The 288,358-nt window shown below is 33.2% G+C and overlaps 1 protein-coding gene and 1 long non-coding RNA gene across 4 annotated transcripts; one reads left to right on the plus strand and one right to left on the minus strand.

The window, feature by feature from the left end:
- Positions 1-383: 383 nt before the first annotated feature.
- On the plus strand, positions 384-7,849 carry LOC116433777 (uncharacterized). Of its 3 annotated transcripts, none has more exons than XR_004236365.2 (4): positions 384-494; positions 590-789; positions 5,470-5,695; positions 7,310-7,849. It is a non-coding gene; the product is annotated as an uncharacterized LOC116433777 (long non-coding RNA). The 3 variants fall into 3 exon arrangements; XR_004236366.2 differs by having other exon boundaries at positions 7,343-7,849; XR_004236364.2 differs by having other exon boundaries at positions 7,371-7,848.
- On the minus strand, positions 5,560-135,252 carry LOC116433776 (zwei Ig domain protein zig-8). Its single transcript, XM_031992254.2, has 6 exons — positions 135,097-135,252; positions 84,503-84,744; positions 68,590-68,809; positions 39,755-39,938; positions 22,798-22,940; positions 5,560-5,684 (listed from the first exon to the last, which is right to left on the minus strand). Exons 1-6 carry the CDS (start codon positions 135,173-135,175, stop codon positions 5,560-5,562), a joined length of 993 nt encoding a protein of 330 aa, XP_031848114.1. The 5' UTR covers positions 135,176-135,252.
- Positions 135,253-288,358: the final 153,106 nt, after the last annotated feature.

The following is a 288,358-nucleotide window of genomic DNA, read 5'->3' on the forward strand; positions in this document are numbered from 1 at the left end:
TATATCTATGGCATTTTTGCCGCGTGAGTTGCTGGATGTCCCCTTTTCCCATCGAACGTAATTTACTGGGCGTTCCACGATCATTTAGGGATAGATCGTTTCCATTTCAGCTGCGCAATGTGCCACGAGTGAATCAGGGAACATAGAAAAAAGATGGAGAGGATATTGTTGGATGATCAGTCTACATTATCTGTTACGCGCCGTGTTGCTTTAATGATTCACTGTTTTCAGAGATCTTCTACAGGACAACTCCGAAGTTACAACGATTCGTTCGCCTCTAAAAGCTTCCGTTCACACTAAACTTGTGGTTATGCAGGCATCGCTACAAGCGATGGAGTCTTTTTCACTTTTTGTTTGAGTGCGACATCTATTATGGAAGCTTGAAAGACTCAAACCATTGCTTGTAGCGATGCGGACATATGACGAAGGTTACAATGTGTGTGGGAGCCTTAAGGATTGGTGATTCTAGACGTTTCCCTTTCATGTTTTAGTAGGTAAGTATCCAAATTTTATGGAACCGGTGCATTTGAATTCTAAACTTAGTGCCGACAGTCTATTGACCTAGTTACTTCATCTGCTCTGTATTTAGGGTATGCGGCATGACTCTTCTGCGTGTGGTCTGCTCGTCTCGCGACTGGATGGCGCCGGTGTGTTTGGGAAATAGAGTGACTGCGTTTGGAAAATCTTCGGTGGCTAAAGGAGAAAGGAAGAGTGAGACTGAGCGACTGGACTGCGAGAATGCAGCGATTAGTGTGTGTAGTAGGAGGTGACTAGCGGAACAGCATAGAGGTAAGAGGTGTCTTTCTAGGTTATAGTTTTATCATTTTTATTGGCAACGTGTAACCGTATTGACGAACAATAAATTAGTGATCGAACATATCAGGAATTAGGAAATTAAATCGATAGGAAATTGAGTGAGAGAAAATGGAGATTAATTAGCTGAATTTCTCATCAAGTGATCTCCTGGGAGTACGTGACTGCGTGAACTTTGGCTATGAGTGCAAGGGTTTGAGTGCAAGTGATACGGGATACATGTGAAAATAAAAGAAGAGCGATTCGGGGTGAAATATGAAAGTGCGTGGAAGTTCGGTGATGGGCGAGGTTAGAGTTCAGAACCTAGAGCCTGGGGTGAAAGTTTAGCGTGAGTCTAAGGTGAGAGTCTAATCATATGAGACTGCGTGTACCATAGATGACTCAATATCATCGAATACGTAGTTCGTTAAACTGGTTTGGCGAATAGAAAAAATTGCCATATAGTTAAAAATTAATTTACTTACTGATAATTTCAATATTTTCAAAAATTTTAAGAATTTCGTCGCCAAATGGGGAAAAACGTGAATTATTGTGCCGGTGTAAACGTGTTAAGCGAGAGTTAGAGCAAGCCACTGATTAGCGTATTAGTAAATAGTATTAGTGTAGTTGTTACTGTTATTTAATAAACTGTTGTTTTCTGTTAAACAAATTGGGTATCTTTCGGGATTTATTCATACAATTGGGGACTCGTCAGAATAGAAATCTACACGTATGATTTTACGGGTGAAATATATTTATATATTAGTATATTTCATCTTGTCAATTTTTTCTCGCGGTATACAACAATATAGTTTGCAGAGATGATAGTTGTTTGAGGAAAAGTGGCCTCCAAAAGGTAAGTTATGAAATGTTTGTAATAAAAGTATTTATTAGGGATTCATTCAAATGATAATCGAGTATCGATCCTCGTATAAGTATCGAGTTAGCGTTCACTTTTACGGTAGTTGGCTAAGATATCGATATCTTCTATTTTTGAGTGGACTACGCGTGCCAACTGATCGGTGAGTATTTCCATTAGGGGATGAAGCCAAGAAAGGAGGATGTGAACGGTAAATGCAAAGTCGTGGGTGACAACTCGAGCGTTGAACTATTGGAGAGGGTAGGTCCATGCACCAACTCCGAATGACCGAAACTTACAACGGAAGTTCGCCGGATGTTAAATTAGTTTGGAAACAATAATGGTCGGAAGTTATAACGCTCGACATCTTAAGAAATGAAATAATGTCGCTCGCCTGGAAAATTCAGTGTCGGCCGGAAAAATTGCGTCAATTTTCATTATTCACGGAGCCAGAATGGAATAGATACCTTTGTATTAACCTTTTGCACTCCGAAGTTTTTCGCTAGAAATATTTTAACATTTTCTGATGAGATAAAGATGATATTTCATTTGAGATGAGATAAACCTATTTTATTTCAATATTTCTAAAACTGACGCATTATACGAGGTATAATATTAAATATCAAATTTTATAATTTTACTGTATGAAATCAAATAATGTAAATCACCTGTCGAGTGCAAAGGGTTAATAGTTCCGTGAACTTTCTAGGTATTTCGCGTGTATGTGAAAGAAATAACTGAAAATGAAACGAAGGGAAACAATGTAAGTTGCGATTTGGATGGTTTCAAAATGTTTTCATCTTTTTCGAAGTTAATGTAATTTCTTTCATATTTATCTTTATAAGTATCAATTGTTAAAATGTTGAAAGCAAATGATTTTACGTTTATATATAAATATTATAACAATGGAGTCGAAAGTTTGGTAAATATGGCGGTTTACTAAATTTATAAAATAATATTCGTGATCTTCGTCACGAGGCTGACACGATATTAAAAAGCAAGAGGTCGAGGAAGATAGTGACAAATAGAAAAATGTTCCCCTTCATTCCTGTATGAATCATTCTCCATATTTATTGCCTTGCATTCTGTTCTGTCTCACTTGCTTTATCCAATAGTTCCGGTGAAGAATTGTCTCATCAGCATGAAAGAATCCAAATGCCGAATAGTAGGTGTATAAACCAGACGCGCACTGACAACTTTAAACTGAATCACGGTTATTTATTCATCGCTGCTTTAAAATGAAAAGTGGACAATTTCTCAGAAGTTGCGACGATAAATCCACATCTCTTGCATAAAGGACCGGACTTTGCATAAGCGATTTAAGAGTTGCCGCACTTGCAGTTAATATAACGCTACTTTGAAATTATCAACAAGTTCAGAGGCATTGCTGGTTATTTAATATCTACTAACATCCTCTTTCGTGAATAATTGAATCGTGAATGTTCAAGGCTTTAAATGAAAAATTACAAATCATAACGAGTGTGATTTTTCTCGAATGTATAAAGAAATTCAAGTCTGTAGGGAATATAGGTATTTGTATCACTCTGATTAATAAAAGAAAAGGTGTAAACTTTTTTATTACAGTAACGTTGTCCAGTATAATCATAAAGAATTTATAATGTTTTTGAAAATAAAAGAAATCATTTAGAAAATATTTCTATTCTAAAACTGACGTTGTACAGTAATAGATATTTAATTTCAAATAAAAATGGTCGCCGAGCGATTTATTTTATTCCTTAAGGACCATCGGAATATATAATACTCCCTCTATCCCATATTATGGTGTACATTTCTCTGAAATTTTCTGATTATACATTGTAATGGGATTAAACGAAGTCTTTATGACTCGTAGTAGTCTAAAGAAAAACGTTCCAGACGTTTGCATAACTGGTTTTAACCTGGTTGAACTCTTTCGTGAAATACGGTTACTTGAAGCAGTGAAAATTGAAGAAAATTGAAGTGTCATTCGTTAAGATGACAATATGGAAGCTAACAGCGTATAAATTAAATTTGTAGATAAATAAAGCTATAAATCTTCATCTTCTTCTTCTAAACGTTATTTATTTATTCTTTATGTAAACGAAATATTGTGTGACTATTATCAATCTTTAACCGTCAGAGTAAACATTCCATTCTTTTTCTTTCTTATTAAATTGTTAACGATAAAGTAGTTCTATCAAGCAGATTTGTGAAAGGAATCGTAGGATAAAGACTCGAGTCACGGCGCGATTAACAATACTGCAGCTAATTAGGAATTGTGTAATAGCACGTAACAATAATACCAACACGATCAGCAAATCTGCAGCTAATCAGGAGTTGTGTAATCAGGCAGCAATTCATAGAGCACGTAACAACGATACCAGTAATTGAACATTTAAATAATGTTTCTAAACGACGTTAAATAAAGTTTATATTTAAAGATTAATTAAGTAATTTCTTTAGAAGTATTATTTAAATCCTTAGTTACTGATATTGTTGTTACGTGCAGTGTCGATTGCTTTCTGATTATACGATTCCTGATTTGCTGCGGTTTTGTTAATCGTATTGATATTATAGTTACGTGCTGTGTAAACTTCTTCCTAATTACATAATAAAATAATCAAATGTGTATCTTTCGTATACCATATTATGGAACGAAAAACGAAATTCAAATGTGTATCATAATTTAGAACAGAGGGAGTAATCAAGAGAAAAGTTTTCTTTACCTTTTTGGATAAATACAGTTCAAACGAAATGGAAAATTCTTTTGCATATTCATTTCATTTGTAAATGGCTGAAGTAACTTTGAACAGAAATTCATCGGATTTATGCACAAGTATGAAGTCACCTTTTGCACAGGAGAATACAAACCAATAATGTTGATATACTTACGCTCTAATTAATACTATCAGCGTGCATTTCACTGTGCCAGAGACTTTGGTACATTGAAACGAAAAAAGGATAACATATATAAAGCACGACACATTTTGATTTTATCCTCGATATGTAAAACGTAATCAACCTACGGATAAGGAGAATCACACTGACTTAACCAGAAAAATTCAAAACCGTCGACTCCCAAGTTTTATTTGCTAAGAAAATCAACGATACTACATAAAACCTCTCGAACGAATATTCAATTTCGGAGCCACCATTATTTCCTTACAAACCAGCAAATCCCAATATTCAAATGATCGCGGTTACGAAATCGGTGAATACGCTAAAATCAAACGATTCCGAGGGAACCTAGTCGTCCAAGGCTCGAATAACTTATCGCACACGATAGAAATTATTTAAAACTACCGAAGCTTCGACAATTTACGAACAATTCATTCGCTTGTGAACCGTTAGAAAGTCCCATTAGGCCAATTCCGAGCCATTTTTTTTATTAGTATTGCTTTCCTCGTGATTATCACAACTTTCCAAGCTACCGTCTGCAAGTATCACGCGAGTCGTTGAAGTGACCGTGTTTGTCTCCCGATATACATAGAGACGTCATGAAAATACCTGTAAGGACAAAGGCCTAAAGTTGACGTACTTTCGTAATCCGACCGGTAGAGGAAGAATCATCGGTGAAACGGAAACACTGGCGTGCAGCGACGCAGAAACAGTCACTTTCAATTGGGCCAAGAACAATGTTGAATCAGCGCTGCCAACCCCTCCCCTTCGTGCAGTCCTTTCTCGCGCAACGCTTCAACCCCCTTTTCATTTTTCCATTCTTTTTCTCTCTCTCTCTCTCTCGCGCTCTCTCTTTCGCTCTCTCTCTCTCTTGTTCGCTCACACACTCTTCGCTACGTTCATTCTTTAGCGATAATATAAAAGTTCGTATTGTATTGCAGTGCCGTGTCACGACACTGTCCAACGTCGTGACGGTGCGTCGCTATGCCCGTTCCGCGCCTTTCCGGGGCGCAATGGCAGTCGTCAGGCCTTCATCTGAGCACCTGTTGTATTCGGCCGAGGAGGACGAGGAGAACGGACAGGAGGAGAAGCAGCGATCTGCCGACACCTCCCACACCCTCTGCGCTTCCGTGATGCAGCTCGGCTAAGCTTTCTCCTGAAACATTGGTACGTACACTCAAACACCGTGAGCTTGCTAGTAGGGTTTCTTTCGGTTTATTCGATATTGTTAGGGTTGCTACTGTGAATACACGAGTTTGCGAGCTTAGAGTGGCCGAAGCCGTTGCGAGTTAACACGTCGTTGACCGGTCACGAGGTAACCCTTTGCACTCGATTTATTTTCAGTGTCGTTGGGTGTAAACTTGTATTCATTTGGAAATGAATGAAAGTTATTAACAGTGGTGGAATTCAAGATTTTACATTTATTGTATTTGTTATTATTATAATAAAATTTAAGTTTAATGATATTTTAAAGTGTGGTAGTTTTTCAGATAATTTCCAATGTTCTATAACGAATCTGTATTATCATATCCAGCATACGAGTGCAAAGGGTTAAATAAGTAAGTACAAGTAAATACAGTAAATTTGTTTCTTAATAAAAACGAGAGTCTTTAATATTAAAGGGTCATTTTTAGACTTCTATATTAAAGGTTAATAACTCGTACAAAGTTTTTTCCGATATCCAATAATCACATTTTGAGATAAACGTGTTTTAGGATAAATTAGCGTTGTTAGCTCTAATGTGACGTACGAGTTCTATAACAAATTTATATTGTCATCTCCAGCATGACGCACGAGTGCAAAGGGTTAACTTGCATTTTCGTGGCCAAACGTTGTGGTCCGGTCACGAGTTAACTCGTGTTTGCAGTTGCATTAGCCATTTCGATGTTTGAAACACGGGATTATATAGATGACGCGAAAGAAAAATATTCAGAGTTATATGAATGATATGTCTGAAGTTTAATTTCAATTCATTGTGTATGAATAAAGTATATTGTAGCTTATTTAGATTGTTTCACTTTTATGTTTAACTACGGAATAATGACTGGTGACATGGGATAGCTTTACCGTAAAACTAACTTCTTATGCGTGAAACTTTCACCATCGTGTTTGTTATGCTTTTCTGATTGAAATTACACTAAAACGATAGAATTACGATCAGAATTACCCCTATAATAAGCAATTGAAGTTTCAAATATAGAAAAGGGCTACGAATAGAAAAGAGACCGCGAGTTCGACAAAAATCGAGGACGATAATGCAATTATCCAATGTCCTCTGTACTTTGGGGTATCAAACGTTCTTATATTTAACACGTTAAGCGCCACGAAAATCTTGACCATTTTTCTGTACGGTTAGTCGTTTTAGTAAAAAAAAGTAGCAACAATTATCCACTATTTGGCGTTACAATCTTTGCATTACATTATTACTAATTTAGTTATGTTATTAAATATTTTGATTTGACATCGATTATCTTGCATGTTACGATTGTTCTCAAATTTAGATGCTTCAGTCATCGATAACTGACATGCATTTAACGTATTAAGAAGACCTCGAATGTTCAGAAATAAACGAATAATGCAAAGTTTTCATAAGGATATTATCGTCAAATCTTCCTTCCAAGTAAAATTTCATCATGCAAAAACAGTTTGTAATCTGAATTTCGATAGATTCCATGCAGCATCAATGGTTAACATTTCTTGATGCGACAGCGACATTCTAAACACTCAGAAAAGCGCTATTAATATTGCCGCAAAGGTTTTACGTTAACCGTGTAATTACAGAATACTTTTGAGATGCGCATTTGTGTTTGTCAGGAGATTGTGTGACAAGACCTTGTTGCAGACGTGTGAACTCCAGTTAAGAATTGCTCGCTCAAGTGCACACGGAACAGCTACGCTCGACACTCGTAACATCAAAGCGGTGCTGCATAGCCCACTTCTCCGTGAACCAGAAATGCAGTTTAACACATTCGCATTGGGTAATTTTTGTTAAAACTTTCCTATCAGATGAGATATTATAATGATATAAAGATATTTCAATATATGTGTATTAAAACTGCGATAATTACTTTTGTAATTAATGTATAATGCAATACATAATCTAGTATTTTAGCATATTCGCTTTAGGAAATTTTTGTTAAAACTTTCCTATCAGATGAGGTATTTTAATGATATAAAGATATTTCAATATATGTGTATTAAAAGTGCGATAATTACTTTTGTAATTAATGTATAATGCAATACATAATCTAGTGTTTTAGCATATTCGCTTTAGGAAATTTTTGTTAAAACTTTCCTATCAGATGAGGTATTTTAATGATATAAAGATATTTCAATATATGTGTATTGAAACTGCGATAATTACTTTTGTAATTAATGTATAATACAATATATAATCCAGTATTTTAATATATTTTAAACTCTGCTATCAGATAGGCTATTTTAATGATATAAAAATACTTCAACATATGTGTATTGAAAGTACAAGAAAATATTTAATTGAAGTTACATTTCGCGAGACAACATTTTTAAATAGAAATGAATTTTTGTTATTACTGTAAAAGATATGATAATCAAGTTTCTCTTTTCTCTATTCTTTTTTTCTAAATAGAACTACTTATTAGCAACTCACAAAATATCTAACTGATTTAAAACGGTCTCCAAGATATTAAGTGTCTTCAAAATATCGTTAACGATTGATGTTAAACGAATAAAATTAAAACTGAACAATAGTTTTTACATTCGAAGCATTTTTATTGTTTACATGTGAATACGAATGAATGCCAAGCAAACCAAACAGTAAAAAATGGTCGAAAAGCCAGTCCTACGAGAGTGAAAAAAGGATACCAGAAGAGCGAGAACGTGATTGGTGAAAAATTCGGATCCCTTGTGATTCCTCGTGACTGAAAGGATCGCAAGTTGTCGCTGTGTCCTGTATGAGAGATTTACAAATCACAGGTGTTTCTGTTCAATGTGCAGCGTCAAGAGGAGATAGCAAATGACGGCAAAATTTTGGTAACCAGAAAATACCCGATTTTTCAAAAGCTTCACAAATATGTGGAGCACCTCGAAAGAAGTATCATGCAATACTTTTTGATTCTTTCTTGGTTTTCTCAGTTCTTCGTCTATCGCAGATAAATATTACTTTATTCTGTTTATTTCTAAAACTATAGTAGAATAGATAAAATAAAAATTAAATGGTTTTTTAATACATTACAAAACGATGCTATTATATTAACGAAAATTTGTTCCTTGAATTAATATACATGTTATACTATGTATCTATAATAATCACCAAAACTACCCAATTATAAGGGTTAACAAGATTTAATTGAAATTCATAAATTTATATGAATAATATAAATAATGAATATTTCACGTTATTGTCTACGGTTTTAATAATATGAAAACACTGCATGTATACTGTATAAATAATAAGAGGTCATAAAAGCACAACGGTGGCAATGAAATGTGCGTATCAAGTAAAATTATTTAAATAGCATATTATCCGATGAATTTAACATATTTAACATATTTATATATACATTATTATATATATAATATAATATATATATATAATATATTTATATAATATATAATATATTAAATATATATATATATATATTTCATATTTTTTGGTGTGGCGCAACATTCAACATTTTTTATGACAATGATGGTGGGGTATTTTCATTTAAACAACAAATTTTGATGAATTTAATGACATCATTTTGTAAATCAAAAACAAACTATTAATTCCTATAATTTTAAAAATATGCAGAGAAATAATATATTCATCGTCATTACCTTATTCGAAGGTTATTTTTATCCTAAAAGGCTAAAAAGGTGCTAAAGCCAGTTTGATTCGAGGTATGCTGAAATTTCTCGATGTAATGAAAGATATAGTGCATTTACCGTGCACATATGATACGATTCCATTAGTACGTTCCTCGTAGAAATAATTACAGCATTACTGTACACCGTATTTATTTAAAATAAAATATTTCTATTTCCCTCAGTTCTCAGTAACGCCACTCAACTTCACTTTCAACTGTTATTCAAGAGTTCCACATGTTATACAGGAGAATTAAAGTAATCCAAATGTTTACGTGTCATTGTCGTTTAGGACAAGAGATTTGTCACTACGCAGTACGATTGATAAAATCATAAAATACGATTCGAGAAATATTGCACCGTTAAATACCGAGAAAATACCTACATATGTTTTCCAATTAAATTGTTTAATTTGATTAAAGAGGATATTGCAAATTGAATCATCGTATTTTCAGAACTTGAAACCGCCCTCGTACACGCGGTGTCGTTTTTCACGGTGGCCCGTTTTATCATTTTTTACATATATCTCCACTTTAACAATGAAACGGTGAAAAAAGTTCCAGCAGTATCGCATAACTGCAGTTGAACTCTGTGGATTGGTTTTTCCAATTGTTCTTCGAATGCATTATCCATGCAACAGATTTAACTGAATATACACTGAATAAACCCCGCATTTCACCATGGTTTCTATATATCATCGCGATAGTTGAACACTTTTTTCTCTACCGTTTCATATTTATACCTTTACATCTGTATATTTCTTTTTAAATACTTCGGTGACGTTTTAAAACGATAAGAAATCAAATAGTTACGCATCAATTGCTATTATCATGGTATGTGGTTGATATTTAATTAAAACTATTCATTTCAATATCTATTTTGATCTATCAATATATAAAATATTTATTTAATACTATTGGCTTTACGTATTACATATTCTTGCATTTAACAGAAAACATTGCCACTGCCGATTACACTAATTTTCAAGGCACTAAAGAAATTACTCCGGAAAATTCAAATCTGTGCGCGTGTTCTATTCGTTTCATTTTAAATCCTATTATTCCTTCAATTTATATTTTTAATCTATAACGTCATAATTTTATAATTTTACAGCTCATAATTTTAATTACACGTAATACCTTCTAAGATTAGTTAAAACAGTTCTCCGTTTATTAAACAGTCGCAGAGGTTACTCGGAAGCGAATATATTCGCAAAATATCCAAGACTTTATCCTGTGTCCGCGATGGAATCTTTTTGAAATATTCGATTCGATTAATGTTACAGGATCACGAGGAGCGTACACCTACAGGCTTCATAACCCTGTCAGGCTGAAAGTCACGTGGCCGTGTTGAATATCGTGCACTACTTCTGCCGGCTATATTTAATTGCCGGGTTTCGTGACAGAGGAACTAAGTGAAGCATCGGAGAACGTAGCTTTTACGAGATCACAAAAAATTTATAACGATCTTAAACGCGACGCACGGGACAGCTGATAAGATGAATGGAACTTAACGCGAGGAACAAAAGATTAGAACGTTAACGTGAAGCCACGTTCATACTCGAGTGTAGAAGTGATTCAATACTTGAATTTTTATTAACACTATCTACTGTGAGCCATTTTCGTCTCGAATGCTTCACACAGGTATCACGAACATTTTAACACGTTGACATAAATGCCATCTATACCGTCCTATATTCTTAGTATTATAAATAAAAAAATATAGTAATTTTATTCTGAAAGTATAAATTATTTTATTATTGTAATAATTATTTTATTATTAAATTAAATTATTGGGAAGCTAGGAAACGCCTAAATAAAGGAAAATTGTATCACATAGGGATCTTTGCTTATGGTTGATAGCTGGAGTGCTCAGTATTTGTTAGTACATGTGTTGGTAGATTAGTGTGCAGCCGTGTTTCCTTTCAAAATTCATATTCAGAAGAAATATATATTCAGGGACGAAAGGGTTAAAGAAGGACTCCATCTAGAGACGTTCTAAATATAGGGAAACTTTAGGAACTTTTTTACGTTTACGGAAATTTATTGTAAAATTTATTTTATCGTTCCAGGAAAAATTGGTATTCGTTCATTTAGATGTTACATACTAAAGGCTTATAAGTAGACAACTATGATACATTACGATGAAATTATTTAACAAATTATATCAAGAGAAATAAATATTCTAAACAGATTTCATTTTAACTAATTCAGAGAGACACAAAGAAAACGATATTAAACATAAAGTGTCATCGGTTGCAAAACAAATAATGAACGCTCCCAAGTTTGCGCGTTTCGAATACTCCTAACGGAATATTGTTATGAAAACTAAATCGCTCGAAGATTTCATAAAAATCAGCATATGCCACTCGAGTGATCGTTCTTGTTAGTGATTTCTTCAGAATCTCTTGCTCCCCCGTTTCCCTGTCCAAGTGTTTTCGAAGAGGCCATCGCCGTCTTGTTCAATGCACCCTTGGCCCGCTACTTCTGGAGCAGACATTGCCATATTTCCAGTGCATTGGGTGGAAAAAAATTTCACAATACCGTGAGATTTCTTCAATATGCATATTATTGCTTTGCTGAAGTCCCGCTTCACTTCCTGAGAACCATTAACGCATTTAAAGTGAACTGCTCGTTTTGCTCTTCTAACGTTGGGCTCCATCTAGCTCCAAGGTTCTTCCAGAGATAATTTAACCTGGCTACTTTTTATTTCAATTAAAACGAAATCTTCCCATTTGCAATTTAAATGTAATGTTTCTGTTTATATTAGGTCGTGTAATATGAAATGTCGGATTTTTCGTATTCGTTCATATGTTTGTACCCCTGCTGTTATTCCTTTGTTTTCCGTTGAACCTCTTGACACTAGACCTACCGAATGGGTAAAAATGACCCATTCTCAAATTCTTTCTTTGCAATTATTGAAAAGGAACACATGCTTCTCTGGGAAAAAAATAATGAAATTGATTTATGAATGCACTGAATTATAAGTCGATTGAAATTTCAATAGATGCATTGTTAGGGTTTCCGTAGACAAATTAGAAAATCCAATTTAATTCGGCGGTAGTTCTAGTGTTAAACAGTTTCATTGTCGATTAGAGTAACTTTTTGCAAAGAAGTCTTTCTGAATTGTATATAATAACTATTTCTTGCATTGTTTCTTGAAAACCTGCATATCAATGTTTGTGCAATTTTCTTACATGAATTCAAATTTGGAGATAACGATGGGAAAACTGTTGAAAATATGAACAAAGCAGTTGGAGACGATGCTGTGAATGAAAGAACAGTGCATAGTTGATTTGTCAAATTTCGTTTCGATGTTTCTTTGGAAAATCAGCGTGATGAAACAATAGTTTGTAACGACGACTTCGAAATCCATTCATTGTGAACATTCAGACTTTTTCAAAAAGGGATATATTCACTAACATTATTTCTACTTAAAGTGAAGACACCTTTTGAAATATTCAGAATTATTTTCCAAATTCAGTTGTTTCTTCGACTTTTCCAATAACGATTATAAAATTAACTATAGGAAATCTCGAAAATTCAATTGAGGAAAAACGATTAAAGTGAGAAAATAATTTTAAGGGGAAATTTCAAAAGCTGTCTTTGGACATCTTTGGTGAAAACAGTGTCAAAACAGGTTGGCAGAGGTGTATCGAATCGAAAATGTTTCGATCGAGTATATTTTGAATAAACATCTTTTAGAACAGCAAATAAGATTTCCCCTTTTCTGCAAAATTCAACATTTTACATTACACAACTTAATAATTTATAAATATGGGAAATATTTTGAACTAAACACCTAATTCAAGTGTAATATTTAAATGTTAATCTGTCATAATTTAAACGAATTGCGCAAGCATTCGTTTTTATCTTTTCACCTATGTAGAACGCGTATAAGTAGTTATTAGTTATTTAAATTTATATATAATAGCCATTTCATTCGCTAACTGTTATAGATAATTGTGTACACAATATAAGCTCATATTTAAAATGCGCATTGATTATTTTTAATTGCAAACATTCTGTCGTATAGCTTATAAAGGAAGGCGACCAAGGAAACTAATTATATTTACTTGTTAAAATTATAATGGATATTCAATAGGCTTGTTATAAACTTTGTCACTGTTTCTCGTAGTTAGAAATAATGACTACGAATAAAGTTATATACAAATGGCAATACCGGTGTTTCATGGAAATAATGTTTTAAAAGCTTTTACACTGAAAATTCTCAGCATTGTATCTTCACAGACAAATATTAATCGAAACAAGTATCTTCCACATTAATGTAATTAAAAACAAAAATTTCAATTTGTACTTTATAGCATTTCATTGACTTGTAAATTCCAAAAACGCTGCCAATATTTAATTAAATACAGCAATTTCTCTTTTAACGGTAGCTTAAATTTCAGATAGTTAAATTTCAGATATAATTAAATCTCATATCGTAGGTAATTGGTGTAACGTACGAGAAATTTCACGTTTCATAGAACATACGAAAAATTATTTTTAAAATATTCATCTCGATTGAAAGAAGGTTTAAACAATAAATTCATTATATGATCTCTACTTCTGAGATTAATTTCTTTTCGATTTTATTTTTGTAATTAAAACTGATGTGCGTGTGTCTATAATTGTCTTTTAATTTAATTTTTCGTATGTATTCAATATATTTCTAAATCCAGAATCTTCCTCTTTTTATTTTAAAATTCTACATGGAATAATAAATTTCATAATAAATAACCCGGATAATACGAGCAAACGTAGAATCTCTTTATCCATTTCATTCGAACCTTTGAATTTCAAACGGTCAAATTTTCGAGAACAGACGCACTTCGCCATTTCAAATTTAGAATTCTCCAACTCGCACACTTGTATAAATCGATGAAAATACTTTCACTTTTGTTATATTTATGTATATATGCATGATGCTCGACAAATGCGTATCTCTGTCCGACAAACGTTACCATTTTTATACATATATTTCGTTATTTAATAAGTTATTCCATTTTCATATATTTATTTAAATACAAACATCAATCTGTCCCTCTTTATCGTCATTCATTTTTTAAAAATTCAATTTTAAATAAAAAATAGAATTTTCAGCTTTAACAATAATTCGTGTATCGACACTAATTACAGAGACAATTGTTTCTTAGAAGTAATTCATTAGAGTGTCCAAAATAAACTGATATATATTTTTATTCAGTACAAACATTTGAACTTATTCAGTTTAAACCATCTATATAACGATCGAAATGATCAATTTTTCGAACAAGTTTCAGTTCATTTAAAATGCTAGTATCTAAAAAAAAATCTAACCGCGTCGTGTGTGGATACAGTGCAGGGAAACCTAATACAGAAACCATGAAATATAGCTAAAGCGTAGATTTCGCTTTTTATTGGCAAAATAAAATAATTTCGCCATACACGGAGTACCGTCAGTAATCTTCAACGCCAACACGTGATCGCTCGACCGCAATACCACCGTTTCATGTGAGCAATTTTATCAGCTCACTCCATTTTTATACAGTACCCCGTATAACGCGGTACTTTCATAACGCGGACTAAAAATTGCGCTGCTGCTCTCGTATAATGCAATATAAAAATTGCTGGAAAATTATATTTGCGACGTGAAAACAAATGTGTCTTCGAACTAACTTAAAAATGATAGTTTTGCATTAACACTTGTATATAATTATATATACAAGAGTTAATGAAGAAGATAATATAATAGAAACGATGGTCATTGATAACCACAGAGCAGTTGATGCGACCTTAAACGTAATTTTAAAAAAAAGACCTTGTTTAAAATATATAACGTAAAACAATTATTTCTATATGTACAGAATTTCAATCGTAATATATCATTTTTACATTTTTATTTCTTCAATTTGCATGTGAACGTATATATTCTTTCAATTTTGAACAAATGATTGCAAGCGTAATAATATAAAACAATAGTTTAGACTCCTTTCTTAGATAAATTGTTATCTACAAAGTCTTTGATATATACGATCATAACGAATAGATGAACAACAATATTAAACCATATTGATTTCTTTAAAATTAAATTTCTTAAATTCAGAACTATTTCAGTTTTTCTGTATAAACGAAAAGCAATATTAAACCTTACTAATATTTTAAAATAGAAAAGTATTTCATTTTTTCTATATGAACGAAAATTTTTCTCACTGGGAATCGATTGGCAACAATTTAATTGTAACGAAGCAAATGAGAACTAGACTAACACTCGATTTGAAATTCGCGAATATCACGATTTACCGAGAAACTTCGATGGTTAAGGTGTTAAATAAAAAACTGTATATTTATTATTTATTTAACAATGAAGTTCAACGTTTGCCGTTAAAAATTCAACGGTATTATCCAGAGTTTCGGACGTTGGCAAATGGTTCATTTTGTTATTATCGGTAAATTGGTACCTCGGTTACGCTTAGCGCATGTGGTGTCCGGATGTCCGACCGCGACAATTAATTATCTCGTGTTGGACGAGTACCTTATTCAGAACATTCACAACAAATCCGTAATTTACTATTAAGCTGTCCAAAAATGTTCTTGTTCTGCTATAATAGCTCAAATTGTAAACCACAATTTCTATGTATTTTACATGTGCATGTGCACCTACTGACACATTGCGTAATAACAGAAAATGACCAGCATACCGCGAGATAGGATGCATTATAGTAGAATTATCTGTTATTAAATAAATAGAAAGATAAACGAATTCAAATAAAGGAAGTTTGTATATTTTACATAAAAAATAGTTTCATGTGTCATTGTAAATGACTGCGTAATGTTTTATATCAAATCATTTGTAGATAGATCAGAGTGTGATCTTCATATAATTGTCTAACAAGCATTTCAATTTTTACTTTGTATGAAAGCTATCTAATTCTATAAAACTTTCATACATTTCAAAAATTATTTTCATATCGCACTCAGCTTCTACAGGAAAAATTAATTTTGCAGCATAAATCAAATTTCCATGAAACAAACACTTTAACTTATACTTTCTATGAAAACTATCTAATTCTATAGAACTTTCATATACTTCTAAAATTGTTTTCATATTGCACTCAGCTTCTACAAAAAAAATTAATTTTCTCAAAAATCGAATTTCTATGGTCAAAGATTTCTGTGCGTTACAGATACATTAATATTTCTTATATAATAGAATTCTGCGATTTCTCTTAAGTAAAACACTATATACTCCTGTCAAATTATATCCTTCAGTGGTAGCTGTTAGTAAGAGTGATGATAATTTTGCCATTTGTTAAGGTATTTACCAGTTTATTTTGAAAACTAAAAGTCTGATAAAATCGAAATACACTGCGCGGTAGAGCAGACTTTTTTTTTTATATGGAAATCATCAAAGGAAGGTACAACACAGATTTTGTTTCCAGTTGAAAATAATTCCGAGAGATACGATAGCGCGAGATATAGTCAGTGATCCACAACGATCGCTTGGCGTTCCACTTGTTAGCGCAACGCAATCGTTTCATCCGTGCAATTGTATTAGCTTGTTGTTGACTCCATTGGAAGGACCGGCTGACTGTGGAGTCTGGATATTGCACAATGGAGTACCGTCTATTGTTCCGATGGACCTAACCAATTAAACTTTTGGTTTTACCAACACATATTAGGAACAAACGACAACACTACTTTAAACTATCCAAAAGTTGATCATGAGCAACGTGTAATCGCTTTGAGAAACCTAATCTTTTCTATTTGCAGACTAATTACTTAGTAATTATACACAATTATTTAATTAATTTTCTGTAGAAGTCTGCATAAATGCAATTGTATTCGGAACTATCCGTTGTTTAATAACTCGAATGAAATTTTGTCTGTTTTAAGAGAACAGTTTTTAGTATTTGACAAATAATTGACTTATTCATGTTGATTTACTTTAATATTATTAATTAGCTGTGTACCACCGCTGGTGTATGCTAGAGTGAATGTATTAAAGACTTTTCTGTTCGGAAATGTAATATAAATTATTATAGAATATCTTAATAATCTTAAAAAATTGTTGTGAGTCACGTTCTGGTTGTAAACCCATGTTCGCCATTATTGTCGACACATGCTCCTTTGTTATACTTACTTACTGTTTATTATATATTTTATGGTGGAAACGATAAGTAGGAAAGCAATATTACATTAACGTTTATAATCTATTCTGTGATAGAAAGAATAAACAAAAAAATAGTACTATATTAATATATTTATATAACATTCTTCTTTTATTAGTAATTCATTTTATTGCGAAAATTTTATTTTTCTCGAAAGTAATAGTATCTTCGGTTTACTTATATATAGGGTGTCCTACAGTTCCTATAAGAATATATTTATTTAACATTCCTCTTTTATTAGTAATTCATTTTATTGCGAAAATTTTACTTTTCTCGAAAGTAATAGTATCTTCAGTTTTTTTTATATATAGGGTGTCCTACAGTTCCTATAAGAATTTTAGAAATTTATTTTATAAGTAATACTAAGATCAAATTGTCGTGTAACAGAATGTTTATAAATACATTTAACGTCACCTTTTCACGTAGTTGTTTTGAACGAACGTTTTCCTCCATGATGTGTTTTATATCAAAATTACGCGAAAATAAATTAAGAATTGTAAATGATAACTGTGCTTAATTCGATAATCTGCTGAATGTAATTACTTCATATAAAGATTATAATAAAAATATGAAATGCGAAATTGTACACGCATAGGTGTGTACATTTATAAATTAAAAATTTGTATAATTTACTTAAAATAAACAAATTAATTACATATACATAAACATATCGTCGAATTTATTATGGACCGAATTTTGCTGCGGTTTTACCTCTCACACCTACAGTATCAGTTTTTGTAATTAATTTATTTTAAGTAGATTTTATAGTGCAAAGTTTTGCTTTTACAGTCCCCCAAGCAGGAATCCAAAGTTACAAGATCTGGTGACCTAGGAGACCAAGTCTGATTCCTTTCAGCCAATCTGTTTACGCGAACTGATAAAGGAACAGCTTCCAACAATGCCTTTGTTAACACGAACGAAAATGGAACTAAATGAAACTGTTCGAACCAGTAAGAAAGAATCTCTTGTTAAATGTTCAGGAAGTTGGGGAATTTTACATTTAAATAGTTGATCTTGAACTGATTTTTATCGTATCGACGTGCAACAAGAAAAGTAGCTCATTTCACGTTTTTCACACAGACTAGCATAATTTAAACTAATGTGAAAAGCAAAGTTTTAATGCTGATAACAAGCATGTTTCAGATATTACCATAACAGCTAGTACGATTTACGTTTCGTACGCCATTTTGTCGGTTTAGCTATATCAACATATCGCACATGTATGATGTATGTAAAATACTTCGTTTGGGTTACTTACTATGTTTTAAATGTGTAACAATTATATGAATGACATATCAGGTGAAACAATTGTAATGAAAGCACGGTCCACAGTGAGAGCATTCCAAATTCGATCGTAATCGCGAACGTGTTAATCCTTTCCGGTCGGAGCACTCCGAGAGTGGACTACCCGATTAGTCGTAGCATTTAGTCGGAAGTAAATTAATACAATTATAGTTTATATTCATTCATAAATATGTTCATCATATATATCGTCCATATTTATTTATTTATATACAAATATATTTAACATTTATATGGTTATATATATTTATGATTCATATTTATATATAAATATGTTCATATTTATATATATATATTTATATATAAATATGTTCAACATATATATGGTTTATATTTATTTATTTATTTATACATAAATATGTCCAACATATTTATGGTTTATATTTACTTATTTATTTAACAGTTACGACAAGGTAGCTGAAAGAAGAGCCACTCGGTTTATGAAACAGTTGAACGTTTGAGCCGGGCGATACTCGTCCTCAATGGTAGAAGTGCTTTGCGGGGTCATACCCGGACTTCGACTGGAAAGGATTAAAAACAGCGGATATTTTGGGAAACGTGGAAGAAATACTGTCGAAATTAAATTATTTTCCGAGCGCAATTACGAATGACATTCAAAGAAGATTGCTGTTTTATCCGTGACTAATTTAAATCCACACGTTAGCATACACCGAATTGTTCTTAACAAATGTATTGTATCTTACAGTAAAAAATATTTTACGTAGGTATTGAAGTATTAGATATTAGATATTAGATTAGATGAACTCCGATCAAGGATTTGATGGCAAAGATTTTGTAAATAAGATAAACCTTTGTACATAGGCGAATCATATGTTACGATAAAATCATCAAATTTTTTATTACGTATGCTTCTCTAATCAAGCGACCTTCAAAGACTGTGTTAACGAGAACGATATGCATTATTGATCGTAAGAGAAACCATATTGGATTTGTCAAAAAGGGCGTTTATTAGGAGAGTCTAAAAACTCAACAGGGCATGATGACGTGAATTGTCGAGCAATTAATGATATTCCAGCTGTAGTAATGAGAACTGAAAGAAATCTTTTATATGGAATTAAGCTGCGAATGTAAACGGATGGTTTATTATAATTTGGAATATTTAATGTAATTAAGCAATAATAAAGCATTAATAAACATGTTTTTTACTATTCGAAAGATCGTTAAATTTATTGGCCACGTGGGTCATATCAAATAATATAATACATCAATATATTATAGTACATTATAAATAATAATGTATCAATTAAAAATAATTAAAAGGATTTTCCTTCGAAACAGAATATTTTTCCTTTGAATCCATTTTTAATTTTAGAGAAAATTTAATCGATTATGTTCTAATGAGAATCACCTTATACGAATAATTTCTTTGGTATAGTTTCTAATCTATAATAATTGTTCAATATTATTGTGGGCAAATCTTACGCAGACATAAATTCTATCCTAGAGATTCTTTCTCCAGAGTATCATTAAGGATCAATAGCTTGAATAACACTTTGTTATATTTTCCTAATACAATTAATTTGTAAACAATAAATACAATTGATGCACGTATAAAACGACTGCATCGCACTAAGGGAAACCTCAAGTCATTTTTGGTATTATGTGAATAGTTCTATAAACATCCCTCAACCAGAAACAAAATCTATTTGTAGCTTCCTTTTACGGTTTGCGCGCGGAAAGCGTCAGCTTTATTGCATGGAATACTTAAATTTTATTTCACACCATCGGATTTCGAAATAAACAGAATACTATCCGAAGGAATTTGCATGCGACGCATATCTCGCTTGATTAAAAAATTATTTAAACATATCCATATGTTCGCAATGTCATGCAAATGGGTGTTTCAGGAGATTTATTTATTATTCAAATTTCTATACATACGCAACGAAGAAAGCTTTTTAAATACGCGATTAAAAATGTTCAAGCTGTTTGATGGTCATTTTCATTCATTTTTTCATCAAGTATTTATTTTTAAATACCAAGCATAAAATTTGTCAAAGGAGTACACTTCATTACGGTTGTAGTTGTTATCGACCGATAAACCGAAATTAAAAACTGAATTCAGTATAAACGTTCATTTCTGTTTGAAAAATAAAAAAATTGCTTTAAACTGCTGTCAATGTGTAACGTAACGTAACGCGCGATATCAGTTCGTAATTTCGTTATTTTTCACGCAACCGTTTCAATTTTTCCGTATTATTATTCGTGCATAAACATTAGAATGTTGTGCTTCTGACATCAAATTATAATATACTACATTTAACGGCGGTTCACTGTTGAAATCATTGTGCACAATTCGAACGTTTCGACCGAAACATTAATTTTGGAACCAGGGGAATGTATAATATTATCTGCAACAGACGTTATTGAAGAATTACGCGTGATGTTTGATTACATCATTTCATTCAATTATGAACATATCTGTCAATGGTGGCTAATTTGAAGCTCACCGAGTGAACGGCTAATTCGCGTGTTCCACTTTTCGAAAATATTTATGCACCGGAATTCCTAAAACGTATTTTAACTTCCGTTCATTGTCGTTAACACGTTGACTGTCACGGTAGACAACGAGCTTCCAAATTAATTGAAAATATAAATTATAATTTGTAAGGTAACTGATGTCGGACGAAAACGTTAACACTGTTTCTACCGAACGTGTTAAAAGACACTTTTTCAAATCTTAGCTTATAATTGTTCTTTCAGTTTCATCGTTTTTCCTCAATTGAATTTTGGACATTTCCTATAGTTAGTTTTAGAATATTGGAAACGTCGAGAAGTGAATTCAGAATATACGAGTAAACTTGGAAAATAATTTTAAGTTAAAATTTCAAAAGTGTCTTTTGACACTGAAATAGAAATAGTGTTAATAGTGTAACGTAAGAATTTCAAAGTAAATAATTAATAACTTTTCCTTTTCAGCTTCCCTACGACAGAATAAATGATATATGAAACCCTGAACTTCTTCGTGACAGTCAACGTGTTTGTTAATATGTTTGATAACTCTAGTGGTACAAATTCTCAATCGAATTCGACAAATCTAAATGATGTCTGTTTATTTCTCATATAAACGAAATATTACTTGTTTATCATCAGTCTTTAATCTCTAGAGTTAACATAAACACAGGACAAGAATCAAATTCTTTTCTTTTTCTGCTAAATTATCAGTAAAATCGTTCTATCAAGCACAATCATGAAAAAGAATCATAGGACAAGGGATCGAGTACTATTTAATCAACTAAAAATGCAAATGATCTGTAATTAAACTCTTCGTCAAATTTGGGTCAGAATAGACTCGGGCATCATCGACCGAGAATTATGCACATCGTGATGTGTTTGTTCCAAAATTGCCAACGACATATTATACACGTCGACAGTCTGATTAGATTACAAATTCCAGATTGTTTTCAAATCTACCACTTTGTACAAAATGATTAATAAACAAAATTAGTGTACATATCTATGCGTAATAGGCGAAGAAAAAATTCTTAAGTAGATTCTAACGAGTCTTTGAATTCTCCACTGCAACTGGTTAACACTAAAACTACCGAGCAATTGGCGATCCCTATGTCTTCTATATAGACTGACATGAACTATAAGTTGTGAGTAAATATTTGACATAGATGCACCGAATATCTCAGGAACCATCGGGGTTAGGGTCACCATTGAAAGTGCTAATTATTTAGTTCGTCAAGCTCTATAACACATATCAGTTTCATCGAACTCGGTGAAGGCCATGAAAAGAGTGACTCATTTCCAAATTTTCATTGCAATTAGAACAATACGTTTCGTGAGATTCGAAGGGTGTCCTAGGCTTGTATCTATGCAAATACACGAATTTAATTGAAAATCTTTCGCAGGAATGCTTTTATAATTGTAATACTTGCAAAATAAGCATTTTGAAGTGGGTGGGTTTGACCCATCCGGTAGTTTTAGTGTTAAATGAAAAGAGAATGCCCATTCTCACCGTTCAGCACGTGCACGTGAACCGTGGCTGGTTGGTCAGGCATGGTGGTGAGATGACACGTATAATTTCCACTGTCAGCTGGTCCTACCCTCGCTATACTGAGTGTCGAATTGGCCCCCTCTTCCATTAAGTCCGTTTTCACGCTGAAACACATAAAACAGCAGGTTGAAATTTCCATTTCCAACAAGACTCTTGACAGATGATTTTTTATTTCAGAACGCCAGCTGAAAGAACAACAGAACAGTGCTGCCCATTTTTTGAAAGATTATCCTCGGCAATTTTATTTCCATTCCTTCCCAGCCTGGCTCCACGTTTTATCGTTTTGTTACACGCATATTCCACGCGGGATTGGACGATGACTAACGCGATAAAACGGACGGTAGATTTTCCTTTCACTACTTTTTCTGCGATTTGCTTTTTACCCGCCTACACCGACGTGAAGTAGAACTTTTCAGTTACACTTTACAATGATTAAGGAGAAATGGGGAATATTTTTATTCCCTTCTACCTTTTGTCGAAACATCAGATCTATCTTTAGACTTTTCAACGAAACGTCTTAACGAATTTTGCTAAAACACCAAACACTAAAGAAATGCTATTTATTTAACACTATTTCTACCAAAGCTGTCGACAAACACCGTTTCAAATTTTGACTTGAAATTATTTCCCAAGTGTAGTCGTATATTCTGAACTGACTTCTTCACTTTTCCAATAACGATTATAAAATTAACCATGGGAAGATTAGATTAAACCGAGAAAATAATTTTAAGTGACAATTTCAAAAGGTACTTTCCGACACCTTCGGTAGAAATAGTATGAAAATCTTATCAGTTTATTTGCTATTATCACTCTGACTGCCACGGCGGTCACCGATGACCGAAGCTTTCAAATTACAAGAAAATAATTATGACTCGGAAGATAATTCATTTCGAATACAAATTTTCCGTAACGTAAATAACTAAATAATATAAGAATGTTCATATCAAAGAATTAATAATTCTTACTTTGTATCTTTGCTATGGAAAGCGATAAGTGATACATAAAACGCTGACGTTTTTCGTGGCAGTCAACGTGTTAACACGTTGAATGCAACGACGGTGACCGGTGACCTCAACCAAATCGATTTACTATAACTCATTCGATTAAACGATGATTATTTAGGAACTTTTCTATATTATAAGTAATACCACCTAACACAGTGACATTCAACAAATCAAACCTGCAATAATAAAAACGCAGTTCAATTACATAAGTTGATATTCCATTATTTTCATTTTCTATATTTTCCTCAGCAAAATCGTGCGCCGCTCAACGTGTTAACCACTAACAATGAGTGAAAGCGTATTTCCTCGACCAATGCTTCGATTCCAAATAATTACCGGGTCTGCCTACGTCTGCTCGTCGAGTAAGCAAAATAAACTGCTATCTACAGTAAGAAAAATAAAGAAAGCGAACGGTAAGGCGTTTGTTCGTCCGCAAAGTACCGAGATTTAACCCAGAACGGTTTGCTGCTGACTGGAGCCGCGCAAGAAAGATAAGATGGAGGTCCTACGGAGGTACATTTTTCTCTCTCGATGATGCTGATCGAAGGCACCAAAGTCCTCGTTAAATATGTCTTCCTTCGTTGGCGAGGATCCGACGGAGTCAGGACGACCTCGTGGATAGGGTTTTCTGTGTTCGAAAGATCGAGTCTCTGTCATCCCCCAGCCTTAAGATCGCATCGCTTAAAGCTGTGCTGTTCGAGTTTTACTTATGATGTAAATGGGGCTTCCCTTACTCCACCTCTGTCACCTAGGGAACTAAGACGCTAAGCATAACGCCATTAACTTCTATCTACGGCGCGACTGCGGGAACCTTTGAATTATATGTCTTTTACTCCTACGGCTGTTTCCTGCGCCAAATAATACGCCCTCGGGTTACAGTATTATTCAAAACGTACTGTGATTTTACATTTAAGAGGGAATTTACATCATTCAAGAGGGAATTTTTAGACTTGATTTTTTATTATTCCTTTGGACTGTGTATATGTATAGCGATATAGTGAATGTTAAAATTTGATAAGCAATAACGATCGTACGTTTCGAAACTGTAATAACTATTTGTTATGAGATCTATAAAATTTAAGAAAACAAGGATACATTCGAAAATTTCCTTCCGCGAAATTTTACGAAATTGTTTTGTTTGGCATTGAGGCGATGGTTTTAAGAAGCACTTCGTAGAAAATTGTTAATGTAACGATAAAAAGAACTTTTGATTTTCGATAGAAAATATTTCTAAATATTTGAATATATTTTCAGTTAGAAAGTATTATAGCAATAATTCTTATGTTCATAGTTGCGTGTAATTGTTCAATTAAGGGTCCAATAAGTACAATTTAATAAATTCTATCTTCTCGAAACTTCTTTAAATATTCTGAAAATTAAAGTGGCCGCATCAGGATTATCAGTTTTTGTCGATGGAAAACATAAAACAGATTTGTCTCCGTATTTTTAAGACTACATCATAAATTGAGTGGCAGTGGTGTTTCGACCGTTGGAGTTATTGCGACCGCTGGGATTAATTTGGAAGCGACACAATCAATACCGATGAATAAATTAACACATTGTTGACCGGTCACGAGTACACTCAGGTTTGTTCATGCATTAGCTTATCCAATTAATGAAGTACATTGCTGTATAAATTGTGATTTCAATAAAACAAATAAAAGGTCTGACTCTGTAATAGTAGCATCATAATTAAAAATCAATTACTAAGATAAGTTGTAACATTTTATAATGAAATTGCGAAAATGGAAGCATGGATCTACTTAGGATGTCAAAAATGTATTGACTATTTATTTTTAAATGAACTATTTCTAAATTATTCAATACTTATAAGTAAAGACAGATATTTATTACATTATATATTATATATTATATATTATATATTATATATTATATATTATATATTATATATTATATATTATATATTATATATTATATATTATAAGGAAAGACAGATACTCTACAACGTGAGGAAACAGAATGTAAGTTTAAAACAAGAGATCGAAATTTATCCGAGTTCGCGATATTCGTAAATAAATTGGTTTTGAATAAATGAATTTTGCTAAACTATTGGTAAAGGTTTGGTAAAGATACTCTGAAAAATACCAGCATGCGAAGCGAGCAATTCTGATATCAATTCGAAACACGAGTCGCATTGAAGAACTGAAACCGTATAAGTCTCGTGCGGCGCTCGATCTCGTTTACTTCCATTGAATTCGTTTGCAACCCTCTCCTGGGTTCGCGCTTGGCTAAGTTCAATCGTAGTCAGCAGGAAAAAAGTAGAACGAATGTTGATGTTATGTACCCAATCAGGTCAAATTAACATATGTCGTTGAATATGAGTTTAACGATTTTCCTAAAAACAACAATTATCCTCGGAGATTAAAGGCAAAATCAACGAAACTGTGTTTCATTTCAATGTAACCTGCATATCGAACTTTAATTGCTAATTTTTACACATACGCTTCATTTACTACAAGTAATTTCTCGGTCATGGTAATTGTCTGATGGTAAATTAACTTCTTACACAGAATAAAGAGAGATTTTAACTCATGAGTAGGAAGAGGTGAGTTCTAATTTAATAAAATAGTGTAAATGCAGAATATACGTGCGTTATTAGATGTATAAAAATTTATTATCATAAGTATATGTAGTAGGTATATTACAGTCTTGATTTTTATCCTGTATCATGTTTTTCTAACTTCAACTAGGAAAAAGTTACAGCTCGATGAAGGTTCTAATTTTTTCCAACATTTAGTTTTCAAAAACTGGGGGTCATCGAGGGAAACTGATTACAAATTTAAATTCAGTATAAAAAATATTAATTAAGACCCACCCATTAAACCTTCTTTAACAGAAGAAGTTTTTGTAGATCATTGTTATCATCTCCATCCTAGTTTTATTTTATCCTAGTATTAATTGTAACGTTTCCAGTCTAACAAATATCTTAGTTTTATCAGAATATTTTCTCTCGTCATTAATTACCTTTTCCTTAGGTTTAATATCACGTACAAAGGTGTCCGAACATTAAAGATTTGCTGAAATATAAATAGGAAAGTGCTGTAGCATTTCATAAACTCAGGTTTCAGTTTAAACGTATCAGCGATTAAACAGCGAAAGTTCGATTTTCGGAACATACAGTTTATCCATTAGATAGCTGAGCGCACGTTCACAGGGCATGCGTATTAGTCGAAAAGAGGAAAAGCGATATTCAGACACGGACGTCTCTTTTGCGCGCTTTGATGCAATTTTTCCACAGCTTTTAACGTACACTCACTTTTTTTCATAGGACTACGTATGTTTGCTCTTTTTAATTACTCACACGCTATACACTGCTGATATATACGAGCAAAAATTTATTACAAAATAATAGAAAGTGCACACGCAGTAATCTGAAAAAATGGCACTTTTACACTGAACGTTTATGCGTTACTTCAGTTAATTTCATGCTTTAAAAGCGTATTTCAACGCATCCTTGTTACTTCGAGTAGAGGATACATTAATTACACGTTTGAACTATCGTATTTGAACCTTAACTCTTTGGCTACGGCAGAATTCTGCGTCAATGCGTATTTTTAAGAAAGAGTGTTGAAATCATGGAAACACTGAAATGAACGAAATTAAACCGATCTAAAATAATCACGTTTATATAATATATGACTGACGGAGGATGTAATTGTTGAATTAGAATTCACTTACGTCAGGTCTTAGCGAGCTTTATTACAATTATTGTCAATAACATTTTATAGGCGTCAACAGTACACCGAAACCAAATTTTTCAAACGCCCTTAGGCACCGATAGAAGACAACGAGTTAAATTTTAACTTTCCATTTTATTCCACATTGTTATGGCCTCATATGTGTATATACAATATTATTAACATGATTAATCATCACATAGTTACATCGTTTATTTTGAAGGTATGTTATTATTAGATACGCGACAAGCATAAATGAATCACATGTAAGCATTGTGACTCTATGAGTCATCAATTTTCGTGACACGTCTAAGGGGCCCTTTATGAGTTTACCACAACGACCTGTCAGTCAATAAGAGTGGCTAATTATTCTTATACTCGTTCAAAAAAAGATGTTTGATATGTTTCAAGTCAATTTTCAAAAAATACTTTTGTTAGGAAGAATCTTTTAGTAAAAATGTACAAAATGTCACTAAAAAAATGTTTTCATGTTTTTTTATCCTAAACACAAATTTAGGAACAACATAATGTTAATATTTTATATTAAAGAAATATAATGTTAAGAAACATACAATTTTCAATGGAAAATAATTTTTTCGCGTTAATTACAAATGATTGTATCTTCTTTTGTTGCAAATAATGCCTTCCTTTTATTTCAGTTTTTTCCTCTTCTTTCTTCCGTTCTTCTATTTATCTCTCATTCTGATTATCTTGGACATCCGTACGAATCCCTCTCCATCTTCGTTCATTATCTTATCTTCTCTTTTTACCATTTCTTCCACTGCCTCGCATTTTTCTCTAAAGTGTTCAATTGTCTCATTTCCTTTCCTGAAAATTCTACAAATTTTTTCCTCCCCTTTCTCCCGATATCTGTTCCCTCAATATTTATTCCCACATCTGAATCCTGTAGTTGCTTTCGTTTTTTCCGTTTTTCCTTTTCGTATAACGTACTTCGGCCTTCCTCTCGTTATCCATTTTTCGATAAACGATTGTGTATCAACATATCTTATACAAAAGAAATCTGTAGCCTCTTTCAAATAAAATGTCTAATATATTTTCGTAAATATTTACAATGTTTAAAAGCGTTTAAATAATCTCAGCCACATATGGATTTCTGTGCGGATATTATCAGTTTATTTAGAGAATTAAGAGCGTGCGATAAAATAGAACTATACGATACGATAGAGCGAACTTTTTTCGCACTGGAACCATAAAAGAAAGCTGCAACACAAATTTTGTTTTCGATTGAGAAAATAAAATAGTTTCGCGAGACGCACACATGAGGCACGCCTAGTAATTCACAAAGTCAACGATCGCTTCATGTATCCCCAGCGCAACGCAGTCGTTTCATGTGTACGACTGTATCAGTTTGCTTCTATGTTATATTCATTGCTATCGAATTCGTATTCAACGCGCAAAAACCTACGAAAATCTCCTATTAAATGTTAGAATGTATAAAGAAAGTTAAAATTATTTGGACAGTAGAATTATGTACGTAGTGATTTCACTATTAATAACACAGTAATAATAGAATTTCAGTTAAAGTTTCAACGTGTGTAATTTGTTGAAAGAATATTTTTCGATAACCAATGATTTCCCAGTATAATTAGAATGTCAAATGAAACCAAAAAGACATGTGTATAGTTTTATAATATTTATAGTTTTCTTTATTACATGAGAAAATTAACATAAAACACACAAGAACAATCTTCGCGATATAACATAGCTATTATCATTTTTTTTATTTCGAATGCTTAAAAGTCGGTAACCAATTAAAATTATGCTGATTTAAAGCGTAGTGTTCTACGCGATTACGAAAACCGTACTGGTAGTTACCAAGTAGTTCCCTTGATCAGGAGCTATAAACAAAGTGTTAAACTAGAGTAAAGAAAGTAAACAACACAACAACATAATTTAAAAACGTCTTGAGAAGCGTATTTTCGAATAATTCTAATGTCGATTCATATTCGACGTACGAACGCAAAGAGTTAAACCAGAATTCGCGATTAAAGATCAATAAATTCTCGCTGTTGTGTACTCGCAAATAATATCTCGGTTACTAATATGCACCGTTATTTAATCTGGATGGACGATATTTTAACCCCTGCATCAAGTTCTATATCCTGCAAGTTCGTCCAGAGAGGAGATAACCTTTAATTGAAAAAGTTTCCACGGATGTAATTTGTCCGTTCGTTATCTTCTCTCGCGTAAAGCTAGAGGATGATTGCCCGTTGATCTACGGTGTTAAGCAAGCTCGATCTCCGTCTAGTTTCTTCTGGTGTAGCGTTAATGAACCGCAAACGGTACTTTCCTCCGTTTGCTGCTATTTGTCTTAGTTCGAACGTTCCTCGCGCATCGTATACCAGACTAATGGAATTAACATTTCTAGGGGCCGTAAATTTCTTCGTAGCGCCATCTGCGTAATTTTAATGTCGCGAAAAATGGCCTCTCCTCGGCGCACTTGGCGATTGTATAATAAACGGGATTGAACGGCCGGTCCGTTAACGCGCCCGGCGTACGAATGATTTAATCGTGCCGGCCGTTGTTTTAATCCGTGATTTTGCCGAGCGTGTCAAAGCGATTAGTCGATTTTATCAACTGAGAGATGATAAGCTTCTTGTATGACTCGAACTACGAGAAACATTGCTGAGTCGATTCATTTTACAGGAAATCACACAGGGGACTGGTGAAATCGAATAATCGGGGACAGTGCATTACGTTAAGCTTACATTTTATCGTACAAGGGTCACTGGGAATCAAGCAACGCAGTTTTTAATTGTATTCTGCTTTTCACTTTTGTTACTTTGTTTTTGTCGTGTATGATTTTATTTTACTGTGTTATATTTTGCTTTGTTCTATTTTATTCTGTTATATTTTGCTGTGTTGTACTTGAAGCTGCTCGTAGATTTTACTTATGTTTTGTATTGCCAAATTTATATTTATACGTACTGTTATATGATAAGCATGTAAGTATATACATTATTCTTTATTATTAACTAATATATTATTATTAATGTAACTTATAGGTAATGTAATTAAAAAAACTAAACCGATTTACATCGTGTTTGGACTCATTCTAACGAGAAAAATCTCAACACTCCATCGGTGCTGCGATTAAGAAGATAAGACTTAAATTGATCCAATTGAAATTTCCTTCATTTCATGTTTACGTTTGACGCGTGCGGCGTCGCTGTGAACCAGGATCATCAGGAGAAGAGTAAAGATGGCGCAGTGCAATTTAGCCGAGCAGGTTCCATAGAATTTAAGCGAGCATCGCTGCAACACTTCAGCTCGGGGGTGAAACATAATTCAGGCTGAGAAAATCTTCAAACACCGTAGGTCCAACTGCATTAACCCCCCAAGGAAGTCAGGATTTCCCATTCCGTTCGCTGGCACGGAATTCTAATATGCATTCGAATTGTCGGACACTCAGTAGAATTAATTAAAAGTCATCTTCCAGCAAACGTACCGACAATACTTCGCCGCTGTACATTTCACCGGCGCAGTCCGGGCAGACGGTTATATCGTCGAGAAAAATAACGAGCGGCAAAACGATGCTTCCTGTGGCGACGTGTTTACGGTCTGCGGTTTCCACGGGCCACGTGGTTGTCGGCGGGGTGAAGTGGTCGTAGGGCGAGGATGCTCCGGAAACGAGAGGCCGAGTTTCCATGTACACAAGCGCCGGGCTATATACGACGGGCTCAGGGCAAACTAATTCCATTTACCGCCACCTAACCTCACTCTTGCCGAGCAACTGAGCCAACTGACGCGTTTTCACGTCCCGATCCTCCTTTTCGTCGCTGCGTGCCGCGATTGCTGGATCTCGCGTCGCTCGCCGATCAGATCCCTCAGCCTCTGTATGCTCTTCCTTAACTGGCACGCGTCTTCGAGGCAGCCGGGGTTTACTTACATAGCGCGGATCAACCTGCACGGCGACTCAGCCGAAACGCAGCCCGATTTGTTGACATTGGATTATAACTTCGGTGTAACGAGCGTAAATTGATCCCGTTTCCGCAGGGCACGCGCGCCGCTACCGCGATCGAGATTGTTAGGGTTCCGCGTTCAACTGGGTATTCCGCATGATCTGCGACGATTCGCGGCGAAGCGAGACGCTCCGCCGTATTTGCGAGGCACCTGCTTCTGGGAATGCTAGCTTCCGCTCGCAATCTGTCGCCACATACCGCGGGGAAAATACTTGAACCCGGCAGACAGTAATTCGTAAAAATATTCGACGAGGAATTTACATTTTTATTACCGCATCGTGTATTCCCAGGATATACACGCGTTCCATGTGAAAAGAATTTTGTTATTGCATATCGCGATAAGTATGTGTCTTGCTGTTTATGATCGTGGGCACGGGGTGGAACGAAATGTTCGGACTTCGCTGTTGTAGCGTGAGTTTCTCCCTTGGGTTTGATGGAGATTCAGGTAAAGAAGTTGGCGGAAGATTCTTCTTGATCGCGAAGACAGGGTTAGAATTTGTTATTGGATCATTGTGTTCTACTCATCGTGCAGGCAAATAGTCTCGAAGGAACTATGGAAAGAATGAATAGGTTTCTTGTGAATCACTGCTGAATTTAGAGAGTAAGGGAACGCGATATCGATTGTTCTTCTCTGATACACTCCGTTTTTGATACATTGCGTACTGGTAACGAGAAATCTCGTTTTTATATAAAGACTATGCAACACTGCTACTTACCACAGTATTTAAGAAAAAAATATTAAATTTAATTCGAATTGATTATCTATTTAAAGTATATTACAGAACAATATGATAACTGAGTTTTTCTATATATAATGATATAAGTTGATCTCATTGACAATCACTACAATTCAGTTTTCTGACAATTAGTCGGTACGCAATGTGTTAACACTAAAACTATCGAGCAGTTAAATTGACATTTTGAAATTCGTCTCTGGAAACTCCTTCTATTGGAACTTTAATTGATTTACAACTGAATTTGCGCAATGTTAAACCAATTTCTTTAATAATTTCTCAGAGTAACATCTGTTATCTTCTTAATCAGTACAAGAAGAAGGAATCAGGATTGAGTCATTTTGACTCGTCTGGTACTATTAGTGTTAAGGAGAATGGGATCGACGTTGTGACTCGATCAGCTGCGCAGCACAGTGGCCGCCTTGGACGAAACCCAAAAATTAGTAGCCTAACGAAAATTGAAGGTTACCAATCTGTTGCTAAGTCCCTGCTATATAAAATTATTTTTATTTCAGACATTAATGAATAATAAGCACTGCTTAGCACGCTCAAAGATTGCCCTAAAGACATTTACCATGTATTTATATTTTTAGCTTGTATTCATTGTTAAATATACCTATACAGATTTTTAACAATGGAAAATACTCTACGAAGCATACAGATCTGTTCTCAGATAATTTTGTGCAAAGAAATTTCATTACTCTATTTATATAACGTTGGAGTCGAAACGGAAAATATCCATTGTCATTAAAAACACTTCACAATATCTCCGTAATGTAAAAAAAAATATAACCATCGTTGTTAAACATACTTATATAGATTCTTAACAATGGAAAATACTCTACGAAGCATACAGATCTGTTCTCAGATAATTTTGTGCAAAGAAATTTCATTACTCTATTTATATAACGTTGGAATCGAAACGGAAAATATCCATTGTCATTGAAAACACTTTATAATATCCCTATATTGTAAAGAAAATATAACCACCATGTGCTTAGCTGTATACCTTGCAACTTTTGTCTAAAACATTTTTTTCTATCACTTACACTTTCTAAGTTATTGAGTTGCGTCCAGAAAACGGACGTTCGGTCGTACTGTGCGCCGCTGTCTGGCTAAGAACGGCCATACTACTGGCCGCGGCGCTGTCTGGCTTAGAACGGTCCTATCACTGACCGTGGCAATGGTCTGATCGATACACAACCTCGATCCTATTCTCCTTAAAGCTAGAACTACGTTCCAGTCGAAATGATTGGTTTCAATTTTTTGTTTCGCAGGTATTGATATCTGAAAAGCATTGAATATTCGAAATGATCTTGAAAATAAATAGTTTCATTTGAATAACATAATGAATGACTGAAGAAACTGAAAATAATCTATTGTTACAATTTGGATAGGGATTACATACTGGAATTATGAAACACTGCGACTGAAGATTATTTGAAACTCAAATTCAAAAAGATGTTTTGTCGAATACTCTATTTTATCGTTTACGTGTTTACTATTGCTAAAGATACACCGTAGTCGTTTAAATTGTCTTCTGATATTTTTCAATATTTTGTTCGGTATTTTTCTGTAGGCAATTATAATTTTCATCAATAGAAATATAATGTAAATGTGTCTGATTCTCCTGATTTTTAAGCTTCAATTTGTGATGACAACGGTAACACGTTGTAACACGTTATAATGAAAAATGTTTCATTTCTTGTTTTGATGAATCGCTTATGGTACTTTGCACGTACGTCAGTGGATATTATATTATGAGCTAAGTCTCGCGACCATGCAATTTGCCACAAGTGTGTGAAAACGCGTGGCCCAGAAATTTTTCGAAAACGCGCAGCGTTTCTACTAAATAAGTCTCGTTTTACCGTTTCCACTTATTATGACCCGAGGAAAAATATCCACGTGTCAGAACATTTTTTACCCATTAAATGTCGAACTTCCTCGATGCAGAATGTTATTCGCAAATTTCAAATCAAATATTTGAATTTTTCCTTTTTCTTTTCTACACATATTTCGTATTCAAATGTATGCGCATACAAAATCAAATTTCTTTCAATTAACAATCTGTTCAGTGCAGTATGCAGCTAACTAACTGCCAGCAGAACATTGTCAATCACGATTTATTTTGAAAAGAACCTTCAATAAACCAATTTTATTTTATACCTTTTATTTATGTTTACATGCACAATATTTCCCCGTCAATTGTGCTACCTGTATTTAATCAGAAGTAAATCAAGTACACGTGCGCTTGATAAGTAATCGAGAAATATTCGAATGAGATTTTAAATTAGTAAATTTTGTGGTATATTTTCAACTGACTTATCGGATACCGCTGTATATTTTCCGATTGAACCGCCAGTCGCAGAATGTAAGAATTTTAAACAGTTATTTTGGAAGAAGAGATTAGCATGCTTGACGGATGTGTACGTCATCATGAAATCGATATGCCGTTCGTTGGTTTGAGTACTATCATAGATGAAGTACAGAATTGACCTAAAATCCCGTTCATTCTTTTGTTCTAGTTTCGTCGGACACCTGCATTATGCCTGACACGACTTAACAGGCACATATGCGAATTACATTGAAATCTCGACAATTATTTTTACGATACATTATTTGCCAATAGGTTTTCTATTTCTCGTTGAGGATTGGTAACAGACGTTGTAATAATGATAAATTGCGTACTTATATATTATATAATATATTATATATTTATATAATTATAATAGTAAACATTTTTGTCACGTACTTCGATAAGATCATGAATAGTGACGTAAATATAAAATTAGGATTAAAACATAGAGCGTTTCATTTATCGTAGCTACCTCAAATATTTCTTTTTATTTCAGACGATCAGAGTATTTTTTAAGATTTTAAGATTATTGTCGTTTTTCAAATAGAACCGTGCTTTTTTCATTTATATTATGTTAGAGGTAACTATAGGACATACTCAGCAATGTATCAAAACATATGCGACTTGAAAGAAAAATTTTGTGTTCAGTGCATACACAAATAGTAATTTAGTATTACATATCATTATACTTCACAGTTTTGCCAGTTCATGCTCTGTATAAAAATAATTTCTATGTAGAGATAATACTACATTTAAGCGTGCCAGGAATGATTAGAAATTCATTCCTGCTTTAATTATATAGTTTTTATGAATAAAAATGACTCGATGAAAGTTCGTTAATAGTCTACCCTGTGTTTATAACTCTTCCATAAGAAGAAAATATAAACATAGTTACTGATCAAATTTTTTGCATATTACTCGTCGATAGAAACGTGGTTCTTGAAAGGAAAGCGAAAGACACGGTGAAAGACTTCTCTTGCCCAAGATGCCAACTTTTCATCCACGTATATTACGTTACTACGTGCACTACATACTTTCTGGAATTGAATATGTTAAGAATATTTTAAGGTTAGCATCATTCTTCTTAAATATTTTTATTTCCTTGATTTCATGGTATCATGGTTTATGAAAAAATTTAATTAAACACAGCACAATGTTATTAAGAAGCATGAATATTTCATGAAGTTTCGTGTGTTACTAATATTTTCATTTTTTTTTTATGATAAATTCTGAATGCTGAAACCACGATCTTTATGATATATGCGAATTTGTTGGCTTAAGAACGCCACTGCCTGCAGAATTATTTTCCACAAAGTACATTGTATTCCTTTGTGTAATCTTCGCCATTATAATCGTCGCGTGTGGTCATAAAATAGTCCAACTTTAGTGCATCAGATTAACCAACAATGTTTCTGGAGCATGAACGTGTGATGAAGTATTACAGGAATACAAATATTTTATATTTCAAAGGAACAGCGCTGAGGTATGCTGCATGACTAACGCGTGACCGTGAAATGACTTAACGCACGCTGGGCATTTTGTAAATTATCAGTAACCTAGGGATATGTATTTACTTTATGCGTTTATAAATAATTTGTAAATGGCATTGGTTTCACAGAGATATAATTACTAAGGCTTATTAGCAGCCACGCTTTAACATATTATATTTTAACAAAGGATAAAGTAGTCGCACCGATCATAATTGAGAAATAAATCATAGGACAAGGGATTAATGCGTTGACTGCCGCGGTTTGCTAATTATTTGAAGGTAACTGACGTCGAATAAAAATATTCAATAGCGCGAATAACTAGATAATAGTATAACCTAAGAATTGTAGTGTCAAATAATTGATAATTATTCCTTGTCATGATTGCTACGAAAGAACAAGTGATAAATAAAACAGTGCAGTCCTTCGTAGCAGTCAACGTATTAATAGTATTTCCAAAGTGATGACCGGAGCTCCCAAATTACTTGAAAATAATTACACCTTGTAAGATAAGTTACGTCGAATAAAAATATTCAATAGCGCGAATAACTAGACGATAGAGTAACCTAAGAATTATGGCCCGAAATAATTGATACTCATTCCTTGTCATCGTTGCTATGAAAGAACATAATACACGAAACACCGCAGTTCTTCGTGGCAGTGAATATGTTAATAGTAAGTTTTCCAAAGTACAAGGTTGTCCGAACTGAATATATTTTCTCGTACATTTCAAAACACTGAGTTTTATTTCGTGTGGAATACAATGCATCATAAACAGCGATAGGCTGGCGCTCTGATCGAATGCATTCGAACCGTTGCGGATCATGCAACGTTAAAACAGGTTCGAACGGGGTTTGAATACGAAAGAAGTTCGCGAACGTGCGGAAAAACTTCGAATGCATCGTGAAAATCGAATGCTCCCGGAGAATCGAGCGGCACGGGGATATTGAACTTTTCGAAGCTGCGAGGCGAGTTATCTGCGTCTTCCCTTCCGTGCAGTTTCAAACACTGCAAGCAGCCATTGATCGAGGCTTGGCGATAACGTGGGGACAAAATAAATTATAAATGAAGGTTCAATGAAAATTTAAGCTTTTGTTTTGCTGCTACATTCGATGTTATCTATGGACTGTTCAAATTTGATGATAATCAACGAAGAAAATTATGCGAATCTATATCACTACAGTGATAAATTGTATAATTGGCTTAAATAATTGTAATACATTGTAATTGGCGTTACAAATAATCAGAATGATGACTCAAACACTTTTAATATTTCTTTGAAACAAGAAGTTTTTCAGAGGATTCGAGATGTTGAATAATTTAAACGGTAGTTGATGGCGTTGGAGGTCCGAGAAAAGATACAGTGGAAATCGTCGAAGTTGCAGTTTTACATATTCAGAAAAAACGAATATATATGATGCAAGAGTGTTAATTTTCAGTTTGAAAAAAACTTTCTATCAATACTGCGAACACGTTTTACAATTAACCCCTTGTCCTACGACTGCTTGCACAAATCGGCTGGATAAAACTGCGTTATCGTTAATAATTTAGTAGAGAAATTAAAGGCAAGTAATATTTCATTTATATTCAAAATAAATAAACATTCTGATGTGTTCAATCCGGCTGAAAATATTCATCAAGAATCTAACTCAATATTACAGAAGAAGATGTTAAATTCTTTGCTTCTATTACAGGTGAAACCGATATGTATCAAATTTATATTTAAAATAAATAACTATTCTGACGTGTTCAATCTGGTTGAAAATATTCATCAAGAATCTAACTCGATATTATAGGATAAAAGAGGTTAAATTGTGTCTATCATAGGTGAAACCGAAATGTATCAAAGTTAAATTTAAAATAAATAAATATTCTGTACATTCAGTCCAGCTGAAAATATTCATCAAGAATCTAGCTCGATATTATAGGATAAAAGAGGTTAAATTGTGTCTATCATAGGTGAAACCGATATGCATCAAAGTTAAATTTAAAATAAATAAATATTCCGTACATTCAGTCCCGCTGAAAATATTCATCAAGAATGTAGCTCGATATTACGGGAGAAGAGGTTAAATTCTTTCTGTCTATCACAGGTGAAACCGATATGTATCAAAGACAAAAAACCACACTTTCCAATAGTGTTCGACACACTGTTCAATTACAATTAAAACAGACCGTGTCGTTGCAAAGAGGTTGGTGATACGTACACGGTAAGGACAATGGGCGTGCAGCGCCACGGGGATACAGAAACAAATGGCGTGGGCCAGACCGATGGAAGTGGGATAAACCACATGCCAGTTGACAAGCTTGCAAGTGACAATACCGCAAACTAGCCACAGGTCACCTAAGGTCTTTACTTCTAAAATACAGGCTATATCCCCCTGTTGTTTCCATTGGTGGCGATCCGAAAAAAGGCAACAAGGATTATGTGTTAGCCGTTTAGGTGTAACGGCCTTTTTCAAAAATTGGGTCGTTCCCGAGCGGAGTGTTCTTTTTGTTTCAGCTCGAAAAATGACAGGTAGTCTGATTACGTTTTTCTAATTTCGTATTGAAAAATACCAAGCGGCGCGATGGCGTTTTGTTTGTAAACAGGAAATGAGGAGAAATGAAAATAAACGAAGGAAAAGAAAGAATAAACTTGATTTCAGTGTATGGAGGGGAAAGCTGTTAAGTGTGATGAAGTGATTTGATAGAACAGGCTGTATTCTTTAAAATTAAAATTTATTACGTAAAATTTACGTAACTTAAAATTAGATATTTTAGTTAAAATTAAAATTACCTACTTGTATGAGGAAATAATATGTCGTTCGCAGATATCGAATTCAGGGAAGATTTGATCTATCGCGTGGAATTTATGCGGTATCCTAATACTAGAAAATATTGCAATTATAGCGAGTATAATTTGATTACAGATGCAATTGTAATTTCTGGTATATTAGAGAAAAAAAATATATTAACACTTTCGCGACCGGCAACGTTGTTCTACGTGGATTGAAATTTTTCAGCTGAATACATTTTATTATAGAAAAATATTTTTACCCTTTGCACTCGAGAATGTTTTTCTCAGGAAATATTCATTATTTTCTGATAAATATCAATGATATTTTTACAACTAATATAACGAAACATCTTGTATAAATTAAGGGACAGAGCGATTTTATTTCGGCGTTCCACGTGTTGATACATTACATAAAATTGAATATTGCATTTGAAATTTCAAAATTGAATATTGAAATTACAATTTAGAAACTTAATACTGAATTAAACATTCTCAAATCGAATATTGCATTTAAAATTTAAAAATTGGATATCGAGTTTACAATTTCAAAATTTAATACTGAATTAAACATTTAAAAATTTAATATTGAATTTAAATTCGTTAGAAATTCAATGTACGAATGTTTTATTCAACGAAGGGTTTGATTCACTATATGAACTTAATTTTGAGTGTGTTATATTTCAATTATGGCGATATGATTTGATATTATGTTAAACACGTTCCTTGTTTTAATACTTTGATAAACATTCTGTTCAGTTTATATATTCCTCGAATAAATAATCTGACAAGAATTTTATGATATCGTTGGGTCGAATCAAATAGCGGCTGACAAGCGTCTCTCGAGTGAAAAGGGCGAATGTAGTAGCATTTGCATTACCTGATACCACCCCTGGTCGTATCGTAGTTCAGAATTCGATTGCCGTGCAGCCACTGGACAACGCTGTACTGTACTTGCATCGCTATATGACGTATGACGCACTGTAGTTCGATGGTGCTGTCGGCCTCGTAGTACTTGTCCCTCAGGGGCTCACCCAAGGCGTCCACTATTTGGACGGACGGCGCTGAAAACGACATTGAGATTCCACATTGAATTTATGGGTTCAAGGAGAACACGTTTTCTTCTATTTATCAAAGTGAACAAATTCGAACACTCGCCACAACCGTGAAAAATATGAATAATTCGGTAAACAACTATTGGAAATGGGTGATTAAATGATGAAACAGTATATATATTTTAGTTAATATATTTATATTGTGGTCCATGCTGACCCAGATGATCTTGGCAAAGGTGATCACGAATTGTCAAAACCCACAGGCAATGCTGGTGCTCGTCTTGCTTGCGGCGTGGTCGGCATTAGAAAAGCTTAACACTAGAACTACCGGATGGGTCAAAATGACTCATTCCTGATTTCATATTTTTCAGTTATTCAACAGATAACAGAAGCTTCTTTGAAAAAGTATTAGAGAAACTGGCTTAGCAATACACAAACTGAATTGCAAACAACTGAAGTCTCAATAATTGCACTGTTCAGGTTTCTACGGAACAATTTCACGAAGACAATTTAAGTGCTCGGTAGTTCTAGTGTTAAACTCGTATATTCTGATATAATATTGAAATCTATAAATCTATGAAACGTAGAATATAACTATTACAGTAAAAATATGAGTTCAAATATCATTCCCAATTTCCTGTAATAGGAATATGTTATGTATGTCATAATTGTTTTATTATATATATATATATATATATATATATATATATATATATATATATATATATATATATTTAATTAGAACATGGAACACCCAAAAGTAAGTTGGAGTCCGTTTTTCTTTACAAGACCGTTTATGGCCTTGCCTCGAGAAATGTCCCTTGACTTCGAGTGACAAAATCCAGACACATCTGGTTGCCTTTCTACCGCCTTTTCTTACAGGAAAGATATATGACCGGTATTTTTACTTTTTCTAGCTTAGCATTAGTAATAATTCAACAACAATCGATAAACAATTCTAAACAGAATCGCGAAGTCATCGTGTTTAATCTGTTAGTCGGTGTGTTCGATTTAACACTAAACGTACCGCGACCGGTTTCGAAAATTTATTGAAAATTCTGCGTTCTCCCTCGTCCATTTCACTTTATATCGATTCCTATATTGTCCGATTAATCGGCTTTTCAATTTTTGTCTATTGCCCCGTCCCGTTTTCAATATTGTAGCTACTGTTGCCTTTATTTTATAACCAATTATTTGACCGGCTACGGTGGGAATGGGTACATATAAAGTGTCAGAACGTTTATTGTATTAACAAAACATAAAAAATCCTTCGTTTTTTCGTTTGGTTATTTAGATTTGTGTATTTATGGGCGTGATGGAATAGCACTTTGACTACTTTAACCACCTGACAAAACACCCGCGGATTTGGTGGTATAAAAAGTTTGGAAGTAGATAATTTATTTGCTGCTAATTACCTTAAGAAGTTAATTTAGAGATCATATTATAGTTGCAGTATACAAAATATTATTGAGACAATGTTCGGTTACGATTAAAAGAATTAATGCTTTTATTAGTGCAAGAGATCAACAAATCTTTAAGTAAATGATTATATGAATAAATAAATGATATTATTATTTTTCAATTTTCTTCAAAATGAAGAAAAACTAGGAAATTTCTAAAGGTCTTTTTTTTTAGTTTATCAGTCCTTTATTCCTGCATGAAGTAAGTTTAAATTAGAGCACCATGTATAAGAACCTGATATCATTAAACAAATATTCCCATCACTATCCTTAATCTGGTTAATATTAAACTTTCAAAAAAGGGTTTCAATTCTAATTATTTCGTCTCACATGTCGCGGACAATCAATCGATAATACCAACGGCAGCCTCTGGCGACAGAAAATTTACATGCATACCTATTTACAATTTAATTAGATAAATTCAGATGTTCCTGCAGACTTATGGCTAATTTCACGGTCTGCGGATTTCAGAAGTACTGTGGTTATTTAACGAAAATGCTCCTCGCCAAAAAGTTAGGTGATTATCATAAATTAACAATGGTTAAACACAGTTCACACAGTTTAAACTATTGTGACTCTTGGTATTTTGGAAAAGCTTTCATCTAAATATGTACAAAACATGAAAAATTCGTTTTCCATATTTAGATTGTGAATAAATTTGTTTACACGTACTATAAAAGGGTTCTCTATTTCAATAAAATTAAAAGCATTGTGTCTTTACATCAACACTAAGAAACTATCGGATGTAGTAAATTGATCTTTAGAATGTTTATTTTGAAAGTATTTAAATCATGAATGAAGTATTTAAATCATGATGAAAGCGTTTTTGTGAAAGATTTTAAACTAAATTTGTGTATTTGTGCAAAAACGAGACTAGGAGACCATTCGAATCTCAAGATGTTCTAATTTTTTCTAATTTTTATAAAAATTGGAAATAAGTCATCCTAATTGTTAGATAGTTATAGTCTTAATAAATTCCAGAATTCGTTTTGTAACAGATTTAATGAAACGTGTTACATATGGAAATAATAACTGATGGTCAAGTCTAGGCTGTTGCGTCTAATATTGAACTGAGTTATGAACTGTATACTTGTTTGCCTAGTTCTGTATTCGTCTTCGCTGACAGCGAGTTCCACGATTCCGTTGTGCTGCATGAATATTAATACTTTATCCACCGGAAGCCAATTAATACATTCCTCAATGTCTGTGCTATGTCAAAACGGAATTGAATAATTTTCTTTCAGAGAATAATCCCCGAAGATGATATTGAATGATATACTAGCGAGGAAAATTAAAGGATCGCCTAAAAACCTGTTGAAAATCTATTGGAATCCAATATAGTGTAACTTTATGAAAAAAGTGCAGTCAGTCTGGACTCATTTTAAAATGCCATCTAAAAATAAAAATTATATTTATCTTTACATCTGCAATACAATGAAAAAAGCATTACGAAATTTATGGTTCCAAAAATAGAGGCTTGGCGTTTTGAAATGAGTGTAAACTGACTACCGTATATCATTTTTTCATTAAGTTAAACCATTTTGGACTTGTGCCACTTTTCAACTGAAATTTATCTGATCCATTGATTTTGCTGTCTAGTATATTACTCGCGATGGTTTGTTAGTTTCAATTGAAATGAATTCTTTTGGAACACTGGAATTGAAAATTTCTATAAATAAATTATCTTGCGATAGATGTTATTTCCTATATTTCTATACTATTGTTTCTATATTATAGTGATTGTATGGAATATAGAATATAGGATATAGAATATAGGATATAGAATATAGGATATAGAATATAGGATATAGAATATAGGATATAGGATATAGGATATAGGATATAGAATATAGGATATAGAATATAGGATATAGGATATAGGATATAGAATATAGGATATAGAATATAGGATATAGAATATAGGATATAGAATATAGGATATAGGATATAGGATATAGGATATAGGATATAGGATATACAACATAGAATATAGAATATAGGATATAGGATATAGGATATAGGATATAGGATATAGAATATAGAATATAGGATATAGAATATAGAATATAGAATATAGAATATAGAATATAGAATATAGAATATAGAATATAGAATATAGAATATGGAATATGGAATATGGAATATGGAATATGGAATATGGAATATGGAATATGGAATGTGGAATATGGAATATGGAATATGGAATATGGAATATGGAATATGGAATATGGAATATAGAACATAGGACATAGAACATAGAACATAGGATATAGGATATAGGATATAGGATATAGGATATAGGATATAGGATATAGAATATAGGATATAGAATATTCTTTTAAAATCTGCGTCGGATCAGATAGAACCTCTAAGCGGGCCGCAACTCACCCATCATTGCTCTAGAGGACACCCTCTTTTTAGAGTATCAGTCGCTGCCCGCCGTTTCGTACGCGGAGCTAAAATCTGCAAGAAGTGACTCGTTACGTGAACGTCTGCTACGAATAATTCCACTGCAGCAAGGTACCTCGGGCACAGATTTCCGCCAGAAAGTCTGGAGGTAATAGATCCGAGGGCGGTACACGGCCGGCAAACTGTTAATTAGCGTGGCACATGTGTCGGTTTACGATACGGTATTACTATTCCGAATTAGTATTGGAAACCAAAATCAGGACGCTAACAGTGCAAATCCTTAAAAATGCACAACAGTTGTTAAAGAATATCAATGGATACTATATGTATATGCCAGAAGATTGTGCATTTGTTATTTTCAGAAGCCTTCTCACTTACGTAAATACTTTCATACGATTATCATTATAACGAATCTAAATCTACAATTTCGTCCTGTTACAATCAAAATTCTTTATACACAGATTTCTCTGCTTATGTTACTAAATTAGTCATTAAGCTTGTCACTAATATGAATAAACATCTTGAAATCTTTTATTTATGTTTCAAATACAAAACATTTTATCTGTTTCCTAATATTATTTCTTTCCACCTATATTACGAACTTTTCTCACTATGATGTAGTTGAACGTTTCTTTAACCTCCTGCTTGTTTGTGAAACGTCAATCCTATGAGGTTTCGTTATAAAGTAGATACGGAGCTTATGAGACTCCTGGACCTAAGCAGTTCCTAAATTTTGTATGACGATCTCGTTAGCAAAACCAGGGATACTTCCAACCTCTCAAAGCTTCCTCGCGCTATCTAGATGGTCAGAAACCCTTTTTGGCCCGAGTAAAACGTCAGCAGGATCCCTGTGAGATTCTTACCGGACCTAGACTTTGGCTGGCTCTTTCTTCTACCCTCATTGGTACTTCTAGGCTGAATGGCGCGGGCGCGAACAGCTCCTTTAGTTTTTTCTACTGGTGGGTATTTGAGTGAACTAGTAGACCACCGCAGAGCGGTCTAAATTCCAGAGCAGCATAAGACGTTGTTAGGGAGAACGCAATTAGGCCAGCGTCCATGGTCTTTTGATACTCTCCTGCAAATCTTCGCGAAACAGCTCGTCTCGAAGCGACACGTAATTAGTTCGTGTCATTAACTCACGTGGCTTACCGGTCCCTATGGACACTCGCAGACAGCTTTTTCGAATAGTCTGTGCTGCACTGTAATGTTTGTGCTCTGACTTAGTTAAATTGATCAATTAGAGGTAATCTTTTATATTCTAAGGCTTGCAAAATATTTCCGTTGAATTTCCTAAACTGTGTCAAGATTCTTTTTATCACGGTCAACAAGCTATGTCTGTTTGTATTCCAATGCTGTATGTCTCTGATCAAAACATTATTACCACCAGAATTTTTATGCCGAATTTTCTTGGTGATCATAATATTGCAAGTTCGTATTAATAGGTAATTTAATAATAATTTCTTCGCCGAAGTGTTAGTCTTTTGTACTCCAGAAGTGCTTCGCTGGGAATACCCAATATTTTCTAGTGAGATACGAACGACATTTTCTTGGAATTCATTTGTCGAGAAATGCCATATGAATTGACGAACAAAACTATTTTATTTCAATGTTTTATAATATTGATGCGGTACGGGAAAACTTCACAATTTTGCTGTGTCTGATCAATTGGCGATTGAGAGGCGTCTTTGGAGTGTAAAGATAACATGCATGCAATTCTAATGGATATAGATCTTCTAGATTACTTCTAGCAAGGAATTCTGGCGACTGTAACCTATCTGGAGAATAGAATGTCCAGAAACTCAAACAGAAGTCTGACACCACAAGGAAGATTGTAGCGGTAGAATGTCCACTGCCTCGTATTTGCACTGCGTATTGTCAGGTATCAGAAATTTCAAGGATTAAAATGGAACAGAAAGCAAAGATGATATTCTTTGGAAAATGGAAAATGTAAAATGTAGAGAATATAGGAATAAAAATACTCGAATATGTATCACGAGTAAATTACCCCTTTGAGGTCGAGTGTCTTTCTAATGGTCATGTAAACTTTAAATATCTCGAATTGAATATTGCAACTACAGATTTTAATCATCTAACAAATAAAGGACTATAATTTCGTTATTTTTCAGTATGTAACAATTCGATATCTAATTTAGCTGTCAATGGAAAATATTTGTAACGCCTCTAAAAATCCTCGTCTGCAAAGGGTTAGAGTTTAATAAGCAAGGTAGTGTGAATTTTGTTGGATAATCAATTTCAAATAAGTATTCAAAATTAAATACAACTTTGTAATGAATTCAATAGTTATATGAATAGGTATATAAACATTTAATCAATATGTTAATCTATAATTTTCAGTACGTATTTATCACATTTGTCTCAATGACTTATGGAATAAACATACTTAATTCCCCGTAAAAATTCTGTGATAATACATAGAAATATCAATACGTTAAAACGAAGTATTTCATTTTGATACAAATAAACTGAGGTATTTACATTTTCCGCTAATAAAATGTCCGAAAAAATAAACAATCGTGACAATTTTTACCGTTGGGGACAAACATCCGTTGCAAACAATCGAGTACGTGATTTATTTTCCAACGCACCTTATATTAAAAACCCGAATTACAAATTTTATATTACGCGTGCGGTGTATCGCGTTTCTTTAATCATATTCAAAAGCGTCAGCTTTGTCGCGCTTAAATAACAGTTAAAACGAACGATGAAAAGGTGTGAATTAAACTGATACATCATTACACGTTCGTTAACAGCAGGTTTCTCGTTCCCTATCAAAACATACTGTTCTTGACGTAACTATAATGTGTATAACGGCAACGCGACACATACGTGTCCCACCACATTCATACAAGGTGATTTCCCTCACAGTTGCCGAGTTTCAGAGGCAAAATTCATTGAGTGAGCTTCATGCGAAATATTTCAATAATGACATAATCCGCATTATTATCTGATTTATAGCATGTTTAGACTAGATTTCACCAGGAAAATATTTCCAGTCGATTGCTGATGTTACCATACCGGAATTGTAGATTTATAACAGATATCGAAGTTTCATTAACCCCTTCTCTCATAAATCGTGTCAGATTCGCGGTGAACATTTGCAACCCGACAGTTCTAAATGCTATTTACTTATTTTGAGTATAAATTAAATACTGCTTGGCGTTTATCAATCTTTAACCTGTAGACTAAACGTAGAAACAGAATGAACGTTAAATTATTTTCTTTTTCTAGTAAATAAGTAACGACTTGGTAGGTTTATGAAGTACTTCAGCGGCAGAAGGTTTGTAGAAATTGTGAAATTCGTAGAATACGAGTGATACTTTTAATGATGATATTTTTTTAACGACGGTTGCAAAATATTTTTATTATTTTTGAAGTCGCTGGAGACTTTAATTGGAAAGTACACGCGAACGACAGAGTACGAGTGATATTTGCGCGACGCTGACGTTAGCTTGAAATACTTATCAAAAGAGAGAATCGAAATTGGAAAAGATTTGCTGAACAGGAGCAAGATAATGCTGACGCAGCTGTTGAAACATTCTGTTACATATCTGGAGGTTTTCAGAGATGATTTATACAATCTTATATATAGTAATTATATTTTAACACTAAATGTACCATAACCAGTCAAATGATTGGTTTTAAAATTTGGTTAACCCTCTGCGCTTCTATACCAAGCGCGACTCGATGTTAGTTTTAGTCACCAAGTGTGATTCTTTGTCAAGATATTTTAAAAATATTATTTGTTATTTTCAATATTATTAGTAAGAAGAATCGTTTATCCTGGTTTCTATAAACTAACTATTTTTTAAAATGCATTTGAAATAAAATATCGTAATAATACAGAGTTGCCAAGGAAAAAATGCAAAAGAACTTCGGAGTGCAGTTAAGAATTTTGCATTTTCTTTCGTCCACCTAACTTTATTTTCTTTTGTTTCTGTTTTTACTAAGAAATTTAGAATTAGAGTTTAGAATTTCGAATTAAAATTTTAACCCTCTGCATTCGAAAGTTTCTCACTAGAAATGTTTAATACTTTTTCAATCAAATGGTGACTGAGACACCTCCCGAGTGCAAAGGGTTAAGAAATTGCTGTTTATTTTGTTTACCTTTATTCTATAACCAGTTATTTGACCAGTTACGCTAGGCATAGGTGTATAGTTTAAAGTGTTGCAACGTTTAGTGTTAAAATCTTCAGAATATTCAAACCCGTTTTTCTTCAAACTTCATACTATTTACATTCGAATTCAAAGCACAACATAATATTTGGAATATGTTCCTTTAAAAATTGGAACTAGATTGAAGTCTGCAAATGTTTTTCCTTTCGAGAGAAATCCAATATTTTTATATTCTATATTCTTATTTTTTGACTCAAAACAAATTGAAACTGGAGGTTCGAAGGTTTTAATTACAAAACACTTCGGGCAAATTGAAATTTTCCCCCTTCAATTTTGATTTCCAGGCAGGATGAAAACAACTTTTTGTAAAAGAATATTTTAATAAGCATCGTGTACTGCAAGTAATCGATACTTTTTTTCAATATTCCAACATAACTTTCCCTCTGATTTAATATTATAAATTTTACATTTTGATTTGTAATAAGATAGTGTTAGTGAAGATGATTGCAGGAGTGAAATGACTTTCATATAACAATGTAACTTAACAATTAATTAAAATTTCGTAAAGCAACATGTAAGTGTGACTTTTGTCATTCGATAATTATCAGTTTTTGTCACAAATAAAGTACTTTACTTTATTATTTCCGGATCACACTAAAAATGAAAAAGAAGAACTCATTTTTACTGGAACACATCTAACAAAAAATGTGTGTTAAAGATAAAACTAAATAACTTCTGTATTTTTCGCTTGAAATGCCGTTGGCCTATTTTCAGGTTTGAAGCAACAAATACATTTCTGAAAATATAACACACAAGAATATTCCGAATATATTGGCGGCCTGTGATGAATTTTACAATAAAACGTGCGATCATCAAAGCGTTAACTACGCATGTTCAATTTTATAACATATGTAGATGAAGGGGTTGGCGTTCTACATGCGTCCACAGATCCGCTCACGCTTGCATTTTATGAAATAATATATTTTGTTTAATTCGTTGTTGCATTTTAAAAACACGCTTGACAGCTGGATTTATGCAAACATCGTTTGGAAATGAAAAAAAAACTTATTTAATAAGTTAGTATTTTGATGAATCGTCAAAATAATCGTTTTTCTTTATGGTAATTACCTTTTTTTAAACTGCATACTTCATATTGCAACGTGAAACGATTATAATTGTTGGTAGAAATTGAAAACGAAACATTGACACGTCACGTAAATTAATACCAATTAAAACACAATTTCTAATTTAAAAATCGCATTAGAAAGTTACAAATGACTTCAAAAAAATTAAAAATTACAAATTGAAAAAATAATATAAATGAGAAAATTACGAATTAGAAGCACAAATTACTTTACGGAAATAAAAAATTACAAAGTACAACAAATTGATTACTTGTAAATGAACGAAACACGATTGCGACAGTCATATGGAAGAATGAATAAGGTTCTTAGTAAACACAAGTTAAATATATAATACCTACAAATATTGCACTTGTATGATTAAATTAATACATCCCACGAAATAACATGCTGTTTACTACAATGCAATTCGATTTCGATGTATCTGATTCTGATTGAAATACTGAGATACGACATAATACTGAGTGAATACTGAATAGCTTCATTTCGAATATCCCATGGGGCTGCTAATAAATAGTGTTAATCTATCATTGTTTACGTGTGAATGTAGCTCACGTTCAGGGCACAATTCAGGTCTGATCTTTTATCCGCCATTTTCTGGACCATTTCCAATACTGGGTTTAATATGCAACCCCTGTGGTTCAAGAACGTAGAAATGCAGAATGAAATCTTGAATGGGGAGAGAGGAACGGTTCGAGCTCGGTATAGTTTCCAAGGGTTTCACGATTTTCCGTGCGTACGAATCGCGAATCACAGCACGAATACGAATAACGTCCTTTAATATTATTGTATACGGTTTTACTGGTTTCATGGCGAAACACAGAGTCACATATTTATCCGGTTAATTAGGAACCATGATAGTCATTGTTTCATGTCGTTTGTGACCATCCCCTTTTTTGCCAACGTACTAATGCAAAACAAACATGCAATTACGCCGACTCCTATAGGAATTGTACAATTTTGTTCAAACCAATAAATTTTATAGTTAATACTATACTTGACTAATTGCAACTAAATTATTTATATTATACTACGAATTTATTTATATCGAATTTAAATTACATTCGGAATTAAAAGTATTAAAAGGTTCATTATTTCATGTAAAATTTCATTTCTTATAGTTCCGAATAATTCAAGTTCGTAATTTAATTCCTGTAATTTAACAGTCTGGTGATTTGTAAATTCTTCTACATTGTAACTATAGTTTCATTGTGTAAAATTATAATTGCAATTTTCTTATGCTTGATTGCGATTGGTTATTACAATTGATCCTATCGATTTTAACGTTACATAACAGAGATGGAAGTTAAGGAAGTTTGTGTCTGTGTGAACAAAAATTAGGTTCGCACTAAAATTTTATGTTCCACCGTTCTGTGGCACAAGTAATGGTGGACTTATCTTTTTAAATGGTACTGCATGTGCGAACGCTGTATATATATATGACCGGGATTCAATTGAAAATTTCCTTTTTCAATTTTTGGACCCCTTCCAATATTTCAAGAGCCACTGCCTTAAAGAAATGTGTTTGCTGGTCGTAAGGACTCGGGAAAAGACAAATGTTTTAAATGTATGGCATTTTCTGAAGATGAAAGTCTCAGTGAAACGTAAATAATCGAGCTAATTTCCAGAAATATGTGTGAATCCGCTATTGTAATTTTAGAAACGATTCTGTTACTGTGTTGCATTCATATTTTTCACGTCTGAAGTATTGTTTAAATGTATTATTAAATACTGTGTTTTATATTAAATGAAAGTGTAATTTATTAGAAAAACTGCATCATTAATGATAATACAAATTTGATTAGAAGGTCTTGCTAGAATGTAGTTGTTTTGTTACAATAATCATCACAGTCTTGCGACATAAATGACGATACTCAAGAATAAATGACATTTGTGTTCCCTGTGAACACAGTCTGAGTTTTGAACTTTCAGAAAGAAAATAATCTCTCCCATTCGTTACGTTAATAGCAAAGTTCTCCTTCATAACACGTCAGGTTTTCAATCTTCGTTTCCATCACATTAAAATTTAACAAGTGTTCCTAATGTGATATAATCATTGGACTGCTGGTACTTTAATTTTAGTTTGGAAAATCTGGGCAAAGGCTGGCAAGTGACGGGAATATTGAAGCGATGAATGTTTTAAAAATGGTAACCACGTCAGTCTTTCGTAGTGAGTCAACGGGGAAATGTCGAAGAGTTCGTGAACGAGTTTCAGCCAGTTTTAGTAAGTTTTCTGGAATGAATTGTTATTACTCCGTCGCTGCAGGATATTATGGCAGACTTGTTGTCAAGATTTTAAACTGAATTTAATAGAAAATGATGTAGTTTTTCTTAGCTAAAGTTAAATATTATATTTTTGTTATTGATTGCAGTGTTTTCAAGTGAACATGGATGAAAAATGAGCATGGGATTTCATTTTTTCTAACAACTTATTAACGATTAGTTCTCTTTATCTCGGCTTGCATATGGGATTTCTACAAATTAATCAACTGCAATTAACAAAATCGTATGTATGTATGATAGGAGACATTCATTAAATTAATGAAAAATTACTGCAGACAAGTTCTTAATCTCATTGTTATTTTTCTGTAAAGCAACGAAGATCGTTTAAATTGGTTTTCTACTTAGATAGTTCTTATGATATCATAATTTAAGTATGATAAAAATTTCGCGACACATTTAATCAATAGAACGTTTCTACGATGCACCTACGTAATTGCCAAATGTAATTACTGATCAAAATTACCAAGTTGAAAAGTACAAAAGTTTGATATTACAACGAGGAAAATTTTCTGCTTCACAAGATTTCATGAAGTATAAAAACTGATTCAATCGTAATTCATAATTTTATTTTGTTGTTCGATTTCTATAGCATTTAACATTAAAGAGTGTATTCGACAGGTGTAGCTGTGGAATTTGAAGCAATTATTTTAATTACAATAAATATTTGTTAAATTACTATGAAATTCTGGCAAGACACAGTGTATATACACTGCTTTAGATTATTTGCAATAAAAAAATTAATTCAATTCTCGGTCAATATTGTTTCATGTATCAATATCGACCAAAATCGTGTGGTTTTGAAAATTAATAACAATTAAAATATTATATAGTTAGCGACGAAATAGTATAGATTATATGAAAAGGCACAGTTAACAATAAATATTGCTAGTGGAATGTGTTCACAGTTGACGTACGGAAGAGATAAGGGGAAAAAGTATAATTTCTAATTAATCTTAAACTGGGGATGACTTACTTCAAGCAAGATAAAGTTTGGGGCGTGTGCGCTCTCTTTTCCATCCACCTTCGCAGCCGCTTTTTCTTCTGAATTTTCCTACTTTCTCTATGCATCGCCGCAAGTATCTCATAAGTGAACTTGCAAAGTGCCTACTTAAGAAAGATATATGTTCTAGAGATGAAAATTAAGAGTAAAATACCGCTTTCGGCTAGTTGCTGAGAATCACGAATGTTCTTTATTCAGGGGTTTACTGTATTATAATCATTAAGAATTTCACAGCCGCATGAAATGATGAAATATTTTTTATGCTTTCTCCTACTGATATATACCTGCTGTATTTCTATCAAGAAATATTTAAAAAATGTTTTACGCGTGTTTTATTATAATCATGATCTGTGCAACTTTATAAACACGTTTAAAATTAATTCATATTAATCAATTCATACTGATTAATTCATATCTTTTAATTAATATCCTCTTCATTAACAAAATGTGTGAATCATAAAATGGAACACGTTTTTTTCCTTAATAAAAATAAAATGCTTCTATCATGCGCAATTTTTCATGATTAAATCGTACAACCAACGGTCTCCCTTGGTTTTCGAGATATTTTTTGGAAACCGTTAGTATTACTGTATGCACCGAGTTCTGCGTTCGTTCTGTTTAATTGCGAGTTCTATGACCGTGAACATATGCAGACTATTATACTAATCATTTTTTATACGGCTTGTAACAGTTGCGTGTATCATTCTGTATAAATAACGAATAAATAAGTCGAAAAATGTGTCAGAATGTCACATTTATCTCATGCGTTATACGGACCTGTTTATCACATTGTACGAGCAGTCTCAATTTTTTCATCACGTTGTACGACTTAACACAAATTTGTGACTTGTAGTCCTATATTTTACACAATGAAAGTGAAATTAATCCTATAGACACTGTTATTAGAAATTACAAACCACATTATATTTAGAAACTCAGTCACTCGTTTCAGTTTCATTTTTCTAATATTTTGTTTAGATTTATTGAATCGAAGAAAATATTATAATCGAGCTGTGATAAATTGACTCGATTAATCAACTTTAGACCCAATTGTAAGTACACTAATTGTTTATGAAGAATACTAAGTCAGATTGATTCCAATATAAGGAAAACTTATAAAATATGAATAAGTAATACAATATTTATATTTGGTCCAAACTTTGTATTACGAGTCAAACTCCTTAAAGTACGGGAAGAAGTTATTATTCTGCGATATAATTCTGAATAGTAATGAATTCAAGTGCATCGCATTAATCAGATGGTGGTTTCTGTCATTGATTCAGTGGAAACAAATTTCTAGTTTTGTGGCTGTAATTTAGGGTGTTTTCACTGTTTTATGGCTGGTCGTATGGTATATAGTGGCAGCCACAAGTTTAAATTCACCACACATGCGTATCTAAAGAGAACAATATAATAGAGGACCAACTAAGTACTTCGTCATTGTTTTCTCTAAGGCCAGTATGTTCAGTTGCGGACACACCCATTTGCAGTAGCCGAGGCACCGTTGAAATTAATTTATAACTATTATATATTTTAGTGAATTTTAAATAAAAAACAATATAGTTGCTGCTACTAACAATTATTATAGTTTATTCAATTTTTATTAAACGTTTGATTGGTATCTATCAGTTCGTAGGAAATAAATCGAATTTATTTTTTTGTTTTCCTTATAATTATTTACTTCTATCTTTTTCATTACTCGCTTGGAAATAGAAAATGCATAGATCGCACTATTTAGAATGTTCTTACGTGTGAATAGAAATTATAAATAAATAAATAATAAATATAATATAAAATAAATTATAAATAAATATACAAATAAATAGAATAGAATAAAAAGCGTCATTCAATTATCACAGTGGTTGGATCATCAATTTTGATAAAACTTAGTTTAATGAATCCAGCGGAACAATAACTTTTAAATTCTCTTTTAATAAACATATTTCTATCAGTATTTTTTAAATATTCAAATATTATATATATTATTTGTTTTACTCTTTCAAATGAATTTTTGTCTGTTTCCTCCTTTTCCTATTTCATTGTAACTTCTATTATTATTTACCATTATGTACTATTATTTACGACGCTACCAGCTACGTTACAAACACTGTTACCACACGGTCAAGTATTTAAGTACCTCTCGAGATCGAAGAAATGAAGTGTTAAATATCTTTATAAATATCTCCTCTCTAGATTCATTAAAATAAACTTTACCAGAATGGTCTTTTTATGAGCTGAAACGAAAGAAGTGCGACCACGTTTCTTGGCACTTTTCTTATAACCTTTGCGAAGATCCGCGGTATTCAAATGGCTAATTAATATTCTTTACTACGCGGAGTCTTCTCATTTGAAACACTCACCTGTGGGATAAGCCATCTTCAAAGTACTCTATTAATTATGACAACCAACTGCCTTCGCCGTTAGGGTATGTTATCTTTAATATGTTAACCTCAAGCACGATCGCGAATGGAAACTAGGGCAAACAGCAATTTCGCCGAGAAAAGTGGCGAACTTCAGACGCCAAGCGTGATATCGCGGACGATTCAGACGAGTAATGCTTAGAAGTGTTGCAACTGCGGATAAAGCTCCCGGGAAGTCGATAATCTCCGTGAATTTGCTAGAGCAATGGTCTCCTTATAATACTAAAAACTTTACACTGGTTTATCTGAGTGCGAATTTAAGATTAAAAGGTAATCCTTTCTGTCGGTGAAACAGTAAAAGCTCAGCTGATGGAGACAGGTAACTAGAGTTTTATCTTTTAAGTCTGTGCGGCTGAAAATCTTACGCCCAAAGTGAAACTGGTCTAATAATAATTCTTCTTAACGAAGCTTTATAAGGGTTATGCTGCTTAACCCTTACGATTTATTTCTCAACTATGGCCGACGCTACTTTGTCATTAATAATTTCTTGAAAATAAGAGAAAAATTCTAAGCATACTCTATGTTCGTGTTTGCTCTATAGTATAAACATTGATAACAGAAGAAGAATATTTCATTTGAATTCGCAGGAACCGAGTAATATTTATGTTTGTTAAATTCTATTTAGAATCTTAATCACGGGTTTGACACGTTATTATAAGGCAAGGAGTTAATTTGACCTTGTATGTAGGTGTTATGGTAATATTTAGATGATGTTCTTACTAGTGTAGTGATTTTTGTGAGTGGAGTGCAGTGTTGAGCATGGAGCAATACAACGAATAGACAGCGAGTTTTAGAGTTGAAATTAGAGAGATCAGAGAGTTATCTTGGTAGCATATTTTGTTAAATAAAATTATTTACACCAGCAATACGTGGATTATCCTAGCAGCTGTAAACAGTAAAATCCGTACACCAGTATAACGGGACAGTAAAGAAACTAATAACTCTTAGAAAATTGCTGATTAACCCATTTGCATCATTAGCGTATATAAACGTTCACATTTGCTGGTCATCATCACAAGAGGATTGTTTTATTTTCCGTTAGCTGGAGAATAAAAATGGAGTTATAATTTCTTTATTTAAACAAAATTAAAGAAAAAATTAATAATAAAAACTTCCTTACGAAACAAATGGGTTAATTATTTTTGCACAGTGATTACACAAAAAGTATAGTAAATTATGCCCTTGCAGCAGCCACCGAGAATATTGTAAAAATATGAGCCACTCAGATACACTAGTTTCACTGAAATAACGCAGACAGAATAAACAATTAATAAGCGGATTTGAACGATCTTCTTATAAATCCAATATCGATTATATAAAGTGCCCTCCGGGAAAACGAAAATGCGCGAACCTTGAAGTACTTTAAAATCTCAAATGGAGACTTCGCACACATGTATTTACGTTATGCATTACGCGTTGACAGAAAGAAGGCACGCGAGAGTAATGCGAGCCTACTTTATCAGAATACTGAGAGACACGCCTCCTGTTACGTTTAGGATTAATGTGCTACTTGGCAATCCAGTGACACGATAATCAATCAAAACCATAAATAAAACTCAGCGAAAAGTTCCTTTTGCAATAATATTCACAACCGTATATTACATTAGACAAGAATTCTAATTTCCATTAGATGAATGGAAAACTAAAATTGTTGATACTTTGTTTCAGTTGAATATCCAAATTGTGGTACAATAGGGCCTCGATTAACCGAATTTTTATTTTTCGCTTCTTTATCTATATATTAAATAATTTTTAAGTGATATCTCAAGATATATACGATTGAGTTTACAAATATAGTTGCACGATAATCAATGAAACTATAAATAAAACTCAGTGAAAAGTTCCTCTTGTTGTAAGTTAATAATTCACGATCATATATTATATTACACAAGAATTGTCTGAAATGTATTTGTCTTCTTTTATTCATTAAATCTCTTAAAATATATTTTTATTTATTCTTACGTTTGTCATTTCCTCTTATTTATTACTATATCTCTAGAATATTTACTGGTTGCTGAGAATAATTGTAATTTAAGGTGTCAGCGTCGAATATTTCAAGCAACCTGTTAAATAATTTTTAAATTCCATTTCGGAAGAACGGTCCAGCTTTCAGTACAGAGAAATCATCAATAAATTTTTGCGCGACGTCGTAATTTGAAGTCTTTGTTTCGTTAGAAATGCTCCATGACCCAAATAAATGGTGGTGTGTGGGTGCCAAGTCTGGTGAACGCGCAGGAAGAAGTAGAACGAGTTTATTATAGTTTCGAGTATTATTATGCTGGAGTGTGATACTTCTTTCCCTTTGCACAGCGAGAAACCTTTTTCTCGCGAGCTCTGCTCAATGTTATCACCTGTTTACTATAATATCGTGCTAGAAGCGTACTAGCCTGGAATTAAGAATGAAAAAATGTTAATTTAGGTACTTCCGTTACGTTCCTTCTGTGTTAATGTTCACAAGAAAACACAATATTGAAAATAAACTATATTGGATGCGATGTCGAACTGACAATAAGATATTTTTCAGTAACATATATTAATGGTAAATGTGCCGGAACTTTGTACATACCTATTCTTACCGTAACTAGTCGAATAGTTAGTTACGAAATAAAGGTGAACAAATTAGACGATAAATTGCTCTTAGTGGGAATAGAAACAAAAGTTAACACTAAATATTAGTAATTTTTTATTAATATTACTAATGATTAATATTAGTAATTTCAGTACTGATATTAGTAATTATTAATATTGGTAATTTGAGTGTTAATATTAGTAATTATTAATATTGGTAATTTCTGTACTAGGATTAGTAATGATTAATATTGGTAATTTGAGTGTTAATATTAGTAATTATTAATATTAGTAATTTCAGTATTAGTATTAGTAATGATTAATATTGTTAATTTCAGTATTAATATTAGTAATGATTAATATTGTTAATTTCAGTATTAACATTAATAATTATTAATATTAGTAATTTCAGTATTAATGCTAATAATTACTAATATTAGTAATGTCAGTATTCCTGTCCCCGTTGCACATGCTCTTCGCTCATGAATAATCGTGTACCTAAGTCTTCCGTCTAAATTTCAAAGTTCCCAACTAAATCAGAACCAACGATACTGAAGGATTAAACTCAAAACTCTGGAATGTCAGTGCCGAGTAACGCTGTCGCATGTCTAAATGGATAGGCAGTGTTTGCGCGGCGTGGACAAAGATTACTACGTCAGATGGTGCATCCTGTTAAGTCAAAGAGTAACTCTTTACTGAACCTTCGTAAATGTCACGAACGGTAAATTAAAGTAAACGCGATTTCATTCGTTCCGGAAATTGTTTTCCCTTGTCGGCAAAACTTTTCCCATCCGAGATGGGCAAACCTCGCCTCTTTCGTCTTTACATACTTTGTATCCTTGTTTCAAAGCATTCCTTTAACGAACAAACTCCAGTCTCTCTATCAGTTTGCGAATCATATTTCATCCTTGCGACCAAAAGGATCCTTATTCCATCTGATCCTTTTTCGTTTATGAACTTGCTTTCGTAGTTTTACATTTTCAAGGCGCCATGTCCGTTCTCCAGTTTATCGCTAAGCACCGCTTTCGCTACTTTTTTCTTTCCCCTGTCCGCGCTTTCTATCTCTCTTCTTTTCACCTTATTTCCCAATGAACGTATCTCGATTCTAGTGCCCTCCCTAAGGTAGCAAAATGAAGTTCTTCCGCTTTCCCGGGCTCTCTTTTCCGAACAGCCGTTACTCCTCTGTTCTCCATCCATTCCATCTATTCCGAGTATGCCACTTCGCCTTCAATTATCCTCCTAAGCGTTCCTTACCGCAAAAACCCGGCGAACCGACCCAATTTATCCGATCGCTAACGAAATGTTCCGAGACTGTTCCCCGGTTTTTGCACACTATATCTTCCTTCCTTTCGATTTTGCTCCGCTACTTAATGCTCCCTTCTCGATACCGCCGTATTTTGCCGCGTGCTGTTCCAACTTTTAATTGGTTAGCACTTGTAACAAGCGCAAGTGATTTAAAATTATTCAAATCACCTTTAAAACTATGTAGGAAGTTTGCCGCGAGAACATTTCGATTATATTAGAAACTTAATTAAACTTCGGGTCTTTGCTGACAGTTATTTAGGTGTCATCGCTTTCGATAGCTCTCACGTTTCGTCATTTACGTACATAATGAGGTTTCCTGTTATATTGTCCAATGTTTATCCAAGAAATAGTGAACATACGGAAGAAATCGAAGATGTTTACGATTTTTTATATTTATAGAATCCTTTCAGAAACAAAGATCACCTGTCGTTTTCTAAATGAAGTGCTATTCAGATTATTTCATTAATGTTCACAATTATTCAGTTTTCATTTTCTCGTTTGTTGTAAGGTTATCATCAGTAGACACTTTTAGTTCGTCGTTGTTCTGTAAGTACAATCATTCGTTTCAAAATATATGTTAGTATTTGTATTTTGTTTCCAAAATGAATGTAGCTTTCTTATGAATAGAAATTTTTTCCGCGGTTTTTAAAGTTGCAGCAAAATATAACCGACGAGCACGATCGTAAAGAAAATCTTATTTCAAGGGTTTACATGGATACGTTTTGTATACACGTATCTATTATATTTTCCCACATACACAAACTGTGTGCGGTATAAAATATTCCAAATTGCTTTTGTCAGGAAGTCCTGGACTTTGTAGCAAATGTAACGACGAGAAGAATCTTTTGTTTCGCGTTATTTTCAAAGTGGTACCAAGGCTATTAAACTAAGTTGAACATCGTTAAATAAATCGTGGAAGCAAAGGTTGCATAAACGAATGGTACGCTAATCGAGCAAAATTATTGAGAATCATGTAATCGCTTAATATTTCTGATTCGTTGAAAGACATAGTTTACGATAATTTTCTAAGAAATATGTTGCATGAATCGAAAAAGAGTAGAAATTTACATTTAGAAACTATAATAAAGTATAATATCAAAATTGTTTTGAACTGATTCGCGCTATTGCTTCCAATGAATCTTACGATTGGATTAATTCGCAATTTCGAGAAATTAATCTCGGCAGAGCTCGCTCAAATTTTAATATCACAGGCAGAAGTGGATTCAACGAAACTTTACGAGTTTGAATTCAGTTTATTTGACTATGCACCGTAGGTTGACTGGCGAACTCAAATGTTTATCGAGTGACTGTTCGATGCGAAGTGAAATTACAATGTTGCGGAAGTTCGATGTGCGGGCTCACCATTAGTTTTTTTATGGCTGGAGTTTGCAGCTTTTTAGTTTCGTTATTAATATATTGCTCGCGAGCGCCATTTCCGGCGTTATGGACATGTAGCGGTTAGACCGAGGTTATGTATTGCAAATTTTAACACGTTAACGCCGGCGCACAGTGCGGCCAAATGGCCGTTTCTTGGACGGAACTCAATAACCTAAAAAGTACGAATGATATAGAAAGATGCTTCAGACAAAAGTTGTAAAGTATGGAGCTAAACATATGGTGATTATATATTTTTTTTACACTATGGGGGTATTGCGAAGTTTTTTCAATGGCAATGGGTATTTTGCGGTTCGATTCCAACGTTATATAAATAGAAGAACGAAATTTCTTCGCACAAAATTATCTGAGAACAGATCTGTATGCTTCGTAGAGTATTTTCCATTGTTGAGAATCCGCATAAGTATATTTAACAATGATGGCTATATTTTTTTTATATTATCGGGGTATTGTGAAGTTCTTTCAAATAGAGAAACGGAATTTATTTGCATAAAATTATGAGATCTGATTTGTATGCTTCGTAGAATATTTTCCATTGTTAAGAATCAGTGTTTATTATTCATTAATTTTTTAAATGAAAATCATTATGTGTAGCAGGGACTACTTGGCAACATTGGTAACCTTTATAATTCACGTTTTTCTTATCTGATGGCGAAATTCTTAAGATTGTCGAAAATATGGGAATTACTAATGAGTAAATTAATTTTCAACTATATGGCAATTACTTATATTTACTAAATCAGTGTAAGGAGCAGAAGTTTTATATTTTAAACAAATTTCTTTGATATGTTTTCACAACATTTCGATGCTCTATAATCCAAAATATTCATTTTCTGTAACAAAATTAAGTTTATTAAATACTTACTGTAAAACGCTACATACTTCGATAATTTCACATTTTGACAAACATTATTAAATCCATTTACAAGTATCGCAATGTTTATACAAATTTATCTTTGAGAAGAGTTAAAAAAATTTTCTCATCTGTCGAACTTGTTTTATATGAAAGTTTAGAATATTACCAAAAGAAATACACAAGTTCCACAACGTGAACGTGTTAAATTCAGGCACAACTGACAAGGGAACTTCAATCACTCGAGAACTTCGATTTATTTCAAACTTTACAGATTGGTAGAGAACTTCAAAATGAGCATCGAATAATGTATTTTGTTGGTTGAACTTCGATCGTTCAGGATGAAATTAGTTCATGAAAAGAACTGGCTGTTTCTTGTATGCATTCACGAATAGAGAATGATTTGACAATCTTTATTCGTCAAGTTTCCACGTGGCATAAGTTTTATAAGTATTACGAAATGGATGTTGCCCCATGATCCGTGCATTTTATGAAGACATCAATGACGATAAGGTTGGTTTGAGGACGAGTGCTCTTTGCTGTTCGCTTTGATGTTCATCGAAATCATTGGTTGGTCCAGTGTGGCTTGGTCGGGCATGGTATTTCATTCTCCACTGACCATTCGACGAGTACTCCCTTTTCAAAAGGGTCAATGACTGCTTATCCACCGTTGTAGACGAAAGAAACCGTGAAATACGTGCTTTGTCGAAATCCCTGCTGCGGTCTCTGCTCATGAGCAAAAAGTATTTTTCCATTGAAGTCGCATCGACTGTACGTACTTCCGGTTTATAGTCGTAAATACTATCAGCAAACTTGTGTTCCTCCCCTGCGACGTTTTTTCATTTGAATATTCATAAATAACTCCGTTTACGCTTTTTTCCAATTCAGACTAGTGAATTATATTTGTTCACTTCTGCTAGAGTAAGTTCATTTATAATTAATGTCCTTGATGTAATAATTGTTATGCTTGGAAATTGAATTATTCATTTGTTTATGTCATATATATATTTAAAAATTCAGTTTGGAGAAATGAATTAATTTATATGTTCGAATCGTTAACAATTATATTATAAATATCTATGAATTCACTTTGTACGTAAATATTTGATTAATTAACCTTATTTGATAGTTCATTTGAAGTACTTATTATATTAATGTATTATTAACGGTTTATCGTGTAGTTTCTTAACATTCTTTACAGTATTCTATTAGAATTTCTCTTTCTATAGCATAGAATGTGCAATGCAACTGGATAGTTCATAAAATTGCGTTTTATTACGAAACATGGGCCATTATGGGAATTAGTTTTACTGCACAGTGGAATTTATTTCAGTTACGATCCAGATATTAATATAACTTCCTAATGAATAAACACGGTTCAAAGGGATTCAAGTATGTATAGGATACCATGCAAACCTATGCAACCAAATACACAAATTCATTGAACGACCTTATATTTGCTGGATAAGTCAGTTTTGTGAATATCACTGGCGTGGCAACAAAAATTTGTAGTTAACTTTGTTGTTGCAAGAAACTGATTTTTCTTTTAAAATTTGTTATCGTTTATATACTGGAAGTTCGCACGGTTTTCTTGTCACTGATAAATTGAACATTTCACTATTTTATCAATATTTTTTTGCAGTAAATTGTGTTTATCCTGTTGGTATGGAAAAAAATTAAATTATTTTATTCAAATGAAATTTCCACTTAACCCTTTGCCGTACAATAACGAGTGAGACTCGCGGTAAAGATTTTTGGAACAATTCAATAGAAGTCCATCTTATTTATTGTACATAGATAGAAGTCAAAAATTATTCTGCTCTTCTCAATGCTTTTATCTTCGGAATAAACCTACATTTACAATAGATGGGAAATTTCTTTGTTTTCTCGCGAATTATTGATAGTAAAATTTGCGAGACGAACATAGTCGGAAAGAAAATTGTACGTCAAGGGGTTAAAGAATAGGAAATTTCATTATATTTCTTCCAAATTGCCGATAGTAAAGAGTTACACTAAAGGGTTAACCCCTTGGCCTATGATTTCTTTCTCAACTCTGATCGATACGGCCACTTTGTCATTAATAGTTTATTGGAAAAAGAGAAAAATTCTAAGCATATGTTATGCCCATATTTCCTTTTGAGTATAATAGTTGATTACAGAGGAATAATATTTACTTTGCATTCAAATGAACTGAGTAATATATATATTTGTTGAATCAGGTTGAAAATGTTCACTACGAGACTCACTCGTGGTTGTAGGGCAAGAGGTTAAGGATCATAAATGTAGGAGAAAGAGAATTTTATTTGAAACAGTATAATTATTTCATGACAACTCACAATAAAACAATCAACAAATCAAACAACTCACTATTTATACACTCAGATGCTCGTCTCATTCGAATGCAAAGTAAATATTATTACTCTGTAATCAACTATTATACTGAAAAGGAAATATGGGCATAACATATGCTTAGAATTTTTCTCTTTTATATTATATATTTGTTGAATCATGTTGAAAATCTTCACCACTAGTATCACTCGTTGCAGGAGATGGGGTTAAAGGTTAACTCGTGCAAATTTTTGTCCAGTACCTAATAATCACATTTTGGAATAAATCAATATCAAGTTTACAGGCATGTCGAATCAGCCGAAATCAACTCTCCTCCACTCTGTCTGTTTTCTGCCTTAGCAACTTTATTCCGGTTCTATCCCTCAACGGATTCCCGATGCGAACCTCGTGTCATCGTAGTTCACGAAGGTACTAGGAACGTAGCCAATTTCCTCCAGCTCATGCTGAATACCTGAGTGCTTCTTTCCCGTTTCTCTTTGTTTCTCGTTCTAGCGCCGAAGCCGCTCGCCTCCGCTCTTTATCCTGTTCCAGTCGTTGTCCGATTTGAACGATTCCCTCAGTGTCATCGGGATAAGATCTTAGCATTTAAAACAAACGTTGGTTCTCGCGTTCCCTCTAATTTGCATCGAGGAAGGACTTCGCATACTTGATTGAAGCGGGAAGGAATACATCCGATTCTCCTTTTAAGACTTCGAATTTACCGTGCTTTTATTATGCTCTCTTCTTATACGTATTTATATCATTTTCCCGAAACGTTTATAACGATTCGTGTATAAAACGATTTATGACGTGCCACGAAACTTGGCGCGCGATATGAATAATGCTTAACACTGGAACTACCACATGGGTCAAAATGACTTATTCCTGATTTCTTCTTTTACGATTATTGAAAACGTACTGATCCGCGAAAAATGATTAACGAAACTAATTCGATAATAGCAAAGCCGAGGTACAAGTTAATTGAAATCTTAATAAACGTACACTTATGGTTATTAAAAAGAAGTTTGTAAAAATCCGTTTAAGTGATCGGTTGTAGCGTTAACACGTAAGGCTATGGATTTTTCAATCCGATAATTTTGTCGATAGACAAATAAATTCCACTAAGAAGTTAATTTTTGTATAATCAATTTCAACGTGAAGTATACTGTAAGCGTAACACGAACGTTTCACTGGTTTCAAAATTCACGGTGTCTTATATTGTCGCAAAAGCTAAGTTACAACTGTTTCGTCGAATATAATCGTAATAACACAAAACTAAACATTCATGGACATTATATTGATCAGTAAATGTTAACACTAGAACTACGGTACCGGTCGAAATAACTGGTTTCTTTCTGTCGCAATGATTATTACCTTCAAAGCATTGAATATTCGAAATGATCTTAAAAATAAATAGTTTCACTTGAACGCCATAATTGCCATTTCTCCATGACGAGTATACTCGTGGAAAAACAGTTGACTGGTTAAAGGTGAACTCAATGCTGCCTCTTAAATTGCTTTCAACCTCAATGTGTCTATTCTCTTCCTTCGAAGCCTGGGTAATTCTATAGCGAGAGAACCGTTTGTTCATCCCCAATTTACTCTGCATCGTGCTATCATTTACGGGAACACTGCACCCTGTTTTTACCATTGGCCGTGTCAACGTATTTCATCGAGAATACCACGCGCGTCCCGTCGGGCAAAAACGGGACAGGAACTTGACCGAGTATTTTCTACGACAAAGACCTCGAGGCGAATCACCGGCGGAGAACGTCGTTGAACGCGAACGATAAATTAAATCGTATCAATGCTCCTGTAAGCAGTCCCGCAAATATTGTTAACGAAGTTGACAGAGCAAACGAATGATTCCGGATAAGCAAACACGGAGCAGGGTATCGAGCGAGAAGGAAGTGAATACTGAGCGGAAAAGAAACTCAAATGTGATACATCATACTGCCCATGGAGCAAACAGCGATTTTCATAAGGCAGTGTGACAAACGGAAGGGTTTTTGATTATCGTAGGGTCACGGTCAGGGATCGAAGAGGTTTTCGAAATGACTTCGAAACTGTTATGCATGTTAGATCTAGCGGAAAATTCTGCTCGATAATGTCATCTCAAGTTTCCAGAGATGAGTCATTTTATAGGAATGGAATCCATGGATTATCAGCATGACGGTTAGTCATTAGTAACGATGGAAATTATATTTATCAGTATATATTAACTCTAGACATTTCTTTGTTTCGCGATCATTGACATCTTCGTAGCATTGAATGTTTAAAATGCTCTTGAAAATAGATAGGTTCACTTATACTATAATGAATGTCTGAAGAAATTGAAAATAATCTGTTGTTACAGTTTTTATAGGGATTACATATTAACTGCATTGAATACTCGGTAGTTCTAATGTTAATGAACGTATTGAAAATGTATTGTTTTCTTTCCAGTCAAAAATGATCAGAACTTCTCGGTAGACTTTATACATCGGTTACGATTGAAACAGTTATGGAGAACGGAAATAAAATTGTAACTATTATTCGGTATATTGGTTCTGAGCGATATCGATTTTTGTTTGTGTATTTTGGTCCTACATTTAATTCAAAACCGGAGCGTGACAGTTATAGAACCAATATAATATCGACTTTGAAAAACCAGAACCAAAACCGACATAAGTGCTGCAACTACGGCAGGATCGGCAAAAAACCTGTCTAAAACTATTCCAAGAGATATAATGCTTGAAGCTTTTTGTGTTGTCGTGTTATATCTTATTAACAGTATTGGTATATAGTCGCAATCGATTGGTTCAGTCGTTGTATTGTAAAAATGGAGAGTTTCCGTAGCTCGGACGCGATATACCAAATAACGGTTATAACATTATTTCGGTTCTTCAGAACTGTTTCAAGAACCAGGATCGATATCATAACTGTTTTGAATCTCTGGTCACGATCCAGGAACGAAATAATATTGGCGAATAGAGGCTTCGGGGTATAAGCTGTGTCCCGTAGGAAATTTAATGTGACTGCAATGATGGCGAAACGTAGGGATAAACCTGCAGGACACAGTTTACAGTCCGAGAGACCATTCACCATAACATTTCAGGTCGAAAGCATAGAATCTATAATTGGGAATAATATTATTTATGTGGGAATGGATGTATTTGAGAGTGTGAATAGATATATTGATGAGTGATGAATGTGTGTACAGTAGATGAATGACGCGACTGTCTGTGAGCGCGTTTCGAATGAATGTTCAAAGCATTGGAATATTCTAGACTAAATTGATTTTCTCTATATTGATTTTTATGTTAATAATGTTCGTTTTTTATGAATCTAGAATATTCCAAATATACGTGAAGTTTATGGTAATGAAAGAATGTTCTAGAAAGTGTGCGAGGAGACAAGAGCGTCTGAGTGTATAAATAGTGTGTGAGTTGTTTGATTTGTCGATAGTTTTATTGTGAGTTGTCATGAAATAATTTTACTGTTTCAAATAAAGTTCTCTTTCTCCCACATTTATGATCATTAACTCCTTGCCCTACAACCACGAGTGTCTCGTGGTGAACATTTTCAACCTGATTCAACAAATATATATATTACTCAGTTCATTTGAATGCAAAGTAAATATTATTCCTCTGTAATCAACTATTATACTTAAAAGGAAATATGGGCATAACATATTTAGAATTTTTCTCTTTCTCCAATAAATTATTAATGACAAAATGACCGTATCGATCAGAGTTGAGAAAGAAACCATAGGGCAAGGGGTTAAGTCTTCAAGTATTTAACACGTTCGCTACCAGTGTCACACATTTGTGACGGCTGTAATCCTATATTTTATATAAAGAAAATGAAATTAATCCTATAGATGTAGTTGGTTAAAGTTATAAGCTACGAAATTACATTTAGGGATTCAATGACTCGTTTTAGCCTCATTTGTTTCAATAGTTTGTTTAGAAGATTTATTGGATTGAATAAAATATTATAATTGAGAGGATCGCCACTGAAACAAACGCTGGTAGCGTACGTGTTAAAGTACACAAGCAACGAATTGGATTAATGGAAAACTAGAATTGTTGATACTTTGTTTCGATTGAATATCCAAATTGGTTTCACTATTTTTGGAAGTGCCATGGTTAAATGATTCAGAAACGTGTAAGCTGAGGCACAATACTCGATTAATAGAATTTTTAGTTTCGCCTCCTTATCTATACATTAAATGATTTTTAACTAATATCTCAAGATATACATGATTGAATTTTTCTAACATGCTTCGACGAACTTTTTCTCGAATCTACACGTATCTGGATCGTCAATACAATTAACTTCTCACTTTGATTGTTTATAAAGTGTTTATTAAATACCGTACAATTTGTTTTGAATGTTTATAACCAATTGTGGGTTTTAAATAAAATTCAGTGTTTTACCAGCTAACAGAGTAAGGTAACATTGTTTCGCAACAGCCTGTCTTTCAGTCTATTTCTATCAGAAAAGAAATATACTACCACTATTTTATTTGGAATAATGTCATCACTGATGTATTGTATAGCAGTCCATTGTTGTCAGATAATTTATTGTATTTCACAGAAACAAAGATCTTCTTCTACAGTACTATCAGTATGAAACACCTTGCAGCAATTCTTGCGCAATTCCTTTCGACAGAGATTTAAAATTTAAATCGTTTTGAAATGTATGACTCTATACAATATTATTAACCCCTTGCCCTATGATTTCTGTCTGACCTGTGATCGACCTAGCTACCTTGTTATTAACAATTCATTGAAAATAAAAGGGAATTCCAGTCTTATTCTACGTCAACGTCCACATTCACACAAATTGAATAATATTTATATTGGGTAAATTCTACTCGAAATCTTCATCACGAGTCTAACACAATATTATATGACAAGGGATAATAAACAATTAATGTACATATCCGTGTAAAATAGATAAAAACGAAATTCTTCGCACAAGACTTTGCCAAATCTCTGAATTCGTTTCTAGCGTAAGAGGTTAATCTCATATACTTATAATCATCACCTCGACACGTGATTAAAAAGATCGAAAAATACATATACGCGCCCACAGCATTCAGAGGTAAAAATTCTCTAAACATATACCTAAAATCAGATCTACTCTCAGACACTTTCCATTAAAGCACGAGAATGATCGTGACAATATTTGCATTATTCATGTAGCTGGTGAGGTATAAACGTAGATAATAATTTTGATTGACTAGATCGCGTTGGTTGAATGGACAGTTAGGTCCTCTGGCCTCTAAGAACGTTTTAGCCTCTAGCCACAGAGGATTAATTTTACGACAAGGACACCTTCATAAAAGTAAGTTACCCGGGAGATACAGTACTCACCGTTGATGTGCAGATTCACATGAATATGTTTAGGCGGATGGGTGCTGACTTGGCACTCGTACTGACCCTCGTCGCTACTATTCACTGGTTTAATTTCCAGACGCCAGTTATCTGGATACTGGAACTTTACTGTATACCTTGGGTCTCCTATATACGTTTGTTGCCCCACCGTCAGCAGATTTACCTTCTCCCCATTATCTTGTCTGCGTACCCAGGACACCTGTCAACAAATAGGTTGTATCACAATTACCTGTTTAAATTAGTATTACCATTAAATTGTTATGATTCAGAATGAAATATGAAAATGTCGTTTCTAGACAAATGCTAGTAATATCTGGCTAGACGAATGATATCAACCCTTTGTGCTCGAGAGGTGACTCTAGTCGCCATTTCACTTGATAAAGTTATAAAGTTGGGTGTTTAACATTAAGTATTGCGTAATGCATCGATGTGTTAAATATTGAATGAAATATCTTCGTTTCTCAGTGTATGCGTTGTTTCTCGGTAAGTTAGTTTAAAAAATGTTGTGTATATCTCATCAGAAAACGTTGAAGATTTCTAGTGAAGAACTTTCGAGTGCAAAGGGTTAACATTACAGACTACCAGACAGGTTAAACTGTCCCATTCCTGATTTCTTCTTTTTACAATTATTCAAAACAGATGTTTTTCTGAGAATTTATTAAAGAAATTGATTCAGGGATACTCGAATTCAATCGTAAATCAATTAACCCCATCGGTGCCGCCATTATGGCGGCATCTGCAGTTTGTCCTCGAAGTCGGTGTCGCATTAATTGTAGCATTAACGTTAACGTGAAAAATAATCTGTATTTTTATATATTCTAAATTAGCTATAGAAAACTAATTTAAAAAATATAAATTTGCCTCGACAGTGGGAACTGGTACCAGAAAAATATGACGATCGAGGGTTAAAGTCTCGATAGATGCAATCTCGGAGTATCCATAGAGGAATTTCGAAAAGTCAATGTAATAAGTCAATGTAAAAGTCAAAAGTTAATAAAAACTACAAGTTTGTGGGTTCAGTAGACACGTGTCAAAATCATCCTTGAGAAATTGTTACCTCTAATTTCTAGGATCGATTGATCCATCAGCTTTATCAAGATTATTAAAGAAAGAGTATCTGAATGCTTGGAATAAATACAACATTTTGATCCGTTTATTTTTTTGTTGATAACCGAGGTAATTTGCAATCGATTATCTTTGATCGGATTATAAGCGAATGCTGTGGCAGTGATTATTCGCTTACTTGATATTAATTTTAAATTAATGGACAGCTGTCGAAATGAAACGCATGCTACGCTTTTGTTTTGCTAATTAAACGCACATGTGGGATTTAATCTTGAAACGCGAGCGTGGTGGAATCGCACGGTATTCGTAGCAGGTTGCCTTTAAATTGCATGACGCAATTGTGAACGTGGATGGGGTTAATTTCTGAGTGCGTGTGTAAGGATGGGTAGCCTGTGTACGGTGTGTTTCAATGACATGCACTATTACTAGGATACATGTCTCATCGAATGTAACAGTTTTCTCAGCTGCTACATTGCAGCGCCAATCATCTTCACAGGCATTGTAAATAACTATGCAATTTTTTAAAAATGTTTTAATTGTGTATCAACTGTATTTACGTATAGGAAATATATAATACGTATAGAAATATACGTATAGGAAAAATTCGTTGAAAATATTGATGTGTATGCTATATTTAACACTAGAACTACCGAGCAGTTAAATTATCTTTCTGGAATTTCTCTGGAGAAACTAAATAGTGCAACTATTGTGACTTCAGTTGATTGCAATGTAGTTTGCGTGCCGCTAAATCAATGTCTTTAGTGATTTCTTAGAGAAGCATCTGTTAACTTTTGAATAATTGGAAAAAAATCATGAATAGGTGGTTTTGATCCATTCGGTAGTTCTAGTGTTAAAAATCATCGAAATCAGGGAGATAGTAGTTTACCTACAAGTCGACTTGTCACAATGTTACTACTATAATAAGGTTTTAACGCTTTTGTAAGTGACCGTGTGGCAAATACCAGCCATTTTCAAGGCTACACAATCAAATCAGTTTCGGTGACGTAAAAAATGAAAAAAAAAAATAGTTAAACTGCCGTAATTTCCCTAGTGCCAAACGAGCACTTCAATACCGTTTGTTTTCATTTGCACGGTTTTGTTTTCCAATTCTCTCAACGGTAAACCCCCCATTTGTCAACACGTAGTGTATGCTACAAGCCCACAACATTCGCTTTAGGTTTGTAAAAACTTCACTTGCAATATGCTTTTAAAAAGTAACGTTTATAAAACGATAGGTAAGTCACGCAATCTGCGTTCCATGTATTTACTTTTGCGCAACTATTTGTTAGATTTAAAAGACAGACACATGTATATAATTCGAAGTATATCCAGCTGGCGTGTGTTTAATCTAAAGTATAACAATTGATAACAGAAGAATATTACTTAATTTCAAAAGAATCGAGTAAAATCTATATTTGCTTAATTCTGTTCGAAATCATCGCCATCAGTCTTATGTATACTACGTTATGCGAAATTATTAGAACACTATTTCAAGAATTGATATCGAATTAAAATGTTTAGTAACACGTGTACCTAAATAATAGTAAGAACTATGATATCAAACAATTAATAACTGATTCTAATACCATTTGCCTTTGTTATGATACGATAATGTTGTACGAAACGTTTTGAATTTTCATGGTCAACGTGTTAACCCTTTGCACTCGAGAGGTGACTCTCAGTCATCGCTTGATTTGATACAGCAAAACTATGAAGTTGAATATTTAGTATTTTAAATGAAACTTTGTATTACTGTGTGAAACATTTAAATAGCTTTGTTGCTTAATTTATCTGTGAATTATCGTTAAATTAGTTTCAAACAATGTCGTCTATATCTCGTCGGAAAATGTTGAATATTTCCAGTGAAAATCTTTCGAGTGCAAAGGGTTAATAGGCTTTCGGTAAATAAAGTGTCAATTAAGAAACCGGCGAATTTATCAATGTGCTTAACCCGCTCCGATTTTAATGACTTTCAAATATATTGTCAGGGACGTGATGAACTTCTACTTTTATATATTGTCAACGGAAGCTTTTGTAAACATGCGTCAGTGTAGTAGTAACAAAAGTTGTTCATGACTATCTCGGAAATTAAAGCCTTCTGTCGACAGCATACGACGGAAAAAGTTGTTCAAAATCATATCGCCAACAACATATCTGAAAACCATCAAAATCGAAGCGGGTTAAGCACATCGGCAACTTGACCGAGAAATCCTGTAGGCAGGGAATGAGCAGCTAAGTATATGACAGCAGGGCTTCACTTTTTTCCCAATGATTTCGTATCCGTAGGGATTTGCCGATTAAGAAGAGGGTATCTCGAGAGACCAAACCCATTTCACGCAGTAGCAACTTATATACTAACATTCCGAAAGCGAAATGCACGAGCGAGGATAAGTTGATGCGTGCATTCGTTCAGCTGTATCGTTAAGGATCTCGCGAGTCACTGAACAATATGTATAGCTATAAATCGCGACCCCTGGAGTCACGCTTGACAATCGCTGCAACCCGTTCTCGGAATGAATTCCTTAATTAGGTCGATTAACCTTATAAGTAGCTCATTTTGCAAGTACCATTCAATTTCCAGCATTTAACCTTTGGCATGCACGCGAATTTAACCTTTAAGTATGGAAGTCTGAAAATTACCGATTCATGTTAAATACTCTCGTCGCAGCAGCTACTAGATAAATTTACTGTTTTCATTTGTGTTTACTTATTTAAAAATCTTTACCTAGTAATAGTATCGATTATATGACGAAAGTTTCACTGGTTTCAAAAGTGAGGGATAAGAAAACATCGGCTGACAATTTTGCTGGATTTTCCTTTTCTGATTTGAGTTTCGTAACGCGACCAGTTCGTAGTGTGTAGTGCTAACTTTGTAGATTCATTATACAACACGTAAATAATAATCATTGATGATTATGATAGCTATATCTGGGAGACTACAGAAATTGACAAACTCATATACGTGTCCATGGTACTCAAACGGTTAATATTTGTGAAACACCTGTAACGAAATGTAGACCTCTGAAAAATTTTGATATATCTCATCAATTTTTGATTTGTTTAAATATCATATTAGAACATGAAGTGTTAAAATATTCTTTTATATAAACTATTCTAACACTAGAACTACCGTACCAGTTAAAATGACTGGTTTCGATTTCTTTGTTCAGCAATTATTGATATCTTCGAAACATTGAATATTCGAAATGATTTTGAAAATAAATAGTATCATTTCAGTACTATAATGAATGTCGGAAGAAACTGAAAATAATCTATTGTTAGAATTTTTATGGGAATTGCATATTAATCGTATTAAATGCTCGGTAGTTCTAGTGCTAAAGAACTCATGTATATAAACAAATATTAATATTATAATAATTATAATATTTTATCTATAATATATAATTTTTTATCGTTTCTTCACATCATGCGATATTTTTTGCTTTTCGGCACGTTATTGGTGGTAACTCGTGTACTCTAGATTGAGAACCACTGACCCACAATTATTCGTGTAGGGCCGGGTTTATTATGTCAACCATTCATGACATAGTTCGTGCAAAATGAATCATCAAACACCATTTGCTCTCCAATTTGAAACAGTCGCCCGATATTAATTTGGCAGCTGGCAGTCAGAGTAAACGCGTCCCAGGACGGGTCAATCTTGTGCTTTACAACTTCAAGAGGATTTACATTGAAAATCCGTGCACTTACTTGTAACGCGCATACACGGCATATTATAATTGCCTATAATTCGCGTAGATAAAGAGTGGGCACATGTAACATTTGTATTTCAATTATACGTTTCTCTAGACGAATATATTTTAACACTAGAGCTACCGATCACTTGAACCGTCCTTTGAACATTCCTTTATGAAAGCTATAAGCGTGAATTTATTAAGATTTCAGTCGGCTTATATTTCAGTTTAAGTATTGCTAAATAAGCTTCTTTAATCGTTTCTTAAAGAAGCATCTGTACCTTTGCAGTAATGCTAAAAGAAGAAATTAGAAAACGGTAGTTCCAGTGTTAAACAATTTTTAAAACGATTTTTCACATTTTTTATATTTGATACTACGGTGAATGATTTCTAATAATCGAATTCTACTTATATTTAGGGACAATTAATTGAAATACATTTAATTGTGTACCTGCTACATGAAAATTCATGCTTGTTTCTGAAACGATTCTAAAGAATCCATATTTTTGATCGAATGAAATTAGAATTCTTCCTTAACACTAAAACTATCACACATTGGCCCGCTTTAGAATTTTTATTTTATTATTATTTAAATTATAAAGACGTTTCGATGAAAATAATAAATGATAAAACTAATTTTGATAAAAAACTGGAAATAAGTCACTCCAATTGCTTGATAGTTTTAATGTTACTGAAAGTGAACAAAGTATTAGATAAATTTGTATGTAAATCGAATATTCTATTATTGCTATTAATTCCTTTGCTCGTGGTGCAGTCTGTAATTACCATTTGCAAGGTAATCCACACATACTGATATAAGGTATAACCCACAAACTTTGGCGAAATACATAGTACACAATTATATTATTAATCCACGCTGTTAGTCATACATTCTATTATTAATTATATTATTCGTTCATTTGGAATACGTTAATTATTATAAATCCTTTTGATTAAATGTGCTCAATAAAGACGAAAGGTAACGGGAACAGAGCGCCAGGCACTGTCGACGTGGACAATACATGCTTACAGTACACGTTCAATTTAGTTGGACGCATCTGCGGCACCTTCGCATAGTTTTAAAAAAGTAAATTGTTTGAAATAATGTACATGAAAAATTGAATGCGAGTTTAGACGTCCGAGGATATTGTTTGGCAACTAAAACTATAAGGCAGTTGAAAATGGTCTGCTTGAAAATTTGTATGTTACAATTATTGCAATCATTGGGTGAATAAATGATTTCGGTGTATTTATATTTAATGATGATTTTTTTAAAGACTGAAATCTGTATGGTATTTACGCGAATAAATGTTTTTACTCGTAAAAAAGACAGCAAATGGATTTTGGGAGCTACTATGAAATTTCCGCAAGAAATTGTAAAGTGTATGTGCATTTTTATCATTTTTATAAGAAATTGTAAACAAATCATTCTAATCGTTCAATAGTTTTAATATTAAATATTTAATTAAATGATCATAATCCAGGACACCTTCAATCGTCTTCTGACATTTCTGTAAAAATTGTCTCAAAACAAATACCTATCTTTCGTCACAATTTATTAATTCTGCATATTAAAAATATGTTTCAAACAAATAATTCTTTCGATAATATCGTTCAATAATAAGAAACGACAATTTCTATTACTTTAGTTATAGCTCAAAAACTAAATTACTTCACGTAACATTTAATAAAAAGGAGAAATAAAATCGATGTCCATCGTGATTTCGGAGAAAGCAAATTTGATCTATTTATTTCGAACATCATGTATATTATGTATAATATTATCATGCATTAATTGTAAATATCAATTGGAATTATTGATTTATTTTACTTTTATCGTTCGGACTACTTCCGATGCCACATGCAAATTTACCATGAACAGCGTATAGATACGTAAATGTTGTTTATTTGCTCGTTACAGGTGAATTGACGGTGAATTAAGTGATCGATCGACGTAGGATAAGCGGAACCCTGAAATCCGCAGTTTATCCACGTAACTGGAATTGGATAGTGTTCCCGGTATTCCCATTAAGTGTACACGATATCGTACATCTTCGACATAGATATGTATGTAACCAACCACTACCTGGCCAATAGAGATTGCTACGTATGAATGGTTGTCAATGATGCACGTGGTTGGAACTGACCGTAGCCTATTTCTTTCGGCGCTGAATTAAAAAGTTACGGAAAGTAAAGGTTAAAAATTTTAAAAAAGAATCTAAAAATGCTTTTACATATTTTTATTAAGAATAAAAATATTTTTTTTCTATCGTAATGATTTAGAATAAATATTCTTTCGTAGTATATGTAAGGTAGATCGAGAAGAATCAAAATATTCTGTTTGGCAGTAAACAAATGAAAATATGTACTTGAATTATTTTTTTTTTAATTAGAAAGTCTGGAGGAATTCTTATTCTAAGATTTCATTCGCGAATAAGGAACGAATATAATTTATGGTGTAATAAACGTTGACAGGATTTTTGTTCTAATTAATAGTAATTGTTCGAATAAGTGGGTATAAAATGTAGATAAATAAATGAAACGATAAATCTTTCTTAGTGGAAACTGAAACAAAAGGAAAGATGAAAATGGAAAACTGATTAATCGGACAATGTAAGAACTGATATAAAGTTAATTAGTTGACTGCCACGAGAATTTCTTTATATAGTAATACTTATTCTTTAATAACAGAGGCAAACATTATTGAAAATAATTATTAATATTTTGGTATTTAGCTATATATATTACTAATATTTTTATTTACAATCAATTCTCTTATTCTAATTGTTCTTCAGCAATTTGGAAGCTCCTGTCATCGATTGACCACTGTGCCAATCAACGTGTTAAATGGATAAAAGCAGAATTTTTAATCAAATTTGGAAACCGGTCATTCGACCGATAACGGTACGTTTAGTGTTAACTCTTCACAAACGAAGATTCTTTGAAATATACAAAAGTTTCAGCCAAAAAACCTGAATTACGATCGCTTAATACGTTTACTGCCACGAAAACCATCAGCGTTCTACGTATCACATATCCTTTCTATACCGAAGATACAAAGCAAAGATTATTAATTCTTTGATATGAAAATTCTTATATTACTCTATCATCTAGTTATTTACGTTACGGAAAATTTGTATTCGAAATCAATTATCTTTCAAGTCATAATTATTTTCTTGTAATTTGAAAGCCCCGGTCATCGGTGACCACCGTGGCAGTCAACGTGTTAAACAATAGAAGAAGAAGAAACCAAATACCGATCTGTTGCTGTTTAAACAATCAAATCATCTATCTACCACATAGTATTTCAAATATGAATCTTTTATCTCCTCGAAGTGTCGACATTCGTCTAGAAAAGGTTAAAAGTCGGTTAAAGTAAACCGATTTCGCTCGATAATTTCGTCGCGTGCTGGACTTGTTCCTTTTTATTCAATGAGCGATTCCTTTGTTGAGCTTGCCGGTTCACGATCCTCCTATGGTTCTCACGCGACGATATAATCACCGATATAAAACCTCTGAAAACCTTTGATAAGCAAACACGGTATTATACAGCGTTTTACAATTGCTATTTTTCTTTCGCTCCCAGCCAGACTGGAAGCGTTGAAACACATCCGACCGAAACTTATCAGTATGCGGCGTTGTACGTTGCGGGATAAAATATAGATAAGGTAACAAGCCAGGAACGAAGTGTAACGAGGTGAATGGTGCTCTGTTCGGGCTGACGATTGTCTCGTGTCGCTGACAGATACAACACGACGGTCGCTGAACTACGCGCTGAACAGCTCTTAACAATCCCGGGATAAATAATCACCGCTTCAGACGGCTTACACGTTTGCATGTCCGGAAGTACTTCGTGTTGCCAGTTAGACCGCGCGCAGGTTTAAGTTTATTGTCGTCGCGGATACGACGGCGAGTTCCGGAAACCCAGAAACCTGACATCTGAATCGAACAATTCGAATGTTTCATAGCTTCCGGCGTCCGCCGCGGGCCACGATTCTTGTATATACTCTATGTCAAAGTAATAAGGAACTTCTAAGTTTCGAGTGCTGCTCGAAACGAACGCTATACGGTGGAGGTTGGATAATTCAGTCGAGATACCGATGCGGTTAGGTGAATTTTTTGATATTTTCTGATTTTTCTCAATTTTAGTGGAGTAAATAATATTCTTTGTAGCTGTTAACCCTTCGCACTCGAGGGGTGACTCTCAGTTTTGATTCGATGCAATAAAACTATAAAATTTGATAGTTAATATTGAACTGTGTATAATGCAACGGTGTATGAAGCATTGGAATAAATAAGCTTTGTTTATCAATTTATCTGTGATGTCTCTTTGAGTCCTTTCACCCTAATCGGACCACGTGACTTCGAGTCACATTTGAACTTTTTACTTAAATTTTTTTATTATTTCATATTGCTTTTCCACAAGATTTTTTTGGGCTTTTAAAATTTGGGCCCTATAAACAAAAGCAATAACATTTTAATCATTCCTTTTATTCTTATAAGCGACTGAGAGTCACATCATGGTATGGTTCGCCATAAAAACACGTGGTACGATTAGGGTTAAAAAAGCATTGTCTTTGTCCAGTTAGAAAATGTTAAACATTCCTCGCGAAATACTTCCGAGTGCAACGGGTTAAAGGATTTAGTTGTTCCTTCGTTTTTTCTAGGTCAGAAGGCCCTTTTTCTTATACCTTCTGAATATGTTGTATAATAATTATGTATTAACCCTTTGCGGACGAATGTCGACATTACGATGAGATGAAATTTTCACATTTAGAAGACTAAGTCGTAAGTAAATGATTTAATTACTCGAATAGCAAGAGATCAACAAGTAGTTTCCTATTTTTCTATTGTTCAAGTAATTGATATATAATTTAGCTTCACCTGTTGAGGGTTTTGTATATTTCAGAGAATCAAAGAGTTAAAGAACATGAATATTCTCAATTTTTGTTTTCTAGATTCAACGCATTGGTTTCTAAACGACCCTAATTGCAACTCATCGGGACCCGTGAAATAATCTTAACATTAAAACTACCGAACAATCGAATTGTCTTTTCCTAATTTTTCTATGGAAACGCTGAAAGTATACCTACAGGGGTTTCGACTTACTATAATGCTGTTCGCGTATTATGAAAAAAATTCCTTCAGTATTTCGTCAGAGAATAATTTGATATCGCTTCAGTGTTTGAAAAAGAAGAAATCAGGAATGGCAATCTCGAAAAGCATTACTTTCGCTCAAAAATATTGTTCTATGTATAGTAGCCATTTTCCCATTTTTCACGCTGATGGTTATGTCAGTATTGGAAATATTTATTACCTTTAGATTTATTATATTTCATATATTGTACGCTACACGTGGAGTTTTTATATAGTTCGAATGGAATGATTCACATTAAACCCAATTTGGCTAATAAAATTCTATTAATCTTTTAATCCCCAAAAGGGTAACAGAAACTTTGGCTGAAATTGATACGGTCCTCAAGAATGGGATTAATAAAATACGGCAACTAGAACGCATACTTTAGGTAATTCTCTTAAAACGTCGATCGGTCTGACCGCTCACAAGTGATCTATCGGTTTTCTGTAATCCGACGAGAGGACAACCGTGTGACCCCTTTCTCCGTTTCCTCGACAATCCGTTACCAGCCTCCCTGGATTATTCTCCTTGACTCAGGAGCGTAGCTTTTCAGATGACCTACTGGATCTGCTGGGTGCCCGTATCCATAATAGATTCTTCGAAAGGCATAGATTTTTCCTACTACCTAAAATCTACCTAACGTTGCACCTACATTTTCAGCAATCAGCGAGCTTTTATTCAAAAGGAGTTCCTGGCTCCTTGCTCTCGACGAGAATTGAAGCCATGCATTACAAAACAGCGCAATTCAACCAATCAACAGTTGGAGAAAATCAATCTTTCTTCTGATCTTCGTTCATTTATCTATTTATTTTGTTGATTCTTGCTGCAAGCATTTGCTACACTAAATCTTCATTGCGTGTACACTTTTGATATTGTTAAATAGATTTGAGTGAATTGGAAACGGTTACATTAACACTAAAATTATCGAATGAGTCATTTTGACCTATTCGTGAGTTCTGCTTTTGCAGTTATTGGAAAGATAACTAATGCTTCTGTGAGGAAGTATTGAAGAAATTGTTTTAGTAACATGCATAGTATGTGTTAATCGAAATCCTAGCAGATGTGATCTTAGAGTTTCTATAGACAAATTTGAAAAAGTCTTGATGATGGTTACCGGTGACCGGAGCTTCCTAATTGCTTGAAAACATTTACAATAAGGAAATTGACGTTGAATGAAAATATTTAGTAACACAAGTAACTAGATAGTAGCGTCATATGAGCACTGTGACACCACATTCTGAATATGTATTTCAGACAATACTTAACTTTCTTACGATAGGACAAATATTATTGTACGAAACAATCGAAATTCTCGTGTCAGTCAATTTGTTGATAACTCACGTTGATAAGGTTAGAAAGTGGACTTGTGCTGCTTTGGGATTTACGACTTTTATTATTTTCAGTTGTCGGAAGAAAGAGTTTAATGCAATTTTCTCAAGTTGTTAGCTTTTTAGGTGAATACTTACTTCAATTTTTTAATGTGATATGCTAATCATACGATTTTTATACATCTGAAAGATTGCGAATAAATCAAACAAAGCATTTCATATAAATGTCATATATATGGGATATTTGGATATAGCAAAAGCGACAATAGAGTATACCACGCGCTAGATGTATGTTTCATATATAGTATATATCACACATGCTGCTGACAGCATGATTTTGAGTAACTTCTCCTAAGAACACAGTATTTGAAATATTCATAAAAATGTTCAAAAATATTTTCAGCGCTATATTTCATGTTATACATTCTTTAGGGTAAATATGTTGGATATTGTACATTTTTCAGTAATTATGTAGAATAATTTCTCGTTGGTCGTGGTATGCGTATTTCAACAAGCGCATGTATGCTCAACAAATATCGAAACTCGTGTTTTCTTTTAAACGAAACATTTTTTTTTGTATTTCCAAGTTAACGTTCCACAAAAAATCACTGTTATATATTACTGCGTCCGTTTAGCAGAATTTTCTCTAACAGCATTCTCTCGATAATATAGATGGCCTGATGTTTAAGAAAATATTCACGTATCAAAAAATTCAAAGAAAATGCTGCTTTCCGATATCCCATGCTGTAACCTCATCCTGAAATTTGAATAATTAAATTGCAATAATAGTTGTCAGGTCACGGGCATTAATTCAAATCTGAATAATACTCCTGGCGTCGAATCTTAAACGCGATCCATATAATGAGAACGACCTAACGTTCGAACATCGAAATTTCATTAATGACACGTTACGACTGGTTCACGAGTGTTGAATATGTCATTAAGCTTTCCATCCGTCGTGTTTAAATAATGTTCGGCAATAAATATCGTCTTTAGCTAAGTTATATACATTTCCAAGATAATCATGCATGGATAATCGGGTTAGTCGACACTGTCGTTAGCAGTAATAGCAACAGCAACGACATTAATAGCCTAATATTACGTCGAGACGAGCGCGACTGAGGTTCAGCGAAGTGCAACGTATTCAAAATATAACTACTCCTGCCGAATGAGTTTCTGTAGAGTTTAATAATCGCTGCAATGTTCTAAGGCGGTTCGAGTAAATGCGACTGAAAAGATCATAACTGTCGCGGATAATAATCAATCTAATACTCCTACGCACGGAATGTAACCCCTTGCCTCGCACTGAGCGACTCGTCATAATGAATCAAAGTACGCTGTGTTTATTTTCTTAAGATCTGGCTCGGAGGATCTTTCGTTGGTGCACAAGGAATGTTAAATAAATAATTCGAAATGCACTGCGCAAAGATTCAATACAATTGTATATATGACAAACTTAGCAATACAAGGATAACGATGTTGCGGATGTTAACGATTGATGTACGAAAGTTCTCTCGCCAAGATTGCAGGTATACAGTGACCTCTCGTAAATATTACCGGAGTCACCCGGAGAAATCTCTGTCGTTCGTCCGTACGACTTTGAATATCTGAAGTTTCGGCCTAAGACAACTACTTTTAACCAGTTAACTGTGTTTCACGAGTATACACGACATCGTAAAGCTTGATACTAATCCTTTCAGCAATGGATTCTTTATTTTTTCACATAAACATGTAAGTCTTCTTTGTTTCGCTTTGATCTTTCATTGAAATATACTCTACGTGCATTCGTCCTGCGTTCGATGAGTACACGCTGCATTTTTTTATTTTATTGCGCGCAGAACGAGAGGTTTTTCCAACTAATTCCCACAGTTAACTGGTTCAAGCTGTGCTTGGCGGAGTGACGATGAGGATGAATTTCCTGATTGGTGGATTCTGTATTTCGTGATCAGCGAGGAGGCTTTCTGTTATTCACGCGCCTCCAACGTAACGGTCATCTTCAAGTTGTGGCGTGACGTATCCAGGAATTGCCAAAGTCCTGATTTCAGTGCTATTTTACAATGTACTGCAATAAACTAAAACTATATCCTTCTATACCTGTGTCGCGCGTTCAGGTTTACAATTTCGACTGTTATATTTACTATCTATGTTTAACGAAGCAGCAATTTAACTATCATAAACCGACTGCAGTAAAACCATAGATAAAGTCTAAACAACTCGAATGAGACTCAATATATTTTCAACATTTTTTAACCCTCTGCACTCGAAGGAGCATCTTCAGAAATTTGATTCGATCCCACAGAATGATGAAACTTAAAATTCAATATTAAATTTTATATAATATGACACATGGAACATGCAAATAAAATACTTCTGTCCCTTAATTTGCGGAAGATATTTCTTTATATTAGTTGCAAAGAGTCTTATTAATGTTTCATCAGAAAATAATGAATATTGAGAAAACTACCGTCGAATGCAAAGGGTTAAAGCGACTTTTTATATATTTTGCATTTTACACTGTGGTGAACGATTTGTAATAATCGAATTCTACTTATTTTCAAAGATTAACTGAAATATTAATATTAACTGAAATTGTGTACCTAATACACGAGTAACAATAAATTATTTGACGTAATCAGATTTCACGTAAACCGTCAATTGAGTGGAATTTTGATTTACTGAATACAGATATTGTATTTCTAAATAAATCTAACTGAAAAAGTGCATGAAACTTAATGAAAGTATATTAAAAATATATTACAGCCTTGCACATGCAAAGTTCCCACTAAAGAAAATTCATGTTTTTCTAAACAGTTCTAAATAGTTCTAAAGAATCCATATTTTTGATCGAATGAAACGAGAATCCCAATCAATTATATTTTAGAACAAAGCTGAACATAAAATATGCATAGAATTCTCTTTTTTCAATAAATGATAAAGGACAAAGTTGTGTTTAGAAGTTTCCAAAACGTCCATTTTTAACCCTGGAAAACTGAACTTAAATTACTGGTACTCTGTAACTAAACAATCGACTCACAGAGCACAAATTGGAGACACGAATATTTTTATATCTATTCTATTTATCTATTTATAAGAAACGATTCTACCAGTTACCACATATTTAGGTATATTACACATTTCTTTTCCGCATTCCTTTCGGTTTTCTTTCCCCCGTGCTCGCCCCCGAACAATTTTCTTTCCGTAGGAAATTAGAAAGACGATAATTCACGATTAATTCTGAGCTGCACGACTTCGTTGCCGTAGGATAACCTACCACAATTTATTTTAATTAATTCCTTTGTGATCGTCCCCGTCGTTCGCCGTTCGGGAAGAGACTTTCAGGAAAATTGTACAGTCGCCTATCATCGGAACCATTACCTCTTTTCAATTGAATTCAATGCCTACTCTCGTTATATTTTTCTCGGTCAAATCGAATTTAAATTATAATCTCTGATCAGATACTGCGCAAACATACCGCCGCAATTTCTCTTTACACGGGGACGGTTCTATCGCTGGTATTTGTAGATTTAAAACGCGGAGTGCTTGAATAATTACGGTTGAACAGGACTAGACAATTTCTTAATCCGCGCGGAAGAAGAGGACGTACTTTCACGGTGAAGAACGAATTCGGAACTTATTTAAATTTAAACAATGTTTTTAAACTGTTTAAATTTTAAACGAAGCTCGAGATAATTAAACGACCTGATTCGAATGGGATGCGCATTGTTTCAAATTTTCTCGGAGTCTTCTTGGCAAGCGTAGAACTATGTTCCTAAATCAAAGTTCAAACACGGACAGTGGTTTTGTGAAATCATTTTGGTTAATTGATCCAACGGCATAAATTTGACTTGCTGCTGATGGCAATTTCATTCATTAACGCGGTGAACGCCACGGGACACCGGTGACCTCAGACCAAATCGAATTACTACAGTTCGATCGATTAAACGATCATTATTTGAAAACATTTCTGTATTATAGATAATACTACCTAATGTGGTAACATTCAGCTAGATGAACATGCAATAATAATAGAATTCAATCAAGCGATTTAATATTATATTTTTACCATTTTGTGTAGTTTGCTCTATGAAATCGTGTTAAACGTGTTAAACCAGTGAAATACTGATTGAAATCGGACTCGAGTCAATGCTAACAAGAAAACACGATTTTTTTATATAATATCGAATTTTGATGAGAAAAGGAGACCTTATTTGATGGTCTAAATACAGAAAAAGTGTTTCTTATATTTCTTTTGTGTTTAAATATGAAGATAAACAGAACTGTTTCTGATGTAACACAAATTCTCTTTCATTATCTATAAATTGTCTATTTATACACCATAATTTCTTTAAACGAAGTTTTATTTATCCTCATTTATAAACATAAAACAACATTCTTTGTATTTCTTTTATTTTTGAAAATTAAGATAGACAAAACCGTTTGAATCGAAAACATATCCTCCTTCATTACCTGTAAATTGTCTATCTATATAATATAGTTTCTTTAAAAAAGATTTTGCCGAAACATATTCTCTTTCATTGTCTATAAATTGTCTACTTATACACCATAATTTCTTTAAAAAAAGTTTTGTGTATCTTCGTTCTTAAAGCTAAAAGAAATATAAGAAACATATTGTTTATGTGACAACCCAACAGACGCAAGGAACTCACGGTTTTATCCTGGAGCAAGGATATCCTGCAATCGAGCATGGCGCGGCCACCGGACTGAACGGTCATATTCTTCCCTTCGCCTTCGAAGTGAGGGCCCCACCGATGATCGTGATAATGCTGATGCTTGTTCAGCGTGCTGTGCGCGTCGAAGATGTAATACAGCATCGGTGCATCCGTCGGTACCGATCGCTTTGCCGTCGTCGTTGATTTCGTTGACACTGAATCCGTTACTATTGGCAGATCTGAAACAAACCAAAGTACGATCGTGAAAGATGGATGTTGAAAATAGGCAATTTTTATGTGACCCTCGGAACGAACAGTTTTACTGCAGTATAAAAATCACCTATTTTTAACAACCTCCTTCAGTCCAATTATTAACTGCTTATTAACTCCCTAAGTGTTAATTCCTTGAATCTTTAACCCTTTGTGCTCCTACGTTGAGCGTGACTCGACATCAGTTTTATTCACATGTGTGATTCTTTGTCAAGATATTTTTAAAATAAATTATATTATTATGTTATTTTAAATATTATTAGTAAGAAGAATCGTCGCCACTGCTCTCTTACAAATTAACTATTTTTTCAAATGCATTTCAAATATCGTAACAGTACAGAGCTATCGAGGAAAAAATGATAAAAAAATTCGGAATTATTCTAGTTGTTTCGTAGTAGTAGGAGTTTTTATTGTAATTTTTAGTTATAATTGCTAGTAGCTTTTAAGACTTTGTAAATAATTAGAATTATATTTATCTCATTCGTATCTCTACACATTTATTTTATAAAATACGATCGTTCGTATGACGAAAAAGATACAATATCCGATTTTGAAATCTTTTATAAGATTTTCTTATACGTTATAGGTCAACAGTTTTTGTTAGCTCAATATTCTCCTCTTGTAATAATAGCCATACAATTTTTATTAAAACGGTGTGTTTTCTTTTCGCAAATCCGAATTACTAGAGCAAAAAATTCAAAAGTTTCATCCAAATTAAAGTCAAGGAGTTTGCTACAGTGTTTCTTGTTACTTTTTTCATCCTTTTACCTCTCATTAACTTGGATTAACTTCTACTGTGGACTTACTTTAATTTTATTTCTTGTTTTCTATTTCCACACGATGTTCTACCGTATTACGTTTTCCCGTACAACGTTATGTAGAAATGTAATATCACTTCAGAATTGACACGATTTCACGTCAGCGATAGTAGTTTCATATTTAAGTTATTTTTCAACTGTCGTGATAGTTTTGAAACATATGAGTATAAACAAAGTGAAATAATTCGAATAAATAAATATTACACACATTATGAATGTAGATAAGATTTTCACTTTGATGTTGACTTACTTATAATTCGATACTCATTTATTTTTTATAACAGCTGTATTATCGAATTTAATTTTCTTTTCTGTTACTCAATTCTTTATTCGCTTTCCTCCAAATTTTAGAACATCAGATTCAAATACGTTAAATTTTCTTTCACATAAAAAAATAACGTGCCTTAAGCATTCTTGTTTTTATAAATATCTATATGTATTTTCGAATAACACTTTTTACCCGTATTTCTTTTATGGCGTATAACAATGGAAGCCGTTTTCACAGAGGATTTTTCGTGGAAATTCAGGATTAACTAGTTTTCCAAAGTTATCGACGATCGATATACCAAGTTTTCGTGCAGAAATCGTTTGATATTTTTTTCGTTTGACGGACGATTGCATTTTCGCTTCGTTAATTTCTTCACTCGGCTTATCGATTCCTTTACAACATTTTTGTGTATGTTAGATTTAGAGGAAGGTGGTGCAAGAAGGAAACGTTAAGAAAAAATTGCTCTCTAATTTTGTCGACGTGTCTGTGAAAGATACTGTGTGTATGTCCAATTATATTTTTACATGATTTCGATTGAAAGTAGGCATCAATGACTATAAATGTCGAGGAAAATATATGAGTACGCATTATTAATTTGTTAAGAAAAACAACAAAATTATAGGCATATTATATATTAATCTTGTTTACAAAGTGTAATAATTAGTAATAAAAGAATAATACTTCATTCGAATTCAAAAGAATCGAGTAATATTTATATAAAGAGAACTAGCTACGTAACTTCGCTAATTACCACAGCATATAAAAAGATATTAACTTTCCTCAGAACTAATTATCTATTTAAAATACATTATATACCAATATAATATAAATATATTTAATATATTTAATATACCAATATAGAAATATAATTTTTATAATAACTATCCTCATAATTCAGTTTTCTGAAAATTAATCAGTACATAATATAATAAATTGAGTTTAAAATCTTCACCACAAGTTTGTTACGTTATTGCACGGTAAAGGGTTAGATTACATAAGCTTCACGTTCCTATAAAAATTTTTTGATCGAGTTTTAGTTATTTTGTCTTTCAAATCGAACATGCACATTGTGTGGCATTCTCAGGTTTTCCGAGCTGGATATATCCGTCTGTGACGAATTGACATCAAACACAGTATCTCCGTGTACCAAGTGAGCTGCAACGTGAGTTCATCACGAGAGAGAGCCGCTACCCCAATTGGTACAGCAGACTTCCATTCTGCCAAAGCTGATCATCGAGAGAAATGCTAGGCCCTCAGGACTTTAGAGTCGAACGAAAGTGTATGTCTGCGGATAAACATGTAGGGTACATTGTAGCAATCTGCCATAGGGTCAATAATACACGTCAGTGCACATACGTGCTCGGATTAGTGTAATGTTTACTGCATTTAAAAGATATTTAGCACGTTCGCTGCCACGAAAAGCGTTTCGGCGTTTTATGTATCACCAATTTCTTTGTAGCAACGATGATTTACGTCACGTTATCTAGTTATTTAGGTTATTCGACATTTTTATTCGATGTTAGTTATTTTACACTTTATAGATTAGTGATTGAAGACTTTATAAAAGTTAATGTTTAACACGTCAAATACCATGTTAGTTATCGATGACTGACGATTCTGAATTACTTGGAAACAATCGTAACATGCAAGATAATCGATATCGAATCAAACAGTTTAATAAGGTAACTAAGTTGACAACAGTGTAATGCAAAGATTGTAACGCCAAATAGTGAATAATTGTTGCTACTTTTTTTTGCTAAAAAGGATAACCGTACAGAAGAATGGTCAAGATTTTTGTGGCATTTAACGTGTTAAAATTTCAATGGGGCGGTGGTTATGGTTTTTTTTTAGATAAAAATAAATTGTTCTATGAGAAAAATTCGTTTAAGTTACTAATAGTTCCTTAACCATAGTTTCGCTAAACATGTTCTACATCGATTTTTCGTATAATGATTTTGTAATATTAAGATTTATTATGAACCTCGTTGAAATATAAATTCTATAATAATTTTTTATGACTCAAACTGGCATAGCACTTTGAAAATTCACTTGCATTACGCACAGTTTCCCGTAAACTATGATATTAGTAATTTAGCGAAGCAGGATTGCTCAAGTCGCAAACTGTGTAACAGACCCGGAGAGTTTGGTAATAGTGTTTTGAACTAATTACTTATTTATTTAATTTCATAAGTAGAACATAATTTCTGATTACTACTGGTTCACGGCGCAAAGTTTGTATTATTAACGCTTACAGTTTGGTATAAAGAATGTATTGAATTATCATGATCAGAATTCATCACGTCTAATGATTTCTGTAATGATTGGATTACAATTTGGAACACTTCGGATGATTAATGCATAACAACGTATCGATTTCGAATTCACAGAAATTTAACTATTTAAATTCATTAGTAATGGGTAATATAATATATACTGTTCAAATATTGGGTGTTTCGGAAATTAATTATACATTAAGAACATTAAAACAGAATGCCATACATGTAATTACAATATGAATTTATCTCAACGTTTCCAAGGGAATAATTAATCGTTTATTGGATAAAACTTGTGTAGAACAATTTACTATCATTGAAATTAGTTAGGGAATCGATTGGATTGTTTGGTTGTTTATGTAATATATTGTTTAAACTTCTAATGAAATTCTAGTATTCAAAGTGATTAAGAACATAAAGTAAGTAATATTTATAGAAATATTTTTTTGAAAAGATTCTGAACATCATTGCAAATACTTCGATTAAATTGCATTAAATGCATTAATAATAAAGCTAAGCGTTAAAACCATTACTATACATGTAGTAACTTTTGACACTTTTCATCGAATGTGAAAGTGAAATTCAAAAAATTGATTTGTTTTTCAATTGTGTCAGAACCGTACTTAAGTACTGTTTGACAGTTAATCGTATGACTAGATATCAATCACAAGCTATTTTTATATTTGTTAAAATATTTTAATATTTTATTTCATCACTTATTATGTCATTTATTGCTGGTAATATCATAAGTGCAATAAATAAAGTCAATAAGAATTATGGAATAATAGACACATAGATATATTTCGATACAGTAGTCTTCATAATTTAACTGCCTATGCAATTCTTGTTGCCATCGATTACTGAAAATAGCTCAAATTGTTCGGCTGATTTATACTTGACATTAATTATAACAATTACTGTGTTAGTTAATTTTAAGCTTATTAAATCTAGAGCAGTTAACTTGATTATTATTGGAATCCGGATAATTTATACGAGCCAGAAATTCAATACTCTAGAATGCACAGCTTGTTTGGGCTTTTGTTGGAAATTTACAATTATGCTTCTTAATTACAGTGGCTTGCATAATTTCTTGTTTAACTAACAAACGGACAACTGTGCAATCACGTAATTAGATATACTATCTGTATGCGTCCAATTATTGGACACGATGTTTCAAATCTCTTTCAACCGGAGGTAATATAAGAAATATTCTTTAGTACTATGCTAACAACAACATATGTTTAAATATACAGCGGCTGTACAGTCATAAATTAGCATACCTATTAACCGTTGCACTCGGAATGCCAGCTGTACTAATTTTACATATACATAAAATTAACGGAATTCCATTCTACACGAAAATACATGACTAAATGAGACAACAAAATTCTATCATTTGAAATCCCATTTCCGAGGAAATTTACTTTGAAAATTTCTAAATCGCCTCTGCATTTAATTAATTACCGATCAATCGGGTTTCAATTGGATTTTCCCGAAAATCACATCCTCATTGGAAACATTTAATTATATTGTTTCGCGGCGCAATTTCCGGAACGGCATCTCAATGCTCTCAATTCTTCAGTTGTCATTGAGATGAACTCATCATTGAGACTTTCAATTTTCAATGCGTCAGAGATTTTCTTCCCCAATTCACATGCTGTTCTTAGCACAGGATTTTTTAACTCACGAGATTGTGTCTCCTGACAATAACAATTATTCCCGTAAAGAAACCATAATCATCAACACGTTGAATGCCGCGGAGGTCACCAATGACCCCCAACCAAATCGAATTAGTATAACTCAATAGTCAATAAAATACAGGAAACATTTTTTTTAACACTTTACTGTCATCCAAACTCGGCTGATTTTTCCCATCAATTTAAAAATTAATTTTCTTGGTGACGTATCGAACGAACTGAATTTTATTAGATGAATTATCCCTTTTCGCTCGAAAGTGTTTCATTAGAAATATTCAACATTTTCAGTTAAGATATGAGCAACACTTTTGAAAATTAAATTAGTAAGAAATCATACATAAATGAAGAAGCTATTTTATTTCAGTATTTCACATATTGATGCATTATACGAAGCTCAATATCAGACACCAAAGTTTATAATTTTATATAAAATCATGTGGCAACTGGGAGTCGCCTCGTAAAGCGTTAAATACAAAAAGAACAGTACAGCAATCCTTATGAATTTCGACTAATAATTTCTGTTTAATGATACACATTACACCGCGTGATTCTGTCAACAATCATGTTCACTGTAAAGTTATAAAGGTTCACAAGTAGAAGCACGCATCCCTGCGTGATAAGGGAAACTGTATCGGTCGTTTGGGAGTGGTTATCCCGATCACGAGCGGTAGATAAAGTGTTAAGTGATCCCGTATTTCGCGATTACGCGAATCTAGAGTCGGAAAGTTAATCCGGAATGTGTTATCGATTCCATTGTTTTCGATATCGGCGGGGAATAAATAAGACGCGAAACAGGCGGATAGGTACAAGTTTGATGCCGTCCTGTCGGCGTAGCGCGATATTTCTTCGAGTGCAGCTTCGATCGCGTGCGCCACATCGGAAAACAATAAATACATATAACGCTTAGATATTTGTCTGTCTGTATCCTCGAAAGAACATGCACGATGCTTCACGCTAATATAAAGTTATGTGCACAGCGAATTCACCGTAAATGTACGCTTCCCTCTGTATTTCCCTTCGACCTTCTTCTCTATTTAAATATTTAAGTTTCAACCATTTATCTTCTGCTGGTTGCTTCCAGGCGAATCTAATTTCATTCCCAACGAATTTCGAGTTTTAAATTGAGTGATGTATCGAACCTCTTACAGTTTGATTGAATGTAAACGTAATAATGATTTGAAAGTAAAAGAACGAATAGTTTGTGGGAGAATCGAATGGTATCGAATGGAGATATTGAGATTTAACACGTTTAGTGCCATGTGTACCGTATATGGTACACGCCAGTTTCTGTAAGAAAATATTTTTAAGGGACACATGGTCACAAAACGGTGAGAACATAAAGGAACAATATAAAAATATATAAAAATTACCAAAACCTTGAACTACTTAGTATGTTATTAATACAATCAATACAGTTCCCAATTAAAATATAACCGAAATTTCCGTGGCATGGAACGTGTTAATTAAAGAGGTTAATTGATTTTTTATTCTTGAATCTCTTACATACATAAGACAAACAAAACTTGTATCTTGATTTAATTCAAGAAAATATGAAACGCAAAATAAAGTTGTTTAAATTAGATAAAGCGACGGTTAAATTTGATGACATTTTGTCCGGTAACCATTGAACGGATGTATTCGAAAAATAATGACCATGAATGCAGATGGAGAAGTTACTCAAAGAAATGTTCTTACAATACAATTTTTCTCACGAAAGTTTGGTCAACATTTGCATCGCGGACGGAAGGAATTCCTCTTCTCGGGCTAATCACGATAAACGCCTAGAAGTTAGAGGGAGAATTTTTTCCGTGAATATCCCGAGAACCTCGTGTTGAAGAAACGAATTGGAAAAAGGCGTGTTCCAACGACAATACCAACTTTCCTGTCCCGACGCGGTATTAACCGTGAAAACTTTCGCGAGTATTTCGCGAAGTTGCGGTAGCGCCAAGTGGAGGGAAGGGATGAGGATAATCTCGCGAGGAAGTCGCACGTCAAAGGGGATCAGTATGCGACCAAGCGCGAAATTCCTTTGCCTCCTCTTTTTCCCGCGGCACGATGCTCCATTGAGTTTCTGTTTCTGCCTTCTATTTTCATCCTCCTTCTCAACCTATTTTTTCTGCGCATTCTATTTATCTTTTGAGAGCAGGCGGTCGCCTCCCACGTTTGTTTGTATTTTTAACTTCATCTATATTTTCGTTTTCATCTCATATTGTTCCCCGGCCATTGTTTGTTTTCGCGTTAACGAATGCGAAGCGTATTTAATTCGAAAACATTCATCACGTAATACAGTTGAAATAAAACTCTTCGTTGAAAAATTAATTAAGCATTTTCATCGAATTTTAACGTTCAACGTGTCGCGATTGGTCAAACGGCCGATATTAACCCTTTGAGTGACAGGGAAATTTTCATGTATATTCGAGGAATGCCTGACAATTTTAAACAAAGGCGTATGATTATGATTAAAATTGTTATTTTAGTCAATTTTCGTCTGAAGTTCATACAGTTTTGACATAATATAAAAATCAATGAATACAACCAATTTTGCTATTAGTTACTAATTTGTTACAAATGAGAATATTTTTATATGAGTAGTAGTTTTCAGGTTTTAATGCTTAAAGGGTAAATTTATGTGTATAATTAACACCAAACGAGTCAAAATGACTTATTCCTGATTTCTTCTTCCTTATTATTAGAAAATAACAGATGTTTCTCTGAGAAATTATTACAGCAATCGGTTTATCAATACGCGAACTGAATTATAAATCAATTAAAGTCTCAATAGATGCACTCTTGAAGTTTCTATAGAGTAATTTCAAAAAGTCAATTTGACTGCAAAATTTAATCAAAATTATCCATTAACGATTTCTTCTATTTGCAAGTGTTATGGAGGTAACACATGTTTTTCTGAGAAATGATTAAAGAAATTGATTTAGCAATACGCGGACTGAATTAAAAATCAATTAAAGCTTCTATAAGGTTAATGCAGTCACTTTAATTCAATAATAAATAAGATTCAAAACGTGCTAACAGATTTCTCCTAATCACCACTATTCACTACACCGTGAAACGTCTGTGGCCGACTGGATGTTCCCAACCAAAGTTGTTTGATAATGAGTTTTGGTAAACTTTCTTCTGTGGATTCCACCTCAGTCACTTTAAGTGACATGAAACACTCGCGTAATCATCGGCTAGCATGGGCCTCGGTGGTGGGTCCTACACTCCTCAAGGGTGGGACTTCCTCTATCCTTGGAATGTATGAAAAATTTCACCGTGACATACACGCATTTTGGAGGAACAACTTTTCGTTGTGTTACTGTTAACCTTTAACGTTGAAACTACCGAGCAGTGAAACTGATTTGTTTGAATTCCTCTATAGAAACTCCAAAAGTGCATTTACTGAGACTTCAATCACTCATAACTTAGTTTGCTAATTGCTAACACAATTTCTGTAGAAATTTCTTACAGAAACATCTGTTTCCTTTTCAATCATTTGAAAAGAATAATTTAGGAATCGGTCGTGTTGATTTATCTGGTAGTTTTAGTGTTAATTAATTTACTATTCAGTTTGCGCATTGCTAAATCAGTTTCTTTAATAACTTCCCACAGAAACATCATAAAAGAAGAAATAAAAACATTATAAAAACATTATACTTGTTTGAGAAATTATTCAGAAAATCAATTGAAATCTTAATAACTACACACTTGTGGCTCTCATGAAGAAATTAGAAATTCAGTTCAAGTACTCGGTAGTTTCAATGTTAATTTAACTTAGTTGTAATTACATTAGATTAGACTAATGCGCGCAATTATCAATGACAAAGGAAGAATTGTGAAACTTTAATGACATACCGTTCAAAACGATGATATACAAAAGCCACTATAATGGCATAGAATAGCTAAACATTAATAACATCTCAAGGAAACATCTGTTATCTTTTCAATAATTCCAAAGGAAGAAATCAGAAATGGACCATTTTGACGTCTGCTAGTTTTAATGTTAAAACAAATGATTTCAACTAAGCTTTATGCTATTACTCTAAACCAGCGTTCAAACTGCAGCTGGGTTATAACATTGCATATGTATCGAGTAATGACATATTTTTCTTTTCTTAGACGTTTCTTAGACGTTTCGCCAGCATTGGTATATTACTTTCCATTCGGATGCTTTTTCTTTGTTTCCGCCGTGGAAATTTCCTGCTGCCCGGAGGAAAGAAAACTGATGGAGAATTCCGGTGAATCTGTCGAACGTGTGTCCCGGATACCGAGCAGGAAGCGCCGGGCCCCGGGTTCCCCTTATCCGTTGAATATGAAAATCGTTATTCGTCGTATTGACATTGGTACCCGGCCCTGGTCGCGCTTCAGCCTTCGAGATTTCCGATTTTTCCGTGGCTTTCCGAGGCGTATCTGTATGCGTGGCTTGCGTGTGCGAATATTTAAACGGCTAGTCGAATCGATTTCCGAAAAATTCACTCGCAACCAACCGACCGCAACGTACCAACCTTCAGGCACCGTTCTAAATCTTTCGTTCAAATATGTCGTGATTGTTATATACGCCGTGTCGCGAAGGACGGTTCATCGAAACGTTTCACACCGACTTACGATCTTCTGTGTCAATGGTTTTAAACACGGTAGAAAGCTTTCAACGGATGGTTCAGGAAATATGTCAGAAAGTAGTGTCATATGATTGATGAAGTGGTGGGAGTAGTCATAAATATCTTTCGTTCGTGAAACTAATGTTTAATGTACACATCAATGGGTTTCTTAGTCGACGAATGCACGAATGATATAATAGATTGCGCTTCAACGCGTTTTGAAAGATCTTGGATTGTCAGTAGTAAAGACTAAGTAATAAATAGTAGAAGCTGGTAGCTGGGGAAAAAATTTATGAAACGTTATACTAAATTATTGCATTGAAGGTAAAAACATTGCTCGATGAGAATGTTGTATATATAAATAATCACGATTGCTAAGTTTTGTTTGCGCAATTTCATGCGAATAAATTGTCCATACAATCGGAGAAGAATCTTGGTCAGCATTAATTGATCACACTAAATAAATCGAGATTATCGTATCGAAGTTTAATCATCCTTAATCACTATAAATTTTTAAGATGAGTTGACTACTAGTGTTCGGAATATGTCAAAAATGTGAAAAAATTATTAATGCAGCAACACATTTCAACATAGTTTTGCCAAGTGTCATCAACAAATTGGAACTTCATATATATATATGATAATAATATAAATATTCATATAAATTAAATATAATGGACGATATGTTAAAGAGACAACCATCGAGATCTATATTTACGACTTTGATTTTGATTTGAAAGGACGATGGTTGAGTACGTTACTCCTCAGTTACGGGTCACTCTTTGTATGGTGCGCCATTAAAATATTGTACATGATTTCTAAATCTGTCTGAGTTCATTCTATTCAACAGATTCTATACAGCATAAAATTCCAATCACATCTTGAAATGTAAGGTATGAATTTCCTGGCGAAATTTTATGTGGACCACTCTATATACGAAATATAACAAAACTTACTATCGGACTTCTGCAATGTGGGTAAACTTGTGCAATGCAGCGTATGCATTGAATATATACCGAGCATAGAAATTCAGTATTGTCGAGGAAATCTGGAGCGTCCTTATCTCAGAAAATCCAAAATTTAAATTCCATAATCTCAATAGTGCTACACATTGGAACCATGTGACAGTCACTATAAGAACATAAGGATTCTTTAATTTTTTATTCTTCTTCTATAAGCACTAGTAAGGTTTCCCTAAAACCAACGAAATCAGTGTCATTAGTACCAAGTTAATTATGAAATCGAAATATATAAACATATTATCTAATCAAGTTCATATGATTGTAAATAGAACAACAATTTTTACTTTCAATCACGAAGACATCACTGAGTGGTGAGCAAAAGTTTCCCAAAAATATAATGCAACATAAGAAAATGATAACATTAGTATTACGAAATCTTTGTTCGTGAAATTGACTATTGGGTTGAAGAAAAATATTATCCGTAACTTACAAAAATATGAAAACTTCAACGAACTTACAACAGTATGGAAGTGGGGGATATGTAAAAAGTGAAACTCGGTTTAAGTCGGATGTATTCGGAGAAGGTATCGTGATAACTATAGTTACATTGGGCCAAGAAGTTTCGATATTTATTGAATGCGCAGAGCGGACAGGAACTTGGGAAGTTTAAATTATGCTTGTTAACACTTTATCTACTGCTTGTGATCGTTACGAATGCTCCCAAATGACCGATATAGTGTCCCTTATCGCGTTGGAGTGTACGTTTCTACTTGTAAACCTCTGTAACTTTAAAATCAAAGCATAAAGGATTCCGATTGTGTTGTTTTCATCTCTTTTCTTTTAGAGCAACGTAATTTTAATAGATTGCCAGTCGTTAAGTAGTCAGATTCTAAAAACCGATTATTTGTGACGGCCGTAATCCTATATTTTACGTAATCAAAATGAAATTAATCCTATGGATGTTGTTATTAGAAATTATAAACTACGACGTTATATTTAAGAACACACTGACTCGTTTCAGTTTCATTTTTCTAATACTTTGTTTAGATTTATTGGATTGAAGAAAATATTATAATTGAGGAGAATATTAACAGAATAGCGGTAGATAAAGTGTTAACACTAGAGTTAACCCCTTTGTCCACTCTACTTTAAGTACAAATTTATATTCCAGATAATATTGGTAATAGCAAAATAGTTTTCTACTTTGATCGATGTGCATCGAACAACATTGATGTTTATTAAACTAGTCCCGAAATCTTCATCAAGTTTCTCTCGTCATTGTATGGCAAGAGTTTAAGAATTGGGTCAATTTGACTCATATTTTTATTCATTTACTCATTTACTCAATACCGCGTAAACATTATTTAGTAAATGTTTGGATCAATTTTACTGATGCAGATATACGAATATGTATTTTAATGGTTTTCTTTTAAGCCTCTAATATTTAAAATCTAAATGAACGAATATCAATTTTCCTAACGACGGCAGAACAAACTGCACAGTAAATGTCCGCGAATCTAGTGTTAATACAGGTGACATACAATACTTCCCAAATAAAACATGCGGAACAAATACAGGGTGTTTGGAAATTGTCGCGCACAAATGAAAGGACATATACAACTCACTAATCCGAGTAAAAATACTCCAGAAAAATTGGGTCGAAATCTCGACGGTATCAGATGTGAAAATAGGTTATGTTTGAAAAAAATACATAGAGCCCGAATCGAGAGCAACGAATTATTTTGAAAAAATATCAGCGATACGAAGAAATGTGTTAAATGAAAGTTACAGGGCGTGAAATACTATATAGTATGACAGAGAGTATTTGACCGTGAGGCGACCTTGAAACGTTCTGCAAAGGTAATTTGAAATAAAAATCTATAGTTTCTATACTATATTTTTGTAGTCTACATTCAGACGTTTCCAAACCATAGAAATGAAATGTTTTCAAAACCATTATCAAAGTTGCCTTTGTTCTGCTGCGATCTTCACTTGCAAATACAATAGTCTGCAAGGAAATATTTCAGAGAGAGGTCATTTTACTTCGAGGAGAATATTTTATGATGGTTACAAATTTGATCTAGATTGAAGTGTTTGGATAATTTCAAAATGACCTTGATTTTAAAAAATGTATCATATGATTGTCTCTGAAGATCATTTTAGATCATTTATTGTCATATAAATATAATTGTATACATTAATCGAAATATTTAATTAATTGTCAACATCTGTTATTTATATAATTTTATATTCTGCAGTTGTACCGAAGCATTACTTGAGTTTCTAGCCCTTATCAGGTTTACCTTTACCGAACAAATTTCAAGGACCTATCAGGTAGTCGATTCGGCGAAAGTTGTGATTGTTTTCTTTTTTAATTCAAACACGAATCGAAGAATAATCACGCTACCACTATCGACCCATTTAGTAGGCAAGCTTTAATCGACCTATTTTTCAGGTCTTGCAAACACTCGGGATTTCTGACTTGGCGGTTTTCTTCGGCATTGCATCGTGTGCATTATTCCGCAAAATCGCGAGAAAATCTAGTCGTAAAAAAACGGTAAAATAATCACCGAGTGGCGAGGAGAGAGAATTGCGAACGAGATTACTTTTAGTTTGAAGGCTAAAGACCAATCAACGATGCTGCTTTCAGTATTGGTAAATCGTAGGGCTCAACGGGATATATTGGGCAAATACCAAAAGGACCGCAATGTAATTTCAGAAGCCGATTACGACTGCGAAACGAGGATTCGTTCGAGGGAAGATCAGATTTCTTTCCGTTAGCAAATACTCTCAAACATCCACGTATCTTTTATGCTGGTAATACCTCGATAATTACATGGAAAAATATTGGGTTTCATGAAATTTTAAGTAAACTTCACGTTAACCCTGTAGTTCCCGCGCAAAAGCTTTTAGGAAAAATATACGTATTTTTACAATATACGTTAACTAATTTATCATTTTTGAACAAAAATAAATGTTTTATGAAAAATGCTATTTTAGCTGTTAAAAACATAAGTGGTTACTAATATATCGATCTTATACTGATTAAATTCACACTAAATCATAATCTTTTGGAAAATTTGTTAACAATAATAAATTAATAAATAATAATGCTAATAATAATTGCGAATAATTAATAGAAATCGTTGATAGTTGTAAACAATAATTAATAAAAATCTTCTTTCTAAGTTACGAGTTCGAAAGGTATTTTAAATAAATTTAATTAAATTTTATTCAAACCTAATCGAAGTCTCAAATCAGACTAAGAGATTGCTAACATTTTTTTTATTTTAATAGAACGGTTTATTAATAGAACAATTTTATACATCGAATACGAATCTGAGAACCAATTTTCTCCTTCATCATCATCCTCTGAAAAGTGAAATTTCATGTTTCAAAAATCATCTGCGCGTTGATTGGAATATCCGATTGTATATTTCAATTTGTTTCATGTCACAAAGCTATTATCCTAATAGCTTATCGGCATAAACAGAATAATACGTTAACAAGTGGTAGAACTTTATTTATTAATGCATTCAGAAACGACATAATTCCGTTTTGTTTAAAACATTTCGGGAATTTTATTCTGTTTTCGATATTTTTTCAAGGAAAGTTAAAGTGCACTCGTATATTTATATACAAACAATGCCGTAGTGTCATTATGAATGGCGTCAATATTGAAAAATTCTGACTCGCTATTGAAATCGAGCAGCTGCTTCGACGCTGTATATGCTATATTCTAAATATGGTATATTTTTTTTGTCTTTGAACAAAATTCTTTCAATTCTTTTACCTCTCCAACTGTGAACAAATTTAACAAGAACACACACCGTACATACCAATATATAGTAAGAGACACTTAAAATTATTACATACCATAATAATTGGAAATCCATTAATTATAAATTGCTTTTATAAGATACTTAAAATCAATATAATTTAAGTATACATATGTAGACACATTTTCATTTAGTATATAAAAATTCTCAATTAATAATTTTGTTTGCAAAATGTGAATTCAATGTATTTAAAAACATTGGGGATATGTTTTAGACATGCTGTTCCAGTTTATTTGTAATGCATTCCCTCGGCTCTTATTTATTTTTAATGCAGTTTCATTTAAACGGGTTTAAAATTCATTTTACACGTGCACGATTTCATTGATATTTCAGTAATATGTCGGCGTGCATACTATGTACGAAAAGTTATGTAATACTTTGTGATATGCATCTGCGCAAAATGTGTTTCAGGACATCGGCGACGTAGAATTTCAAACTGCATGAAGTTCCATTCTCTCTGCACTTTGCTTCCTATTATTCTTTAATATGTTCAGGCGACTTTATTCTTTTATCTTCTCCGTGAACATAAATACGAAATTTCCGGCATGACGAAGTGAAAAACGTCATTACGATATGTGTTATACTAACTTCTTTACTAAACTACTTGGTTGGTTACTAAATTTTAACGTCTGTTACATTATCTGGTTCGATCCACACTATAATTCCATCATAAAATGGAAATACATTAAATATTTGTCCAAAAGTAAAAGCATTTATTATTTGGAATGCAATTATAATAATTGTGTGACATTCAAATACCTAATTATTTTACTTAGATCTCTTCCTATTTCAGTAATCAATTTTATCGAAGGTACCATGTAGAGAAAGTTTATTTCTTACCATTTCTATTACTTATTACTTTTGAAATGATAATTAAATAATTAACAGACGCAAAATAAAGAATAAAAAAGTAGACACAAATGATGATTAAATAATTAAAAGAGGAGAAAGATAAAAAATTAAAAAAGTGGAAAGAAATGATAATTAAATAATTAAAAGAGAAGGGAAAGAAAAGTCACTCCGACCGTTGGAAACGATATCAGAGTTAGTACCGTGCACGGACATAGTCCCTGGAGGGTTAATGGACAATCTTAATGAGAGTATGTCAGGCCATGGTTTCAGTGTAACCATTGTCAGTTATACAAGACGTCCTATAACCGATCGTGTGATTAAGAAAAATGTAATGGAAAATTTCGAGAAAATTAAGATTAAAAGTTTGTGAAGTACATTTAACTGACAAGACTACATGTAGCTGGTATAATCGACAGAAAACTAATTAATACGGAAAAGTACGTAGAAAATGTTGAATGAAATTTCTTCTGAAATTCCCGTTTGCGTGAAGATTCAATTTGAAAATTCCATATCATCACTCCAGTTTCTTATTTAACTGTCTAATTTGGCTGACTGCCTAGAGAGTTGTGTTCCAACAGAACTTTTGTCAAAGGCAAGGCCAAATATTTACATTTTTTACGTATTTCCGTATAGAGACGATTCTCTCTCAGTTACACCATTCATATTTATTATATTCAGAACTCAGCCAAGTCCAAAAGATAGAAATATCTTTACACCCATTTTGTTTGTACCACACAATGTGTAATAAAAATGAGTCAGTGAGACATCTTTGATATATCCTTCATGTGTCTGTAAGAAACAGTATAGAGAAGATACGCGGAAAGATAATTTTGACACAGTCTATGCAGAACTTATATGTTTGATTTTTCAACATTCACAATTTTAGGGAATAAATTCTGCATTGCGTTATTTTCGGTGTTATAAGACTCGAAAATCGTTTTGGTACGCCACATAGAATTAAACACACGATAACGTGGCTTACGAATTCGACCGCTATACCGTAAAAATGAAGTTAAAGTGCCCAATAATTCGAGAAAAATGAATGTTATCGCATAAGAATAAAGTTAAAGTGCCCAATAATTTCAGAAATTTAAGGCTACACAGAATCCAGCTCTCGATAACAAAGCTTCTAAATTCGAACGTTATAACACGTTATTTCGCATCACAATGAAAACGAATGCCGCAGGATTCACGCCCGCAGAACGTGTTAACAAAATTCGATATACAATGACAAAGAACGGCATTGTCGGTATCCCCGGGACCACGAGCGGTAACGCAGAAACAAGAAAATAAAGACGAGAAAGCTCGGCGGGAGCTATCAGGGAACCCGTAAAACTTCATTCGCAGCGAGGGCCTTTGAATTCCTCCGCGATTGAAGAGACAAAATGCGGGACGGGCGAGACACAATGGCCGGTCACGTATTCAATCTGAAAAAAAGTCGGATAGCCGGAATGGGGCGGAAACCGATCACGGCGGAAGTCAATTGCCCGTTAAACGAGCCCGAATTAATTCGCGCCGGTTTTACTTTCGCCGTTGAAATTGAAAAGCGGAACAGGAGGTGAGCGGCGGGCCGCGTCGTAAATTCGTCTGTAACTCGTCGTAAATTTTGTAACGGTCGCTGATTTCACGGTGATTGCGCGACCGGGAGCGCGGGCCGCGGCCGCGTCGTCTTCGTTTCGAGGATATGCGACGATGCGGCACGTTTCCTCGATTCTATCGTGGAACGCGGCCGCGCCGTAATTCCGGCGAGTCCGACTAACCACGATAAATAATTCCGATTCGAGGCACAGTCCGGCGGCACCCTCATGTTTTATGCATACGGCCAAGCTCGCGGAGCGCCACGCGTTACACGTCGTTCTGGCTTCTGTGAGAATCATGGATCCTGCCACCACTTACGGTGCATCGGCCCCGTCCGAGGGAGGACGGTCTTCTCGATACGGGTTGACGTGTCGCTCTGTGTACGTAGCTGCGGTGTTTCTGCCGATCCGACGGTTTCACGGCGTGATACTGTGCGACAGTTTCGCGTCGGTCGGTGTTAAATGTTATTTGATGTGGGACGCAGGCGAAACAGTGTTTTGTATGAATCGATGGAAGTTCCATTTGTTTCTGCAAGTTTCATGGTAACGATGTTTGTTGGAGTATTGTTCAAGTGGTTATGATTCATTTTCGTTATTATGAAATGAGAGTGAGTAATAATTTCACCAATGTTCCTGGCGATCCGACGATTTCGGGTCAGTCGGTGTTAAATGTTATTTGATGTGGGATTTGGGCGAAACAGTGTTTTGTATGAATCGATGAAAGTTCCATTTGTTCCTGCAAGTTGCATGGTAACGATGTTTGTTGGAGTATTGTTCAAGTGGTTATGATTCACTTTCGTTATTATGAAATGAGAGTGAGTAATAATTTCACCAATGTTCCTGGCGATCCGACGATTTCGGGTCAGTCGGTGTTAAATGTTATTTGATGTGGGATTTGGGCGAAACAAAGTGTTTTGTATGAATTGATGGAAGTATTATTTGTTTTTGTAAGTTGCATGGTAGCGATGTTCATTAAAATAATATTGAAATGGTTTGGATTCAGTTTCACCCCTATGAAATGAAAGTAACATAGAAGGAGTTATGTTTTAAAACAACATTTTTCAATAATAATGAATTCTTCATAAACGAGTATAAGATTAAGAGAGAGATCACAAGAGGAGAGGTTAATTTCGAAATTTGGATATTAGATTTTTTCTCTAAATTAGATTTATAGCTAACTGAGAATAATAGAGACAAGCTGGTTTCGGATTCGTACTTATTAGCATACGGAAGCTTATTAAAAGCCTTTATCAGCTATTGGAATATGCACGATGAAATTGGAATACGAGGAAACAAAATTGAGGTACGTAAATCTCTTCCACCCGTGCGAATAATATATCGAGACACCTGTCGCAGAGAATTTAATTAGTTGCAAGTTCTTAAGTTTAGCTTGAATCCGCTTATATTTAGTGGTATTTCCTAGAATCCTAGATACAAATCTGACTCCCCCAACCGAGCACAATAATTAAGAACTTGTATGAAAATTATATTGGATTCTATTGAAATAGTGATGGAAACCGCAGTATAAATAATTCGTGATCAGAATAATATCGAATCTGTATGTATTATATCAATGCCAAACCTCTGTGAAACAATCGATATCCACTTTATAATTTTCAAAATACATTTTTGATACTGAATCATCCCATAAACAACGCGGTATTTTATATTCCTTTTATTCATAGAAATAAAGATAAACAAAACTGTTTTTAATCGAGAACATATTCTCCTTCATGATATATAAATTGTCTACCTGTAATTACTTTATAAATGTTTTGATTATCTTTACTTTTAAAAAAAAAAGATGAAAAACAGCATTATTCTTGGGGTAACCCAATATTTCACTAAAATGCTGGTGCTTTATTAAAAAAGATTACAGTTTATCGATTAAATAAGAAATGTTGCAATACCTTTCTCCTATTTAACAAAAATGATATAACTAAAATGAAATAACTCGAGTGTATTGTGCATACACGATATCACGTATAAGTAGGTAAACATATTGTTAGATCTTATTGTTAGTAATACATATTTTATACGCTATTCGATTTATATCTCTATATAATTTTGAATACACCGTAAAATGTCTTAAATGGTATCCATTGTGTATTCATCGGGAACTATTAAGTAAATATCCGTAATTTGATAAATGAATACTGAAAATTTCATTAGATACCAAAGAGACACGAACAGCTTCATGGAATATCTATCGAACGGATATTGATAGCACCGTGCAGTATCAAGCTAGGATTGATTCGAGAATATCGGTATCGATTTGGTATTACTTCGAGAAATATCGGTATCGAGAATTGATGCCTAATACCTAAAATTTCAATAGCTTTCTGTATCTCCCATAGACCACTTCGGCATTGAAATCTGTCAACATCATTAATAATATCAATATCAATTCTATCACTATTCATAATCAGACGGATCCACCTAAATATTCATTAGTAGATTTCAATTGAGTATTAATATTCTTCGGAAAGGAAATATTTATGTTCATATTCTGAATCATTCTTTATTATTATTCATCGTTTACTTTGGAATTAATAAATACATTCGAACGAGAAATGGAAACGGTTCGCAATTGAAAAATGTTTACAGTAGAATTTAATTTATTAATACAAAATTTAGTAGTGCGATTTTATTCTAATGGGTTAAGTTAGTAAGAAATTCTTATTGTCATTTTGTAAAATATTTGGATCAAAATTGGACATATTTTATTTCTATCTGTAAGGAACTCAACATTATTTATGACACAACTTACACATCAATGTATAATTAAATAAATACTCGTTAGATAACTATGAGAAGCGTGTTTTGTTCTAATGAGATGTTTTCAACTTAGATATTAAAATGAACGTTCCTGTATATGTAAGTGTAAATTGGTAGCATATTTATTATGAATATATTTAACTAGGATGTAAATTATTGATAATTATCTTCTTTTGTTTCAAGCGTTTAACATGGAATTACTAATGAGGTTAACGAAGTAACCCTTTCAACTTTAAAGTTTGTATTTAAATAAAACGTCAGAATTCAGTATACTTTTTCAGCGTAAGTTAAATATGAAGGGATGAAATCAACTCCCGAAGTTAATTGCGCCATTAATTTCATTTCCACGCTGCTAGAAGTGTTTACCTCAAATTAAGTACCTTTGTAAATAAACATCATTTTTTCGCATGCGCAAAGTTCGTAGTACGAGTATATTACGCAAACATTAGAAAATCTGTGCGAAGAAATACGCGTAGTGTTACTTTTTTACTTTACAAGTTAATTCTCTGCGCCATATGTTCGATTACAGAATTTAGAAATTTTATATTTAACACAAGATTATATGTATTTAATAAAATCAAACTGAATTCCACATTGCAAGTTATACTTACACAGTTCGACAATTTAAATATTCGAAGAACATTTTCTATTCTATTAGTCTTAGGAAAATTTATATCCATTCTTTCAGATTTAGAAATTGGATGTTTAAAGGTAAACAATTAAAAAACACATTTGTGTCATTATATCAATCAAAAACGACGTAAAAATTTACTGAATAATATTTATAAAATTTAATATCCCTCAAAGCGACGCGTTGCGTAAACCTAATGTTAATATCTTTACAATAATGACACACTGCAGATACGTGAATGCAGAGACCTCGAATAAAGGTGATAGAACTCGCAACGTGTTTCCTATAACACGAAATTCTTTGAAATCGTAACCGTGGCATGCCTGCAGAAAATTCCTGTTTTCGAATTCCGCCGATTTCACATCAGTTTCCCATCAGAGAGACGATATCGTTTCGCAGGATCGCTTGGAAGCTACCGAAATGTTACAGGTAAGAAACTTTGAATCCCATGACACTGGGGGAAGAGCTGCGGCATACGCACAAAGTACGGTCAAAAGGATCACGTGTTGAAATCGTAGTCCGAAAGGGGGAACAGGCCTGAAACTTAGATAGGATACCGCTTTCGACAAGATCTATTTAACGAATTTGTCTTGCGACAGAGTAAGCAACACTCAAGGGACTGACTAAACATATGTGTCTACTTGTGGCTTCTTGTACCCTAAATCGGACCTTAGCCCCTTGCCCTGTGATTTATGTGTATACTTCCCAACTATACTTGATCATACAATGTTATCGTTAATTCTTTAGTAGAAAAACACAAGAATTTTATACTTATTATGTAATATTCTGTAATATACAGGATGTCTCATGTAAATGGGAACACCCTAATACCTCTGTTATTTGTAGTTTTTTATCTCTCAGTGATTTTTTATTTTTTTGTTATTACAAGGGAACCTTTTCAACCAGTACACGTTGATTTTGATAAGCTATTGTGAAACATAATTCTTAAGAAAATATTCGACACGTATTCTTTCGTATCAGCCAACGTCCACATTGACGGGGTGAAAACACCTAAAGTTGAGGGTTGAAAGTATATTTTTTGCAATATCTCTGAAGCTACGGGGTGTATAAAAGAAATTTTAATTGCTCATTTCGAGGCGAATAATTTAAAAAGAAATTTTCTTCTATACCTCCCGGTTTCAGGGATATCGTAAAAAATATATTTTCCACCCTTAGAATTTGTATTTAAAAGAGTATTCCCCGCAGGTTTTTAATTAGATTGTGGTATGTAGAACGGGTGTGCCTTGGTATTAATTCAATTCCTGCTTTTTTTAAAGACATTCTTTGGTTAACTTTAAATATGAATAGCTGATTTATTGTGTAGAAATATCCCCTTCGGAATTCATTTAGGAATCTAAACTTTTCTGCAGTGGAATTAAATGTAATTTAGATTATGAAGCTTACGCTGCTAAAATTTCGACGTATAACAATAATCTTTGTTTGATGTATATCGTGACGGTTTGGATTAAAACATGTCGTCGGTGAGGAATACTGACATAATTCAAAAACTGCTAACACTAGTATTTTAAAAACTGCTAACGTTAATATTTCGGTAACTACTAACATTAATATTTCGAAAACTACTAACACTAGTATTTTGAAAACTGCTGACATTAATGCTTCGAAGACTACTAACATTAATATCTCGAAAACTGCTTAACATTAGTATCATGAAAACTGCTGACATCAATATTTCGAAAACTAACACTAACATCTCGAAAATCACAAACACTTATATCTCCAAAACAGCTTAACATCAGTATCTCAAACTCTACTAACACTAATATCTCGAAAACTACTACCATTACTACCTCCAAAACTACTAACACTAATACCTCAAAATCCACCACCATTAATATCTCAAAAACCACTAAACTACTACCCAAAGCTAAAATTTCATACTTCAAGTCTCCCTCCCACTTTTCTCGCTTAAACTTTCATGTTAATCGATAAAAGATGCTTTCCACCCAAACAGCCCCTACATTTTCCGTATCACACGAAACACCATATGGCGCCTATATTATTTACACCACAGCTGATTCCTAATTTACGAGTTTTTTATACGCTCCAACTCGATACGTTCTACCCCGTAAATCAAATCCTTACATTAAGAGAACACTCCTAAGGTTTCGCGCTCGGCAGAAGTGAACACGTAGCTTAAATATTCCGTCAGAGACGACAGATGTACCTTGATGTTGAACACGTCGGCGTACAAGTGGCAGGGAACTGTTCTCGGCCGGAAATGCATCGTGCATAATATCGCGCGGCGACGGGACGTCTGCGTCGTCGATCGGTCGACGTTGTTGAACATTTGTCTCCGCGGAAATCCCAGGTGATTGTTCGGAGAAAGATCGACATGCTTGATTCCGCCGATATTCGATCTCCGTAGTTTGTAATTATAAATCAACCGCTCGATAGCACGACGCCCGGGTATCGTGTACACCCGCGTTTTATGCGACGCAATGGCGATCGATCAACGCGATGCGTAATGGAACGTGCGCATATTATTGTGATGATGTTCATTGGAAACAGATTAAACTGCATTAAGATATAACGACGTATGATCTAATAACATTACCTCCGCTCCACCGCGGTGAGCTAACGCGTCGATAGCACGCCGGATTATGATGCATTTGGAGGACTGAAGATAAACCGCGCGGAGAAATTAAATAACGAAATATCGATTGTTATGAAACCGTGATACCTCAATTTCAAAGCACGCGACGCTGCGCTTTCTCGTGTTCATTCGTTTCGACGTTTTATCGGACCTATCGTGAGAATATCTCGCGTAGCAATCTAAATAAGTATAAATATTTGACTGTAATTTGAATATTTTCCTTTGCATTTATTAATCCTAAATATTATCGGCATTTGTTCGTTCATTTCGGCGACTGAGGTGGTTTTGAATCGATTCAGTATTTTTGGGTTATAATGTTAATAGTGAACATTGGATATTTCTGATGCTCGGCGGGACCGGAAGGTTGCAATTATGGAGAGCTAGAGTTGAATGCACCTCAATAAACGAAGATTTTAACATGGCGGACGCAGAAAAGGATGATGGACTGAAGGAAAAAGAAAGACCGAGACTCGATGCGTTCAGCAACATTCACCTTTTCGTCCCGAATGCTACACGTAGGTTCTACGAACATTTAAAATCATCAGAAAGATAGGAAGCGCATAGATAAACTAAAATTGACAGCTGAAGTGCTAATCAGCTGTCACTACATGTGTCTTGGTTGATTAGTGCACAACCGCAAATTCTTTTTAACAAAGTTCATATCGAAAAGAGATACACATTCAGGGATTTAATGATATCGAACCGAAAGTGTTTCGTGATCTACGTATACCGGAGGTGACTTTGATAGAGAAAAAAGACCTTGATGACCTTGACTGGAGAAAAGGGTTGACAGAAAATTTGGTACAATCATCTTAAAGCTCTTCTCGAACCACGTTATTCTAGCTAAAAGGGTTTCCGATCGAACCGCTGGCAGCAGAATAATCTGATCACGCTTTGTCACCCTGTATAAATGCTATAAGAATTTACCTCCAGCCATCGTCGAGTTCTATAGTGTGTTAAAAGAAACAAGATACGGTTGAGAAGACGATGTTGTAATTATGAAGAGGTCTGTAATGTTGCAATTATCCAATGTTCACTGCAATGGCATTGGTGATAGCAACACGCTTTGTCCTCCTCTGTGTAACGCTATCGGTGTAAGTTGGTAATTAAAGTAACGAATGCTTTTCGTAATTGCTGTAGCTATCGGGATTATGAGATAAGAAATTGTTGTTCCTGAATACGTTCGTTTGAAATATTTCAACGATGCAGTTGCCCGTTTTAGTCCGTCGCACTAGAAAATATTCCGATGTTTCGCGATTCTGTTTCCTACACGCGAATTCCGCCGTGATCTGTCTAGAGAAGTGTGTGCCGTCGAAATATCGGGGATATCGATTTCGTCTAATTACCGCGCTGTAGCGTGTTTCCAAAAATAAGTCGCCCATTAAATCTACGTGCTCACGCGTACGAATTTAGCGTTCTATTCCCCTGTCCTCGACGAGAATTGATGCGATCGGCGTTATACACTTCGAAATATTGCCGGTAATTAGGATTGATTTCTGTACTCTGCCGGGGGCAGCTAATGCGAGCTTGAACGTTGCTTTTTTTTGGGGTCGCGTGAAAGAGGGGAACCTCGAAATGTTGAGAAATGAGACTGTTACGTGGAAATAGAGAAATTAGTAGATTAGATATTTCAGCTATGAGAGAGAGTAATAAATAGGTGTGTAATGGTAATTAGGGGAAGTTCGTGGAAAACTTGATTTGACTAAAAGTTGAAAGATCGAGACGACAGATCTTGAAAACTTGAAAGTTTAAAAGGAAAGATTAAAGTTTGAAATATTAAAACATGGAAGATTAAAGCGAAAGATCAAAACTTGAAAGATTAAAGCGAAAGATCAAAACTTGAAAGATTAAAGCGAAAGATTAAAGCTTGAAAGGTTGAAACGAAAAATTAAAAAAGGTTAGTATTTTTTTTAAACTTGAAAGATTAAAAATGTACTATCGTCTGAAACTTGAAAGATTACAAATTTACTTTTGTCTAAAACTTGAAAGATTAACAAAGATTTAATTTCGTCTAAAATTTGAAAGATTAAAACAACAGTTATTTTCATAAAGTGATCATTCGTTAGTGTTAGTGTTAGTGTGTATACATATATATGTACACACTAAATTTTCTTTAAAAAATAAGATTCACGGTCAGTTTATGTCTTTCTTTATCACGATGCTCGGAGAAAGTGGAAGATTGCTCTTTCCTCCCACTTAAACATTTTGAAAGGATTCGGTATTCATGTGCCTGAAGGTGTAAAAGTGTTCACATTCAAAAGAAGTTTCTGCTTTAAATGCGCATCAGTTGCTCTGAATAGACTCGCGATTCGGATGTTAAAATCTTACAAATTCGCAGGCGATTCTGCATTTTGAACGATTTCACATTTGTCTCGGGGAAAATCTGGAATTTTTTCCGTTTTACTTCGACGCCGGGAGGAAGCTGAATTACGCGGTAACGTCGCTTGGACAACCGCATTGCGGATATCAGCAGGAAGTCTCGTGCAGTTTTTAAGATCCGAGCGATCTTTACTAACGTGGCTACGTACTAAAATAATACGGACATAAGACATATAATAATCTCTCAAAGTATGAGCACATAAAACGGGAGTGGCTATTGTAAATTGCCGACAACCCAATAAAGAAATATTAAACATTTCTTACGTGTAACATTAGCTCATTTATTTTACACATACAGGATGTTCATTTTAACCCGAGCTAATTTATTTCCGTTATTATTGAAAATAAGGAAGAACGACGCACACCTTATCAGATGCATACCTTAAAACCGTGTACATCCTGTTAGTCGTTTAGAATCTTGATTTCATATGTGCATTAACATAGAAAATACGGAGAATTGAGCAAAAACGTTGTATCAAAAAAGAAATATTATGTTCATTAGCATCGTATTAGTCGTATATTAACTCAACATTTGCGTTAGACTTATAAAAGATGGTTACAGTTTTATGAAATTAAAAGGAATCCTCTATTCATCGAATTAAATTTTAGATCTACTTTATTTTTACATAATTAGTTTGCACAATAAAGAAAAATTTTATGAAATTATTTTCCTTCAAAGGCATTTCAATTCCACATCACGCTGTCATTTGAAATGTAGCAAAAGCCGCACTTTTATCCAGTCAGTAATAACATTTCGTTGTTAGTTATGCTGCGATGTAATTAACCCTCCGGCGCCGGCAGCCGGCTACGAAAAGGTTTGCCGTACGTATACGTATCTCATGTTAAATATGTATTTTATTCACGTGTATATTTCTTTATTCGCAGTAAATATCATTATTGTGAAAAGAAAGAGGAACGAAACACTTTCCTCAGTTTCGTTAATGCAGAGAATAAATGATGTATTTATTATTATTATTGTGAGAAGCGTTCAAAATTTCCGGGTGTAAGCTGTGTCCATTAGGAATTATTTCCCTTATTATTACAATGCTTTCTCGTTAAATGAGATTGCCTGACCTGCCTCCTGTTACTGCTACTATTATTATTATTAATATGTTTGGTTTCTCGGTTTGCTCAGCTTTACTGCATACGAATTTTCATTATTATTATTTATTATTATTTATGTCGGGGGATTCAGAAATTTCCTAACTACGTTTATTATTGTTGCTTTTTGGATTCTGTTTTGAATGTTTGTACTGATCCCTGTATTATTTAGATTTTCTCTGAGGGTTTTTCGTGTGAATACTGTTGTTGATGTATTGTTGGTATAACTTTACCTTGTTCCTGCTTCCATATTTCATTAATGTTAAAACTACAGTGCATTTATTGGGGTTGACATGTAATTCTTATAAAGATTATAACAGTACATTCCTCTTCGACTTCTTCAGATATTTTATAGTATTTAAGTGAAACTTTATTTTCAAAATCATTTCGTATATGGAATACTTTAAGAATGTCAATAATTGCAAAATAAGAAAACTAAAACCGGTCATTTTGTCCGGTGAGGTAATTATAGTATTAATTTTTATAGCTAGCGAGGACTATTTATTGCCGTAATCATCATTATTACTTCGTGTGCAAATAATTCCAACTTCCTTCGCTGTATGTCTATTGCATATACATAATGTGTAACAACTACACTTGGTACCATAGAATTTAGCCGAATAAAAGAGGTAAAAATACGCTCGAAACGAGTTTAAACGAACGCTGGACCGTTCGATAGCTTACAAAAAAATATTTGGCTCCTGGTTTCAACCCTTTATCTTGATCAATGGGGTAGTTACTGGGAAAAATTGGATTGTCAGGCCGTCTCGTATTTCTCTTATCCGATCGAATGAAAAAATTCTGAAAAATCGTGGAATGTTGCAACTACTAAACATACAGTCGAGGACGAGATGGAGAAGAAGCGAAGGCAAAAAGGATTTTTATGTTTCCTTTTAGAATCAACACAACAACGTATGCAGATACCCGTATTCCCAATATTTTTGAGGAAACAGAGAACTTGAACATATTAAGAAGAATATTATATATATTTGTGTGCAGCATAAAAGTGTATATTATATAAAATAGTTGTTTTAATATTAACCCTAATCGTATCACGTGTTTTTATAACGAATCTTACCACGATGTAACTTTCAGTCACTTACGAGAATAAAATGAACGATTAAAATGTTATTGTTTTTGTTTATAGGGCCCAAATTTTAAAAGCCCAAAGAAACTTTTGGAAATGCAATACGAAATAATGAAAAAATTTAAGGGAAAAGTTCAAATGTGACTCAAAGTCACACCGTGGTCCGATTAGGTTTAATAAAAGTAAGCCGTATAAAAAACAGTTTATTACACACTATTATATTTATTAATACTCCTTGCTGACGAATGATCAATCTCTAACTCTCTCCTCTCAATGGAGAATGTTTTCTTTAGCTACAAAAATTAAACTTGCGTGGATTATGTGAAAACTAGTGATTCTACAGGATGCAGTGTGCGACTTACTGAATAGAATGTATGCACTGAATATCGACACACTGAAATGTTACGTATAGAACGTGATGGAGTATACAATTTTCTATGGAAAAGTGAATACTGTGAAGTACTATGAATCGAAGTTTTCGTATTATTATCAAGCAGTTACGTGGTCGTGATATGGTTAACGCTAGAACTAGTATCCGTGGAAATAACAGGTTTCACTTTTCCTGTTGTTCGATTATTGATGTTTCAAAAGCATCGAATATCTGAAACGATTTTGAAAATAAATAGTTTCACTTAAATACTATAACAAATGTCAGGAGCAATCGAAATAAACTGTGTTATAATCTTTATAAGAATTGGATATCAACTCTAATAAATACTCGATAGTTTTACTGTTAATGGTGTAACAGGAAATAATGATATTCGTAAAGATCGGTATGCGAAATATGATAATGTAGTTCAAATAACTTATTAATATGTTTCATTTATATACAAGTATATTTCTTATAGTAAGAATTTTAACGATTCTCGATCGTCTGTCGTTCGAAGCTAGGTCGACAACGATCAAGAATCGTCAACGTTTTTACTGCAAGAAATATGCTCGTTTATAAGTGAAATATTGTAAGTTATTTGAATTAACTTATCACAGTCTGCACATCGATCTTTACGAATATTATTATTTCATTCTACACTATTAACCCTTTGAACTCTGTAGGCTCCAATATTGCACCAGTTACAATATCAAATATTTTAATGAATCAAAGGAACTACCCTAACATTATTAGATTTTCCACACATCCAAATTGCGTACTGAGAAGGAAAATAAAAGATCGAAGGAATGTTATAGCATTTTTCATTTTCACTAGAGATACCATAAAAATTAGTTGCAGTTGCTGATAAATTACAAAACCATCTGGAGTGCTGTTAATTCTCGATCGTTATCGACTTAGCTTCGAACAAAGGACGATCGAGAATCGTCATGTTATGAGTTCAGTTGCATGTAGCAAGGCATAACGATTGATCTAAGTTTTTCTATTATAAAATCAAATAACGTAAACTACGAAGTATGAAAAAGTGAAGTGGAACTACTCTTAATAAAAGACAACCTGTGGCATACGATAAAGAATGACATATCGGAAGATGCAAACGAAAAATGGATCAAAGCCGCCGGTCAAGCTAGAGTGATAATTGGACTTTTATCAGATGACGATCAACACAGAACGTTAACGTTGTAAAATATATAGTTCCATAATTAAATTTTCTTGCTGTTCTACATACAAGCATATATAAATAAATACACAACTCTAATGTTGCTCGTAACAGATTATAGATTCACTTGGTGCATTGAGATTATAAAATGTCTACGGCTATAAGTGTACGTTTAAAATGTCCGTGTTAAGAGAAGTACTGTCGAGACAGAACTTTCATCGTGAATGGTTGCGATGTAAATGCCATACAATCTAGTAAAGTTCTCTTACCAGAGTGCACTCTCGTCTGCTCCACTATGTTACCAGATCCTGTAAGAAAAATTTCCTCGCTTTCAATGTGACGCAACGAGAAGTTGCTTGTATTCTGAACTCCCGCTGGTTTCTTTCAACTAAACATCTTTGTGACAACTGATAGCCTAATGAATCAACTGGATTGTAATGGATTCTAACCGTCGTCCGATAACAGCTCCCCTTAGTCCCATTCACTGTTATAGAAAACCGAAAACTAGCTAAAAATCTATTTGAACAATTTTAAAACTCTTTGATAAATTCTTCTACTTGATTTGAATCATGCTGTTTATTGATAATTAGTTTTTTTGCTAAGCATATAAAATAGGGATTCGTTATCAATTTTCAATATTTTGAAATGTGTTGTACAATCATCAGTTTGAATTATCACTTTGACAGTATATATTTACTGTTATTCATTTTAGAATTTAGGTTAAATTCTAGTTAAATTGTGATTTAGTTTAACTTTTACTTCGTAGTATATACAATAGATAATGCCTGAAATTTATAATAATGATTATTTTTCAAAAATAATATAAATACTCTGAAACCATATTTTTTATCAGATGATCTAATGCAACAGTGTCACGTAGCGGCAATTCTATATTCCTAATTTAAATTCGTACGATATCAAACAGCGACGATTTAAATTTAAACTAGAGTATCTTTGCGTCATGCAAAACGATGGCGATCGCAGTACAAAATAAACATACGAGCCGATTTTTAAAAAATACTGTAAGTCCATTTCTGGGGAAAAATGCGTTAATGGTAGTTTTAGTGATAAGTTTCATAAATTAATCAAAAGCAGGTAACCTATAAAATTTTATCACAGCAAAGTTTTCTTCGAAAATCGAATAAATCCAGTTACAAGTAAAAAAGTCGTTTATTTCCTTCAGAAATTTTATTAATTATCATTGCACAATAAAATTCAACAAGTTTTAAAAACATTCCCCGAATTGATTAACGTTCGCCAATATTTTTCAGTCGATTCGAACGCAAACCCTTAAATATCTTAATGTATGAAAAAATGGACTTTTACCATTTTCAAAGGAAACAGCTCATATGATGCACGAATTGCTTATAACTGCAATATAGAATACATCTTCAAGCAACGAAATATGCAATACTGGTTATAATTGTGGTATAAAATCGTGCTTTGATGCACGGAACAAAAGAGAAGATATAATCGTGGATGACCCGTAATACACGGAGCGGTGTTGATCGCTCGCTCTGCGGTCTCTTATTAGGACTAATGAAATTTGTGCTATGTACGCGATGCGGTGTCCATCTCTTGCAGTATCAAGCTCGGGAGTGATACGTGATACGGTGTATTAGAGACTCGATATCGTGTGATATCAGCCCCGTCGATGTACGAAACACACGTAACGCTCGTACTCGAACGCTTAGTCTATCCTTTCTACTCTCTTTGCTTTATTCTTCTTCCTTTTATCGACTCCTATTTTCTATCGTCCACCTAGCCTTTTTCTCTAACCTGCCCTATCATTCACGTTTTCGCCTGTTTACCTTGCCCCATTCAACTTGTCAGCGATCGGTGATTCGAGTATAGAAAATCGCGGATAGGAGGTTATGGTCACATAAAAGTAAAAAATGGTCTTGATTTTTTGGTGGGGGAATGTAGATAGACACGTCTAGTTTCAATTATATCATCTACTTAGCTTTGTATCCGATTAAAAAAACATTTTTGGAACGTGGGAAATTGAACATGATTTCATTGAGATTTTTGAAAATCTTGCGTGAATATTCTTATTTTGGTTGTTACAAATATGCACCACTATTTTTAACTCTTCGCACTGAGAGTTTCTCGATAGAAATATTCTATATTTTCTGACGGCATCTTTGAAAACTTCCTTAAAGAGAAATTGCACGTGAATTAAAGAGCAAAGCTGTTTCATTTCAATATCCCACATATTGATACGTTATACAAAGATTCATGTTAAACATCAAACTTTACAATATTAGTGTATCGAATCAGGTGGTGACTGAGAGTCACTTTTCGAGTGCAAAGGATCAATGTAGTTGTTAGAAATTCAATGTACGAATTTTATTCGACGCAAGGTTCGATGTACTGTATGAATTTGGTTTTAGGTGTGTTATGTTCTAATTATGGCGATACTATCTGGTATTATGTTAAACATTTTCGTTGTTTTAATATTTAAATCAATGTTCTGTTCAGTTTGTATATTCCCCGAATAAATAATCAGAGAGTAGCTTTCTCTAATCGTTCAGATTTTCATTGTGTGATGTGGTTTACTCTAAAGTAAATGCTTTACGCAAATCATCTCAATGATGATACTTATGATTGTAGCCTTGGTAAACCCGTGATAGAAGCTGTGTTTTCTGGTTTCCGTGATACTACAATTATCTTTGTCAGCAAACCTATAAATTCCAACGACTATCAGCAAGTGTTATCCGAAAATTTATTGCCATACATGGCCCACGAAGTCTTCCGACCTTAATCCGATCAAGGACTCGTGAGGAATGCTTGTACGCCATGTTTACACTTACGGTTGACAGTACTATAACCTATATGGTCCGACAATGGTTATTTAATCTTTAAGTCTAGACATGCGGTCTTACAGACCTGTACACAGAATATCGTGAATTTTGATACCAGCGAAATTTTCGTTATATGGTTGATACTATTGCTATGTACGCACACTTAAATAAGTGAAAACAAATAAATTTGTTTATTAGTCGCTACGAACGAGAATACTTGAGTGTACCAGAAAAGTAGCCTTTACTATTAATTAACACGTTCACTGCCGCGGCGGTTACCGATAATTGGAGCTTCAAAGTTACAAGAAAATAATTATAACTTATAAGGTAGCCGACGTCAAATAAATATGTCCAGTAGTGTAAATAACAAGATAATAGCGTAACGTAAGAATTGTGATACCAAATAATTAATAATTCTTGATTTTTATTTTTCATAGGGAAAAAATTAGTGACATATAAAACGCTCTTGTTTTTCGTGGCAGTCAACGTGTTAATGGTCTGTGTTTATCGACAATGTTAATTTCGTAATGACAAGAATGGACGACAAGTGGAACAGAAATTTCGGTAAGTATAACTGATGAGTTTAACGAGAAATCAGAAATTTCTAATTTCGGTATTACTGTAGCTTTTTAACATTGGATTTACGATAGTAAACTATATATAACATTGTCCTTTTATTTTTTATTGGAGAACATGCTGAAACTACATGTTTGTTGGAGTAAAAATGAAGCACCCTGTATAAATGACCGTTGTCTGGTTCTGACGTAGTTTGACGTGTCATCTAGAGTACTGTAATGGGCTACGTGGAAGGTCGGACATGGCCCACTTCTCAGTTATCTGTGACAGTTCGTTTGTACAATTTTACCGGCAATTTTGGATGCAATAAGTGCTCACATAGTAAATGATTTTCATTTAAATTAACAGAATTCTTTGTTGAATACACTGTTTTGCTTTATTTAATTGATGCTATTTTTGTATCCTGAAAAATAAGCTTTTACTCTTTATAAATCGTGTTTTCTATTTATACTCTTATAACTCGTGAACTCGTATTTTATTATAATAAATATATTTATATAAATTATGTTGCTTCCAAAAGTTTATAAATCTGCAAAGAAAATGTTTTAAAAATTAAATCACTCTTTAAAGTATATAAGAAATATTTACCTTAATAAATACTTCTGTTTATTTTATTATGTAATCTTTTATGAGCACTTTATTTTTTTTTGTTAAATCTGTTTTGTGAAAACTATGGACCAAGATAGAGGACACGTGTTTTTGGAGTTTTTTGTATTTGCTACTCAATTATAGGAATTCTAATCGATTAATGTTGTCATCTTTTCACACCCAATTTGTTCGTAAACCAACAGAACATGTCTTGCTTGTGTAAATAGGTAATATTTCTATTTCTAAATGACTTATTTATAACTTCAAAAATAAGCTAAATTTGTATTGAAAATACAATTTTTTTAAACTACATAAATAGCAACAAAAAAGATTCTATTCTACACCATTGCACTGTATACCATAATTAATAATAATTTCATAATATAACATAATTAATAATAACTTCATAACATACCATAATTAATAAAAATTTCAAACGCGAATAAGAGGTGATAGTATGGATTCAATTAAAAGGCACGAAAACTTAGAAGCAAGCGCAGCTCCGAGATAAGAGCGCTAGTTCGCAGTAAAATCAAGCGGATTCTCACAGAGATTTTTCGGATCTAATTCTCCTTCGGTTCGAGCGGATAAAAATTTTCGAATCTCAATCTGACTCTACTTCAGGTGAATGAGTCGAGTTATAAAATTCGATCTTTACCGTCCAAACTCGACGGTTGCGAAATTCCGGTATTGTCGTAACTAAACAAACAATTCATTCACTAATACCCTCTAGAATATGTGCAATTTTATGCTTTCCCCCATGAGGTTTAATAATTCTGAATAAAATATATTTCTGTTATTTGTATACGAGAAAATACAGATTTTTTAATATTGACAAATAAAAATGGATCGAGTGTTATTTGAACACGGAGATGAATAACTACAACGACAAATAAATATTGATAAATAATTTTCCGACGGAGGAATTATAGTTTAGATATAGTATTGCTCATTGTACTCTGAAAATTTCATTAAATCAAAATTTTGGAGTTGGATGTTTATTCGTGTTAGTTCATTTGATTCTAATGGTATCTATAATTAGAACTAGCTTGGCGATAAATGTCTATTGTTTCGTTGACAAGTATCTATATTAGCTATAAAAAAGATAAGCTGGTAATATGTTACGAATAAAAATGAATTTAACCTATGAAACGTGGAATTTGTACTAATTAATCAAATTCACACGAAATATTTTACCTAATCTACTGCCTATAAGCCATATCGTCTGTAATAATTCTACATGATAAGATTTCATGTATATACATGCAGTTTCTTAATCAGACTTCGAACTTTGGAGGAGATTTGAGGGTACACATTGCGAGCAGTTAGTGAACAAGGTATAGGTAGCTTGTAAAATTAACCCTCTAAGGACTGCTTGTATTCATGAGGTGAGATTTAACCGGGCTTTGTAATTGACTCGTACGAAACTTAGATTCGTAGATAGTACACCATCCGAGGAACACTAATTTTTCAAACAAAAATACATCTTGCTTAGTTACCGATTTTAAATTTATATTTCATGAAAATACGCTTATTTTCGTTTTCGGTTCCTCTTACATAATTCCAGAAGACTATAGATCTATAATAATTTCATTCATTCATTTACCTATATTTCCAAAATATATTGGGTCGATGCAAAAATTCTGAAGTTTTTCTGTACGTGGTTAACGAATATAATTTTTTTCTTCGAAACAAATAGCATCTGTTTCCAAACTATAATAACGTATATAAAGGACACTTTTATAATTATATAATATAGAACATTTGACTTTTCTATTTTTTATACTATATTATTCTATATTATATTATATTAAAAGGAAACGTCAAAATTTTGAATATAATTTTTTTCTTCGAAACAAATAGCATCTGTTTCCAAACTATTATAACGTATATAAAGGACACTTTTATAATTATATAATATAGAACATTTGACATTTTCTATTTATTATACTGTATTATACTATATTATATTATATTATATTATTTTATAGTATATTATATTATATATATTATACTATATTATATTAAAAAAAAACCTCAGAATTTTTGCATCAACCCAATAACGCGACATCGGAAGAAGGACAGAGGTTTCCAATCACGGAAGAGGTTTGCCAGCGCGTTTAATATTGATAATCGATTTTAAGCCAGCTCACCGACACCAGAGATTTTTTTAAATCGTTAGTCGTTGAGGCTTATCGGAGCTGTCCCCTGTTATTCCTTCACCGTTAATCCCCTGGTGTCGTTCCTCCCGGACACAAACAACGATTTGCGTACCGAGTGTCACGAAAAGCGACGGTAGTCGGATTCTGCGAGGACACCCTCCTCATACGCTGCTTCGTCCTGATAAATCTCAGCTAGCAGGAATCATGCGTGATATTTCACGTTCTCCGTAACTTTTAGAGTCAAACCGAATACGAGTGGAAAGATTATAGTTATACAGGATGTTAATTTTAACTCGACTACTTAAATTATTTCCGCTATTACTGTGTAGTAGGCGTAAATAAGAAGCTAAAGATGTTAGACATATTTAAAAAATTACAAATCACACGTGATACATAGCTTTGGACGAAACCCAAACATTGTATTATTCACATAACAAAAACTGAAGGTTACTAAGCTGTCGCTAAGTAGTTCATGCTATACAAAATGAATTTGTCACGAAGAAATGCCAAGGTTTTGTATTATGGCGAGTATATTCGTCGGAAAACAGTTAACTGGTTAAGGAAATATTCATTTTCCAAACAACAAATTTTCTAGGTATACATTACTCGAATGAAAATTAAAAAAAAAAGAATTATAGATATGAATACGAACACATAGCAAGATAAGGACCTAACCAATACCGCTATTCAAATAGATCAGCTAATCGGTTAAAAACAGAATGGTAAAAGATTTTCCTCGACAACTGTTTGAAACACATAACATCAATCGTGTAAGGGGATTACCTTTCCACCCGCCGAATCAGCGGATTCGGAAGGAGCTTTCGGTACGAACGGGAAATCAGGTAAACGGAGAGATACTTGCCAGTCTTAACAGAGCCGGAAACGTGACTGTCAGAACGCGTTAGGATCTTTCCTATCTATCTGCCGATAGAAACGTGTGCAACGAAAAGAAGACACGTGTAATCTCTTTCCCCTTTTATCCGCATCGTGAACGTTTTCCTGAAGCAGTTACGGTGTGTGGGATACCCACTAGGAGGATCCACTTTTAGCTGCGAAGTCGGAATGCGTTTCCGATTCGCCGGCGTGAAATCGGCTGAAGGAAATCAGCTCACCTTTTAGAGCCCGAAACGTGACTTCCTTGTAGTCGGGGACCAAGAACCATGTGCGCTTGAGAAGTTGAATGTCACCAGTACGAGATTTTCTCCTTACAGACTTCTCCATCCGACTTGTTTGTGTCTGAAGCGTTTCAGGGTTGATGGGCAAAACAGTGAACTCAATCGAGAACGTCATCGCATCGTGCATTAACTCTTAGCTCTACGATTTCTTTCTGAACTGTTATCAATGATTATTTAGAACAGCGGTTTCCAACCTTTATGCTATTACGGCTCCCTAAACAAAATTTCTTCTTCCGCGCCTCCATATTTTTTAACCCTCTGTAGGTTTGTGTAACTTTGAAGCAATATACTTGAATTTTCTTGATGTATTCAATTTTTTGCCGTAAAATAACGAATGAAATTCAATAATTAATCTACGTAAACTTTTATACGAACAGAGGTAAACGTTGAACGTTATTGTAACTTCAAAGTTACAAAATATACTCGTTTTAATGAAATTATTAGAAGTATTGAATACATTGTTAATTTGTGTTTATAGGTTGATATTTATTAATTCCATAGTGCATAAATTTTGTTATCCATAGAGGGTTAACAGATATAATAATATAGACACGTTTGAAATAATAATTACTTTGTAACAAATAAACATTACCTCACTGAATTTGTACTGTTACGTTACGATATGAAGTTTATTTATTTGTAGATATTATGGTATGAACATTAATTTTTTATTGAAAATTGTGGAACTTTCCCAGGCAATAGTTCGTGCTTCCTCTGGGAGCCGCACCTGGCAGATTGGATACTTCGGCTTTAGAGCAAACGTTGACGTAAAATATGCCTAGAATGTTTCTCTTATTTTTAATGAATTATTAATTACTTAATTAATTAACGAATTAAATCGATCAGTATTCAGAACGTTCAAAACAGATATTAACGTTTGCTCTAAAGTATAAATATTGATCAATCCGATAGTATAGAAATTAATATAAGTTAAAGTAAATAAAAGAAAACGCAGAATTTCCAATCAAATTTAAAAATCGGTCATTTAGTGTTAATACATTGCGTACCATTTATATAAATACCTACTTTTGTAGCTTTGCTAAGAACTACATAATTTAAAAAAATAATAAACTTTATTAGAACTGATTATTTTAAAATCATTTAAAAATTTTTCAAATAATAAGATCTTTGGATATTTTACATATAGTGATATAAGTTTATCCATTGAAAATCATCAGCCACGTATCCCAGTTTTTTAAGAATTCACCGGTGCGCAAATTGTTAAATGACTGAATTGTAAGAAAGTATATCAAAGTATTCGTAGTAATAAATTTACTTTGAATTTTTACGATTTATCCTTGAAAGACAAGTGTTGGATCGTTGAGTCGATGCGCAGGTCCACTATACTTTTATCACGGTGTAAAACAGAATCTCGACTCTCCTCCCATTTATGCTTGATTCATTCCACTGGACCGTCTACAATTCACGCTCTACTCTCAGCCCGAGAAAATATTCTTGAATCCCTTGCTAGGAACGTATTCACTGTGGGCAACGTTCCTGTCCAGGTTCGATCTTGTTCCACGGCAATTCCGCCAGAAAGAACGTTCGACTGGAACAAGGTCAGACCCGCCCCAATCTGGACAGATAGTGTGAACGGTATTTCGTTTTCGATTCGGTCAAACATCGAGCAGTCGTGTGCATGGCAATCGAAAAATGCACAGCAATGAACTTGCACGTTTTAACCTGTTAATTGAATTGTTCGTGTACGAGCAATCGCGAAAACTCAATTTGAAACGAATTAAATTAATGCAGTGAATATTTTACAACGATAGTGTTAGATTTGATTTCGGCCCAGGTGATCGATTTTTATAAATAAATTGCCACTCGTTAGAGTATTGTGGAACATATGTTTTTCCACTTTTGTATGAGTGCGACTATTTGTATAACGGAAATTGAAGGTTACCAATGTGTTGCTAAGTAGTTCCTACACAAAATGATTTTCATTTCAGAAATTAACAATGTGCAAATAATTCCGTTTTTATATTTATATAACGTTGGAATCGACGCGCTAAATATCGTATATAAAGTATACCCACCATATGTTTATCTCTATACCTTACAACTTTGCTTGAAACATTTGTTTTTATCACCCATATTTTTTAACAGCAACCGGATAATAAATGACAGGATTTAAAATTCTACGTTTTCTTTTGTTCATTCAATTTTATATCAATTCTTATATTGTTCGATTAATTGATTTTTCAGTTTTTATCCTTTTAGTGTTAAATACTAGGAAACAAGAACTACGTACCGATCTTTTGACCAATTAACACTAAACCTACCAGACGGGTCAAAATGACCCATAGAAATGAGTGAGAGCGAGAATGCAAGAAAGATACAGCGGTAAATACAATAACGGTGCACGTGTAGCTCTATGCGTGACAGCATGCGTATGGACGCCATTGATACAAGCGATGCAGGTCGCAGCAGCGGCGGCATATAGTACAGCGAGTTAGAAAGAGTGAAAGTTGGCTATTAAGTTAAAGAATTACGAACAGTAAAACGAGTGAAAGAGTTAAAGTGAATTAGGATTAGCAGTTGAGATACCTTAGCACTATTCCTACCACGGCAGGACAAACGACCGTTTTTAAAATTTCGATCAGAATTTTCTATATACAACGTAATTGAATCGCCTTTCAACTTCACGACTTTTCCTCGAATATACGTATAATACATTTTTCAATATTCACTTCTTTTTTTATCGTTTATTTTCTGAGAAAAATTTGTAGTCTGTCTTACCTACCACGACCGGTCATTTGATCGGTAGAACGATTTATATCTTTTCGTAATAGTATTCTATTAAAGACTCGATTCCGAAACTATAAAGTCGTGACAAACGAAAGGTAAATGCAGTTGCGACATGATTTTAGCCGAAAAGTGCCTTCCAGGGACTGCTTTACGGCACTTCCAAGCGTTTACAGTTCTCGCTCGCCTATCGGCCTCGGTAAAATCGGTGAAATCTAAATGTCGGAGATGGCCTTTACGGGTGTTTTTCAATATCCTATACTTAGCCGGGATAAATGCATGGGTTTTATAAATATAAAGAAACCACGGGAGAAGAAATTTCGAGACAAGAATTTTTACTTCAATTGTCAGAAGAACTTGCCATCGAATATCAAAAAATGCTACAGCTAGGCAAAGAACAACCAACGCTCGTCACAAATACAAGTACAGGTTTACGCGAACGGAAAACATGCCAGATAAGATATTGTAAAGACAATAAGACTAACAAAATCTGTCTAAAATGTAAAAAGTATGTATGTGGAAAATATACAATCGAGACTATTTGTGAAAAATGCGGCGAAAACGAATAAAATGTACATTATATACTTCTGAATAAAAGAAACTATATTTTTATACTGACAAATTGACTATTATCTTCATTCTATATTGAAAAATATAAGTTGTGCTAACGACCGGTCATTTTCTAGCCCGCAAACAAATGAACTCGTCATTCCCAGCGAACAGATTAACTGTATTATGGACAACGAAAAAGCTTGGAGATTTGAAAAAAATCGGAACGTCGGCGGTCTGGAAGTATGAGCAACTGAATATTTGATCGGAACGAGAGTGGAGCGTGATCGAATCGTGAACGGTTTCGTAGTGCGGATCAAGCCTTAATATATTTAAGCCTGTGCATGGGAACGGAGTGGTTTATATCGAACGTTCACTATCAGTGATTGCACGAAGAAAAATGTAACTTATATTAAATTTGTTTCAGAGACTCAGATTAATATGCACGATGATGAATGGTTTATTTGATTGAAATATTTATGAAGTATTCAACACAATTCAACGTATCCAGAACGTTGAAGTGCATTCAAAATTCGAACTGTTATTTAGAAGTATATTAAATCATTTTAATAAGTGCGTCATTTTAAAGAATCACACGATTTTAGTATTAGCAATGTTACTCTTGATTAAGCTAACGTTTAAGAAGCGAGAAATTATATTCGATTTTCTAGAAGCTGTAAATATTCAAGTACCTATTTAGACGACGGTTTGCTTTATGCGTGCCGAAATATTGACACGTTTGGATAGCAGTTTAGAGCCTAATATCATTGAAGATTATCGTGAAATCCTTTAACGTTTAGTCGACGAATGGCAGCGCTATCGCATCCGACAGCGTGATAGCGGAAACGAGATCTAGTTAGCGTACGTTTATGTTACGAGCACCGATAACCCATACACCATAAACGATACCCAGAGAGACAAAGTCGACGGCCCATAGTGGGTCGAAATCTTCTACCCTTAAACATTTTATGGAAAAATCATCTTTTGTTTCTCTGGTGTTACACTACTTTCCTACTTCTACTATTATTGTACAACAAACATCCATTCAACTGTTGTAACACCCAAACATATGTTCCTTATAATTCAGTAAACAATCATTTGAAAGTCTCAAAGCTCATCCAAAATATTCTTCAGATTTTTGTTTATAGGAAACGCTTATCTCCTTAATTTACGTTGGAATAATTGTAACATTAATCGATAATTTCCAGACGTCCATATTAAATGATTAAGTATGGTTATCATAAAAGTGTGAAAACAAATTTAAACAATGTTTGTTCGAGAAACACGTTCAGACTTAATTTATTCGTTATTTAACTCCCATTCAGAAGTCTGGTCTGTTCAATTTCATCTGGCGTACGCCGGGTTTTCTTTACAGCAGGTGATTTTAATTTGTCAGAAATTTTGAAGTGCTTTTCCGTGAACGATTAGACTGGAAATCATGCGTTCAGGTGAACTGAAACGGACGAACGCGCTCGATTTCCTCAGTCGGACTCGAACTTCGTGGCAAATAAATGTGGGAAGTATGCATCGTGAAAAATAGGACAGGCAGACGCGTATACGACGAAGACGGGGTTGAAGATGGATGAATCCAACAAGATGATTTACGGCGCCAGGATAATTTACAAGTGGAAATCTTCCCGCTGATATTCCATCCGGTACTGCTCAGCAGTAACGTATCGTTACATGATTAAAATTAATTACACGAGTAAACCACATCGTACAGATACCGGAATCATGATAACGCGAACCATCCGTTTACTCTGGTATCAGCCACATCATTATTCGGTTAATTATAAGATATTAGAACCTCGAGTCAGTTTTAATCGACACCAATAACACTGGTCAACAGGATTTTTGCCATAGAAAGTTCAATCGATGGTCTTGATGATAGTATTTCCTATGCAATCCGTTGTTCTCCATTGCCCATAGTTTTTGAGAAAATGAATTTTAAAGAAAAACGAAGTTTCTCAGCTTCGAACATTTGGTGTTGCGGTAATTGTGAACACTTTTCAAACTTGTTTTTCATAGTATTATTGAATATAGCAGAAGAAATATTATTAAGACCAGCAGTCAAACTTGTGACAAAAGAAAGTTCAATTTTGTAGACCACTGTAGTTAACTTAATTAAAATGATCATAGAAAAAATCAATCTTAATTTGGCTTGAAAAAGTCACTAAGGCCTTATCAAGGTTAAAATTTTATCCTCGACCACTCAAATAATTTCTGGTAATACATGAAACATTTACAACGAGAAATCTCAATTTTCGTCTGAACTTAAAAATTTCTTTTCAAGTTTCTCTTTTAATTACAAACTAAGGTTAAAAGGAATTGCAAGACAAACAAATCAATTTTAAGAATTGCTGGCGGGGGTATTATGAAAAATGTTATTTTGCAATTTTATAAACGTAAAAGAAGAACGCATATTTCGTTTAAACCTTTTTCTGTATCCCTTACTGTTCTCAAGATAATCCACAGGAAAGAAAAATTTTCATTCGTTTCAAGGAGTGTCACCCCTTCGCAGTGGAATTCGGCGCGAAGAAAACAATTGCAATGCGGTAAGCGTGACTTATCCTACTTCCACGCGAAGTTTCATAATTTTTGAATTCCCGGGTTCGATAACTTCTCTTGTTAGCATAATATAGGATACGAAATCATAGCACAGTCGCACAACGTTTGAGCGCGATGAAAAATGTCCAAAACTTCGATCTTGCAGCAGCTGACACAGCAAAATGAAAATCAATGTGTTACGGCGTGTGTCTTCTTGCTGGCTCGCCACTACTTCGCCCGCCAACAACACCGCTCATTTCTCAGCTTAATTGTCACCGGCGTTGAAAAATGGTGTCTCTACGCGAACATGAAGCAAAAGAAAGAGTGGGCGAACAAAGGAGAGCAGGTAAAATCGCAGACTAAAGCTGAGCTCCATCTTCGCAACGCGTTGTTGCGCGTGTGGTGGCGTGCCAATGGCGTCATCCAGTACAAATTGCTGGAGCAAAACAATACAAGCGCCGAAAAAATATATTATTGGTCGTTCGGTATTAATTTACGTCGATTAACTGAAAAGCTTTTTGATCTTCGACAAGCCAACGTAAATCTATTTAACGATACAATATAATGAAATACGCGCATGATAATGTAAAAATCAATTGTTATTGATAACTGTTCGACTAAAAGAATTTTACTTATTATAACGATGCTAGGAGTAACAACGGAAGTAACATAAATAATTATTGTTCAGTTTCGATCATATTTTGAGGAAAAGTAGGTCGGCAAAATACGTGTTGGAAGGTTTGACGAAAAGGGACAAATTGTTTGCAAGACTGAGTTCAGGACAGGGTACTTAAAATAAAGTTTCAATAGTTGGAAGAACGACGAAACAGTTGACATTTTATCCACCTATTAAAATTACGGTTTAAAACAAAAGAAATCTGAACGACACTAAGAGACTCTTTTATACTTTGATTTCAAAGTTTCAAAGCGGTGCAAGTGAATACGCGCACTCCTACGCGACGACGAAAATCGTATTGGTAGTTAAATAAAGTGTTAAGAGCGTCACACGGGTAATATATTCGACTGGCGAAGAAAATTGACAAGTGGAATGGCTTTGTCTCGGTAAGAGCAACCACTGAAGCATGAAAATCCTGGTAACGTTCACCATAACCCGTAGAAACGGGTAAGAATATTATGCTGTGTTACTTCGCTGTTATAGAAAGCTACCAAATCAGAAACAATACACGTAGCGTGTAAACCAGACCTTTACACGTCATTTCTGGAACCCAGAATACATAAAGTAATTGTTGTGTGTGTATATAATGATAAAAGAGAAAGTGACTTGGTTAAGAGTATATAGTATTACACGTTTATGAAACTACAAAATGGGCGTTGAAATCAATATAATAGTATTATGATAATAATAATAACAATAATAATATTGAAAGCAAGAATAATAACAATTGTAATATTTAAAGTAATAATAATAACAATAATATTGAAAGCAATAATAATAAATGGGAAAAAAAGAATAGAAATAAATGTATAAGTATACTAGAATAAAAACAAAAATAATCAGTTAGTATGCACAACGCGTAAGAATGAGTAGAAAAATAACTTAGATGTTAACGAAGACTACCACCTTTGATGTCTCAAATTCTATAAGTGATTCCTAAGCGAAACGTCAAAAGTCAAACGTCGCCGAGTAACGATTGCCTTCGGGGCAATAAGTTTAAATGTTAGATTACGCAATGTAAATCAATTTCAAAGAAGGTGTTAGATCTTCTCGTATCCTAATTACACGGGTAATAAGAAGGAAAGCGGTCTCGTTTACCGTTTGCGTCGCCGAATTTACATAGGATGATGTCAGGGATTTATACCCCTCTGCAATCTGAATTTCATGGAAACTAATTTTGCGGTTCATTTAATGGAGTCTTCCTTGTATGGCGGCGCACGTTGGCCGTAGATCGCTAAGTCGATTGGAGTTACCCTAATCTCGTGTTTTACCCGCGACGTGTCGTTTACACGCAATTCATTAGCTAATCAACATTGTCACGCAACCTGACGTATTCGTTTATTACAACGCGCCTATCTCGTTCGGATTTCTGTCTTTCGTCGGCAGTGGCAGCTTGACAAGCAACGCACGATAATTGCTGTTTTTAATCTTTACTTTACGAAGCATGATGTCGTTCAATGTATTACACACGCTGTACTGATACACGTTAGAATACGCAGTAGTGATCCTTTTCGTTTATAAACTAGTTTTCAGTACAAAAGAACGTGTTTCTCCTTTATGTAATTTCATTTTCCAATTATTATTTATTGTTATTCTTAATTTTTAATTACTATTTATTATTTTATTCTTATTATTAATTACTATTTATTACTTTATTCTTATTTTTTAATTACTGTTCTTATTATTATTACTATTATAATACTCTTCTTTTCCTTATCAGTTCTAAAGAATAATAAAAGACACTATAGGATTTTTATAACTTTCCGTTCGAAGAAGGTACATACAATAAATCTTAGCTATTCTTTTTTGATGGGAAGCAAGTATAGTGCGAAGTTAAGTGTAAACAGTCACAAATTTTGGTCTGATCGTGATGACTTAGAATTAAGATACTTTCGTTGAATATACTTTATTAAAATTTAGAGTTTCAGTATTTTTCTATGTAAAACTGTTTGAAAGTAATTTGAAAATGCTATTAGATTTTCAATGTACATGCGTGATAAAATGTGTATATGATCGGTTATAATAGATCATTTTCTGAATAAAACGTACCAGTGACGTTTCAAACAGTTTAGGACGTCCATGAACTTCGTGACCCACTTCTCCCGTAACACTAGACTTACGGAACGCATCAATTTGACGTATATTGAATTTTATAAACACTATTTGGTAAACGTTTATGTCGCTTTTAATTAATGCAACTATACGAATATATGTCCTAATAGTCTACTTTAGAATTTCCAAGATCTAAACGAATGAACATCAGCTTTCCTAGGAACAATAGAATAAGCCATACCATATCCATAAATCTAGTGTTAACAAATAATAATGGAACGTTAAATTAATGCAAACGAATTGATTTTTACGTAACCAATCATGCAATGGAAAATAGTTGTCTTTTGAAATTTTTCATATAAAATTATAATCGTTCCGAAATAACCTCTATTTAGCAACAACTGGATTCTCAACAACAACTAAGTAAGAACTATAAATTTTGATGGTTTTTCAGAATAATGAATGACTAAATTCTTTCGGTTTGTCTACGTTCGAAAAATTTCTAGCGACAAGGATAAGTGCTCAGTGATAATTCCACACCAATGAACAATAAAAATATTAATTATGATACATGTTAAAGTTTTATATTCTAATATCAAATAATCCTCAAACAAAGTTTAGTTCTGTATCACGTCCCATAATACTATATAATATAATATAAAAGAAATAGTTTCCAACTTATTGTCCCTGAAACTCTTTTTCTATTCAAGAACCTCTTTTCCTAAAATTCATGTAATTATAGGATGCTAACCACTCAGAAATCAGATATATTTTGTATCGTTCCATTATTCACGATTACTGGATTAAGCTGTTCAAGCTTTCCCTAAACATGACAGGTTACTGTAATATCGATACCTGGAAATACCAATTATTATTTCACTGATCAATATGTCGCTTTTATCTATTACATAGATACGTTTACATTAGGTAATCATCATAAACAATAATATACAGAAGCAGTGTTAATAGAATTCGTTAAACGTTTCTCTATTTTTAAATTTCTTAATCCTGTTTAATTCAGTATGTTATTGTATTATTTTATTATTCTAAATAAAATAAAAAGAGGATACTTCTGGTACCTAAACAGATAAACTGTTTCGTAAATTCTGTCTTCGTAGTATTACATTCACCTTTAACTTGTTCTACAACGAGCGAGATCCGTGATGAAGATTTTCAACATGACTCAACAAATATATATTACTCAGTTCATTCGTATTCAAAGTAAATATTATTCCTCTATAATCAATTATTATACTGAAAAGGAAATATAGACATAACACATGCTTAGAATTTGTCTCTTTTTCCAATAAATTATTAATCACAAAGTAGCCGTATCGATCAGAGTTGAGAAAGAAATCATAGGTCAAGAGATTAAAATAATATTATTTGAGTAGAATTTCTTTGAACATTAATTGTTCTAGAAAAAATAGAAAATAAGCACACAATAAACGTTCGTAAACCTAGTGTGAGAAGCAATTTAAACAGTTTAATCAAACGATAACGGAATAAAGTAGTACTTCATATAATGCTCTGTCTGTAACAGTGCAATTTAAAACGGATCAGTATGTACGATGGTTTTACTTATTTGATTCTGATTGCAATTTCATTTATTTCGCCGGTGGCATTGAGTATGTGCACGAGAACAGCTACCTGTCACGCACCTATCCTGGTAAAGCACGACCGATTCGAAATTTCAGATAGGATCTTTATGGCCGTCGACAATGCGGGCTACCGTAACTCACACTATACACGACGGATCCAGGTGACGAAATTAGAATCCGAGATGTTATACATAGTAGTCACTCGATCGATAAGGATCCATTTTCAGATTGCTACAAACCATCGAACAAGTAAAAGTGTGCGAACTGTTAATTATTTAAACAGCGTTAAATAATTTATATATCTCGCGCGTGAAGTTGCATTATTAACAATAAACGTACCGCGAACGGTCAAATGAACGGTTTTAAATTTTGATTTGAAATTCTCCGCTTTTCTTCGTTCATTTAACATTAAATCAATCCCTATATTACACGAATTTAAGCTTTAGAAATCAAAGTTTGAAAATTATCAATTCATGTTAAATATTCACGTTTGTAGTAACTAATAAATAAATTTATTATGTTTATTTGTGTTTACTTATTTAAATGTCTCTATATAGTAATAGTAGGTTTAATCATACTGTTAATCAGTTTTTCAAGTTTTGTCTCCTGTTTCTACTAAGAAAAATTGCTTGATTTGTTCACTTTTATATTATAATCAGTGATTTGGCTGATTACGGTGGGAAAAGGTATATATATATAATGTTCTAAAACGTTTAATGTTAAATAGTATTGAATAGTTCACATATTTTTCATGTGAAGTTGTACCATTAAGAAATCCATATCACCAAAGATATTTCGCTCGAGGTCATGTTTGAACTGATTTTCATTAGGAGAGTAGTCTCAAGATACATTCACGTTACTCGGATGAAGATTAAACGGAAAATATAAAAATTTTAATTTTCGGTAGTGGATGGCTCATTGGATACAAGAGTTTTTCGGTTTTACTTGTTATCCTTTCTCTTGTCGAGAGTTCTACTTCGATTGTTGTTGCTCGGTTTCGCTTTTTCTTATGGTTTTATATACTTTTCTTGCTCGCTCTCGTTTCTTAAAGATGAATAATGAACGCCGCAGGTGAACTCGCGGAAACGCTTGAATTTGTGCTTATACACAGTAGAATTAATAATTTATAGTATTTTTAGAGAAAATCGGAAATGTCATTTTTTTACCATTAAGTTTATATACCTGGTAATTATTCCAAATTCAATATATTACATATTTGTGAGTACAGAAGCAGATTTTGAGAAAAGAGTATTTCCAGAATGAATGGACGGTATTCATGTATTTGAGAATAAACTTTAAAATTTGTACGAAAGTAATAAGTCACATTTTAATTCTTAACTCACTGTGAAAACATAGGTAATACTAAAATCCATGTCACAGTACTGAGATAATTGGCAAAATGAAAACAATGATTCAGTCTTTATTGCGTTTAATGAAATAAAATTGAATTTTGACATTCAAAATGATACTCACGTGTAAAATAATTATATTTCAATTATATTAAGAAATGTTCTTATGAAAATATTATGAAACATTCCTTCCATAATGTTTCTACTGACAATAACAGTAATATTAATATTAAAACAATTATAATAAATTATATGCGTAGTTAGATAATGACTTAGATAATGACTTGCTATATTATTGGCTCAAATATATTAGAAACAGCTGTATTTTCCTCAATTTTATAAATTAAAAAGCCGTTTATTCCATTAATATTCCATTAAAGATTTCACAATAAATCTAAACCAATAAAAAAGAATTGTCTGTGTTAAAGAGTTTAATATTTTCTAGTGATTCATGTTTCTTAGTGTCCATATATTTCAAGTTTCATCAAAATCGATTTTTAATATTTCGTGGTGGTCCCGTATTATATGAAATTGAAGTTGATGTACCCACTTTACGTAACGTCAGGGGGAGGGTTTCCACTCACTTTATGGAAACGTGTTTAAAGAATTTAACGTTTAACTCTTTGACGGCAGATCGTAGAGAAACAGGACGCTTATTCGGTGTGAAGCAGACATAAGCATAGCTGATACGCTTCAAGACCATATTCCTTTGGAAATTTTAAAAAAACATAATGCTTTTACATATTTTCTGACACCAATCTATGAAAATGTTTAAAAAGTTATATGTATTTTGAACGAAGTGAAAATTTAAACCACATCCGGCTGAATGATTTTAAATTGTTTATATTAGTTTCTTAAAAAAAAGAAAATCGACTGTTTCTTAAAAACAGAAAACAATACTTGTTTAGGATGATGCCATTTTTTAAATATCTTGAGAAATTATTCTTTTCAGGTACCTATTGACCTGATAATAAAAGTGACGTTGATTTAACTTTTGCATACAACTCTTAGTACCCTGATTATTTTATTAAATCTACAAACATTCCTATCGATGTTTTTTATCCCTATGTTACCATAAAACTAAGACAAAAATTCCTAGTGTAATGAGTTTTTATTTAAATGGAAAAATTTGAATATAACATCAGTATTGCACTATAAAGAAAAATGTTAAATTAATACAAATATTTATAAACATTTATTATGATTGCCTCTAACAACAGTGTAACATAGTAACTATATTATATTGCACAGATACCTATTTAATTATTCTTCGTACACCTAATTTACTTTCATAAATATATTTTGGTTTTGTTAGCTATCAATGATATATATAATGTAATAGTTCTTTCAAAAAAAGTGGGTTATCTATTCCCGACTTGCCCTATAGAAGAAAAATACAAAAATAGTCCCTATTTAAGTAAATGCAGGACATTTCTGTGAGACTGAGTGCCCTCGTTGAGTTGTGTCCAACTCAAAGTGCTAAGTATGCAAGTAACCCTCAAAATGTTAAGAAAATAAAACAGGAAATACTTATATTACATTAATAATTTGATCATTAAAATTCAAAGTGCTTAAACTTTAAGTATGGACGAACGACTTCACAGACCTCTGTATAAAATACAGTGAATTTTGAAATCAACGATAATTTCGTAGACATTTGAAACCGGAGAAAATTTGTAGAGATATTGAAATAAATACAATAAATTTGTTTATTAGTTGCTACAAACGAGAATACTTCACATTAATAGGTAATTTTCAGACTTCCATACGTAAAGGTTAAATACACGTTCATACTTAAAAGTTAAAGGTATTCTACAAATATTAGCTTGTCCCATAAATTCGTGCTGTGGTATTTATATTTCTCGCGGTAAAAGGTACTCGAGAGCTACAGATCATGAAGTTATAAGAATTTTATACTTAACACGTGCACGTGTTGTTTACGATTACCTCGGAAACTAAAACCTTCCGTTGACAGCATATAAAGAGAAAAGTTGTTTAACATTAGAACCATCGGGCATTTAATACGATTACTATGTAACCCTTATAAAAATTCTAACAATAAATTATTTTCAGTTTCTTCAGACATTCATTATAGCATTCAAGTGGGACTATTTATATTCAAAATCATTTCGAATATTCATTGCTTTGAAGATATCAATAATTACGAAACAAAAGAACCGAAACCAGTCATTTTGACTCTTACAATACTTCTAGCGTTAAAATCCTGTCCTCAACAACACATTTCAAAATCATCAAAATTCGAGCGGGCTAAGCGCATCGACAACTCGATCATTATCAATAAGCAAGTTAAATTTCACCATATGCCAGTTTTGTCTATTCTCCAAACCAAGTAAGTAAATTGTCAAAATCAAGTCATTCAAGTGTGAGCCACCGGTGGTACGCGTCACAATAAAACATTATTTTAGAAGTTAAAAAACAAACGACACGGATTAATAGGACGAACTAATGTGAAACGTACCTGTATGAACATCGGATGCCGATAAATAAACGAGGCAGCAAGTCGTTAGGAGCCGAAGGAGCCACATGACACTGCACATGATTGCTCGATGCGTGGCTCCTCCCTTCCTTATCTGTTCCCGCTGCTGCGGTTTGCGTACCGCTGCCTCGACATTGCTGTCATCTGAAACACATGACCGGATATCATGAATACATTCAGTTTCATTCATGCTTGAGTAGGGTTGGAACTTATCGCTGGGTAGCATTCAAATCCCTTCTGTCTGTTAAGATTAATTGATCTCATTAGACATTGAGCTCAGGGTGCACATTTGTCGTTAAGTTACTACTACATAGCGACTATATCCATCAAAGTAAACTTGATGAAATATTAAAGGAAAGTCACTTTATCATTTATTCATGAGACTTTGCTGAATCCTTAATATTACCTTTCGTCTTACCTTATGTTTGCTTTTATCAGAGTACCTATAACTTTCATAAACTGCCGACTGGAAACATCTCGATTACCAGTGATAGCGTTATGAAAGATTTCAACAGTCGTTTCGTGGTGAAAGTAAATACTTTGTGACCGTAAATGTTTATTTATTTTGAATAGGAATGAGATGTTACTTGTCTATTATCAATATTTAACCTTTAGAACAAACGTTGACAGAATAAGCATTGGGTTCTTTTCTTTTTCTATGCAATTATTAACGATAAAGCAGTTCTATCGAGCACAGTTGCGAAAGAAGTCACAGGATAAGGGGTTAACTTGGGATTTTGCTTTTGTAAGATGTTAGAAAACTAGACATAACTTTTATGTTGAAACTCGGACGAAAACTTGTATAGTTGCTACACTAAGTAAATCTAGTGTCAAGTCTATTGATCGCGGAAAAATTGTTACCAAGCATCAATTACTTGCATTTTATTTCATTTTAACGGAGAACGTAGTCAGAATCAGAAATTTTCATGATTGTAAGGTTTGTGCTGCTTGTCGAGTGTGAACTGCGTTCGTTAGGCTAATTTTCGACATTTCACCAACATTGCAAATAACATCATGAAGGCTGCTTTGACTCACTGATTCTGTATCAGTGTGATAGTATCTATTTGCGCGTCGACGTACGGCTGATGAAACTAGTTACAATGCTGATGAAATGCCCGAATCATGTACTTTGACAGACGCGGCTTATAATATGAAAGTTTCAGCTAGGCTGGAGTTCGCGAAGTTTGCTCGGTTAAGACAACTATAAAGCGCGTTTACCTTACAGCTTCATCTTTTTAACCCTTCGAAAGTTTAGCATGACAAAGTCTTGGATAAGCCAATGACTACCAAACGGTTTAGTTCGCCGTGTGTACTACCTATCCTGTATAATTTCTTTATAACGCACCTTGTTGCACCTTTCGAAAAAAGATACACAAGCATTCTCGGTTGATTAAGGAATAAAATAAAATAATTTTTGGAAATAAAGTAATACAAAAATTGGTAATAAAGTATTTCCAAAAATGTTTGAGAAAAGATGGATTTTTCTTTAATTTTTAGAAACTTTTAGAAATTGTTATGGTTTTAGGAATTTTAGAAACCTAAAACGGTTTTAGATTAGTGTTATTTTTTACGTTAAATTATTTAAATAAGACCTGTGCAAATTCAAATTGTGAGGGATACTTATAGAATTTTTCTTCATACATATACATCACCACAGACAAATAAAATGATTTAAGTGTGTCACTGTAGAATGTAATCCTTTACAATGCTCATGAAGTAGTCGGATTTATTGAATTGTTATAGAATATGTAATAAAATGTGACAATGAATGGTAATAAATATCTACTTTACGGTAATTATGCGCAAATTTTATAGACGTACCCACATGAGTAATTCATTTCAAAGTTTAGTCATAATTAAAGTTTGAAGTGAATGTCATCCTGGATTTCGGAGATATAGCGTATTATGCAAATTAATCCCGGTGAAGTAACGGTAGATCATATGCTTAATAATATTCACGAATATACAAATATCAGTTGGAAAATGAAATTTAGTTGTCAAAAGTAGTCTTCAAACGATTCTGTTGCATGCACTTCAAATATACAGTTATTTACAAAGCTATGCATATGTACTTATTTTACAGTTTGTATTTACACTCATATCGAATTTCATAGAATTTAGGGATATGTTATTATCGTACTTGTTCTTTCGTGCAAAAGTAATTAGAAAATTACAGGGTGTTAAACTAATTCGTTAACTATATTTTAATATTATTTTTTAACTAATATTTTAGATACAGTAATTGTTACGATACGTGGATACTTTTTCGAATCCAAAATACCAATATGCAGAGAAGTTATTGTAATAATATATATAGTTACTAAGCAAACGATTAAATTTTCTAAAATATTTTTAATAATTTTGTAGTTTATAATGTTTAATACAATTAACCTTCGAGAAATGCAAGTTCTATGATTTTAGAGTTAAGAAGGTTTACTGTAATAAGCATTGGATGAGAAAATATAATATATTTTTACATGATCCCATTTTATGAAATATGTTTTCACCGTCAATATAATGTGAAAAGTAACAGCATTAAAATCCAAATTCACTGACGTTGATAAATACGTCGAACAATGTAGAACCCAAACAAAAACTGTTAATCGCCGAATAATAAAATTAATAAAATAATAAAATAATACATTAATAAAATAAAATATTAAACGAATAAAATTTGACATTTCTGAAATATAATATTTACGTCTTCAACAATATTTATTCTGTGTCCCAAATTGCAAATAACCGAAAAAGATAGAAGTCACTAATAAAAGTTTAAATAGCAATTAAATTTTTAATTGCGAAAGAACATATTATTTATTTTTCGAAATTTTATTCAATAAAGAACATTTAATACTTTACTGACCGATATACTAGTGAGCTCGTCGCGTAGCAACCGATCAAAGAATTATTCCAATGTCTTTTATTATTTCTGATACACAATGAATATTTCAAAGCGCCTCAGCCAGCCTCGTCGATTGTCATGCGAATATCGCGCGGCACAATGCTGATGGGTTTTTGTTACCGCACGAGGCAGGTTTAACAGAATCCGAAAGCGAATATTTGTATTGAATATTTGTACAGGATGGACCAAATAAAATGTTACAAATTATTTCCTCCAAGACGAAATCGGATATTGACTTTATCTTCTTCTACCATTATCATATGAAAAATTAAATGGCACGTGTATTCTTATCGTTTTGTAGAAAACATTTTCTAAGACATATACCAATGAATCAAAAAAGATTCTCCTTACTTCGATGTAAATGAAAAGTTATAATAAATTATTTTAATATACAATACATTTAAAGTATATTTTTATGTTTCACCCATACTATACGTCTACATTTTAATAACAATACTTTGTATTATTGTATTTAATACTGACGTAGTACCATACTTTATATAGTGACGTTTATTGAATAATCCATCAGAAGTAAAAGGACGTGGAATCCATAGATATGTAAATGGACTGTTCATCATCAATATTCATTTAATATACAGAAATATAAAACCTCGATGGTTCTTTTGTATGAAAATTACTCCATTCAAAATAATTCTGATTCAGAAAATATTCTTGATTAAAAATTACAATGATTGAAGGAATGAAATAAATGAATTGATGGACGGTCTTATTTAAATTATCAGGATATTATTATTGCTGAAAAAGGGAAGCATTTAATTACCATATGCATTATTTGCAATGTGCTTGATGAGTGCAACATTATTTAGTAGTTTTATCTTCCCTTTTTAATTTCACATCCCCTACATTGAATGGTTATCTTCGATCTCCTTTCCCACTGCTTTCGCTGCGTATTTACGTGAATAACTGGCCAAGTTGGCCATCGGCGAGCACGTAATCCTTTTACTAACCGTTTTGCTGCATCGGATATGTTCTATTATATGGTGACCGTAAATAATGGTGTTTTGATTACTACTACTAACCTTTTTACATTTAAGTTTCTTGTTCTAGGATAATTTAAATTAAATTCCCTAGTTGTACGAATTAATTACGGCCACTGCATGTTGTCTAGTGTATTTAGTTTAAACATGGAACAGTAACTTCTTACTTTGAAACATAAACTCGTTGCAGTACTGTTGCAACGAATGATCATAATAATCACTATTAAAATAAATGTACTCATTCCGAACTTTCATAGGTAAATATATATCAAACCAGCCACCGATTTCAATAACCTTGACATATGTTGTTGAAAACAACATTCGCAACAACTTTTCTTTCAATAGAAATTTTATAATCTATCTAAATATCCATAAGCTATTTTATAGACCGTGTGACAATTAATATCAAATATTGCTAAAACAATTCTCAATTACAGTTATTGATAATTATTTCCCGATCATTTGCTAATTATAAATAAGGAACAATATTTCTCAAACTAAAAGAGTCCGGTCACTTTATCGGCCCAGATTCTTTTAGAATCATTGCAACGACGCGTATAATAATCATTAAATTTTATGATAGCTTCTTTAATCTAAACGTATTCTTTGGAAACGAATCTGTTTTTCAATCCTCCCAAAGGTGTCAAGAAATAGTATCATGAAATTACGTACACTTAAAAAAATAATTGATATAATTACAGCGTGTGTAATAGCATGATCAACGTAATTGCTTTCATCGAAGAAGAAGGGAATCGTCTTGAGCACAATATCGATCTAAAAATCCAATAAAGGCCGGAAATAATTTAGCGTTCCGTATCCCATAGTCGCAAGTGCACGATATTCGGCTGGTTAAACCGAAGAACGCGCGTCGCGATGCGGCACGTCGGTGCCATAATGTAATTAACTCGTTTTATTTTAGCAGCCGCGGAACGGCGGGTGCCTTGCTAATATGAAAGTATCGCCGACTCTGCCGGGGATTAACTTCTGAAACTTTCCCACGGGCGGCGTGCTTGGATTTTAATTAAACTACAATTAAGCACCATAGGATGGCGAATATATTGAAACAAAGAATCACGCTCTATCCCCACTGTTTTTCTCTATTCTCGGAACAAAATAGTTCGAGCACCTTTCAAACTTCCCGCAATCGGTTTTCCGGAGAAAAAGAAGGGGGCGTCCTCGTTTGCAGGGAAACACGTTTCCATTGCACCCGTTTATACTGCGGTAACAAACCACGTTTCACTGTTGGTATTGAACCTTAGGAAATGTCACATCTATTTTCACACTAAATACTGTAGAATACACGTTCATAGGAGTATTCGTAGCTTCTGAGCTGTCGACTATGATTGATGTACGTTTAGAATGTAAGTTTCAGAGTTCTGACCAATAGGAATGCACCTTGGAATTATGAAACTTTGAAACTTATATAAACTTTAGTGCAAAACAACGTTGGCACGCTAGGGTGAGCTCTTAAAAATGAAATTTGTATTGTTTTGTCACCAACAGTTTAGAAACGATTAGAAATAATGGTAATAATCGTGGAAATTTTGCTAATTCCTTCATTTGAATGATCAAAATTGTAACTTCTCGTTGTGAAACAATATTGAATTAACCTAGTTTTATCTTATTACAATTATTCCATTCTTATGTAATATAAATTGTAAAGTAAGAAACAGGCTTGAAATTCATTTTTTGCGGATGAGATTTAGAAAGAACTTACATACAGGAGAATTATATATTACCAAGTCAATTGTCCGTTATATAAATTTGAAAATAAATTGGTAGAGACATGCACGGAAGAAACTGACTGAGTGGCGGTAACAGGGATAAAAGCGGTTAACAGTCACTAGCTTCAACTGTCATCGCCACGTTACGAGAATATATTTGACACTGCTGGTTAAAAGTGAGTATGTAGCTGAAATTACACGAGAATTCGTGACTCCAGTAAAATTTAGTTTTGAACAGAGTTTTAGTGCTCCACGTTACACCGAAGTTTCTGACGGGATAGCAATCGTACAACATTTTCGAGTAAAGGGTAGTTTTATTTAAAAAATAAAAAGAGATATTTTTATACGTATCTACTATTGGTGTATCGTTAAAGCATTATTTACGACTGTTTTTCTTCTATCCGTTATATTTATATTTCTTAAAGGAGATTAAATAATTGAAGTTTATAAAGCTATAAGAATTCCGTTTACAGAAAGATAATTTAGTTTTTAATTGTTTCTGTCGATAAAATTTAAATGTATAGAAGTGAAACAAATGTTTACCACTAAGATTTGCGCGTTTAACACTAAAACTACCGTGCCGGTTAAAATAACTAGTTTCAATTTTATTATTTCCCAATTATTGGTACCTTAAAAATATTAAATATCCAACATGATTTGCAAACGAATAGTTTCACTCGATAACACTGCGTTCTATAACATTAGTACCACCTACATTTTTAAGTGATTTTGGATTTCTGATTAAGAATGAATGAAAATCATTAAGCTGAGTTTAAGGAGCATAATGTTATATAAAATAGATTTCGGCGAAATCCTATTGAATTTGCATAACTGTAGCAGCAAATAAATAATTTCGCTTTGGATTGATTCAAAGTGACTGAACGTGAGTTGCAAACTTCTAAAATCTGTTTCAAAGTACTAATATTTTCACAGCATTGAATATTCGAAATAATCTTGAAAATAAATAGTCTCACTCAAATGGTATAATAAATATCTCAAAAAACCAAGAAAAATCTACTGTTACCATCTTCATAAGGATCAATGCTCGATAGTTCAACTGTTAATGGTTTTAATGGTTGATTAGTAATTTTAAAGAGAAAAACATCGTTGCTAGGATACATCAATAATATTCTCTGTGAGGGGTACAGTAAAATTATCCACTTAAATCGAAAGCTAGATCAAGTATTTCGCATTATCAACAAATTGTATATCCATTCGTTTCTCTCGTTTCATTTTCTTGTCGTTCATCTAAGAATATTTTAGATGCGATCTTTTCGAAACGCGATATTGGAATCAGGGGCACCTTTTTTACGTCTCACGACTGCGTATCATTTGAATAAAAGTTGCCATCGCGTTCCTTCGAACTTATTTTATTAATTTCGATCGCGTTCGCGCCGCGTGAATATTGGAATTGTATCCTGACTCATAAACTCCTCTTATTAACACCTTCTCCGCGGCGGTCTTTTTTTTGCAACCATCCTATTTGGCATTGCGGAACAAATAAGCCCCGCTGTACACTTTCCTATTTGGCGATACGACCTAAATGTGTCCCGTACAGATTTCGAACGATTGATCGTGTTGTATTTTCTTATTTGCCAGTACGAGATAGATAGACTCCGTACACAATTCGACGTACGTTCCTTTATAACATTGTCACATTTCCGGAAATACTGGCCAGATAAGCCCTGTAAAACAAATTGATGTTCTTGGCAACACGAAATTAATGAGCTTCGTCAACTGTTTCGTTGCTTTGCGGTATTTTGCTTTACAATGATTTACAAACAGTAAAAATATAACGGGAATGTCAATTTCGTATGATAGGTTTACAGCGAATAAACCGCACGTGAGAAAAAAACTGTAATAAAAGAACTATATTTAACACATTCCGTTTCTAAATGAAATATTAAATTACATTCGAGTTTTTGGTGACTTTAATATATATTTTGATATTAATTCTTTATGTTTTCACTGCTTCGCGAACCGCTATCCTTTGCGACATGTCTCGCAAAAAGTGTTTCAATATAGGAAATGTTAAGAATACATAGACTGGTAATCTAATCATATAACTATAACATGTTTTAAAGTAGAACGTTCATTATATTTTGTGTACAATTTAATCCGCTGAAATGATAAAAGTGTACCGCAAGCGTGATGTCGTTTTTCAAGATTTCTCTCAATTAGTTAGAATAACCGATGTTCCACGGTACGCAGTTAATTTATACGCTTAGTACTGATTATTCTTAAACAGAACACTTCTAATTTGCGAACATTGTACACTCAATTTGAAGGAATATATATATATAGAGCAGCACTGCAATGAAATTTTAAGTAATATACAAAGATTTTCTTCAAGTTTACTGATAAATCACACGGATTAAATCTAAGTCCTGGGTTTTACTGAAATGTCTGGATTATCTCGCTTCATTATTTGACTGCTTCACTTTAATCTGAGTTTTATATTCTCCTAGAAGCTGAAGCTTACCAGTGATTGGCAATTGGTTGCTACGGAATTGCATCGAACTCTATGTGAAAGATTACCCGAAGAAATACACTGTTTCAAGGACCTAAATCGAAATGAAGAAAAATAACAGTTATAGAACCGTTACTAGTCATTTTAGTGAGTAGTATACACCTTTTCATTTATGCTGTAATTTTCAAACACCTTGTATATCTGATTACATTGCCTTTCTTGAAAATTAAGGTAGAGGCACTTGTGAATGACCTGGCATCGGTAGTTGACCATTTTTCAGAAAAACGTAAAGAATAACGTTGACTGATTGCGTAGCAAAAAATTGAACTATTCACACATTTCTGAATCTTCTAGCAAGCTCAAAACTTATTTTTATTCCTCTTTGTTTCTTTGCTATTTTCATTTCGAATTTCCAACATGTTTACTTATATTTAATTGTTGGCAAAAATGGTCACTTATAGTTAATACTTTGCAAAAATCTTTTCAGGTCTAGACCTAGTTTTCAAACATGATTAAAATCGATGTTTGGGCAGAAATGTGGTCTCGTACAAAAAAGTGGCTCTCGCAGGTGCAACGCGACGCTTGACTTTTACGGTTAATGCGAATTTCAGCATACATCAGAGTGTCGTGGTCATGATGAGCTGGCCACTCGCGCGTGCAATGCGTGGTCAAATTAACCGTGCGCGTTCTACTGTGTAAAAGTTGTTTTACTATAAAAAAGATACTGTCATTAGTGCTACGCTATGAAACTTCGTCCTTTATCACCTGTAAGCTTTTATCTCTTAGGCTGTTAAATAAATATAATAAAAGTATAAAGGTGATAAATATACAGGAGTTCGTGTTATAATTTGTATTTCCCTCAGAGAATATATTCCAACAATTTTTCGTGCAATAATTAAACCAATGTTTTACTGTTAAAATAAGTGTATTATAGTAATTATATTTAACACTGGAATTACCGAGCATTTAATACGATTGATATGCAATCCCTATAAAAACTGCAACGATACACTATTTTCAGTGTCTTCAGAGATTTATTATACTATTCAAATGAAACTATTTATTTTCAAGATAATTTCAAATATTGAATGCTTTTAAGATATCAATAATTGCGAAACAAAAAAATCATTTTGACTGGTACGGTAGTTCTAATGTTAATACTATGTATATATTAACTGAGACAATATCACACATAAACCATTTTGTTTCGATATTTCTGATATTTCAGCAGTATTATATAATAACTTCTATATTGTCCAAACTTTTTTTGTACGTGATTGACAAGAAAATTGTCTTCCAACTAAATAAATAAATAAACATCTATCTTCAAACTATTATAACGTGTATAAAGACACTTCTTTCTTCGTTTTTACTTAGTTTCAGTTTAGCCAGCGAACAATTGAGAACTCTTTTTTTATTTCTTATAAAAGAACGTTAGAACTTTCGCATGAATCCAGAATATTGAACAGAAATTTGGGCACAAGTGGAGGTCGAACCGTCCGACTTCGGATAAAATCGAGTGAGCTCGAACGAATAAGAATTTCCGGGTCCACGAACTGATTCCGCTTCGGATCAGGCCGGACGAAGGGGGTTTCGAACGAATACAAATTTTCAAGTTCCGATTCAGTGCCGCTTCGAATCGGGTAGTTCCGGGAACGCCGACAAATCGTTTGGGCTTTGGTCGTGTTCACTGAAACTCACAGAGAACAGAATTCCACAACGTGCACACCACTGCGTCTCCCATCCCTGTCACCAAAGGCATGGTGTAATTATTTAATCCGGCACTCACCAATTATTTCAAGCTTCAACTTCAGACCACCCGATCGACACTCATCGAATTATTCATAAAATCATAATAATCTTCATAACCAAAGGGAAAGTCAACATTTTGCACGACGATTGTTTTCTTTCATCTTTTTGTATAATATTTAGTGTTAGCATTAGAATTTTTAACCGGTGAACTGCGTTTGAGGAGTACACACTTTATTTTTGGATTTTATTGCGCGCAAAACGAGCGATTTTAGAAACCAAATTCCACGATTAACAGGTTAAAACTGTGAAGATGGTTTTTTGAGTAGAACTATCTACTTATATGAATACATCGGTAGGAGGTGCTTGAAAGCTACTTTTAGAACATGAAAAAATTATTCTATTACAATTACATGGTAGTTTTAATGCCAATACAATGCAAATAATTTTTGTATAATATTTCAGTTTAACAAAAGTTCATTCGGTACGTCGCTGAGAAAATTAATTTTTATATCTATACAAAAAATGTTATTTATATTGATCATTGTATATTATTCTTCACGGAGCATGAAAAAATAGAATAATCAAGGTAAAATGAGGAGCAAAATAAAAAGTATAACATTAAGTGTAACAGGAGTACAGGAAGAGTTTATTACGAAAGTTAAATATTATCCTCATCTTACGTCACATAGAACTTTATGAGAGGATATTGGAGATTGGAAAATTTTCTTTCGCTTTTTCAGCGTGGCACGTTCGCAATTATAATACAATATAAACAGAATGTCAAACACACTTTCGTAAATTACAAAATCAATGTAGCAACATTGTTGGTAGAAGGTAGGTGTACATCAAATTTAAAACGAAACCAGTAGAAGCTTGCAAAGTCCGCGCGAAAGAGAAGAAAATATAAATTAACTTGAAAATGTGGACCATACAATGTTTTTATACATGCCAAACTACTTGCAAAAATATAAAGTATAAGAATTTCATCAATTTTAGATCAAAATTGATCGAAATAGAAATTTTCGTTTATATTATTATTCCCCTGGTACTGAAAGGGTTCATTTTCATCCGCCTCTTAAAAAATTCACTGCAAAAATTAATTTCGACCTGGGTCGAAAAAGACCCTAGGGCCTGATAGAGGTTAACATTTGCTTGGACTGCTACGGACTCCCTTCCCGAGTACTTATAATACCGCAGCAGAACGCGACGGTTACATACGACGGTGAAACCACATTGACATATTTAGGTCGGCAGTATTATTACGGCAGAGTTTCGGTGTGCTCGCGAAGTCGCGACGGTAGGAAACATTGAGACGAACAATTCGGTTTGGAAGGAATGCGGAAGACTTACTTTGTAATCGATTGAATTACCAATATTCGTTTACGTGACTGGAACCGCGGGGAACTTTCATTTCGACAAAACTGATTAACGAGTAGATTAACATTAAGTGTACTGCGAACTGATCAAATGACAGGCTTTTAACATGATTTCTATCGAAGGTGTCGAAAGACACGTTCTGAAATTTTCACTTAACATTATTTAATATCTTAAAATTAACTGTGAAAATAATTTTAAGTGAAAATTTCAAAAGGTGTCCTTTGACACGTTCGGCGGAAATAGTGTTAAATTTCATTTAAAATTCTGTTATATATTTATATATTTATTAAATATTTATTGATTAATACTATATTATAAATATTCGATATAATATTAATTGTATATATTATACGTTTATATATTTATTGAATATTCCATTTTTCTTCCAGTTTCCAGTTTCATTCAACTTTATGTCAATTCCTATATTGTCTGTTTAATCAGTCTTTCAATTTCTGTGTATCCTTTAGTTTCTATTTTCACTAAAAAAAATTTGTTATTAAATTTGTTTACCTGTATTTCGTAGCCAGTTATTGGACTGGTTGATAGGAATAGGTATATACAAAGTGTCGATAGGATGAGTGTTAATGACTCGATAGGGCCGAAGAAAAAAGTAATGAACAATGTATACTATTGACAGCTTCACGTGTCGTGTCTTTATCCATTGTCCACCGTGATTCTATCTGGAGAAACAGTTTCGCGCGTGGTTTGCGGTTCTCGGCTGGCATAGTTTTGCGAGTAACGAGAGCTTCGTAGCAGAGATAACTTTGGCAAACATTGTTAGTACTGTTAGGAGATCACTTAAAGGCTAGACTGAGGAATTCGGCTGATTGATCAGTTTTCATTCCTTTCTCATTCAATCTTTTATTGGTTTTATTTTCTAATTTCTAATATTTTCTAATTTACCATTTGCTAACCCTTTGCCCTAGAATATCATGTCACATTCGTGGCGAAGACTTTAAGCAAAATTTAACAAACATAAGTATCACTTCATTCTTCCAAGTCCGAATTGAATATTATTTTTCTATTGATAATTGTAACTTTTCTGTGTGAATGTAGACGTAGTATAATTGTAGACTGAATTAGAAATTTTTCTAATGAATTATGAATAATTAAATATTTCTGTTCTGTGTAATTGGGAAGGAAATCATAGTTACACGTAACTAATTAATACTATAGAACTCTAAACTAGAAAGACATCTCCCAACTGTACTTATACACGTAATGTAACATTGATTAGCATTTGTAGTTTTTAGTAATATAAAAATAGTTTTAAAGTGATTATTACCTTCTACGAAAAATATAGTTGTTTACTAAATACTTACAGGAGAAAAGAAGCTAAACGTATATTTTTTAGGCAGGGTTGAATGTTTAAAGAAAACTGAATATGATTCAATATATACTCATCACGTGACATCTGTTGGAATATTTCTGGACACGATGTACATGTAATACGTCTCTTACATTTGAACATCAAATTGAGATTATGAGAGTGGAAAATTTAAATGAAACACTTTTTCGCAAACAGCAGTTTTTCCTGCATTCCCTTATGTAAAATAAGATGAAGTTGCCATGAGGGACAAGATGAGATACACGATATTAACATAATTTGTAAACTAGTATAAGGCTTTTGCCCAAAATTGAATTGTTTGGTGTGGAGCGAATGTAGGAAGTATTCGCACAGAAAAAAATTTCGGAAAAACTTTATATAATGTATTTCATTAATAAAATTACATATATCAAATATTCGATAAAATTTTATAACTAACATTAATTCATTCTTAACGAAGACTGTAATTTCTGAGAAAGTAATCAGAAAAAATGTGTACATATATTTATCTCTTCAGTAGAACTGTTTTTGTTTGCATATTAAATTGCATATCTTTATCGCTGCTGTTTCATAAACTTTCATAATGATAAAGTTTACGAGAGTACCTTTTAATTGAAGAAATTAAAGAATCGTAACGAAAACCATAAGATTTGAAAGCATTTAAAGCAGAAGCAATCTCCATTATCTTTGAAGTATTAAATTTTGAATTACTTTTAAAGAAGCTGTGCAGACTATGAAAGCTTCTTTAGAAAATTAAAGTTTAAAAACGTTATAGGATGATGTAGAATGATCATTAGCTTTATGTCTGTTTTCCATTGTACTTCTTATAATATCTATATAACAGCGAAGGCTACTTTCTTCGTTTCTGTTGAAATGCACAATGTTCTACTTCATATAGGATAATCTGGCTTTTCTTGGTGATAAGCGAGTGCAGTTATCGTTATCCGATAACGGTGGCGAATATTGCTTTAATCGCGTAAGATTTCAACCTTATCCAAGTAGAAGGGACACATACGATTATACGACCATGAATACTTACGTTTCGAACAATAACTTGGTACATACAGATTTATGTAACATTAAATGACATCTATTATAGAGCACTATAAGTAACAAGTTTCAGATTATTCTAGGTTCAATCGTTTAAATATTTATTATTGTACTCGTATATTTTAAACGATCCTGATTTCTTAGTATTTATTATTCGTGGATTATTTAATTGTACATTTACTCTAAAAATCATTGATTAATTTTGAAAATAAAATCTAGTTTATTTACATGTTCGCAATTATTTTGAGAACTAGAAATTTGTACTGCATATCTTTCAAGAAATTTAATTGTTTACACCAATTATAAGAAAGTGATAATTTTTACAAAATTTGAACTTGAACCTTGCTGTTCTCCATTTAGAGCTCAAGTAGAAATTGCTTGAAATTATCTTCATCAAATGAGTAATTATCTAATATTTTTGAAAAACCCATTTTTTCTAAGAATTTTCAGAAAATAATATATTAACATGGTTCTTTTAAATGGGACTTATAACAATATCAACTTGTAATATCAAGAACTATAGTTAATTCGTACAAATAAGCCTTACATACACAATATCAATTAAAAAATGTTCCTCGCTGTGTTAGAGAGGGAAATGCTTCATAACAAGTCAGTAACATAGTAAAATTCGTAAGAATATTTCATTTAGAATTCTGATTACTGCCAAGAATGCACCATGTTCGTGAAACTACAGAGGTTCTGAAAATTCTTCTTTGATGAACACTCAAAAAAATTGCGAGAGGAAAAGAATGGGTAATAAAACAGAATTTTCTATGAATTAACCTTTACTTAGACTTAATGCAAGTGCTAGGGACGTATGTATAATCCTTGCACAATTATAAATTCAAGAGTCTTTCACCATTTTGCAAGTGAAGCTGCATTTCCGTGAAATTAACAATTGAAACCTGACGATTCAACTTGCTGGGTATGCTGCTTAATCCTAATTAGCTCAGAGTTTGCTCGCATGTAAGTACCTACACAAAGCAAAAGGACAGAATTTGTTGTTGACCATTCTGTTACGACGTTTCCACAGGTTTAAATATCTTATTTTCTTTTTCAAAGACTCTATATATAGATACGTGTTTTTACTAGTTTCTTATATCCTGTGCACGATTGTTTAGCATATAAAAAGAATTTATTGCAAAATTTATTGTAAAGATTGTTAATTTTGCATGTCTCAAAAAATTGATAGTAAAATAATTTAAAGCAAACACGATAAATATGGACAAAAGAATATTTTATTCTTTATTTATAGATAGCTAGAAAAAGAATTCTGATCAATGTAAAACGCATGGTTTTGTTAAAAATGGCAACAAAAAGCTTAATGTACATTTAGTAAACACTATGATTGTTTCAAAGCTTAAGACGCTTGAACTGTCGTTAATTAATTAAGGCATTTCATAGGTACCAAAAGAATGGTAAATATTAAAACAGATAATGTTAGTCACTTAATTTTCTCATTTGTTACGCATTTATTCTGCGTCCTTTTATTATTTAAATGATCTACTGTTGCCTGTGCTTTAATTTTTAATCAAAGAAATCAAACTAGTTTCATAGAATTAAAATTACTTTGATTGTTGAAAATGCAATAGCTACAAACATAATTAATGCTTTCCTTAGACACGTGTAAAAATCACAATTAATTGTATTGTAATATTTTCACGTAATTGTTCATTTTTCCCCATTTTTTCAGCTGCGGTTTTACGTGCACCGGAACGCAGCTTCGCTTTTTAATTGTCTGTGTACATGCTACTGCCTTTGTCCCGTGAATTTGCGGATCATTCTCTCTCCTGCAGGTTCTCGAAAACCTGGCGTTCTTGCACGTAAACGACGTGCAATAGATTACGTCGCACACCTACATTGTGTTTATAATCTGACCACCCGCCTGAGTGAACGGTTCTACAAAGCGTGATAAATTAAAATTTAAAGGTCATTCACGATTAATATTTCTGTATATATTACAATGCGATTTTTTGAAAATATCTATTCTTTTATTGTCTGAAGTTATTCGCAAGAGAAATTAAGTATTGAGAGTATTCGTCGTTTTAGTCTTATAATTAACTTACTTTTTAATTATAAGGTGAATATTTACAAATAATCGTAATAAAAAGTATATAAACTAGAATTATTATGCGGTATTTCAAATCCTAGTTATAAAGTACCTATATAAAATCCGAACTTATCCCGTATTTCTGTCAATATCATATTCTTATGTATATACAATGGAACAAGTAGTATATTTTCAGAATATTTCAAGTTAAATTCTTTACAAAGAAATACATAATTTTATCATTTACAAATATATTTTTCTGAATTTTGAAAGTTATCTTCACTTCAATGTAAACGATACTATATAAAAAGAATACATCTGAAATATTTGTATAATAAATGTTTACTTTCTATGAACATTTTATCGAAATAAAGAAATGGATAATTTTATCATCTACGAACATATTTTTCTCCATTTTGAGAGTTATCTTCACTTCAATATAAACGATATCACATAAAAAGAATATCAATATAAATGGCGCCATATAAAAAGAATACACGTGAAATATTTATATAACAACTGTTTCCTTTCGATCAAATTTTATCGAAATCATCAGATGTCAATTCCGTATGTTCCTCTATAAGTTGTTATTGTTATATCCTTTCGCTGAAATGTGCTGTTGTCGGACCAGTTTACGTGGAAGTTCTTTCCACTCTTTCCTAATACTTCGGCAACACTGACGTTTTCTTTCTGTGCCCTCAATTGATTTTTTATCTGACAAATTCCTCGCGTAAGAGGACTATTGTGGAAACCGGCTGGGCGATGGCCAAATATGATTTCATGCGACATACGTTTCGTTACCAAATGTCCGCTGCTATTAATCGGCCACTATACTTCTGACATTTTCTTATTCCAGCCTGCATCGTTCATTTGCTCGATTACGATCACAATGTAACTTACATTAAATTCGGGCTCGTTACGCGTTTGTCCTACTCATTTGCATCTAGAGTGCCGTTGCGATTTTTATGTTGTGAAGTTAATGCCTCCATCGATTATTATGCAGATTGGTCTGCCGAAATGGGCAATAAACCCTTTCATTATTTGAATCGTTGGTTATGCATTCATGTTCTGCAGTATCTTCGGGACCTACGTTTCAAGAGTTTTCGCAAATTCTCACCGCGACGCGTCTATTATTTTTATACTCGATTAACGGAAACGGACGCGAATCTGGTAAAATTCAGTTGCTTCACTGAAATGATCCAAAAATCGATTTCACCTACAGGATCTTTACACTATATTTTGATATAATTATTAATAAACTGACGCGTTGTTGGGAAATAATAATTTTTGCAACATGGATGATTGACGTATATAGTAACAAATTGATGTATTCATCAGAAATAATGAAGATCTCTGAGAATTGGCCCTAATAACGATTTTTTAAATACAGTTAGTGTGGAATGTATTCAAATATTTAATAATTTCAACAAAAATATTTTACAATATTGTTTGCTGGTTTTCGCTAACAAAAAATATACACTTTATTTGAAGTTTCAAAAATAATTGAAAAGAGAATTCATGAGATACCTATATCCTTTCTCGAACCATTAATTAATATTCGTAAAATGGCGAATATATAATAAGTATTTATATTAAACTGTAACTGTACGAATATTACACGTACATTGTGGCTATTTTACGAATACTAATTAATTGTTCAACAAAATATATAGGCATCATATTAATTGTTTAGTTTTGATCATTCTGGAAACTTCAAAGAAAGTATACATATTTCTTTGTTTGTAAAAATCTCGTTAATAAAATATGTTGTACGTATAATCTCCAAACTTCTTTGTATATCTTATAAAAGCGCGTGTTGAATCAAGCTTGCACTCTACTTGAATATCTTCTAAACGATTGTAAACATTGAGTAAATCCGAATCTTCCCGTTGGCTCGCTGAGACCCAAATTGTGGTCACACTAATCCCTAAAACGGGTAGAGCTATTGCGTGGATAGTCTCGTTATCGTTCGTCGGATGACTGCGTTGTCCACGCGATTGTGCACACCCTTCTGATATTCGATTGTGTAATCAAATTTTGATAATCCTAGGAATCCCGGGCTATTGTGTGGATTTGAGCCCTTTTTCTCTACTGGGGCTTTGGGCTATTACTACTGGTTGAACTAACAGATAATGCGTCTTCCTTAACTAAGCAGAAAACGTTATTTAACACTAAAAGCAGTTAACTTGATTTTTGAAACTTCTCTATAGAAATTCTAAGATTGCATCTATGTATTAAGACTTCAATTGATTTACAGTTCAGTTTGCGTATTGCTAAATCGATTTCTATAACTTCTAAGAGAAACATCTGTTATCTTTTTAATAATTTCAAAAAGAAGAAGTGAGCAATGAATCATTTTAACCTGTTTAATAGTGTTGATACTAATACTAGACACGTTTTTCATTCGATTTTGATAGAAAAAGAATGGAACTTTTAAAAATACTGGACAAATATTTATTGTTATCAGTTGTCGTTTCTATTGCAGAGATAACTACTGAAATCATTAACACTAAAACTACCAGACGAGTTAAAATGACCAATTCCTAATGTCTCCTTTTGCAATTATTAAGAAGATAACAGATGTTTCTCTGAGAAATTATTAAAAAAATTGATTCAACACTACGCAAATTGAATTGTGAATCAATTAAGGCCTCAACGGATGTACTCGTAGAGTTTTTATAGAGGAACTTCAAAATGTCCATTTATCTCGGTAGTTTTAGCGTTAATACTTGTTTCTTTTTTACTGTTATATTCATCACTGCTATATCGTCAATATGCGTCATCGCGACAGCGATTCGCATTGATCCTAGCACCATGTCAAGCACTAAAAAACTGCCAGCGCATTACAAAGCCCGGAGGGCGTCCGTTGGAAATGAAATTGGTCGTCAGATATTACAAACGCTGTTTTATCTCGTGACTCCGATACTAGGGACATTTGATAATATCCGTTCAAAAAATTGATCTCATGTAACATCGTTGACCATGTAACCGACGCAATTGATCATGTACACGAGGCAAAGGATATTTGTATTTGTCTCTACTCGTAACCTCAGCTGTGCTTTTTCCTCATGTAAAATTGGATTTGCATATTTACCGACATGATATATGCAGTTATAAACGTTTATCAATTTTATTGTACAGAAAGCTTTGTCGATACGTTTAAGGAAATGTAAGTACTTATTAAAAGAATAATTTATTCCTGAATCTGAAATACATTTCCCTTCATTTACTTTCCATCTAAACTCATATAAACAAAAGCTGTTTAGGAGAGAATGAAGTCCTTGAAAAAATTTCAAAAATTCATAGAAGATTAGTCCATAGAACTTTCTATTCAACCAATAACTTCTCTACTGTTTTTCATCTGTTTTCGATGATTTACTTTGAAACGTTCACCGTCAAATAAACACGTTAAAACTCCCATACAGTCGAAACAGTTTTCTTCATACAGCAGAAACTAGGAAGTCGAAATTCTTCGTAGCGATTGTTTTGTCGTTCTTACTTCTCGTACAGTCAACAAAATTCGGTTCATTCCATGCGTCACAATGATATTGATTATGTTAAAATGATCCCTATAATATAATAAGTTTAATAATTTTCTGACGATTTTACTTTCCACATTAGTAATGATATCTGTTTGATCAATTGCTCCATCGTTCGCTTGCTTAATTACACAACAAGAATTTACTAACTCAATACATTGTAGGAATATTCCATCATTCTTCATTACAATTTTTCATCAAAATTATACAATTTCTTAATCGCCTATTGTTTCAATTTATGTCGTTCATATGCAATAAATTGTTTAAAGTCACGAATCACTGAAATTAACGGTCCTTGGCTTGCAGTTATATATATGCAGATTGAATGAAAGAAAAGGAAAAAAGAAGGAACGGTGTGTTCTTCTTGGGATTATCCTATTAGACTCATCAGTCCGGCTGATACAGACGGATTTTGACCCAGATTCTTGGATAGGAAATTCGGGTTCAGAGGTGAATCTGAGGGACGAAGACTTTCAAGACAGCTTGCTTTAGGATAATCTCCTCTCATCAAGATTTGTAGTTTTCATGGTTCGTTTGGTAGCATGACATCCAGATGTCCGCCTTAAGGACATCCTGCCATCCAAAGCTCGGTTTCAAAACCACCGAGTAGAACAAAATAACAGAACATATCTGTGTATTATATACAAATTGAACAAAATTCTATATTTCTCGATATTCTATAGACAGGGTGTGACAATACGCAGGGTACAACAAGGCAGACACAGTCAGTTTCCTCAGACATACATTATAGTATTCAAATTATTTTCAAAATCATTTCGAATATTCAATGCTCTGACGATATCAATAATCGCGAAACAAAGACACCAGTAATTTTGACTACTACGATAGATAAAGTGTTAATGTCACAAGTAAGTGATTGATCAATAATTTAGCAAGTAAGTGACAAGCAAATTTCATTATCATATATAAGAAGATTTAAGGAATTAAGGAATTTGTGCAGTTTAATCTTCAAGTATGGACACGTGGTCTCATAGACCCCTATATGAAATATTAACAACTTTGAAACCAGTGAAATTTTCGTTACATAGTTGATACTATTGCTATGTAGAGATATTTAAATACGTAAAAACAAATAAATTCACTCATCAACAGGTTGATTTGATACAGCATAATACACAAAATGGAAAAAATATAATATTAAATCATTCGATTGAATTGCGTTATTATTATTGCACATTCATCTAGCTGAATGTCACCACATTAGGTACCATTACTTATAATATAGAAATGTTTCCAAATAATCGTCGTTTAATTGAGTGAACTACAGTAATTCGATTTGCTTGGGGTTCACCGGTGACCACCATGGCCCACGTGTTAAAAAAGCCTAAATTCTCCATAATCATAGTAGCTACTACATATAAAGTCCTTTAGAATTCAATTCGATCGTTTCATGCGTAATCATTTTCACTTCACGAGCTTTTTAAAAATATATTTTATGACGTCCTGGTTAGCTCCGCAGATTTAGAATCGTGTTTCTCTACATTCTCGCTGCACCGAACTTTTCCATTCTAAACACGCGGGCGTTATTCGCGGAAATCTATCTCACCAGGATTTCGCATCAACCGCGAGCTTCAATATTGCGTCATGATGAATTGCTGCGATCCATCGTCCCAGGGATATAAATCAACAGTTGCTTCTCTATTTTTTTTTTATTTATTTAATGATCACGAGATCCGTTTTAGCAGGATGGAATACTGGAAGCGCCTTACCTATGTCGCGGAATTTCTATACTTCCCCTGTATGCCCTTGATGGCCATGATTTTGAAAAAGAACTGGCATTCATCTCTTTGGCCCAAATGTCCTCTCGCATATGACTTTCCTCGACACAATACGCTCGTCTGCAGCTTGCTGTGTGCAAGGAAATTAGGACACCCGTACTAGAAACTTACAGAACCTGCACACGATCTACACGTCACACGTGTTCTGCTTTTATCTTCGAAATCTGTCAGGTTTTCACTCCTAATCGCGAAAATAACGCGGGCGACCTTCTTTCTAAAACTCTGGCGATGTTTTTGGGTTCAGGATGTATCACTCTCACGTATGAAGTATTTCCATTATTTTTGTTGCCGTTGTATGGAAGAAAAATGATTAATCCCTTAACTTGTTAACTGTGAAATTTAGTTTGAAAAATTTCGTCTTACGCGTAATAAAATCAAAAAATGAAGCGTGTAGTCGTCGAATACAGGACGAATATTTAATCCAGGGTATATTTTAATCAAAAACTAAAGCGAAACAATGAAAAATTACATGTTTATCTCAACAAATAAATAATTCATCGTTGAAAGAATTAGTATCTTATTCTTAATATTAATCTTATTCTTATTATTATGGTGCTATCCTGTTTTAGGTGAGATTTTGGGATTCTTGAAAGTTTTCTATTGGAAAAATATGTAAAATGACGAAATAAGATATATTACTTCGAGAATTTGTACAAACATTTTTTGTAAAAAAATCGTATAAGTTTAATATTCAACATACAAATCATTGTTAAAGTTTCATTTCCTCTTCAAGATTATATCCATCAAAAATTGCGAGTAATTGAAAAAAGGTACGGTTCACGTTCGTATTAGGGACAAGAGGATCTACTAGAATCGTCTATTGGTTATTGGAACACAAAATACGTGTACGACAATACATATTATTGGGATTTGCGTTCTGGTCGCTGAATCTCATCTATCCGTTTTCGTTAAGCCGTTCTATTTGCACCTTAACTTTTGGTTATCTTACACATATATGTTTCATGCGCAGAGAGCATCTCAAAATATTTGTTCTATTGTATTGTGGATGCAAATCGTAACAGAAGTTTATCGTTTTAGTTTATTATTAGTTCTTTCAACTCTACATTGATTATCAAAAATTAATATGTTTTCACTTTCCAAAGAAAACACAATTTAGTAATTGCAATTGTAGAAATTATAGAAGTGTTGTATGTCAAATTGACGTTGAGTAAGTATTATTAGAACAGTTCAAATTAAGGTATGTTAATGAGATGAACACTCGTTAAATAATTCTCAAAATTCTTTCAATATTTACGTAATTAACGTTACCGGAATTAATCCTTTGAGTACCGTCACAGCGGTTCGGTAATCCCGCGAAATCCCGTAATCAGTCATGTTTGAAATGTATACATCCTGCTTTCAATATTTCGTCACTGACGCGATTCTTCTGATTATAATAATTGATATTTTGAACTCTGACATTTTGTTTCAGAAGAGTATAAATAAGCAATGAAATAGGATAAGTGAGTTAAGGGAAATCTAATACATTAATAACGGCTTTAATTTTGGAATTCGTGATCGGTTCCCTCTAAGGAACAAAGTATGTCAGTTCTTAGGTGTCTGGAAGTTAAACGTCAATTTTTCGACTCTCTGGAGGTATAAGTTCTTGACTATAACTTTTTCCAATACAATCCTGTCTCCAGAATTCACAAGCCACTTGAACCTTTCAATTTACTCTTCACAAAAAATAACGTCTGTGTTTGTTTAATTTCGTTAACAAGTCTGCTTGTCTTTAATTAGAGCAGCCTGATTCAATAGTCTTTTCACAGTGTTAAGCATTTATATTGAACGTGTGTAATTTCGTAATATTTTTAAGAAACATTTCATTTCGTAAGTTTTCGTCAAGTTATTGATATAGTAGCTGGTAAATATCAAGCTGAACGAATTGCAAACATCAAATATGCTTCTTATCAGCTTCTATTCCACTAATTACTGATGTTTTGTTATTTTATTGATACTTCATTATTATTGAAATTACCTTCTTACCGTACTCGCAATGTTTGATTCTATTAAACTATTCAATCCTTCTAAATTTATAGATCTTCGATTCCGGGTAAGTTAGTATTTCGTGTTTCGCGCGATAATTTGCTTGGAGTATTGTTACGGCGACAGCTCCGATATTGCAACGGATTACTTCTGCCACTATATTGGTATCTTGGGAAGATTGAGATGGTGACCCTATATTTACAGTGAAGCAGGGTCACACAGCGAGCTGTGACCTGGCAAGGTCCTCTATAAAGTCGGGTATGAACGGGGACAAGAACAGGGACGCGAGCATGCCAATACAACCGGTGAATTGTTACCTAGATTGCAAGTACAACTATATTGCAAATGCAATTGTTGAATTGTTAATAAGAAACTTTTTTGATGAAAGTATACTGTGTAAATGTTGAGTGATTTATTTATACTTTGTTATTGTTTCGTTACATTTTTGTCGTTTTTCTGATATGTATCTAACCATGGCTATATAATTTTATAAAGAAATATTTTCTTATGAAAAATTACTAAAAATATCCAAATTCCCATCATTGGAGAAGTAACAAAAGAAATAGAATTTATAACCAATGAAAAATAAGGAAAACAGGCATATTCTGTCGAAAACTGAGTAGTAACAATGAATATATGTTGTTAAATACTTATATATTATATGACCATGAAGATAAAAGCTAAGATAGATATTGAATTTTATAAACATTATTTGGTAGCAGTTAAAATCGATTTTCATTGATACAATTATGCAAATATGTATCGTAATTCTCTGTTGTTTAAATCCTAATTTCCAGATGTATATCAATGAACATCTCATTTTCTGAGAACAATAGAATAAAGTATACAATCAATCTAGTATTAAGATTAATGGAATTATTAAACAGCATTAAAAATATTAATTTCGTCATTAAGAATAGTTGCAACGTAAATTTTTTTAACGTCTAATAAGCAATATGCAACAGGTAACAGGTAATAATTAATATTGCATTCGTAACCAACTGCCTTTTTAAATATTCTCAATAATTTATTTAACCATTTAAGTATTTTTATACATACCTTAAGTATGTAAATAACAACAAAACATTTCTCGCTTTTTCCATTCTTAAGTGAAAAGTGATTCCATATTATACATTATATAAGAAAAATTTGTTTACCAATTTTTTACGTTGGTGGGTGACAAGTATAAGTTACAACCACATTTATATAGACGCGAAAAGAAGGGTAAGAAAACATAAGGCGTGTTTTTAGAAGTCTGAAACAGGGGGAGTTGCAAGAACAGTCAGAAGAAGAGTACCAAGACAAGTTGACCTGAGAGTTCAGCATGCTGTTGTAGTTAAAGCAGTACCTTTCTTTATATTTTAGTCGAACCATAAATTTTAATCCACATGTCGACTCGTTAATCTACAAATAGCTCTTAACTTAAATTCATTTTGTTAACTATAATTCATTCGTAGCTATAAACCTACGTTAAATTATTACACCGAGAACTGTAGCGACTGTATCGAACATTTCCATCAATTGAAACATGTAAAAGTATTTCTAGAGCTGCGAGGCCTTTAGCTGCTGCTTTCAGTAACAAGCTAATTAACCTTTATCTTCAGATAATGGGATCGAAATATCTAAAGAATTTTCTTCTTCCTCATTTTATTTATTCGCGTGGCTTATTAACTCAGCCAAACTATTCCGTACTCCGTCTTTGTTTTCTATTCTATTGTAATATTAATCTATTCATCTAGTACAGCTCTATGACTAGGCTATGTACAGGGGCGTTCAAAAGTTCCCGAGCAGACAGTATTTTCTTACATAATAAAGGCTTTAAGAACTTTTGTTATTATGACATATAAAAGTCACATTGCATGAGAAGATACTGTAAAAAGATCAACACCATCTATTCTTTATACATATTTGTTTGAAAATAAATAATAAATATTAATAATAACAATTCGAACACGCCGATTTAGTTATTCTTTAAATATACAACTACGAAAACAAAACAGTACGATTTTACTACTAAAAATTCTTTTAAACTCATTCTATCGAAGAATCGTTCGTTCAAAAGCGATCTGGGAACTTTTGAACATCGCTGTAGGTATAAACTTAGTTAATTGGTTAATATAATTCGAATTGTTAAATAATATACTTTTTGTAAACAGTGATAAAAGTTCTTTGGAACTAAAATATCAGAAACTAAGTCTTTACCACGGTCTTCAGAATATATTAAGAAACATCGTTTGCAATGAGTTCTCGATATCAGCCCTCGTTTAGGTCAATATAAACATTTACAGGCGATATAAGAGAGACAGCATTACGCTGACAAGATACTTACTTAAAGGCAGGGTGTTTCTACATGTAGTTGAGCGGTCCGCTGAACAGCAATCTTAACAGCTTTGACTGACTAAGAAATAATTCAGACGCAGAGATAGGCTCTTTGAGCAAGGTGCATGCGTCACTTAAGTCGCGCACACAGGTGCTTGAGAGCTAGACTACTCACTTAACACTTGAATGTAGATCCCAAATCTTCGAGTATTTGTAACACGATGATACTTGAAACACAAATATAACTCTGCTGCTTGCGCGCTTCCTTTTTTGTCTCATATTATGATGCATATTAATATTTTGCTGTGCGAGATACATTAGGGGATTAAATTAAGGCGGGTTGTATTTTCAAATTAACATAAAAAGCCATACGAAGCAATTTGATTATTTGATATTTTGGAGTGAAAAATGTGTAATAAGTTTTTAAATATTTAAAATTTGACTACTTGTAATTTATAGTTTTAATAAGAGTCATTGGTAAGATGGCTATATAGTATACACTTGTAGTAAATGGTTGAACGAACGATTCTTACAATTAGCCATGTGAATACTTCAATTTCCTGGAATTGAATTAATTTCTAATATGTACAGCAATAATGTACAAATTTCATATCCATCAGATTAGTATATTTTTTTAAATTTATATACTTTGACGCTTGATTTATGGAACGACTCAATTTTACTCATATAGAATTTTGTAAATTTTATTTGGAAAATATTTACGTCGATTTTGATTGATGCAATTACACAAATTTTAATTACCTATTCTTAAACCTCTAATTTCCAAGATCTAAACAAACAAATATCGATTCTTCTACGAACAATAGAATAAACTGTACAATAAATACCCACAAACCCAATGTTAAAGGGTTATGATGGAACATTATTTTCAATCTGATTAAAAGGTAGATCTGTAAGCAAATGGATACTCTATAATGTTTAAAATCTCTTTACAAATATGAATTTCATATTATTTGCTAGATGATGATATGACGACTTGAAACATATTTCCTCGAACACGACGAGAAATTTACAGTTTCAGCATAATGGTACCCCATAATACCTCGCTATCAACACGTGCAGGATATTAAAGATTGGGAAATAAATGGATTGTACGTGATTCTGGTTTGTGACCATCAGATTTAAACCTGTTAGATTTTTTCTTATGACGTTATATCAAACATACAGCCATTCACTGTCGGTGAAAATTTTAGGACCAATACATCGGTTAAAATAAAAACTTCCATGTTTTGTGAATAACTTTTATTGGGGTATTTTTGTGTCTGACTAATGAACGTGGAGATATGTATATTAGTGAAATGTAAAGATATGTAATTTTTGTTATTTTATTTTATATATTTATAAGATATATAATTTTTCAAAGACTTTAATTCTTTTAATTTCCTCACTTATCGACGAATGCAAATTTAATGCATTTATATCCGCTGGTAATATTAAAACTTATTGCAAGTCGGATTATTTACTGTAATGACCTTAATTTTCTCATTTATTAGAATTACAGGCAAATACTCGATTAACCGAAATAAACCCAAAATTGTGGTTGAACGTCGTTATAAAAATCCATTTGGTTTACATGCCGTGAATTCAGTTTTATAATACAGTAGTTGTCACTCTTATTTCTCTTACTTCTATTAGTATTTATTATACTTTAGGTTTTTTTTAAGGTAGGTATATTTCTATAAAAAAGGTTTATGAATAGATATCTATTAAAACTGCTCTGTTTTTTATATATGGTACGAAAAAGAAGGTTTTTATAAGCGTTACAAAATGTGAATAAAATCAAAGCTCATTATACGATCCAAAATATTCAGTTTAACCTTTTGCACTCCAATGGCCACTCTCAGTGAACACCTGATTTAATACATTATCAAATTTAATATTTAATGTTTAATATTGAGCTTTGTATAATGAATCGATATGTGAAATATTGAAAGAAAAAGAATTTGCTCTTTACTCCTTGTATGATTTATCGCTAAATTGCTTTCTAAATATGTCGTCTGTATCTTATTAGAAAATGTTGAATATTTCTAGTGAAATACTTTTGGAATACAAAGGGTTACATCGAAGCAGTTCGATTCAATTGCTTTCAACCAATCCACTGCAGAAAAAAGGACGTAATTCGCTAATCAATTATATGTCACGAAAACTGCCCTCTCCTTGCCCTTAAAACTTTATTTTATATCATACAGTATCAAATAAACTTTTTCCCAGACAGACCAGAAAACTTTACGGATTGACTTTGCTTCTTTATAGTGTACTTTCGTCAAAAAAGTTTTCCCTTGTTACATCTATCATCTTTACTACCCAAGAAAGTTTTGTACTGGCAAAAATGTTGAACTATTGAGGTTTTTATTAATAATTTTCAAAAATTATGAATATCAGTATCCTTACTTTTTGAAGCAGTTTTGAAATTCCTGTTTCTGTGACGATCTCACAGTAAGATTGGAATTATATTTCTGTTCAGACTCACAGGATTGAATTTTCATTTATTGCGTTGTAGTAAATATAAAACTTTTGCTTGAAAAATCTATATTAAGTTCATTGACCAATTCGTTTTATGTTATAGTAAAATTTCAGAGTTACATTTTCGTTCTAACAATATGTATCGTTCCCTTTACTATTTTTTAAATTCTACAACATTGAAATTACTTTGCATACTGGAGTAATTAGATTTTAAGAAACAATAATGACTTAAAGACTGTTTACATAATCTGATCCTGTTCTTTGCGTTTTGTGATTACTTTCCAGCTCATCAAATATGGAATATTTCATTATTACTCTTTGTTAGTAGTAATTAGAACTTTATTTGAACTAATACAGTTGTAAAGGTTTCATTTATATTTTATTAATGTGATAATTTGTTAGAGGTTAAATTTAATAAGTCGTATTTAAAACGACACAGCTTCATCTATGGTAATTTCATATTTCTGTGCAATGATTACGTTAAAATTGATTTCCAATCTCTGCGTTGATTTCAGCTCGTCGATAAGTTCGAACGCGAAATGTATTAAAAGATTACTTTGCTTCAATTAATATATTCTACTTATTAATAATCGATTGCAGTGGTTTTTTCTGCTGGGATCCTCATTATTCTTGTTAATTTCTACCAGAACCTGACTGTGTACGATGCAATCGATAATTTTTACGGACGAACAGATTGCAATTGCGTACTTCAATGTTATCAAGTTCATTACATAATTACTCTGTTAACTAGAAGGACAAGCAACTCGGTCAACTTTCTTGAGTGACTGGTTCGGAGCAGCTGGTGCAGAATGTGGAAACAATATAATTACTGTGCCAAAACAGATAGCCACGGAATGGTACTGCGATGCTTCAGACGAGCCATGAAATTACTTAGATGGAAAAGAACTAATTACTTAATTCATTTATGTATTATTTAACTTTCTTTATATGATAAGATAAAAGTCTAAAGAGATTTTATCGTCATATTTTAGGAAGTATGTCACAGTGGAAAGAAAAATTCTTCATCTTCAATATTTTTATATATCATCTCGTTTTTTCGTATTGTAGCGCTACATTTTTTATTTGATATTATGAAGGTACCGTAAAAAATTCAGTATATGTCTTTTAAATGATCTTGAGATAATCCAAAGTTGTAAAATGAATCAGTTTTCATCTCTGAATTTACAGTTTACATTTAAAATTATTTTAAAAGAATAAAAATTTAAAAAGAAGAGTGAAGAATATAAATTAGATTATTTAGCAAACAATTACAAAGAAGATTACATCATGGAATAAAAGCAATGTAACATTTTAAACATTATTTACGAAACTGTTATTATATACTAGACATTTTTGACATATGTGAAAGTATAATATTACGAAAGTTTTTTAAAAAAATGTCTGCTGTTTCTGTCAGTTTTTTTCACTATTACGAAAACCTGATCCTCATGATTAAAACATAGGGATACCTATAAGGGTGGAATTATTCGACTAAATATCAATATACGAGGTGTTCTACCTAATTCCAATATTAGGCATGTACAGTAAGTTAATGTACCATTTAAACAGTGCTTAAGAATTTAATTATTTTCCTTAGAAGTGTATACTTTTCGTCAAAAATATATGCCAAGGATCCAAGCAAAATACAAAAAAGGTAAACATTTTAAAATTTACCTTTGTATTAATATCAATTAAAATGAGTTTTTGATTTAAGATACTCGTTTCCTAAAACTATTGAGACTGTATTTGGAACATTTTTATCTTCTGTACATTATAAATAAAGGAGATGTTAAGATGATCGATTACACGTAGGACACTGTGTATAAGCGACGAAAAATCTCGGTGCACAGAATATCTTACAGGAAATGCTAATGAAAGTTTGCACAACATGACATGGCATAAGTGCGAAATGTATATTTTTCCACTAAAATATCTCGTTAAAGTTGCTGTTGCATTCTGCAATGTTGTCACAAGAAATTATTGGTATGAGAATAAAGATTAAACAAAATAAAAACGTATATGAAAAATTATAAAAGAAGTATTTTTAAGCGTTACGGCAAGGAAAAATCTTCACGAAGTTTTATGGTTTTGTGAAAAATGAAACTTTCAAGCTGAACAAAATTTCTTTCAGAGGGTGGAAAAATTTGATACTCATTTCAGCTTAAAAACGAAATGCAAATTGAATGTAAATTCAAACGGTTAAATAGAGCTGAAATAGAAGATCAATCTATTCGAGATTATTGTCGAAATTATTATGTAGTATTATTAGTAATTATTATGTAATTATTATGCAATTATTATGTTTATTATGCTGAATATGTAAAAGACTAGAAGAAACAACAAGAAAAAAAAGTTACAACTCACTTCACATCCCTTTCATCCTTTAATGTAGCTTCAGAACATCTTGCAAATTCAGCTTAGACTTATGGAGGAGGCCCCATCTTCTTTAAATGCAGATCTAGGCATTAAATTTTCACCTTATAGTTCTCATACCACGCGATAGTTTTGTAATATTAATATGCAAGTTAATACAATGTACGAAAATTACTCTATAAATGATCTGTTCACCGAGAAAGTAGTTACCATAAATTTGACTTGAAATATCTTCACACGTTCAGTCAACGTTCGCCGATCTCTTGCAAGTTACTAAGTTCACTCGATGAGATCGGTTAAATCACGCGCAGACGTCGTTAACCGAAAAAAAAGGAAAAGATGAAGAAGTTCGTAGAAAAAAAAACGAAAGAACGGTGGCAAGAAGATTGGACGAACGAAGGAAGAAAAATGAGGCGAACGAAGAAGCAAAACAGAAGAGCATGAAGCGAGGAAGAACAACTAGAGGTCGGATAGATAAAGCTACTAGAACTTTTTAACTCTGCAAGAGGGGAGGGGTAAAGACTGCGGGAAGAAACGACGGCAATAAGGCAGGGGATGAAGTTGGATAAGTTTAATGCCGTGGCTAGAAGGTTGCTCCTCCTGAGCTGGAACCGATGGGAGCCGTTCGCCGTGGATTCCCACTAGAGTAGGGAATTGCTTTTAATGAACTTTACATAATGATATTCAACTTTGTGCGCTGCTGTGCTACTGCAACTTTTTCCACTGGTTTATGCATTGAGTTTAAGGGATGGCAACTTTCAGATATGAATACCATTTCATTCAATGAAATATATTTTATCCGCGAAATGAGTCCTCGAAACGTGTGCTTCCACTTCTGGCAACAATGAGGTAGACACCATTCGAGCTACAGCTACATCGTATCCTCTAAATAAATGAACGTGTGAATTAAAACATCGAAGGTTTTACAAAATAAATGCTGCGAGTTATTCGAATCCTGTTATACTGATCAAACTGGGTGACATCGGTGTCTTCAAAGTTAGAATGAAATGCAAAAATAGAGGACAAAAAGTGATCTGAAAAGGGGAGACGAACCGAAGCGTTTCATTCTGGATTTGCTGGTAACGCCATCAGCACGGCTACTTAAGAATATGGCTATCTTAGACGCGAGAATTTTCGATGGATAAAGACGGGTTGAGGTGGCGGATAAAAGAACCTTTAGAAGGCAAATGATGTGGAAAGAGCCATCATTTTACAGTGTCAGACTATAGTTTAAGAAAACAATGAATTTTTCATTAATACCTATATGTACGCTGTACCACATGATAGAAATAAGAAAATTATATATTAATATACATTTCGTTCAATATTCTTATGATGTAAAGTGATCTCGCTAGAAACCGAAGGAAAGTTGTCAATCGTTGTCTTTGGTCTTGTCACATTATCACGATCGAGCAGACAGCGGTTTTCCCTTGGCGTCTTTAACGAGAGAATTACTGTAGAGTTTGTTGCAACCAATAAATCGATGTTGTACAGACACAGATTTGTTTATGTTAGTTGTCAGATATAATTAATTGATTCGTGTTTACTTGTATGCCGGCAATTCTAGGGAATTTAGTCAATTTTCTTCAAACGTAAGTATTATATAATTCTTTCTATTTATTCGGTATTATATTTTCTAAGAGAGCACAACAACATTCATTTCTATTATGCAAATACTCTAAATTCAAATATCTAACCCTATTCTATGCTCTAAAAAACGTGTCTACGTCAGTAGATACAAAAATGCGTTCGCTTTTGTACATTCCTACACATACATCTGCATGGTTAAATATTTTTTATTATATACATACATATTCACGTTCGAAAGATTAAACGAATTATAAATATAAATACTTTAATCGTATTTCCTTGCTTTGCTTATAACCTTACTTTTTTTCTTAAACTCACTATCATATTGTGAACAAATATTTATCATATTCCATTCAACAAAGTTAAATTCATTTTGAAATACCAATTACAGCGGCATGTACGAAGAAACTACGTGTACCAACCTCATACTAACCATTATTTAATTTTCTGTATAGTTTATGAGATGTTCCGACACCTCCAGTTAAATGGGTCACACCATATATTCAGAGGCAACACTTTGGTGAGAGAGTAGATTCTGTGAGCCCATAAATTATGATTTCGCGCCAATGGTCAACAAAGGATATTATGATAATGAGAAAGTGACACGTCGTTCAATAGTATACAAAGCAGTCTGGTACCAACTTGGTTTCCCCTGGTGGCCACTTCTGGAAATATACGAAATACTGAAAGCGGCCCTAGCCCGGGGAGTCCTAGTTGACCTGGCCCGCGAAAGGAACTTGTGTTTATGATCCCAATGGGTTTACTCCCATAGTGCTTCGTTATCTCAGTGTATACAAAGTTGCACAGTGAAGCTTCTCATTTTGCAATAAGTGAGAGATCTAAGTAGTGCGATGAAAGAATTTTTAGGTAAGTAAATAATTGTTTTTTCAATATCATAACCTTTGTTCATTCAAATACTCGCCAAGAACTTTGGGGATTAGGTTATGTATTTTTAACACTAGAACGACCAAGCACTTAAACTGACTTTTCCAAATTTCTTTATAAAACTTATAACTATGTATTTATTAAGATTTCAATTGGCTTATATTTCAATGTAGATAAATAACTAAATCCGCTTCTTTAACGATTTGTAGAGAAGAGGACATTTTTTTGAAGAATTTGTACTTTTTCAATAATTATAAAAGAAGAAATTGGGAATGGGTCATTTTGACTCATTTGGTAGTTATAGCGTTAGATTTTATTATTTTTGAAATTATCAAAATATCGATGCCTGTTTCAAGTAATATGGTTACTTAGAGGGTGTCTAGTTGGCTTTACCATTTTATATAGTTTCCTCGTCTATAAAGGAAGAATTGTATAAGTATTAGAATTACTAATCGAGATCATGTTTTTGGATGTTTATTAGCATTTTGTTATAGTCGTGGATGTTGTTTATATGTTTAAAATGTTACCATTTTTCGGAAGTTAAAACGAGAAAACGAACCAAGCGTTGTATACACTATCGTCTTTTTATATTTTTACATCGAGGAAAATTTATTATAAAATTTATGAATGTCCAGAGTAGAAGTCGGAAAGGTTTGATGAATAATCGTTTTTAAAATGGTCGGCTACGACTGATCAAACGAGAGTTTTTAGTGTTTGGAAAGAAAGAAAGGCGATGAAATATTCATTAGTCTCGTTTTAATCAGGCTACTTCTCCTTTTTTTTTCTGCTGACACCGTTTAATTTGCCAGATTTTTCCTAAAACAAATGACTCAGAATTAATCACTGAAATCAAATTTCCGGTTAGCCCAGATTCAGTAACTGTAATTACTTTTTATTTTATGAAAAGTTTAGACTTCTAAACTGAACTGGTTCACTGTGATATATGTCGTTCATTTAAAACTCTCCAGACATGATTGAAATTTAATGCGTATAGATCCCAAGTTTGTTATGTTTAGCGTGTAAATGCCCATGAAATGGCTAGTAATAATTTATAGTTTCGATAAATAGAACAAGTTACCTTCTATTCGTAAAATGATTTCAAATACTAAAAAAAATATAAAATATTACAACACGAGATCCATATTGATGATCGATAATTAAAACAAACTCTTGTAAGTTATATTACATTATATACCATAATATTGTTTTATAATTCAATTAAATCCGAGTTCAATATGATCTTTATATTCATAATTACATAAATACACACCAGTACATGTTAAAATGATTTTCATTATTGAAAGTTGAATATCTTTCGTATTTAGTATGAATCGAATGCAAAAGAATTATACGAATACTTGAGAAATAAACATGTATTGATATGAAAGCGTCAAATAAAATGGTAAAATGTCTTATTAACCCTTATGGGACCAATGCCGCTATATCCGCCGCTCAAAAATCATTTTATTATTTTAATCGCTGTTATTGTTGTAATATTTACAATTAACACATTGACTATTGTGCTAAGTCACTTCAGTGGATTTGTTTCCGCTTGTTACCTATATTATGGTATTTTTTGGCGATACGTAAACTTGAAATACTTCCGGTCCATTAAGGGTTAAAATGATATTAATATTACAGGAACTAATTTTAAGAATTCTAAGAACGTATTTACATGAGAATGAAAGACACTCTTTTCTCAGTGTGATTTTTGGTATTGTTATTATAAAATATTGGAATTAATCAAAACAATCGGAAAATACAATCGCAGTATCAACCCCATTCTATATTTAAACTGATATATCTTGCTTAAATTCAAAATGTTTTTATTTATGTTTAACATGAAATTGCACGGAGATTTACGTTACACGGAATCTATGTAAATTTTCAATTGTGTACTTCGTAAGGTATGGGTTAGTAGTGGGTTAACGTAAAACTGTAGAGTGGTGTGTACACAACATCGTATATATGCATAGGATATTGTGATCAATTAGTAAGTCACACGATATGTCAGTAAATAATATACATATTTAGCGATAAAGTACAAAGGGAGCGAACACACGTATAACTCGTGTTAAAAGTAAGTCCATCTCTTAGAAACTTTAGATGTGGTGGCACATCGCCACTTAACTTATCTTCGTCGTGAAGCTCCGCAACTTTAAAAAATGGTGTCTCTCATAGAGAGGAGCTTTTGTGCGAGTACACGAAAAATGTATACACTGGTGTTGAACAGCCTTTTAGAACACAGTTTTAGCAGAGTATATAAAACTCTGAGAGTTCATTATTTAAATATCATTGTTAGAGACGCGATGTTTTATTTAGAAAAAAAAAATAGTAATTTAAGAAAGAGTTCTTTAAAGCGAGTTATAAATTAACACTGTATTATCAGTTACAAATTTCTTAGCCACTCATATAATACTGCAAGCGACTAAATGGGAAGAATGTAAACGAAAGATAATTAACCATGAATAACATGGAAAAATAAAATCGAGTATATAATTACTTAGTCGAAAAATTTGCTCTCTTATAAATGAAAAATATTTCTTTTATTCGGTTTCATTTTAAAATTAGTTGTTTGATGGATGCTGCTTTTTTGAATTAAATATGTACATGATTATTTTACATTTATGCTTCATAAACGCTGGAGGATGCTGAAGGAAAAATTGAAAATAAGTAAGTTCAACTGATTATATATTTATTTCTCCATTACAACTAAAAATTGTGTAATTACACGGTACTAATACTTGTTTAATATCAAATAGGAAAGGTATGTACGAGTAAAAATATGTAACTTCATCGACAAACACAACAATAGCATGAGAATTAGGAAGAATACAGTTTCGTTTGAAGTACTTCTGCAAACGTGCTTTTATTGTATCTTATTATATCAACAGGAACATTTCCGATGGAAAATGCAGTATGCACGACGATACAGAAACAATAGATAACATAAAACTAATGGCAGAGTCGTATATTATCCAGTTCGATTTAAGGTTTATCGAGCCATAGCTTCTTCGATATTATCTTTCTTCCTGACATTTATATTTAAGATAGGTTGGAAGAATATATACAATTTATTGTTGCTGATAAAACGTTCATCATCGATATCGTCGTGAATATAGTCACGTTCTCGCCCTGGAGGTACTGGATACTACATAAATTGTCGGCTCTATTATAAATAAGCAGCTTAGGGTCTAGAGAAACAGAGTAAAAGGGAACATCACTATAAAATATGTTTTTTTGCCCCATACAGACTTTAACGTATACTATGAATTTAAATTCACGTCGAAGGAGAAAGTGAACCATTTTATTAATATCTCTGTTGAAAATATGACAATTACTTTTTCATAATGTTGGAAATTATATTTCGAAGATTTTTATGATTTATAGAGTATATGTAGACTTATTAAGTCTCAGATTAGAGCAATATCAACTGAAATAAAAATACAGTAATACCTTAATAAACTGAATCACTGTTGCTTATCATAGAATCAATTGAAAGTTTAGTAAAACAGAAGTAAAACTGGATTCGAGTAAGTAATAAATATGAAAATATTTTTTAGAACAGTTGCATAGGCATCAGTTATAAAAACATGTTCTGTTGACAATAATTTTATAAAATATTATTTATTAATCCCCTTCAACAGAAAAAGGTTGTAGATAATTAAAAATTTGTAGCTACCCCCAACTGCAGCATAGCAAACAATAAAACAGAAACAAATGTTTCGTAGACATGCAAGGTAGATTTTTACCTACTAGAGGTTTCGTGTCAATGCTTTCGCCGATTATGCGATTTGAAGTGCGCTGAAGAGATTCGCGTGACTTATAATTATGCCAGTACATAATAATGAAGGCGATCTTAAGGATACAAAAAATTGTTTAATTAATTTTTTAAAACGACGGAAGATTATTAATTATAATTTCGAGTATAAGATTTAAATGACTACATCTATTTACAATTTTTTTTCAACAAGATTCATTACTTTTTATTGTCACAAGTCATTTTTTAATTGTACCATGTAAATCTGTAAATCTTTCGAGAATTTAAAGAAAATATTTACATTACAAAAGCAAACATGTTATAAAATACATTATCATATTATGAACTTTTATTTTTTCATATGATACAGTGTAAATATGCTGTTTTATAATTATCTTGACAATTTATGGCTATGTTTCATTGAATTTGGATGAAATGATATAAATCCATGGAATTCTGAAAACGTAATGTTCAGAAACTGCTTCATAAGGAACGCTCAAATTTCAACATTTTTATTGAATGTATTTCATACATTTGAAAGTTTCAAATCGAATTTCGATGGAAAAAGTAATAGAAAATATAAAATGAAAATTGATTCCATTACCGCTGGCAATAAAAATAGTCGAGTATTCGTAGTACGTATTAGGATAATTGATCGAGTTTATGATGCGGATGATTGAAAAAACTATTTTGGAAAATTATCGACGAACGATATATTTTATGAAATTAGCTTTAGACTAGAAAGCTTTCAGAGGGAGAAGGTTTGAAAGTCGTTTTATTACTGCACATTTTCACAGTAAATATATGCCTTTTTAGAGTTCTGACAGCACTGCTCGCTAGCGTTTGCCGTATCATAAACTTGAAAACGCGTCGCTGCAATTAACAGGTCCACAAGACAGAACCCCTTGAGGCTTGGTCCATATTATCCCTTAAATAGACTGCTACATGTGTGCCAAGTTTTATTTAAAAAGTGCACGGACAATTTTCCATGATGATGTATTAACAAAGCAGTTCATTAATTGCTTTTTTGATATTAATTTATATAGATTCTTTAAAACTAGAAATACGTAAACGAGCCAAAATGATTATTTTCTGACCTTTTCTATTATAATTATTGAAAAGATATGTTTGTTCCCGGGGAAACTCTTAAATGATTCGATATTAATAATAAATATTAATAAATATCTAAGTTTATCAGAATCTCGATAAATGCATTTTTATAACTTTTACAAGAAAGAGAAATAGAAACTAATTAGTCTGAGATTAATAGTTAATTGCAAGCTAAGCAGGAAAACCGTTGCGAATTATTAAAATAAACAACTGACCATTAGTTTCAAAGAAGGTTAAATAAGATATACATTTATATGATATTCTATCTTTTTAAAATTATTTGTGTGTTTTCTCGTTTTTTATTTTTATTAATCAATAAGTTTTCTATCAATCGAGATTAAGCAGATATTTCCCTCAAAAATCTTAATTTCCCTACTGTCTGCAGCCTTTGAGAAATGGTATACTTATAATATATTTTTAACATAAAAAAAAAAGAAATGATAATTCGTTTAGAATTATATTGTTGCAATTTATTTTAATAAATTACTATATTCTTCACCATTTGTGATTACAACGTGCTGATGTATCAAATTTACGTCAAAGTAATTTTATTAATAACAATTCATTAACCATGGAGTTTGAAGAATACATAACATTATTTACTTAAAATCCCATTCTAAATCAAATCATAAATGTTGAATTCCTTAAGGTAAAACACCCTCTATAGGGGTAGTTTTCTATCTTAATAAAAATATAATATCAAAATCAGATTCTGCAACGCGAAAATCTTGTTATGAACATAGCTGAGGACATTATAAGCAGGATTTCGTGAAAATTCGGCACTGTGTGTTGTGACCAACTACTATATGTAAATACATTAACCGGGCCATTAGCTTGCCGATTCTTCCTCTATAAATTCATATGATCCACATGTAAACATATAATATAACAACGATGCACCATTCGCTTGTAATTTTAGTCTTAATTGACATGTTATTTAAACAATGCATACAGGTCAATGGAATAATACAATTACCAACTTCATTGCTATTAATTATTACAATCTAACAATTACTGAAACAATTACGAACTATTGCTTAATTTATATAGGCAACACATATCGAAGTCATTAAAAATGATTCAACTTACATTATTACACATAATTTACGTTGAAACAAAACCCGATTATAGTCTCTTAAAATTATTAGACAGAAAAGAGAATAAACTGTATCGAGCGTATGGTAATGTATGTAGAATCTCATTTGTACTACTGAAACATGTTTAGTTGTCCATGTTAAGAAATAGAGGAGAACTTTTGCATTCACATGACTAAAATAGATACTACACAGCACAAGAAAGAGCTTTAGTCTATTAAATATTCAAATCAATTATGTTAAAATACATTTACTTAGAACGTAATGATATCACTTTATATATTGAGAAAGTTTACTCTGATATCACGAACAGTGTTCCAATGAAATATTCATAAATATCAATTGTTTATATAATCATTATACCTAAATCTCCTGTAGCATTTCTAGTGAACCGCTAAAAGTGGTACTGATTGATATGCCATGCGTGATGAATACATTATTATCCATTTAACCCATTGTACGATTTATTAAGCGCAACAGATACATCCGCTCTAACCGCTTAAGGGATCAACGGCTGAAGCAATTAGATCAACTGATGCAACAATAGTGAATATAACTGAATTTAGTATTCTCTGATTAATAAACAACATTTCATCGTTGAAACGAAATTCGTGAAGTAATTCTTGAATGATAAAATGATATTTAAATTTCAAATGATTTTTAAAATCACCGTAATGGCGAAGTAAAATCTTGAAGATTATCTATGTAATTATATGTTATTCATTAAAAGAACTTACGCTTTGTGATAAGTCAGTGTACCATAGATGTTAAAGGCATTAGTAAGTACTTGTTTATATTTTGTTTGTAAGTAAATTTAATGTGACAGCCTTATTTTTATTAAAGGAAACTAACTTTTTCACGTAACTTTTAATTAAATTTGTGACCTCAACTTAAATATTCCACATAACAGAATTCTTAAGATAAAATGTATTCAATAATTAGTTTTCGTAGTACTTCCTTGTTGTATAATACAACAAGTTAATCGTGAAAGAAAATATTGGAAAGACAATTATCCAATGAGAAGAATAAATAGAAATCCTTTTCATTAAAACCAGCAAATAACAGAAAGAAATGAAAAACTCAATAAATTTACCGTCTTGATTAAGTTAATGTACAATTATTTGAACAGATTTTAGGAACAATCAGATTGTCGCAATATTATTCAAATAATGTCTGCGTAAGTCTAGGATGATTTTAGAACTTATTATTTTAGGATGGAGATTATTCTACAACTACTATACAGACTGATTTATCAGAGTTCTAAAACAACATTCCTGCATATGTAATCCAACGTTGGTAATTTATTGTATTTCCCTTAAAGTAAAAAAACCCATGCAATTAGTTATTATACAGTTATGGTACTAATAGCGTCAAGTGTGATGTTTTATTTGAATGAAAACTAAACACATATATAGATCATGTTTTTGTCACTCCTCATATATATCTGCTGGACGAAGCACACCTAGTAAATCCAGGAAATTAATCCCTGTGGATTAATCCATTGTCGACGCTAATTGATGGAAGCAAAAATTTAACCGAAATTCATGCAGCACTCGAGTTTAGTTTATAATTACATTTAAACCATTAAATTTCATTGCAGTGAAAGCGAAATTTCATGTAAAAAAGACTTCGTTTTATATTTTTCATTTATTTTTACGTACAGGCTCCACTATATTCTCGATTCCTTTAACATTATAACCACGCCCAGTTGATGTATACTATATTTAATACGTTCAAACTTCAAACATTTAATTACAACGAAAGTTTTGATGAATTTCGTTGTATATGAATAGTTGTGTTAACGTGTATTAACGATTTAAAAATTGTGAACGTTGCAATATAATTAATATAGCGACACTCGAGATTGCACCAAATATTTTACCAGAGCATAAATCAAAGCTTGTCAACTTGCTTCAGTTTAACTTTATATAATTAGCGATTAAGTGTCCAATATGTAAATATTTCTGTTTATACTTATATTTTCATATTATATACAGAAATTGTATGTAATATTTTATATTAGTTGTAATGTTACTTTTGAAAAAAAAACTTGAAAATTCCAAAATGAAATAAATAGTAAATGATTTCATTTACTCAAATAATTGAAACCTCACTTTTTACACATGATAAATATATTTACAATTTATTTCAAACAAACATGTTTCAACTTTCTGTGAAACAGCACTTTAAATATAATTGTGGTTGCAAAGCAAAGAACATTTAGGAAAATACTTCTATTTATTTATTTATCTCTACTTTAAGGTGGTCACACTAACAGCGACGATCAATACTTGAATACATAATTTAACGATTTTTTTGCTGATAAAAGATTGATCTATAAAAATTTATTTTTCCTCACAATTATTTTTGTAGTACAATAATTTTAAATATTTTCTTTTGCAAATTTTGCTACATCAGATGCTTCTTCCACGGAAATCTAAGAAAATACAGCTCGATTCCTTGAAGTCGTTTCTACAAAACACTTGACCATGAAAGTCGGCCAGCAATTAATAGTACAGTACTGAGCTGTTAATTGCCGCTGCGCGGCCCAGCGCAGCCATGGAAATGGGATACTCGCTCCGGCTGTACGGTCGGCCGACCGAATCGTATAAAAGTTGTATTATTTAAGTAAAGTTTACAAATGAAATTCAAACAACTTTCGAAATCGTTTTGATCTTGTTAATTAAGCAAGAAAAATCGTGACTTAATCCCTCTCACTCGTTTCTTTTCTCGCGCTAGCTAAAACTAACGAGTTTTGCACGTAATAAATGACGAACAGAATTCAGAAGACTTTAATGAACAAATCCATCGTTTTAGAACGACAAAGATTAAATGAAACATCATATAACAGAAGCATTGAAAAACAAATAAATTTTTATTTGCATCGTAGGACATTGTAAAGCTTTCGGATCATTTAGTGCTACAAATCGTTGAATTCGTTTTTAAAGTGAGTAGTTTTAATAAATGTAAAATACATATACATGAATAAATATAAATTTAATATCTAGTGAATGTAATAAAAGTGAATAATTACCGTATAATTTCGACTCTATGATTCTCGGTGGAATTATATTGACTTATGTATGAATTATATATGATTTAGCTAATGTTGCGACGATAATAGTGTCAATTCTCGTGGATTATGAGCTCGTCGAGGATCAAAACATTGCGAATTAGTTTATATTTAACACTAGGTTTATAGAGCGCGTCAATTTGACGCATATTGGGTATTACAAACACTATTTGGTAAATGTTTACGTCGACTGTCATTGATGCAATTAAAACCAAAACTATTAACACTAAACTACCACATCCGTCAAAATGACAGGTCTCTGTTTTCTTATTACGCAATTATTGTAAACAACTACCCCAAAAGTCTTAAATATTCGAAATGATCTTAAAAATGAAGAGTTTCACTTGAATACTATTATCAAAAAACAATTTTTTTAAATTCGGTAGATTTGGTATCTACTACCTCTAGAATCCAAACTTCGAATGAACGAACAAGAATTTTCCTAAAAACAATAAAATAAACCGTAGAATAAATGTCTGTAAACCTAATATTACAGTTAAATATTTTGCGAAACTCATCGAGGAGTTCTTTCGTTGAAAATCGATACGTCAATGGTGATGGTCGACGTTGCTTGTTCAAATTTCAAAACGGAATTGATTTTTCTTTAATCTGAGTTGCCCAGGTGCCAATCAGTGTCCTTAGAGAAGATATCGCTTAAGGTAAATACTGAAGACACTGATTGATTGATGCACATTTTTCGACGGGCGTGGCTAAACGTGGAAGAAACCAGTGCAAGACCTACAGTATTTCCCACGCTTAGTCGCCCACCAAGTGATCGGAGCTTTGGGACAGCCCGACACTACGAGATTGTCGCTTTATTATCTGTTCGTGAAAGTAACAAAACATTACTTTTAAATAATAAAACTTTATTAATCTTTAACTGGTTAGAAATATGTGATGTGACAAAAAGTAAGTTATATCTGTTTTGAACGAATATACTCGTCATGAATTACTCGTCAAAAAGAGCTTTTAATTACTTTTTACCAGAACGAGAACTTCTCTGGTTTTAAAATTCATGATATTTTATATACAGACCTGTGAGACCACGGTAGTAAAAATAAAATCACGTCCAAACTTAAAGGCGAACGAAACTATTTTCACATTCTAATAATGAAAAAAATATGAAGGATTAAAGATATGTTTTAATAATGGATATCAAATTTTACGGTGGAAATGAAAAGGTAAATGCAGGGAATTCTGGTGAATATTATTTATACATGCGGATAAAAAATAAAGTTAGTAGCAGTAATGGCGGATACTTGGGAGACCAGTAAATGTTGCTCGACGGTATTTTCTATCGATTTTCCATCAAACGGGCTTTTAATCTCGAGCAGTTTTATGGAATTGCCTCAAGTTCGCGTAGTAGTACGATTTCTAGTTGGATTCGATCTGGAAGTCGGAGAAGTTACACGGCTCTCCGAGGATACATAAATGTTAGCAATCCCTATTTAGCCATTAAATTAATATCGTGTTCCTACAAGGGATATCTTGATCCGTACCACTCGTATTTTATTAATGTGATAGAATCAATGCCTTCGTTTCACATGAATTTCAAGTTACCATTCAATTGAAGACTCCTCGATAATATCGCCTGCTTTATCATTAACCGTTCTTACGCCAGCATTTACGAATCCAATTGAGAATTAGAATTTTAATAGTCGATTTTCTTCGTTAGAAATGATCCTGAAATTCCATATTCCATTGATTCCTCTTTGTAGAGTTAGAAGCAAATATTATCAGACAGGGTATTTGTTAAATTCTATTTGCTAATTACATAAATTAACGATTTCTCATTGATTCGAATGACCTTGAATTATGTGGTCAAGGTCGCATGCCGAATAACTCATCGACAAATGTTACCATCACTTGACCTTACTTTTCGAGATCCACGCAAAAATGTTTATAACATTAGGTGTACAATATTTAATATTAATCTCTTTTTAAGGCCTTCCATTATTATTCATATCGATTATATTATATTTATATTAATCATAATTATGATTAATAATTTCGAAGCTATTCACACAAATTTTCACAGTATATCTTAAGATAATTTAAGACAGTAGGAAGACGAAACTTCTAAATAATTGTAAAAGTGTTTTGAATTCTGAATCACATACCTGACAATTTATCTCAAGCTCATTTAAGTCAGTGAGGAATCCATGATTTATAAAATTACCTGATCAGTCACATTCGAATAAAAAATGCCGCACGTAATTATACAGCGCTTTCATAATACATAAGAATTCGTTGCTCGGACCAGCTGCATATAGGATGTTAAGTCATTTCTTCGAGAAGTTGAGAAGATGCAGGCAGCGAATCGTTAATGGCGGGCAATAAACGTTATTTTTCCCAGGAAAACTGCTACAGCTCGGCGAGATTATACTGGAATCGACCAGCCGCTCTTATTACCTCGCACCGTGCGCGAAAGTGTGCACCTACGTATACATTGCCGGGTTTACATTACGTTGAATCGAATGGCGCGGTAGTGAACATTAAACATATTAGACTTTTCTACTTTGCCTATGAAAGCAGTCTGGCCGAAAAGGAGTGATTTATACGTCGAATTGCATTGCGATCTCGCTGGTGAATCTACATACTGTGGAGGTCCCACGTCAGCTAAGCTGACCTTTGGTTCAAAAGTGAAGAGAGGCAAGGGGACTCTTCCATTCACGACGCTCGGGCCTTGGCGTGCGCCAAAATGGCCGTGCGTTCGAAAGCCGAGCGTTGTGAGTACAAGAGTTCCCTTGCCTCTCTTCACTTTGGAATCAAATGTCGGTTTAGCTAACGTGGGACTTCCACAGTATGTAAAATCGAAGCAAAGTAGAAAAGTCTGATATGTTTACAGCGAAGAGGAGCACGGAGACTCCTCCACCCACAACGCTCGGCTTTCGAACGTATCGCCATTTTCGCGCACGCTGAGACTCGAGCGTCGTGAATGGAAGAGTCCCTTTGCCTCTCTTCACTTTTGAACCAAAGATCGGCGTTACTCACCTGAGCCTAGTTACCCTGTGGCTCAAAAGTGTAACAAAGACGTGCCGAAACTAATTCCGCCATTCTCCCTTTGGTCCCTTTCACTTTTAACCCTTTGCATTTCAGAAGATTTTGTTGGAAATACTCAACATTTTCTAATGAGGTGCCAACGACATTCTTTCAAATTGACTTGACGAGAAATCGCACATAAACTGAGGAACGGAACTTATCTTTTTATTATTTCACATATTGATGCACTGTACAAAGTTTAATATTTAATATCAAACTTTATAATTTTGCTGTATCAAATCGATTGGCGAGTAGGGGCGCCCATGGAGTGCAAAGGGTTAAGCCACGTAGGCCCTAAAGGTGGGAAAGCAGAATAAAATCGGAACGTAATTGCTGAGCGAGGTGGAACTGTGTTTAATTCTTTCGGGAATGGCGTCCACGCTATAGGACGGCTCGGTGAAACACGAACCAAAGAATACGAACACACAGACGAGCCATTCGAGTTCCATAAACCTTGGAAAGGCAAACGAAATTAATTTTCTATCGAGCGTGACATTCTTTGGAGTGTAATTCACGACTGTGTACTCGCGACGATACGTTATTTGTTCCATTTCTTCTTGCTTGATTATTACACACGATTTATATTTCTAAAGAGTTTGCACTGAATAGTGCGAACCTCGGTCGTATTATCAATTTGGTATTTAAATTTCGCGGATATTTATTCGTTTGGTTATGGATTCCCGTTGCATTATTAATACCCTGCTTAGTATATTTATTCATTATATACGCTGATTAAATTTACATAAAATATTGTGAAGAATTAAATTACTGACCTTTTATGTTTGTTTCGTAATTCTACGGATATCGATAATTTAAGAGATCATAACTGTTGAAAGTGTCGGTAAACAGATACATTATTCAAACCTTTAGCACAATGATCTGAAGGATATTTTTTATGCTTTTATCGAGTTAATACAATTTTATCAAATATTGAAATAAAAAGTTCGAACTGGAAGTATATTTTTACGTATTATATGAATATTTATAAAGCTGTTTTTGTTTTGGACAGTAACACGATAAGCTTGAAAGTAATCTAAAAATTATATACAGAGATAAAGTTTGTTCCCATTAATCAGTGAATTGTTATCTAACCTTTCTTCAATACATAAATAATCGAAAGGTAGGGGCATATTAAACGAAGTTGCTGTTATTATCTTTCTTAAGAAGAATAGCTACTTTCTTTCGTTGTAACTGAAAATAAACATTCGCGTTTGAAAATGTTTTCCTTACAGATAAAGTTCTGTTAAGTTGTAATTTCAAGTTCTTGAATTTCTGATTTAGATTTTCTTTGTCATACTTGTTAGATTTTAAGACATAAATCTATAATTATTTATAAGAAAGGGAACATCAATTATTTCAATCGTTGCAACGTTTATGCCCTTTTAAATCAGAAACTTAGGTTTCAACCCTTTTAACTCTATGGGTTCCACTACAGCATAATTTACTAAGATCATTGCAATTGTACATGCAAACTTTGTCCCAAAAAGAAAAAAATCTAAGAAATATCGCAATATAACATTTGTCAATGAAACTTTATCCCAAAAAAGAAACTAAAAATTCAAGAAATATTGTATCAATTACATTGGTCCTTCATATAATAGAAAACTGACTTGGAATTGATAGGTTTCAAAACCATCTGGAACAATAAGGGTTAAAAGCCACTCTATTGTTGCTTGTTTCTGTTAAATCCGAGTGCTCCTGGTGACATCGGTTTTATATACTCAATAGCGATCGATGCGTCCGCTAAACGCCCAGCCTCCACGTGCCTATGCCGCTTACAGACCTTCTCCGTTGCGGATCTCCACCCCGCGGCAGGTGAGAACCACAAGTTCGGAAAACGTTTCCCCACGAAGAGTAGGGGAGAGTAGAGTAAAACGGAACACCAATGCTTTCATAGAATAATACATATACACAGACAATTACAATGAAACACTTACTTTCCTGTTGCACGAAATACAATCATTTCTAAAAGAAATCAAAATAGTACATTTAATTAAATGAGTTATTCACAACTAAGGAATACACAATACAATCGTATACACAGATAATTATCTGCATAATTAAAATTAATCGCCAATGACTCAATGGGGTTGCTGCAACTTAAAACGTCTGTAAAAGGTTAAAACATTCGTATCACATATGTGTGACGCTGTTGATTACCGTTGTTACGATGATATTAACATATATTTAATGTATGGTAAATATACCGTATCGTCGCTTTGGATATATGCAAATATCACACATATATAGCATTTATGTAAAATACTTTATTTGGTTTGTTCGTTATGTTTTGAATATTCGAAAATTATACGAATAACATATCACGTGAAACAATTGCAAACGAAGCAGGGTTCGCAGAAAGGGTATTCTAAATATGACCGTGATCGCGAACGTGTTAATCGTTCAGCCATTATATGTCACCGCCTCCTTGGACCATTTTCATATTTATACGCCGCGGCCAACCATTTATTGGAAAAGTTTTCTTATTAGGAAAATTTGAAAGTGGAGTTTCTGAGAGTTTTCGCGAGTTAGTGTTAGTTGGCATATGATACGTTTACATGAATTAATAGGTTTTACTATTAGCACGATCATTACTGTTAATATACACTAATTATTATTATTATAAAACTTCTATTATCAATTACACGTCCATAATACGTTCATTCGTATTAAAATAAAGATTCAGGGCACACTGTAATCGATACTATAATACAGATAATCCATGAGGAAGAAGAATTTGCATTTGTTTCAAGGGATGGTTTCACCCCTTCAAACTGAAATTCGGCTCGAAAAAAATTGCAATACACTGGACTTGATTTATTCTATTTACACAGAAAGTTTCATAATTTTTTGAAGAGATAGGACGTTAGCTGTTTTCTATAGGCATTCGTATTATGACTAATGTTGAAATTTAAAATGATGCTAGGCATGGTGAGTCAGTACGTTGGCATACAATATAAATTTCCTTGAATTGAAAAGTATCAGATGCGAGTAGCTTTCCTGATCAATCCATTGTCTGGTTAGAAAGGACTTCTATGTCTTCTTCGCTTTTCTCTCCGCCACATAATCAAATAACATTTAGGGGAGGTTTCCTTTCCATACCGTATTGTCAAGAAATATTCCAACTGTTTTCCCTGCAGAGCATAAAGCCGTTATGGCCTCTTAATTGTGTTTACGATTACGATCGTCAACTCGGATATGCCATAAGAAGGGAAATATGTGATATGAATGTTAGTGTCCATTTAATGTCACGCCAAACGGGCAGCAACACCTATACTCCATAAATTCCTCATATCATATTCTGGCAGCTATTTTGTTTTTATTGGAAAATCGGATATATAGGCTGTCATGCAGCTGAATTTTAGCTAGTTAAAAATTTTTTCACGGACCACTTCAATATTAACGACGGGTCTGACGGCTCTTTTTTGTTCCCGATTTTCATCTTATTTTGTTATGCACGACCACTTTTTCAATTTTTCCTCGCCAGTTATTGAAAATCGATTACATACTTTAAATATGAATATGCACTCTTCTTTAATACACAATGGAATGATCTCTCTGGAATGATGCAACATTAAGATGGGCTTAGCGACGTTTTCTCTGTCAAATGATAGTAGTGCGAGTTGCATTAAAATAATTGATATATACTTTACAGGCACTATTTTTATGGACTTTCAGTTTGATATGATCATAAACCTTGTTTATTTTCGGAAATGAATTTGTTTATTACCTCAAATCGTGTGTTACTAATTAAACGAGCGTATAAGAATATCTGTAGGCAATACATAGACGAGCAGTTTGCAGAAATTAGTTAGAAAAGTAGAAAAATAATATCAAGTGGCAACAGCCAAATTTCACAAAGAATTGGCGATCACCGCGTGACAGGTGACACTGCTCTGCATGTTAAAGAGGAACTCTACGTTTGAATTCAAAAGCGATACGCTTCCGTGCTCGCACCTGCGTGTTTTCTGTCAAATTGATATCTGTTATCACGTCAAGCATCAAATCAGTACGGTTTCAGTCTATATACTGTAGAAATTGTACTTCTGAATATCCCTAACTGAAAGAATTCATGAAACTTAATGAAAGTATAATAAAAACATATGAAACTAACTAATAAATACTAAAAATAAATATTGAAAACAAAATATCCACATTTTCTATTCACTTAACCAAAATCTTTCATTGTGTGCGCAATAAAGTCAAGCAATGAAGTATATACTCGTCAAGTGCAGTGTAAATTTACCTATAATATAATTCTAACGAAAATCTAAGGTAAAACTAAGAAGAATCACACGTGTATCTGAAAAAGTAAATAATTTGTCGTTGAAAAGATATCATTTCGAGTTTTGAGATGACCTGTATACTCGTCAAACACAGTCATCTAGTTAAAGAAGTGAAATCTTCTCTTAACCCTTTGCACTTGGCAGTTTTTCGTTAGAAATATTTAATATTGTTTGACGGGACAAAGACGTTATTTTTTTAAGCTAATTCGAAGAGAAATTAGATGTATATTGAGGGACAAAGCTATTTATTCCAATATTTCACGTATCGAGGCATTATACAAAGTTCGACATTATTCAAATTATATGTTCACCACTCACCACTTGATAATTGATAACATAAAATATTGATAATAACTAATAATTGATAATTATTATATCATTATCAATACCTTCAATACATATCAAATTTTATAATTTTACTGCGTCGAATCAAGTGGTGACTGAGAGTCACCGCCCGAGTGCAAAGGGTTAACTAAAATCAATTTCGATTCCTTTATACACAGAAAGATCTGTGACAATAATTCAAATATATATTCCACATATACAATTTGAATGTTCGAAGATATCACGTGTAACACCGTTTACCTTCAAATTGAAATGGAAACTCTTTGAAATGATATTATAAGCGATTAAAAGTGCCAGAAAAATATTCTTGGCCCAGGGGAGGATACGCGTTTATCTTGAAAAATATAATATTTAAGTTGCGACGAGATAACACGGGAGAAAAAGTGAACGCCTGTAAATGTATCCGGAGGCCATTCAGTTCGCGAGGGAAGTCAAGAAGTCGGTGAAACAGTAGTTGAGGACTCTGCTTAGCATTTAAATATTGCCTACCGGGAATGCGTCCTCTCGCTATTCACCTCGAAACAAGAGACCGCAAATGGCTGAGGTATCTTTACAAAATTAAACCACCCAACCCTCTGCCCTTGTTCCCGTCCTTCGCCATGCGTGTTTCGTCTCAGTGGAATTGCCTTCGCCCGAATAATTTCGCGTTGGTAATTATTGAAAATGTTTGAATGGGTTCTTTAATGTTCACGAGAACTACGCGCGGCTCGCTCATTAGCGATAAAGAGAATTGTTATGTAACAGCTAGAAGAAAATAGGAAATCGCCTTTTCCATTTAGTGGACACCTTAGATTTCTAAATAAGGGGCCCTTAATGAGGACATCTTTAAAGTGTTAATTGGATGAGACCATTGCCTTGGATTCTGAATAAATGTGAAAGTTAATATGCAGAAAGAATCGTTGTATTAACACTAAAGCTACAACACAAATCACAGATCAAAATGACCCGTTTCGGATTTCTTCTTTTTGCAATGGTATGTGGTTCTTATGAAAATTGTAATAATAGATTTTTCTCGGTTTCTTCAGATATTCATTAGTATTCTCCGAATCATTTAGGGTGTTTAACATTAACACTACTATTCGAGTCGGAATGACCCATTTCTGATTTCTTCTTTTCTGCAATTACTAAAAAGGCAACAGATGTTTCTCTGAGAAATTACTAAAGAAATTGATGTGGCAATACGCAAACTGAATTGTAAATCAGCTAAAATCTCAATAGACGCACTCTTGGAGTTTCTATAGAGAAATTTCGAAAATTCAATCTAATTGCTCGGTAGTTTTATATAACTTCTTACTATGACATACAGGGTGTCTTGTTAAATCGGAATACTAAATCCATAGGGGAACGAGTAAATCAGGAAAAATGGTAACTCAGGGAGAGAAGTGTTTGGCGCTATCGTGAGGAATCGAAGAAATGTCTCGAACGAAGACAAATTGATTTTAAAAGAGCACGTTTGCTTTAAGGTTCTCGTTACAATTCTCAAAGGAGTATAATAAACTCGAACAGTCCGTTCTAATTACGCCCGTTGGGCAGACCAGTTGTCGGGATCGCGTTGCTGGATTTTAAATAGCCGATCCTCGGCATAAAGCTTTTCTCTCTGACTATGGAACGCATAATCGCGATTGACGAGCGTAACGAGGCCAATGACGCGGCTGAAAAGCAGCAATTAGTATTCCGGGACCGTAGCGTGTTAGTTCATTCTCCCTGTAGGAAACGGCCATGCGAGAAACGACATTGTTATCTTACTTTATTGAGTTTGTGGACCGGCTCGTTTTTACGTGATTGTTCTTTATATCCTTGAAACCTTCCGGCTCCTCTTTGGTCTATGGCTTGCAAACGTTTGGGAAAAAGGGATCGTAAAATCGCTAAAACCCTTGTCTACCAGAAGCTTCGAGCTTAAAGAAAGGAACTTTTCAGATAGTTTCTGATAAAATGCCATAGATTCGACATATTTATAGTTTCTTCCCTTTCTGCTTCATCAATAAGCACAAGGAATTTATTACTTATTGCTAGAGTTAAACTTATTAGGAGAATGTGTGGTAATTATCGTAGTTCTATACGTTTATGTCATTTATTTTTCTACCACATAAAATAATATCTTCATGTTTATATGTTTAATCATCTGTACCGTACTTTGTTCGTCGTATTTGTGTCAGATTTAGACGGTTTACCTGTTACTACTAAATTTCACAGTTACAAATTCTAGTTATTTTATTTATTACTATATCTAAATATTCAAATCTAACTCCAATCTAGCTAAACTTCAACTTAAACCTTTAAAAAATTCATAATATTAAGTACATAGTGTTATAAAATATTTTCGCTATCATTAGAAGTTCCTTTCTAAAGAAATTCTAGTTCTAATTAATTTTATTATATTTACTAAATACATTGTAATTCTATATAATTCTAAATACTTTTTATTTTACGTACATGAGTATACCGTTGGCGCCATGAAAATGTTATTTTCGATTATTTACCGTTGAAGTTATAACCATTATTCAGTAAAAATTTTCCTTTGTTTGATACATCTGTGATGAGAAAGTTTAAACATTCGCTAAAAGTTCTTCGACAATAGACGACGAGGCTTGTAAATATTGGTCCGTAGTTAATACGATATTCGATGTAAAACCGGCTTCTGTACGCGTCCCTGATTCGCGAAACAATACAACAACAACCCTCTATGGGAGTAGTCGAGATCAAATCGAATTTCGACCATCATTTTCAAGTAATTTTCCCTGTGTGCTTTCCGCTAAAGGAAACGTTTCGAGGAAAATCGAAGGGCGTGATTCTTTCTTCCAGGTCAAAACAATTAGAGTTTTTCTACAACGAAAATTGCGAACGATATCATACGTTTAACACTAAAATTATATCCATCCCCCCATTTAAAGAGCAATTTTGATATGCGAGTCTCCTTTTTAAGCGGTAAATTATAATATTATATATATGGTAACGTTTATACGCGATATTTATTTATACAATCTGAATTTAACACCGAATAAAATTTACTTTTTTTCTCTGAAATTTTAGTTAAACTAAACAGTGAAAGAAATCTAAGGTAAATTCATTAAGAATGTAAAGAACATTAATGGAACTATTTCGTTATTGAGTATGTGTTGATAGTCATGACAGTGATACGATTGATTGTAAAATAAATATTGCTATATATTAGTAACGAATTGCTTGATCAATGAGAGTGTAAGTTTATGAATTATCCGTTGCACTTGAAACTAAGAAAAATTAAATTATCTGCTTGTGCAATATTGTGTGCAAATTAACTCCAGTAGAAGAGGTTAATATACATAGCAATACGGAAAATATTTCTTGTGTTATATACATTTATTAATATGTTGAATATTTATGATTAATCAATAAATATTCAATATATCGAAGAAAAAAGTGGTGAATTCCAATTTAGAGAACGATTCATGAAGCAAACAGTTGGATAAATCCTCTAGTTTGCTAATGACAACTGCTTTAAAATCACAGTGAACAATCACAGTGGAGCGTAGCCACATTTTAAAAACAAAGTCAGTATGGGAATTTAGTATAACGACCAACGTCGTTAGGGAGAATTTAATCTAATGGGCAGAGTTACGCGGCACAAACCATTCGTATCTAAAGAATCGATACGCTATAATTTGAAAGAAAAATCCTCTTTGATTAGACTGAAATGCAATGTACAACAGTCATATTCAGCGATAAAGGTAAATTTAATCATGTTGTATCGGAAAGCGAAATTCAAGTAAAACGTCGAGTTGACGAGGAATATGATACAAAATGCATTACATCAGCCATGAAAAGAGATGGCGGTCCTAGCGCTCGTTTGGGGCGGTAAGACCATTAATGGGACTGGTTCTATTCATCGTATTAACAGAACAATAGGTCGTTTTGTTCGTTCAAACGTTGTTACAAATTTTCTTTTGCCCGTGGAAGAAAAATTCTTGCAAATTGGAATTATCAGACCGATAACGATCCTATGCGTGCAGTGAAACGGTTAAACAATTTTTAGATAAAGAACGAGGGATTGTATTGAAATGGCCAGTAGAAAATCACGATTTAAAGTAAGAAAGGTACCGTGGGTTCATCGTAGTAAGGAAATAAGACTGGAAAACAAAAGTAACATCAAATTATATAAAGGAATAGAAAATTGATTTCAAACCTATATTTTATCGTTATTTTTCCAATAGTATACACATTTACATAATTTAAGATTACTTAAAGTATCTTTCTAATTACTAAAAATCAAAATTGTTATTCACTCATGTACGATTAATCAAAATTGTCCATTGCCTCAGATATTTTATGGAGTATAACGTAAAACGTACGCGTAAGAAGAAAGAAAAATTTCGATGACTTTTGCACAACTAACGCAATAAATTAACCTCGTTCGTTAAAGGAGGAATACGACTCTTAAATCAGAGGGAAGGGAACCCTTCGTTTTGTAAAATAAACCGTCAATTTAACGCTTGGTAACTCCAGCATTGTGATTCCCTAACACGGCCGACACCTGTTCGTGCAAATCACGGGCTGCCGAGACTGTTTCGAGGGAGAATAAGCGACCGTTGGAATAAAACTCGGGAGAGGAACAAAACGAAATAAGCAGCGAAGAAAAGGGGGGAACCTGAAACCGCTGATGGGCGTATCGAGGTGTAAGGGTTCTGAGGGTAATAAATAAAATTACGGGGGCGAGGAACAAATTCTGTGTGGGTTGTGTGGCATGTAGGAGACCACGTAAAAGGCTTGGAAAAGTTGTGGACAACTAGGAGAAAACTATGATGAAGGACGACTAAAAAAATTGTGCAAAACATTTACTGTGTATCAATATAATTTCTTAATAGCTTAGAACTGTGAACACTTTGGAAATTTTAAATTATACAAAATAGACACTGTAGTTTAATAATAATTTCCTCGTGCCTTGGAATTTGGAATTTTTAAAATTATATTTAGTTGTAAATATTAATATTAGCATATAGAAAGATTATTAATTACACGTAACGTATTCATATTTCTCGGAAGGTTGTATCACGTATAGAAAAAGATTGGAAATGTCAAATGAAACTTTTTCATTTACGGCTATTTCTTTGAAAAAATCAGGATTAAGGATGTAAGAATGTATGAATACATGAAATATTATGTTAAATGTGTAGAACAGAATTGTATTTTCTGAGGCATTAGGTTTTTTTTGAGTATTTAACTAACTACGAATAGAATATATTTAGTCTTGATTTTTCTCTTAAACGACGTCTTAAATAACAATTTTATTCGTATCTAATTAGCAAATACATTTTACTATCGAATATTTCATATTAATGTTATGTATTATTTAATAAACAAAAACGGAGGAAGAAATCACCTTACTGAAATTAAAAGTAAGTAACAAAATAATTCTTCACCAAATTGAATAAGCGCTATATTTACATTATAAGCAACAAATAAAACATTTACGGAAATTATTAATGTCACGAAAGGATGCTATGAAGACTGTATCGAGTTATGCATTTCACAAGAATTTTATAATACAATAACGGCGTCTGTAAATATTACTGTGCGTCAAATCAAGTTTACAATTTTCTGAGATGTCTAAAGCAATCTAGAGTAAACTGTCTGACACATTTAAAGAACGCATCTGACCCACGTTTTATGGAATGCACTTCTTTTATACGTTCTTAGATCTTTATGACTTGATGGTGCACTCCATAAAAAATGTAATCACCTTGATTACATCGTACCTAAAATCGTTCGGGTCAGAATCATTTTTCGCGGTCAATAAATCTTTATTGCAATTTTTTAAAGGTATTCATTGCTAATAGAATTGCATTCTTTAAGATTACAGCTGAAAAATCAAATGTTTTCATATCAACCTATTTTTTATATTTTGTAGTTTAATATAACCATACATGCAGACAGTTATAACGGTAGTACTCAAAGAAAAGCTTCCATACTTTGACGACGGTCGATATTCGCTGAAGGAGACAAGAAATTCTCAGTAAGTGAAATCGATGGTAGTAAAGAGAAAAAATAATATTGAAGGCAATAAAGGGTTAAAACGATGTGCAAAAGTTGAAGATAGAAATTGATTCGATATTGAAAGTATCTTAATACTTTCATAAAAGTAGATCTTTTCGAGGCTATATTATCCTCTGTTATAGGAGGCCAATGTATCAACATGATAGCTTAGAAAAATTTCACATATTTGAAAATAGTAATAATTAAGTAATTCCAACCAGAATTATCAATTCTGTAAACTTTATATAACTGACCTAATTTGCAAGCAATATTTCTGTTTCCAGACGACGTGAAACTTTTGGCTTTTAAGTCGTATTAATTACATTCTTTATGAACAATAATAATTATCCATCATAAATTTCTTCACTTCTATACATATCTAGTAGATACAACTAAAGACATGGTTAACCACTAAGTGTCTTTGTTATAATATAGAGAATCACGAAGGGGCCATTTTATCATATTTTCCCTTGCGTAATTCTACTTGACAAGAAAATAGATGACCGTGAAATCTCGAAAAGTATAACCACCAGGAAAATTTGTGCTCATAATATTTGCCCTTTGAAATCAAATTACATTTTACTCTGACATTTTCTTCCACCGTCAAAAACAAGTGAAATATTTAAGATGCTCAAGTAGGACATCCGGTATATAGAGTAGCCTATATACAGTGTCTCAACTCATTTCCATGGAAGGTACTAAAATTCTTCCCTTCTTTCAGGAGGAAAGAACCTTTACCATCTTTTTATACGAGGAAAATCAGTAAATAATATACAGTGGTGGATAAAAGTATTCGACCAGGGAAATAATCATAAAGAAAGCATTCATAACTGATAAATGAATAATTTTAATTGCATAAATTTCGTACGATATAGAGACTAATATTTAGTATGAACAGATTTAAAGGCATAAACTTCGTAACTTGTAATTTCCTAAGCTACTTGAATGGAACCTCGTTAGTGTGTAATTATACTGACACGAAACTCATTTACCGAGACAGCATTTTGAAAGTTTATTTTGATCCTAAACATTGTACTTTCGAATAAATTTAAGAAATAATGTATTTATATACACTTTTATCGATTCAAAATAAAGATAAATGATGCACGGAAGACTTCTACATTATCTTTACATAGTTATTTACACAGAATAATAATGTGAATATTAAACAATGTTGACTAATATAAATTTAAAATTAAAATTAGTTTTAGAAAATTTGGCTTATAAGAATACTTTCATCCACTGCTATAACAATTGAGCTATCCAGCTAAGGTCGAAGAGCCCGCAGAACGACTTCATTTGGGTCATTCCACAGCAAATCGATCGCTCTTTATCATCGATATCAGGAATTTTCTTCAAAATGAAATACGGCTCAGTGCACGTGAAATTAAGGGGAGAAGTGTTTACGTCATCGTTTCGTTGATTTCGAATTTGTTTAGAAGGTAGATCGTTCTGACGAAGGTAGATACTTGACGAGGTGTTATTATGAAAAATTGTTTGTTACACTAAGTTGATTAATGTTTTATTTAATATTTAATTTATGAAATACAAATTCGTTTATAAATATCAATGATACAAAATTAATTTTAATGTACAAAAGTATTACTGTCGCAATAAATTAAATTTCTCGAATTAAAATACAAGCCAGTTTAATTCATCAAAAGGTGCTCGGAATAAAAGGTACGCCCACAAGCTGTTTCCATGAAAATAGGTTAAATTTGCAAAACTCAGACGTATGTTATAAATGTGTACGTTATAAACTGAATACGTCAAACTTATGACATGCGCTCCTCCCCTTAATTTCACTTGTACTCCATCATATTTCATTTCGAACAAAATCTCTGACATCAACAACAAAAGGTTATCAAGTTTGACATGTGATGAACTGTTATTAAAAGAATTTTTACGTCCGATGTAAAAATATGGGCGAAGGTTCCAATCACTATTTCATTGTCGTCGACATTGTTTAGAAAATACAGGGTGAAATATATTTCACGAAAAATGTGTGCCTGTACAGCTGTAATGTTTACAGATGTCAACTTTTTCAATATAATCATACCATTCTATCTTGTGTATGAGAACATTATTGTACTTAATAAGTAAATATTAATACTACATCCATTTTATACTTAGAGTGACATTCTATTTATTTATTCATTTCAAGGAATTTGCAAAGCAAGAATTTCACAGTTCAACAGGTAATAAGATAATATAAATAAAGGAAGAAATTAGAAATTAGAAATATCTCCTAGAAATTAGTTTTTTCATACAGCTGTTAGAGCTATTTAAATTTCCAGAAAATATGTCAATTAGATTACTATTAGCTTCTGCATATATTCTGGTCGAATTAAACAATTTAACATCACTTCTGAAAGAGTCGATTCTAAAAATTAGTGCCTTTCCAGTGGATCTCATATTAGCATAAAATTATTTAAACTACTTTTTATAGACAATGATCCCACAGTTTTCCAATGAAAGCATGTTTAATTTGTAAATTAGATTATCATATTCGTACTATTATTGTACACTCGACAGTCAAGGGCATCGATGTAAATGTAAAAAATTCATGTTGAATTTTAACACTAAAGCTACCGAGCAGTTAAATTGACTTTTTGAGATTCCTCTATAAAAACTCCAAGAGTGCATATACCGAGATTTCAGTTGATTTACAATTCAGATTGCGTATTGGTAAATCAATTTCTTTAATAATTTCCTAGAGAACGATCTTTTTAAGAATTGTAAAAAGAAGACGCCAGGAATGGGTCATTTTCACCCGTCTGGTAGTTTCAGTGTTAAGGACTATGAAAAATGTATTGATTATTTGAATTCTATTTCTTGAATTCTCCGGGATTCTAGGTTCTGGTTAGAGCAGGCCGACAAAGGCTGCGGTTTATGGCGATTGAGGTAGGTACTAGGTATGCCACTCGGTCGAGCGCCCTACTCTAATATACTCGGAAGGCCCGAGTGTCCTTTGAACTATATACATACGTTATTTAATGAAGTCGAACAGTACCGTAGGGAAGAAACTGTGATTATTAGCCTCTTCAAAATAAAAGTTGTTCAAGTGTTACTACGTTCCAATTCAGTTTAACGGTTAACCCCTTCAAACTTGACGTATTACATTATAATGTACATTGCTTCAGCATTTTCAATATATGATATAATATTAACACTAAAAGTACAGAGCAGTTAAATTGAATTTTCGAAATTTTTGTATAAAAACTCCGAGAGTGCATCTATTGAAATTTTAATTGATTTATAATTCAGTTTACTCATTGCTACATAAATTTCCTTAATAATTTCTAGGAGAAACATCTGAAAAGTAATTCAAATTAATTGAAACTAGAGTACAGGTAAAATTTATTATAAAAATTTAATTTATTTTGATAAAAGAATTATTTATTATTATTGTACATGTTACTCTAGCAAGAAATGTGACTATTGTGACTAAATGATAATAGCCAGGAATTATAATTTCAATGCATTTTATTTATAACTTAAATAAGAATTTTAAAAAGGTTCTAATTACAAATGTTTAAAAGGAAACTAAGTTTAATCTACCATCTGTAGTAATGTCAGTTTATCATTAAATTATTTCTTCTGATTAAAACAAGGAAAATTAGAGTTTGTTGATTAATTTACTAATCAAATATTCATGGAGAAAAATTCTTTAAGGATAAATGATAGTTTAATTCCCCATTTTATTTTCATATTAGCTATAATATATTTAAATATGAACAGAATCTCAGATATCGACTACAAAGATTAATTTAGCGTGAAATGGTATTATAGCAAAACCATGTAGAAGGATCTAAAGTGTGAAGTTCGATATCCAGTTTGATAGACGATTAATTATCAAAACTGTAGGGGATGAACTAACTATTCGTTACGGAAATGATCATCAAATCCTAATCCAGCACCGTTTAATAGCTATTCCATCATGAAAATGTCTCATGTCGCATTGCACTCTCTTTAAGTGTGTTTCCAACTTCAAAGAGAAATTATTCATCCTCTGCTCCATATATCTCACTTCCTATACATTTCTTCTGCTGAAAACATAAAATCCTAAAAAGATGATTAAACAAAATTCGCCAGAGAAAACTTAAACTGGCTTCCCGTATTCAAGAAGTGAAACGAAAATTTATATCAAGTGATCTTCTTTCAGGAAGTATGAACTGTTTAAAACAATACAATATTAAACAGTTTTGCAAGTGAAATGTCTTTAGTGCAGAATTAAATATTTTAAATTAACTGAACAGAATACAGATTTATTAATGTATGTTCTGTTCAGTAAACTTTAAAATTTTTAATTCTGCACTAAAGACATTTCACTTGCACAATTGTTTTTAATTGTATTGTTTTAAGCATTCCATGCTTCCTATAAGTAGCAATATGAGTTTCGATATGTATTATCTTACTTTACTTTAATATAGATATACAGGGTGGCCAAGTAAGTATTAGCGCTCGAATATACCCGTTATGTTTGTAGATATAAAGAAGCTTCAATTATAACAGTTATTTAGTCTAAAAGGTCAGTCTAAACGTGGCAGTAACGCAAACCTGGTTTTGCCCAAGTTTTCAGTAGAAATATCCCACTGCGCGCAGTCGCGCTGATCGTTTAGAGGATTGTTGGTGTGTAACGGCTAGCGAAGACGGTCCGTCACGTCGCGTCGGTTAGTTCCTTTTCTATAGGACTTTTAGTTTCCCTCATAGTTTTCTGTACAAACTCTGGCAATGGGTTCAATGAGCAAAAGTAAGCTTAAAATGGCATGTAACGAAACACCCGTAACAAAGATACCAAGAATTTTATAGACCATAACGAAGCTGACAATGAAATTAAGTTGGCAGTAACCGTTATACGGAATCGTAAAAGGAAACAGTAAACATACTTTATATCAACACGTAACGCAAATATTGCGTACCTCGCCTTACATTGTAGATACTGTACTAAAAGAATGTGTATCATAGTTATTACCGTATTTTTCACGTTTCGTATTTATGATTTAATTTTTTAAACAAAGAATATTTATATGAACTATTTACTATTTAATATTTGAATCTCGGTGTAAACGTTAATTTCGCCTCTTCTTACGTTTGTCTCCTTACATCGAATATTCGGGGCGCAAAATCTATTATTATTCTTGCTCTTTTAACACGTGTAATTAGTTTGTAAATTACTTCTTAGGTAATTAATCATACGACTTGGAATATCATATCTTACATGTAATCTCAGACTAATTAATCAACAGAATGAATTACGTATTACAAAGTCTGTCTCTTATTTCGTAATACCGTGTCAGACTCGTTAGAAAGATTTAGATCAGAAATTAACAAAGATAAATGTCATTATATTCCTTTAAGTTAAAAGTAAACGCCATGTTCCTATTAATAATTCGTAATCCTCGGAGTGAACGTAAACGTAGGGAAAAACATGAATTCTTTCGTCTCTAGTAAATGATTAAAAAGAAGATAATTAGCACTTTATCTACCGCAAACTTCTTAACAGTAAAACTATCGGATGGGTCAAATCGATCCACTTCAGAACTTTTATTTCACAAGTATCTAAATTACAAGGCCGAGTTTGCGATAGAGTTTCAATTAAATTCATGTATTCGCACAGATACGCGTCTAGGAAACCGTTCAAATTTCAATAAAGGTATAATAATTTTTACAAAAAAATTGTAAATAAGTCACTCTAATTGCTCGGCACTTTAACACGTTGACTGCCACGGTGGTTACCGGTAACTGGAGCTTTCAAATTGCTTGAAAACGATTACAATAAGAAGATTAATATCGAATCAAAATATTTAGTAACGCGAGAAGCTAGATAATAGTGTAATATGAATACTCTAATACCAAAACATTAATAATTATCTTTAATACTATTTTCCTCTGTGATAAAGGAATAAATCTTACTATAAGAAAATCCTCGAAATTCTCGTGGCAGTCAGCCTGTTAAATCTTAATATATATATACACCAGAAAATGTCATGTTTACACGATCTATGATTGAAAGTTCGCACTACAGAGGGTTAAAACTAAAATAACGCACGTTACAGCCGATTGAAGCGGTATAATTGATTTACGATTACGAAACAATGTAATCAGTAGCATGGCACGGAGTCAGAAATCCGTGGCATTCCTATTGTCCCCGTATCTCGTGCAATCGCGTCAACCGGAGGCTGAAAGGAGGCATCGACAACGCGGCAGTTTCATGCATGCCAGGTTTCGTTGTCTGCCGGCAAATGAAGTAATTCGTGAGGAACGCCGTAAGGAACATTACCGAGCCGAGCCGTGTCGCGTCGCGTCGCGTCGCCGCCCTCACATCTAACTTCGAACGAGCCCGTCTTCATTTCCGTTCTTGCGTCTGTGTCTAAGTGACGGGGCTGTTACTAAGAGTGTCCCGTAGAAAGTTGCATGAAACGCAGGGGGCCAACGAGGAGACCCCTTGGGAGGCTAAAAGAAAAAGCAATTGCTCTCCGCGCGAAGGACTCGCGTTTCATTTTAGCCGTTGCCGCGGCTGCAGGGTAGAGAAACTCGGACGTACCAAGAAGAGGTTATTATCCGTTACGAGGCGTTGCGAATGGAAGACGTAGCGGCGACTCGGAACGGGACAAATAATGAAAGAAATGTCACACTGAAAGAAACAGGTCACATCGGAAGAGGGAAGAAATCAGTTCATACTATTGCTGGTACTATTTATGTTGCGAAATATTCTTGTACGCCTTGGGTGGGAGATCAGTTAACTGTGTTCGACGAGTATACGGGTCTTCTAAAACTATCGAATAGTTACGTTGGATTTTTGAAATTTTTTATAGAAGCTATAAGAGTGCATCTGTTGAGACTTCAATTGATCTAGAATTCAGTTTTCGTGGAGCTGAATCAATTTTTTTCAAGATTTCTCGGAGGAACATTTGTTATCTTTTTAATAATTGCAGAGAGAGGAGATCAGGAATGGGTTAGTTTGACCCGTCTGGTAGTTTTAGTGTCAAAACTCTAAATGGCGATAACTTTTTTAGCGATGGACTATTTATTCTTTTAGGTTAACGTGTAATGTTGTACACGAGACTTTATAACTTTGCTTATCGAAGCGAATGGTGACTGAGTCACATCTGGAGCATAAAGAGCTAATTTATAGATGAACATGTTTTTGTTATGTTTAGTATGATACAAATCTTAATGTTTAATGAATTAAGAAATGTAAATTCATCCATTTTGAAGGTTCGATAATATTACCTCCAAGATTATTCGAATCAGATTTTCGATCTTGTTTGATGTTGCATCCGTTAAATCCTCATTACCATGCCATATAAATTGAAACCCATATTTCCCAGAAGTCTATCGCGTAATAAATCTAAGTTCCAATGTAATAATTGTCAATTATCAAAGAATTGATATAAAAAATCTGTTCTTTATATATCAAACATTAGATGATATACAACACTTCGGGTGACATTTTTTTCATCAACTTAAAAATTAATTTTCTTCGTGACTGGGTGAATTTTGTTAGATGTATCATACATAGAAAGTATATTAGAGCAATCGTTATGAAGAATCTTCACTTTTTAATTTCTGTTTTTTTAACAAATTATTTTCGATTGTATAGGAGTTTTGGTGAGCCCTTATTTAACAAGCAACGTGGTAATGTGTGCAATACACAAGATAACTCTTCTTAGATATATTTCATACACCCGCATTCCGTTTTTTCTTTGCACTGTTGTAAAAAACATTAGAGTTTAACGCGTTAATGATTTCAAGCAAAAAATCGCACGAATAATAAAATAATGAAGGAAGGATACATATGGATATGTATGAGATCCCGTTACAGAGCTCTGTGGGATTACCGAACTATCGGTATTCTGAGGATTAAACGTAGTTTGTGTGGAAGCGCACACACCATTGTGTGCCTTAACGATATGGTCAGATATATAGTGTTCGTAGGCCCTAATCTATATGGATTAGGACATAAATATAGTGAAATGTTGAGGTGGCAAGATAACAAGATAAGTAACGTAGCTATATCAAACCAATGTGATTTAATAGTATCAATAGTGAAACGACGTGGATACAATGCTAGCCTCATGACTCACACCTCTAATCTCACCTCTATCTTTTGACTAATGAACCAATCAATTATAACCCATAACTATATAATCCATTAATCGTACAGATTTAAGTATAGTGAGGATAAAAAAACCCTTTAAGTGTATTTAAAATAAAATTTTCGTTATACAATTGATACTATTGCCATGCAGAGATATCTAAATAAATAAATACAATAAATTTGTTTATTAGTTGGTACTGAACACCGATGTTTCTCCTCTACACAGGCTCTCTTTCCTCAAAAGATCTGGCGATATTTAAATAATTGATGCAAATCGACTTAGGGGAAACTATGCAAATTTCTCCGCCCTACAACTGAAATTGTTAAAACTGAGAAGAACGTATTTTTGCCGAGCCTCCCTAACCTAAATTTAGTTCACCAGCTTTCAGAACATTCCAGATCGCGAAAATTGCGGGAGTAAATTCGTATGGGGTGAGGTAGAAAGAACGGACACCGTGATGCAATATTAGAGGTAGGTGAAAGGGGACGGGGGAAAGTAGGACGAAGCTGCGGAATATACGGCGACCGTGCAGCTTGCAGACAGTTTTTAAAATACCACGCACCAAAGAGGAAACACGAAATTGCTGTAATATACTCGCGCAGGTTAACTGACACAGTTGTGAGCGTTCTAAGTTGGATCATGGAAACATAGGATCATGGATCTTGGGGAACGTAGGAAGTTCTGGAAATAGAAAACTATCACTTACCGTCAAAATCTTGCAGAAGATTTAGTTTTAATACTGCGGTTAAAAAAGTCTTCCTGCATTCCTTGAAACATTGCCAGTACTTTGAACGATAATTTTACTTACTGGCTCCAATGTCCCAGTTATTGTTGTATTATTTACCATTAACACGTTGAGATTTCACCCAGATTTCGAGAAAATTTCACATTTCATGGTATAGAAATTCCAGAAGATGCACACGAAAGGTATTAACTCCTTTTCCTATAACTGTTACTTCTCGGTACAATATTTCTGAAAGAAATAAATCGAGAAAATTTCACATTTCATGGTATAACAATTCCAGGAGGTGCACACAAGAGGGATTAATTATCCTATAACAGTCACTTTTAACTATAACAGTTTACTGTAAGATTTCTGGAAGAAATGCAGAACCGAAAAATAACAGTTATATAGCAAGGGGTTAATGTCTGTTAGATGCATCTTCTCGAATTTCTATACCATGAACTGATGTGAAATTTTCTCGAAATCTAGGTCATGAAACAAACGCGAAGGGGAAGATGCTTCTACAGCTGTTACGGTAGGCACGGATGGGAAGGAACCACAGCTGAATTGCCAGCTATCTGTTCGACGTTCCTGATTTAGAAGACTCTTCCGTTAAACATCGACAAGGGGCTCTTTTATCTTTTCCTGAAGCTGGCTCTCTTGGTTATCGCATTCATTGCCAATGTAACAATGGGACCAATCAGTTTCATGTTTCTCTACTGTACCAATACTCGGTAATTTAGTATTTAACTAAAAGATCTCGCATGAGGTATGCAATTAGCCAGATTAGCTGATGATAATACACCTAATAGTGCTAATAATAATAATAGTACCAATAATGAGAAGGAAATGAAGAAGACGATGATTCGTAACATTGTTTATGATGATGTAGGTATAGTATTGTATACTATTGTAGTGAGATAAGATGTAACAATATTCTACGTTTGTTTTGTTGATACTTCAGAAATATTTATACTGTTTGAATTGTTTTTTATATTACAACGAATCGTATGAAATTATTTTTTATTTTTTACAATATAATAAAAATATATAATAATATAATAAAAATTTGAATTATTAATTTCGTTTCGGATATTGTGCAACCTGAGTGAATACTGATATGTATCATCTGGTTATTTTAATGAAAATATTGAAAGATTATCCTTGTACGAGAAATGTATAAAAATTAAAACCGAGAAATTTAAAAGTTAAAAGTTAGAAGTTGAATTGTTAAAAAGTGCTCCGAAATATATCCGAAATAATATTACCATGGATATTCTGTACAGTATAAAACCATATATATACCTACTGGCATTTCGACACAAACAAACATTGTTCCCCAGAAATTCAGAAATCATCGTCGCAGAAATTTCTCGTCTATTCAATCAGGAGGAACTTTTCTTTTCGTGTAATCACTTCTCCTGCACTTCGTCACAGTTCAATAGTTACGTATTTATACGGACAGAATCCTGCAAATACGTTCTAATACGTTTTGCAAAAAAAAAACGGCAATAAGTAGAACGAAAAGGCTAGGTATTCCCTCGCGACGGCAACCACGGAAAGTGAGGGCGTTATGGGAAACGACGACGCTGTCCGAACGCTGCGTCCTTCGTCAACATCGACGATACTCACGGGTGGCTTGCTGATATTGGAATTGCAACGAGGTACCAATACTTGGGAGGAGGACAATTTTTCTGGTCGACTCTTTCAAGGGAAAGCGACGATTCTACAGGAGTGGAAATCGATATGTGAAGGATCGATCTCGCCAGAACGAGATCGAGGTGTCGCATGGTTCAGAGCATTTGAACGGATAAGACAACGTCTTGTCCGAGCGATAACACAATTCTCCCAAACGTCCATAAGAAATAGGAGATACATGATGAACAATCATCAGAACGTTTATGCTTTCTTGCCTGATTCCATTCTTATCTATGTGAAGTTTATACAGTATAACTAGATGGAACCTAAAATTATCTTCATCTATTTGCGATACTCATTTATTCTTGAAAACACTGATTTAACACTAGAACTACTAGATGGGTCAAAATGACCCATTCCTGATTTTTTCTGTTACAATTACTGAAAAGCTACAGATGCTTCTGTGAGAAATCGTTAAAGTAATACTTATACTGTATATAAGCCAATTGAAATCTTATTAAATGCACAGTTAGAAGTTTTATAAAGAAATTGAAAAAAGTTTAAGTGCTTGGTAGTTCTAGTGTTAATTCTAAGGTACCAGTCAGGTCAAAATGATCTATTCCTGATTTCTTCTTTTATAGTAATTGAAAATATACAATCGTTTCTTAGAGAAATGAGTAAATAATCTGATTTGGTAATGTAGTAGCTAAAATTAAGCCAGTGAATATTTCAATAAATATACTTTCATAATATCTCCAAAAAGATAAAAGGAAGTCAATTTGACTGCTCGGTAGTTTTAGTGATTTTACAAGTAAAGGGAAATATGTCGAGATTGGCAAAACTATAATTTCTATTGGCCAGTATTTAATAACGTTTCTTTATAAACAGTAGATCAAGGAAATTTCAAACTAAGATATTCTTGCACTAATAAATGTAAATTAAACTGTAGATTTATTTTGGAGTTGAGATAACTCTCTCACATCAAGGCTTATAAATTAAATTTTTTAATTTATACAAAGATACCTTTTTACAACCTCTTTCACGTGTAAAAGTCGATGTTTTACTTATATAAATCTTAAAATAGCTTATTATTATCACTTTACTATTAAGCAAGATATGATAATTCACAGTTAATATATCATAACAGTGACATGATTATCAGGTCATGATGCAAAATCATATAAATGTGGATACCTCTGTCTACTATACAATAGTGGTATTCAACGTGCTTTCGTATATACAATGAATGATTATGGTACATGAACAGAAGTGATGATGTTTGGAAATTTAAACAATTAATATTATGATGATCTACTTACATCTTTTGTCGTAAGAAGTTAAATATGATTATTAGTTTATTTCAGTTCACGTGTAAGTTTACAGTTGTGATCAGTTTAAGCTTCATTGATCTGATGAGATTATTTCAATCATGATTATTTCTTTATAACTACTAATGACTATCGAACCGATTACTTAATAACATACAGGATCTGTTACACAGTAGAATCGCTTTGAATAGATATTTTGTCGTGTACAATAATCAATTGAAAAATATCTATATAAATTCTTTTCGTTCGTTGTTTCGTATTCGAGAAAATCGAGTTTGTACATTCGTTGAATTCGTGTTCTACCGGCAATGAATAGGAATCGTTTAACGTGTCTTTGCATGGCGTACCGTTTTTATTATTTATAAATATCAGTGCGCGCGTGTTCAACGAATTTTCAGTTTCGATTTTGTCGGAAACGAAATTTTCTTTATTTCCTCTGACACATAGAACTGACATTTACATCTATTCTTCCTGACTTTTTGTTGTCTAATTTCTATTATAGTTGAAAAATAATCTTTATAGATATAGTATTCTGATAATAATTATTTAATCAAGCAGATCAAGTGTCTAGCATTGTTCATTGTTCATTGTTGTCAATTGTTCACTTACTCGATATAAAAATATTAATCCAGATTAATTGTAAATATAAATATTATAATAACACCCATCACACATAAATAAGAAAATTATATAAAGAAGGATACATTTCTTTTTTTAAATAAAATACATTTCTAATAGGATAATTAAGCAAATATTTAAACGAAGATTCAGTTATCTGCAGATAGGAAAATTCGACAATCTCTATCATTATTGTTTTTCACTGATATTACTAAAAGTATCTTAATATTTTAACACGTCTTGTAATAAGTTTTATTATATTTTATTAAAGAAAAAGAAAATAAAGTACTATCATCTCTGGATCTACACAGTTCTTCTTATATAATGTCTATTAATTCATATGTAGTTTCAGTTGACCTGGTCAGAAAATATATATAATCGTGGCGTTTATAGAAATTGTTATATATCAGTGTAAAATATTCCGTACAAAGAAAATATTCATTTTAAAATGTAAAGCTTAACTATTTTCGAGTGTAACGTAAATACCGACGATGAGCCAAATGTAAATTAATTTTCCTGAAACTTCAGTATTCTTATTTTCTCGAAATACGTGAAATGGAAAATTTAATACCAACTGAGAATTTCTTTTTACACATTTAGTTTTTTAGCGGCAAAAACCATTTACATGATGCTTAATTGCGCAAGAGGGAATTTATTGAAATATGCACTTTGTTAGAATCAAGAAACAAGTGTATTGATTTCAAAGAATTTCTTAAACTGAAAAAGTATGTGCTTAAATGAACTCATATAAGCTATAATATAGGAAAAATAATATTTTCCACGAAGCAAATGGTGAAGGAGCATCTAGATCAATAACTCCATCCAATATTTATTAGTGAAATTATTTATCTCGTAAAAATATCGCCATCCTAAAAAGAAAGAAGGACAATATGTAACGTCGCACAAAGAATTCGAACACCTGAGGTAAAGAACTGTGATTTAAAACTGGTTCCTTCATAAAAGTTGTCAGCAAGAATATAGCGTTTCAGAGATGCCACTAGTGCTGTGAAATTTGCGTTTTTTCTCCAAAGGAACAAGGATAATGATGAAATAGAGATCTGTATTGCATACATTCTGAAATACTATATGGTCGCACGTACAATTAAAGTATCTGAGTTTGAATTCATATAATCTTTATCAGTGTTCTTTGGCTAGGAAATACGTATCGAACAAATCGAATTTGCTTATTATTGTACAGTAGCTCGTTATCGAAAAGCTAAAGACTAATGAAGTTCACAAGTGGTGTGAAGTTCGGCGTAATTTAAATACCATCTTCAATCCTACTTATTTTGAAATTACCAGGTATCAGATTGCGATAGCTGGTCTTGTGTTGCTAACGATTTAATGTAATAGATCATGAATACAGGATGGGCCAAACTTCATGGAGATGAAGAAGGTCAGGAAGATCATATATCTCATGATAAGACAAAAATTGGAGACAATTGAATCATCCTGGAAATGTCGTTTTTGAGAATACTACAATTACATGTCACTTTGATACACGTACGTCTTACTGATGATTAGTGATACACATTTCAATACGGACTATTAGTATGTCTGTTTTATACAGGAAACTATTAACGCTAGAATTACAGTAAAATTAATTATTCTGTATTTCTTATAAAATTTATAAAAATGCATTTATTGAAATTTCGATTTCCTTACATTCTAGTTTAAATTAATTTAAATCAATATATTGAATGATTTCTCAGAAAATCAGCTGCGCCTTTACCATAACTGCGAAGGAAGATACTCGAGAAGGGCCATTTTGACCTATGTGGTACTTAGTTCTAGTGTTGAACCATTAATAAAAATTGAAGAAGTAATTGTTAAGCTGTCTGAACCAGCACAATCAGTGTAGTTATGTAGAGACACTAATGTAATAAGGATTCTAATTTAAGTATAGCTATTTTACTAGTAACCTACTTATTAGTTCAGTTTACTTTAGTTTAAAATATTATCTACTTATACAAAATTGTACTCTGCGAATTCAATTACGGTGGAATAACAGTAGCACATTCTACATTTTCACTTCTCTCTAATTGTAATTTTATCGAAAACCAAGTATCCAATATTCTTTCATTATTTAAAATTTTTATGTTACTTTGAGCCGTATTGTTTCCTGTACAATGATTGGTATCCTTTGAACACCGGGTCACCTAACAACGACAAAGAGTTAATACTAGGTCAATCGTGACCCACATCGATATTTTTGTTAGAATGTCATTTATGAATTATTGACTTCCCATCGACGGACGCCGGTTATTTCATTGTAGAATACAAATTTTTTACTCATAATTTATAAATTATACTTCCTCTTTTATAGAGGTATCACGTATTAATTTCATTCCTGAAAGGGGTCACGGAAAACACATAGTAAGAATCTTGCATAAAAATTTATTTCATAACAAATGCAAATGTTTCACGAATGAAATGTCATGCAGGTCGGACGCGTTTATCTTATCATTTCGAAATGTCGTCCTTGGACGTGAATACTAGTTTTACATCAATCATTTATGTACTTGTACAAATTCTTTGTCAATGTTACATACTATTATGTTACTGTTATTTTATCGTAACAATTACAAAAGTGATAAAAATAGAAAAAAGTATGTCCAATGCATTTTGTTCGCGAAGAATGCAATGGTCCTTATGTGTTATTCATATATGCAACACTTCAAAGGAAAAACAAGAACAAAACACACATAAGTTAAAAGAAGTGGAAAATTCGTTTATTTACTCTCTTTAATTCCATAAATATTCATTGCTTCTGATAAAAATGAGTTTCGTTTACAAATTACCTAGCTGTTCCATATTAGAGGCCATTCTTTCCGCTGTCTTTGACATTATTTGCATGTTTTACCGTGGCATTTAAATTTTTGCAGTGTTATCGGTCGGTGTATAAATGTTTATTAATTTCTTTGTGTGTGATACCGGTTTCATTAAAAAAAATTCGTACCTCGTTTTGGCATGCTTTTCAAATCAGGTGTTCCATATTAACTGCCATCTTTTCAGATCGCTGTTGTTGACCTTATTTACATCATTCACCATGGTTTAAAAGCATTCAAATTGTTCCACTGTCATCGAACAGTGTATAAATATTTATTAATTTCTTCGGACGTCGATGCACGTTTCATCAGAAATAATCGTATTGATTTTCGTTCATTCTTGCAGCGCTCGCTTTGCGAAGTTTGTTACGGGGTGCGAATTATATTTTCAGGGGTTTTGTGAATGATGATTAAGTGGAGCGTTTCTGTGACGTATAAAGGGATTAATCTTTTGTGGACGATAATTTCTGAAAATCAAAACCTTCGGCGAAGGAAAGTAAATTATGTACCGAATTTCTAAATGTTGAAGCTAAATAGAATTGTATATTGATCTTCCGTTATTTGAATAATTCCATTACATGTTGGTAACTTTATATTGTCGGATATAAAAGTTTGATGTCTCCAAAGTGCCAACATTCGTCTTTAAAGAATTAATATTTAGCAATTGTGATTACCATTATCTGTTATTATTTTTTGGCATTGTATTCTTAATATTGACTTCAATGGAATCAAAATATATTTAATGGCTAGGTAAAATAACTCTGTCGTAATAAATTGCTGCATGAAATGAAATATTTCAATCTTGCATTTTAAATGTGTACTTAAGTTGTAATAATAAAACAAGAAAACCTAGTATTACACACATTTAATGTGTAAATAAAACCCAGCGAATGTGATTTATTATACGAATGACGTTATAATATAATCTGCGTTTCACTTGTATGCTGCTGAGCTTTCAGTGTTTCCACGTTCGGTAAACCAGCCTCCGTGATATCTAATGGATGAATTATAAAAGATAAACGAAAGCATAATGTAGGGAAACACGGAAGGGCATCCTCGTTCCCGCAATCTTTTCAAATCAGTTGTTCCATATTAGTTTCCGTTACCGTACAAATACATTAGCGTATTCCACTTGCGAGCTGAATCGGTAACTTCTGCGATTAACTGTAGCGGGTCTGCAAATAGGATTTCTCGTTTATTTTCGACAAAGTCACGCGAATCTCGAGCCGGATTGAGACGCCATACGGCAGCCCGTCTAAAGGCAAGGACGTACGATAAGTAGGGATCGTTTTTCTCCGGAACAGCTATCGGTATCTGTGTAGCTATTTCACAGCAGCGCGTGAGTGGAATCAATTGAAAGGCTGGAGGGCGGCAAAGCCGCGCCCCGTCCAAGTAGAAGTTCCATTACGCCCCGAGAGATGCATGGCCCCCGTCGTTCACTTGGTTAACCCTACATCCGAGAAGCGCGTGCACGTGCTTTCACTTGTAAGACGATCGACTAAGTTTCGAGGGAGCCCTGAAAGCTACGCAGATGACAATGACTGATAATTAAGGGTTAGATGGCCCGGCCGATACTGATTCTGATAGCTGAAACTGTCAGCGGAGATTACGGGCAGAAATCAGTTCGCCTCGCGAGCTGCTTTCACGAACGAAGAATCTCCGGAGAAAAAGTTTCGATCGTGATCCTTTGAATAGAGACGCTACTACCTACGGACAGGAGGAAATGTGGAAGGAATACATCCAGGAAAGGGGGAACTTCCTTTTATTTCGTGACCGACTGTTATTTGACTTGACTCCTCCTGTTCGACGAGTTTGTGGTACATTCTGATTGTCGGCGGAGGGAGGTTTGGGAAGACGTAAATTTGATTTGGATTTTCGAGATTTGGGTAGGTTTCGTGTGCGTTTGAAGGTGAAATATGTAATCGGTTTTAGTGTTATCATTTCAATTGTGAATTTTTGTTATTTAATGCTGAATGTATTGGTACCTTGTATGTAGTAATTTCTAATCAGACAAATAGTTGGTTATAAAATAAAGGTAGGCGAGGTGGTAAATTTTTCTTGGTGGAAATGGAGAGAAAGGGAACGACGAAAATTGAAAACTGATTAATGTGGTAATGTGGGAATTTATATAAAGTTAAACGAACGAAAGAAAACGCGGAATTTGAAATCGTGTAATATAAATTTTTTTTAGTGGAAACGGAACGAAAGGGAAAGACGAAAATTGAAAAGCTGATTAATCCGATAATATAGGATATCATATAAAGTTAAACGAACGAAAGAAAACGCAGAATTTGAAATCGTGTAATATAAATATTTTTTAGTGGAAACGGAAAGACAGGGAAAGAGAAAAATTGAATAACTGATAATGTAAGAATTGACGCAGAGTTAAACGAACGAAAGAAAACGCAGAATTTCAAATCATATCCTGAAACAGGTCACATAGCTAACGGCGATATGTTTAGTGTTAAATATTCAATTGCAATATAAATTCAGCTACGCGTGAGAAAATCTAAAACCACGTAAACAGTTTATTCCCACATCTCTCCTACAACGACGTACCAATTCTAAGAAGAATGAAATTGGACGATCATTAAAAGGAAACATCAAACGAGAGCACAAGCAAATTAGGAGCGAAACGAATAAGTCTGCCTCGGAATAAACAGGAACGCATGAAAAGAGGACAAAACAAAGCACGCTGGAAAAGTGCGAAACACAATTTAGACAAACAACGCGGAAGCAAAATTACCGGAATTAGCGGCATGCAGAGGGAGAGGGTAAGAATTTAAATAAATGTAACAAACCGTGTCGTAGGGAACAACAGCGTTGATAAGCACGTAAACGTGAGGCAAATGGTGAGCAGAAAAAGAGGCGGAAGGCTTGTGCGCAAGAAACGAAAGGATTCAAAAAGAGAAATCTAATAGGAGCTACAATGGAAACAGGAAGAACGAAACAGAAATGAAGAGCGCAAAGTTAGAGAGGGAGAAGTTCAGCGGAGGTACGGACGAAATTAAGAAAATGCTGGTGAAAGGAAGAAAGCGGGAACAAAAGGAGGAAGGTGACGAAAGGAATGTGGTGGATGGCGTCTGTGCCTCGACCAAGAAATCGTGAGAAGAAAAGCTCCGCGAACTGGATAGGGAACATAGCATTGGTTGGCTAACACGTGACCAGCATATTTTGGCTTAGTTGGTAGCTCGCGTTTCTGGTCCCAGTGTCGCTCGACTCGTTCAGCCGCTGCCGCAGGCTCGATGTTCACACGCGCCACGGACGGGGGATGGAATCAAAGCATGTAGCAACCCCCGTGCCAATGGAGTCGCCGAACTAGCCCGAATGAAGACCACGTTTGAATACTACGGAACCTTTAATAGGAACTTCAATTCTTCCGCACGAACGGTGATTACGTGTACACTCTTTACAATCGATACGTTCCGGTGGAACAGTCGGGTAAATTTAGCTGGCCAAATAAAGTCAGCCGTGTAACAACGTTCGAATGTTTCTTTTTTTTAGGTTAATATAATACGGGATTATGTAATAGTGATTAACCCTATGCACTCGAAAGTTTTTCCTTAGAAATATTCAGCCCTCTTTAGTAAAATATAGATAATGTTTGTTGCAACTAATGTGAGTAATTGAAGCAATAGATTAAGGGATGAAACAGTTTTACTGTTAATTAAGTATTATAATTTTAAAGTATCAAACCAAGTGACTGAGGGTTAATATAGATTATTTTTAAATTCATATAGTGTGGTATTGATGTAAGTGTGAGATAAATAATATAAATGTAGTGTAAATAATATATAATATTGATATGAATTTTTATTGATTAATATAAATTGGATTATGTGCTTTTTTGTTGGAGTTATAATTTAGGGACGTTAATTAATGATATCGTGTGCCACCTGCTTCTGCAGGTTGAATCAATTAAACGTGTTAATTAGCTAACTTATATAATTTTATATGATGAGTACGAATTGATGAATAATTATACTTTCCGTAAGAGCTAATCTGAGTTAATCAGATTTCAATGTAATCGTATTAAGTATGGCAAGCACCACTTCCACGGACTAATTATAACTTTACGAATAAAATATACGATGTAACAAGTTGTGTTAACTCTTCATGGAAATAATGAACTTGTATCCGAAACATTACGTGGAATAGATTGAACGTGCTAATAATTCAATTTTTGTGTTTTGATAATATCGTTATTGTGAGAAATAATGTTAAATTAAACAGAGTGGATAATATCAATACTATTAATCAAAATTGACATCGTATAAGTAAATATACAAATTATTCAAAAAAATACCATCAAATATCTCTATACAACGCGATAGCCATATAAATATTTTATGTAATTGTTTTAAAATTCCTATTATTATGAATGAAGACCAATAATTTAAAGAAATAACTTCACAAGCACAAGTAAATATAACATATAAAATAAATGTGTTTTATGAAAGCTGAATTTTTCAAATTCAAACTTTTTTCTGGGGCTTGTACGTAAAAATGTGAAGTGAAAATTTACATTTTCAGTTTTTAAATAAATACACGATTAAAATTCTGCCTTGATATGAAAAACATGCATCAGAAATTGAATGAAATATGTTTTCTCTGAAACGTTTATACAAAATATTTTTTATTGATCCATGAAACCCATAGTTGAAAATATACCATATTAAATATTCATAAGGACGAATAATGTTGTATGCCGCCTTGCTACATAAACATGTCACGTTTGAGAACCATAAACACCACATTTCGCAGAAATGTAGACACACATTTCTATGCAATCAATTTTCTTTGGAATAAACAACTTATGCTTCTTTAAATGTACACAAAACCATTTACCAAAAACGAAAAAAATGAAAACTCCGAAGTGAATGTTATTACGCCAGAAGTCAATGTAACCTCAGGATGTAAATTATGTGGGTCTGGAAAAGACATGAAAATTTATTAGTCTGAGAATAGACTTCGAGGGAAATTTTCTACAGAAAAGGGGTGGAAACTCGAATGAAAATGCAGCGGCTGTTGACTTTAACCGTCTTCTGGCTGATTGTGAGATGATCAAATATTTTACTGGAAATTTGTTATGGAAAAGTTAACAACTATTTTACATGCGCAGTAATTGGTCTCCGCAGAGAATTTTCGCATTTATTTCATTTCGAAATTTCGTTCTCTGACTTCCGTAGTTTAAAGAAGTAGTTAGAGAGGATAGAAACTTTACCGCGAAACACAGCTGCCGTTTTGTTTCTGAAAGCAAGCAACGCTTATCATACATGTAATTTTAACTTTGGAAGAGCAATTGTCGAAATACAAACCGAGTTTCCGTAATAGTTACCGTGTACAAGAATTAAAGGTAGTTTCAACTTTTAGTAACCATTGGCTCATTTTCTCAGCAATTTTACCAAATAACTGATAATTCTAATAACTTTTACTGTTTTATCTTCACAAGGACGTTTTTTATACACTTGGAGTCACTTGAATAATGCTATGAAAATATTACCAAACCATTAATTATATAATTTCACTATAAAACATTGTGTATTTACGTTATATATTTTTGACAGCAAGAAAAGAATAGACTATAGGTTAGTCTACTGTTAGTATTTGATACGTTTAGGTTTAGACATCAATTCTTAACACGAGACTATCGAGCGAGTAAATAATGGCCCATTTCTGTGTTCTTCTTTTACAATTATTGAAAAGATAACGAATGCTTCTGTGAGAAAGCACTGAGGAAATTGATTTAGTAACATGCAAGCTAAATTATAAGTCAATTGAAATCCTAATAGATATATTCTTAGAGTTTCTATAGAAAAATTTTAGAAAGTCAACTTAACTGCAGTCGTAGTGTAAAACTAATATCATGTAGATTAATAGCAGTAAAGAATATCAAATAATTGCCAGTATAAACTTTGCAGCAAAAAGGTGCTCAAAACAATCCGACGAATGCAGAGGTGGCAAAACAATGTCCTCTGCAATCCCTCGGAGAAAGTTTGGTAATATTTGTTTTGTGGCATTGTGAGCAGTGACGAAGAAGCTGTAGAATCACAGAATGTAGAACAATTAAAAGTAAGTTTAATTATTTTGGGTTCGATTTCGTCGCAATTGGATAAAGCTCGCGACAAATAAAAGAATGCGAAAATCAATTAGGAAGTTTCTTGCCACTTGATGCGAGAAGTTGATTTATCAGTGGCGCGAATATATATTCTATTTTCTTTTGTTTTCGTATTTTTTAATTGATTTACAACTGTTGTTTTCGTTTTTGCAATTTGTGTAAAATAGAAATGAAATTTTTTATTGATTTTTGAAACAAAATTTCATTATTGATTTTCGTTAAACTTCTATCAAATTTACATACTTTTCTCAATTATTCTATAGAGAATGATTGTAGAATATTTTGTCCATTTTTTGCATGTTTGATTTGAGTCGTTTTTATATAAATTCAGATGATAAAATTATGTGATGTCACTTTATTGTTAACATAGATTAATATTTCTTCATTTTAGGGGAAATATATTATTACGTATCTAAAACTGTTCATCGTGCCTTAACTATGTAAGAAACGGAAGCTTTCACTGCAGCATTACATATATAGGAGTCTACTAAAATAAATGACGTAGTTTAAAAGTTTCCTTGCGGAGCAATTTCACTGCACCATTTGAATTTGCGATCAATTCCTCACACTTACGAGGGTGTTATATTCGAGAATATAAAGATTGGCAGTTTATGACAGATTCCCTTCGCTTTTATGTATGGAGACATACAATTTGCAATTGTTTTATCTATTTAATTTACCATTTTATGTGGTTTGCAGAGGTTTCGAGAAAGAATGAGAAAAGTTACAAATAAGTTGGAACTAATGGTTTTATTGTTTTTCAAAATATTATCCTTCGACAGTAACACACTTCCTAATCTTAAAAATGTGAAACTTAACGAAACAAACAACTGTATAACAGCGGATTTTCGAAATTTTGCAACTCACGTACAATGGTAAATTAAATAGATAAAAAAATTGCAAATGTTTGTCTGAATTTAGTATATTGCCTATTTATAATGCAACATTTCTTATAACACTTGTAATTAGTAATTTATAAATAAATGTTCATCAGTACCACTAAATATAAAACAGAATATATTGAAGTATAAATATATATCAGTAGCATGACAAACATTTACTACACTACCTCCATAATTTAACATTTATTTGTTGTATTTTAGATTTATTCAAAAATATTTATTTCTGAAATTTCAACTTTCACGACCAACATGGTTGACGATATGGGGAGTGAGCGATTTTAAGTAGTATCTTAAAAAAGTAACGTTTGACAGTTGCTTATTATAATTTTTGTTTTGGTATTTAGATTGATGCTACAGAAAAACAATAAGGCGATCGAAATGAATAATACATTTAAAATATTTTTGGACCTACACGAATGTGTTCATCGAATGTTGTATAAACATTTATTACGCAAAAATAATTATTTTGCAATTAATTTTTGTACGTGCTTTCTATCTGGTTATATTTTACTTTGATTATCGGAATATTGATCAATCGTTGATTACTGCAACATCGATTAAAAGGAAATCCGAGTATTGGAATATTGATTAACAGAAAATTCAAATATTCATATAGTACTTTTACATACAGTGTTATACTTTCCTCCTACGCTGTTATTAAAAGTGTATACACTTTAATAAACTAATCAATATTAATGAATAAAATTAATACATAAATAATAAATTAATGATAAATTAATAAAAATTCGATCATTAAAGAATTTTATTATGTAGCATAATTTTTTTTAAGGGGTGAAGTGAAACATTTTTTTATTCAATGTCAAATGAAACATTTCGTAAAGTTATATATTGTTAACCAGTATAGATCACATTAACGCTCTACATTAGAACATAAAATGTCTGCTACTAGGAGTTTAAAGAATGTCATCTACAAAATCTAAGATATTAGAATCAATCGTCACAACAAAATCATATTTAATACGAGTCCTTTCAAATCAAATTCGGAAGTACTGTAATGAATACCAGAGAAAGTACATACTCAGGAAACTATCTGAACAGCCACAAACAGTTCCTGAGTGGCTGTATGAAATGTTCGGCCATTTACTACGATTCCGAATTTACAACACAAAGGCAGCCAACATGGTTGATTAATTCGAACAAAATAGTTGCAGTTTTACCATTTGCTCAACGCATAGGTATGATCTATCGCCAGAATGCTTTACCGACGTGTCATAAATCCTGAATTTCCAAAGGATAACCCAAATTGCGTTTTAATGGTCCTTGGGAACCGAAGAAAAACTTCGTCAAGTGGGCAACACTTTAGGCATTGAAAAGTAGCGCTGAGAACGCAGTGGCGATAAATTCTCTGGAAACTTTTCGAGAAAGATATTGAAGGACGGAGAGATTGCAGAAAAATTGTTGAAGGCGTTAGTGACTTCAAATAAGGTGCATTGTCACTGAACTCTTTGTAACGTTACGTCACTTTGAAGTCGCACGATCATATATTCAAGTTTGTTAACACTAAACGTACCACGACCGGAAAAATAACAGATATTAAAGTTCAATTTAAAATTCTGCGTTTTTCTTCGTTCATTTAATGCTATAATAATTCCTAGTCTGATTAGTCAGTTTTTCAATTTTGGTCTTTTTGTTTCCAAAAAGAAAACTTCATCGTTTATCTTGATTATGTTTGTTTTATAAGCGTTATTTAATTAAGACATTTATTTATTGTTAAAAAGTATTGTGAAAGACATTTTTGAATTTTATGAAATTAAAAATAAGTACATGCAAAATACTGGAACGTTCTCTGTTGAGATTTATTTAATTTATATAATTTGTATTGCTGCGTTACTTCTTTATTACCAAGGAGTTTGATTATAAAAAATAACGTTGTTATATGTACAGTGTTATAAGCATCCTACTTAAAAGAACACGAACGCGAACTCAAAAACGAGCTACGTTTACGTTTACGTTGACACGTCGCCTCTGATATCGATTTTACGTTCCATAAAGGATGTTCAATTGTACCGTCAAACTGACGAGGAAAAACGAGAGTGCATGACGGAAGCTTTACAAAAAGCGGGTGAAAAAAAGTGCGAGCTGAAGAGAAGGTGTACAAAGAAGCACGAAGAGGATCATGCACGGGAAGACTTAAAAAGTAATTAGGACTAGTGATAGAGGGAAATTAAAAAGTTGCAAAAGGTTGGAAAGTGATTGAAAGATTGATTGAAAGCATTCACGTCTATAGAGAGAGCACGAGAGGATGATCTATTAGAATGTAAATGATTAAAATCAAAGAACACAAACGATATAAGGACACTGCGTAATTGCAAAAGGAAATATAGAAAAACACATGTAAAATCATTTTTAATAATCGTATTTTAATAATCAATAAGTAAATGTTCTTGTGAATCAGAATGCGAGATATATTTTCCTTCGTCATCCTCTACTTTTAGGAAATTTAATTTTGAGAAAGTAGAATTTTCGGTTTCTAAAATTATTAATGTATTGATTACAAAACATATAAAAGTTTGCATAAAACGAATTTTCTAAAAAATAATATTTATTTACAAATCATTCATAAATGCTAATTCAGATAATTTTGGTAGCTAAGCATTTTGTTTATTTATTACAATTTCATTCCTTTAAATCAGAGGATGCTGGAACAAGACAAATATTACCTGCTGAAATATTGGAACACATAAAAAAATATAAAAATACCGTAGACAGTGTCATTATTGTATTATGTACCTGTTTCTAGTACGAACAGGCTGGCCGAGTTAAAATTCCGCCCATAATTATAAATCATCTAGTGCGACGCACGTATTCTACTTGAATGAATGAATGAAATTAAATCTCCTCCGAAACGAAAACATTAAAACGAACGGAGAGTGAGTGAATCCCTAAAAATATGGTTCGGTGAAATTAAATCTGATAACTGTGACGCTACCTTTCGCCAATTGTTCCATTAATTTAATCAAAATCCCAGACGCGCCCGGGTGCCAGCAATATTTCACAAAAATCGCGGGGAAGGTAATTGCATTTGTCATCGCGACCGACGGTCCAAGTAATCAATGTCGATTGATTGATTGTAAGTTACAGCGATGACAGTCCCCTAAGTCGTCGAAGCTGGATTTCAGTGGTCGTTTCAACATCTTTCAGAGCGACCATTGATTCCAACAACCCCATCAACTGCTCTGTGGTAATTGTCTTATCCCTGAGGACTGACTCGTCGATTCGTTGTATTAGAACAAGAAGGATTCACACCTGCTAAACACATTTATACCAGAGTAATGATAGACTTGGAATTCTGAAACTGGAGGATAGGATTTGAAAGAGAATTGTATTGGAGTAATTTTGGTAATTTGTTCATTAGTGTTGAGGCTTCAAGAAAGACGAACGTTTCATTCGAACGATAATTAATGACATGAAAGTGACAATCTTGTTTTATGTTGTTGTATCGATTGTGTAGTATATGCGTTAAAAGAAATAATTATCTGGTACAAAAGCTTAAAGTGAAAGTGGAAAATTAAATTTTACAACTGTCTCATTATCTCGAATTTTTAATATGAATCTGGAGTCATACGAGGCAGAAAGAATTTGGATTTTAAAAATTACGGATGACTTGGTAATAAATTTCATTTCAGTCCCTTGCAAATAAAAATATCTTCATATTTCATAATGCTAATTAAATTGCTTTTCGCGTTTTTCATGGAAGCATTTTCGTTTTAATACTTATTTCCATTAGTACAGCAGTCGTAAAAGTGGTCCTATAAACTTTAAGGTTCTGTTTCACATGTTTACGTTACACGGGAGTTCCATTGAGCAAAGTTGTTTTTTCTATAACGCAGGATTTTCTACAATATTACAAAGATAAGTAGCGTAATCAAACCCCTCGGGTTAGTAGCTTTTCTTATTGTAATAAAACCACAGACTTTAGAGGTATTAGAAATTGAAAGATTTGTAGTTTAGTATGCAAGGCACTTCTTTATTTACTTATCATTAATGCATAGTGATAGACATTATAATTGCAAATACATTTTTACATTTTTTTCTATAGTACAACAGTTTATCAGCACATTTCTTGCAGTTAATAATTATTATGTTTCAATGTGACCTCTTCTTTGGTTATATCGCATGAATCTTCCTTATGACAAAGTGTAATAAATGAATAAACTAATATAAAGGTCAATCAAACACTATGTTTTTTTAATTTAGAATTTCTAGTATCACTTTGCGGACGAACGTCGACATCTTGGCGAGCTGAAATGTTCATATTTGAAATACTAAGTTGCAATCGAATGATTTAATTAGTGTATAATTTCTTTTTTTTTATTGTTTAAGCATCCGATGTATAATTTAGCTTCATATGTTGCCAACTTTTTACACTTTAAAGAGTCTTCGTCAGCAAAGGGTTAATAATGTAACAGTAAATATTGCGACTAAAATACATTTGAAAAAAACACAGAATAAACTAATAAGGAAAGTTATCGAATCCGAAAATTCAAAAAATTATAAATCTTTGTATGTAAGTAGAGTAAGTCGAGCCTAATACATTGCAATCCTTTGTCCGGTCGAATTTCACTGTGAAGGGCCGAAACCACCTCTTGAAAAAAAAATGCAAATTTCTCTTTCTCATGGAATATCTTACGAACGGTAAGAAATAGTGAAGAAAAGCTTAAATAAAGAATACATTGTCCTTTCATGTCTATAAAATTGCAAAATAGAATTTTTCAAAAGCTTAACATTTTTTTCAGAAGTTTGATGAAAAATGTCGCCCTTTCAAAGTGAAATTCAACGCGAAAGAAAACTGCGATGTATTAGACTCGACTTACTCTAATTGCACAGAAAGTTTCATAATTTTGGAGTTTTCTGGTTTGACACCTTCCCTTGTAACATTGTGAGACGAACTTTTTGTAGCGAACTGTAGTTCCGGAGCTTCCTTTAGTGTTCAGTCGCCAAAGGTGGAATCGATCCTCCGCAGAGTGCCAACCCGATTCAATTCATCGACAGTGCGCGAAGGTAAAGGATCCGGTCTTTGCCCTAGGGAAGAAACAACTTCGACGAGATAACCTTACGTCCGCAATTCTAATCCGGCACGTTCAGTTCGTTACTGTTCTCTGTTTTACGCTGTCACAGAGAAAAAGAAATTCCAGCTGAAAGCTGAACTAATTGCCCTTATTACATGAGGGCTTTAGTCTTGAATGTCAATATTAAGGAATATTTAATTAAATACTTCTTTCGTAGCTTCCCGAGGATAATTTTTGATGAATCATTTTCAAATTGACACGCTCGCAATATTAAAAGTTTACCATTTTTTTCTTAATTAATGAAGACGCTTGCAATATAAAATGTTTACCTTTGTCTTTAATTACTGTTGTGTTAAATGATAATAGGAATTGTTTTTTACTACTGGTCTCGAAATAATAGCTAAATTTTATTACGAGTGAAGGGTGATCCTGATTGGTCAAACAAACTTTCGAGTTCATCGAAATTTGACTAAATAAAGAAGAGTACTTAACTTATCTTTTTCAACATGTAAAAACGCACTGACTCTTCGAATTGGAAAGCATAATTTGACAATGAGAAGCAATTTAGAAATCAATTTTGAAATACTTGAGATTGATTAATGTTATTTCAAAAACGGTGTTCAGTGTCTATATAAATACAACCGACGTCGAAAATTAAACTTGATAATAGAATTCGATTATTATATTCTATCGGCGATATCCCCTTTTGTCGAGGAAGATTATAATCTAGATCAGTCAATAAATAAATTGAGTTTGTTTCAAAATTTTGACAGTTATTGTTTAATTTATGCACACGAAACGCAGACGCACAAATTCACTTGTTTTCTGGAAAGGAAAATGATTTACCGGAAAATAAAAGTAACAAGCTATCACATATGAATATAATACAATAACGAAATCGTTACCCAAACAATAAATAAAATACAATCTGTCAAATACGTCGGTATATATCGATTTGTATATACTTTTCTAACAGTATTGATCATCGTGTTCGAACCGTCCACGCGTAATGTTCGATAATGCAAGAAAAACGAAGGAGAAGTAAAAGGAATCGCGGAATGCACGATCGGGGCGCGTTCCTCGCGATATGAAATCTGGTCGCGGTACCGCGTGTTACAACGAGGCGCTTACAACAACTGAGCCGGTGCAGATTACGCCGAGAGAACGGAACTAACGCGTGCCCCTCTTAAAACACAGACGTAACCACCCTTCGACTCCTTAAATATTTCCGTCACGTACACGCCGAGTAACACGTCCGACGCGGCCGAAGAAATGAAAATCATAAATTCTGGGATCTCCATTCTGACTGCGGCGCGGCTGGCAGCTTCGTCAAAATCGGATCAGTCCTTTCAAAATGTTACCATCCGGGGGACGATCTCTCAGAACAATTTCTGGTTTCCCGGTTCATTTTTATTGGTTGCCGACACATCGTTCCATACAAATAACCAGGTTTATATAGGCCACCCGAGCTCTCGCGGAGGCGAAATTGCGGAACTGCGAATTCGCGGTTACCATACGCTGAAATTTTATCAATCCATAACGAAAGGTATATCTTGACGCAAGGTAGAAATATACATTCCGAATGAAAGACAGGGAAATTGGACGGATTTTTGTTCGAAACTTGTATAGGCTGGCTATTGGAAGGATGAAGGATTTGGGCAAGCCAGTTTTTATTTTTTTTTTTCGTTGGTTGTACAACTTGGAGATTAAAATACGTATGATGTCCAGCAACGTGTAAAATTCATTGAGTTTTTCTATTCCAGTGAAGACGAAGCATTGAAGCTCAGAGAAAATACCGAGTAATTTCGAAAATGCTGAATTTCTCCACCGCGTTCGTCTGATTTGACGGCCTCGGACTTCTTTTTGTGGGGTTGCTTGAAAGAACGGATTTACGTAAATAAACCTCGAACAATTTAAGAAAAAGGAAAATGCTGTGAAAAGAGCTCGTATTTGTAAGCAGCAAAATGGTGATCATTTCAAGGATATTATTTTTCACAGATAATACTGAAAAATATCCAGTAATTACGTATATTTCCGAAAGAAATAAAAAATTAAAGAACATGTGTTCGCGAAAAATATATTTGCTTCACATCATTTTATATACTACTGAAAATATCCAGTAATAATATTTCCAAAAGAAGCAAAAAATTAAAAAAACACGTGTTCGCGAATGGTGTATTTGCTTTATGTCGTTTTATATAATACTGAAAAATATCCGGTAATAATATTTCCAGAAGAAGCAAAAAATTAAAAAACACGTGTTTGCGGAAGTTGTATTCGCTTCATATCATTTTATATAATACTGAAAAATATCCATTAATAATATTTCCAAAAGAAGCAAAAAATTAAAAAACACGTGTTTGCGGAAGTTGTATTCGCTTCATATAATTTTATATAATACTGAAAAATATCTAGTAATAATATTTCCAAAAGAAGCAAAAAATTAAAAAAACACGTGTTCACGGAAGTTGTATTCGCTTCATATCATTTTATATAATACTGAAAAATATCCATTAATTATATTTCTGAAAAAAATAACAAAAAATTAACGGAACACACCCGATGGCTACCCTTTGCAAGAAGTTCCGTCGTTCCGTGAGAATGCAAACAATGAAAATGATAAAAACTAAAGTAGGACTTTATATTCATATTCAACGTTTAATTTCAAGTTATGAAACAGCAACGGGGTCGAAGGTGTTGGTCAGGAAAAAAGAATGTCCAGTAACAGGCCGGGTGACGGCTGGTCAAATAAATGTACTGAAATAACCAGCCAGCCTCATCCTCCTTTCTAATGGTATTACGGTGCAGTGGGATGGCCGCCACTGGTGTACCGCCTACCCACCAGTCGACTCACCCTACTCCACTTTCCCTTCCTTGGTACACCCTTTACATGCTAATGTCTCGCGGTTGAATATCATACGAGCAACCTCTGAATATGAAATAATTTGAAATTGGAAAGGGAAACGTCATCCCGTTTCCACCTGATGCTCGTTTCTTTGAAAAAAAAAATGGGCACTACTGTTATTCCACGAGTGATGGTGAAACGAATTGGGATAACAATGGTTATCATCCACCGGAGAACTTACGGAATTAATCTCAAAGCTAATTACAACGGAGACACGACTTAGTTCTATGCAGTTGCAGCCCTTTGCTTTAAGTAACATGGAAAAACGATGCGTGCGAAGTTTGTACAAAGGGTGCTAATGAGAAAAATGAACAACTTTCCATGTAGAAAGTAATAGTTTATTCTAGGTTCCGTTTGTAAGAGAAAGGTGTTACATTATACAGGATTTCATTGTAAAATTACGTTCTGGTAACTTGAATTACATATTCTCGATTTAATTATTATCCTGAATTTTATATCCTCGCATGTATCGGATAGTGGAAAAAGTTCGTACGGGTTTCTTGTTAGTAATGAATTCAGTATTGATTTTAATCAATGTTTCACTAGTTTAATAGATGAAATTGGTGTTAACAGCGACTTTATGGTCTTGACATCAAATGAAATAAAATGATTTACAAGAATCTTCCTTGTGCTTAAATTTTGATTTAACACTTTGGGGTGAGATTAACATTGTCCCACTTCTTTCAGTTAATGCATGGTGGGACATTTTTTAATCAAATTTAGTTAAAACTACTTATACTATTATCGTGCAGCTCGACTGTTTGATTGAAAATTTGATTGAAAATTGTGTTTTCCCTCGTTTATTTATCTTTATACCAATTCCTGTATTGTCCGATTAATCAGTTTTTAAATATGCATGTTTTCTTGTTTCTTTTTCCACTAAGAAAAATGTATCTTCTAATTTGTTATCTTTGTTTAACCAGTTATTTGACTGGTAGGAATAGTATATATAAATTGTCGGAGCGTTTAATGTTAGGATCCCGCAAGAACTTTGTCCGCTACCTAATATTCCTATTTCATTTTCATTTATCGTGCTATTGTCGAAACTTCGTTCATTAAGTTTCAAACATATTTGGTGATCACGTCTGCATAAATCCTACTCATTTATGACTTACGGTATTTTCTCAGCGTCTTCTTCAATTCTCTCTGCGCGAGTCCTCTCTTATATAACTTCCTCCGCTCGAGGTTTTGCCAAGACTGGTTAGTTCTCACGCACATTTGGTGATTAGACTCTTACGAATCTCCGCACGCGAACTTCTAGAGTTATCGCTCTACAGTTTCCTCCGCTTCTCCCATATTCTTGTCAGATCTTTGTTTGCGACCTGTCGTGTTCATTTTTCATTTCAGTTCGTAAACGTACTCTCATTTTCAAATAGATTCATTGAATTGATACATTAGTTTCGACACTTTTTTCGTGTGGTTAATGAAAACATCTTTTTCATCGATGCAAATAACATCTTTTTTCAGAATATTATAATGTGTATAAAGGACACTTCTTTCTTCGTTTTTACTTAGCTTTTGTTTAGCCAGTGAATAGTTGAAGTGCTAGACTAAATCTAGCATCTAGAAAATGTGAAAACTTTTTCATCAAATAACTCCTGTTCGCGTTTGAGTATTGAAAAACGAGTTTACCTTATTAATAATTATTGTAATAGTTTGAGATACCATTATTTCAACACCTATAAAAAAAGAGAAGACCAGCTGATATTTTTATCATCTTGAAGAAAGATGTTTATATTTTACTCAGTTTTAGCTCTTTGCACTGTATAGGTTTCACTATAACATCATTTGTATTATTAAATGTTTTAACGAACAAAATTGAAAAAACTACCCTTAGATTATTGCATTTGCTACAGATGCAAATTTTTTCCTAAGCAAAATGAAAAATCTACAAAATGTTATATTTTAAGATTTCTATAAAAGATTATGTTGTCTTAGATCATTTTTTAGGTTTCATCAGAAATACTATAAAAATAGCTTGGAGTTGCTATACCTTTCAAAATTCGTTGTAATGTCAAGGGTTAAAATAACACAGTTCGATTGCGAATAAGGCTCAATCAAGTCGAAAGTTATTTCTTATGATGGAATCTTTCGTACAAACTCTATGTTATATGAAAAAAATAATTATAGATAGAACGATCAATTTTATTTAATCTTTCGAGCAACAATCTTTGGAGTACTGTTTGTAAAAGATGATACTAAAGCATACCTATTAAATGTGAAGTTACTCGTAAATGAATACTTAGTTATTTAGAAAAATCCGAATTTATTTAAACTTAAACTTCATTATGTCCATATTATGCTAGTGGCATAATTACATCCGAAGATACGACATCTCTTGGATGCAGCTCAAAGAATTTGTAACTTTTCTCAGGTTAACCTAAACTACTTTTCAGAGTTGGACTTCAATGTCCAACTATAGCCATTACTGTTAATGCGCGTTTGGCTTTGCGGGGGATTTCTGTCGTTAGGAAAAACAGTGTAAAGTCGAATACCGAGTAATCGTAGGAGCACGTGGTTAGAATTATAAATTCAACCTAGAAGTAGGTATGGCTCTCAGTTGCATTGGGTAAAATCTTTCATTCTTCCCATTGCTAGGAAAAATAACGTTAATATTGGGTTGATGCATAAGTTTTGACGTTTTCTTATAAGAAATGAAGAAAAGAATTTTTATCATATAATTTCCGTTAGTAAAGATTGTCCTCTCCCAGCTTTCTATAAGCTTATTTATTCCATCATTGCAAAAATGATACGATTTCGAAGAGAATTTTCAATTCATCCCCATTTTTATCTTATAATATGCTGTTGCTCAAACGTATCTATTAGCCATATTTAATTATATTTCTATTAAACTATTTATTGTTTTAACCACCCTCGCCGCGAAGATGCATCGCTGTATACATCTCTGGTTATTTATCGCAAAGCCGGAGGAACATGTTTTGAAATAAAGCGTATTTATGTATCATCCAACGGCGGAAGACGAAAACGCCATTATAACGTCTCCAACAAGCAAGATGCTCAGTTTAAACGATTTTCAAGGCTACAATGGAATTTCCTGCAACAAATTTTCTGCAGTAAGGTGGCGAACTCTCACAAAGGCAAGTTGCGCGGAAACCAAGCGTTCAACTTTCATCGCGCCCTAAAGTTTTCAAGTTGAAAAGAAAGTTTCGGTAGTATTGATACTACCTTAGCCGTTTAAACAATAGCTAATTAAGCGCGTCGTTTAATTGCTTCCCAACTTGATCGGAAACTCACGACACCTCCGCGTAATTAATTCGGTTGGGCGCAATAATGTAAATCCTAATCCATAAATACGATGTGAACGTTATCTCAGGTAACCTGAGCATAAATTAATTACTCGCGCCCGTTGTAATTGCTAGATAACCGGGCCGCAGACAATCAATTAAATTACTGGCCGGGACGGAAAGTTCACCGCTGCACAATACGTCTGTGATGGATCTAAATTTATCCTTGTGTATCGAATAAAAAGCATCGCGGTAATAAGGAATCTGTCTTCTCTGTAAATCTTTTGTTCTATTGTTACCTCGACGTAAGTCGGGGAGGGATGGCCTACTTTTTCCAAAAGAACTGATACATTATGAATATTGTTAATCTGTAAGGAGAAATGAAATATGTATTTGTGAAAATAAATATATCTCTATAAGAAGAATAATATTAAAGTAATGTTAAGAATAATAATAGACCACCAAAAAAGAATTGAAAATATTTGACAATTTTAATGAGATCGAGTCATCTCAATCGCAGAGTCATCACATTTTGATTTAGCCTATAGAAAAATTATAACATATTAACTGAAATTAACGGCGAATGAATTTAGGAGATTTGTATCGGTTTCAAAATCTATGTGGTTCGCAATGAACGACTATATCCGAAACGTGATTTTTAGTTAAGTGCTCATACATCGTTTTTATTGGGTCAGTATGATTTACTCGTTTCATGGAAATGTGCAATCGATTTTGAATAGCTTTAATTAACACTAGATTTACGGAACGCTCCGATTTGACGTATATTGAATCACAGAAACATTATTTAGTAAATGTTTGCGTCGACTTTGATCGATGCAATGATGCAAATGTGTATTTTACTACCTTTGAACCTCTAATTTCCAAATTCAAAATGGACATCCATTTTTCTTAATGCCAAATACTCCAATATATGTTGAAAATCGTAATAATAATGATTATTCAAAACCATTAAGAAAAACCTATAATTTCTAAGATCTAAATGCATAACCATCAATTTTTCTAAGACCAATAGAATAAGCTGTACTATGAACTTTGAACAAAACAGATCAATTGAATCAACAAATAATTAAAATACTCGCATAAACAAAGCTAATATACTCGCATAAATATTTAAAAAATCATTTGAAGAAATAGTTCAGTCTCTAATTACCATTTAAAACAAACCTATGTGTATATACTGTAATCGTTTCGATTCGCCAATAAGAATGATCTACTATTCAATTTATTTATGATTTATACAGATAAATAATTACTGTGCCAACGAATGTCAGCAACGATATTTCATTAAAGCTAATTCTGTAGGCAAGTTCGAAGTATTTTAATCCACTTGACGTAACGCAATTCGGAATTTCACCGAACATGTTAATTGGTACATTACGTTGTCATGGTTACTACATTTTAGAATTTTGCCTCGGCCAGGTTCCACCCACAGTCTCGTAAATTCTCGGCCCTCTAGACGGGAAAGCCTCGTCGCCTGTAATCCGCGAATGTTGTGCTCTTTACCCGCGTTTGTTCCTTAATACGGTTTAACACATTTCTAGAACTGGTCTAATCGCAGTAAGCGTTAAAATGTCCCAACGTGCAGTGATTCCACGGGGAATAAAGGAAATCCAATTTGCAGGAAGCAAATTTTCGAGCATTACATTTTTTTTTTCTGGTCAAATCAACAGTCTGGTTTCCACAAAATTAGAGTTGGGATGCATCTCGTTCATTGCACATCGCAAATGCTAATTGCGTTTCCCTTAGATTTTACACTCGAATATTTACATTTGAACTGCAGGGGAAGTTATTAAACTTGGAAATTTAAAAAATTGTGAAACTTTTTTTTAGCGCTGAATTTTACTTTGAAAGAATGCAAGTTTTTCTTTTCCGTGGATTATATTGAAAAATGTTTAAACGAACAATATATTTTTCTTTCGCGTCCAGAAAATTGCAAAATAGAAGTTTATAAACGTCAAAGAAGAATGTATTTTTAGAACAATTATGTTTTAAGCTTTACAGACAACCCAACGCAGAAGATTTCAAGTGTTAAGTTTTGTAACCAGAAATTAGGTTATAAAAGAGGAGAATTTGATATTACCAATATTAATATGGCACAGTACTTCATACTTCTACGATTCTATATAAAATAGATAATTAATCAAAATAAAATAATGAAACAGATTTCATGAAGTAGTAACATATTCCAGTTTCATCGGAGAAACATTAACTGTTAGTTGTAACGTAGAATAACACCAGAAAGTCAAGTAAAGTCAAGTAAAGTCACGTAAAGTCGAATAAAGTCGACTAAAGTTAAGTCAAGTTAAACAAGGTCCAGTAAAATCAAGTAAAAATTTGAACATTATAAATAAATACGATAAACTGCCACCACTTCTAACAGCACAACTACGAAGAACAAATTTCAAATATAAATATAATATCGTGAGCCGTATGGGAAACAGCAAATAATAAAACAAACAAATGCTTTATCAGGAAATTGATGTTCCGGCCGTCACCGCAGCAATCTGTAGATACCGTAAATTTGATCGATTCACCGCAAATTCGTCCAACAGCTCGAATGATTTTCGATATAGCGGAAAATTCACGCACGGTGATTCCATCGCGGTCACAAAGTAGTTACGGCGCCGTAAATAAAAGAAAACTGGATAATCCAATGTCAAATAAGCCTGTATAAACTATGACATGCTCTCCGATATCGGTAAGCAAAGGGAACACGCCAGACAGCTGATTGGTACCTGTATTTCACGAGTTCGGACTGCGCAGGTATTGCCTCCGCAAGATTTCAAACTGCCGGTTCAAATTGCAGATCGATTTAACAAGCGTTCTCGCTACAGTTTTTTACAGTCTAGATAGCTGCGTCGGTCTACTGAAATGGCGGACTGCATGACTGCCATATATCAATATACCGAGTAATGGGTCTGCTCGTTTTTTTAACCGAGCATCAATACGTCTCACTCCCTTAGAAAAAAGTATTTACATATGTTTTGTGCAACATTTAGAAATTTGAACCTCGAAAAGATGATTAGTTCTCATTTGAAACGGTAACATATTTTTTCTTATTTCGAATAGGGAATTTGTTGTGTACTTCGTAAGTTTGATGGTGATTAATTATTACTCTAATTTATATGTAATGTTTTGTTTTTCGAATGTTGAAGCTCGTATATGAAACTGTTTTTCGTCTTTCGAATAAAAGTGATCTGGAGATAATTGCTTCTTTTACATGTGCTTAAAGTATAATCTTTTTAGTAGATATGAGGAATTTCTTTTTAAAGAATCAACATGGAATTGACATTTAGAGGTGGTAGTATTAATATAGTTCCACGTGTTGTCAAGAACACTGGTTATTGTTAGCCAAATTATTAATTAAAAATAATTGATCAAAATTATCAATAAAAAATTATTAATTAGAAGTGATTAAAAATACACGAAACGAAATCCAAATGTGTTGACTGAAATTCTAGTAAAAATACTACACAGCTTACACTACAGTGAACTCTTCGTTGTAAGAGTATCCAATTTTTGAAATTTTCAACGAAACGCAAGAAAACATAATCATACTCACTACCAGACAAAATACTTCATAAATTTCAATATGAAACCTTGCGGAAGGTTGTCGTTTCTATTTCCCAAAATATTTGTGAACGTTCAATACCGCTATATTAATCAGTTATTCATATATGTAATGAATAATATAAGTGTATGATGAATTATTCTTCTAAACGGAAGTACCATTTGATAAAATACGAATCAGTTGTATAACCAACGCGTCCCAGAAATCGATATTCAACTACAACATTCCACACGCTTACGTATATCATCAATTAAAGCTCGAACATTGTCCAGACCTTTGAACAATAGAACGTAGGATTTCAAAGTTGTCCGTGAGAATCTGCGAAACGAAGGAAATTCCAGGGCACGTGTAATTTAGTAGCTAAATTTCTCTGGGTCTGTGGAAAACGGAGGCAAATCCATCTTGAAACATAACTTCGTAAACTATTCTACATGCTGATACCTGTCCACCAAGTATCAAGGCGACATGACTGAATATTAAATCACTGGAATCTTCACGCAAACTTGAATCCGCTTATGCCAAGACAGGCGAACAACGTTACAAAGGATCCGACGAAAGAGAAATGGCTGCGAATGAAAGAGAATTCGTACGTGTTTCTGACCAAAGGATTAATGTGTACCGAACAAATATCTCGCACGTGAAAAACTTTTCGAGAAAATATATTAACGAATACTAATAATAATATATTATACTAGACAGTTGTAAAGTATATAATAAATGAATAAATATTAAATATTGTTAATGTATATTTATGTAAAAACGCAGCATATTTGCATAGAATGGGTTACATAATAAATAATTATAACAGAGATAATTCTAGCGTTTTGAATAGTAATACTCATTCTTTAATAACACAGGCAAATGATATTGAAAATAATTATTAATGATTTAGTGTTACAATAATCATATTACGCTATAATCTAGCTACTTATGTTGCTAAATATTTTTATATAAGATCAAGTTTTTTATTGTAATTGTTCTTCAGCAATTTGGAAGCTCCGGTCATCGGTGACCACCGTGGCATTCAAAGTGTTAATAAATAATAACTAATAATTAATAATTAATATCTATTAAATAACAAATAATAATTAAATTTTATTAAATACACAAAACGCAAAAGTAACACTAACCGCGAGACACTGTAAACAAACAAGCTATATTATGAACATAACACAATAACAAAATCATGCTCTCGACGAAGTACACAAGTTTATCAGCGCACGAATGAGAAAAATACAATTGGCATTGTATTCCTCGCACATTCAACTATCTCGCGGAGCAAAAATTATAAATACAGCTCTGGTAAAATTTTTGAACTTGACTTTTGGCTGCCTAAAACGGCCGAATCGGCCACTGCGCGTCGCTTGCATTACTCGGGCATAAACTATCCCAGTATAAACGATCGCGGTACATAACCTAAATTAGCAGGTACGATTTCTGTAACATACGTCCACGCAGATATTTTCTTATCAAACGTTCTATGCCCAGTTGCAGAGTAAATATTAATTCAGGGCTTCCGCGAATATGTAGGTAGCTGACGCTTGATATTCGTACGAATTGGTATTAATTAATGTTTACATAGTATAGGTTAAAATAATTGGAATATATTAAACGGTTATTGTGTTTTCCCGGTGAAATTTATCTCGGCTAATTCTTCACTTCCCTCCGTCTAATGCGTAACGATACATCGGCAGCGATACCTGCACACGAAATGTTTGTAAATCTCCTACGTACATTTGCGAATCGTTAATTATATATAATTTTAAGCAGCAACGTTGATCTAGGTAAACAAAAAATATCGTATCTCCGAGAAATATTATTAGTCAATAACGATATCAATAAATAATGTTCCTCGGAAGTTTCATTTGAATATTCCTGAACGAACGAAGTTATAGTCATGAATAATTGAATTTATAAATATTACCGAATTGTCAGATGATTCGATATAATTCTTTAATGTCGTGCAAAAGTTTCAACTCGAATTACCTGTTAAATGGAAATATTAGCATTTTATGAGTGCACAGAGTGTCGCAGAAATTAATAATAATGGGGTCATTAATCAAATTTCTAGTATATAATTTATGTTGTTTGTGTGTATATTTGTATGTATATTGATATGTTATTTATATATGAAAGTAAAATACAGGTATATAATGATTGAAAATAATATTTGTTATAGATACGCTTATCGATCTACGTGTTCATCGCGGACGGAAATCAAGGGCGATAGAGTCAGATTGAATGCGCAGCGTTGAACGCAGCCAAACAGGCGAGAACAAATGACAATACCATGAAAAAGCAATTAACGGGCACTACACAGCTGAAGAAGCAGGTAAGTGATATGAGTCGGAAAATTTGTCCTACCAATTCAACTGGTATTTAAAATTCTAAGTAATCTCTCTTCGAAATGATGCTTTCTTATATCAGTGCTAATCATGTTAAACAGTAATCAATTCTTCTTTCAAAGGATGGTCAACTTCTGACGTATTGAATTTCCAAAAATGTCTATAAAATTTGCAGTATATAACTGTTTCAAAACAATTCGCTTTTTGCATTATGTAAGAAGTTCAAACGTCATTTTCACACATACAGTCACTCTATTTAACACGTTGACTGCCACGAGAATTTCTAGCGTTTTATGTAATAATACTTTTTAATAACGGAAAATGGTATTGGGAATAATTATTAATGATTTGATATCACAGTAGTCATATCACACTGTTATCTAGCTACTTATGTTATTAAATATTTTTATTTAACATCAAACTGTTCTTCAGCAATTTGAAAGCTCCGGTCATCGGTGACCATCGTGGCAGTCAACGTGTTAACCCTAATCATACCACCATGTGACTCGCAGTCACTTATGAGAATAAAAGGAATGATTAAAATGTTATTGTGTTTGTTTATAGGGCCGTAATTTTAAAATCCCAAAAAAACTCCTTCAAGTGCAGTATGAAATAATCAAAAAATTTAAGTAAAAAGTTCAAATGTGACTCAAAGTCACATCGTGGTCCGATCAGGGTTAAGAAAGCAGCGTGAATTATTCTCGTAGAAAGTTTCTCTTAACTGGTCCACTATTGGTGCTTTTACCTTACATATTGGAAAAACGTATTGACTACTTCGAGATATCCGTGGACAAGTGGTGTTCGAGCTGTTTGTAACTTAATTTGAAAGTTAATCTCTGGACATCGCCTTTTAGCGCGTTACGTGAGCTCCTCTGTCCCTCGGCTCTCTAACTTAATAATGTTTAACGCATCATAAACTTCAAAACGCCACGCAGCAGTTAGCGGGCTAGTTCAGTTTACGTATCTTTGACCTGACTTTTGAGAACTATCCCACAGCGGATTTCAGCTTCCCGTGCAATGCAGTGGACGATGATGTCAATCGACTGTCCACAATTTCGAATTTGTTCCAAACTCGTGGATATATTCAGTAGACTCCTGTCAGGGTGTGGTCGAGCTCTGATTATTTGCACTACATGTAGGTGCCGTCTATGATGCTGTTGCGAAGGACCACCCAAAGATTGCAAACGGCTTTGGGACCGTAATAATTGCAGGACACGTGACGTGGAGTAACACTATTTATCGATTAAGTTGTGATTGCACAGAATTTGTGTGAGCTTGCGAACGCGTGTGTGTGCTTGTGTAAAGGAAACTAAACTCTGTTATGCTTTGCTAGTGTCGAACTCTATTCTTTCTCTACTGAGCAAAATTGTCTATGTTATCTATATGCTGTCTGCTTCTCTTTCTCTCTTAGCTGTGTTCTCTTTGTGATATCTGTTTCCAAACTCTGACGTTGTTCTATCTGTCGCTAAAAACTTGTACCCAAAGATCTCCTCCATTTCCTCGTTTTCGCCCTTCCATTGCGCCCTTGGCGTGTTGCTTTTGAAAAAACCCAAACTTGTTGACGTTGATTTTTTCTACATCATCCTTTGAGTCCTCGACGTTTACGACATGGTCTGCACTACCGAACCCTAAATCGTTTTGGTCGAGCGAACTATAATTGAAGATCAAGAAAAGGAAAAAACTACGTTTGTCACGTACCGTCTACTGCTGGTGCACAGATGGCACGGGCACTCAAATAAAGGTTCAAAGGTAGCTGCCTGCCTGTTCCACGTCGTAAACCTCGTCAAGCTAACTCTAACTCCCTTATAACGCGAATCCGGAGATTCCGCGACCACTATTTTCATACAACACGACATGTAAAAATATGCAGGAACTTCTCGAATTTCAAAATGAGGCAAAGTCGTTTTGAGCATTAATGTGTTTCTATTCCTTTATTTCCCCCAAAAAACAGAAAATAAGAGTTGGCGTGGTAATGATTCTTCTGAACATGTTACTTTTCATTATTCACGTTATACAAGAAAATTTTTGCTGCATAATAATGTGTCAGGCTCGCAGTGAAGATTTTAAACAGAATTTAATAAGCATCGATATTACTCAATTTTTTAAACACGTTCAATCAAATCACTATAATTCGCTCGATTAAACGGTGACTGAAGACATTTCTATATTATAAATAATGTCACCTAGTGCAGTGATATTCTAGACAAAGTGCAGTAACAATAATGAAATTCAATTAATAATTCAATATTATATCTTTTTCATTTCGTGTATTTGCATTGAATACAAATAAATATTATTCTTCTGCTATCGATTTATACTTCACAGCAAACATAGGCATAGAATGTCTAGAATTCTTCTAACAATACATAATTAACGACAAAGTAGTTGCATTGATCACAGTTGAGAAATAAATCATGAGGTAAAGGGTTGATATTTAACCCTTTACGTGTGTGGGCGCATATATGCGTTCGATCTTTTTAATTTCACATTATCGATACCGATAATAATGATAGTAATAATAGTTATTACGAATGTACACCGTGCTTCGCGTGATAGGGCGCAACACCGTCCACGCGAAATATTTTGACTGACAGTATCCAGCACTCAAAGTTAACGCGTTGACTGCCACGAAAAACATCAGCGTCTTATGTGTTACTTATCCTTTCTATAGCAAAGATACAAAGCAAGAAATATTAATTCTTTAATATGAAAATCCTTATATCACCCTATTATCTAGTTATTCGAAATTGTATTCGAAATCAATCATCTTCCAAGTCATGATTATTTTCTCGTAATTTGAAAGTCACCGGTGACCGTCGTGGCACTGAAACTGATAAATGAAAATAAAAAGAAAAACATTGTGCGACAATATATTCGTGTTTAATCGTTATACAATCTTCCCATTCTAACAAACACATAAATACGCTGCACGTCGCGCATGGTAACACGTTTTAATTAAATTTTCGCTTTTTAGCTGTTATGTTACCACAGACCGCACGATCAAAGTTTCCAATTTAACACAGCATATAATCCGCTAAGCGCAACCTCCGTCTCCGCGTTCTGACTCCGTACTTCGAGACCAACCACTGTACAATTAACAACCGCAAATTGGTAAGCTAGTCGTATCCGCGACGACGTAATCATCAACCGCATCTAATACCGGAGAAGGTAGCGCTGATTCGAATGGGACATAGAGTGACTGTCCGTTCAACAAGATTATGGGAAACTTCAAGCTGATTTGGTATTGTTCGAGCCGTTTCGTCTGTCAGCAACGAGTAAGCTTGTACTTCTGCGGCGCGATATGGTCTTGCAAATTACAGTTGATACAGGGAAACATAGTTCTGCTACCACGCATTAACGATATACGCGTAAATGGACCGCGTGCATCAGAACTCGGTCTCCCGTGGATAAGAATGTTAATCTGCTGCAACCGTACTCGCCGTCTAACGCGTTATCGCAACTTTAATTGTTTTAATGGGAACATTAAGAATTGTAGAGTAACGGTGTTATTTATTATGAACGTTTATGTGGGGATTCAATATCTAAAACGTATAAAAAATATATAATGTTAAGTGATTTTATATATGTACACATGATGTGAATATCATTAACGCGTTGAATGACACGGGGATCACCGGTGACCTCAACCAAATCGAATTACTATAATTCATTCGATCAAACGATGATTATTTGAAAACTTTTCTGTATTATAAGTAATACAACTTAATGCACTGACATTCAACAATTCAAACCTGTCATAATAATAACGTAAATCAATGGTATATGTTGATGTTACATTATTTTCATTTTCTATATTTGTCTCGGCAAAATAGTGCGGCAGTCAACGTGTTAAATCAAATATTAATTGCATATTAAATCATATGCAGTTATTGAAATAATTGCTCTTGCAAGAACTAATATCTTTCGTGTGAGACATTTTTCATATTACTAAATAACTTCTTTGTATATCCATTGTTTCAATTATTTTACTTGTTTTCTATTATTAAGAAATTTCTTGTGGCAAATTCGTTTTAAGAAGGTAAATTTGGTGGTCAATGTTACATATTTCTTTTAGGGTTTTTGAGACTTTGATATTGTCATTATTCTTTTTAACATCAGGCTAAGCAATCCTCAAATGACTGAGTTATAACAAATTAATACAAGGGATAATCAGATAAGAATCAGATTACTGATTCGCTGCTGATCTCCTCAAAGATAACATCAATGGCGGCTCTAACTTTTTGATCGCATATCAGTTTAGTAAAATAACAAATATCCATGTTGATCAGAATTTACTGGATGTACACCATGGATATAGATCTTCCATAATATGTATTAAGTGACGTGTAATAACTAGATAAGAATCAGATTACTGATTCGCTGCTGATCTCCTCAAAGATAACATCAATGGCGGCTCTAACTTTTTGATCGCATATCGGTTTAGTAAAATATTAAATATCCATGTTGATCAGAATTTACTGGATGTACACCATGGATATAGATCTTCCATAATATGTATTAAGTGACGTGTTGGAGCGTATACACACACACATATGCCCTTTAACAGTCAAAGGGTTAATACGTATAAGACACCTCCCATGGTTAGGACAGCTCTAGATTGCCAGATGTAATCAAATGCCCACTTAGCAATGGTACATAGCCAGACAAATTACCATCGATTCAACTGGTATTATCTGCCGTTGGACGGATGATACTTATTGATGACAAGCTATTTGTTCTTTTGTGCTTAAGACGGAACGGTATTAATCTCTGTCAAGGATTAACTATATTCGTTTTAAATTAATCTGGACCCAAATATAGTATAGCATTTGTAGAAAATATGATGAAACTGAATTCTGAATAAAATTAATATTGCTCCTCAGAATGTAATCGTCATATTTTTTCGTGTGCAATTACAGCCATGATGATAGGAAACCTATTTGTACACAATTTAAATGATATCATAGGTTGAACAAAAGAGAAGAACAAATGTCTTAAAATAGTATTTCTTCGGTTATTTATAAAATCATTGAGTTCTTTTTAGATAACGATGATATTTTTGTGTACTATATATAGAGGGTGATTCACGCAATTGGTGCAAGTTGTATCTTCTTTCTAGTTCAAGTGGGAAACTCTTCATGAGAAATGTTTCTTTGCGTGTAGTTTCATATGAACTCATTTCTTATGAAAAAACTATCTATTTCACAATGTGCAAAATAAATTTGTATATGAATCTATCCTATACCGTTTTAGTGATAGCAAGAAAAGGACACTTTATGTAATAAAGTCAACATGAAATGATTTTCTGTAATCTTTTTAGGACGCTACACGACCGAGTTTTTGTTCAAAATTCTAAAGCACTTTATTGTACTACTAAAATAACAAAACCATATTTCTAAATGGAAAAGGATATTTGTAGTAGGAGTGGAAATAACATTTGTCCAGCATGTCGGTGTTGTAGTCTTTATCGACGTGCAACGTAACGCTGTTTGCACTAGTCTGAAACTGAAACCTGAAAATTTGTTTTTATTTTTACGAGTTTACGTATACTTTAAACATCTGTTTCAACAAAATTGTGAAGATTGTAACGTTCAAAAGAAACAAGCATCTTAACAAAAAGTGTTCATATTCATTATGGAATGAAAATCACTTAATTAATCAATAATATTGTAAATACCGACCGTATTTTTAAGAAATGTATTTATCTACGTACATCTATACACAAGGACAAGTCAATTAGGTGAATAGTTTTAGTGTTATCTTGCATTTGGCAATTTCAAAAAATGGTTTTGAAGAAAACAAATTTCAAGCTTTGCCTTTCTGTGATTATATTTATTTGTCGAATTTCTTGGAATATATAGCATATAGTCTTCACATATTGAAATATCGAGTAACGCGAAGAGAATTCAATTTTTCTAAACGGTCACATGGGATTTCGTTCTATAAATTTGTTCCTGTGAACTCGATCCTTAGTCAGCAAAGAGTTTGGAAGTCGATGGTATAATATACTAACCGTCCCTAAGTTTTAGGCACCAAGTGTTAGTGATCGTGCTATTTTAAATGAAACGTTTCAATATCCGGAGCAAAAGAAGATTAAGAAGTTTCTGCTTGAAATATTTGAAGCGTTACGAGCAAATATTTGTGTTTAGTGATAATTTCGAAGGAGTTAATTACAGACAACATTGTGTGAGTTATTAGAGAGACCATACTTCGTAATGTATCTAATGCTTTAACCCTTTCGTGACTGAAATTTTTTCACAAAATTATGAAGTATAATCCCTCTAATAACCACACAAATTTCTGCAATTTCCACGAAGGTAATTACAGACAATATTATGTGATTAGTAGAGAGATTGTACTTCGTTATACTACGTATCACTGAATATATATTCCCTTTAATATGAATTTTATGAAAAAAATTTAGTGACAAAAGGGTTAAAGCATTAAGTACATTATGAAATATGATCTCTTTAATAACCATACAATTTTCTGCAATTTAGAAGAAGTTAATTCCAGACAATATTGTGTACGATTTCGAAGAAATGAATTACAAACAACATTGCGTGCAGTTTCGAAGAAGTTAATTGTAGAACAAATTCGTGCGATTACAAGAAAGATCACACTTCGTCTACTATATTTCTTTTAATCCGAATTTTATGAAAAAAAATTCAGGGACGAAAGGGTCAAAGCATTAAATACATTACGAAGTACGATCTCCCGGATAACCACACAATATCGTCCGCAATTTCGAAGAAGTTAATTGCACGTCCTCGCAGCTATCCACCCAAAGTGGTTCAACATTTCACATTGTCCATAATTCCAACTGTACAGTCTGATCTACATACTCCGGCGTAGCTCTCGCGTACCCGGCACGCGAGGGGACACGTTAAAAAACACACGGAAGAAATGCACCGTGAGCAAAATACGGGGTTGTATCGTAGAGTAACATGAAATGCATGCGAGGAAACGAAGATTCAGCTCGCAGGAGACAAGAAAGGAACACGCGGTACAGGGAAGAATTTGCGGTAACGAAGCGAGATGGCAGTCTGCAACGGCGCGTTTCAACAAAACTAACGGGAAATAGGGACGGATGTGCAGCCCGAACATCCGAATATGCAAAACACGAAGAACAAGGCAAACAGCGGCGACGGAACGCCGGAGGAATTGTGTCCTGTCGATGATAATAATACGCGTCCCGGAAAATTACATTCTCGTTATTTCTCGGCGGCAGTATTCTTTGAGGCGAGAGAGCAGCCGGTATAATGTGTCCGTTTTCAGGCGCGGAGCGCCACGAAAAACCGAAGTTGCTAGGAGATGATGGGAAATGAGGTGAATGTTCGTCTTTTCTCGCTACTCGCCGAGGAAAGAATGAAAAGTCGTTCTTTTCATAATGGTTAAGCAATTTCAGTGCGCCTTCGGAGTTCTTGCCGCATTATTATTTTCCGCGTTACGCGAATTCCTCCATTTTAATGAGTATTCCTACCCGTTTCACTTAGGAACGAGCCCCTCACTCTCGCCACTAATAAACGTTCACGTACTATTCTATGGAATCTTCCGTGCGTTCAGGTGATCAGCATAAATGGAATCATGTCGTTGTCGTGCGTGTAAGGTGAACGTTGCTTCTGCTATAAATGTTTGTCAGAAATATTCGAAAGCGCGCGTCGAACGTCGGAGTATACGCTGTTTGCTTTGTGGATCGATCAGATTTTTGTTTTGTTTGATATCGTTTTTGTGTCTCTGGATTTGTTGAAATGACGTATATTTGTTCCGTAATATTTATTTCTCTTGGTGTAATTCATTAAACGATCGATGCTTATAACAGGTAAATGAAGTTTATTGAAGACAATACTTCGTTATTGTAATATTTATTATCGTTAATTCGAAATGTTTGTTCGATATTTTAAACAGTATAGTTGAATGTGTTTTCAATGGATAACGAATTGTAAGAAGAAATATTATGTTAACTTGTAATACGTGGGTTTCACATAATGGAGTCGTTATTTTTTAGTTAATCTTTTAAGGAAAATTTATTTTACGTGAATATAGTATGAATATAATACTGACAGTAAAATTAATAGAAAATATAACTAATTAATATAACATAATAACCAACAACAAGGAACTTTCAAAATTCAGTTTTGCCAGTCTTTCACTTATGTTTTTGTGAGTAATTTTAGCTGATTATAAAATTATAGTGGACTAGAGAATGGTTATAATTCTCTTCAGTCCTTCATTTCTATTCCATTTCTGTTCTGTCAGAATCATAAAATCACGGATAATCCAGCCTACTGCGTTATAGATCACATGCATCACCGAAGTAGGAAGCAGAATTAAAATTACATCAGATTGGATTTTCATTACAAGATAGTGCTATTTAGTTGAATCATTACAAGGTACTTCATTCGGGATATTGAATAACCTGTAATATAACATACAGATTATATTTCAATCAGAGTGTAAGGGTTTCATAATAATTATCAATCTAAACGAATTTGTACAGACAGGTCGATGTGCGTGTTTCAAAGATTTATTAAAAATTTTGTATAATTTTTTGTCTACATATTTCGACATTTTGTATTATAAAACATATACCTTTTACTACTTTTAAAATGTTTCATTCTTTATTAAAAAAGAACGAAAAGGATATTGATCCCAGACAGATTTGAACTCTTCGAACAGTAGTAAAGTATTTAAGTGTTTCTTGAAATCGAGAATATTAAATATTAAATATTAAATATTAAATATCTTTATAAATATCCAGTTTTAATCGAATATGACGGGTCGACTTATTTTTGCTCTAAGTTCATTAATAAAAAGATTCCATCAAAATGGATGATCCACTCACTGCAACGTCCCTTTGTTAGCATAAATTTTATGATAATAAAATGAATTTTGTCCGAATTTTACCATTCTACGTAAAACTGAATGGAAAGTTTTGACGAAAATGCCTGAATATTATAGGTCAACTTATTTTTCCTCTAGATTCATTAAAAAAATATTTCAACAAAATGGATGATCTCAGTGCAGCGTCCCCTTATTATCGCCAATTTTATAATATCAAAATGAATTTTCTGAGAATTTTGCCATTCTACGTGAAACTAAATCGAAAATTCCGACCAAAATGGCTGAATGTGGGTTATTTTCCCTCTAAATTCATTAAGTTAATACATTACCATGAATTTTATAATACCAAAATGAATTTTGTAAGAATTGTTCCATTCTACGTAAAACTGAATTGTCCGTTTCTCTGTGTTCCGTTTATACGACTTTGTTTTTCTAATAGCACATCGAACGTGACGCGTCAGATGTTTGGTTGTGGTGGTGTGGTGTGGAATATATCGTTGCGCCACTGACCGTGACGGGGAGGAGGTTGTTGGTCGTTTCGTTTACCGTACTCGTTATCTGTGTTTTGTTTCTGGTTGACGAGAGACTGACTGCATCGCGTGATTCCTTTTCGTGTGGAATCGGTGGGAAAAGTTTCTTTTCCATTTTTGTTTTCGTATCACATAGCCTATATAACTAACAGGGTGTACACCCCTGCAGTTTGCACACGTGTGTTTATTTATCTTTTCCTCTGCTGAGTAGTCACTCGACTTTTCCCTTTTAGTGCGTCTTGTATATTTGAATATTCCGTCGCCCATGGCTCTTAATAAAAGGAATGAGAATCTTAGATCATTTCACTCTTTGCCTTATAATAACGTGCGAGGCTCGCAGTGGAGATTTTAAATGGAATTTAACAAAATATTATTCTACTCCTTCGAAATATTATTTTTCTGTTACCAGTTATTATACTTTAGAGCAAACGTACGGGTTTTTCAATAAGTTATTAATGACAAAGTGGTTGCACCGACTATTCCGATAATTGAAAGTTTCATAATCAACGTTTCGGATTGTTGATGTTCGGATGATTCATATTCCACTCCGTATACACTGATAAATTCAACAGATATTATAATAAAATTAATGACACTATAAAACGTATAATAAAAATTAGGGCTGTTGAGTGTTAACTTGTCAAACGATATTTTCGAGTAAAAATGTCAAGTGTCCCTTTAATAATTTATGATACTTTATAGAAAAACAGATTAATTACAAAATTTGGGAAGGATGTAACAAACTTTGATGTGTGTCAAAGTATTTTCGTATTACTAGTTTTTGTTACCATAAGATTGTATAACACTAATTGTTTAACACCTGCATAGGCAAATGTAGGCTAGAAAAGTTTATTAAGCGACAGTAATTTCAATCTATAATATATTAAAAACCCAGATTTCTAGAGAAATCTTCACCGACTCATTAAGAAATGGAACACCAACCAGTAAAATCCTATTTCTCAGCGGAATTCAGCGATATTTCCGAATGCTGAGCCATGAAAACTCACTTGATGCCGTTAAGATTCTATCAAAGAGTACCGGACGCCTCTATAAAATTTGTCATTTTTTTTGTTTGCGTCGCGGAGTGAAAAGTTCGTAATGAGAACGAGGTACGCAGGTTGTCTCCTAAAATCTTGGCCTCTCCTGACGTAAGGAGAAAGGAATACTAAAGCAATTTCACGTCGACGAATTTAGCCCCGGTGTTTCGACATTCTGTTGAATTAAAGCAAACTCGGAGTGCAGCAATCGCAGTAGATGCTGGAAAGAGATTGTGAGCGAACGAAGAGAAATGTTAAACATGGCTCGAAACGGAGGAAGCATTAATGGTCTGTGAGGAGAACGGCCGGTTAGGTACAGTTTCTCCTGCAATTTGTACTCAGCTTCGAAAGAATCGCGGTCGTTAAGATTGGTAGCGAAACGTAGGAACGTTTTACAAGTATTAGTCCGTATCTCCTTTTGCTGTTGCTTGGAGTTTCACATGGCATCCGAGACCCGCAGCAATTTATAGAGCCGGAGGAAATATGTTCTATGTAATCTTCTATCGGATCCTGCACGTACGGTGCTCCGAATTCAGGGTTTACATATTTATATGAAACAATTCAGTATTAACAGCAATTTCTAATTTAGACGTTAGAATTTTGAAGAATCACGCAATCCGGGGCAAAACGTAGTTAAATTGCCTGAGATTTTTTTAAATTAGGCTTCAGTTTCTTCACATTATTCTTTATCGTCTGGATGTCCCTTATATACGATGCATCGAATTTATATTATTCTACTTCACCACTCTGTTAGTTGATTTTCGTCGACGGTTTACGTATGTATCTAAAAGAATTCGGTATTAACAGCAGTTTCTAATTTAAACGTTAGAATTTAGAGGAAACACGAAACTTGAAGCAAAACGTAGTTATGCTGCTCATTTCTTTAAATTAGAGTTAAATTTCTTCACATTACTCTTTATTCTCTGGATCTTCCGTATATGCGATGCATTTCATTTATTTCTTCTATTTCACCACTCTGTTAGTTTAGTCCATTTTTATTTTCTCATCAAATCCTTTATAAAATTTTGTTACGTTTGTTTGATTCGTTCTTTTTTAAATATTTACAATGTTTACAGTCTGTCTAGAAGGGACGTTCGCTAAATTGTCTTATCAGTGTATGTGGATGTGTCACGTAGATGTTTCCTCAGCAAGATGCATCTGTATGCAGTTGTTGTTTATGTCATAGAAAGAAGTTCATTTGAATGTTTCCTTTGTAGCCTTCTAAGATCATGAATATTTAGTGAAATGTGTTCTCAGAGCATTAGAATAATCCGAGGTATACCAATGGGAGCACTGTCAGACTATCGCATGAGCTGAGTATATGGTTAATGTGTGTATAATGTGCGTCTGCTGTGTGAACTCAGTGCGTGCATGCGTGCATGTGTTATGTACCTATGTACTTAACCGTGTTTAGTGTATTCAGGCATGCTTCAATGCTTGTTTTATGAGCAAGTTTCAACACGATGTCTACCAAAGATGACGACAGACACCTTCTGAAATTTTCACTTAAAATTATTTTCTCAGTTTAATCATTCTTCCTCGTTTGAACTTCGCACAATTGTTATAGTTAATTGTGTAATCGTTATCGTGAAAGTTGAAAAGCCAATTCAGGTTTGACTAAACTTATACAATTTTGAAACGTGCGTTTTGACACCCTTCGTAGAAATAGTGTTAAGAGAGTGTTCACCTTTAACACGTTGATTGTCACGGTGGTCACTGGTGACCGGAGCTTCGAAATGACTTGAGAACAATTATATTTCATAAAACAACTGACACCGAATAAAAATATTCTATGACGTAAGTAAGTAGATAATATTGTAACGTAAGAATTGTGATAGTAAATAATTAGTAATTATTCTTATTTATATTTGTTACGAAGGTGTGAGTGGTACGTAAAACGCTGATGCTTTTCGTGGCAGTCAACGTATTATCTATGGACGTGAATTTAACATTCGGGGATTCTGGAAATCAACGATTAATGCTGAATAGTCTTGTTTGTAGCAACTAGTAAATTTATTGTTTTCACTTATTCAACACTAGATTTAGGAAAATAATGTTTAGGTTTCTGTAAAAAATAGTGTTTGGATTCGGGTGACGTAGTAGTCAAAGTGTTATACTCAGCTCATGCAGAATGTGGTGCGACTTTTTATTATAAAGCTCAGAGGTCGACAATTTTCCAATCAGAATTTAGCGGTATTAATATTATATGTTTTATATTTCTTCAAACAAGATTATATGCAGTCGCGTAGTCGACCATTAACTCCGGCGCACACGCCTAGGGGTGCAGACAGAAGTATTCTCATTGCAAGAAAAATCTGACGAAAGCAATTCTAGTAATAATATTCACGGTAATATTCAACACAAATGAATATGCAAAGATGAATTTGCATTCCGTAGTGTGCTGAGAAATTTGAATAGAAATTTACAACATTAATACAACAGGTAAGATTGAATAATAAACTCCCGTGCTCGGCGCCGGCTCTTTCCTTTTAATATAACCAATCTCCTTAATATGTATTATTCGCATAATTACACTGTTACGAATTTCGATTTAAATTGGTTAATCAATTACAGAAAAATCGATTAAAGTGATGTTGTTCATTTCACTTCCTTATAATACGTTCATTTTGAAATTACTTGTGTCCAAGCTTGTGTGTGTATGTACAATACAACCAAATTACATGGTTAACATGAGAATATTTTTTTAAAAAGAAAAATACTTGATCTACATACTACTGACCTTACTATTAACTATTGACAGCTACCGAGCATTCAATGCGATCGATATGTAATCCCTATAGAAATTGCAACAATAGATTATTTTCAGCTTCTTCAGACGTTTATCATAGTATTCGAGTAAAACTATTTATTTTGAAGATCATTTCGGATATTTATGAGTTTTGAGATAGTTATTCACAATAATTGCGTAATAAGAAAACAAAGACCTGTCATTTTGACGGATGTGGTAGTTTAGTGTTAATAGTTTCAGTTTTCATCAGTGAAAGTCGACGTAAACATTTACCAAATAGTGTTTATAATACTCAATATGCGTCAAATTGACGCACTCTATAAACCTAGTGTTAAATATGTACTAATTCGCGATGTTTTGATGACACTATTACGCTCGCAACATTAGCTAAATCATATATAATTCATACATAAGTCAATAGAATTCCATCGAGGATCACGAAGGTGAAACTAAACAGTAATTATTCACTATTAATACATTCACTAGATATTAAATTTATGAAGATACTTTGAAGTTATCAATACTTATGAAACAAAGAAACTGAAGCTAATCATTTTGACTAGTAGTTCCAACTGCCTAAAGATACGAAGGTGCCGATTTTAAAAGAAAACTTCACTTTGCCTGTAAGAATACTAAATGCGTTTTTTATTACTCTCCGTGATCTACATAATTCGCAATTATAAATTCGTCCCGGACTACGTTTATCGCGATAGGAAGGGAATGCTTTCATTGTATATTTGGCAACAAAGAGAAAGCATCATCAGCCACCAGTACAAATGAAATTCCTTTTCGTTGTTTCCATTATTGGAGGTATGTACATAGTAAAGCAAGTTCTTTCTTGAAGTTTTACTCGGCGAAGTATGACAAAAGACTTCACTGTCAAAAATACGTTCTTATCGATTCGAGTCTGCATAAATGATATTGTAGCTTGTGTCTGCTACTGTAAGAAGCACTACATTAACCAGATCAATTACTTGGACATTCGTTATTTTATTTAAAATTTAAGTATAGTAATGTTATATGTCATTAACACTAGAACTACCATTGACTGACATTGACTTTTTCAAATTTCTCTATAGAAATTTCAAGAGTGCATCTATTGAGATTTTCATTGATCCATGACTCAATTTGCGTATTGCAAAATCAACCTCTTTAATAACTCTCAGAACTCTAATCGCGAAAAGAAGGAATCAGGAATGGGTCATTTTGACCCGTTCGGTAGTTCTAGTGTTAAATTTAGTAAAATTAATAGTAAATTAATTAATTAATAATAAAAATAATGGCAGTGAATGCGTTGAAGAATTCTTTGTAATTAGAAGTACAATCTTTGAAATTAAACTCGTTCAGGCTACATCTCGTTTTATTTAATTTCATTTACTAATTAATATTCACGGGAAACTTTTGGAATAAAAAAATAGTATACCTAAGAACAGAAAAATTGTCCATCAAGCCTTTATAATTCTCTACGAAATCAATAACATTTGATTACAAACATCACCAAACCCAATAGTCAATTCTCAATTGAAAAAATAAATAACAACTTAAACGAATGAAATAATATTAAAATAAGATTCATATAGTCCTTTCTTGTTACGATTACCTATGTTCGATTGGCCAGAAGATTTTCTCATACTTCATAAGAAAATTTACAATAAAATTTCACAGTACGAGGTGAAATATTATTCCACTATTAAATCGTTAAAGAAATTCCTATTTCTGTTTCAAGCAAATAGCATATTGAGAAAAAATCGAGAAGACTATTTGGCTACATCAATATATTTATATGACAGGCAAGCCTCGGCTCCATTGCATTTAAATCAGTTGTCCAATATTAACTTGGCAGGACAATACTTGGAAACCGGAACACGTACCACAACGGTCGAACCTGGGATTTACAACCGTTGCAGATTGAAAGACAATCGGATCTGTTTTGATTTGCGACAATGCAATATTCTTTTGATCATTCCTTTTGTATTATATAAACGTACAACAGAAATATTTATAACGTGACCAATAAAATCGAAGTTGAATTATTTCCCTCATATTCCCTGTAAAAATGATAAACTACTTAACCTTTAAGTAGAAAAATTAACCCGTAAAAATGAAAACCTGAAAATTATCGATTAATTTCAAATATTCTGATTTATAGCAATCGATAAAAAATTAATTCTACTTATTTGTTTCTACTTATTTAAATATCGCCACACTGCAATAGTATCAACTATATAACGAAAATTTCACTGGCTTCAACATTCACAATTTTTGATATGAAGATCTTTAACACCACATATTCATGCTTAAAAGTTAATAAAAACGATAGATTATTTTACAGTTGATGCCAGTATTAATAAAAAAATTCCCGATCATTAAAAGTTTAAATTCGATTCATAAATGGGCCAATTTCACGTCGAAAGAGTAAATTGTTGTATATGGTTAATCGATAGTGCATATTTCCCCTACCAAACGATGGGGTATTCATCTGTCCAATATTTTATGGAAATTGAGTGAGTGAAGCCTCTTTCTTGTGGGTTCGAACGCATATATTCACGTGGTTCATCTTCGATAACAGATGGACGTCCCGAATGCGGTTCGTCATTCAGCAATTCATTGGCTTTCTTAAACCGCTTAAATGATTTTTGTGCCATCCTTTTGTCAACAAAGCTTCTTCGATAGATATTATAAATGCGTTCTGCGACATTATTTTCCTGTATTTCCAAGCTTGAATTTATACACAATAAAGGCACGAATGTTGTATTCCTTACTATTTATTTTGAACGCTTTATCTTCCGCAAGTCTATTGATTGGTTTGTAGATCGCGAATACTTAACCATCGACAAAGAAAAATAAATGAAAATAAATGAACATAATATAAGGAAATTCCGCCATACTTTGATTTTAACGTTTACAGCTTCACAAATTGAAATACACACCAACGTGATAGGGAGAAATATATCGACCATTTGGGAGGGTTTGTAACTGATCACGATGAAGTATTACTTTTCTCGTGTCAATATTAATAAAGTATAGTATATATAATTGATGATGGATAGGGGAAAGAAGGTAAGGAATAGAAGTAATGCAAGTCAACCGAGAACTGTCAAGTAGACAGCATACATTGAAGGTACATTGTGTGAGTTACTTTAATCGTCACAATTCCTGCTACATTATAGCATCCTTCTATCTATTATATCCTTGCTATGATACTGTTATATAATTCTTCAGTCGTGAAATACCGAATATTTTATAGTGTGTTTAATTTGTATTGACAATGACCAAGGCGTTAATTATTACATTTCCCGTGAGGTGTTATCGTATACATTTCAATATTAAACTGGTAACTGTGAAATGAATTATATGTGTATAATTATTCTACTATATGTACTGTATTATTTTATTATGTAAACAAATTGACGATTGACTTCATTGTACAAGCATTGCAATGAAATTACGTGTTGAAATTTCAATCGCCAATGTTTGTGTTTTTCCAAAACGAAATAAATATGTTATGAATAATAATATACATTTCTAACGAGTTGTGTGTTATTAGTATTATTCGTTAATTGTTTTAGTGGATTTCACTTGCGTTTATCAATATACTTACACTATTTTGTCGTATTCTGACAACATTCTCGCCGTGATATCGCGATTGGCGAACAAAGTTTCGCGAACTGGTCATATATCACTGACCGTGTCGAGAACCTTTTTTCTCGCGATGATTGACTTTCTGCGGATTCCCGGATCTCGATCTGAATTTGACAGATCCCAATTAATAGTCGGAGCAATTAAACTGCCGACCAATCGAAGAAACGTTTAATAACGATGAATTATAAATACCAATCTTCACCGTAGCTTCCGCGGGCAACTGAACTGCTATTGAGAGTATTGATCGTCGTTGATGGTAACTGGAAAAGTCAAATTCAAAGTGTACGATGATCTGGATAAGCTGTAAGTATCTGCATCTTATCTGGAGAACTTCATAGTTTGTTCATAAAGTCATGTTTAGCGGAAATGTGTAAACAACGATTGAAATCCAATATTAAATATATCATAGTTACAGTGAACGTCGATTTTAATAAAAGAAGATTTTGGAAGAACTTTCTATTTCTGAAACGTTGTTATTTTTTATATTTGTATAAGACTCTTGTAAGGATGATAGATTAATGATATTCGATACTGAAACATGTATTTTTATGTATAGTTACAGTGAACATTGTAAAGAAAAATTTTAAGTTATCTATTATTTTATATACATGTTCAGTACTGATACCAGTGCTATACATAATGGAGTCAATTACAATATACAACTATCTTCCTTTATGTTGCGTTTTAATTTACATTTTATTTGCGTCTATGTGTTTCCTAAGTTTGTTAATATAGACACTTACTAACACGTTAATAATTCAATAGAAAAGGACAACAATTTGAAGCTTATTCTGTGTCTACGTTTAAAGCTTGAAGATTGATAATAAATACGTAATATTCCATTTATATTCAGAAGATATAAATAATATTTAGATTTGTCGAATTCATTTGAAAATTATCATCGCGCGTCCGAATCAATATTGCAGAAGGATTTAATTGATATTACTCGTATGAGATCTGACTTTTGAAACTATAAAAGATTCCAATCTTTCCATTTACAGTTACACTAAACTATTACAGTGGAATCGGTTGAATGCAACTGGCGATTGTAGATGAACGGTTGCACGAAGCTAGATCGCTTCTCGTTGGATCGCAGTAAAATCTGTGATGGAACTGGGTTGTAAAATGAAAGCGGAACGTAAGAACATTTTGATCTACGTCACGTAAAATTTCATAGTCTTGGTCCATATTCCCATGCTGAGTACATCCCTATCCGATATTGGAGTGTATGTGCTTAGAATATGCAGTGACGGAAACCATGGAATAAATAAGTTAACCAAATTCTATTCAATAACGCGCACAGTCGATGAATATTCAAATTCGATTTCCTCGAAAATGTAACCGTGTACGAATAAAAATTTCTCTACCATTTTCGTGTGTACATTTTGCAAGAGGAATTATATGTTTCGACTATTAAATTCACTTTGAATCCGAAATAATTCGCTTTTGACAAGGTTGTCTTATTACGACTATACGTAATTAAATGGAATATGATTTGAGAAGAATCCACGTGGATCAAAGTTGTTAAATGAATTAGTTTGTTGGTTATGTGTAGGAGATATTGTAACCACACGAAGAAAAATAATAGCAGCAAATATATACAGCGACGTATCGAGCAGAATTTCGAAAACTCACCAAAAACGTAATTCGTACAAGTGAGAAATGCATTTTCGTATATGAAGTCTATATTAAATACGCTGTGTAATAACGTTATGGGATATTGAATTTATCTTTGCCCAAGTTTTCATATAACCCTTTGCACTCGAGAGGTTGATTTGGTAAAGTTATACTGTTTAATATTTCATATTGAACTTCGTATAATACATCTTTATATAAAATATTGAAATAAACTCGTTTTGTTCCTTAATTTATGTATGTACCATAGTTAAAATAGTTTCAATGGATATCATCTACATTTCATTAAAAAATGTTAAATATTTCTAGTAAAATACTTTCGAGTGGAAAACGATAGTAGTGTCTGTTTATATATTTCTATATTTTTCTATTTTTCATGTCACTTCTCTTACGTTCTTTCATTGTATATTTCTACTTTCCCTGCACGATTGATTAACAAATCCACGTTTCATATTTACCTTTGCCTTCCCATAAATTATACAAGCATTAAAACTCTTTACAGTATTAAAACTAAATAGTTTAATGTTCCTTAGTCAAAAGTAGTTAAATATTAATTCAATGTATCTTTCAGTGAATTGGGGATGTTTAGTTAAGTATAACCACAGTAATCCAATAATCCTAACCAAATCGAATTACTATAGTTCGTTCACTTAAACGGCGATTATTTGAAAACATTTGTATATTACAAACAATGCTACATAATGCGACGACATTGAGCAAGATGAGCGCGCAATAGTATAACGCGATTCAATCAAATGATTTAATATTATATCTCTCCCATTTTGTGTATTTTGCTCTATGAGATCGTGCGGTGTTCAACGTGTTAACACTGAAACTACCATACACATCAAACTAACCCACTTCAGACTTTTCATTTTACACCTATTCTGATTATATCAGTTCGAATCTCAACAAACATATTGTTCCAACTTCCCCAAACAGAAACATCTAAATAAACCCCAGTAATTGCTCGGTAGTTTCAATGTTAAAGCGAAACAGCTTGGGTCACGCGAGGCCGTAAAACGAGCGGCTCATCCATTGCAAAATGAAAAATTCGGGTTCCCCCGTCGTTACCACGAAGAAAATTAAAAATTCATACGGTCGACTTCTTCCCCCGTTTCCTCGGGTAAATTACTTTTCACTTTGCATTTTTCGTTTCCGTGTTATTAAGCCGGCGTCGCGTGCAATTTTGGACGGGGGGGTTAAAAAGGGAAGAACAATGAGTGGTAAATACAAGGACATTCAATAAACCTGTCGCGTGTCTCCGAAATCAAATTACAGCAGCAGCTTCTAACCGGCTTTATGAAACGAGTTTACCGGCGTCCTCGCCCCTCGTCGTGATATCACGGCGCGACGGCGGGGTGTCGGGGTATATGGGACGGGGTTGCCCGCATCAGAGGGAACGGCCGCTTCGAAATCGGCCGTGCTCGTTACGGATAAATAAATAAAAATGCGAGTAAAATGTGCCGGGTGACAGCCCACAGGTGTATCGTGCTGCAACGTTTAACCAGTGCCTGGAACGCCATTACGTTTCCAGTTTATAGCGGTGGCCCAACGCAACCGACACATCCTGGCCGGTGGCTGAACGACGGGGAAGTATCACTGTGACGCCTCGTTATAATTAGCCTTCTATTGCGTTTAACGTTAGTTAACCCCTGGGCCTATAATTTCTTTCTCAATTCTGATCGATACGGTTACTTCGTCGTTAATAATTTATTGGAAAAAGAGACAAATTCTAAGCATATGTTACGCCTATTGTGGGAATGGATGTGTTTGAGTGTGAGAATTGAGCGCGTTTTGAATGAATGTTCAAAGCAGTGGAATATTCTAGACTAAATTGATTTTCTCTATGTTGATTTTTATGTTCATAATGTTCATTTTTTATGAATCTAGAATAGTCCAAATATACGTGAAGTTAATGCATGGTAATGAAAAAATGTTCTAGAAAATGTGCGAGTGGGGCAAGAGCATCTGATTGTATAAATAGTGTGTGAGTCGTTTGATTTGTTGATTGTTTTATTGTGAGTTGCCATGAAATAATTATACTGTTTCAAATAGAATTCTCTTTGTTCTACACTATATTTCCTTTTAAGCATCTTAATTGATTACAGAGGAATAACATTCGCTTTGAATCCGAATGAACTGAGTAATATATTTGTTGAATCATGTTGTCTGTTATCGTAGTTATTTGATAAACTTTAAAGTGATTCTAAAATAAACATTTCTAATGAAATTGAATTTTTTTAACGATGTGGAAGTTAGCAAAAGTAGGTAGGCATTTATATGAAAATGAGATATCTCGTTTCCGGTACGCAGTGAGTTAACGTTAAAACTACTGGTCAAATTGACCCACTTCAAAATTCACATTTTGCAAGTATTTAAACGATGAAGGCGTTTTTGCAAAAGATTTTCAATTTTGTGTATTTGCACAGATATGAGACTTGGAGATCCTTCGAATCTTACGAAATGTATTGGTTTAGTTTTATAAGGAATTGGAAATGAGTCACTCTAATTGCTCGGTAGTTTTAGTGTTAAATGGCGTGCGCAGAAACCCTCGGGATGCAATAAATCGCGAGCGGTTGATACTAGATTCACGGATATTTATTATAGAGTTTATTCTATTCTGATGTTCGTACATTTCGGTCTTGAAAATCGGAGATTTGAGAATCGACAATTGGCATGCGTATTTATGTAATTGCGTCATTTGAAATCGACGTAACCACGTACTAAATAATGTCTATGGAATTCAGTATGAGTCAAATTGACTCGTTCTATGAATTTAATGTTAAAAATAATTATATTATATAAATAATATGTAGTATCATAGGTTTAAGACAGTGGTACAGCGAGTGTTCTACGGGTCATAAAAGAGAAAGGGACTCATGAAGACCAGGCCCAAGGGTTGGTGGGCTTTTTCCGAAGGATACCTAAGCGAGGATGTTTATTTGTATTTTATTCAATTATCTATTCCTCTGTTTTTTTAAAAAATAAAACATTTAAAATACCATTAATACCACAAATATGTTATATCGAATACTGTATAACAGAAGCGGTCTAGGGAATTATAAGAGTTATGTAGCTCAAACTTAAGTCCAGGATTCTGGAAGAAAAGTGAGACGAAACCTTAACAAGGTAACGTTTACAAAAAGTCCTTTGGGATGCGTGTGCCCGAACTACAAACTCGCTCTTAGAATTATGATCGGCTCAGTGCAGTAACTTCCATTAAAGAATTTTACAATACACTCTTTCAGCCTAAGCGATTCGACCAGCTGCGGGATTACAATATTGGATCGTCGTAATTACCCATGAGGAAACCCTTAGAAATTCTTTAATTGAACGACTACGGAAAGAGGTCTAACAGACTTTTTCTTTTGTGTGTGGCAGTTATATTATCCACGATCCGTTAAAGGAATGAAATTTAACACTGAACGTACCGCGACAGGATAAATGGCCAATTCTTAAATTTCATTGAAAATTCTCCGTTTTCTTGGTGCATTTAATGTTAAATGAATTTTTTTATTATTCGATTAATCAGCTGTTGAATTGTTTCTTTTGTTTCTGTTTGGAATAAGGAAAATTGATCGTCCAATTTGTTTAGTTTTATTTTATAATTAGTTATTTGATTAGTTAACTGCTGACACACTTAACTGTTTGCATCCTTATGTGAGTGTTATTTCGTTATATTCTTTAATGACACGAGTAAATGATCGTTTAATGATGTGACAAGTACATGGCAAGTAAATTTCGTTATTATATACAAGAAGATTTAAGGAATTAAAGAATACGTGGAGTTTGATCTTTAAATATGGATGTGTGGTTTCACAGAGCTCTATGTAAAATATTGAAAACTTTGAAACCAGTGAAATTTTCGTTGGATAATTGATACTGTTACTATGTAGAGATACTGAAATAAATGGAAACAAAGAAATACAATAGATTTGTTTATTAGTTAGTACAAACGAGAATATTTACCATTAATTGGTAATTTTCAGACTTCCATACTTAACACTAGAATTACCGCATTGAATATTCGAAATTACTTTGAAAATAAATAGCTTCACTTGAATACTACGATGAATATCACAAGAAACTGAAAATAATCCACTGCTATAATTTTCATAGAAATTACATATGAATCGTATTAAATGCTCGGTTCTAGAGTTAAAGGCTAAATTCACGTCCATTATTAACACTAGAACTACCGATCGCTTAAACTGATTTTTACAAACTTCTTTCTAATAACCATAAGCGTACGTTTATTAAGATTTCAATTGACTTGTATCTCAGCGTTGCTATTACCGAATCAGTTTCGTTAATCATTTTTCGCGGAAATGTCTGTACCTTTTCAATTATCGTAAAAGAAGAAATCAGGAATAAGTCATTTTGACCCATCTGATAGTTCTAGCGTTAACGGTTGAAAAGTTCAGTGTGACAGAGAGAAATGACCAAAGCTCTGGGACACAAGTCATGTCGAAGGAGATGTGGGCAGCTCAAGGTTCAACGAGGAATCAGAGTAACAAGAACGAAACGCTTGCAGGAGGCCTCGGGAAGTACACCAGAATCGCAGCGTACAAGCTGAATCGGCTTGCACACGAAAATTCTGGACCAGTCAGCGGTCTTAGGATCTCAAAAGGACGAATAGATGCTGGCGATGCAAATAAAGAAAATCTGGGACTTAATCGACCGTCCGAAAAATAGGGAAAAATTGAAAACTCTCTTTAGTATTAATGCATATTCTTTTGTGGAATAATTAATTCACTAACTCGTCCTACGACTTCTTCCATAACTATGTTTGATTAGAACTGCTTTATCGTTAATACTTTAATAGAGAAAGTAAAACATTTGATGCTATACATAAGATAATAGACGAGTAATATTTCATATATATTCGAAATAAATAAATAATATTTCTGAAAGGGTTTAATTGAAATTACTCGCGTGAAATATGACTTCTGAAATCATAAAACATTGCAAACTTTCGGTTTACAATTAAATCGTTTTAGTGGAATCGGCTGAATACAACTAATTGGCGACTGTAGATGAATGGTTGCACTAAGCTAGATTGCTTTTCGTTTAATTGTAGTAAAACCTGCGATGAAAAGGGATTGAAAAATAATATTTCATTTATACGAAGAATATGTAGAAAACATTCAGATTTACTGAATTCGGTGAAAAATGTTCATCGCGTGTCTGATTCGACATTATAGGAGAAGTGGTTAAACGATCACAAATGAATAGCAATGTATGTAAATATCGACTCTCGAATTATTCCGAAAAATCGTGTTGCTAGATAAGGAAAGTGAAAAAGTTGAATTTCAAAGGAAAAACGGATAACATTGGAATGTACCGAATGTTATTCGAAAGTATCTACTAATTATTTATTTTGACGTGAATTTGATAATTACAGTTCATTTTCCAGGCAGCCGAGTGTCTTACTTATTATTTATAATAAGAATACACAAAGCGTAATAGTACGAGGCAAGCAGGAAATTCTGTAGCAGCCACTATCTCCGTAATAACGAAGAGTAGGAAGCGTTTCGTACATTTGATTGGTTATCTTAACAGTTTTCTGTGTTTCGGTGCTTACGCATTTCCCCGGCGTTGCACTCTCGCGACAACTACGGGCACACTGGAACATCTTTGTCAGTGAGAAATGCTTTGTGCAATAGTTGCAGAATACACTTCGCATTACGGTAAATTGATTTAAAACAATGCACTCGACGGTAGTTGTTCGAATTTCGTGCCTGAAATATTAAAGCGTTTTTCGCGTTCTTTTATCATTGATAATTACGTTGATAAGGGAATCCATTAATTTTAACTCTAATATAAGGTCCACTCGAAGTTCACTAACTTTTGGAAGAGATCTTAAATCTTTTAATCCGACAATCGGAATGTGTACAGAAGCTAATTGAGCAATTAAATTGACATAGTAGGTCGTTTCATAAATTCGTGACGTATATTTTTCTACTATATAAATAACATTTCGATCTTACTTATGTAACTAAGGAGCGAACATAATTCACAAACTTTTTCCACTCGTTAGGCAGCGACATTATGCCATTGGTATACAATTTCTTTGGTTTGGCATTAAAATATTCTTGTAAAAAATTTTCCAAAGGTATAAAACTTATGGGACACCTAATATTTCCTGGAAAGCTAAATAACTTTAAAAGGTCTGTTGGAAAACTATTTACTGGGTGAAATTTCAAATTTCAAATTTAATTCTTTATTTCTTATTATCTTAGTATCTGTTATATTGTAAAATTCTTGCTTTGTAAACTCCTTACACTTTATTTATATCTTCCTTTTCCGTGCTAAAGGGCATCCACCCGTCAAAGGAATACATAAATAAATAACTAATAAATAGTATGGCGTCGTTGAACAACACAAAAGCTATTATCAAATGAGAATACGTTAACAAGTGAGAGAAGCAGTCAATGTAACGATAACGTTTTTTACTATTGTCAGTATGAATAAATACAAACAGAAAATTGAATTATTATTATTATTATTATTTTATAGTATACATATAACGTATAATTAAATTAATTTTTACTAATTAAATGGTTAAATGAATCTTTTATTCTTACAATTGATGGTATTTATTTACGAGAAATCTTCTGCTTCATTAACGATGATTTGAACCATAGAAATATATGTTCTGTTAGATTTTATACTGCACATGCTGCTGAATAGTTGAACTCGTGGACTCAAAGGGTCTTCCAAAACGGGGGCTGGGGTGTGAAACCCATAAACCGTTGAATTGAAATAAAAAACGGGCCCGGATTATTATAGAGCGTAAAATTTTCCAGGAGTTTAACCTAGAAACGACGAGGAAATATTTTTCCAGTGAAATAACGACACTTGAAGTTGAACCCGAACTTTCTCTATCCTTTCCATCCTTTCAATGCTTTTCAACAATACCAATTTGTGAAACTGTTGTAACGTTACAGGCTCACGGAAAATGCTTGTCAATTAAAAAACACACGATTGTACGGTTTAATAATTTACCCGAACATTTATTGCGCCGGTTCGAAGAATATTATTTTAAGATAAACGCGTTTAAAACTGTAGGCGGAGATTCTGTTGAAATTGTGTAATGAAAATTGTTTAATTCTGTTGACCTATTGTTATTGTTCGAATATTATGTATCAATCTTTAGACTTTAAATTTCTATTGGTATTTTACACTATTTTTGTGCACTACTGGTTTCAAGATCTACACACTAAAAATTGTTGCTCGTGGTTCTTTTTGAAACTTTTATTGTTTTCACTCAAAGAAAAAGATGTTTCGGATGTAAAGTATTGTATATATACACGTATTGTAGCTTTTGTTATTATTATATTATTATCACTTTATAATCTTTGCGTTTCAATTGTCCTATAATTTCAAATATAGTGTATTTCAATTAAAAGGAGAACAAATAATTTGCAACGAAGCACATTTTTTATATCGCATAAAATTTGGTGTTTAGTATGGAAAGGGAATCCTCGGGTAACGTAGCTGTAACTTGTAATATCTTGCAATAACTCAAAATAAATGAAATCCTATGTAAATTCGGATAATAGCATTTCTGCTTCCCGGAAGAATGAAATAGTATGCAGAATGTTGGTTCATCGAAATACGGCCGTAGGGTTGATCAGAATTATCGAAATCTACAACAAGGTATTAATATGTAAACCTTCGAGCCACAGTAACTTGAAATGCAAAACATGTGATTTATGGCTTATTGGTTTACAGAAGACAGGAAGCCATAGTTGGCAAGATTCTCGCATACAGAATTTCCTCAATGTAATCGCATTACTCGGCTTACCTAACGCGATTTATTGAAAGCAGTGGAATTTACGAACCTTTCTTTGCTCGACAATTTATTTCTATCTCGCCGATAAAAAAGGCGGCCAAGGATAAGCGATTCAATGGGAATAAAAATCTCATAATGCGACAGTGATGATCACTTCAAGAGGACGCAATCTTTTGAAATCTTTGAAAATAAAGTACTCATATCTTTTAGATTTCCGTTAGACGATTATATAACAAATTAATTCTTTTTCTCGCATTACTGCAATACCGCGAAATATTTGAATGATATGTTAGAACTCAAATTATTTTTATTACGTATAATAATAGTCATTAAAACGTTACGAAACATACAAAACTCGAGCCTATTAAATCAAACCATTGACCTGAAAATGATCTACATTGTTAAATACATGGAAGCTCTGGAAAAGGATATCGTTATTAGAAAATTCTTGCGCTTTGACTGGTGCATGTATCATAAAACAAAAACTCTAAGAGATAAAATACGGCAGAAGTTTTATCGGACATAATCAGCTGGAGTGATCGTAGAAATGAAATTAATTAAAAAGTTGTATAAAGCATAAATGTTCTGGCTACGAAGAATATTTAGCGTAAGTATATAAATATAATGGTGTCTATCACCTATAATTATGGTCATCAATTTTATGTGACAAAAGCTCAAATTTTCAAATTTTTCTAGTTACTTCTGTAATCGCAATGAAACCGAGAGTATCGAAATAAACATTACTAACGCGATGCTGGAAATTTCTTGTAAATTAATAATTGCATTTTAATTAGTTTCGTATGTAATAATTATAAACTCTAATATTTTTTGGATTCTATCTTCTCTGGCGTTAGTCTCTAGATCCGTTCTTGCATCCACTCCACGAATCGGGGATTAAAACTGCGTTTTCTAGGACATTTGCTCTGAACACGTCCCGAGTAATTTTTTTGTCACTTTCCCCAACGTTGAGGTCCGATGTGAATACTGCAGTCCGTAAATATTTTTTGCGTGGAGGCAAACGAATTCCTAACTGACTGTATATTTCTTTCAATACGATAAAAAGTTATGAAAGTCGCTGGTCTACTGAAATTGCCGATTTAGCTGTACAGCTGCGAATACTAGTACTAATATCGACTGTATCGTTATAATAATTTTTCCTTCATTCTTACATGATAATATTCTATCGGAACACATTTTTTAGTGGAAAAGATTCTAATCGATATAAAACATTTCATTTTTTTGTGTAATTTTTAAAATACTGCGTGACGTACACATGGATGACTAGCCTCTGTTGTCTTTTTCAATATTGTGTTGCACGCTTGCTTGAAATTTCATAGCCAATCTCCAAATCCTGATGTGTCTATCGTTTGTTTTTCATGCATCGCTCAGTATTTACTTCCTGATCTCCTGATTGTATATTTTCTGAAATATTGCGAGCTCGATAGACTTTTCATTGTAGTTTTCCAGGAAGCAGTGGCAAGAATTTATATAAGCTAATGAAACGTAATAAAAATGGAAGCTTGATTTATACCACTATCCACTCTTAACAATTATAATTGAATGATGAAATACAAAAGTATTGAGAATGTGTATTACTTCTTTTGATTCATTGATCAATCAAAATGATACTCGTGAAGTATTTTTCAGAATATACCTTCTACGTAAATTTTGTAAAAGTTTCGATGTGTTTCTCTGATAATCCCTTCTCCTATAATACCGAGTCAGACTTGTGATGAAAATTTCCAACTAAATCCGACAAGTCTAAGTATCATTTATTTATTTTTCACATAAATGAAATATTCGTCTATTATCAATCTTTAACCTTTAATCGGTTGCACTCGGAAGCTTTCCACTGGAAACATTCGACACTTTCCAATGAGACATAGACATTATTTGAAAGGAACTAATAGGAAAACATACGTAAATTTAGAAAGAAAGTTATTTCACATGAATATTTCGCGTATTGATGCGTTATACAAAATTGAATATTACATATAACATTTTCTAATTTCGTTGTATCAAATAAAATGGTGAACGAGAGTCACCACTCGAGTGGAAAGGGTTAAAGTAAACGTGAACACAGAATAAACATCAATATTTCTTTCACTAAATTATTAACGACAGACTTTCTATCAAAGTTCTATCAATAGTTGTGAAAAGGATCGTAGGACAAGGGGTTAATAGGAAGTTTAACTTGTCCAACGTGGGTCACGGAAGGTCATATGCTAGGAGGATCGTTCCGCAAGTTTTTTACTATCGCGGATATTTCTTCGTCGAATACCAGAGTGTCTTTCTTGGCTTGAAACAATAGGAACTCTGTGAAGGAAACGAGGCAACAATGTCACGAGGATGGATTATGGTCCGTATTATTGCGCAACGCAGCAAGGCGCACCACTTCGTCCTCCTTCCTTTATCGTAGTAGCGATAATGGACGAGCAGGTCGTCGGCATTGACATCGTTTCGCATACTACGCTTCCCCTCTGCATAATTTACGCGCAGAACACGATAATATTCGGCACTAGATGCCTTCCTACAGAGTAACCACGTTCGGGGGATACCCTTTAGGAATTTCTAATCAATCTTGTCATCGCCAAGCCACCGTGCAGTGCGAAGATACTTTAACCATGCGTCGTTACATTTTATACCAAATTCTTTAACCATTCGCTTCCCACTATTTTATGAATCAGTTATTTAGTACTGGAACTGCATAGCATTTAATACGATTGGTATGTGACTCTTATGAGAATGGTAATAATAGATTTTATTTAGATTTATTTTCCAAGTCACTTAGGGTGTTTAACGTTTAACTACTAAACCAGTGGAAATGACCCATTTCTGATTTCTTCTTTTTGCGATTAGTAAAAAGGTAACAGATGTTTCTCTGAGAGATTATTAAAGAAATTGATTTAGTAATATGCAAATGGAATAGTAAATCAATTGAAGTCTCGATAGGTGTACTCTTGGAGTTCCTATAGAGGAATTTCGGAAAGTCCATTTCACTGTTCAATGGTTTTGGTGTTAATATTTGTAAGATATCAATAATTGTAAAATGAGGAAATGGAAGTATTTAAATGGCACGGTAGTTCTGCTAACCAGTTAGCTGTTTTCGACAAGTATACTCGTCACGAAATTCCAAGGTTTCGTGTCATCGAAAGGCAATTTATTACGAGCAATTGCAATTTACTATGCCTACGATGTACCTGTGATACGTTTTTACTATTTGAAAATAGCGTCTTCCCTTTTCAAAGTTGTTTACTGCTTTTTCCTTGAGAGTTTGTTATTTTACGAGAAATTGTTCTCTAGAAAGTTGAAGTTTAGTAAATTTATGATACCGTAAGCCACGGAACTTCAAGAACACTACGAGATAAAGCGAACGTCACGAAAATGAAATGCCCATATTTCCTCGGTACAATCACTTTTCTTCTTGAACTATGTATGAAAACAGTTTTTTCGAGTAAGAAACATCCGTGAAAAATGTAAAAATGCTGGACAGAATTGGAAAGTTCGAAACATACCCGGCGTTGTCGTTATGTTCACTAATTTACTAAAAAAATGGACATTTTCAAAGAAGATTGTTGGTATCAAATTTGATCGCTGAGGAATTAATAAGTCAACGATTTTGTTTAATCCCTTTCAATTGCAATCTCGTGTACTTATCAGACATTCATCAATTTAATTATTTATTATGCGATAGTTTTAAAGTACAATAGAAAAATGGTAAACACTTTGTTGTCTTCTTTCCTCTATTTGAATAAATTACGATATAAAGCTTGAGACTAATTGTGTAAAATACAGTTTAAATTACAGTTCACACGCTTCTACTATTTCCTTTTAAAATTCATATATTCGTTTTTTTTTATTTAGAAATTTGTCTCGTGTTACTTACCAACTGTAAAATATTCTCCATAAATTCATTAGGCTCTTCCACCAGCAGCATTAAAAGGCCACAAATAACTCAACCAACTACGTGCTCGAATAAAATTTGCATAATATTCTGATGCCCTAGCTGAATACACAGAATAAGCCGGAAAGTGTTTGGAGCTTCGACGCCACATAACATTTAGCGTTGATGAACGATTTTTCATCTAATTACCGACGTAACGAATTCAGAAAGATCATTTACTTTTTAATGAACTATAACATGCTTACCACTACGTTTTATATAAATTTGATCTCTTACAAAATTGTGCAAAACAGTTTTTTAAAAAACCTGTAAATTGAACAGTGGTTGAAATTACAAGTATTGGAAATTATTCTCACATATCACAACCAATTTAGCTATTTACAAACATCAGGTACATAAAAAATATTATTGCCAGTTTTCTATATAAAATATGCATACAAAATGGTAAACATTTAAATCTGTATTGATTAATACACGCGTCAGACTTAAAATCGAAATTTTAACTCGAACACCTGAATTATTTCTGCTAGTACTTAAAGTAAGAAGAAATGGACTAAATAGGATTTTCATCGCCATCTTTAAATCGTGTACATCCTATGTAATCCAATTTTTACTTATTTTCAATAATAGCTGGAACAATGTAGAACCTCGAGTTAAAGTTAACACCCTGTATATTAAGTAGCGCCCTGTTTATTAAGTTTAATAGTCAAAGGGTTAATCGTGGCTTTGATTTTCCGTGTAATCAATGTATTTATGAAGCTCCACAGTATTGAGGTAAATTGACTAAGCACTGTAACTTACATTATGTGCATCTGTACGTAACGGACACGGAGTTTCTGTTACCATAGACGTTTCCATGTGACAAGGGAACGGAGAGGGATTCATATGTTTCCCTTGGGGCAGTAAAGCAAGCCACGATGAACATCGACGTACAGTCACGAGACCATAACCAGCTATGGACGCTATAGTCATGGCATTGGTCACATAGGTACTTGTAAATCCCAACAGCAGAATGCGTTCGTCAACCAACAATTATACTAATGGGTCTTTTGCATCAAGTAAACACCGTGTCCACTTTTCATGTTCCATCGCGAAATGTTCTTGAAGCAGCTTTTCAATTTGTTTAGAAACCATATAACGTTCCTTTATACAGCGACATTTAAATTATCTTAAAATTACATTAAATTTTATTTATCACGAGAAATCACAAGAAAATCACCGATAAGAAATTTATGTATATAAAGTGAAACGTGTGATGAAGACATGATACTGAATACTATTAGTATTCAAAAGTTAGGAATTATTTTTTTGATTATACTAAAGGTATTAGATGTGAATAATCTGATGTTGTCCATAATAAACACGAAATTGATTTTTAACTTGTTTTGATATTCATATCGTACGAACATGTTCATTGTTAAAGTTTGCTATGACGAAAAGTGAACTGTTACTATAGAATATAATAACAAGTGCTATATCAGTATATATACACGTATATACATATAATAGTGTATGTATGAAAATCCTAATGACAACTGAAATAGCTTTGAAATGGTAACGTGTAGATTATCATGTAAAATTAGTTTTGCATGTTTTAAGCGGCAATCAACATTTCATTTTGCAGTTTCCCTGATGAGGTCTTGCTATAGGGAAATATTTTCCAGAAAAATCATGGAATTCGTTCATATGTTTTGAACATTTCTATCTACCCCTACACTCTTGCCATAGTGCAAGACAGATAATCAGATCTCTGTTATTCGTCATTCATTCATTAATCCTAATTTAATGCATCCTATATAAAAGTTCAGTTGCAGAAACAGAAAATTATGAGAAAAATGTTTGAAATCATATTTAGAACTGGCTAATTTACGATGGTTGTAAAACTATCAAAATAATGTCATAGTGCATGGGTTAATCGGTGCATTAATGATGATAATGAGTTTGCTGCTCCTAATGTTCAACATTCAAGAAATTTGTAATGTTAATTGCCGGTTATGCTCGAGTGTATCCGGTAATTTTGTATGGTCTATATATTTCATGAGATACGTAAGCCTGGCACGACCTTCCGTTATCGTATTGTAATTAGGGGTATCGTGTATGTATAATAATGCTGTGATCGAATATTCATAACTTCGAGCTTATGACACATTTGATTAATTTTTAAATATTTTCGTAAGTAGGAAAGAAGAAAAGGAAAGACCTACTTTAAAGAAATGTCCTTTACAGGATCGTTTATAGAACGACCAACATAATTGTTTGTGAGTAAAAACACTACTATAATTACTACCAAGCATTCAAGCTCATCTACAAAATGAAAGAATGATAGAGAACATAAAAAGCTTTGGCTGTTGAATTATTCTAGCTACTAATAGAGGGCAACTCACGTTAGCTCCAATGACCGACAAGTTGAACGTGCACAGGGGCAAGAGGATTCTGCCACTCACGACGCTCGGCCGTCACGACCTTCAACGCACGGTCATTATTGGCTGCGCGACAATAACGAAAGACAGAAGCGAGTCCGAATGCGACAAAGTGAGACAGAACTATAGACAATTTTGTTTTCTATAGGTGATTTTATAGTGAAATGGAGCTATAGAGAGTTCTGTTCTTTATAGTTGCTTCTAAAGTGAAACGGAACTATGGAGAATTTTTTTTCTACAGTTGATTCCATAGTGAAACGGCGCTATGAAGAACTTTGATTTCTGTAGTTAATTCTAGAATGAAACAGAACTATAGATAATTTTGTTTTCTATAGTTGATTCTACAGTGAGACGCAGCTATAAAGAATTTTGTCATCTATAGTTGATTGTAGAGCGAAACGGAGCTATAAAGAATTATGTTTCATAATTTGTAAATGAAAGAATGATGGAGGTCGTAAAGAGCTTTGGCTGATGAATTATTCTAACTACTAACAGACGCCACCTACTTATGCGGTACAGAATTCTTCTCACAGCGACAAGCTCCAAGAATGCGAGGGTAGACGTAAAACGGTGACGTTATCAAACTATATTAGAACTTGACTTGGGTGTTAAACCTTCATGCTTCAGTTCGTCTAGTAGAAGGTATTCTACAGCGGTCGTGAAGTTATAAGAATTTTATATTTAATAAAACATTGTTCCGTATAGTAACAAAATAAACGGCATCAACTTACGGGATGACCTAATGCGTCCATTACTTGTTAGTGACTCCTTGGTTCTCTTCATATCCGCATTCTACCACCCACCTAGAAACGCTGATTGACAGAGCCTACATCTAAGCTTTGAACGTAGGGCAGGTCTTGATGAGCTTTACAGATGGGCAGCTCTTTTAAGTCTTTACAGATGGAAAAGACGAAGACCACAGATTATATTAAACCTGCACGGGAGATCCAACGGAGGCTTAATTAAAGTGAATCTACAGAGACGAAGTGGACGTAACGATCATGGTGATATGTTTGATAAATCTTCCTTGAGGAACTTTCTGCAGCGAAGGAACTGTGGGCATTGACAGGTGTCTGCAGGACAGGGGTATCCCTAATTACAATCTAAGACACAAGACATTGCTGTAAATGAGAGAGGTTTCTAGACTAACTCTCAACTGGAAGCGGGCAAATTCTAAACGAAGACGCCAAACCCGCTTGTATTGCCGTCTGGAGATAGGAAATGCTTGATTTTCAGTGGAGAAGTAACTCTACGAATGAATATTCGAAGAGTAGCAGATGAGACGGCCCTATCCGACCACAGCCTGATCACCTTCACGCTACGGCAGTGCTTACAGAAACTCTAAATCCTCTGACTTGCTTCTCTATAATGTATAACTGGCTGGGAGGCTCAGGCTGTGGTCGTCTGAAGGTCTCACATGGGATCAAGGCGGTGGTCACAAAACTTGAGATCGCCGTAAATCGATCCTATGAGGCGACATGCCCGTTGAAACGGCGAAGCTACAGCGAAAGGGAACAAAGGGGTGAATAGGTTCACAGCTAAAGTAAAGCTCGCCTGGGACGAATAAGAAGCGTCCCAGAAAGCTTGTAAAATGTTCATCGGAGCATTAAAGAGGAAGTTCGGAAAGGGCTTCCGCAATGGAATGGTGACCCCTCCGTTAATGGCTAGGCTTGCTGAGGTTTACGTCTTGGGCCCCTCTTCAAAGATGCCGGGACTCAGGCTCCTGCACCCGAATGGCGATTAAAGTCCTCGAGCAAACATTGACCCATTTTGTGGAAGTGTACTTCAAGGTAGTTAGGCTTCGCTTAAGTGGGTACTCTAATGTGACTGATGTTTTCTTTTACGTTCCCCCACAAATTATTTATGAAAGTTCGGCGAAAGTTATTAGAGAAAAGAACATGTAGGTTGTTGTGATTTGTGCTGGTCTGCTTGTATTAAACAAAAGAGCCTAATTGGTTATCGGAGAGTGCGAATGTGGCTATTGTAGATACTGAAAGGAAAGAAATATATTGAAATAACTAATTCTATATTTTGTGGTAAATAAACTAACTTTAAATATTTATAAAAATTGTATGTTTTAGGTGTAAGAAAAATCTTATTCTCCTCTTGAAATAATCTGTTTTCATTTTAGTGCAAGAATATTTATTTCTTGTATTTCAATAACATTTTACACTGCAAACAATAACGATTGTCGCTTAATGTTCTGTATGAAAACCTTGGTGTTTACCAAGTACAACAAAAAAAGGATAGTAAATATTTTTAAGGTTTTAGGGTTGTATACTCCCCTAAAGTGCATCCTGCATGGTTGACGTTCGGTCGACGTGAACAATTACTATTAGCGCTTTCGTTATTATGACCAACTTATATACAAATCGAAAAGCTGCATAATGATTAAGGTAACGTGTAAGTTAAATTGACTTTATAATATACAATCCTATATTGTCCGATTAATTGGTTTTTCAATTTTCATCCTTCCTTTTGTTTCTGTTTCCACTGTTACAAATTTATCATCTAATTTCTTTATCTCTATTTTGTAGCCAGTTATTTGATTAGTCACGGCAGGAAAAGCGTCGGTATTGTTAAATAGAATCTACGTCTTAAATTGAACGATAGCATTGAATTACTGCGAGCCAAGCATCATTCTTTACACTAAAGTACCAAGGTAGGAAAGGCATTTTATCTCATGGATCGCGTTGCATAAGTTTACGAATCACTTACTTGCTTTGCAACGGAAATCGCAAAAATACAGTGACGCCAACCTACATAAATCCGGCGGACGTGTCTCGAAATGCATTACAAGTCTCAGCTTGTATTTCTTAGGATTGACTCGACTTCTCTTAGAGAAGTTGGCTGTAGTAAAATTCCGCTTGTTACTCGGCGTGTCTGTTTGAAGGCTGAAAGTAGACTGATTTTAATTCTGTTTGTCTCTACTTCGTCCTTGTTGTTAGTTGATGCAGGACGGTTTTAAGCAACACGATGGGAAGGATAGAAATTCAAACGAAGTAGAAATAACTCTAGAAACTTTTGTAGCGTATCAATTGTTTGCGAGCTAGAGAAGTATTTCAACAATTAATCATGCAATTCTCAGATGTAACGCTCAAGGTACTCGGAGCGAACAGAATGTCTATTCATGACTGTTTACGTAATCAGTGATTTCAACGGTCTGTACAAATTCTGTCTGTCATTAGTTTTATAAAATTCATCGATAAAGTATAAAACAACCAATCGTATTCGAATTAATAAGAAAATTCTAGTATATGAGTTATATTTCTTAAATGCTAATTCGTTATAGGAAAAGAAAATCAAATACTAACTTTGACTTTGAGGAAATCAATTTTCAATATTCAATCAATTTTCAAATTACAGCTCTTGAATTCTTTCAAAACAATTATAGTTTACAATTACAATTACAATTTAAGTAAGTAAACAATGTATTTTTTTATACGAAACGATAATGTAAATAGATAACATTACTCTCAGGAGATAACTTGATGTTTAGTGGAACAGAATAGGTGCAACAGATGTTCTAATTTATACTTTTATAGTTTCCATTAGTTACATGTAACTATATTGACGAATAGAAAATTAATAATTGAAAACATTAAAAATTAAGATATAAAGCCAACAGAAAATTAATTCAGAAAAAATGAAAACCGATGAATCAGCTCGATTCCTCGGCCTAGCCATCAAATCATCTAACATTTCATTTTTTACTATACCTTGAAACATATTTGAAATTTCCCACAATACTACATAATAATGATTATAATTATGAAATCAACGAAGAGGGCGACATTCCAAGTGTATCGAATTTTACAGAATTACGATCGGATACCTTTTATAGGAAATGAAATCCATACTGGAGCATTGCGGTAAGAATATCGCTCTCTCAGAATTATGGCGAGGAATGTGTAATTGAAATGAAAACTATTGTGGAATATTGTGGTCCGAATTTCCGACACTTCAGAATTACGGTCTCCGAGAAATGATCGAAATGCAACTGGTTATGCATTTCAGTTTCAAGTTCATTTTCCCTCCTTCGCTTGAAACGTTTATATCTTCAATGTAATTTCAGTACAATGTATTTTTCAAAACGTGTCTCTCCGTTCTTAACACTGCGTGAAGGAATCAATAAATAACATTGCATTTCCATTATTATATAAAAATGAACTGTATGAATATTATTTACCTCTTTCTATGAAATTTTAGTGTAATTTTCATAATGTAACATCGAAGTGTATCATTTTAATATTAAAAACATAATAAATTATTCTGAAAATTAAACAAAGACATTAAGTACTCCACAGTTATATTATTTTGAACGAAAGGATATTTTATATTTCAGATAACAATTAATATCACTGGCAGTCAATCTATTAATTACTCCAATACCAATAGTAACATAGTATACACACGTTGCAACATGTATTAATAAAACCAATGGTTAAAACTGTTGAAAAATCGCGAATTCATCGCCTGTTAAACTCGTTTTACGTAGCTACATAATTCCATTTTCATTCCTCAGCGCAGGCGTGTTACCGTCAATGAATTTGCGATGTGCAATAAAAGAATATGAGAAAATCGACAGCGCGTAGGGACAAAGAGGATTACGCATTATAACAAACGTCCGAATGGAAGCAACGAGTTAACAATGTTAATTTCAATTACCTATTTTAACACTGCCGAACAGTTCCGAGCGTGAGAAAATCAAGGCTTTTTAATTTTATATTACCGTGCACTCTAATCATTGTACACGTTTTACTACCTTTTGGTACGAGACAATGAAAAATGTATTTTCCAGTGGTCATTCGGTTCGTCGAAACGGTAATTTGTCCGCCGCATAGAATAATTGATCAGTCGTCTGGCCATTGATTACTGTCACATAAACAGGTGAGAAGCATTTCGGTCACGTAGCCGTTTACATCTGTATGCGTGTTTGCCACTCAGTGCGTATGTCAGTAACGTTACAAATTTTAGTTATAGATGGATCCGCACCGTTCCGGCTAGTTATGATAGAAACGGTATCATTGCGGATACGTGAATTCTCAATTGCAAACGGTTGAATTTTACCATAATTTCATTTTCAGTGTATTTATACCGAACGATGAATATCAATCGTTTCATATTAATAATCTCCTGCAATTAAATTCACAGCGAAGATAAAACTGTTCTTGCTTCCATTTATTATTCCAATGAAGTTGTACATAGAATGGCATATCAGAAATTGTTGCATTACCTCTATGTAGGAGACATATTTGTGAAAAGATATTTGAAAACATATTAGTAGTTTCATAGAACTGTGGTTTCCTACCATAGATTTATGTATGGTATGTTAAGCTTCACATTAGTCATGAATCATAAGAGCATTAATAAGAACAGGAGTATGTGAGAAGAGTAGGGAAAAATTTAACTTACATTTTTCTGTATGTGTATTATGTTAGATTTAGAATTATGTGGTTTTAAAGAATACTCTTTAACCTTAATCATACCACGTGTTTTTATAACAAATCATATCATGATGTGACTCTCAGTCACTTATGAGAATAAAAGGAACGATTAAAATATTATTCTGTTTATTCATAGGGCCCAAATTTTAAAAGCCCAAAGAAACTTTTCGAAATGCAATATGAAGTAATCAAAAAATTTAAGTACAAAATTCAAATGTCACTCAAAGTCACATCGTGGTTCGATTAAGAATAATGAATTTTCAAATGTGAATAAGCGATAAAGACTTTTACAAAAAGTTGTGTTCCAGTAGAAATAATTAACACTGCTATTTTCTTTTATCTGTGATGTAGTATAATTGAAAATGTGTTATTCTTTGTTTTATTTTTTATGTACATAAATCTGAAAATTGAACTAAAGAAGGAACGTTGAAAAATTATCCTCATTACAAGGTATTTCATTTAAAAGGTTAAAATCTATTTTATTTAACAAATCATATGTTTTTGAATATTTTACTTACATTGAAGTGTGACTAAAAATTCTGAAGGTTTTATACAACATCCTTATATGTATTTTTTAAACATAAAACTGTTAAATATATACAAATAACACGATTCACAGAGTAATAAGATTTTTAAGAACTTCGAACTAAAATATCTAGTTGCGCAGCTTTATTGATATAATTTATGGTGTACAACACATTTAGTTTCCTTGAATATACCAGGGAAAAGCGAACGACTGTTCGACATACTCACTTAAATCCTGCATGGAAACATTTGTTAATTTCTACTGTCAGGAATTTTGTAACCTCCAGGGACCTGCACAACGAAACTTGAAACGGCGAGGCCACAAAATAAAAACACATTTTTTCACAATGTTTCATCTTTCACCGAATATACAATATACAAATTAAAAATTTTTTAATACTTTTGTATTGCAAAACTGACTTTTCCTACGAAACACGATATTAATTTAAAGAGGATCAATCCCTTACACATAAAGAAAGTTTATATTGACAAGTTTAAGCCGTTCCAACGGCACAACTACAATTTAAAATTCTATGGAGAATTTGATATTTTTCGAACAATTTCGAAATTAATAAAATAATAATTTTTAACTCCCAACGTTTCCATTTTGCTACAATATATTTGTATTTGAACAAAACCTTTGGCGTCGTTTATCGACGCGATCAAATTGGCGTGGAATAATCGAAATGATAAAAAGCTATTCATCAATGTTTTGCGTTCCACAGCCACAACATGCATACATACCAATTATCGTTGTTGTCATGGTATTGGTAAATTCCATCCGCTGGTGACGACATTTCCTGATTTACAATATCACGTCAGCTTTCTGCGCGGATTATTGTTTGCTCCATTTCGAATTTACTAGACATTCGAATGTTTGAGGTTAGTAACAGGTTCCTTGTGCTACGTCAGTTTTCAGGATGATCGTATATAATCAAGATCTCATATTTCCTGAGTTTCGTAAATTTTAATGAAATATATAATATTCTTTTTAGTTAATAAAGGATTTACTTGTTTCTTCGTTTTTTCTAGGTCAGAAAGTTCTTTTTATACCTTCTGAATATGCTGTATAATAATTTCAGAAGTCGAAGCATTCATTTTCTCAATTTTTCTTTCCTGAACTATAAGTCTATTATTTACACATATTTGTAAAATCTTAGGAATTAGTAGATATTGAATAAATTGAACTGAACAAATAAATTATAGAATTAGCAAATGTAATGTGTATTATAAGGCATTTAATAAACCAAATATAAAATCAACAGATTAACCTTTCGCACTCGAGAGGGGATTCGCAGTCGCCAAATGATGTAACACAGCGAAATTATAAACCTTGGTATTTACCATTAACCTTTGTACACTGCAGCGATACGTGAAATATTCAAAGAAAATAGCTTTGTTCCCTAATTCATGTGTGTTTTCTTGATGAATTCGTTTTAAAGAATCTTCACTGCATCTAATTACAAACTATTGAATATTTCAAGTGAAAAGCTTTCGAGTGCAAAGGGTTAAATTGTCAGAATAACATACAAAATACAAAACAAATCACGCACACCCCGAGTTGAAAAGAAACTTTTGGAAATGCAATATGGAATAATAAAAAGATTTAACTAAAAAGTTCAAATGTGACTCAAAGTCACATCGTAATCCGATTAGGGTTAGTTACCATTCGTCCAACAATAAAGAGAAAAATCGTCGTACCAGATGTAACAAATAGCGAGTCCTACTCAACAATGGAAATTCTCATTGATTATTAGCTTGAAAGTAACCACAGTGTGTCTCGGGCATTTCAAATAAAACCTCGCTGCCACGAAGCAAGGAGAAAGGAAAAAGTAACGCGCATCGCGCGGAATAGTGGCGTGGATTCAGAGTCTCAAAGGAGATGTCGAAAGACAAAACGAGAAAAGGAGGAAGCAACTTTCTCATGACTTTAAGAGTTTCACGGACCTGACCTTCTTTCGGTGTCTGTTCAACTCACTTGTCAGATTTTTTACGCGTGAACGCCAAGGGTAGGTAAGAGGGTATCATAAAAATCGCTTAACGAGTTTCCTTGGTGATTCGGGTGCATCGGCTGCAATATCTTGCAGAACGTGCAGGCTGCTGATGTATTAAAGGATTCATCGAGCTTCGCCAACAGGAATCGATACCACATCTACGTCAGAATTCTTTAGAGGGATGTCCCTCTGCGAAATCTATTTATCATATGAATATCATATAATAAATCTATCTATCAACTATGATTGACGCGCCTACTTTATCATTACAAATTTATTGAAAAAAGACAGAAAGCCTAGGCATATTCTACATCTATGTTTGCTCTAAGCTATAATAATTCCTAACCGAAGAGTACTATTCAATTTGTATTTACAAAAATTAGGTAATATTTATGTTTGTGCAGGCCTATTTCTAAACGACCAGAATAAATGATTAGAAAATAAGAGTAAAGTTAGATGATCGATTTTTCTTAGTGGAAAAGAGGATAGAAGGAAAAAGAAATATTGAAAAATTGACTAATTGGACAATACAGGAATTGATAGAATGTTAAATGGACGAAACAGACGCAGGATGTTAAATCAAATTTTAAAATCGGTCATTTGAATGAACACGTACCTTAAACGGTACGTTTAACGTTAAAGGATTGATACTAGTGATTTACTGGGTCTTAAGATAATTTACTTTTTAGTATTCTCTTTGTATATGTGTATTTATGTTTTCAAACAAATGAAGATTGGTACATGTACGTTTTCAAAAAAATGAAGACTCAATTACAGTGCCTGAGTCGGAAACCATTACCTGGTTTATGAAATAATTAATGGAATATGAGATCCTCCAATTTATGTACTGGTAAATTTTTCTAAAACTTTTTTAGAGAGAGAGTAAAAGTATGTTAATGAAAATATTACAATGCTTTTTGTAGTTAAATGATGCTCTTATATTTTAGTTTTGTTTCATATATGTATATCACAAGTTACTGTATCTGTGTGGTCATTATTCCGTTTCGTATCGTTATTTTCATTTGAACTGATTATTTTTCTACCATAATTACCTATGTTACAGTAAAAACTTCTGATAACTTTTGCTATATTTAATTAACAACTCACTTAAAATAAGCAAATGAATTACGTTTATACATAACAGAAGTTTCATAATATATTATATTCCCAAGCAGAATTATTTTACATCGAATTTTTTTGTTATTTATTTAAACATGAACGTTAGTACTTTTTCCAACAAAATACATGATACGTATGTACATATTTTATTCACAGAATTATTATAATATTAAATGGATTAAGAAAATTTTAATTTAACTGTAATCAGAGTTGTTTGGTGTTCATATTAATAATTAATATATTAAATAAAACAAAGGCCGACGTTAATTAGCACTGTCTGCAGATTCTCACGCCATCGAAGCCAGCAAATGACATCATCTTCATTAAATCTATTCAAATATTCATGACGTCTTCATAAAATTCGTATCGCCGCTGACGCTCGTCAAAACAATTAAAATGAAAATTTAAAGTTACATTAATATACACATTCATAAGAATACTCTGTAACTACATAGTACGTTATTATCACATTTTTATCACCCATGTTCCTATGCATTCATGCATTTTCTTCGTACCGTTCTTTTTCCTGTTTTAACGCGAAAAAGTTCACGTTAACCAATTTTCATAGAATCGACGAATAGTTTGGTAATTGGTACGAACTTCGGCCAGTTACATTCTTTACGATTCTTTCAGGTTTCTCCATATTCATAACATCCCTTAACTCTTCCCCTAGCGCTCTTCGCGTTTAATTTTTTCCCAAGATTTCACATAGGCCTTGTTATTTTTAATGCTCTTTTAACAAACAGACCATTAAAAGTTCCTGCAGTTATACTCATTATAACTTTACTACTTTCTGCGATGTTTCCAGCATGCTTCCATTTTCATCCCTTTCATTTACTATTTTGGTTCTTTTACACGGTTCCCTTTGTTTCGCATTCTTTTCGTGAATTGTTTTTCCTTTGCGCGGAACGGTTTCCGACTGAATTTCATCGAATTGGCAGATATTTTCGGTACTCTCGATTCTTAAAACATTGATCATTCTCATCGTTTTTGATAATTGTCCGGGAAAAGAGAGGAAAAGGGATTTTCACGTATATTATTAACACTAGACTTTTATTATTAATTATTATTCATTTTTTACTTTAGGACATATTTGTCGATAATTTCCAACATACAAAACCCTCAATAGATGAAGCTGAGTTATACATCAATAATGTAACTATATCAATAATAAAGCTTAATTAATATGAAAAAGGAAACTACGTGCTGACCTCTCACTGTTTGAGTAACTAAATCATTTGTCTATGACTTAGTCTTCCAAATACGAAAATTTCGTTCGTGAAGGGTTAATTCAATGATAATTGTTATAAAACCTTCGGAGCAACACATTAATTAATATTTCTGTTGAGACACAACGTTCTTCTTTCTCGCTTTGTAACCGACCACAACATTTGCAAACGAAACCTGCAATGCTCTAATTTCGTTTAATGTATTTCGAAACGTCTTTCGAAGAAGTTGGTCATTATAATATACAAAGGATGTGCACAGAGTATAATGGCATACCTACTTCGGGCCTGATGGGTTAACGAGCGCACACGCTACGAGTTATGGCCACTCCGTAGAAAACTTTGAACGCCCATAAACAGCTAAGTGTACAGTATCATTTAAGTGTACTGTGACTGTCCTGTAGATTATTTCCATTTTCTATTAGTCAACCATGTAATTGTTTCGACAGATTTTCCCAACTATGAGAGTATCAGAAAATAAAACAAAAGCTTCTTCGCAAGACAAACACGAAAGTAGAATAAATATTCGCAATAGGAGAGCATGCCTCAATGACCTTGACCTTGGAATACGTTGCCAAGGACATTATCCTGTATGTCGAGAATATTTACTAATAAACTTTATATACGTATAACTTGTGCGCTAATGAATTCCTAAACTCGAAACTAAAAATTTAGTCTTCTTCATCGAGTATTATTGATATAAAGAAAATGTTTACAAAAATGCCCCGAAGTAAAGTATAGCCTTTATTTCTGAATGAATATTGACAGAATAACTGAATATTGAGTAATAATAATAAGTAATGAATAATGATGATGATGTACATATACAATGTTTGGTTATTATTGAATGTAAAATTTGCATAATTAAAGCAATATAGTGGATATAATAATGTTTATTGAGTTACGTTATTGTATTTTACATGTTTGCCTTGCTGAATACTAACTTACATGTTAAATCATTCGCAAATGTAAGAACTATAGGAACCGTTATCGTTTAGTTGAATGAATTGCGGTAATTTGATTTGATTGGGGATCATCAGTGTCCACTACGGTGCCATCGAAAAGTTAAATGGTGGTCATCAGTGACCCTTGCGGGATTCAACGTGTTAATGAATGAGTGAGGAGACAAAGCTGTTCTTACAGCATCCCCACCCTGAAAGAAACTATTCTAATTGTACCTTTTGGCTCATGGCGAGGAAAGATTTATGCTCCATGTTCACGGATTTCTTAAAATTTTAGGCAGCAGAAAAAGTTCGTGTGAATTCTTAATCACTTGCACTATGATTTATTTCTTAACTATGATCAATACAGCTACTTCGTCGTTAATAATTCATTAGGAAATAAAAGAATTCTGATGCTTATGCTATGTCTACGTTTGCTCCAAAAATTAACGATTGATAATAGAAGAGTAATATTTAATTCATCTTGAGAAAGTAACACTTAGATTTCTAAAATTCAATAAAAAATGTTCGTCACGAATCTAACACGATATAGGTAAAGGGGCTAAATCGAAATTTAAATACAGGGAATGTTTTTGTAAAAGAATTTTGTATTATATTATAATATCAATTTCATCCGTTAAGCTGATGAAACATTGATTGAAATTCGAACTGAATTCACTGCTAATATATAAACTTTTTCCGATATCTAATATTCGCATATAATTGATAATTTCAAAAAATAGTGTTCATAATAAACATCGATGCAGCATAAAAAAGAAAAGTAGTTCTTTCCTACTAACCATTCACGTAAAAATAAGTTGGCGTACGTTTACAACGTACTATCATTATCTATTTTTATCGTTCAGCTATACCACATTCAAAGCTTTCTCACTTTTGCCACTTGCGTAAAAATAAATTGTAAAAAAGATTGTTTGTGTATTATATTATAGCTTATTTATTTTTGTTACTCACGTAACAATAAATTGTAAAACAGATTGTTTGTTTATTGTACTATACATTTAAAGTGCTTTGTTCACTGTCTACATTCCAAATTACCTACCATATTTTTCCTACCATAACTACTTTTACCAGTCGTCGAGAGATTAAAGCCCACATATTTATCTTTGCGTATGTACATACATTTTACTGCTGTCTATGCCAAATGTAATAAGGAAAAAGGCTTGCTTAAACAGAGTCAGGCAAACACTCTTAACATATTTTTCTCTTATAATTCTGTCTAAACCCACAGATATTTTTCTTTCTTCTAATTCTCTTTTAAATAGATTTTGAAAAACTAATTAACAATAAAGGTAATTTCCTTATTAATTTAATAAAAATCTATATTTCTCATTGCATGTGGATTAAAGCAAAAGTCCATTTTGATATTTCCAATATTTCACCTTCAAAGTTAACGTGTATTTACAAAAAAAGAAATGTTTCTTCAGCAATCAAGCTTGGTCGCAAAGAAAATTACATCACAAGAGGTTAATAAGATTCAAAAATCATATTCAAATTTCTAATTCCTTTATTTTTTCAAATTTGTTCAAATTTTTCATTAATTAATCGAGCTTGGTCGCAAAGGAAATCATATCACAAGAGGTTAATTAGATTCAAAAATCATATTCAAACTTCTAATTCTAATGTAACAATTATCACCGAATTTTTGCTCTGATACACATTTTATTTCTGTTTCCAAAATGTCACGTGCATCGACAGAAATGTCTACATATTCAAGTGACGTATATCCTACATTCGAACGATTTTTCAAGATTGATTTTACGTTTGAATAGCGGTTATCGTACGTCGTGATAAAGTCCTTCACAGTTACGATCAGTGCTCTCTGTTCGATCGAAACGTTGCCTCTTTCAAGTCGAGTAACGCGATGCGTTTCTGTGAACTGATTGCCAATCGCAGAGCGCACCATTTATCGTCCAGTCAAAAATTTCATTCGTCGACGAAACGTTTATACGTCACTCGATCGGTTAATAAAGTTGCCTGCACCCGCGGTGACGAATTGCTCTGTCTAATCGGGTTTAAATCGAAGATTGAGCGATGGCCCCACTAATATTTCGAATGCACTAATATTCCCAAGTTCAATCATCATGAAAGAAACATTACCGCATTCTTCGTTGCGCGTTTACGAGAATATTATTAAGGTATATCCAACGTTTTCTCGATCCAATTCGAACCGGTTGCAATGACTCAAGTGTTATATTGTACCGTATATTATTCTAAATTCAGTTCAACGATGAAACATAAACTGTGATGCTCCATGAAATTACAAATAAACTTTTGTGTTCATTTCTTATTTTAGTGAAGTTTGTTTAGTGATCTACCGATGAAGTTTTCTTATAAATGTAACAAGTAAAATGATACATACCTGTTATATTATATTCATTGTTAATGTATAAATGTTTCTAAAGAAACACGTTGTATTCGCGATCTACACATGCAGCAAAATTGAAAGAATATTTAGCAATATGCAAGCACATTATAGAATATTTATTGTGTCTAAGCATAACGTTCGAATACTTTTGTTTCTGACTGTATATATATTTCTTAATTATCTTGCAAAGCGGATCAGAATCATTAGGTAGAGTTATTTATAACAGCGAATGTTTCTTATCATGCACAACTATTCAAAGATTTCGAATAAATTCAACAAAACTCGCAACTTCCAAAAGTCGTTCAATATTTCAGATTCTTGTTGATGATACATCTTTTTAGAACTGACAATGAATGTAAAATTACAGAACTCGTAACGATCACCATTTATCTTCTTGGTGTGCTGGCATGCCAGTAAATTCTGTTGAACTGGACAAAATAGGGAGTCTGCAGTTCAAAATAAATCGGAATGGCGGAATGATTTTTTTCCTGTGCGAGGCCTACATTTTCCACAAGTATAAATCCGAAAATCAGTGGAGTTTACACGGATATGTGCATGTTCGTTGCAAATTGACAGTTAATACCGGACGGGTCTGTAACAATCCCGACGTTAAATAAAGTTTCACATCGTACCGTTCGCAAAAACAATTGGACTGGTGGTTTCAATTGAAATCGGTTACATTATATACCAATCAGCTGCTTGTGTAATTGTTTGATTTTGAGATTTGCTTTCCGGAAAATTGATACGTATATTAAAAGTTATTTTATGGTCTCGCCTTCTTTTGCGATAGAAAATCTTGCTCGCCACACGTTCACCGTAAATTTCGGCGCAACGTATGTGTATTACCGAAATAATGTATTAACGAGCGTGTAGGCGATATTGAATCAATATTTCAGAAACGTATATCAAATATCACAGTTATCACGCTCGGCATGTTGCGTAACACGAGTTCGATAAAGGTTATGAATTATTTTCGTGTTGAATTATTAATAATAATACTATTGAAGCTGTGAAAATTATGTGCGAGATGTTTGGACGACGTTGGAATCTCGTTTGAACAATGAATACGTCAATTGTTGTGCAAATATTCATTTCTTTAGGAACGTTCACGCAGTAAAGTATACAATAATGTGAATGACTGAAATCCGCAATTTTCCAGGCATAAGAGAGATATGATATTTTCAGTCCAATTACCAACGGAGTTGGAGCTTCAAAAATTGATTTATTACTACACGTTCTTACGAAATATATGCGTTTTTAGAAACTTGTCATTCTCGACTCCATAACGATTATATAACGTTTTTTTTTTTAATATCACCAATGCACTTTTATTTTCTCATTAAGTCATTCATGGAATTTTTTTAGATTTGTTTATGATACTCATAATTTACTCGTATTAAATGATTCATGAATTACCCTCAAGGCTTCAATTTAATAGTTCGTTTATTATCTTTTCCTCTCTACGAAACATAAATGAATAATTTCAATAATTTGCATTAACATTTCAATCACGAAGACCGTTATTAATTGCAAGCGACTTTGAACGTATTATAACTGGAAAATTAAATACAATATTAAGTAAATGATTAATATTATAAATACAACTAGTACACAAACTGAAGACCATCACTAATTGTAAACAACTTTGAATGTATTATAGCTAGAAAACTAAATGTAATATTAAGTAAACGATTAATATCATACATACAATTAATCCGCAAATTGAAGACCATCAGTAATTATAAGAAACTTTGAATGTATTATAGCTGGAAAGCTGAATACAATTTTAAATAAATGATTAATATTATACAATTAGTACACAAAATGTAACGAGGCGATCGATTTCAAGTAGCCTCGTCCGGTTCTGTTGGCTTACATAGCCCATTAGTCAATATCGTCCTCAGATCGGGTCCACAATGGTTCAACAGTTTCCACTTTATTTTTTTTCTGTGCGATATCGAGCTGCTTACCGCTCGTGTAATCTTCGAATCAGTGAATTGGGTGTACCATTCAGAGTGCAGTCGCACAAGCGTATCCACAACGTATATTTCAACGTTCGCTGTAGCGAAACACTGCATACGAGCAGTTACACGAGTTATCTCTTTCAAGTTTAATATCCGTGAAATGCTAACGACGAACAACACACATTACGAGGTTCGCAGGCTTACCGATGTCGGGAAGACGTCGATTTTTGGTACACGAATTGTTTTATTGACCCTAAGTATGGTCGTGTATTTAATTTTTAAGTACAGAAGTCTGAAAAATCATCGATGAACCCTTAAGCATTCTCGTTTGTAGCAGATAATAAACAAATTTATTGTATTTGCTAATTTTTATTTATTTAGCCCCTTGATCTACAATATCGTATTACACTCGTGAAAATTGTAAAGTGAATTTCAACACATCTAAGTATTGTTTGTGTTTTTTAAATATGAATTAAATATTACTTTCGTATTATCAATCGTTCACATTTGAAGTGAACGTAAATAGAATAAGTATCAATTGTATTGGTAATAATTAAGAAATAAATTATAGGTCAAGAGGTTCAAATATTTAATCATTTTAATCAGGATAATATTTTTTTATTTCATGTTGCACAATAATATATAGATTATAATATTACAAAATAATATGATTTTATGGGATATGTCTTATTATACCTATACTAGCCAGAAATATATAATCTATAAATAATGCGAATATACGTATATGTATATATTTATATTAATTAAAAACCTTAATATTCATTAATATTTCTTCATTCACCATGTTACAAAAAGAGTATCCGTTATTTTGATTAAAATCACCGGCGAAAAAATATACCATGTATTCACACGTGTAGTGAAACGCGGCAGTTTTCATATCTAGCATATTTCAACAGAAACCTAAAACGAAAAAAAAATAGTTATTGCGTACCAAGTCAAAAAATGAGTTGGGCATTTCATGAAATCTCTTTTTATGAGTATGCAATGCAGGTAACGCGATCAAATTAGTTCTTTTCCGCCAGGATATGTTTTTAAATATTAGATTAGACTTGTTTATCTAGAACAATCTGCCTGAATATTTTCATATGCCACATTAGCAACACCCAATGCATTAATTGTTAAAAAATTTTGGAATTTGTAATGATCACGGTTTCGTACAGAATTATGTGATAAGTTTTATACAATATTTAACTCGTTATTCTATCTCTACTATTTTTCGAGACTCCATATGAACTAAATATTTCATGTTCAACTTTGAAAACTGTTTCCATTCCACGAAACTGAAAATGGTACCTACAAAAAGTATAAAATATTGTCATAATACAAGTAATCTCAAATATAGAGTAACAATATTAACAGTTACAAATAACCCGATGATATTGTTTCATTGATAAATGAACACTTTAATTACAGTAATAGTTGCAAGTTATTATTTGGGTCAACATCTGTTTAAGTAATTATAAAAAATTAAAAAATAAATTTACTTGAAATATAGAGAAGATGGGTGCCCACCTTCGAGCTCAGTTAATTTCTATAATTCATTTATGTTCAGATCAATGAAACACGAGAAACACTTTGTTCTATTTTTAACTCATTAACTCTAACACGGACAATTAAGAAACATTGTATAGAGCACTCTTACCATTATTCGCCAATTAAAAAGATAATAGTAATTGAATGTGTTTCAATGATTTAATTATAACTATCACAAGAATATTTAGCGACGGTCGTTTCCTTCGCTTCTTCTAAGCACAGAATTCAAAGAGAGATGAAATCTCGAAGATTCGGTAAACACGTTGAGTGCCGCATGATTCTGCCGAGAAAAATATACAAAATGAAAATAATCTAATATCAAATTATGTAATTGAAATTCGTTATTATTATTGCAGGTTTATGTTGAATGTCATTACATTAAGTAGTATTAATAGTAATACAGAAAAGTTTGCAAATAATCATTTAATTGAATAAATTATAGTACTTCGATTTGGTTGAGGTCACCCGTGACCCCCATGGCATCCAACGTGTTAATTTCCTATTCGCTGATACTTTTATAATTCACCAATAAGAATTATAAAAATAAGAATTATTACCAGAAATGTCGATTATATCAAGTCATCTCTCAACTGTACGCGTAAGCATTGAATTCAGAGAAAGATGGAATCTCGTGGGGGATTCGGTAAAGAGTGAAAGATCTTACTTTGGACTTTGCTGGTCTGGTCTCATACCTTTGCGTGCGAAATCGGCTTTCGTGCACATTTTCAGGAGGGTCATGAGTAATCGACGATCCTCGATCGCAGAGCCCCTTTCTCCACTTTGGGCATGGTTACTTCTGTTCAATGGATCTCTGATTGCATGTTTGCGAGGAGTTTAGACGCTGCGGCGCAAAAGGAGCTCTGGCCGAGGAATCAACGGCGACTCTCAGATTATAGCAAGGATGTAGTAATCAAGAACCATCGACGTCAAGTCACAAATAAACGTCGAAGTAACGCATCTAACCTTAAGATCGTAGAAGAATATCGTGCCAAATAGATGCAATTTAATGAGGTTTGAGAAAAGAAGTATGAACATGAAAGTGAGAATGATATTTACCAAATTCGGAAACTTATTAAATAAAGGGAGAATAAATTAACATTATATATCAACATATTTATCAAATGTTCAAACATTAATTCGGAAACTTATTAAATAAAGGGAGAATAAATTAACATTAGGTTTAAGTAACGCGTCAATTAGACGCGTATTGAATTTTATATACATTACTTGGTAAATATTCACGTCGATTTCGATTGATGCAAGTGGACGGAAATGTACATTAATTTTCTATGTGTGATCTTCTAGTTTTCAAAATATAAATGAAAGAATGTCAATTGTTCTAGAAACAATAGGATAAAGTGTATAATAAGTACCTGTAAATAGTGTTAATGGCAAATGGGTGTCAATATTTGTTGAAAATCGTAATAATAATAAGTAGTAAAAATAAATCGTAGTAATAATAGTTTATCTAAAATCATTAGGAAAAATGAAGAAGTCAATTGTGTTTTGCAAATAATATTTACAAATCAAAGGAATCATCGTTGGGTCATAATTTGACATAGAATACATAAAATAAACAAAATTCTTCAAGCTTTTCTTACTTTTCATAAAGAATCATCTCATGGTTGTTCACACATGTTCCACCAATCAGAATATTCTATTTCTCACAATCAGATGTGTCATTAACAATAGTACTACCGAACATTTAATACGATTAACATGTAATCCTTACAAAAATTGTAAGAATTATTTCCAGTTTCTTCAGAAATTCATCACATTATTCAAGTGAAATTATCGATGTTCAAGATCATTTGGAACATTTTATTTACCTTAATGCTTCATTTCTATAGCGAAACCGTCAAGAACCTAAAATTTTTATTCGAATAACAGATATTAGAAATATTCATGGATTCGCGTCTTTTAATTTCTTCTGTCAGTTTACTTTCTTCGAGTAGAAGAAGAATTTTTATTTGAAATTCACCATATGATATTTGTAAGACATCAATCATTTCAAAACAAACACGTCGAAACCAGTCATTCAAACTGGTACGGTAGCTCTAGTACCAACATTTGTTTAAAAGAAACCTCATATTTATCAAATGTTCAAACAAATCGAAACCAGTCATCCTAACTGATACGGTAATTCTACTGTTATCATTACTTTAAAAGGAACCTTGTCTTTATCAAGTGTTCAAACAAATCGAAACCAGTCATTTTAATTAGTACACTAGTTCTACTGTTAACATTACTTTGAAAGAAACCTTGTCTTTATCAAGTGTTTCACTCGAGATTTCAGAAGCATTACGTCTATACAATTCCCCGATGCGTTCACGTATCATATATGCAAATATAATCTCGTGCACACTGTAGGAACTAGTGCTCTTGCTGGTAACCAGCTTAAATTTCTCGTGTTCTGGTACATTGCCGTGTTCAGGCAGGATCTGAAATTAAGACATGTGGAATACACACGACTGAAGTTCCACTATCAGCGCACGAGGTGATTGGAAAGGGTGGCACAGCGTGGAGTGAATTCATGGGATGATTCTGGTTCGATTGGCTTAGCCAATACAGTCCACGGGAGACTGGTTAAGCCACTCACACTACCAATCACACTATTTAGGCCCCCCACCAGGGGTTCTGTTGATAACAGGGGGCGACGACAGTAGTTAAGCATTATGCTTACAATTAGCATCTTGGTCTAGTGGACAATGGGGGTGAAGCGCGGGGAATCGGATTGTCTCGCTAGTGAAGTTTGCTCAGCATTGGGTTAAACTGTTGACGCACGAAATCATTATATTGCCGGTCGTTCGTTATAATACGCTATCGATATTGTTCGACGCGTTGAATGCCGCGCGATTTTAAAGCACGGAATGTGCGATATTCCTTCAAATGAACGATGATCACTTGAAAACACCTCTGTATTGTAAATAACACGACCTATTGTTGTGACATTCGGCAGAACAATTTAATGTGTAATGCAAGGATAGCAACGCAGAATAATTAATCATTGTTCCTGCTTTTCTTCGTCGCGAAAGAATAACTCTACGGAAAGACGGTCAAGATTTTCGTGGCGCTTAACGTGTCAAAGTATACCCTAAGTGCGTTCGCCCTGCGTTTGAACGAGTACATTTTTTGATTTTATTGCGTGGGAAGCGAGAGATTTTTGAAAGTAAATTTCATAGTTTACAGATTAAACCGTACAATGAACTTAGTGTTAATATTACTTTATTATACTTTCGTATTAGCATTATATTGTCAAATAACACGCGTAGAAAGTAACAAATTTTCTAAAAGCCTCAACGCTACAGAAAAACAACTTGCACAGAGTTTTCAAAATGGGCTGATAAAAATCAATCGATTCTGTATATGATTTAAAGAATACATATGTTTACTTACTGAAGATTCATTATTATGAGGGCGCAGTTAAAGCGCAGAAGAACAGAGAACTCAGAAGCAAATTAGGTAAAGAATAAGTAGAAAGTCGAGAAGCTCCATGAAAAAGTCAGGAAAGGGTATACGAAAAACTGGCGGCAGATGGGGATAAAGGGTAGAAAAGTTATCGGAAGGAGTTAGAAAGGTGAGGAAGAGGAGGCTAAAGGTGACGAGAAGTTAACTGGAAACAAAAGGATAAAAAGGTCGCAAAACAAGAAACGAGCGGAAGAGTCGGAAATTATATTAAAAGAAATTCCTGGTAAAAATAAAGTATTAAAACGGTGAGGGGGAAGTGGGAGGGGAGGTCATAAAAGTGGACGTAAAAGAGGTACAGTAAGGAGTACCTAATAGAGAAAAAGAAAATGAAGAAAGAAGGAGGTGGAACTTGAAATGAATGCAGGAAAAATAAAATGGGCGACAAGAGATTGGAAACGATAGGCGGAGATAATTACACAGATAAAAGGGAACATATGACGTATAAAAAACGGGTGACTAGAAACAGGTAGAAAAGTGAATACTAAAAAACAGGGCAGAAGGTTAAGGGAGACTGAATGGAAATTGGGCATGAAAGTTAGAGAAGAAAGGAGAAATGTGGCGACGAAAGGACAGATATAAAGGAAAAGGAACTGGGAATAGAAATAAACACTTTAATAAAAGATGTATGTGTTACCATTAAAAATAGAAATAAATTAAACAATTGCAACGTCGAAGGAATTGATTTAAATAATATGTCAGACAGTGATACTAAAAAATAGCATTTGTTATTGATGAATATCTTAATAAAGGATAAATTGATCAAACTATTATAGAATTTCATATAAATTCAATTACCCTTTAGATTCTTAATATTATTTTAATAATCATCTTTTTTAGTTAGAGACAGAGAACGATAGGAAAATTGCAATGAAGAGAAGAATGGACAAAAAGAAGGTTAAAGAAATATGCAGGTTATACGTAAAATGCATATTTTATGAAGTTCATAAAAAGAATATCAGAAGTGGGAAGAATGAAAAAGGAGGAAGTAAAGATAGAATGTAGACTTGTCGTATGTATGAACTCTCACGGGCCTTGTCCTTTTTTGGTGCTAGTAGGATACTTTCTTTTAGAAAGATATTTTCGAACAAATTTATGAAAGAATTGTGAAGCTCCTCTAGCGTGAAGATTCATGTGAATTTTTATTAATTCGTAGATTCTATTGAATTTATAAAATTTCGAAATGAAGAGAAACAATTTTAACTTTATATTTTACAAGAATTGAGTGTTTCAAGAAAGAGTGTTTCTTGCGTTGTACGATCAATTATAATACAGCATAATATATTATACATTCATTTTGAAAGACAATCGAGTTTGCTATTATCCGCGAAAGAGTAAATCGAACCAGAAACCAATTTGCCATGGAATAACCCGCCATCCGTGACAATTGCGTTCCTCGCTGCCTCGTAGTCTTGTAAAAAGGTTTCGGCTCAATTTGCAATCATGAATTTTTTGAAATATTTATCGGCGCAGCTATTGTCACATTTTTCACCTTTCTCTGATTCACAAATGTTGAGTATTTCGTTCTAATTAACGCTCGTTCGTTTGCATGTTACAATCATTCCGTGCTTCTGTGCGTTGCAATATTTTCTTCTTTAAAAATTGCCACGTAATGAAAGCTTATGAAATTTTACGTTTCAGCCTCTGGAAACTTCAATTTATAACAATTACAGCGAATCCAAGATAAACAAACATTATTTTCAGTAGCTTTTCTTCCAGTTTTTAAGTAGATAAAAATTTCTGTCAGATCGAATTCGTTTTAAATTTCAGAGAAATACATTTAAAGTCTTGCAAATAATTTTAATGGAAATAGTCAAGTAACTACGGCATTCGGCGTAATCTTTTATTCCGGAATCACAGAGGAGATCTTCATAAAACTTTTGTGGCTTTGGCAATATCAGCCAGTCGACGTTCAGAATGCTCAAGCCCCACTTTCTATTCTTCTGTCCTTCTTCCAATCGTTATTCCCACTACTTACATTAAGTTTAATATTGAAACAAATCCTTTTTTGAATATTGACACTGTTGCATATGTTGCAGTGTTAATTGTTCTTTCTCCCCATCGTGAATGCTTCAAAGAAAACATCCATATTAATGCATTCAAAGATTCATCCGTATTTTATATAGAGGTATAAAGACTTCAGAAGACAGCCCTTCATGATCTGTTTTAATGCTTTCCAGACTTTACAGTTTAGTAGTGTCCCAAACGTTAACACGTTGACTGCCACAGTGCTCACCGGTGACCAGAGCTTGCAAGTTGCTTGAAAACAATTGCAATAAGAAAATTGATAATGAATCAAAATATTTAGTAGCATCAGAACCCAGATAATAGTGTAATATGAACACTGTAATAGTAAAACATTAATAATTATATTGAACACTACTTTCCTTTATTATAAAGAAATAAATCTTACTATAACAAAACGCTTCTCTTTGTACGTGGTTAACAAAAATGTTTTTCTTTGGAACAACAAACATCTGTTCAAACTACTATAATATGGGTAAAGCACACTTCGTTTTTCGTTTGTAATTTCGATTTAATACGTTCGCTACCAGCGTTTATTTCGGTGAAGACCTCCTCAGTAATACTTTACTCAATCCAATAAATTTTCTGACCAAATTATCGGAAAGATAAAACTGGAACGAGTTATCAAGTTCCTAAATATAATACCGCAGAGTATAACTTTAAATGACAAGAAGAATCTAAGAATAATTTCATTTGCTTTATGTAAAATATATGATTGCGCTCGTCACAAATATGTGACGCCGGTGGCGAACGTGTTAACCAGTGGACAGTTGAGATATTAAAGTTCGCAGACTGTCACGGGTCACTTTGATGAGGAATTTGCTCCAGTCGCGTTTAACTGTAACCCTTCTCAATTTTCTTTGTCAAATCTACAAACGTCACTAAGGGAATAACGCGAGCAATAGACGCCAGGACAAGACAGCCTGGGTCAGGGAGGTGTCGTAACTGTGAAATTTCTATGCAAAACCGCGCCACAGAAACCATGGAATACGTGGCGGCAGGGATCAGGAAGATTACGGGCGCCGGATATCTGGAAATCGAGACTGAGGTTCGCGAGTAAAAACTGCAGAAGATATTCATCACGACAGAAGTTGTTCGCAAATTATGCGCCACAAAGTTTCAGTAACGAGTCGGAACTTTTTTCTGAGAAGGATAATATCTCATTTCGAAAGCAGCTCGTTGTAAATTAAATTCGAAACTGTACTGCCGATACATGTATAATAAATGTATAATACACACGTACGTGTATACATGAATATTGTACACATATGTGGGCATCTAACAATCGAAGTAGCGGAAATTAGATTAAATCTTATTTCAACTTAGTGTAACGCATTTTATCATTTTATCATTTATACTCGTAGATTACTTGATGGTTAAGCTGAGGAATTCGGTTGATCGATCAGTTTTCAGTTTTTCTCAGCCAATTTCCTATTGCATTTTCGAATTCCTGGCATTTTCATTAACGCGTTGAGTGCCGCACGATTTTGCCGAGGAAAATATACAAAATGAAAATAATGTAATATCAAATTATGTAAATGCGTTACTATTATTGCAGGTTTATCTTGTCGAATGTCACTGCATTAAGTAGTATTAGTAGTAGTACAGAGAGGTTTGCAAATAATCATCAGTTAATTGAATAAATTATAGTAATTCGATTTGGTTGAGGTCACCGGTGACATCCGACGTGTTAATTTCCTATTCGCTAATTTATTTATAAATAACCAATAAGAGTTATAGAATTAACACATTCAGTATCACCGGAAATTTCGATTATATCAAGTCATCTCCCAACTGTACGCGTATACATAGATATTGTATACATATGTGAGCATGTAAAAATTAAAATAGTAGAAGTTAGATTAAATATTATTTCAGCTTAGTGTAACGATAACATTTTATGGATTTATCATTTACTTTAACGATTGTTGTGCCACGTACTCGCATACATTTCATTTTTATTGGCTGGTCTTATTTTGCGAAATAGAAACGGATAATACTTCTTTCGGTACGATCAATGAAACCAATACCATTAATGGCCGCACCACCTCAAACGAATACCGAGCCACTACTTCCTTTCACGGTTAATTTAATGTATTTCCTATTAGATACTTCGCCAACTCGACGTCTCACATAAGTTTCACCTCTCGAACTGAAACTAAATTTGTCGGTAAATATCACTTTCGACGCTTATTTAGACCAATGAAGATGGTTTTATGTAATTTAACGGCTTAATCTCGTTCAACGTTCTCATACGTTAGCGATTTATATCATGAGAATTTACTTGTAAAGTTGGAATTCTCGTGTAACAGATAAAAAAGATGTAAATACAATAACTCGACGACTAGTTGACAAATCAACTTCAAATAAAGCTTATTTTATTCGTTACACACTCCTCTATGGATAGAACCTTTGATTATTATTTAATCTGTTATCTTGTTATTCTTCGCATCATTAAAAGTGGCGGAAGTATTTTACATTCTTATCTGTATCAACTTCGAAATCTGTTTGACACTAGAATTACCAAATGGATCAAAATGACCCATTCCTAAATTTCTCTTCTGCAATCATCGGAAAAGAACAAATGCTTCTCTCGGAGAAGAGTCATGAAATCAGTTTAAGAATCCGCAAACTGCATTATGAATCGATTGAAACCTCAATAGACGCAGTTTCTACAGAAAAGTTAGAAAACCTAATTGAATTGCTCGGTAGTTCTAGTGTGAATGTAAAATAGTAGAGCATCTAAAACAACTGCTGGTTTGATTGGACAGTGGGTAAAGAGGCACCTCCCTTGTCACGCGCATTTTCGACACTAATATGTCAATACTGTCTCATCTACTAATTCAATCACCTACCAGTGGAAACGGACAGCGAGATCTCTGTTGCTCGTATATCATCCTAGCTGCCAACTTTCCATCAGCGTCCGGTATATCTTTACATAGAAACGACAAGTTGGCAAGGCAGAGGTAGCGAGTCTAATTGGAGTCTTATGACTCCGTCACTGTTTGAAGTCCGATAACCCTATTTCCTTTTACACGTATTTTCGGTGTTAGCCGGAGCAGTCTTATCCGCAAATCGATAAAGCGCTACCCAGGGCTAGAAAAGCGTGAAAGGGATCAGGCGAGTATCCCTCTTGTTCCTAAGCAGTCTCGCTAATCAACTTGTCATCTACAGGGTGTCCCGCGACTCATGGTTAACCGATTAGAATGTCACTCTACATGTAAAAATGAGTCGGAAAAATAGAATAAAATTGTTTCCTCCGAGTCTTCGTTTTCGAGAAAATTTCTGCATCTCACTGTACACTCTTGTTCCGA

Source organism: Nomia melanderi, chromosome 14 (assembly GCF_051020985.1).
Source record: "Nomia melanderi isolate GNS246 chromosome 14, iyNomMela1, whole genome shotgun sequence".
Lineage (NCBI taxonomy): Eukaryota > Metazoa > Arthropoda > Insecta > Hymenoptera > Halictidae > Nomia > Nomia melanderi.

What these genes read in the sequence shown, in the direction of transcription:
- LOC116433776 (XM_031992254.2), bottom strand. Translation starts at nt 135,175, where the DNA reads ATGTGCAGTGTCATGTGGCTCCTTCGGCTCCTAACGACTTGCTGCCTC. An exon ending in GGCATCCGATGTTCATACAG is followed by an intron (nt 84,745 to 135,096) that starts GTACGTTTCACA and finishes GGTTTGTTTCAG; the next exon opens with ATCTGCCAATAGTAACGGAT. An exon ending in TCACGTGCACGTGCTGAACG is followed by an intron (nt 5,685 to 22,797) that starts GTGAGAATGGGC and finishes CCAATGTTTCAG; the next exon opens with GAGAAAGCTTAGCCGAGCTG.